The sequence below is a fragment of the Mesocricetus auratus genome, unplaced genomic scaffold, assembly GCF_017639785.1.
Source record: "Mesocricetus auratus isolate SY011 unplaced genomic scaffold, BCM_Maur_2.0 Super-Scaffold_100020, whole genome shotgun sequence".
NCBI classification, from domain to species: Eukaryota; Metazoa; Chordata; class Mammalia; order Rodentia; family Cricetidae; genus Mesocricetus; species Mesocricetus auratus.
The window spans coordinates 34,122,060-34,410,417 of record NW_024429201.1 but is presented as its reverse complement, the minus strand read 5'-3'; the positions used below and the strand labels follow the sequence as shown (position 1 = coordinate 34,410,417).

The 288,358-nt window shown below is 38.5% G+C and overlaps 1 protein-coding gene and 2 long non-coding RNA genes across 11 annotated transcripts; 1 reads left to right on the top strand and 2 right to left on the bottom strand.

Moving 5' to 3' along the window:
- Nucleotides 1-61,848: 61,848 nt before the first annotated feature.
- LOC121133193 lies at nt 61,849-120,582 on the bottom strand. The gene is made up of 4 exons (XR_005869972.1): nt 120,337-120,582; nt 119,927-119,987; nt 68,913-68,986; nt 61,849-61,976 (listed from the first exon to the last, which is right to left on the bottom strand). It is a non-coding gene; the product is annotated as an uncharacterized LOC121133193 (long non-coding RNA).
- Nucleotides 120,583-120,916: 334 nt separating this feature from the next.
- Mef2c (myocyte enhancer factor 2C) lies at nt 120,917-282,731 on the top strand. Of its 9 annotated transcripts, none has more exons than XM_013126243.3 (12): nt 120,917-121,224; nt 135,819-135,914; nt 191,286-191,478; nt 207,218-207,421; nt 242,713-242,856; nt 250,100-250,286; nt 252,444-252,491; nt 269,731-269,903; nt 271,432-271,455; nt 272,334-272,463; nt 273,031-273,166; nt 278,019-282,731. In XM_013126243.3, the coding sequence occupies exons 3-12, from the start codon at nt 191,425-191,427 to the stop codon at nt 278,338-278,340; spliced, it is 1,422 nt and encodes a 473-aa protein (XP_012981697.1). In that variant the 5' UTR covers nt 120,917-121,224; nt 135,819-135,914; nt 191,286-191,424; the 3' UTR covers nt 278,341-282,731. The 9 variants fall into 9 exon arrangements, with proteins under 9 accessions (XP_012981697.1, XP_012981693.1, XP_021079170.1 ...); XM_013126239.3 differs by having other exon boundaries at nt 191,283-191,478; XM_013126235.3 differs by lacking the exons at nt 120,917-121,224; nt 135,819-135,914 and adding an exon at nt 140,087-140,588.
- On the bottom strand, nt 121,982-134,373 carry LOC121133192. Its single transcript, XR_005869971.1, has 2 exons — nt 131,381-134,373; nt 121,982-126,087 (listed from the first exon to the last, which is right to left on the bottom strand). It is a non-coding gene; the product is annotated as an uncharacterized LOC121133192 (long non-coding RNA).
- Nucleotides 282,732-288,358: the final 5,627 nt, after the last annotated feature.

Sequence of the window (288,358 nt, the reverse complement as noted above, 5' to 3'; positions counted from 1 at the left end):
GGAATCTGTATCCTCCATTATTAGGAGACCTGATTAGAATCTCCTTTATATATTTTAGGAAATTTCTACTCTCCTAGGTTTCTACATCATTCCCTCAAATGACCTCAATTCCAGATGTTCCTCCCTGTATTCTCTCTCTCTGCCACATCTCCATTCTGCCTTCTCACCTTATCCTCCTATTCATATTCCTACCTACACTAGTTCACCCACAAATTCTATTCTATTTCCCCCTCCAAGAAGATCCATATGCCCCCCCCCCAAGAACCTTTCTCTATACTTAACCTCTCTGGGTCAATGGATTGTAGATTGAGTGTAATTTACCTAATTTCCACATATAAGCATCCATACCATATTTGTCTTTCTGGGTCTGGGTTACCTTGAGCAGGATGATTTTCCTAGTTCCATGCATTTGCCTGAAAACCACATGATGTCAATTTTTTTAAACAGCTGAATAATAATCTATAGTGTAAACATACCACATTTTCTTTATTTATTCTTCTGTTGAGAAACATCTAGGTCACTTCCAGTTACTGAATATTATGAATAAAGTATCAATTAACATGGCTGAGAAAGTATCCTTGTGATAGGATACAGCATCCTTTGGGGTATATGCCCAAGAGTGGTATAGCTGGATCCTGAGGTAGATCAATTCGCAACTTTCTGAAGAACTAACATCTTGATTTCTATACAGGCTGTAAAAGTTCACACTCACACCAGCAATGGATGAGTATTCCCCTTATTCCACATCCTTGCCAGAATGAATTATCCCTTGTGATTTTATCTTAACCATTCTGACAGATACAAGATTTTGCATTTTGATTCACATTTTCCTGATGGTTACAGATGTTGAACATTTCTTTAGGTGTTTCTTGACCATTGAATTTCCTCTATTAAAAATTCTCTATTTAAATCTGTACGCAATTTTCACTGTACTATTTGTTTTTTGAGATCTAGTTAGTTGATACTGAGTTCTTTATGTTTAGGATATTACTCCTCTATTGGACATGGTGTTGGTAAAATTTTTTCTCATTCTGTAGGCTGCTGTTTTTTTTCTATTGACAGTATCCTTTGTCTTACAGAAACTTTTCAGTTTCATAAGGTCCCATCTACTTATTGTTGATCTTAGTGCATGTGTTCTGTTCAATAAGTCATGTCCTGTGCCAATCCTCCCCACTTTCTCTTCTAACAGGGTTATTGTATCTGGTAGAGCCTTCAAATTTCTTGTCTTCTTGTCTTATGTTTAAGACACATATCCATCAATTATTATTCTTTACTATTAATTTGTACTTGTTTATTCTTTTCCTAATTTCTCTCAAAATGCAAGAATATATTTCTTTCTCATGTAAATGGGATAGTTGTTGCCAAATACAAGAGGAACCTTGATTTTCCCTATGAAGACAGTAATCTATTTTACTGCCCTTACTCATTCTGAACTCCTTTGTATGGAGAATTCGGTGTGATGCCATGTGATATGGAACAAGAATGGCTACACACATGGACTCATGGGCTTCTAGGATTGAGGGTGACATTGGGGATGTTCTATTTCAATTTTTCCCCCACTGCCAGAAGTCCTATCCTTCCTTCCTAATGAGTGCATGAACACAACGAGGGCCTCAGAAAGCATCTTCCTCACAGGGAGTTGTTTCCATTTCACAAGATGTCCAATTCTTAGAAGGTACTTCCATTTATTGAGCCAAAATCAGATTCCCTGAACTTCAAACATTGATCCTGGCTCCAGCCTCCAGTGTTTCAAAGATTTAGTCTAATCCCTCTAGGTATTTTCCTACGGCCTATAAACCTGATTAACTCTGTGTCATCCAACCCACATATGTCTATTAACCATAAGGACATCATGAGTGATCACTTCAAAGGCCTCACTCATGTATGAATGCCAACATTTCTTCAACTACCAATTTAATAAAAGAGAATTGGTCATGATAACTCCTAAGAAATTCCTGTTGGCTCTTAGCACTCACTGCCTATTTCTGTGTGCATGCAACAATCTGTTTAATAATTCAATAGGAACTGTGCCCATTTTGTTTCCAAAATCAATCTTTCTCTTTGTATCAGTCACAGCTAAACCAAAAAGGGAAAATATTCCACTTCAGTATTTAAAATTTGGGGGACATGTAACCCAAGGATCTTATTACACAGAAACAGAACGTACTGAACAGGATCCAGAGGCAACAGTAGCAACCCAGTAGCCCTGCCAAGGCTTGAGGGACTAGGAAGGTCAGAAGTCAGGGTCATGTAAAAGAGTCTGAAATTTTGACATGTATGTGGGACAAGAGCCTTAGCTAGAGGTACTACTGCTGGAGATATTGCAAAAAAGCACCTGTGCATTGAGAGATTAACAGGTAACAGAGCTTTTCTTTTCTTCTAATTCCTTATTCTCTTCTAGACATCTTGATTTCCCACTGGATGTCCCCACTAGAAGACTATATGGCCCAGAAGACTGGAAATGAAGCCCGTAGAGACAAGGCAGAGCCAGAGGGTGGGGGAAAGCTATGTGTGCATTTTCACAGTTGTCCATGAGTCATCAAGTCTACAAACACACTATGTACTTAAAATACCTCATTGTTTCTTTGTTTTGTTGCAGAAGTCAGTTTGTGTCTAAGTCTTCTCCAGATATGAATGAACATAGAACCACATTTTGTTGTTGCTGTTATTTACCTATATTTAACGTTCTTATTGTGAATTTACCTGTCACTCATAAGAGATACTGAAATACAATGATTATCTTCATTCTTTAAAAAAATGTAGTAATTCTTCCTTGTTCAGTGTCTAGTTTCTGCTCACTCATATTTCCATTATGATTTTCAGCTGACAATTGGTGCCAACAGTTAGCTGGAATTTAAAAGTCTAACTTTTCCTTTGTAAGGAGTTCATTTGAGTCACTGATTCGGTGCCTGTCTTTGAAACCCATGCACTCAACTTTAATTGAGAGGAATAAGAAATTAATTATAAAAATGTTCAAGTGGATGTTCAAAGGACACCTATCACATAGACTTCAATATTAAATTTGAATTTTTAGAAAGATTTCTTCTTCCTTTTGATATTTGACTAAACAAATGTTTACATAGTGTCTCTGGCACAAACAATTTTACATTTAGCAGCCGGTAACTTTGTTAAATCATGTCAGCTGGCTGATTTAACTAATCTCAACAAAATGGCAGGTTTTAACAGGAATTGCCAAAACCAAATGGCAATCGGGCCATTGTGTTGATTCAAGATGTATATCCTGCTTTCTCTGAGTGTCCAATGTTTAAGTATTGTGCCTGACATTGTACCAACCTTCAGATGGAGATGTATGGATCACTTCTGTCCCACACTAGCCGCAGAGAGTGACCAAACTCTTGAGGCTCAGTGCTTCAGCATGGACATGTGCTGTGAGCATGAATTATTAGACATGAACTCAAAGCACCTTGTTCATATTTTGATATTGTTTTCATATTAAAATGATAAATATTTCTATGTACACAATTAAATTAAATGGTAATTTCCTGCTTTCTGTAAGTTTAGCTCCCATAAAAAATTAATACATTTTATTGAAATAAAATTACCTCACTTTCCACCTTCCTTTCTTCAAACCAGTCCTTTACAGCTATCTTCCCACACCCTCCCTCTCTCATGTTTATAGCCTCTTTTTATTTTATTCATCTTATATATAAATGTGGGTGCACAAATATATATATATATGGATATAGCCTTTTGTACTTAACACTTGACTGGATATCTCTCTGCTGGACAGTGTGGGTCTGAGTAAATGACAAAGTAACTGTTTGCTGAGACAGACCATTGAAACTAAGGGAAAAGCCATCTCTCCCTTTAATTAGTTTTGTAATTGCAACAGATCCAGTGATGGACATTTAAAAGAGACAAGTCTATTGTCTTCACTCAAGCAAAATTCCCACTGTGCTTCCTAAGAGTTCTGCCTGAGTGAAGCAAATAAGATTAGGCCCATGGTGTTTCCTTCATACTAAAACATTTTCTCTCTTCCAACACTTTTTAGTGTATTGTTGGTTATCAGACTGCACAGGGATGGAAGAATAATAAAGGAATGATTTCAAAGTGTTGTTTTGAAACCTGTAACTAGTGCTGTCAGCTGCTGGCTCTTTCCTCTTTGTACATTTACATTTCCTGACTGTAGTTTAAGAACACTTCACTGCATGTAACTATCAATCATCCTTAACCCAGAAGTGCACTGTACATTAGTAACAGTTAATTGACATATTTAAAGCAAATAGCTACTTAGTTTTGTTGTGAAGACTTTGCATACAAATCTATAACGCCACATGCTTTGTTTGCTTCAATAACAAACATCCCTGTCTGCAGTATTGCCACCCCTGACAGTAGATTGATAGAGATGCAATCCCACTAGAACACCCAGAACACCACATGACAGCCTAAGTAGCTGGCTACATGAAAGAAAATACTCTGCCCACCAAAGGGTGCCCATGCATGGAGTAGAATACAATGATAAGAGATATACAGGCAAAGTGAAACTTTGGAAGAATGGTCAAGAAAGGAAGGGGCCAAGCAATGGAAATTAAAACTTCATCTAAAGCTTTTGTACATATTAATGAGCTAAAATGTGTATTTATTTCATCAGGTCTTCATTGGGCCACACTTATTTATTCAATTACAAGTTCATATTCAGTAAGCAACGGGTTTCTGTAGTTCAGGGAAGTACACCATTATTCTCTACCCTTCTCTGTGTCAGATAATAAATAGAGTGAGCCTTATTCACTGCACAACCAGGAATGGGTTAAGTACTTGATGAAAGAAGATTAAATGATAAGGTCTTCTTTCCAACATGGATTTCAAAAAAGATCTATGATAAATACCTTTAAAGTAAACAATTCCTACTATGTTTGGGCAAGACTCAGTGTCTCCTGAATCTACAAGTATGGATTATTAACTGATTAAAAGCATTTCTTTTGCCACCTATACCAAGAAGCCAAGAGATCATCTGGAACAGTTGTGTGTTTCATATGGGTTGTTTTTCTTGGTTTGTTTGTATGCTTTGTGTGTGAATGTGCATGTATTCATGCATAGGCACACACATGTAAAGCAACAATCCACACAACTATATTTAATGGACATCATCATAGTCCATAAAAATTCTATGTCCACAAAATGATTGATGTAGAATTAACCAACAGTGTAATTATAAACTACAATAATACAGCTAGCTGTAAGAATATTATTAAAACTCTACTAAAAGGTTAATGAGGAAAAGAAGACATTACAGAAATAATTTGGAGAGTTAACCATTACTTTCTAATGTTAGTAGCAGAAGGGGAATTTAAATTTTACAATAATTGTATTTAATATCACTTAGAGTATCCTGATTATCACAGGGAATTTACTGGTTTGATTTTCTGCAAACCCTAGCCAGGGCAGTTCCTCAAAGCTCTGAAAAGTGACCACATGACTGAACCACAAAGAACAGAGCACCCAGACTTTTGTTCTTAATCCATTCCCACATAGCATCAGCCTAGTAGAGAAAAAGAAAAAGTTGCAAGTAGTGTTGTCTCAAGCACTGAAAAATATGAAGAGGATAATTTCTGTTCTCGGTAAAAGTATAGAGAAGAACTTCCCATCTGTTCTAAATTTCTAATATTGAACTCTTCAGTTGAGGCCCACAGTCTTTCATGGTTCACTGTGAATTTGTAAATAGATGTTTTTCCATTGCTAACGCAAAGCTAAAAAGCCAGAATTCTTTTTCTGGCCCTGTGCTTTTGAAGCCTCCTTGCTGCAGAAGTTTCTGTGTCTGATCCCATCACCCAGGCCCGGGTGGTTGTGGGGCAATATGTGCCTTCTTCTCAAGCAGCCTATCCAACGAATGACTTCATCACTTTCCTTCATCATTGCAATGTTGCCAAGATGTATCCTTTCCTCTTTACAACCACAACGAAAGCTCCTGATTATGGTTAACTCAGAAGTAGAAGGTTCATTGTCTCTATTCTAGTTCACCTTTAATGAAATGATAACATTGTAGACTTTAGGTCTCAACTATTTCTCAGCAAAAGTGAACAAGGTTTTTTTTTTCCACACATCTGCTCTGGGTTGATATTTTGTAAACTAAACACAATGAAGTGCTGGGTAAAGGATCACTTGTCTGTCACAGCTATTGTGAACATTTCCAAATTCCTTGTTTGTATTGTCTCTTCCCCATTCTCTACCAGTTTTCTGAACACAGTCTCCAAACCACATTCTTAGGAGCACCAAGGAGTGCTGCCTATCTAATCAAGGTTATTTTCCAAGATTATTATTTACATCATCTGTATTGAGACACTCTCATATTTGTTAGGTTCTCAATGGCTGAGTTTTTAAGAAAGACTGCTTTTCTCTACTATTACTGTTTGCCTTAAAGCACTTCGAAATCCTATAGATATTGATAAAATTGATAGCAAAATATGGATATCTTGATCAAAGTATATGACTGCAAAATATTTGACAACATTGTAGCAAAATCCAATAGAAAAGGAGAAATCCCATATAGACACACACGCACACCACAAATGCATATATGTACACACCTATGCACACATATGTGCACATACACGTATACACACCTCATCCTAGAGGTTTCAGAGAATACTTAAGATGGTCTGCAAAAGGGCTATAGCTGTGCCCATGTTTTTAATCATAAATATCACCAATTAGTATCAAAAGGTAATGTAGGTATAATGTTGGAGAACTTTCCTTCTTTGCTGACACTTTCTCATACCATTGAAATACTTTGTGCTGTATCAACAAAATACCCAGATGCATTCCTAGCATTTTATCATATTTACTGATGTTAGTATGTTGCTGAGACACAAAGAGAAATCTCAGCAAGACGCTGCTACCTCGGTATGTCATTCGTTTCATAGATGAAAACATGGAGTGGCGTTGCCCTCATCCACAGGCTCAAAGGCTGATAATAAGCCTCTTCCTTCTGGGTCCCATTGCTTCAGCCAGATTACTTTTCATACTGTTTCTCCGTATACTTTGCAACACGATCGCATCACATTTTTCTTCAAAACTCTGGCAGATTGTTTGGGCTAGAGATAGATGGAGACAAGAGGCACCATCTGGTGCAAGATCTTTATTCCTTGTTAGCACTACAGGAGCTCTGGTATTTTGCATGGTTTGAGCAGTAGCAAAGATTTTTTTTCTATTGCATAGATGGAAAAGGTATAAGATGATCAAATGGCCCTTGGCACTGTCTGATCATATCTTGGGCATTGCTTGTTTAGAGTTGAGGTTGTTTTGAAGGGAGGAGGGGTCCTTTTTTTCCTTCTTCTTCAACTCAGACAACCAGTGGCATATGGTTTCATGATTCACAAAGATGATCCTGGACCATAGATTTGACGATCTCAACATAACTTCCAGGCTTGCCAGGGCTGTTACAGCAGAGCAAGCAAATAACTCATGGTATTTCTCCTGTGATGAGTAAGCTCCAAACTCTCAAACTTAAATCTGATCTGGAATTGAGAGAAAGGAGCCATGTCCCTTCGTGCCAATGTCGGTGCTTTCTCTTTTTCAATTAGAGTGTGGATTTCTGTCCTACTGGCCAATAACTTTCAGAGCCTTGAGCAATGCCCAGCTCCATTCTGTAACTCACACTTAATGGGAACTGTCACTGTTTGTCCTATCTTTCTACTCTCTGTACATTTACACTCTTTCTGATGCACAACTGTTATTGTAATAATTTGGTGTTTTTACATTAAAACATTAAATGTAATAGGAAAACATGACCACATTTCATAATTAAAGTCAGCCTTCTCTAATGGAGTTGACTAAGCATTGGGAACTAGATTTCCTGGTGATACTAAGAAGCTAATTCAGCTACTTTGTCATGAGAAGTGAACATATGAATTGGAATAGAGCTCTGGCATTCTCTTGCCCCCAACTGCCTCTATTCTTTCTACCCCTTCTCCTTCCTTCTTCCCTTCTCCTTTATTACTACATGTGTTCTAACATACCACATAGCCCTCGAAATGCATGCTCACACATGCAAACACACACCCACACACATATGTGCCCAATACAGGCAAACGTGCACACACACACACACACACACACACATATATATATACACACACCTGTGTGTGTGTGTGTGTGTGCGTGCGTGCACATGGAAACTTAAAAAATAACAAGTTGTCTTATGGTTTAAAAAAATTAATCTATAGGATTGCTATAGTCCCATTAGGACTGACAGCAAAAATAAAACATGCCCACTAATGTCCAGTGATAAAAAGTGTGACCTGTACACTTCCAGCTAAAATCCAAATGAAGCATTTCTTGAGTAATAGGGACAATGGAGCAGTCTATAAAGAATTAAAGACAACAAATCAGAAAGCAAATAATTAACTATAGCAAAATTTGTTCCATTTAGCCAAATTCTTGTTAATTCAGTCAGTCAGCCCATTGTAAAAACTCTTCCTCCTGAGTCAACTGAGTGATTAATCAGGCTGAGTGCAGTCTTGGGTATCAGAAACTTGATTCATGTTTCAGAATGATCCCACTCTGTTTTTCTTTCAAAAACAAACCCAAGGCGATCAAGAACATAACCTAATAAGACAAAAAATGTCAAAAATAAAACAAAATGCACGCAAAAAGAAAATGAAGTTCTCATTGTGTGGAAAACTGCTCCTGTACATGGAGCCTTCCCTGGAGTGTGGCTGGTGTAAGAAGGGACACCTATTTGAAAAAAAAACTAAATTCTCCCTTTCCCAGCAGGCACCTGTTGTAAATAGAATTCCAGGAGTTCATAGTTCCACACGCATTTCCTAAGAGTCAGGTAATACAGCCTGGTGACTGACCACCAGCTCTCCTCCCCTGAACTGTGCATTGCTACACCTGGAGGCTGGGTGGTCAGCCTAAGCCTTCGATTTCCTGTCCTTGCTTTTCCATGACACCATGTGGCTTGTCAAAGAGAACTGAGCTTAAGCCAGACAACAGCAAACCACCTTTTTACCAGCAGAGACCAGCAGGTCTTTGTGAGTTCAAGGCCAACCATGGCTACACAGTGAGATCCCATCTCAAATGTATGCATGCATACATACATACACACATACATACATACCTGCATGCATAAAAGCTTAAGTACTGTGGCCTATTTGGGGATGAAACGGTGAGCAAAGCTCACCTCCAAAAGCCCTCTGCTCCTGAGTTCTAGGCTTTTCTTCACATGCCTAAACCACTGCTGTGTATCCCTCACTGAAGCTGGAAGAGATTCCATGCAAAGAGACTATTTCTTTCCCAAATCTCACATTTGTTCATTTCCTTTTTTTCCCACTTAACTCTTAACAGGAAGCCTAGTTTAAAAAAAATGTAATTATCTGGTGAAAACTGGGGCCACTAACCATGAGAACTAATTCCAGGTTTGGTTTTAATAACATCAATGATGATAGCGATGATAGGAAAGGACGGCAATGTTTGTTTTTAGGGAAAAAAATATTTAATTTATTTTTTTAGAGAAATATCATGTTTTAATAGCTTCTCATTTTAGTCTTTCCAAAGTGAAGAATAAGTGAAGCAATACTGAGCTAAGCCGAATTTAGGAAATCTCTTTAAGGCCAGAAAAGACTAGTTCTTAAAAGCTCCTGCAGTTTATCCCCCCAAGGCGTTCATTGTCAAGGCCTCCAGGGCATTAGTGTAGCCTGGTTTGAAACTTACCTGCTTGAACCACAGGCCACCCAAGTCAGCCTCCTGTGGTGCTCATGCTATTGTGCAGTGTAACAAACAGCATTGTCTTCCTAAAGATTTGATTTTTAAATGAATGTGTGTGCACTCTTACCTGTCCTGCAGGATCCTAGAGGTGGCAAGATCACCCAGGGGCTGAACTGGAGAACAGTCTAGAGTCAAGATAAGAACTAGAAATAGGGATTCAAGTTAATGTGCCCAAATGATCTTGGAAATTAAGCACAATTTGCCTAATTGTTTCACAATTTCTTTAACTGTTTGCTAATATTAGCACTTACAATGGAAAATATGCAGTAACATAAAATAAAATCTCATTATTTTAAACACATACAACTTCTCTTTGCTTAGAACTGAATTCCTCCCCCAACTTGTGCTATTATTTGGGGTTCATGAATACAATGGAGTTTTTGGACATTCTTAATTGCACCGTAATGGGTGTTAGGCATGGGGAAGTGTGCAAACACACAATTTCCTAGTCTTTGACTGTTCCTTGCCTCTGGCCTCTGTCAAGGAGGCTTGCTAACTGCATCTCAGGGGAGCAATCACACAGCTTGACTCAGCCTGTGACTCTGACTACTGGGACTTCCTAAGTCACAACCACTTTGGCGTCCAGAACTGGGGCACAGCGAGTCTACTCTTCATAAAATGCAGAAGTTGTAAGGGGAGTGTGAAGTGTGGGGGCTGATTAGGGATGCACCTTAAATGGTATCAAGGGAGCCTGTTAGCAACGCAAAGTATGAGATAATATAAACATAACATTCACTGCCTGCCCATTGATCACTCACGTGTGCACCACAAAAGGCAAAATAGAGGATGAAAAAATAAAGGTGATCAGCAAACAAATACAAGACTTCTTCCAGTATAATTTTGCACAAAAGTTCAGTTTCACAGGCAAAATACATAATAAAATGACATAAAGGCCCATGCTGGCAGACGGTGATATATCCATTTGTCTTTCTCAAATTTGTATATTTTTCCTCATTATAATGGGCATATATACTTCTTTTATATACATACCTTTTCCTTATAGCAAGTTATTGTTAGAAGAATTTACAGGGTAAACATATATTTTGACTCTCTTGAACATTCTATGACTACAGTTAAGTGATTTGCTAGTTAAAAAGTAAAGGCAATTTTTAATTTTGGAGTTTGTAAATCATTGGTTTTTAAGGAATCAACATCACGGCTAGCAGAGGAACCCTTTTTTCCTTGATATTTTCAAACAGCTATTCTCCTGTCAACCTAGGCTTTCACAGAGAAGAGAAAAAAGTATTTCTCAAAGCCTTGGCCTAATTAACACGAATGAACTAGATTTTATGATGAACAATTTATAGGCAGTTAATAGAGCTCATATACGGTAGCCAGGAGCTAGATAATTTATCATAAAAGGAATCTCACTTACACTCTAATCCCTGTTCTCTTAATATTGCAGCCAACTGTATTCACAATTGCCAGCTTTCCAAGCTTTGATTTACTGACTAGTGATGCTTTATATTTTACAGTCAAAACAAAACTTCTAAGTACAATAAATACTAATATCTATGTCCATTTGCTTCAAAGTACTTGCCAAATAATTTGCTCTAAATTGTTGTCTCTAGACAAACATAATTTTCAAAGATTTCCTAGGACTCTTCATTCCTACTACAAATGAAAATAAAAACAATAGAAACATTGTTTATTAACCACCCTAAATATTTGTTGAGATGAGACTGACTTACCCCTAAAGAACCAGCAGCTGCATAATCAGCTCTGAATGGGCAGGGTAAATACATCTCTAAATTGTGAGATAAAGAAGCAAATGTCCCAAAGAAATCTTTTAAATGGAAAAATGTCAACTGTGTGTTAGCAGTTGGTGTCCTGGTGTTGTCTCTGTTTTAAAGCTGAGGGAAACTGGAACACACCTTGGACAGGGCAGCACTGAGGACTGGGCATCTGTGACCATCACTGCGTGATAGCTCATTCATCCATTGCTTTCCATAAAGAGTTTGGGAGGCCTTCAAATCCCAAGGTACCTGCTCCAAGAAGGTGTACTTGATTGTAAATGGAGATATGTCTCTGGCTGGCCAGTCCCAGAATGTACAGTCAGGGCCTTAATAATAGTTACAATTGTCTGGTCAATGGCTCAGGCATATTATTGACTAGCTCTCACAACTAATTTAACCAATTACTTTTTTTCATCTTTAGTATTCTTTTTTTAATAAGTACTATTTTTTATTTAGGTTAGAAACAATCTTGTTTCAGCATTAAGACTGGGCTGGTTTAACCCTCAGAAACAGCTGACCTGACAAGGGTTAGCTCTTGAATCCCAGACTGATGCCTGGGAATCCAGCATGGGACTGATCAAGAAACCCTGAATGGGGGTGTCAGTGAGGAGGTCTAGGTAATCTATTAAACCTTGGGTAGTAGATCAGTATTCATCCCGAGTATACAAATGGACTTTGGACTCCCATCCAACAATGAGAGATGTGCTCTCACCCTGAACTCTTGGGAGAGGGTCTATGCCCTGCCCTGGATGAAATGGCAGGCTATGGATACCCCCATGGAGGGCCTCACCCTCCCTGGGGAAATGAAAGGATATTGGGGGGGTTGGTGGGAGGGCATGGGAGGAGGGGAGGGAAACAGAGAGGGACCTGGAATTGACATGTGAAGCAACCTTGTCTCTAATTTAAATTTAAAAATAATATATATATATAAATTTAAATTTTAAAAAACTAAGAAAAAAAAGAAACAGTCTTGTTTCACGTGTCAATCCCAGCTCCCTCTTCCTCCCCTCCTCCTTCACCCTCTCCACCAGGTCCCCCAGTCCCCACCCAATCTCCACTCAGATCCCCAGGGAGGGTGAGGCACTCCATGGTGGATCTCCAGAGTTTGCCATTTCATCCAGGGCAGGGCTAGGCCCTCCCCCAAGAGTTCCACCTGAGAGAGCCTCCATATTGTGGCATGGGCACTCAAAGTCTATTCTATTAGTTTATATTTTACCGTGAGGCTCATGGCTTATTACCTCACATCTTGCTCCCCTGGCAGCTACATGTTGTCTCTCTGACCCCATCTTCTTTCTCTCCATATCTTTGTCTAGATTTTCTGCCTGGCTCTATTTTGCCTGGCCATGGGCCAAATGAGCTTTATTTAGCAACCAATAAAAGCAACACATACAGCATAAGAAGGACATCCCACATTACTTGACCTCTTCCGTCCTTCCTGCATGGCTTTAATGATGAGATTCATCTCCCTTCTTCGAATCTACATGCACCTAGGTTGTAACTGTATGATTGCCATTCATATCCAGATTGACTGTGAGTTCTGAGACAGAAAAGGCCTCTGTGTTACCAGCAGAGTCCAGCGTATGTTTGCAGCAATGGATGCTGTTCCACTTTCCAAAACGGCCAATGGAAGCATAACAGAAATCATCCTAGAGATAAGTGTGATCCAGGAATACATTTGCTTGTAGAAAATGATGGAAAAATCTCATTTTACTTTAAATCATAGAGAATAATTGCACAAGTCAAGAATTGTTCAGTTTCTTTCTCATGGCCAACTTCATACTTTTAAGCATTATGCTCATTTTAGGTTTTCAACATTTTAATATGACTATTATGGAGCAAAATATAGATAAATAAGTAAATAGAGTTAGAATAAAAACTCAGATGAAAAGTTCAGAGACATATGGTTGTTTAACCCAAAGCAGATACTTGAACTATGACATGAATCATGATCTGTGGGGACACCCCAAAGAGTTGCTCATTCCATGAAGAGAGATTCATTGTAAAGCCATTCAGCCCTGGAAATAACAGCTGCCTTAACTGACATTCATGAAATGTGAGACTGTGTGTCCTTGGGTTCACTAAGCAGAACATTTTTCAAGTGCTTAGGCATTTATTTCTGCCTTCCCCACAACCATCCTTTCTTCAGATGGTCAGATTATAGGCAAGTGGCCAAGCTGATTCTATCACCGACTGTTCTCAAATATCAACTGTATTTCTCTTTCACCCAAGATTCCTTATCTCTTACCTGAATGTTATGAAGATGAATTGCATTGTTTTCTATAGGCAGATGGTTTTCTGATTTTTAAAAAAGAAGGGCATGTTCCCTTTCCCATCAGATTGTCCCCATCATGACAGAGAAACTGAGTCTCTGACAGCTGTACCAGAAGTCAGTCCCACCACTGCAAAAGCATCCTTAACATGCCCAGAGTGGCCAAGAACATGGGAGAATGGAGCACTTCTCTGCACTTTTGTTTTGTTTGATGCCATAAAGTGCAGAGGTACAAGCAGAAGACGCTTCCAGCAAAGTCTACCAAAGTTGCCACCCCAGCATGGTTGTACCAGCCCCAGACCTCTACAAGGAGATGCTCTGAACCAACAAAAAAAAGCCTGACAAAGCTGTCCCTGTAACTCCTAATGTCAGCTAAAAATAACAGAGGTGGGTACTTGACACCTAAGCTTCACCTGGGAGGCTTTCCCTAATCATTCATATCTCCCAGACTGTCTTTTTCTCAAATGGGATTGGTCATTGACATGTGCATGTGCTCCTAATAGCAAAATAAAAATATTCCCTGCCTGGAGCATTATAACGACGTTGTCTTTCTCCATTTCTTTGTCTCAGAGCATTTAATCAATTGACATAAGGTCTGGGCTAGGTCAAAAGGAGCCACCTTACACTGCAACATATAACTGCAGTAGTCAATAACTTAATATTGGTATGTTAATATTACTTTAACTTATTTTGTACCGATTCTTCTACTTAAGTTAATTAATATATTTGTGCTGCATACTCAGTAGGGATTCAATGATAAAAATCTAGATACTTAAGGCTTGTGTTAATTAAAAAAAAGCCAACCCTACAGAAAATTCTAAAGTTGACAAATTGTCTGGGGGGGCGGGGAAGAACAAAAACAAAAACTAGACTTCCATTTCAGATTTTCTACTACCACCTACTTTCAGGTAACTAAGATCTTTCATGAAACTGTTATCTAAGTTGAAAATTGAATATGAAGTTGGAGTACATTTACTATAACACAGAAACAGACACATATTCAAAACTCAAAATATATTTGCTCTTTTAATTTTCTAACTCAGTAAATAATCTGTTATCAATTGTTTTCAAATCTATGAAAACATTAATAAAAATTTAACTATATGGAGTATTTTATCTCCTCCCATTATAAAGGATAGTTTTGCCTCCACATGAAACAAATTGTATGTGATGTTTGTGGATGTTATGTTCAGATGGCAAGTTGAAGGAGGAGAAGAAAACGTGCATATACAATTATTAAATTGACACAAATAGTTATTAGCTCCATCCACAAGTAAAACCAACCGTGGCTCTTCCCTCTGGGTCTAGGCAGGGTCTGGTTTCCCTGTCTTTATCTTCACAGTTAACAGCAGGAGGCTGATGGCCCTATCTCAATTTTGACAGCAGCCAGCCCCTTACTGACAGTGTAAGGGTTGTCTCAGACAGACAACGGGAAGGAGATAACTGTTTAAAGTGCTTAATTCCAAACATGGAAATGAATTAGCTAAACTGCTTTGACAATGATTTTCCCAGATAGCAAACAGCATGAGGAGAGGCATTCCATGTACAATGGTAGCAAATTCATTCATATAACCTATCTTTCAAACATTGTGACTAATGGTCTATTTTTTGAAAATATCGTCTTCATCTTATTGTGTATTGGTTGTATTTTGAATATGTGGGGACACACCAGACAGGCGTCCTCCACCCAAGCACCACAAAATATTATTATGAATAAGAGCCAACTTGGAGAATCTGCATCCACAATATTTTTCCCACATGTGAATTGTGTGCACATGCAAATTCTTTGTTGAACAAAAATATATTCACAAGGCCATTGCTTCTCTCTTATTTATGTAGGCAGAGAATCTATTTAAACAAGAACTAAATTACATGTACAGTTCAGGGCAACTTTGAATGGCACAAACTCTCTACAGAAAGTGGGCCACTCATCCAAGCATCCTAGTATTTTGACATAGGTCCTGTCAAATAGAAGGTTCCATGCTACCAGATACACTTCTTTTGAAAATGTCATCCAAGGTATAAATTGATTTTCTGTCACAAATGTAGCTGCTGCTCTGAACTACCTTCTATCCTATTAAAAGTGCCCCCATTCCTCTGTCATCTAGACATAGAGTATATGATGGAATTGATATCTGTAGAATGCTAAGCCCATAGTGATTCATTCATGTATTCAACTACTGTACTCAAATCACTACTCTAGATTGCAAGAATACAAGTGAACAGGATGGCAAAGAGGTTCCATTCTTACTGAATCAATTCCTAGTATGAAAAATATAATAAATAATAAGCAAGAAGATTTTAGAGAGTGTATTTTGAAAATACATGAAATAACATGAAGTGATAGAAACAGACTCTTTGGATTGGACAGCCAATAAGAGTCTTTCCCAGTGCTATATTATAGTATATCAAATATAATAAACTCAACAGAAAATATCCGCAATCAGAAAAAGGTCTCAGGTTCTTTGTTTTTTAAGTCTTTAAGCAAACATCTGAAAGCCTTCTGCTTTTTAATGTAGAGTTGGTAGCCTATTGGGACATTTTTCAGTATCATTTAAAAGGTTCATACTGGCTCAACTTGATAACCTTTTCCATTATGATATTTATATCATGACTAAACCCCATTACATCCACATTTCTAAATATGAAGACTCTAAATCAATGGCTCTCAACTCTCTGTGCATAGTAGAGTCACCAAAAATCCTTGAAGAAATTACCCCTATAGTTTCAATTCAGTCTGAGACTGAGGACAGAGAATAGGCATTGCTATTCCCTCGAGTTATTTGAATGTTAACCTCGAGGGCATTGCTCTTCAAGTGGAGGGAAGATTAATTATTAGGAAAGTCTTGCAGGTACAATTTGTGGGCAGTTAGGAAAGAGAGCAAGAGGACAGAATCTTTCAGGAGCTGTAAAGAGTGGTTGTCTCTAGATGGTCCCCTGTCTTTCATAAAGTGACCTGTATAAACAATAGGAAAGAGAAGAAACAAACTAACAATAGCCTCACATGTAATTTACCCTAGGTAATTAAGCAAACGATACCTGTATCAGGGGTTATAAATCCTACTTTACTATTGTCAAGCAGTTTCAGACTGCAAGTGATACATATATGCTTGTGTATGTGACCACTTTTTTCAAGTTACACAATAGAAATCACACCCTCTTGAGGTTAAATACTGCCCTATGAGCTTCAAAAGATTTTAAATCTCACACCTCCACTCACATATTAAACTATCCAAAGCTGATGGAGGAAGGTATCTGAGGTTAGCATCACTGTCTTGCACGAGATTTCCCTTGCACTGCCCACAAAGGATGTCTTTACCTTTGTGCTTGTGATTCACTTGATTGCAGACATTAATGTATGTTCAGGATGCTCTAAACTTGCTCCAAGCTACATGGGGACTGGTTATTTGGAAGGCCCAATACTAGATTAAGACATGAATCAGGCACATGTAGGTAAGCAAAACACCTGTAAATCTGTGTTTCATTCCTGGGAGCTATTTATTTATCCAAACTCAATTCTACCTTGTTTTCATGGTCTTATTCTTTCTCCTTTTTCTACTCTACTAACCTTTTAGAATATAAAATCTTGCTATCAATAACACATATTACCTCTATAATTGCTTTATATTTCATATGACTGAAGTTTTAGGCCCCTCAAGAAAAAGTATTTAAAAGCCTATCTTTTTGTTGTGATTCCCTAATAGCTTCTCAGTAATTAGCTGAGGGTTTGATGTAAGGACACACTTGGAAAATAAGCAATAAATGGAGCTGATTTCTAAGGTGTCTTCGTGTTGAGAGCTGTAGGATTCGAATTTTATTTAAATCGTGGGTTCATAAGTTCACATGTGAACACACACTATAGAAGTGTTCCTGGAGCACAGCAGAAGGAAACACCAGTGAGACACCAGAATCCATAACTGGATTTCTAAAACCAAGCATAGAACGATTAAGACTGTGTGCCCTTTCTTAGATGTTCCTGGCATTCCTGGTTTATGGAGGGCTCTTCTCTGTTTGACTATGGAACCCTGGCTCAGAATTTCTTTTGACATCCCACCCAAGGCAAACACTGGTGCCACTGCTCTAACAACCTCATCCTTATTTATTCCTTAGTTATTGGTGCCTACGATGTATACAGTCAGAGTTATAATTGTTAAGAAAAAATGTAGTGGAGATTGAGGGCCAGGGAGACACATCTTCATTTTTTTTAAATTTCCCAAAGGAATTTTAGTGACTAATAAAATTTTCTGAGTAAGGATCCATGAAACACAGAGCTAGTTTTGATGTCAAATCCCTCTCACCAAAAAGCAAGAACAGACCAATCCCAGCTCTGCCAGAGAAAATGGAAAACTGGCATAAAAAAGCCCTCTATCTGTCTTTTCCTAAAATTTATTGTCATCTATCTGAGAAAACTATTAGACAGATTAATAAGTATTATAGCCCTCTAATAAAAATCATGTTACAGAAAAAAATTATCGTTAATATACTTGTATCACTCGCCTTTCAAAAACTGATTCAGAACAATTCCCCCTTAGAAAGTTTAGCAATGAAATGTGAAAACATCTTATTTCTAACACCAATAAACTCAAGCAGTAATACAATGTTTTTTATTTTCCTTTTCCATTTTTCCATTTGGATTATATATTATGGAAGATTTTATGCAGCAGTTGGTGACAAAATATATTTCTTATTAATGTATAATATTTGCTACATTAATAATTTTATGTCATTAATTATTGATGCAAACTTAATTGTGCCCCATGTCCCTTTTTCTTGCAGCTCAATAAAAACTATATATTTCTTTAATTAGGCTTCACTTGAAGACTGGAAAACAATACAGGAGTGGCGTTTTGCTAATTCACCTATACACAGCCAGGAAAGAAATGAAATTAGTGTCTTGAATGTGATTTAGCAAGGAAGCATTGAGATGTTCAGAAACTGTGGCTTTTCCAAAACAATTAACCTCACCCAGAGGCCAGGCACATGAAGGCAGCTACATCCCAGCACTGTGGGAGAAGAAGGTTTTCTCCCTTCTGCTCTAGAGAGATATTCCATTGATTTCAGCCGAGGCAGAAGGAGGAAATTGGACTTAACTATATAACTATCACATCAGCTCTCTTTGTATTGCTGCTTGATTTCAATATGCTATTATGGTCCACTGAAAATCTCTGGGAATGCTCTAAACACATTTTTTTCCATTCTCAATGCTTTACTACAGAAAACGGTATCTTTGAAGGAAATTAGTGTTTGCTAACCATCTAGCCCAGGCTAAAAGAGGGATGTCTAAATATTTTTTCTCACTTAAGATGTCAAAAGGAAGAAGAAAACACACTGGGATTGAGAATCAAAGAACTCTTTGGGCTCAATCCTTTGTTTTCTACCATCGATGGAAAAAAAAGTAACAGAAAGAAGAGGTTGTCTTAGTGCAAACGTAGTAGGGCAGCATAAACAGCAATCAGCAGTGAGCATCAGGCCAGCTTAGGGAGCAAGGGGGCTGTGCTGAACTGGAAGGTGTACTGCAGATCCACGTGAGTCCTCCACCCCAGCCATCTAAGAACACTAGCTTTATAAGGCAGATCTCAAACCAATAAACAAGAGGGCAAAGTGGGGTTTGTGTGAAATTTTCTTTTTCTAAATGTTTGTTTCAATTTTTCCTAAGACAGTACAAAACATAGTTACGATTGTACATGGCCTGTGGACTATTGGTCTGATATCTGTGTAGCGGGTCTAAACACAACTAAAATGTATAGTTGTATTTTACTGCATTTCAACCATCCAACAACTTCTCTTAGGTCTAGTATAACATTACCCTGGATTTATTCTTAGAAAGCAAAAGTTCTTTGGGAACTTTGGGAAAAGTTTTGAGCAAAGTGTTTTGTTTTCTAAAAATTACTCTTAAAGCTATACAGACAGACAGACAGACACACACACACACATATATATACATATATATATGTATATATCTTAGAATACCAAAAAATGGAGAACAAATGAAAAGTAAAATAAATCACAATAACCCTGTCATGCAAATATTTCCTTCAAGGATTTTTTTGAATTTCATTTGTATCTTATGGCATTTAAATCATCCCATAGACACAATTCTCATAAGTCTTCTCCCTTAACTTAACTATACTAAGAATCACTACATAGGACTTACTGTTTAATATATTTAAATGGCTATATAACATTCACTGAAAAGTTTTATACCAGCATGTTAAATCAACCTGATTTAGGTTTTGTACTTTAAAGTAAATCTAAATGTTGCAAAAACACAGTTTTGCATAAAATACTTTACAAGTTAAATCTTGACTACTAACTTTAAAAATATAATGTGCTGCTATTTACACAGATATCCAAGGCATAGCTATCAAATACCAAGTCATTTTTTGTCAAGAAATTATTACAAATTGGCACTGTGGAATATCAATCCCCAGGTGTTAAAGTGTCCTTTCAACAAAGACAACTTTGAAAATAATAATAAAGTTTGTAGCTTTTACATCATCAGAATGAAAAGAGTCAAAGAATCTTTTCAATGCTAATTGTAAAAACTTGATAACACACAGTTGATCCTTTGGTTACTCATTAAATTTTAATGCATTATTAGTGGTTTTATGAACATGATTAATTTTATTATTAGGAAAAGGTCTATGAGTGATAAGGTATACATAACAGTTGGTCACATACAATCCAGTACAAGTTTTGATTCACAGAGATGTTCTGTACAAGTCTTTCTCTTCTGGAGATCACTGTAATTCACTAGAAAGAAAGGTACATGCTATCCACCCATCTCAGCCTATGATAAAGATAAGGATGTAAATGTAGGTAAAGAACTACAGATAAACTTTACAACATAGATTAACAAAATCATGGTACATATTGAGAAATGCTTATATTATTTCATATACATAAATATTGGATGAGAGGAAGGAAAGCTTGGAGGAAAGACAGAAACTGTTGCCTTCTGGATCACTAACAGATGAAGCACTATAGTCCAGTGTTACACATGGCTTGTATTTGTGAGTGTATGTGCACACATGTATGTGCATTTATGTGTACCAGAAAAAGAAAACTGTAGTCTAATATTTCCCCTGTAAGCTTCACATACAACCTATCAGCTGTTGATCTTTTTAAATATAATTTTATTTTAGAAGCACTCTAATTTACATATCAATCCCGCCATTCCCTCACCCTGCTACACTCCCCACCAACCCCCAACCTACCCCACCATGCACTCCCCATGGATAGTGAGGCCCTCCACGGGGAATCATCAAAGTCCATCATATCATTTAGTATCCCTCCATAGGGAATGGGCTCCCAAAATCCACTTGTGCACTAGGCATAAAAACTGACTCCACTGTTAGAGATCCTATAGACTGCCCAGACTACCCAGCTGGCACCCACATTCAGAGGTCTTGGTTTGATCCAATGGTGGTTCTCTAGCTTTATGACTGGGTTCTCTGTGCTCTCACTAGGTCAGGTCACCTGTTTATGTGGATTTCTCCAGCACAGTCTTGCCTCCTTTGCTCATCCATCCTCCTCCTCCTTCACAACTGGATTCCAGGATTATGGCTCAGTGTTTAGCTGTGGGAATCTGCTTCTGCTTCCATTAGCTACTGGATGAAGGCTCTGGGAGTGGCAACTAAGGTAGTCATCAATTTCCTTATAGGGGAAGGGCATCAAAGGCAGCATCTCTACCACTGCCTAGATTCTTAGTTGGGATCACCCCGGTGGGTCCCCTAAAATTTACCCTGTGCCAGATCACCATTTTACCTTTACTGATTTTATATGGTGTGCACATGACATGCAAAACCCTTGCCTGGAGTTCACCAAAGAAGCTGTTTGGCAGACAGCCACAAGGATACTCCATCTGCACTTCCCTGTGCTCAGATTAGAGGCATGCTCCACACCCACCTTTTTTTAGCACTAGTTGTAGAATACAAACTCACTTCATCAATTGAGATGCCCTAAACTATGGTGTTGTCTTTGACTTTACAGCAGCTCACCACATACAAACAATAATCTCTCATATGTTTGTATAGTAGTGCCGCAGAACTGCATGACAAGAGCTAAGTCACTGGCAACAAGAAAATTTACTGTCTAACCATTGCCGTGCTCTGGGGTTTGAACCCAAGTTAGTCTGTTCCAGGTGTAGGCAGACTATCCTGTCCCACCAGCCAGTTCCTAAACAACCACACAGAGACTTATTATTAATTAAAAATGCTCAGCCCATAGCTTAGGCTTGTTTCTAGCCAGCTCATACAGTTTACACTAACCCATTTCTATTCCTATACTTGCTGCATCTGGCTCCTAACTCCTCTGAATCCACCCTTCTTCCCAGTGTCCGCCAAATTTTTTCCTACCCAACTATAGCCCAGTCAGCTCTTTATTAACCAATGAGAGTAATACATATTTACAGTACACAAACATTGTTCCACAGCACTCAGGTCTTACCTAAAGTTCCAGCAAGGGATGCAAAGCCTTTTAACTCACTAGTTGATAATAGAATCTGAGTCATGTAGTGTTATAAGCAAACCCTTGGAAGCATGTTCAGCTTCCAAAGACTACCTTCAAGTCCTTGGCCTGTGGCCTTCACCACAGACACTCATCACACAGCAGTTTGTTTTTTCCAGGCAACAAGGCTATCAAGAGAATTTTCCTATTGTTTCAAATAAGTCTTCCTCTTTTGCTCCCCACTCCCCCCGACTCTGGTAGATTCATTCACATTTACTTCCCTCTTCATTACATCAGTGTGAGGCAATTAGAGACTTGCAAATTGCAATTCATTTTACCATAGTTTCACATTATCATACTTACTGTTCCTATCCGCAATTAAAGAGATGCAGTTATTAAGAATCTAGACAATAGTGGAGAGGCTACCTTAAATGCCCTTCCCTTATAGTGAGATTGATGATTGCCTTATATGCCATCTTAGAGCCTTCATACAGTGGCTGATGGAAGCAGAAGCAGACACCCACAGCTAAACACTGAGCTGAACTCCTGGAATCCAGTTGCAGAGAAGGAGGAGTGATGAGCAAAAAGGTCATGACCAGACTGGAGAAACCCACAGAAACAGCTGACCTGAACAAGGGGGAGCTCATGGACCCCAGACTGATACTGGGAAACCAGCATAGGACTATTCCAGACACCCTGAATGTGGGTGTCAGTGAGGAGGACTGATCAATCTATGGGGCCTCTGGTAGTGGATCAGCATTTATCCCTAGTACACAAATGGACATTTGTAGCCCACTCCACATAGAGGGATACTGTCTCAGCCTAGACACATGGGGGAGGATCTAGACCCTGCACCAAATGATGTGACAGGCTTTGAAGATACCCCATGGAAGGCCTCACCCTCCCTGGGGAACAAAAAAGGGATGGGATAGAGAGTCCTTGGGGGGCAGGGGAGGAGGGGACAGAGAGGGAACTGGAATTGGCATGTAAAACATGTTTGTTTCTAATTTAAATAAAAAAGAGAGGAGAAAAAAAGAGAGGCAGTTATACACAGCATAGGATCTCCCAGCACCCTGCCTACCATAGCGACTTTCCTCAGGTTTCCCATTAAAATATTGGATTCCTCTGAAAACAAGAAGCTGAATAGACTCACTCTCCTAACAGCTTTTCAATTTCTGCAAATGCCTTGACCTCTCAGGGCTATCTTATACATGATCTGATTGGCCCACCTCTAAGGACCAGCTTGCATATATTCTGATTGGTCCAACGCTTTCTACTTACAGTTCCTGCCAGTGTTTTTAAAGTGTCAGTGTTGGGACCTTTTCCTGTCACTTGATAAGTATAATAAATACTTGTTACAAACGAAACTTGCACAAAAGCTGACTGTGTGATGTCAATAATGGGTATAGTTTTTGTACCAGTAATGTAGGTTGATTTTTGAAATCTTAAATTTATTGTTAGTACATGCTATTCAGAGGGTCTTAAATCTTGATATATATAGAGAACTCAAACTTCAAAGTAGTTTAGAAAAATGACAGGCTTCTGAGAATCTTACTTTTTATTCCAATGAAAATACCGTTTACCAAGAAGTTAAAATTTCCCACAAAATGTAAAAGGGCTAAAGAAAATAAAGGCAATAAAAGTGCTATTATTCTCAGTGAGACATCCCATAATCCTATTGATGTAAAAAATTCTTTGAGCCTTTACCCTCATAGTTGCAAGGAAAGTTTGACTTTCACAATGCAAGGGAAATCTCTGAAGAGTTGTCTGGGGCTTCTTCTCAGTTTGTTTCCTTCTCTGCCTAGCAAGTTATTTCATATCATTCTTTCATACTGTTCTTAAGGATGTAAGAAATACTTAGATCTGGAGAAGAAATCAATCTATAGGATTTTAAATTTAATTTACCATCATGTAAACAACCCTATCAATAAAATCAGTTATTTCCCTGGGTCCTTTTAAAAAATAGGTAAAAGTTACCTTTTATGCCATCCAGTGACTGGTGGAAGCAGAGGCCGACACCCACATCTAAACACTGAACCTAACTCCTGGAATCCAGTTGCAGAGAGGGAAGAGTGATGAAGGGGTCAAGAACAGGCTGGTGAAACCCACAGCAACAGCTGAATTGAACAAGGGGAAGCTCATGTATCCCAGAATGATAGCTGGAAAACCAGCATAGGACTGATCCAGACCCCCTGAATGAGGATGTCAGTTTGGGGGTCTGGTTAATCTATGGGGCTTCTGATAGTGGATCAGTATTTATCCCTCGTGTATGAATGGACTTTGGGAGCCCATTCCACACAGAGGGATACTCTCTCAGCCCTGCAACAAATGATGTGACAGACTTTGAAGATCCCCCATGGAAGGTCTCACCCTCCCTGGGGAGCAGAATGGGGATAGGATAGGAGGTTGGTGGGGAGCAGGGGGAGGAAACTGGGATTGACATATAAAACAAGCTTGTTTCTAATTTAAATAAAAAAGGAAAAAATAGGTAAAAGCTAACTAGTTCTGCTGTCTCATTGGCTACTTGAATGTTGATGAGTGATCTGCTGGCAATCTAGGGAGCAGTTGTATTATTTTATGCCTTACAAGTTACAGTACAATATGTCATGGTTTAGAAAAGATCTACTGAGCTATGGTACTACTTTGCTCTTTTGAGTAGCAGTTGAAGCAATCAGCTCACTTCAAGCATCAGAAAATTGTCTCCAAGTTCTTCCTCTTCAGTAAGTCTTCAAGAGATAAATGATGAGTTCATTTTTAAAAGAATGTCCATACATCCACCACTATCACTAATGAATCTCTTGTTTATAATTTAGAAATTATTAGTGTAACTGGTCAGCTCAAATTAGACTACCTTATGCTTTTATGTCACATTGATTTAATAGATCAATTGCATCAAATAACAGTATTTTACCCTGCCCTATTTTCTGCACAGTGTGATACTTTAAAGCCATATTAGAGAAATGTTTTTGGAGATGTGACTTACAACCTCGGGAGACAATGAGGTTATACAGAAACATAACTTAACCTGAATACTTGATGAAGAAACAATCCCCTTCCTAAATGTTGGTTTGGCCACAGACATGCCCAACTATCTGAGTGTATTATGAATAGCATTTTTATCTTTTGATTAAAGTGAATAAGGAAACTTTTTCAGTGGTATCTTGGACCCACAGGAAACCTGACCTGTGATAGTAAGCAAAGTTGTCAGTTAGCAACTTCAACAACCGGCACCAAACATGAGATCAACTTCATTTGCTTTTTTCCCATTTCAATCACTTTTTCAATTGTCAGAGCATGATCATGAAGCTGGGGTAAGTTGCTTGTTGAAGAACATTACTTTAATTTCGCAAACTGATGTCTTTATTCAAGCTCATGTAGATGACACACTGCAGCTCTACAATTACAATATGAACATTCAAATGCCCCCCACAGTGGTTAATGCCAGATAATTTGTGAAATTTTAATTTTTCTAATTAATTTTTGCCTCTTGTCTCATCTGCTTCTCAGTAGTTTTACAACCAGCTGTTTCCCAAAGCTTTGTTTCTTGGTTCCTACGGAAAAGGGTTGATGTTCGTACAAAGCACCAAGAGCCCAAGATTTGAAACCCCCAGAATTTCTGTATTTTCTCCATCAGTTTTCAGAGGGTGGGATCATTCAGTTGCATTTAATCAGAGGGATGTAAAAGGAAGCTCAGCAAATAAGTGCTGATAGCCTTCTGTAAGGCGGCCCTGCCAGGTACTTCTCATAGTATCCCAGAATGCAAAGGGAAGGGCCGCCAAAAGAGCTTCCTGGAAAACCCAGGACTTCCAGATCATAGTTTAAATACATCAACTCCTTACTGGAGTGATTTATCAGATTTCCTTGGTATTCCAGGTACTCATTTTTCACAATTATGGATTTTAGGTCAGTCAACAACTTTTGAACAAGGCCTATTTTTATATTGCTTAATCAATGGTGAATCTCAGACAAGGCATCCTTGAGCAATGATAAAATATATAATGTGGTCCATTGACAAATATAAAACCATACAATAGAACAATAAAATAATTTTGAGGTTGATCCTTAGTGTTGATCCATACATCTTCAAGGTCTTCTTTACTGTAAAACCTTGATGAATGAAAATAAACAGGAAAAAATTGTACTGTGGTAGTGATCTTAGCTATTGTACACTAGATCCTATGACTGATATCATCAGAATGCTTCTCTAGGCTAAATTTGATATTTCTAAGGGAGAGATATTTTATGTTGTTTATAAGAACACGTGTGTATGCGTGTGCATATGTATATATAGTCTCCAGGTAGATCAAAGTGCTTTAGAGATCTTAAAACCTTATTCATAATATGACTGTCACCATTTTCATGAAATATGAGTTATTGTATGTGATTAAATGGTGATGGTAAAAGAAACCTTTTCTACCAAAAGGCTCTATGTAATCCACCTTGCCTGGTTATCAGGAAGCTTACAAACTGAACTTCTTTCCCAACATGAATCAATCAAATGGTTCTGACTAGGGCTGAAATTGAGTATTTGGGCACTAAAAGGAAACTTCAAGATTACCTAGAACATCTGTCTTATTGTATAGCCCAAAAGAATGAAACCCCTAAAAAAGGAGAGTCGTATGCCTTGCCCAAAGTTGCAGAGTTAATTGGTGACAGAATTCTAAGTCAGTCCAGTACTTCCCTTGTCCAGTGTAACATTCTTTTCAGAAGACAGGAAGGAGACTGGCCATTTTCTAAAACATGAATAAAATACTGCAGCTCTAAGAACCCTTACTTGATCCCGTACCATGAACATTTGAGAAATCGGGGCTCAATTATACTACACTTTTTCTGCTCGTTCTTGGCAATTCTCTTATCACTGAATATAGATAACATCTATATGATACACAGCAAACATGAGAATATGTGCATTAAATATTCAAATTCTAAACAACCAAGGAAAGTGTTTATACATTTGGTTTCATACTTCTTACAATGTGTTCTAGGCTGGCCTGGGACTCAAGACAATCCTTCTGCCATGGCATCTTGAACACTGTATTTACAAACATATACCACATACTCAGACTCTAAGAGAGTATTAATAAATTAGAAGTTATTCTCAGATTGATAGTCAGAAATATCCAAATTATTTCACTGGATTCCCCAATTTTGGAGAGGAGAAATAGTCTCTAAGAAAGCAAAATGGTCCATCCAATATTGGTTATCACCTCGTTAAGATAGGAGATGGGTATTCCCTATCTACTGCTATTTCATAGCAGTTAGAGCATCACCATGAATTATATATAGGCTATAGAAAAGTGCAAAGTTGCTTAAGATAGTGTGCCTACTACAAACTCTTAAGACAAGATAATGGCATAGGTGAGACTTTTCCTCGGAGACATCAATTTCTTTATCTTCACCCCTTCCAAAGGTTATTGCCCTCCACTTTGTCCCTATCAAAGTATGCAATTAAGAAAAATTGATTTTTGCAAGTAACTTCATTATCATCCTCTGGAGTAAACCAATTAGTTCCATCAGTTTAGATGCAAAACAGGGAAGCCTGTCTCTGGAATGAATCACATCATCATACCTGAATAGTTCAGAGCTGGTCAACAAAGACTCGAGTCCACAATGAGAAGCACTTTTCTTAAAACACTTGAAATTGAGCAAAGTGTGGGAGTATGTAGGAAATAAGATGTGTATCTTGTATCATGCATGTAATCTCGTACAGATTTAGTATATAACTTCTGGCCACATGTGGAAGGGCTTGGATTGAATACTGATTGCTGCAAAGTATATTAGACAGATGATAGATAAAGACAGATAGATAAATAGATGGTAGATAAAAATAGCATCTACATGAAAATAGATGCAATTAGAAGAGAATAAGAGGGGACAAAAGAAGAGAGAGGGAGAAAAAAGAGGCTGAAACCATGGAGTCAACCTAGCACAATGAAATTACAAGGAAGCCTTTGAATAGGCCCTACTGTAGAGGATTTGATGACTTAAAATAGACCATTTCCACATCCTATTTCTATTTCTTTACCGTGTTGTGTAAACTGCATGACCAATGAAACAGCTGGTAATGCATGCCTCTCAGACAGCTGTGGTCAGTTTCAGTAACTTACTGCTACTATTTTATAACCAAATTCAGCCCTTAGAAAACTTAAGCACTTATTGTTGGAAGAAATAGTGGTACTTTCAGACTTTTTTATTTTAGAAGCACTCTTATTTACATGTCCATCCCCCCACTCCCTTGCCTCCCATCCTCCCATACTTTCCCTCAACCTACCCCCCTACTCTCCACAACCCACCTACTCCCCAGGGATAGTGACGCCTTCCACAGGGAATCATCAAAGTCCATAACATCATTTGGGGTAGGGCCCAGGCACTCCTGCCCGTATCTGGGCTGCAATAATATCCCTTCATAGGGAATGGGCTCCCAAAGTCCATTTGTGATCTAGGGAAAACACTGACTCCACTATTAGAGTTCGCATACACTGCCTTGGCCTCCTTGCTGGCACCCACATTCAGAGAGCTTGGTTTCATCCAATGCTTGTTCCCCAATTTAACGACCAGGGTCTCCATGCTATCACTAAGTCAGGTCAGCTGTTTCTGTGTTTCTCCAGCACAGTCTTGCCTCCTCTGTTCATCCCTTCCTCCCTCTCGGCAACTGGATTCCAGGAGTATGTCTTTCAGCCATTTTATATCCCTCTATTGAGAATTCTCTATTTAGTTCTGCACCCCACTTTTTAATTGGATTGTTTAGTTTTTTATGGCTAGCTTCTTTAGTTCATCATATATTTTAGAAATCAGTCCTCTGTCAGATGTGGGGTTGGTGAAGATCTTTTCCCATTCTGTGGGCTGCCATTTGTCTTGCTGACTGTGTTTCTAAAGTGAGAACATATTACACATTGAGAGAAAATATATTTCATAAAGAAATCTTCAAAAGTTTATAATACATTTCACTCTTAATATCTTTGCTAATTTGCTTTTGTTGTTTTGTTTTGTTGTCTGAGACAGTGTCACTGTGCAACTCTTGCTAGCCTTCAAATAGCCTTGAACTCACTACTCACCTGCTTCTCCTTTCTAAATGATGGGATTAAAGGCATGCACAAGCATACCTAGATTTAGTGACTTATTTTAATAACAACTTCCTGCCTGCATCAAGTGGGCAATTTATCTAGTCCCAAAATATGGAATTATAATATTTCTTTTTGAGTAAAGCCAGGAAGATTCTGCTACAGTTCTAAGTGAGAATATTTGACTATAGCTTAATTTCCCTTTCATTTCATATCATAAAATTCATGATCCAAAAATGTCCTTATTTTCTTAACAGTTTCAAGCCTTTTATTTCACAAAAGAGAAAGATTAAGACGGGAACTGCTGCTCAGCATCCCCACACCAGTTTTCTTTGGGAGTGCACTATCCAGGTACTATCTGTTGTCATACTCATTTAAATATGCCAGCCGAGGTATAAGGAAACCTAAGTTCCATGTTAAAATCCACATCTGCTTATGCTAGAATGAAAACCCATCTGAGAATCAATGAAGCACATGGAGAGGGTCTAATTAAATCCCCATGCCATTTCCTTTAAAACTGTCAAATTGAAATTGTAATCGTGTATTCATTCACCCCCAATGGTGTAGTGGTAATTTTAGAAGTGGGGATATTTAAGCAATGAGACCCAACAGTGAGTATTTTCCTTGGCTATCAACAATGGTGGATATTTCTTGGGTATTCAGCCAGTAGTCTGAAAACAAAACCTCTCCTAAACAGTGAACCACAAAAGCTTTTCCAAGTATTCACCCACACTAATAAAAAACACAGACTCCTGTGTGGGGAAGAAGAATCCAAAATAAATGTATTTATTAAGAAATAACAAAATAAACCTAAACTAATAAAAATAATACAAGGGTTTGGCACATTAAGTCAAAGTGGTGATATATACAGCAAATCGAAAATCAAACTGAAGGTTTCTGGCATTGAAGTCACAATAACACTCCAAAATCTTATTCTGCTGCCATCCTTTGTCATCTAATTTTGTTCTTGCCTAAAATGGCTCTCAACTAAAATCTAATTGAGTAAGTATGGGAGGATACTTTGCTGGTTGATACTGTACTTTCTGCCTAATTTAGAGGGTGGCTAATGTTTGAAAATAAAGCTATTAGGAATATGAATTAAAATAGCAGTACCTTCCTTACATACACAAAAACCCATAAAAGCACACCTGTAATTGCCTTAAGGTCTGTTGAAAGCAAGTACTAGGCAGCAGCAATCAAATGATGCAGCTAATTCTCTGGCTAATCGTGGTCACACCTAGCTTTAGATACAAGCATTGTTTGAATGTTTAAGAAAAAATGTTTATCTTCTTGCTTCTGAGATACAGTAGAGTTTATATAAGCTAAAGGCAAAGACAAAAAGTAGTCCTGCTGAAATTGTTAAACCTCTCCCCCTGTTGTACATGCTGACTGAAGGATTGAATAGAACCAAGAATACAATGGGAGCATGGTGGCATTGTACGCACCTACATATGAAAATGCCATGCTTTTGCTCACCTCCCATTGTTTTAAACACTCCCACCCTGCCCCTTCTTATAGGAATAGGAATCTGTCTATATAGCTGTATCTCAGGTAGGAAAGGTCATTGCAATTGAGCATCAGCAGAAAACAGCACACACAGGGAGCAGGCTTTGAGCTGCTGCTCACCCATCTCTACACCAGTCCCCACTCCACACAAGTGCCTCTCAACAAGCTCTCCTCAGTCAAACTAGGCCATCCTTCAAGGTCACCATGTGAAAATGCAGCAACAACAAGGAAAACTCTGGGAGGTCCCATTGTCCTGTGTGTCTAAGGTGACCTTCAGGGAAGAAAAGTAAAGCTGACAATGAAAAAAGTAAAACTTAATATCACTTCTCTATAAAATTGTACAGAAAATGGAGTAGACTAAGGGTTCACACAAACCAAAGGAGTTAACTAGGTAACCTGAGGGCATGCTTCCCAGATACATCCAGTCTTTGCTTACCCCTTTCCTCTTTTGGTGGTAGGGGACAGGAGTTGGATTGTGGGTACTCGGGAGACTGGAAGCAGTCCACTACTTTCACTAAATTAATGTTTCTTCTCTCATCCCTGTCTTGTGAGAGAGGAGTCTCTCAGGAGAGGAGAGACACAATAGTCAGTCACATGTTACTAGCAACATCCCCATAAAGATTAGCAGAATTTAAAGACAACCAACATAATGAAATGTGAAACTCATGAATCATCTGTAAGAACTGAATTAGTAGGAGAACCCATAAACTGCATCTTTACACAATAAATAATAAGACTCCACCGAGAGGGAAACATATACAAAGTTATAATAAATTTCCAAAGTTAAACTCTGGATGGAGAAAGCCTAAATATTATGGGCTGTTTCAAGCTAAGGTCAACATTCAAATTACAAAGAATTGCTCTCTGGAGATCTATGTGTCCCTGGTTCTATTTTTTTCTATTCAACAAAGTGCATTGTTTTAATATGCACACACTATCATTTTCCCAGTTTATTGATAAATTTCTAAAGTCTTGCAGAAACTTATGCAACCACTATTGTCAGCATTGGAATAACTGCAAAATTACCCAGTGTTTATTAATGATATCAAATACATTACTCAAATTTGAAATAATGATTATCTTACAGCTTTATTTGAAAAAGTTAACTGAATTTCACAGATGTAATAGTATTATCTCTCAAACAAGCACTCAGCTTAGCTTGTGTTTTTGTTTTTATTTTATTTTTTTGTTGTACTATACATTGAGCCAAGGGCTCCATGGATGCTAGACATGTGCTCTTTACTGAACGCTTAGCCCTACCATGTCAAATTTTTAAAAACACACATATGTAGGTTCTAAGAGCATCTTTTGTTTTTATCATTGTAGAACATGCTTTTTCATTTTTACAAATAATATCATAACATCTATAGGAAAGAGGGGTATCTCCATTATAATAAATGTGTTAGTTACCAAAAAACTGAATTAAGAGGCAGTAATTTTATAACGTCCAGATGACTCATTCTTTCATTTGTATACAAAAACTGAACTGATAAAGTATAACTGCCAGCCTAAAATATGTGTTTCTGATGCTATATAAGCAGGTTAATAATGAAAAACAGCTGTCTACTTAATTGGTCTTTGCCTAGATAAAAGATATATAGAAGGTACACTGTTCTTGGCATTTCAGAAAACGCCTTACTTACCTTGTGAGAAGAAAAAAGAAAAGACTTGTTAAAATGGCCACTGTTTTAATTAGAGACGTGGTATCATGAAATACTAATTTCTTTTTTCCCCTCTCTATTTGTAGAAAAATCACTGCCCATTGCCCATCATCTAATCCTGTTTGTCATCAAATAGTGGAGTATAAACATGCCTGTCTCATCAGCACTTCAAAATTAAACTTTACAAGCAGAGCAATGACTTGAATAAGGACTAATAATACAAGTTACCCTAGTAAAAAACTCACTGTGAAAGTCAAAATGTATGTAAAGTTTTCTGCTTGCTGTGGGTTTTGTCAAACCTGTGGTATCCTTACCATAGGAATGCTGAGATCTCAAAGGCGAGCTAATATGAAAAGTAATGTCTGTTGGGGTAAGGTAAAATCAAGCTTAAGAAAATTACCCTAACTGCAGATCTAGCCTTCATGGAATTCAAACTTTATGTTTAAGAGGGAATTGCAATATCAGCTATAATCAGCACTGCAATTTATTTGCAGGAGACTGCATACCTGTTTGAGAGAACTCAGGCTTGGTACCTGGAAGGGCTGGTGGAGGAACAGCAGGGAAGTCATCCATGAGGTAGGTGAATCTCCAGGTCACCCGTGGTCTGGGTTTTGTGATGGAAAGAGCACACTGTGTGCGAGACAGCTACAGTTCAAATTATTCAGACCCAACTCTGTCCAAGTAAAGTAATAGCAACAGTTTCAGGGTGCAAAGGCTAGTGCTAAATCCCTGTGCTGGCGCAAATGTGCCTCACATTTCTCTCTCAGTGTTAGTGGCTTTATCCTGCACAGAGATGCGTTTACAAAGCACTGGTTTACAATAACTAGTGTAAGACAAGGCTAAAGAACCAGAAAACCTACCTTTCAGTATTATTTTTACCCTGCATGAGCATGCACAAGCACGCAGCTACAGTCATGTACTTTTAGGTAGTCTATGTTATGAATGGTTTTCTCCAATTGGGGTTTTTTATTCATCCAAATTTATTACTATCAAGAGTTAATATAAGACAAATTGGTGAGCAGGGTTATGCCTGTAATTATAGCAGCTGGGAGCTTGAGGCAGGAAAAAGTACCTGCAATTTTAAGTCTGCCTTGGTCGACACAGTTAGTTCCAAGTCACTGTGGGCTGCAAGTGGCACACTTTCCCCAAAACATGACAAATAATAGCTCACACTGAAAATATGAATGTCATTAAGTATGTTATCTTAAACGCTTACAGTGGATAATCTTCTGAGAAGATTTAAGAACTTTTATCATAGATTGCAAAAGTTAGTAGGAAAACAGAGTCATGGAGTAACCAGAGAGAATACATACATTTCCAAATCTAATTTTTCTAATCTTAAGCTCTTTAGCTCTTGATTTAGTAAACGTAAACTCTGAGTTTCTCCAGCAATAATGTTTCTTTAGCACACATATAGAAAGATTTGTGTATAATTCCCATTGTTTCATTTACTCAGGAAACAGATGGAAGAACAATGATGCTGGCTTTTAAAAGACTGAAGAAGATACAGTGTGCCTGACTTCTGTTTATCTTGGGAATTTGACACAAATTTACATTAATGGACCTGTGCTCTTCTTTACTTTAAATGTTTTACACTGAAAAACAAGACTATATTCCAGGCTTAGAGAAAGAGAAAAAAATAATAAATTCTAAGGTCCTCTCAAAAGGAACGATAATTTAGGGGTTAGCCTTTCAAACAGTAAAACACACAAATGATCATGTTTTTAACTGCCTAATTTTTCAAAGATTATATATAAGTATTCCATAAACCTTCCAAAAATATAAGTCTTCATCATCATTAAAGAGTTAATCCAAAGTCAAAAATAACATGTTTTTGAAAGTCAACAGCTAAAAGAAAAAAATCAGCATCCTTAAGAGTTCAAATCACTAAGGTATTAATCCTCTGGAAAATTATTTGACTTCCAGAATCACTGAGTGCTAAGTGTGTCTGATGAATGCCCTAAAATGTTGCTCACACTAATACAAAAAGCTCCACGTTAGAGCCAGAGTACCACTGTCCCATCCACGTTAGAGACTGAGTGCCACTGTCCCATCCACATTAGAGACTGAGTGCCACTGTGCCATCCATGTTAGAGCCAGAGTGACAGAGTGCCATCCACATTAGAGACAGAGTGACAGAGTGCCATCCACGTTAGAGACTGAGTGTCACTGTACCATCCACGTTAGAGACAGAGTGACAGAGTGCCATCCACATTAGAGACAGAGTGACAGAGTGCCATCCACGTTAGAGACTGTCACTGTACCATCCACGTTAGAGACAGAGTGACAGAGTGCCACTGTCCCATCCATGTTAGAGACTGAGTGCCAGTGTCCCATCCACGTTAGAGCCAGAGTGACACTGTCCCATCCATGTTAGAGACAGAGTGCCACTGTCCCATCCACATTAGAGACAGAGTGCCACTGTGTCATACTACCAGATGTCTAGCCTCCTCTGATTTTTGTGTAACTTCATTTAATTTGAAACACACAGATATTTCCATAATTCTCATTTAGTGTTCATATTAGTGCCTTTCTAACTAATGAAAGAAAATACCCCACAGGAAGTGAAGTAGGAGAGGAATGGTTTGCTTTGGCAGTCAGTTCCGGGATGCATCCTGTGAGGGTGAGAGAGTCTTGGTAGCAGGGCCTTCAGCCAGATAGCTGATATGCAGCCACAGCCAGGAAGGGAAGTGGTGAATTCTGATGCTTAGCTTACTTTCTCCTCGGGGTTCAGTCCAGAATATGAAGCCCCTGATGCCACCCATAGGGAAGATGGTTCTTACCACCTCAACTAAAATATTCTAGATACTCTATCCCAGGCACACCCAGAAGCTAACCCAATGTAGAGAGCCCCGCCCAGGCATTCATAAAGGTTTGTGTTCTAGGTTCTAGATCTGTCAAGTAAGCATGTATTCACTATTACCATATCGGTTTAAATGATAATCAAATTGCAATGTTTGCCCCTCCACCACTCCCCAAGTAAGAAACTGCAGTAAAAGAATGTAAGAGTTGCCGAAATAGTAAAATTTGGTACAAGAGTATGAGGAAAAAATTATTAATAACACATTACAATCATCACATCTCGTGGATGTATGTGCTGCGATCGCTTGCTTTCATTTTATCTTTTGCCTGAGATAACAATAGTCAGATGTCACTCCACACTCTGAGAGCTGAAATGTTCCAAAGCCAGACAACGGTAAGGAACATTTCCTGAAGGGTCTGAGCCAGACCCACCAGGAAACACATGCAGCACCCAGCAGTTAAGAAGGAGACAGTCTCAAGGAATTAAAGAGCAATTGCTGCCAGCGATTGCTTTTCCCTGCTGCCGTCTCTAGCATCTTAGATTCAGACCTGTAACTTGTGCATCCTATCCTGCTGAACGTCAATAAACCAAAACTACTCTAAAATCCCCTGTTGAGTGACTTAAACTAAGCGTATTTATTTGGTAAATAATTGGGGTGTTTTGAAAGAAAATGGCCCCCAAAGGGAGTGGCCTTGTTGAAGGATGTGCGTCACTGCAGTGGCAGGCTTTGAGTTCTCTTTTGCTTCCTTCACTTTGATGGTCAGTAGACTATCTACCAGACATAGGACACTCAGCTATTCCTCCAGCACGGCATCTTGCTTCTTGCCTTCATGCTCCCGCCATGTTAATGGACTGAACCTCTAAAACTGCAAGATGCCACCTCAAGTAAATGTTTACTTTAAGAGTTTCCAAGGTCATGCTGTGTCTTCACATTGATAAAACCCTATGACAGTTATATACACACTCATTTAATTATCACAACTTGCTTAGAGAATTATAATAGAATTTTTTCTATTACAGGACATTTTCCTACTAAAAATGGAGACTCTAGGCTGATCATGAATGACAGCACCAGAAGTCACTACTGCAGGTATTCCCTTATAACTATTACATTAAAATCATTTTCTGTATTAACATCTATATGAGCATAGACTTCAAGAGATTTTTTTAAATGTCAGCATTAGACTTCAGACCCACTCAACAAAAAGGAAGTCAAGCTTGTTACTAGAAACCTGAGGTGTTGGCAGTCAAATCCCCAGGACTAGTGAAGTCCTTCCAGCAGAACTCACAACCAGCTCTTTACTAAAACAATGTAACCCCCAACGAGACTCTACATGTGTGTCCTCAATCTCACAGAAAGTGTAAGCCTTGCCACTCACTAAAGAAACTTCTCTTTGCAACAGATCAAGACCACAGCAGAAAGCCACAAACAATCAAAATGCTAAGCTGTGGAGCCCAGTCCCAATGGATGCTTCTACAAAACAATTTCCATGCCGAAGACTTAGGGAATGTTGGGGGGGAAATTGTAAGAACCAGAGGATCCAGGAGGTTGTTGTGAGATTGTGTCCCCTAGTAACATCAGAAGCTGTATCCATACAGTCTCACCAACATGTTTGCCTAAAGATGAGCTGCATGAGAACAACAGACATTCAAACTGAAAGGGTGAAATCCCAGGAGGCCTCAACCCTACACACAGAACTATACAGGCCACTGGGAAATGCTGAGAGTGGGAGAAGTGGTCTTCCTCAGGGAACAGCACACCAAATAGTTACCCAATACCAAACCCATTAAGAAAAGTATCATTTAGGCTGTGCAAGTTGTATTTATGTATTTAAAATATGTATGTGTGCTTTGCATATGTGTGTGTGTGTTAAAAAGAAGTAATAAATTTGAAAGAGAGAAAGTAGAAAATAATGGGAGGGTTCAAAGAAAAGAAAAGGAAAGGGGACATAATACAATTATAATGTCAAAACATTAAAGAAATAACTTTTTAAACATATATTGTTTCATATATGGAATATACATGCACAAGCACACACATACACACCACAAACACACACAGACCAATATCCTAGACATTGTGATAACTCTTTAATAAAAAGTTTCTATGATAACAACAGCAGAAAGAAAAAAAACCTAATTAATGAACTTAATGATAGCCTGTCACAAAATCAAGAGATAAAAAGGTTAAAGCAAGTTGGGGGGGTGAATCACTTACCTTGCATACATAAAACCCTAGGTTCAATCTCAAGTACTATAAAGCAAAACAAAAAACTTTATCTTTACATTGTTTCAGTTGTTTACATTTATTAAAAACACTTTGTTTCAAATGTAGTCACTAAACATCCATATTCTATCAAAACAAGTAGCCATATTACAGCCAACTAAACTCCACGTGTACTAGTGTCATTCCAAATGCAAATTAAGTACCAGTTGAAGACATATCAGAAGAGTATAATTTATTAAGCTGTCCCTGCATTAATGCAACTTCCAAAGGTGACTCACAATCGGTGACTAGTTTAGTCCCTGGAAGACCCTGACTCATTATATCCAGTCAAGATTACTTCAAACCTTAAACACCAGAAGGAAATGCTGACCTCAGGGGAGATTGGGACCTCGTGAATTTAATTATATTTGAAATCTACAGAAGTCGGAGTAATTCATTTCCCACTGATGCTAATGCAGGTAATTGTATTAAAAACTACAAGGCATATCACTCCCTTGCTTCACAAACATGCATATGGCAGAATCATAGAGTACTTATTTTGCTTTCAGATTCTTACACCATTATGACACCATCTAAAATGTTATGGCAATTGTAATACATTGTAGAGTGGTGGGAAAATACATCTAAAAATAGCTGTACCGTTTCTGAGCCAAAGCAGAGGGAATTGATGTTTCCTAGAAAAATGATCCCACCTGGCTTTGTAGAAGATCGGTGTGAGCTCTTCAGTGCAAGTGGACCCCGAGCAGAGCTTTGTCCTCTGTATCACAGCAATTCTCTGAAGCCCCAAAGCAAGGTTCATAGCGTTTCTTTAGGATGCTCTACTTGAAACCCAGATTAAACTATTTAAGTGGCCTATGGAGTTCTCTATTAAAGGCTCCCTGCTGCTCAGGCATTTTCCCCCTATTATAATACATTTCTGTAGCTATAACATTGTAGATTCTCTACCATTTGTCTAACACAGCTCAAAAGGTTTCCATCACTGTGGATGCTTCTGAATTATGCCTCTACAAATAAGCTTACTACCAAAAGACTGCTTGTTTAGCAAAGATGTTATATGGCATATCAGCATTAAAGTCCTGGATCTGAGTTTCAAGTCCATCCATAATATAGGTACTAAACAGACTAGCATTAGATAAGTTACAAATATAAACAGTTTTGTCAGCAAGCTCGTTTGTAAATGCACATTTGTAAACTTTAAATGCACTGCTACGCTCTAACTTATACCCTTCCGAAGTTGGATGTTTAAATATTAGTGAAGGTAAGTGTGTCAAAGAGGAGGAGAATGGGGGAGGGGGAACAGGAAGGGTGCACGGCAGGGGGAGCAGGGGGGAAAGAGGCAATTGTTATTCAGCTTTTCCATTTCCCTTGCCAGAAATTGATAATCAACCACTAGGATGTTTGTCCCTGCTTTATGTGACTGGTAAAACAGGCAAATGAAGCAATTCAAGCAAGGCAGTTTCCAAAAGAGAATAAAACATAGATCCCATAGTTACTTTGTATGATTTTTTTTTCAACTCTCTCTGAAAATGTGGTTAAAGTGAATGCTGATGTTAAAGCTGACTTGAGAGTGAAATTTACTTCTCAGGAATTTTCCTCCCCTCATCATTGCAGCTGTGTGTCCTTACTTACTGCACTTTGTATAGTGTGTTAATTGCTTGGGTTTTAGAACCAGAGATGCCTGGATTCAGCATTGGCCTCGACATCATGTCTTATAAGCTCTTAGACAAGTTGTTTGACTAAAACTCCTCATATGTTTTCTCATGTCTATAACGTATTAATCTTTGTGGTTTAAGTTAATAGCTTTTTGAGCTAGAGGAAGCATATTTTTTAGCCACATTCTGCAAGGAAGGAAATGAGCACTCGATGAACTTGGGAGATTGGTACTATCTTAAACATAGAACTATATAACAGAACTGAGCATAGACTCCATGGCCTCTGGCTTCTAACTGACAGCTATTTCTGTTCCAATATTCAGGATTCTCGACATGCTTTGTTTTTGTTGAGTATTCTAACCTTACCAATGTAAAGAGTTATTTTCATTTTTAACCCAAACAAATCTTTATATAATCCAGGCATGTTAAAAAGTGAAGAGGAAAAATATGTCAAACAGCTCGTCAGGTCAAATATATCTTACATCTGTTATTTTGAAACTTTGTCCCTAGTTCTCCTAAACTGTTTCTACTTTTCTCTGAGTTTCCTTGTATTTCATTTCTGAGCTAAAGAAGTGTACCTCCTGCATGTGTCTAGGATTCCATGAGTACCATGGAGGAAGTACAGGATAAAGGATGCCCTCCATAAGTACAACTCTCTTGTGTACTGATGTTGTCTAAGAACTGTGCTGAATGGTATATACTTACCATATTTTCTCTATGTAATTTATTTTATGATCTAAAATATATATTATTTATAGTGAATGATATGTCTACAAATTTATCCTAGAGTTTTAAGTGTAGATTGTATTCATTCTACTCATAATATGTCATAGTATACAAGTTTTTTTATTTACTTGCACCTCTCACTACAAACAAAATACAGAAATCAGTTAAGTGTTGTTGTTCTAATTACTCATTAACACTTAGAAAAAGTGCCAAGAATATGGGTTTTTAATAGACATTTGCTATATGAATGAATGGATGTTTCCTTTGACCAAACTACATCTCTTCAACTTCTTGTATTCTTATAAACTGTCTTCCATCTACACAGTGACTATCAGCATAAATTCCCATCTAGTGCCAATGCAGCTACTTTTACACTGTATCAATCTTTCTCAGCTACATAATAAGAGCCAAACCTAATTAAGGTACAATATCTCCCTCTAATGCCTGTGCCATCTGTCATAATCTCAGATAATTTACATGACCATACAATAATGTGTTAATATCTATCAACATAAAAAACATGATCCTGTAGATTCCTCCAACTTCATCTCCATTTTTCTAATCTCTCCCTTTTTTACTGAAAAATAATTTTTTCATAAAATGTATTTTGGTTATTCCCCCTCCCCAATTGGCCCCATACCCTCCCCTTCTCTGTAGCAACCAAACTTTATGTACTTTACCGCTTGCCTTTCTCTACTAATCCAACTCTTTGTTGATTCTTTGCAGATTTCACACCACCCATTTGATCCCAGTCCTCTCCCTGTCCCTTCTCATCGGCCCTATGCCCTTGTAACCTCCCCACCAAGATAAAACAAAATAAAAGTTAAAATAAAAAGTTGAAAATTATCATCTTGGAAGCTGTAGTGTGTCACATAGTACACCCATTTGTCCATACATCTTTACTTGTAAATGTCCAGTGCAACCTGGCTCAAGGCCTCTGGTTTCTACTACACTTTTGATACTGGGTCCTCAGAGGGACTCTTCTTGGATATTACTCTGTTGTCCTGTGTTGTGGTGGAGTTCCTGCAACTTTGGGTCTACAGGACCAGCCTCTTCACATGCTCCAACAGTGCTGGGTTAGCCATCCTTCCAGCTCTCTCTCATCCTTAATACCAGTTGAACTCTCCAGCATAGCCCAGGCTAGCTCACCCTATAAGGCAGGGAGCAAAGGGCAGGCCAGTTCTCCTGCTCTAAGCACCTTCAGGCCTTCTCACGCACACCTCCAGTACCAGGGTCAGCTCTACTCTATTGCCATGAGGAGTGCAATGGCTACTCTGCCATTTCTCTCTCTTTTTAAAAAACAAACCAATCTTAAAAAAAAGAAAAAAGAAAGTGAAGAACATAAGAACACACACACACACGCGCACATATATATATATGTATACATATACCTCACAAAAACAGAAATAAAAATATATGAAAGACCAATATGACCAAAAAAAAAAGAATATAAGACCAAAAATTTGCAAAATAGCATTGAGTTTCTTTTGTGTTGGCTAAATAATCCTGGGCATAGAGTCTATGCTAAAATGTAGTTAAGCAAACTGTTATTATTATTATTTTTTTTCCTCTATTTTTTAATGGAATAAAAGTTTAATCCATCATAGCTGGGGACATGGAAGCAAGCCACTGGCCTAGTGACAAGAATAGAAAGCACACAGACCATGTTTTTTTAATTGCTTCTTTTATTTCTTGAGATTATAATATAATTAAAACATTTCACCTTCCCTTTCCTCTCTTCACAATAAATATGGGAATATAACCATCTTGCTCTCTTTCAAATCTATGGCCTCTTTTGTCATGAATTATATACATATTCCTAAATATAACATGATCAGTCTGTATAACGACATGTATGTATGTTTTCCGGGTTGACCATTTAGTATTAGAAAACCAATTAGTGTACTCTTCCCTGAGAAGGATCATTTCTCCCACCTTCAGCATTTGTTAGTTGCCTGTAGTTTTTGTACCAGGTTGAGGCCTCCTGGGATTTTCCCCATCTATTCTGCTGTGTTTATTACTGCTGTCCTTGTTCAGCATATATTTAGCTAGTTACGGTGGTGAGACTTCATGAGTGTGACTTCTGATGCCCCTAGGAGACACACTGTCAGAGCAAAAATCCTGATTTTGAAGGTTTAGCTGAGTCTAAGAAATCCCCCATTCCTTTCACGTTTTACAACTTAATAGAATGTAGGTTTTTAAAGTAGTCCCTTAAAAATTCTGAATTTCTTTAGTATCTGATATAGTGCTTCCCTGTTCCTTTCTGATTCCATTAAGTCTCCTCTCTTGGTTAGCTGTTGGGCCAAGGGCTTGCCAGTCTTGTTTACCTTCTAGGAGAACCAATTCTTAGACATTGATGATTCCTTGTATTGTTTCCTTTGTTCCTATTCCATGGATTTCCGCTGTGATTTTTGTTATGTTTTTCTGTCAACTCAGTTTAGATTTGGTTTCTTCTTATTTTTCAAGCTTTTGAGTTGCATCATTAAGTTATTTATTTGTGCTTTTTCTGATTTTTATTTTTCAGTTTCTTAGAGCTCTAAATTTCACCAATAGGACTACTTTCAACGTATCCCAGTGTTTTTCTGTGCTGTGTGTTTTTATTTTTAGCTATTTCCAGATATTTTTTATTTCTTCTTTGATTTCTTCTTTGACTTATTCATCATTCTGTAATTAATTGTCTAATCTCTATTAGTTTGTATATTTCCTAGAGATTTATTTGCTGTCAATCTTAAGTTTTATCAAATTGTGGTAAAATAGAATACATGTACTTATTTCTTTTTCTTTTTTTCCTTTTTTATTGCAAATAATATATCCTGATTACGGATCATCATCCTTCTTACTCCTCCCAGATCCTCCACCACAACTCCTCCCATACAGAATCACCCCCTTTCTGACTCCCATGAGAAAACAAATAGGCATCTATAGGATAGTAATAAAGGATAAGATAAAATTAAATATAATAAGATAAAACAAAAATAACACATTAAAATTGAATAAAACAAACAGAAGGAAAAAGAGCCTAAGGAAAACCACAAGAAACAGAAACCCACTTATTTGTACAGTAGGGAATCCGATAAAAACACTAAACTGAAGCCATAAAATATACATAAGCAAAAGATTTGTATGCCAAAAACAGAAGAGAGAAGAATATATATGTATGTACATATATACATACATATAATAAAAATTAAATAAAAATAAAAGTTTAAAAACAAGGAAGAAGAGCCCTGACAGGACATTATATAACAAGGAAGTTTCAATGAACCTGTAGAGTTCAGTTTTCTTGGCCACCTACATCTGGACATACAGCTTATCCTTAAGAGTAGTTTGTTTGGCCAATGAGACTCCTTTGAAGAAAACTTAAATATCATTTACAATTAGCTATACATTGAAGATAACTTCTGGGTTAGTGATGGGGGCATGGGTTCCCTTTTCCTTTCAGCTCTAGGACACCATCTGGTACAAACCAGTGCAGGGCCTTTGCATGCTACCTCAGTCTTCGTGAGTTCATATTTGCATAGACCATGTTGATTTAGGAGATCTTATTTTCTGGTGTCCTCCATCCCCTCTGGCTCTTACATTCTCTCTGCCTCCTCTTCCTGGGATTTTCTGAGGCCTGAGATGAGGGATTTGATGGAGACATCCATTTAGAGTTGAGTGTTCCAAGGTCTTTGACTCTGCAAAATGTCTGTGGTGTCTGTATTTACTCCTATGTGCAGAAGGAGGAGGGATCTCTTATGCTGTCTGAGTAAATCAGTGATCTATAAATAAAGTAGAATGTCATTAGGAATCATTTTACGGCCACACACCCCACAGTAGTATTTGGTTTAACCCTAGAACCTTAGGCTATCTAGTCTCAGGTTCTCGATCACTGAAGCAGTGTTGCCTATGTGTTCGATTCATGGAGTGGGCCTTCAGTCAAATCAGATATTGTTTGGCTACTCCCACAAACTTTGTGGCCCATTTTACTAGAGTGATTGTAATCCTTTTGAATGTGTAAAGTTTCTTTTTGTATTCCAGATGTGGTTTAATTTCGGGAATCTGTGTGCTTCTAAATAAAATGTACAATGTTACTAAATTTTGATGTCTCTCTTTCTTTTGTTTTGTTTTGCATTTGTTATTTTGTTCAGGTGACCTGTCTATTGGAGAAAATGGGGTATTAAATAACCTGTATCTTTAAATCTAGTCATAAATTTTTATGAAACATGAATTTGTTGTATGAATGTTTGGGACAGTAATACCTTCTTGTTTAACTATTGCTGTGGTTAATGTGAAATATCCTTCTTTATCTCTTCTGATTAGTTTCAGTTTGAAGACAATTTTGTCAAATGTTAAGGGAGTGACACCTACTTTCTTACTGACCCATTTGGTTGGAGTTGTTTGTCCTGTTACTTTGAGGTGGTATTAATCTTTGAAGCACTGTTCCTTTTTTTAGTTTAAATATATGTTAATTTATTTTCAAATAAAATTTCCTACTTGAATATTTAACATTTTTAAATATTGAATTATATTTGCCAAAGAGATTGCAAAACTATCCTATACTTCTTTTAGAGCTTGACTTCTTGTTCACAAGAAAATTTTGTTTCTTAATCCATGCAGGCAGCCCAAGTCTTTTGATTGGAGAATCAAGGCCACTGCAATTTAAAAGCATTATTGAAATGTGTGTGTTAATTGTGGTCAGCATGTCTCACCATGTTGTTGACTTTCGGTATTGTTGTGTTCTCAGTGGTACTTTTGTGTTTTAATAACTATGGCTCCATATTTTTTCCAAGTCTCTTTGCTATGTTCACTCTTCTCTTCAACCTAAAATACTGCTCGCTGTATTTTAGGTTGGGTTTGTTGAATATAAATCTTTTTTGGCTGTTCGTGTCATCAAAAGTTTTGCTTTTCCCTCCAGTTAAATCAGAAAGTTTTGCTGGGTGTATTAGTCTAGGCTGACCATCACAGTTTTTGAGACTTGCAATGCATTGCTTCAGGCACTTCAGGCTTTCAAAGTTTCCATGTTTTCCTTTATATGTGACTTAATTTTTTTCTCTTACACCTTTCAATATGCTTTCTGTGTACTTTAACTTTGATACAACATGGAGATTTTCTTATCTTGTCAATTTGGTGTTAAGTTTGTTTCTTGTATCTATCTAAGTGTGATCTCATTGAAGAAGTACTGATCTGTCCATTGATTTGGGGTTCTTTCCCTATCTAAGCCTATAATTTGAACATTTGATTTTCCCTTCATAGTTCTATATTTTCTGTATGTTCCTTTCCTGTCTTTTTTTAATGTTTCATACTTCTTATTTATTTTCTCTATAACAACTTTATCTTCATGTGCTGATATTCTATCTTTAAGTTTTCTAGTTGAGTTGCTGTATAGTTCAATTCCATCTTTATCTCAACTTGTGTCCTCTCCAAATATTTTTATCTTCTTATTGAACTTTGTTCTCGTGTCCTATATTCCCTTTGTAATCTACATAAACACTCTTTGTGTTTATTGGGCATCATTCAGACATTTATTCTCCTTCAGTTTTTCATCCCTAATTTTACTGAGGAATTCCTTTTTATCCTCTAAACCTTGATGAATTTTTTATGAAGTTTGTGATTATTCATTAAATACTGAATTATAGCATTCATCTAGGTCAGTGGTTCTCAGCCTTCTTACTCTTTAACACAGTTCCTCATGTTGTGGTGACCTCCAACCATAAAGTTACTTTTGTTGCTACTTCATAACTGTGATTCTGCCATTGTTGTGAATATGTTGTAAATATCAGATATGCAGGACATCTGATATGTGACTCCTATGAAAGAGTTGTTTGACTCTCCCAAGGGATCTCAACCCACAGGTTGAGAACAACTGATGTAGGTACTTCTTATTTACAAATGTTTCTACAAGTGTAGTAGGTTTGGGGGAGAAGATATTGGCTTAATCTGTCATATTTTTGTACTTTCTGTGATGAAGTCTTCGCATGTGAACTTCTTTTCTTAGGTCTAAGTCATATGGACAAAGAAGGTTAAGAAAAAAAATGTGCTGGCGGGTTGGTCCAGGCTAGACCCGGGAAAAGTATCTTGTCTAGGCTCTTATATGAATCATTTTTTAATTCTGTATTTCCTGAATATACTTCTTCCATTTTGATTTTTTCTTCTAACTAGAACACAATCTCTAAGAAAGTAGATATATTGTCTAATTTTTAAGGCTATATGCTAATTCTGGGACAGATCCCTGTCCATGGTTGATACTTACAAATCTTGAAACAGTTCAATGATTCCTCTTAATTATGAAAATATACAGGAAGAACACAATAGTATCAAAGGCACAGTTACACTACTTCTTGGTCTGCCTTCATCATCCTTGACTTTATAGCTATCCTTTTGGAATTCAAAGTTCTTTGGAGGGCTTCAATTTGAATCAAGAAACCAGAGTCATTCAATGAAAAGTCTACAAAGACCACCTGTACATTCCTCCAAGGTTTAAGGCTAGACAAACTGCTAAACTAGATCAATATTACTCGGTAGCTACCCTCCCGGTCCAAAAAAGTAGTAAAACCCAAAATAGGAAATCATTAATACAGCACCAGGAGTTTGAGTAGGAGATCCAGAATCAACACAAGCCCGTACGTGTAGGAGACATAATTGACTATGAAGCCAGACTCTTTGAAGTTGCTAAGCTTTGGGGAACTGTAGGTGAGTAATGACTATGAGGTGAGAATCTAGTACTAGCATACAACTAAGGAACAACAGGATCTATGGTAGGACTGCCAAAGAGAGCATTTGCATTAGCTTCTGATGAACTGACACCAGGCTCCCCTGGAGGGACGTTGTGTGGGGGAAGGTAGGGGGAGTCAGTCTCTTAGTGGATATACATCCCCACTATTGGAAAGGATATAAACTTCCTCTTTTTGACTGAGTGACTGTCCAAGTGAGTTGTTAACTCAAGAGAATGAGGATAAGATAGAGATTTGAGGAAATGGTAGCCAGCTATGTTCCCACTCACAACGGCAAAGGCAGTCTTTGGATTTCTAAAGACAGTATGATTTTATTTGCTTTCTTGGTGTAACAAATTTGACTGTCTACATGAACACTCACAAAATATATTCCATGACTAGGTAACTATAAATAGAAATCACCTAGAAAATAGTCTTCCTATGGTCAATTAAAGTGAGAAAATGAAAGCTTAAACCAATTTGAATAGACTAGAAGGGCAGGAAGACATCTCAAAAAGATAAGAAGATAAAGTATAGTAGGCCTCAGATATGTGGAATAACGAAAGTTTTATGATGTCATGAGTTTAACATTCTAGAGAACACAAATGAAGAAATGCTGTCAAGACTAAACTGCACAGACCAGAATGATTTCAAAGGGAAAATTTATTTTATGGTCTCATTTAACACTAGAAAGTGGGGCCAGATAAGTACAGCATTGGAATTCATACAAAGCAATTGATTTTCTGAAAATATTTAGTTTTAATATTATGGTTGTTAAAAAGTATATATGTATAAACTTGTGAAGATGATACAATTCAAAATTCAGTGATCTACTTCGTGTGGCGAGCAAAAGTTATACAGAGCTCCTCATGTCATTTTCATAGAGACCTTATAAAATATGCGGCATTATTCGAATTTTTCCAAATACATGCAGCAAAACTTTTGCCACTTAAGAAACCTAACAAAGAAATTAATGATATCATTCATTCCACTGTCAAAACAGCACACTTCCTTCTTTCTTTTTTTTTCTTTCTGTGTCATTCATGAAGACTTTCTAAATATACAAAGTCAACCAAAAATCAGCAGACTCTCTACCAAGAAACAGAAAATTAAAGGAGAAGTATTCTATTTTGGGGAATCATGGGGGGGGGACCTGCAGGTTTCATAGAAAGAAAGAAAAAAATCCAACAGAATTATAGCAATCCATTATTTTATATGGCCACCCTTGCATTTCTGATACTTTTCCATGCTCCTTTTGCTTCATTTGAGCATGTTTTTCCCTTTAAAAAGTTTCGTTTAAAGAGATTAACTTTATTATTACTTAAAGGGCTGTTCAAATGCCATTTTGAATCACACCTATTACCTCCCTTCCAAAAGATCCCACTTAGATGTGAGGTGACACAATTGTGGATGCTTTTTTTCTAGTGTGTTTTCCTTCCCCATCTTCCTGAAATCTACCCAGGTCATCTCTTCTATTTCCTTTTCCCAGGGAAATCCATGCATCTCCATTGGACCCTTCCTATTCCCTAGTCTCTCCGGGACTATGCATTATAGCCTGATTATCCTTTTACTTTACAACTATTATACACTTATGGATGAGTACATACCATGTTTGTCTTTCTGTGTCTGGGTTACCTCACTCAGGAGGGATTTTTCTAGTTCCATCCATTTGCCTTCAAATTTCTTGATGTCATTGATTCAATAGCTGAATAGTACTCCATTGTGTAAATCTACCACATTTTCTTTATCCATTCTTCTACAGAGTGTCATTTAGGTTGTTTCCAGGTCCTAGATATATATTTTTTTAATTTTTTAAATTGTTTTTATTTTAGAAGCACTCTTATTTGCATATCAATCCCTGCATTCCCTCACCCTCCCATCCTCCCATGCTTCCCACAGATCCCCCAACCCACAACTCACCCACTCCCCAAAGATAGTGCAGCCCTCCACAGGGGATCATCCAAGTCAGTCACATTATTTTGGGGAGTACCTAGGCACTCTTTCTTCTATCTGGACTGCAATAGTATCCCTTCATAGGGAATGGGTTCCCAAAGTCCATTTGTGCTCTAGGGACAAACACTGGCTCCACTGTTAGCGGTCCCATAGACTACCCAGGCCTCCTAGCTGGCACCCACACTCAGAGGGTTTGATTTGGTCCAATGCTCATTACCCAGCTTTAAGACTAGGGTCTCCATGCTCTCACTAGGTCAGGTCAACTGTTTCTGTGGGTTTCTCCAGCACAGTCTTGGCTCCTTTGCTAATCCCTCCTCCCTCTCCGCAAATGGATTCCAGGAGTATAGCTCAGTGTTTAGTTGTGGGTGCATGCTTCTGCTTGAATCAGATACTGGATGAAGGCCCCAGGAATGGTAACCAAGGTAGTCATCCATCTCATTATAGGAGAAGGGCTTCAAAGGCAGCCTCTCCACCACTGCCTAGATTCTTAGCTGGGGCCATCCCTGTGGATCCCCTAACATTCCCCCTGTGCCAGACCTCTCTCCAAACTGGCTCCCTATATCAAGGCATCTCCTTACTTGCCCTCCTCTATTCCTCCCTTGTGAAATAAGGAGGACCCCAAGAGAAGAAAGCATGGTTCCCCGAAAAAGAGCAGGGGAAGGGAACAAGAACCCCTGAGCAAATTGGGATCAGGAGGGGGGAGAACGGAGGTGGGAAGGGGAGAATGGGGGAAGGGGAGGGGGAGGAGAACAGGTCCTAGATATATTTTACCTACTGTTAGTTCTAGCAATGGATGCTCTATTTTGTGTTCCTTAAGTTTCACTTTAAAATTAATTTAAAGAATTATTGAAATTTGGGAATTGAGAAATTTTACTATGACACATAGATTGAAAATGCATTCAGGAGTAAAAGAGTTTGAATGATATCATGTTGTCTTTACCATAATTGTAACAAATATTTGCAGAATAACCAGAATTGTCTAGAAGGACTGCTAATGATGCACTAAATGTTTAAATGAAATATTTTCCCAAGAAGTTGTAGGATGGCTCAGTAGTTAGGAGTACTTGCTATTCTTTCAGGATATCTAGTTTGGTTTCCCTAACCCTGACCCTAACCCTGAAGATAAACACTAGAGTAACTTGTCTGTTTCATCATCTGCATACATATTGTGTGTATGAATATACATATCAAATAGCATAAAGCAACTTGAATAATAAATGTTTTTGCAAGTCAAAGATATTCCCTGAAATTCTTCACTGGGACTCACAGTTAAGTCACTTTAAAAACTAAAACACACAGAGACAAAAGCTTCCTTCACAAATAATGTGCATATGATATGTGTTCATGTGTGTTCACATATGCATGAACATGCATACACACAGTTCTCAGGAGCCATCCACACTGTTTTGTGAGACAGTATCTCATTAGTCTAGTGTTTATCAATAGACGAGGTAGCCTGGTAACTAAGTCTGAAAAACCTGTTATGTCTGCCTCCTAGCTATAGGATACAGACACACACCACTGCACCTGGCTTTGGCATTCTCATCATGCTGTTCATTTCTTAGATTATAATTTAATTAGAGTTTTCCCCTTCTCTTTCCTCCCTCCAAACCCTCCCATATGCCTATCTCCTTGCTCTTAATTGTTATTGCATGTGTGTTTGTATACACGTATATATTTCTAAATATAATCTTTTGAGTCCATATAATGTTACTTGTATATGCAATACACCTAGCTTTTTAAACGTTGATTAGGGGAAATGAACTCAGGTCCTCCTTGTTTGGAAAGCTAACTTGGACACTTTAAGAAAACATTTTTCTGCTACATAAATTTACCATGCGTGAGGTGGGATTCTAAGCATCATGGAAAGAAATATTTTAAAAGGTTGTGACCTCTTTGCTTTTAAGAAATTATTTAAAAGCATAGAGGAAAGACAAAACAAAGTAAAGCTGTGCACTGAACTGGTGGAAGCCCTTGTGAGAATATATAGGGACTAGCAAGTGTCACCCAATAGTATTAATGCCTTTGGATTTACACCCCTTTAATCCACCCTCCATACAAAAACTAAATATGACCATAAAATTTGTCATACTAAATGCTCTACTGAATTCTAGCAATGCTAATTGATTTCATCTAATTATGATCTTCTCTGGTCTTCAAAATGTCGTGTTCTTTTTAGCCTTGTATTCCGAGTCTCAACTGTAGTACATTGTGTCCCACTTATGCCCTAACCCACACTTTCTTTTCTTCCTGGAATCCAACCTTTATCTCATCTGTTTTCAAGATTCCAGCTTGTTCTTTGAACACTGACCTGTTTAAGATGCTCTGCTCTTCTGGAAGCTCTCTCTTGCCCTTTCCCTGGCTGTGTCCTAATTCATGTAACTTTGTTTTGAGCCCTGCTTACACAAGAGCACTTATAACATTGGTCTAAAAGTATTCTTTGAACTCTTATCTTCACCAGTCTCTAAGTGATTAGCTAGCTGAAATTGTGATGGAAACCTTTTAGACTGCATAAATTAAATACCTGAGCCAAGATGAGTCTGTTTGCACTGTATGGTGGTTTTTGCTGACCGTAATTGGGGTCCACACAATGATTTTAAGAGGTTTAACGAACCTGAATTTTTCAGGAATCAAATTGAAGGTTGTTAAATCCTTCTTTACCAACTGAATAAAACAGATGAGGCAATTTGAATGGAAGTTGCTGTAAATTAAGGTCGGTGTGTCTGTGGTAAAAACTGGGGAATCCTAAGAGACTCTTAGGTTCTTGGTCTACCAGGAACTGGGGATTGGAAAGGGATTAGATGACACAGCTGAAAATGAAACAAGAAGAACTCAAGGCTTGGCACAATGTTTATTTGAACTTTTTAAATTAATTTTTATTTAAATTAAGAACAATCTTATTTTACATACCAATCGCAGTTCCCTCTCCCTCCCATCCTCCCATGCCTCCCACCTTCTCCCCCCATCCCATCCTCATCCACTCCCCCGGGGAGGGTGAGGCCTCCATGGAGAATCATCAAAGTCTATCACATCATTTGGGTCAGGACCTAGTGCCCCCTCCCCCGCTCCTTGTGTCTAGGCTGAGAGAGTATTCCTCTATGGGGAATGGGCTCCCAAAGTCCAGTGCACTAGAGATAAATACTGGTTCCAAGTTCCAAGTTCCACTGCCAGAGGCCCCATAGACTGTCCAGGGCTCCCAATTGACACCCATGTTCAGGGGGCCTGGTTTGGTCCTATGCTGGTTCAATTTTGTACTAGTTCCCCAGCTGTCAGTGTGGGTTTCATGAGCTCCCACTTGCTCAGGTCAGCTGTTTCTGTGGGTTTCCACAGCAGGTCTTGTTCAATTATGTTTATAGCAGCATTGTTTGTAATAGCCAGAACCTGGAAGCAACCTAGATGCCCCTCAATCAAAGAATAGATAAAGAAAATGTGGTACATTTATTTACATAATGGAGTATTACTCAGCAGTAAGAAACAATGACATCTTGAGATTCTCAGGCAAATGGATGGAACTAGAAGAAACCATCCTGAGTGAAGTAACCTAGACACAAAGACACTCATGGTATTATTCACTCATAAGTGGACATTAGACCATTAGACATAGAGCAAAGGATAGTCAGCCTACAATCCACACCATCAGAGAAGATAGGAAACAAGGAGGACCCTAAGACAGACAAACATGGACCCCCTGAAAAGGGGAAAGGGACCAGATATCCTGAGCAAATTGGGAGAATAAGGGGAGGAGACTAAAGTTTAAAGGAGTTGGGAGAATCAGCTAATGGGATGCTGTGGTTAAAGGTGAGATAAGGAACCATGGAAATAAATCTGTTTGGGAAAGAAATTGATGGGGCCACTTTGAGCCAACCTGAAATTGCTCTGAAAAAAATGACTAACACCCATTTCTTACTTAAATGGTTGTAAATATTTTCCTCCTGTGCCTTGGAAGACCATATACATTTTCACTCTAAATTGCATATTCTCACTGTAGGGTCACAGAAATAATAACTTCAGGAACCTAAGCTATTACTAACTCCAGATTCTGTGTAGCTATTAGTTATAAACTTAGCTAATAGAGCTTGTACCATGGTTGGACTATCCACATAGCAAAATTTGCTCTTAAAATTTCAATTGCTTCTGATTTAGCCTAGAGTTCCAAAAAAAAGGAAATGTATTACTAAAATATACACATGCCTATATGCACATATATATGTATATATATACATATATATATATATATGATAGGGGAAGTCCTGTACATTTGTCAATAAAGCACTGTTGAGCCAATAGGAATCTAGATAGGTGGAACTAGGAGTCCAGGAGGATTCTGGGAAGGAGAAACACAAGAGAGTCAACATGTAACGCCATGGGGTAGGAGCCCGGAACTATTCTCCGGTAAGAGACATACTTAGATTAACAATTATGGGGTAATTACTTAAAACAGAGCTAGGCAGTAAGAAACAAGCAAAGCCAACAGCTTCATAATTAATATAGCCTCCTGTGTGTTTATTTGGGACTGATGCGGCTCTAGAACCAGGCTGGCGGGAAGGCATTCCCTCAAGGAAAAAGCTTCTCTTTACATATATATATATATATATATATATATATATATGCATGGTGTGTAAATAGAGTTACAGTAAAAGGGGAAAACAATACTCCAACTAGACACCACAAACTATCAAATAAAAAAACTAAGTGTTGTACATGGACTACTTCCTTCAGAGTTGTTGGCAAGTGGTGTTCCATAGTCCCTCAAACATTTTAAGCTCTTAACAATTCTATTGGTTACTATTCAAAACTTCATAGTAAGCACCTGTGCTGAAAATACACTTAAGTAATAGAATATGGAGAAATCAAGATGCTATTGACCCGCAAGCTTCATTCTTAATGGTGCTAGAAGATATTATGCAGGTACCAGAGAAAAAAAGGAATCTCCAACCTCACTGGTGCAATATTAATATAAATAGTATGGGAGTGATAATTTCCCTTTACTTCTCAAGACCAACTCCACAAGTTGCAACCCACAACTAGCACTTTCATTAGGGCTAAGACCTTGTGGCTATGCAGATCACAGGTCCTAGGAGAAAGCCTACTACTACTATTCTACTAAAGGGACATAGCACTAAGCCAGCTCCTAATGAGCTAGTCTTAGATTCATAGGCTAATGTGTCTATCAACCCTCATAAGGAAAATTTTCTTCTTACTGTAGGTGTCAACTAACACATGATCAAGACACATGATGCAAGATGCAGCCTGGACACATGGTGAAGAACCTAGGCCCTTCCAGGGATGGTGTGACAGACTCTGAAAAATCCCTCATGGAAGCCCTTGCACTCCCTAGGGAGCAGAAGGGGGATGGAGTAGGGGTGAGGGATTAGGAGGATTGGGGGTGGGGGATGAGGGCAGGGTGAGGGAACTGAGAGTGACATGTGTAAAAAGTTAAATAAAAAAATATGAAAAAAAGAAATTTCAGAATGCTCATCTATATGGGACATCTACATCAGACCTCACTACCTATGGCTCAGGGATCATGGTAAAAACAAGGGCATAAAGATTGTGATACCTGTAGGTGGTGGATGACTGCAAGGAAACGGTTTTCTGCACAACAGGGCAGTTGCACAGGAAGTTCATAGCGGTTGTGATAGCATGCACAAGACCAGCCAGACAAAATTCCAGACAGGGAGTGGGCATGAAAGTCCACCCTGGGCTAAGGAGACATGGCAGTGGATAACGACTGGAAAGGACAAAGACTGGATTTTAAAGTTATGGCCCATTGTGGGTAGACCACTCTCCAGTGAATGACATGCATCCCATAGAACAGGCAGCATGAACTGTACATGATGCACTTTTTAAAACATGGACACAGATTTAGGTGAGTAGGGAAGGGAATGAATCGGAGAAACAGTTCAAAATGCGTCATTCAATATTCTCAAACAACTAATAAAATAATTATTTTAGAAAGCAAAGAAATAAATGTGAGGAAAACAAATCTGTGTTATGTAAGTACCCTAATCGTCTGCTTACTGGGAAATTGGTGACAAAGAGACAAAGAAAGCCATTCTCATCCTTCCCAAGGGCTGTGTTCATTGACAAGAGTAACAGAGACTAATCTGCTATGATGAGTATGCTGAGAATTGTGGTTTCATGGTGTTATCATCCGGTCTGATAATCTCTAGAAAATTCACAGGCAGCTACACGGTTTTGGAAACAATGTCATAAGGTCCTTTGTCATTCTTCCTTACAGAAAAAAAACTTTTATATGTTAAGTACTTACCTCTTCGTAATTTGTCACAACATTACACTTCAGGTTTCTGCAAACAGAAAGAAAGATCAAGCTAGTAACAGAACTGTTTCAAACGACAAACTAATGGATATCTTTTGATCTTTATTCTCTGGCAATGTCAAAGAAATATTGCGCTTAAATCTTGTATCTGTATGTACATGTGTGTGAACATATGTATACAACTATGTAGAGGCTAAAGGTCAATGTCAAGTGTTCTCCCCATTTTTGTTAAACAGGGTCTGTCATTGAACCAGGCTCACTAATTCAGTTAGACCACCTAGGCAACAAACCCTTGGGATCCTCTGTCTCTTCCAGCAGCACTGTAACTATAGATGGCTTTTCTCTTTTGAGGGTACTGGATATCTATAAAAAATAACCTTGAGTTTGCATTTTAACAACTGAGCTTCTTCCCAGCTCCTTCTATCTCCATTTCAAAAATGAATGACGAGAAGCCCCAGCGTTACCTCAGTGGTTCAGGACAATGACTGCTCTTCCAGAGGACAGGGTTCGACTCCTAGCACCCACACAGTGTCTCACAGTTGACTACATTTCTTGTCACAGGGATCTTATGCCTTCTTGTATCATCTGCAGGCACTGCATGCATGCGGTACATAGACATACACTGAGGCAAACACTCACAGGCATGAAATAATGATAAATAAAATCTCAGAAATGCATAGCTAAAATATATAAATTGATATGAGTTCCAGACAATCCAAATAATGGGCTAGATAACCAAGCAAGCATACTGGGCTTTTATTCAATGATGAAAAGCCAAACTTCTTGAATATGCTTTCTTATGTAAATGGACATAAAATTGCAGTAATTTTAGTTTCCAAATCAATTTTGAAAACTTTGAAATGTTTAAAGTATGATTAATTCCAAAACTTATAATTTCAGAAAAAGGAAATATTTCATTAGGACTTGATTTAACTAGTAAATTTGAAGTGAAAAATTCTTGTAAGCCTAATCGTCTCAGAATATTAAAAACTAGCTAAGGACACCAAGCTTTTATTTTTAATGTTTTTTTTCATTTTTATTTACATTATACTAAAATTATAAATTATTTTTGTTGACTTCATCTGGTGTGCTAGAAAAGTGTTGAGTTAGTAAGTACTGCTTTAGGTTGAAAACCCCCAAGAGTAACTGTTCTTTATGTCCTCATAAGAATCTCCCTATATAGAAGGCCAAGATGGAACAACTTTTAAAAAGTCAGCATCTTTCCTACCTCTTGATAGAACTGACTGGAAATTGAATGGTTTCTTTAGAATTAAATAAACAAAACTGGTTTCTTAGTAACTTTGTGGTGCTTTATGTGGTTGTCCTACTGCTGGGAGTCTGGCCAGGGTCAACCACCCATCTAGTGCCCGATCTACCTGCATGGTCATGAGCATCTCTCTGCTCTGGTGTTGTTTAAATTGTATTTGATGTTTCACTGACAATTGTAAACAATTACTTAAAATTGAAAACTTCAGAGAATTTCCCAGAAACCTCATACCATTTCTGTATTTTGAAAAGAATGTGAGAAACAAAACACCCAAATAAGTAATAGTAAAGAAATAATAACTTATTCGATGAATCAAAAAAGGACAATGTTTTGAATGTCTGCTTCATATATAGCTACAGCAGCGACTAGCTATATTCTAAGTGGCGCCATATGCTTTCTTAGAACAATTAGGGTTCTGCCTCTTTAATGATAATGCATGAAATGTCAAAGTCAAGAAGACTCTCAGAACTACCATGGCCACATTTTACTCATAACTGCTTTTAGTTCATCATTGCTGAATATCATAAAGTACCATCTCTTTGAACAGACTGTTTTGCAGCCTAGAGGGGATTACAACTTACTAATATAGTCAGTCTGAAATGCAGATAAATTTACTACAGGTCATAACATAGCAGGTTTGAGAGTAGAACCCCCTCCTAATGGTTATTCTGGGTTTTAGTTAGCTACCTCATACTAGTTCAAATGAAGTCAGGTAGAAGTCAGGTAAAAGACTGTCATAGCATAGCACAGCTAGGCAACATGTCTCACTTTCCTTTATGCATCTGAGCTGGATTTGTTTGCTGGAAGACTTGTAGCAGAGATGATCCACGACCAACATGATTTACATTTACTGTTTCTGCCTTGACAGCAGAATCCCGTTTAGTGTAGAGCTACAATGTGATGGGCTTGGAACCTTGGTTCTCAGTCTCCTTGAAAGCTGATTTTCCAGTGACTGCAGTGTAACAATGAAATGTAAGCAGCAGCAGTATCATAGGGGCATCTCACCTAGCATGTATGTACATTGACCACTTTCCTTCTCAGAATTTACTCAGAATTCCACCTATTATTACTATGAGTAGAAATATAGATGGATCCTGAGGCACAGCGTGATATTTAGTAACTAACATTCCAGTCTAGAACTGCATGTTGTCCTTGCTTGGCGGATGTTAGCTGAAACCATTCCTGATATACTTGGATACAGAGGCATACAGCTAATGATTCATTAATTTCTCCCACAGTTCAAAAGTAGCACAATAGCAAATGTGGGAAGTAGAGATTCACCAGATGTAACATCATTTGATTCTTCTACTTGTGCTTTCAAAAAGACCTCAAATTCTAGAAGTGAAGGTAGAACCAAAGCTGCTTCTTGGTGTGTAAAATGTACATGCCTGGGAAATTCCTGTTTTAAAAAATATTTGCAATATCAATTTCAGCCAGTTTACACTAAGTGAAAGCGGTGTAGTACTCCAAGATTCTGAGTATAAATCATGTCTGAAAGGAAACAGCTTCTTTTTCTAAGGATAGCATCTATTTTTAATAGCAAACACTATAAAATTCGGTTCTTTCATGTTAATTAAATATATAAATCATATGTAATCAGAACACGAAGCCAATTTGATGATGTTCCAGCCCAGGATCTCCAGGCCAGGATTGTCAAAGAAAAGGAGGGTAGAGTTAAGATGTTTCAGGATTCATTTCTGTGCTAGACAGCTTCGCTAAGCAGTGCAAGAATAACAAACTTCGTGATGCTCAATTGAGTCTCCCTTTACACTGACCTCAAAGACTACCTGTCTGGTATACCTGCCTTCTCCCCAGTTAACCTTCAAAACATGGAAAGTATGATCCAAGGCTCAGTTGCAGGCGGTCCCTGCCTGCCCGTGCCCTCAGCATGCTCATCCCTGCCTGCCCTTGTACTCAGCATGTGTATCCTTGGCACGGTGAGGATCTGTTCTCCTTCCCTGGATACACACTGTAAGAACCAGCATCTCACATTCCATCCTGATGCCCTGAAAATGACTTCATTTTTAAACTAGATGTGGTGGCTGTTCTTGATTGTCAAATTGACTATATCTGGAATGAACTACAACCCAAAAGTGGAGGGCACACCTGTGAAAGGTTATCTGCTTGGTTTGAAGTTGGCTAATCCACTTCTAGTCTGGACCTTTTGGGGTAAGAAGACACATGCCTGTTACCTAGATCTTGAGGTGGGAAGACACACCTTTAATTTGAGCTACACCTTCTGCTGGGAGCCTATAAGGACATGGAAGATGAGAGGCTTGGCTTTTCGCCTGCTTGCCCCTCACCTTGCTAGTACATCCATTCCAGCATATGCTGAAGACCGGTTAATACACCCAGCCTTGTATGACTGGGCAACTGTTAGATTCTTGGACTTTCTGTTAGCTTCTAGCCATTACTGGATTAATTGGACTGAAGTCTGTATGTCATTCCAAAAAATTCCCAGAGAGAGAGAGAGAGACAGACAGACAGAGACAGAGACAGACAGAGAGAGACAGAGACAGAGAGAGACGGAGAGACAGAGAGAAATTCATTCCATAAGTTCTGTGACTCTAGAGATCTCTAATACACTGACAAGGGCAAGAACTACTGTGCAATGTGAGATCTGGCCAAATATACTTGTCTTAATACTTACTTTTTAGATGCTGTACACCAACGAACCTTAGTGTACCAGGGATAGAAATTGACTCTGGGATTTTAGTCAGTTCTCTACTTTATTTTGAACCCATCTCCTAATTTCCATTGCCAAACAGATTTTCATAATCTCAGAACAACTAAATGCAAAAGACCATGAAGAGATTTGTGAGCACTAGAAAGCAGTAAATAGCCCATTTTCAGGTACCATAGAACATTCAAAGGACATGATTTTGTCATTTAGGAAGGCAGAAAGTTTCAGGTCTAAGAAGCAGATAAGGGCAGCTAAGCACACAGAGAGCCCTGGGCCATATCATTTATACGAATCTCTGGTTGCTTAGGCTCGGTTTCCTAGCACCCTGTGATAGATATGGATTTTGAAATTAATAGGTTAATCTAAGCTTAAGAAAGAAAGATATAACATGGAAAAAACAGTGATACAAAGTACGTCAGGAAACCAACCATTGAAAGAAGCACATCGCCCAGGGCAGAGAGAAGGGAAATTCTAATGCCCCAATGGTACTCTTTAACGCACTGATGCTGATTGCCAGACCAACTACAATCTGGCAATTTTAGTTTGAGATAATTCTAAATGAGAGTTTTCTGGTATTTTCCCCTACTTGCTTTTCTAGATGATTTTTTCTCACTCATCATCTTTTAAAGGATTCTATAAATAGTTTTTATGTTAAAACTTAGTTTTCTTTATGGAATAGAATAAATGGGGGTCTTATATAAAAGATCCTACCGTGTGAAATATTAGAAAATAACTTATGCAAATAATTGATAAAGTCATTTTAATTTCCACCTTGTTATCTCTGACCTAGTTTTTTTTTTGGAGTTTTTTTATGGAGCCTGATTCTCTAATTTACAGGAGAATGTTAGATTTAGAATGGATGCAAGACTATGCTGATACCTCTTCTCTTTTGTTAAACACTGACTATATTTCTTTCAAAACAAATCAAGCTAGCCAAACTCATTGTGGATATGATTTTCCTAGCAGCAAGTTTATATTTAATTAGCTTTAATAAAGAATAAAAGCAATTTTTCTATAATTATGATTCCCTAAGAGCGTCTGTATCAAGGAAGACAGAAAAGAAAGCTGTCTTAAGTTCTGCTGTGCTGTTACTACACCCAATTCAAGCAAATGAAGCAGAGGTTAGTCTTTACAGACTAGTGCAGGAGGGAATTTGCACCCCACTTTTTGATTTCCTATAGCACACTTGCCTGCAAACGCTTCCCTAAAGACTGGTCACCGTGAGTCACCTCAACTCACATGACACAATATTCATCTATGATGAAAAGTGTCCCGATTGCACAGATGCCTTTTATAGAATATATAAAGATCTAAATGAAAGCAATTTAGGATTGTGAAGTGGTTGCCATTTACAGGTACTTAAGAGATTTTTCATGGACAATGATTAGAATAATAAACAAATGATGACAGCCAAACCTAAAGACTGGTTTCTATAAGACACCCACGTGCTGACACATCCTGGTACAATGCATATGCACCCATGACATAACTGCAGGATAAATGCTGGCAGTAGAGTATTTAGATCAGACCCCTCAGAAGACAGTAATAAGTTAGAGATGGAAGACCAGCTCTCCAGAGAGTGCACATATTCATTCTGATCTTCAATGATTTGTTCATTCTGAGGTGTTTGTGTATGCACACCCCAGTGACTTATACATAAAATTACAATAGAAAAGCTATTTTAGAAATTAAATATTTAGAAAAATTATTTAGAATTTAAACCAGACCATCAGAAACCTGAACCACATATGCTTACAAAGACCATCATATGAAACACTCTGTGTGACACTTGAGTACTATTCTTTGCGGGTAGATGTTAGATTACTAAATTGGTTGCCTTTATCTTTTTTGAGTATTGCTGCTAAAAAATTGTTCATCATTGTTACTAAGTTGATATCTAGCCTTATATTTCTACTTACCTTGGTCTTCGTTTTAGCTATCTGGTATCTTTATAAATATGCAAAAATAGCTCATTTTGTTGTACTTCTTTTGTGAAACATTTTACTATGATTGGGCAGTTTGGAGGAAGAGAAGGCAACAGAAAGATAAAAGAGCAGGTGAACCTTGGGTCCTGGACTTCCGAAGGTGTGTACTCACTAGTCTTTACTGTCAATTTATTATAATCAAGAATCACTGAGAAGGGGCAGCACTAATTGAGCGTTTATTCAGTTCCAAATAGCCTGAGGCCATGTCAGGGGAATTGTTTTGATTTGAAATTGACATAAGAGGATTCTTCCCACTGTGGTTGGTGTCACTTATGGGCAACTGAACCGGAATTGCATAAGAAGGATGGCTGAGCACAAAGTAGAAGGAGCAAGTTAGTAAGCAGCATTCCTCCATGGCTCCTATCCAAGCTTCTTTCTACAGTTCTTACTCTGACTTCCCTCAATAATGAATGGACCTGGGCACTCAAAGATGAAACAAACTCTTTCCTTCCCAAGTTGTTTGAATTGCTGTACTTATCACAGCACCAAAAGGCAACCGTGAACAGGGCACGGTGAGATCTACCCTAAAATTTTATTAGTTTCTAGCTTTTTAAAAACTCCTTTTGACAAGTCTATCCTGTGAATTACTTAACTTCTCTGAGCCTCAGTTTCATCTAAAGGGGAAAAATATAAGCAATACCTAGCAAAAGAAACAGTCTATCAAGTAATGTTAGCTTCTTATTAATATTTCTGTCAATGCATGGATTAAGTGCTTAATTAAGCTCTATGACAAATGTAAAAGCATGTGTATATACATATATATATGTGTGTATATATAATCCATACATAGGCACACAAGTGTTCTCCAACACATACACAGACACAAACACACACCTGTTTTCTTTTTTACTCTAATATCAAAACTCATCCAGAAAGTCTCCACTTATTAAATTTCAAAGAACTTCTATGTGAGCAGAGTTAGGAAACTCACCTGTCCTTCACAAAAAATGGTTTTTTAATTTTTTTGTCAAAATTGGTATGCAAAATATAATGGGAATACATCAAGAAACTGAATCATTTTATGAAGGCAGTTTGAATAATCTACGTATTTAATAGAAACATAAAAGGAATTTCTCCCTGTGAGCCCCCAACCACCCTGGTGATTTACTCAGCCTGTCTGTTACAATAATCGTCGCCAGGGTACATGGTACTCACCAATGACCTATTGCAGACAGTTAATCAAGAGCAGAGAGACCAGCTTTCACAGTACAAGTAGTTACTTGTTCTCGACTTTTTAAAGTTCATAATTCAGTCTTACTGTCATTTCTTTCCGCTTGCCGGTGCTTTTATGAAGGGTAAAGCTGAACAGAAAGAAAACCAGAGTCATTAACTGCTTGAAAGTTTAATGTGCTACCAAACCAGAATTAGATGTGATAATGAAATTTCCACTGCTGAAAGCAGTCTTCGCTAGCTGATGTATGTAGTGAGAAGGTGGTCTCATAACCAATGAAAATAAGAAAATACCTAATTTTTTTCTATTTCTCATTCAAGTTTTTGTCGACAAAGGCCAAACATCAAATTAAACTTCAGTAAGACTACTTTAAAAAGAATATGTAGTGAAATTCCTTGTTCTCTTTAGAAAATACATTGTAAACGTATAGACGTCAATCAAATCCCTTTCCATCAAGAGACATTCTGGAGCAGCAGATATGGTGTAACACTTTACATTTCTATGCTTTATTCATTTATGCTGAAGGAGCATTCCAAATCACCAGTGTCCCTTCCACAAGGCCTAACACAGGCCTAAATCCAGCATACAGGGTATATCTAAATAAAATTCCAAACTTTCTAACTACAGATGGCCCCAAATTTTGATGATTCAATTTCAATTTTCCAGTTTTACCGTGAAAGTTTCTTTTGAACTTTAACTTCGCCTTCAGGCTAGCCTTATGCAGTATGATATTCCTTAAAGATTTTGGGCAGCAACAGCAAAAAGCTCATCCTAGTTGGGGTAAAATAGCCTCTTCCCTACAAGGCACTGTTGCTAAGTGAGGTAGGATGTTCAGGGTGTTAATACATTAACTACACTTTCAACTTATTGTCAACCTACAGTTCATACCAACAGCTATATTGGGACATAATCCCACCTTAAAGCAAAGAATATCAGTACTTCAGCTTCAGTCTCTATGCTTAATATTTATTGTCAGATGGATCATGTACTATTCTCCAAATACAATACAGTCTTGCCTGCCTTTTTTGTCTTTGCATATGCCACTTTCTCACCCTAAAGTTCTGGAGCAGAATTGCTTCTACTTGCTTCCTGTCTCTAGGTACCAACTGTGTCTTTCTTCCCACTGCTTCCACTCAGGGACCGGTTATAGATCACCATCTGCTGAAATTATATTCATTTTAAATTCAGTTAACCTACCCCTTTCAAGCAAAGTTTCCTTCTTGCCCACCCCAAACTGGCCTGATCTCTTTCTCTCCTCCATCCACCAGTCACATTGATTTACATCTTCTATATCAATTTTCTTATCCTGTCGCACATAGTGACAGTTTATTCACTGTGTGATTAGTGACTGTCAGGGATTTTGGACTTTTATTTACTCCTAGTCTTCTCCTGTTCCTGTGTTTATAAGCTTCTTAGCTATCAAAGGGAGAGGGTGGAAGGTGAATGCTTATTAATCTTTATAACATTTCATTACCTAATAGGCTCATTGCACATAATGTAGGCTTGGTAAATATTTCCTGAATTGCATGACTAAACTGGGTCAGTCAGTCTCAGCTAGACGCACCTCAGTATTGCTTTTAGATTTATCAGGAGCAATGCTAATGACGCAAAAGGCAATTGTCTTTGCTGAATCATAACTGAATTTCTATCACACTAATCTTTGGAAGGTACCATTTTTTGAATTAAATACAAAACAATAACCTTTTTGTATGTTACAGTTTACATTCTCTTGGCTTCTTTCAGGCAAGAGGACATCTCTGTAAGGTGTTGACCTAAATTTCTGCTGACCTAATTTCCTTGTTGCAAACGGTTCTCAGTGCAGCCAGTCCCCACTGCGGAAAGGTTTTGTTCTACATCATTGTCAAATTTCAATGACAAATGGAATGAACTTTGTTAGTCCTTCTGAGATTTCAGAATAGCTCAGGACATTCCCTTTTATTATCTAAGAGGATTTCAGTGATTTGTCCTACTGGCTACAGAGTGTAAAGGGGCCTCCCTGTTTCCCATGCACTTATTCTAAGCTGTCAGGCATGTCCCAATGGAAGCAGTAGACACTCACTACCTGCAAATATTTTTACTGTGTAATAGCAGGAAAGGTTGCTGATGAAATGGAGATTAATACAAATGGGAAAATGGACTTACTGGGCTCTTGAGTCAGGTAAAGAAGTGTTTTCAGCACTAACAGACTGCTTTGATTCTGGTCCTGAGTATTTTCAATAAATAGAAAATAATCTCTTTTATGATTGAAATTAACATTCTCCCAATGGTACAAATATTAAAAATCCATTTCCACATTCTATTAACATTTTATTTGTGTGTATTTGTGCTTGAGAAGGATTGTGGTAAAGGAAAAGTGAGATTTAGCTCAAATACTTCAATAGCTGTAAAAAAATTATGTAACCATAAACAGGAATGGATCAAAAAATCTTTTCCTTTGGGTAGTTAAGAAAATGGAAAATCAAGTCTACTACTTTTTGAAAAGAGGGGTATACCAGATGTCTATACAAGCTTCTTTCTGTTCGAATCAAGTATTTACCTTTAGTCTTAATATGGGATATATTGATTTTGAGATTGAGAATTTCAAGAACTTACAGTGATATGGTAAAAGTCTCTCCAACTGTTTAAAATTACTAGAATTCTCTTATTTCTGATCACAGATTACAGCTCAACAATGCTATTCCAGTGTTTTCATTAAAAGCCCTTCAGGCACCACACCCTGGGCAGTCAAGAGGTGTGGTCAGAAAATGGAGAGGAAGTCAAAGAAAGCAGGTGTCTCAGGAGCTTAGATGAACTTAAGTGTAGTATGAAATACTACAAAAGGAAAGAAGAAAGCTGACAAGGAAAAGGCATACGGAAATCAACTGCAGGTCTAAAAGAGATATGGTGAGGAGTTTTTTTAATAACAACAAGATTAGACAGAATCAATGGAGAAAAGAATTGTCAAAAATCAAAACCTGTTGAATATCTTTTTGAAAAGTTCCCTGGATGTTAAAAAGAGTAAACAATAGACATTTTTTTTACTCTTTAGTAATCTGGTTATGTGAAAAGAAAGCCAAGTAAGTGTCCTTTGTCACCAAGAATCTATTGAAAACAAACAATGATCCAAGTGTCTGGAAAAGTAATGACTCAAACTGGCAAACCCATTACCAATGCATTGCTATACCATGACTAGGTTTAATAATGACCAGAGAAGCTGATAACTTAGAATTGAGAATATTACAGTAGCCCTGTGTGCCATATTAAATAAAAATGGAGTACTATTCAGCAGAAAAAAAAATGGAATCATGAGATTCGCAGGCAAATGGATGACACTAGAAGAAACCATCCTGAGTGAGGTAACCCAGTCACAAAAAGAGAAACATGGCATGTACTCTCTCATATATGGATTTTAGACATAGATCTGGGGAGTGCCAGCCTACAACCCTATGGCCAGAGAATCTGGGAAACAGAAACTTCATTTAGTGGCTGATCGAAGAAGAGGCAGACTCCCTTGGTTAAGTACTGAGCTGAACTCAAGAAAGCCAGTAACAGAGAGGGAGGACTGATGATCAAAGGGATTAAGACTGGGCTGGTTTAACCCCCAGAAACAGCTGACCAGACAAAGGTTAACTCTTGAATCCCAGGCATCAGCCTGGGAATCCAGCATGGGACTGATCAAGACCCCCTGAATCTGGGTGTCAGTGAGGAGGCCTAGGGAATCTATTGAGCCTTGGGCAGCAGATCAGTACCCATCCCAAGTATACACACGGACTTTGGACTCCCATAGAACAATGTGAGATGCACTCTCACCCTGAACTCTTGGGGAAGGGTTTAGGCTCTGCCCTATATGAAATGACAGACTATGGACACCCCCATGGAGGGCCTCCCTGGGGTAATGAGGGGATAACGGGGGGGGGGAATGGGGAGGGCATGGGAGGAGGGGAGGGAATGGGAGAGGGACCTGGAACTGACTTGTGAAGCAACCTCGTTTCTTATCTAAATTTAAACTGGAAAATTAAAAAAAAAGAAATTAGCCTGGCAAAAGTGCACATTGGAGGCAAAAATTAAATATGAAAAAAAAAGCAAAGAGGAAGACATAGAGTATAAGACCAAAAGAGGAAAAAGGGTGGAAGAAAACAGAGCAAAAAGAGGAGGGACTGCAGGTGAAGAAGAAATATGTGGGAGACAATTCTCTGTGACTGGTTCTTCAGCAGTGGGTGTTGGCATGGCTACCTACTACAGAATAGACAACTCCCTAGATAGTATTTTCTTAATAAAGAAATATCTTGGCATATTTCTGTGGGTTACAATAACAGCAGCAAGAGTATCCTCCTATGAAGCAAGAGTTGAGAAGCTACTGCCTCCGAAAGAAATTGTGTCAGTGCACAGTGACCTAGAATAGGTTACATGCATACTAGAAACTTTGTGCGAGTCTCTCAATTTTTTTGATAGCCCCTAATGAAAGAGCCCATGCAACCTCCATCTCGATGTGTATACAAGACAGTAAAACTTTCAAGATCCATGTCAGTTGATAACTGAAAACACATGTTCTCGTGTGTCCAAACTGTGGAGAAGTTGAAAGTCATTTCTTCCTATGAGACCGAGCTTTCCGTGATTGTCTACTACAGAAACTATTTGAAGAACAAATAGCCTTTGGCTGTTGGGGTTTATTGACTCAGCATTGTCACCTGGCAGCATCTCGCTCTGATCCCACTGCAACACACACCTGCTGCTCCAGGGTCTCTTAATCAAACACAGGGAAAGGAGAGCAACTTCTAAAACCCAATTTTTCTTTATCAGGAAAAAAAGATGGCAACTGAAGCAAAAGCCATGTCAAATTTAGCTTTTCATAAAGTTGGTTGAGCCTGTTTCAGCTCAGACAAACTGTTGTTGAACCTTTGCTTTCAGAAGCCGCAATGGCTTGAACAATCAGAGGGTTTGAAAAAACCCATCACTCCCACAAGGATTTGTGAAGTGTTGAACGTCTGGCATATGGGTGTTCTGAATAAAAGGATTTTGCCAGGAGTTTTGAGATCAGAGATCCACAATTAATTCTGACTGCTTGGATCAATAAAGATTGTTTTCCTTTGAAACAGAGCACCTATAAAGTTGTGTAATTTGAGGTATAGGAAAATCATTGCTGAACAAGCAAAGAGTGCTTAGCTGCCCACAGAATCCATTTGGTAATAATTTCAGCATGAAAAGTAAGACCATTATTTTGATGGGACAAATACATTTGAAAGCTATGAAAGATTACATCAGGGAAAAAATCTGCTTGAATAAAATATATTTTCAGCACAAACTTACTCAGGTGTAGTGCTATTCACAGCAGAAATGAATTTCAGTGGGAGCTCTTTCCTAACGGGAAAGTACGTGTGAGAATTCAGGTTATTTTGTCTAGCGCAGCTGCTACTTGTTCTGCAGAGGCAGGAATGCGGCTGGTGACAAGGTAGAATGGAACGTGACACCTCTGTTGGCAACCAGCCAAGAATACAGAATGTTTTAGCCAGTCTGTGGCATGTGATCCATTTCTTAATTGTTGATAACATATAATTAGGACGATCTTAGCCGAGTTTAATGAATGCAGTAAGTTAAACTGCAGTGCTTGAGTGTACTTGGATAGACTTTGTTAGTCTTGGAGCATGGAACTGCAGAGAAACATTTTATAAACAGTACAAAATGGAATCTTCCCTTTACAAACTATCAGCCTGGAATTATGGCCAACATCCTAACCCACAGTATAAATTCTGTGCACTGTATAAATGTCAACTGATACTCATGGCCAATGTGCCCAAAATAAATTTTCTCTTTGAAGATTTTTAAAGGTAAGATTTATGTGAAGAAATTGGGCACATATTTAAAAATGACAGACTACATGCTCTGCTAATCAGTTATCAACCTGATTTATTCAGACAGCTTTTTTCTCAGATAGCTAGAGCTCAGTCTGGGGATTACATGGCTATGTCTTATTTTTAATGCAATTATTTCCTTGGAAATAATTTATTATTATCTTTTCATTAAAATAGATTCCCTGAACTTATTTTTCACACCCCTATTACTTAGCGTGAAGGTGTCTTAATGTTGTCATTATAAAGGATGCTAACATCTTTATGAAGGCCATAGGTAAATTCACATTTCTTATGAAAAAGATTAATTTTTAAAATGGGAAATCCTATCAGTCTATGAAATAGCACAAGAAATTGAAAAACTGATAAATGTATTCTAGCTTTTATCTAAAACAAAACAATAAAACGAACACTTGCTTAAAGTAAGCCATGTTTGTCCATAGCACGCATAGTAGCATGCATGCTTTCCCTAATATTTTCTTTCTTTTTTGTCATTAAATTTGTTCTAATGTTATCAGAATCAATTTTCAGTTTCAGTCATCCCAAAGGAGCTGTCTTGAGTGGCGCTCTTATCGGGAAATTGTAATGAAGAATCAGCTCACAGAGCTGTTACTATGGTACTCACATATCTGAAGAAAATTTTAGTGGAAATAAAATTCCAAAGCACTAAATTTAGAGGTATTTCGTTTTCTAGTAAGAGGCATAAAAATAGCATTACTAGATACAATTTGAATTCCAAGAGGGAGATATTTATTCCTACATGATGTTCAAATGTGTACATTTTACAAAGCCAGATTCTTTCCATAGTCCCAAAGACTAATTAAAAATCATGTTACCTAAGTTTCAGTCTAGCCTTCGAAGGACAGTGCCTAAGGATGGAGACCTTTGTTTTCACTCTGGTAACGTTTTTACATGGGAATATTATCGAAGAAAGCAGGGCTATTTGGGGCTATACTTTTATGTACTAAGAAAAAAAGTAGCAACGGTATGCATTTGTGGTTACACATTAAGCTGTTTATTCTGTCTCAGAGACAGGGAGAGACATCATTGATATTAATGGTGACTAGAAATCTCAGGTAGAAAACTCTATTTTCCATTTAAAATAGTAGTATTTTGTTGTGCACAAAGCAATAAATTCTGTTTTCCAAAAGTAAGAATAGTTAAAAAGCTGAAGAAATTATGACAAAGTATATTTCTGAAATTAAATTTACTCCTTCGTATTTAATACAACTTAAATATACCTCTGCCCACTGTTTAAAATGATGTCCAATTCCTCAGGTCAGACTTCCTTCTAGAAGCACCATCCGAGAGTCTTCTGGAAGAACAAAGTTTAAAAAACTGTATTTCAATTTTTACTTCATTTAATGCTTTCTGTGATTAAGCCACCAAAAAAACAGAAAAAAACTACAATAGCTTTTCATATTTCATCACATCTGAATTTCTAGGTTTTTAAGCAAAAAGGAATTTTTAACTTTCACCAAACTTGACTCAAAACTGTTAGCAACCTTGAAATTTTCTATGAATGAGTGATGTAATGTAAATACTGAAGGTGGGACAAAGAAGGCTTTCCAGTTTTCCATATATTACCTACACATTTATAATTCATTTCTGTGTATGCCAAATTCAATAGTACAATAAAGAGAAAGGCTTGTGACTTGCTGTGTCTTGTGTACATAGGAGAGCAAGGGGTGGCTGGTTGCTTTATGTGCCCTACAAACTGTCCTTAGGAGGAGCAATTCGGAAAGCAACCTGTAACTTCAGCCTCCAAAGACCACATGTACACTTTGCACTAACACTGCAACATGCGCCCATGATCTCAGAGACTATTTTAGGAAATGTGGTTTTATATATATATATATATATATATATATATATATATATATATATATACACACACACACCTCTTTTTATCATAAATTCTGGATTTGGGAGAAATTCCAACTATAAATTGAAAGAGAACACCGAAACTTAGTGATACTACTATGATGTCAGAATAAGCAATCCCTCTTTAAACTGAGGTCTAACCTAGTACTTTTAATTATCCATTTGTACCATAAATACTATATTCTCTCACATGGTGAAAATACAGAGCTTTGTTAAAAATTTGCATCATTTTCTACACGTTTCCATTTTATAATAGTTTTTCGTTTCTATTTGAAAAGGCCTGTTATAGATTATGAAATCTAATTGGAAATGAAATATAAAGGAGGCAATTTCATTTTGCTAACATGTAAAACAGAAACACCATAGCATTCATAAAATAAAATTTGGTAATCCTTTTTTTTTTCTTTGACAAAACACTTAGGAAACAATTTCAAAGTAAAATGCCAGTTTACATTTGGGAGATTTTCAGAGATCTAAAAGAATGATACCAACTGGCTAAGTGACCAATAGTGGAGAGGATACTTTAAATGCCACCACCCATAATGAGATTGACCACTATCTTATATGCCATCCTAGAACCGCGATGCAGTGACTGATAGAAGCAGAGGTGAACACCCACAGTTAAACATTGAACTGAACTCCTGGAACCCAGTTGCGGAGAGGTAGGAGTGATGAGCTAAGGGGTCAAGACCTGGCTGGTGAAACTCACAGAGGCAGCTGACTTGAACAAGGGAGGGGCCTTTGGACCCCAGAATGGTGACTGAGAGGCCATCATGGGACTGATCCAGAACCCCTGAATATGGGTGTCAGTGAAGAGGCCTAGGCAATCTATGGGGCCTTGGGCAGTAGACCAGTATTTACCCCTGGCATACAAATGGACTTTGGGAGCCCATTCTACATAGAGAGATGCTCTCTCAGCCTGGACACATGGGGGAGGGCCTAGGCCCTGCCCTGGATGATATGACAGACTTTGAAGAATCCCCAAGGAGGGCCTCAGCCTCCCTGGGGAGTGGAGTGGGGAAGGGGTGGGGGGTTGGGGGGCTGGTGAGGAGCGGGGGGGGGGGGAGGATGAGAGGCTGGGATTGGCATGTAAAGCAAGCTTGTTTCTAATTTAAATAAAATTTAAAAAGAAAAGAAAAATGCCAGTTTAAACTATGAACACTGCTCTGTAAAAGTCACCTTAATTCACTATTTATTGACAAAAGAAGTATTTGCCTGATTTTTGTCTGTAATTATTTCTTCTTTTTTACAGGCTATATACTAACCATATACTACTGGTTTTTTAAATACCTCTTATTTAAATTAGAAACAATCTTATTTTACATATCAATCCCAGTTCCCTCTCCCTCCCATCCTCGTATTCCCCCCACTGACTCCCAGGCCCCCCTCTTTCCCACCCTCATCCACTCCCCAGGGAGAGTGAGGCCTTCTGACAGGGATCACATCAGAGATCCACAAGGATGACCCCCAACTGAGAAGCTAAGCAATAGTGAAGATAGTCGGCTAGTTTTCATCCACTTTCAGTTCACAGCAAACCCCACTTCCCACCCTTGCTGCTTGCTAGACAAAGTGTATTAGAACTGATTCCCATGGAGGGTCCACAAAGTCTGGCACATCACTTTGAGGCAGGACCAAGGCCCTCCTCCCTATATCTAGGCTGAGCAAGGCATCCCTCCAAAGAGAATGGGCTCCAAAAAGCCAGCTCAAGCACTAGGGATAAATCCTGGCCACACTTAACCTCTCTGAGGAGTGGATGGAGGGGTGGGAGAGGGTTGGGGAGAGTAGGAGGAGGGGACGGAACTGGTATTGATATGTACAATGACAGATTTTTTTAAAAATAAAAAAAAGATTAGGAGAGGGGGAAAAAGGGGAGTGGGGAGGAGAACAGCAAAGAACAGGGGAACTGAGACAGGGGAGGAATAAAGGAGGGCAAGAAAGAAGATGTCTTGATAGAGGGAGCCAGTATAGGTTTGGAGAGAGGTCTGGCAAAGGGGAATTGTTCAGGAATCCACAGGGATGACCCCAGCTAAGAATCTGGGCAGTGGTGGAGAGGCTGCCTTTGATGCCCTTCCTCTATAATGAGATTGATGACTACCTTGGTTACCTTCATCCCATAGCTGATGAAAGCAGAAGAAGGCACCCACAGCTAAACACTGAGCCATACTCCTGGAATTCAATTGCAGAGAGGGAAGAGGGATGAACAAAGGAGCCAAGACAGTGCTGGAGAAAATGGCAGAAACAGTTGACCTGACCTAGTGAGAGCAGGGAGTCCCTGGTGGTAAAGCTAGGGAACCAGCATTGGATCAAACCAAGCTCTCTGAATGTGGGTGCCAGCTAGGAGGGCAGGGCAATCTATGGGACCTCTGAGAGTGCAGCCAATGTTTATCCCTAGAGCACAAATGATCTTGGGGAACCCACTCCCTATGGAGGGATACTATTGCAGCCCAGATACAAGAAAGAGGGCCTAGGCCCTGCCCCAAATGATGTGACTGACTTTGATGTACTCCCATGGAGGGCCTCATTATTCTTGGGGAGTGGGTGGGGGTGGGATGAGGTGGGTTGGTGGGAAGCATGGGAGGGTGGGAGGGAGAAGGAATAGGGGATTGATATGTAAAAATATGTGTGTGTATATATTTTTTTAATTTTTTAAATACACACAAAATTGTCAATAAATATTGAAAAAGAGAAGTGATTCTCATATTAACTTCACCAGGCGATAGAGAACAAACTGCTCATTCAGCTGCACATTTACAGGATTTGAACTATACAGAAAGTGTATTTTATGAATATTAAACCAATGAATCTCAAAACATTCCCTAAAATCACATTTCTTTAAGGGAAACTCAGAAATCCTAGCCCTAGATCAGGAAAAGATAAGCACTTGGCTCAAACACAAGGCATTTGGGATAATAAACAGATTTGCTAAATGCTTTTAAAACCTACTTAATATTGTAGGCATTAACTCCAGAAAACTCAACCTTACATCTCTCATTTTGAAAGTAGAGTCATTTCTACCTATGAGCTCTCTGGGCTATGGGATTTTTCTAACATGGTGGGAGGGCTCAGTACAGAGAAAGAGAAGCATGTCTGTCTGGCACTATGGGACTGCATCTTGTTTTTCCATTGCATTTTCACTCTTCTTGGTGGTTGAATGCAGAAAGTCTCAAAAGAATTGCAAACGCAACTTCTACTTCTGAGTCCAGAAGGAAATCAACTAGAGCTGCCTATACAGCAAGCTCAAGAGTACTCATCTATCAGCAATGGCTTTCCTAGACTCCTCTTGGTTTCAGTGAGGCATAGATATAAACAAGGAGTTCCCATAACACCCTGCTCTCAAAACCCAAAGAGAACTGAGGAGGCAGCTGTGTTGAGACTTGGCAAACAAAGGACCCGCATAGCAGAGACCCAATTTGGATTCGCTACAGTGAAATAAAGCAGAGACTGAATTCTTGTAACCCCAAGCCTAGCTAGTTTGCTGGCTAGCAGGCCAAGCCAAGGTAACAGGTGTCCATATCATCTGCAGTACCTACCAGCCCAATAGACAAGGGACAGCATCACGAAACCCAGAGATCAGTACAACTCAGCACCCAGTAATGCCAACTCTTCTGTACCACTCTTATGACTGTAAAATCACCAGCCACTAACTTGAAGGAGAGCCCAGAAGTGGACAGAAGGCTGAAAAATCTGGGAGACTAAGCATGTTTTCCTAAACAGACAGCATTACCTAAAAGGATGGTTATAATTACTGGATTGGATTGAATTTTAAAACGCATAGGGCTCTAAATTTATAAGAAAACCAGAATCGTTATAGACAAAATAATCGAACTGTTTTCCAGGGACATCCAAGTTGCTGTGTTTATGAAGTCAATGTTCCATAACCAACATAATGAATAAAGTTTCTGCAGTGAAAATACCCACCTCCCAAATATATCTTGCTCACCTACAAGATCACTACATGGTATTTGGCTACAAAAGAGGAGCAGATTTTGTGAGTCAAATTCTCTACATGTGATGGCTTTGTTAATTAATAGGCCAAATGGCCAACTTGCTTTTCTTTTTGCTTTTCCATGCATGTATAAAGTAGAGGTATAACTGTATGTTATAATTAGCACATAATATAGTGGATTTCATAATTACATTTTGCACATGTATATTATTGTACTTTGCTCGTGTCTACCTCCATTATTGCCTTCTGTTATTCTTTCCTAGGGATGAGTGATGAGAGTGTGTGTGTGTGTGTGTGTGTGTGTGTATGTGTGTGTGTGTATGTGTGTGTGTGTGTTCAAACAACACTATCACCCCCTTAGGGTTATTTGAGAGAGGGAACAAGTAAGATTGTTTAGATAAACATAAGAGCAATTCATAAACTCACTCATGCCCAAACTTATGCTCTGGGTCTGGATCCTCCAAAGGCCACCAGCTGCCAGCTGATATCATTTGGAGAGGGTGGCAAATTTTTCAGGTGTTTGGTCCTAACAAGAGGAAACAAGTCATTGGTAGTGTCCTCTCCAAGTATATGCTGGGGCTCCTTTAGCTGCCATAGGTAAGTAGTTTTTCTGTAGTGAGGTCTACCCACCATGATATTATGCCTCACCCTGTCCTCAGAAACGAAACCAATAGACTGTGACCTGGAACTTCTGGAAGAGTGAATTAAAAAATAAAACTCTTGTGGCAGGAGATGGCCCAGCAGTTAAGAATGCTTGCTGAGCAAGCACAACATGCGTGTGTTCAGATCCCAAAACATGCATGATGAGCTGAGTGTTCTGTGCATGCCTTTAACTCCAACACCACACGGAGACAGGGGAATTGCTGGAGCTTGCTATTTGCCAGTGTAGCCATGAAAACAAAACGTGGAAACCAAATAAACAAGTGAGTTCCAGGTTCAGAGAGACACTCTGCCTTAAAAGGAGCAGGCAGGAAAAACAACAACAACAACAAAAGATACTACACACGGGTGAGCATGTACCACACATGTGGCAGGGGAAGGGGGTCTGCTTTTGAAAGAGTTCACTCTTCTGACTCCATATCCATCCTTGTCGTTTAGGTCAGTTCCGTAAGGAATGTGCAGCAGCCTAAAGTACTTGACTATGTATCATCGAAGACTTGAAATAAACTAGAATCAATAAGGATGAACCAAACAGATCAAAAGGTAAATGATAGAAGAACCTGTAATAAATCTATCTCTAGTTTAATTTTAACTTTAAGCTTTATGTTTTGCCAATGAAAAGAAAGGGTTTTATCTTTGGTAGCCATTAACTCAAAATTTTAAAGCCATTAACTTTGTATTAAAGGTTCTTGTTTTGATTCTCTGAAATTATGAGGAAAAAAGTGTTGTATCAAGACTGGAGCCATGGCAACCCCAGCGGATGTGCTAACATGGAGGGGGAAGTGCTTCTGCATGGCTCCAACTCTTTGCAGAGGACTGCAGGCAGCATAAGACTGCCTCAAGAAGAACAATTAGCCTCTCCTAAGGGTGAGTCCAGTTGTCCCAAGAGGGAGCTCAGTATCGTCTCTATACAAACACAAACAACAAAAACAGACCAAGCGGGCCTCATGGACATGTATTTGTGTATACACATACACACAGGTATATGTAATAATAAAAATCAAAGTGAAAGAGGGCGTTGATTTGAGAATGAAGGGGCATGGAAGAGCCTGGAAGGAAGAAAAGAAGAGGAAGAGTGATGTGATTTTATTTCAATTAAAATATACTTAAAAATAAGAATAAAGTGTCTTAAACCATAGGGGAAAAACTTCTTTAAGGAAGTGCTGAAATTTCTGCTTAAAATACATCTAGATTTTTTTAATATTTAGATTGTCTTTTGTATATAACCTATAATTAGCAGTATATACACATATAAAATATAAGCAAAGGTCACAACTATTTTAATTAATGCGTTCTGGCATATAAAGTGCTTGGGAAAGTACCAAGTATACAGTAAGCACTCAATAAATGATAGCTTCATGTTGTTATACATTCAGTCCTATATGTTTTCTAAATTTATTTTTTATTTTGTTGTATATGGGGGGCGTAGCTGGGGATGGAACCCAGGATTCTGTATATATGAAGCAAGTACTATACTATCAAGTCACATCCGAGTCCTAAGAATATCATAAAAAGTATTTTTAAATAAAGGAAGACCCTGACATAGGACAAAGTCCTCTACTGTAGATCTGAAAGTGAGTCCCATAATGAAGACCAAGCTCATCATATGTAAAATAATAATCTTGCTTGGTATTCTGAGATCTGAGAAGAAAACTAAGTTTCTGAGAGGTGAAATGAATAACCATGGATTACATATCTAACAAACAGCAATGCCAGAGACTGAATATAGTTTCTTCAACCTCTCATCATGGCTCTAATTAGCTTCAATTGATTGACTAACTGGGGATAATTAATTACAAGCAGCTGGAGCCTGTGTCGCCAAGGTATAGTCTTCACTGCAGTATCGTGAGACCCATCTTGATTTGTTATATTTTCCTTATTATCTATTATAAGCAAATAGACAGAGGAAATGATAAGTGAAGAAAGAGAAGTTACATATTACACATGAATTATGTGTACTTCTAGGTTGAAATATTTTCTAAGAGAAAAATTTGAGCATATTGCTCAGAACTTCAAGGGAGAAAGACCCTAAGTAGCTACCATGCATCTGCAGGACTTGAACAAGATCCATAGGAAACAGGTGTAGGCTGTTTACCATCATTTTGTGACTTTGATGAAAGCTCTGGAAAGTAGAGGGGAGAGAGGAAAAGAGTTTCCATTACTGAAGGGAGCTACCTGCACACTACACTACTTGTCACTCAAGAGGCGTCTTCACATCTGTTAAGCCAGTTTGAATTTTTTGTTATTTGCCACCAAAATACCTGAATTTTATATGGAGAAAACAAAAGGAAGAGGGAGAGTTTGTACTTACTTGTTTCAGTATTATATGCAAAGTCCTTAAAATGATGTCATTTAAACTGCTTAGGGTTAAAAGTACATGAGACCTTTTGGATCTCAGAAATACCAAATACAACCTGCAAGGAGTAGAGTCTGAGGGCTCAGCCGTGCACAATGGCAGATGTCTTTGCAATGGTTGGAGGAGGAGACACAATCACCCCTCCTCTTGTCCTATATATCGTAGCATGACAGTGGCTAACCCATCTGGTTTACAGGTGTCAGCACCAGAAATCTGAGGAAAGAAATCAGTCCAGAAGGGGATGCGTAAGTGGAACATGCTCCGAGAAGAAAGGGGGAATTTTCTACGCACACATTGGGCTTTCTGTTTCTGTTTTGTATCCTGTACCCCATCCTAGACCCACTTCTCCACTGAAAGGCAATGGGGAAAATCGACTTCGCCGAAGCACACGACAGAATGGCCCACAGTGCAGTTCTGGAAGACAGCCAGTTCCCCAGCATTGATGTGGTCTCACTTAACTCTTCTGGGGTGGACGCATGTCGAGGCTTAGTGACAGCAAGCTATTGCAGCAGCTGGCATACAGGGAACTGAAATGGAGTCACTGCGAGAGGGTAGGCAAAAGAAACACTCCAGAAAACGCTGAAGCATAATTTCAAGCAGTGCCGCACTGTTTGGGAATGTGGGAGACCACAGGGGTAAACAGGCCAAGCTGGCAGGCAGCAGGCAGCAGAAAGGCAGGACGTTTTTAATGTGACCCAACAGAAAAACCAGATCAAAGATCTGGAGCAGTTAGCATGAAACGCCCATTCTGCAATATTGATTTGTTCTGTGAACAACTCTTTGTTGCATACCTACTACGTGTCATATCCTATGACACTGAGATTTGAAGAGGAAGGCATAATTCTGTCCTTGATGTACAAAAAACTAATACCACCATACACAGATACCCAAAATACAGATAATTTTACTTTTTCCCCCATAAGTGTGTTTCTTTGAAGTCCCCAGGCACATAATGACAGAAATAAGGACTCCTTTTAACCTAATTCCCAGTAGATTCCCTATACCTTCCAGGGACTTAAAGTACCAGAGACCAGGAAGATGAGGGGAGAAGGCATTCTGGCCTCATCACCAATGTCCTACCAGCACCCCGGGGTGCTCACCTCCATGTGTCCTAACTGTGAAGGGAGATTCGGCATTTCAGATCTCTCCTCCACTGTCTCACCATTCCATGCAGCACTTGGGCTCCTGGCCAAGCAGTTGCCAGGATCTGTACTGTCTTCTTTTCTGGCCTTCTGCCATTTTCTGAGCTAAATGACATTTTACCAGGCCTAGACTGAGGAGTGTAAAGATGGACACACCACTTTATTCTTTCAAATCTGTTTTCAAAATTCAGGTTCTAAGTTATCAAAAAGTAGCCAGCTCCTTACTGTCATTGTGTCTATGTTGTTCCTGCCCTGGATTGGGCTTAACTTCCTGAACGCCAAGGAAGGACAGTGGTTATGGGAAACAGAGGCATGGAAGCATCAGTCCGTGTCTACAAAGAGCACTCCACTGTGTAAGCTGTGCTCATCTTTGGAGATGGAAGAAAACATCCTTAAACAGGTAACGTCTGAGCCCAGTCTTGAAAACAGGTAGACGTTCATCAAAAAGAAGAAAGTAAATAAGGGTCAAAGGTCTGAGGGAGGCTTTGCTAATAAACAAGATGAACCCAACAGCTTTTTGCACCATGAAATAGTACAAAACAATACAACAGTGAAGAATATCACAGAAGGTGGAGGTTTGAGGTCACTTACATGACGCTGTGCTCACAGGTGGGGAAAATGAACAGTGTTGCATTTCATATGGATGGAAGACGATTTATTGAAAATAAATCCTCCTTTCAAGCAATGAATCCTGACCAGTTTTCCCTCCCTCCACTCCTCCCAGCTCTCCCCCTGCTTTCCCACTCCCTCAGATCCACACCTCCTTTGTTTCCTCTTCAGAAAAGAACAGGCCTCCAAATATATGCAATCGGACGAGACAAAATCCCTCATGTGGAAGCTGAATGGGGAAACCCAATAGAAGAAGTGTCTCCAAGAGCAGGAGAAGAGAGTCAGAGACACACCCTCTCCTACTGTCAGGAGCCCCACAAAAACACCGAGCTAAGAGCCATAAGGAGCACGCAGAGGACCTGTTTCAATGTCATATCATTTGTCTCCTGCTACAGGTTAGAGAAACTGAAAGGTTAAGACAAGTAGCTTGGAGTAAGGCCCTACAACAAAAGTCAGGTACAAAATTGCAAATCCTGTTGTACTATAGCAAGTACCTATTTGACTATAGACTTCCATCACAATATTCGAGTGGCCATGGTGTCCCCAACAACACTTCTTGCAGCTCTGAATTCAACTTTCAGTGTTTCAAAAGTGATTTTCAAATCTTTTTGTCAAAGCATGTGGGGACACAACAGGCAGGCGCTGTTCACCATCCGCCAGTGTTGGATTCCCTAGCAGCGGTTTGTCTCGCCCGTGTGAACACTTCCTTATGCACCTTTCAACATCGTGTCGTCAGTGCGTGTGCAACGGAGAAGGAAATCCTGAAGGCGCACGTCTCTCCTTCCAGCCTGCATTCAGACTTCTGAAGCTGAGCATGCTCAGTGGATATGACAGGGATTGCTACTGAGGCCTCGACTCTAAATAAATAGTTTAAAATAAAAAGTTGTATAAATATCAGCCTGTGCCAATGATGTGGTTTGAGAGGGAGTGCTATAAACACAAAGTAAATTAAATGGGATCTGCTTTTGTGGGGTAGAGGGCTACTTAGACTGGTTATTATAGGGAAAATTTTGTTGTGTGGCGCGACAGCACGTACCCATGTGGCTAACCTACAACTGGTGGAAGAAACAAATCCCACCCATACCTCGGACCGGTGCCACAGCCAGACCACAATTCCTGTGGGGATGAACTTAATTTGCTGAAAATGAAGGCCGGGCTCTGTTGCAGCTCATTAGCTGGTTACAGACACACTGCTAGAGAAGAAAGTGGAATTTGGTCGATGTTCCAACTTCTACATGTGCTGTGAATAAAACAGACTATTGTTTTTTTGATAAAGAAGTATTGTTTTGAATGTGCAGATTGGCTAAGTGAAGCCAGCAGAATTTTTTGGCCAAATATAGTCTCTTGCTCACTCCGAAAAATCCTAGCTTTCAAATTAGGAGCTGAAGTCATTGAAAAAAAAAAGTTTACATTCCTGCAGCCTGCTGCAGCAAAGCCAAACAAATGTTTGGCTTAAAGTTCACTTACATCTCTTTCATGAGCCCTTTCTTTAACATGGAAGTCTGAAAAATACTATTTCTTTTTATCAAGTCATTTGATGTCCTGCACGTGTGTGTGTGCGCACGCATGCGCACACTTGTGCTCACCAACAGTATTTCAGGGTCAGTGTAGTAGTGTAAACCATGTGGGTCGTACTTGAATTTAAAGAAAACCATGGCTTTATAGCTTCTGGCATAATTTAGGTCACAGTCACAAACTGATTTTTTTTAAGCATCATTAACCACTGAATGGACAAGGAGTGTGTTATTTTCAAGAAGTTTCTTTGGTGCCAGTTCAGGCAATAAAAACCTAAAGATGGGGTCAAACTGAGAGGGTAGCTTAGTAGGCAGTTGCCTTTTCAAAACCATAAAAATGACATGCTCTCTGGCATTGAATTCAAGCACAACCTGGATGACATGGAATGACCGCATCAGTTTTCTCTAGGAAAACATCTTGATGACCAATTTCTTTACAGTCCACCAGATTAGTATTTTGGCACTGTGAAGTGCCCACAAAGATGAACAAATTGAAGACTTGAGTAGTTTTAGGATCGCTGGTACATTCTCCTCATGATACCCTTTGTAGGCTACCCAAATTATTCTACAACACAAGCCATTTCGCTATACTGATGCCACTCATATTAAACACATTCTCTGTCAGGAAGCAGAAACAAATTAGCCCAAATCAAGCCTTTTTATAACCCTTTGACTAGAGACAATCCAGACATGAGGAAGGGAAATGAAGGCAGCCTTGTGTGCATCCTTTTCATTCTATCTTTGCTCTCCACTGGCCCTGGAAACAGGTGGGATATTTTGTTTGCAGGAGTACTTTGCAGTTTTCCAAATGCAAAGGTTTGACAGGAAAAGATGTCACAGGATCCAATTGTAGTGCCATGAGCCACTGAAGCTCTCCTAGATCAATTCTAGTTCCTTTCTCACTTTACACAAACAGCATTAGAACTATAGAAGGCAGTTATCATCTGGAAATAATACAATGAACCATATATCACATAATACTATTTATATAGTAACTTCTGTCAATGAAACATCAAAATTCTGACTTTAGCTGTAGCTACAGAGTCTCTAAACTCCCTCTTCAGAAACTTTGCTTTCCTGTTCAATTATTTTAATAGGATTTTACCTATATTATGTCATAATTATAATTATCATAGTGGCCATAGTATCAATGGGTGTTTATTTTGTCTGTTTATTTTTATTTTTCTAGTTGTCCCATATATAAATTCTTATCCTGTTGCTGTTTTAATATATTGCAAACTACCAACAACCACATTTTATTTATATATTAAAACATCTTAGGATTAAGTCTAGAAAGACCATAGTTTAAAAACCTCATTAACCTTATGGAATAGAGCAATAAAGGCCATCTTTTCAATGAATGGCTAAACATATCCTTGAATTCTAAACACAGAAACATTACATTAGTGATCTATGCCCAGACATGAATTTTCACAATATATATTTGTTGGGTACATGAACTAACAAAAAGATTTAATTTAAGAATTTCTAAAAGTCTCTAAGATGTGTGTGTCCCAACCTCTACAAAGGTAAGTTTTAGAAGGTAAAATAACCTTTTCTGCCATGACATTACTGTGGATATCCACTGATCTACTGCCCTATCACATGTCTGTACCTCGCTTTCCTAATTTTTCTTTCTATGCTCGGTTCTCAGTTAAGATTTGCTATTGCTGTGCCTGTGTCTAGTGACATTTCACTTTCTTTCTCTCAATCTGCTCTGAGATAGAAAAGGAGATCTAAGTCTGTAAAGAGTTTATGTTAACAGTGATCAGTATGATTCTGGCTGGGAAGTCGCTATTTATGTCCACTATATTTTCTGCAAGAGAATTTCAATACAGAAGCTTTACTGCTCAGGCAAGTAAGGAATTAGTATAAAGTACAAGGCCTGACAATCTCTACACTATTCCAAAAAGTCAAAGAATACATATTGAAACAGAAATTCAAGTTGATCACCAAATGAACTTTCCTGTGAAAAGCATTTCAATTTTGACACTAGTTTTCATCTTCAACATCTAAAATGTAATCTCATATTAAACTATATTTTTCAAAGGCCAAATAACTTCTACACAGACTTGCTCTTTTCTGTGTTTACTTTTATAACCTGAATACATTTAGTTCTTTGGTAACAAGGAACACATGTTTATTCCAGCTAGTAGAGGTTACTATATACTATTATAGGGAAACCAACCAGAGATATCATCATCTTTACAGCAAACTCCCTAAAACATTCAATGTTACTCAAAGATTGGGAGATTGTTCAAACTACTAATTTACGGCAACCAGCTTTTCCTATTGCATCTCAGAATATTTCTGCTTTATCTGTGGCTTCAACATCAGCTTACTGAATTTTAAAATATAAAAATAATAAAAGAACTTTCAGTATTGGATCCATTGTCTCATACATTAACTAATCCAAAACAAGATGCTCATCTGTGGAAGCACACATGCACATGCATGCATGGTGACCCACAAATAAAAGTAACAGGAATCTGAATGTGAAACATTTGAAATAACCCATAGTATTGTTGTACTGATACTAGTACTCAAGTAAAGGTATGATCATGAGATGTTATGCATTCTAGCCAACCTAAAGTAAGCAACTGTAGTTTTTTACTTCAATTATTACCAAAAAAAAAAAAAGAAGAAAAGACTGAATTTAAAATCTTGTCCCAGCTGTGATTACAACCTGGGCATGCCCTTGCTTACACTAGTTAGTGTCACCCAGGGTAGACAGACTTTCAGAACAGAAACAGCCTAAAAGTTTCAAACAGAAACAGAATGGGAGGTGGCTAAGGAGGAAATGTTCAGGACATATAGATGCAATGGAAAAGCATTAGCCCTACGCAATCCTCAGATGAGGAAATATACAAGTATCACTTCACTGGCTGCCTGACCGTGTTTGCTCTTGTGAAACACTCCTCTTAGTATCCTGAGAAAAGGAGCAACTCAGAAGGAAGTGTGGTGGAAATTTCCAAAATACATAGAGCCTGTTTGGACAAAAACAGTGAAGACAGGCTTCTATATTTAATGACAGGGCCTGGGCTGCCGACCTTCTGTGATCACTGGCTCTGTGTGCTACACTTTGGTGAGTTTATGATGGTGTAACTCACCCAGTGAGGAAAGCACTCCCTTTCCCTAAGTGCTGTTTATTCTTAGCTTATGCACACAAAGAGTGAGGAAAGTTGTCAACAACACATCCAGTTTATACACTGAATGCTGCTAAGAACCAGTGGACTTAAGTGAACCAAGAAGCCCTTATAGCCTGAGAGTCTTTTCGCTCATTCATTCACACACACAAATATTGACTCTGGACCTACTGTGTGCCAGGCATAACAGCAGGAAAGGTTAGTTGGGGAAACAAGTAGAAGAGGACACAGAAAAAGCCAAGAAGACAGGAAAGATGGAAAAATGCTTTGTTTTGTATTAATTAAACAGGAGTCCTCACTCATATTACATATATTCCTTTCTAATTCAACCCATAACACTCTGAGGGACACCATTCAACCCAAAATTCTCATAGGAGTTTAAAAATACATACACATTCATTCTTTAAAAATAATTTTAAAAAAAGGAATACAATTCTAAGCATATCTAGGGCAGAAAACTATGGATAAGATAAGGAGTTGGGCAGTTTTGTGAAAATAAAGATAAATCACACATTTATAAAGCCATGTATGTGTTTATTTTATAATTAAAGTGAAGATTGTGACATCACTGAATTAGTAACAGCTTTAAGTTAACAATTTGGAGGAATTAGAGGGAATGGAAGAGAAGCGTTTTCGTCTGTGATTCAGAGGAGTTATAGATCACAGTATTTCTTGTAAAATGAATCCCTGTCCTTAGGAGATGGGATTTAGGAGCTCGGGCCCACAGCCTGGCATTTTAGCATCATTCTGTGAACTGGGACATCAGAAATAGCTCTTGTTCACAAAATGTTTTCAAGTCATGATTTCTAGAAGTCACCTCACTTATCACTATGTCAGAATATTTTTCTCCAGTCCATTAAAAAGCAGGCTCTGCCTTTATGCTGCTTTCAAAGATTCCGAAGGTTCACTCCCAATGTCAGACTACAATAAAACTCAGTGTAATGTGAATCAATCTGTGATATTGCCTTTCCTTATTGTCGTTCAGTTACACCATTCTAAATGTCCTAAAGGAGAAGTTGTTCTGAATGGGACAGAAAGAGAAATGAGTATCGTTCTCTGAGTTGAAAAGTCACAAACTGTAATAGGCTAACAGCTTAGAGAATTTCCTACACTGACTCATGGTTATGTGTGTTTGAACATCTGAGTAGCCTAAAAAGCATACAGGATTGCCTATTTCAAATCATGGTGGTTTGCATTCGGCATGCATTCCACAACGGGCAATAAAGCAGTGCCCTGGCCAGTTGCAAGTGCATCGGTGTGAAAGAGCAAACTGAAGCTGAAATGTGTTTGTGGGAAAGGAGAACATAACAGACCTGTAAAAACAAGACTCTTCTTTTGATATGGAGCCTGACTCTCAACAACAGATCAGAGCTATTCAGGGGGCTGTAAACCTAGGAATGTTCTGAGATGCCAGTTGGGGTCCAAATGATCTCAGGCAGTTTATGTACAATCTTGGCACGAAACAGCCTGTATCTCCATGTGTACACACTCAAAGCTAAGAGCCTTAACTGGAAGACAGGAGTAAATGATGCAACCCTTGACTTTGGGGTACCTTTCATGGACTCATGCAGGAGCTTGTGGATGGTAGCACTGGTTTTTTGGATAATAGTAGCAGCATTCTAAACCTAAAACATCTAAAATGCTCTGAGCATTTCTATGGTGACTTTACATATGGTCATCTGTTTATTTTAAGATGAAAAGAAGGACTGCCAGACAATCCCAGCCTATAAATACCACTGTCCCTAGTCATTATTTTAAGTGTTTCCTTCACCCTCAAAGAAAGGGAGAAAGAGAAGGGGAAAAAAAGCTCTAAGATTTCAAGTGTAATTATATTTTGAAGTAGCATCTAAAGAATATGAATGATTCCTGTCCAGGTCACATCTTGGGTCGTTTTCCTGCCAAATTCCCACTAATGATCCCTTTGCCTAGGACCTAAAATAAACCCCTCTATTCCTTTTCCCAAGGGGAGAGTAACAAAAGTCTCAGAGTTTGCAGGGAAATGATCCCCTGTGACATGAGTGAATCATGCAAGCCACTGCAGCAAAGGCTCCCTTTGAAAGTCATCTTCCAGGGACCCTTTGCACCGACATCTGATGAAGCACATACAATGGAACTCCACATCATGTACCAGACATGCAAAGAAGTTCTATAAAGTGAATGCTTAGAAAGGGGTCAAGACCGGGCTGGTGAAGCCCACAGATACAGCTGACCTGAACAAGATAGAGCGCATGGACCCCAGACTGATGCCTGAGAGGCCAGCATGGGACTGATCCAGGCCCCCTATGGGGCCTCTAGTAGTAGATCACTATTTGTCCCTGGCATAGGAATGAACTTGGGGATCCCATTCCACAATGAAGGATGCTCTCTCAGCCTTAACACATGGGGGAGGGCCTAGGCACTGCCCTGGATGATATGACAGACTATGGAGATCCCCCATGGAGGACCTCACCCTCCCTGGGGAACGGAATGGGGATTGTGTGGGGAGTTGGGGGTCTGGGGAGAAGGGAAGGGAGAGGGAGCTGGGATTGACATGTGATGCAAGCTTGTTTCTAATTAAATAAAAAAATAAAGTAAATGCTTGGACATAATTCATTTTCATGTAAAGTTAGACCTACAGATAGACCCATAGGGAGAAATAAAGTTATCCTACACATTTGTAATCTCAGTCATGAGTTCCAACAATCACCTCACTGAGCTTATATTTTTGGTTGTCTGTTGTTTTATTTCATTTGTAAAAAATAGAAAATCTGATTCCAATGACTTATTCAAAGTTAATATCCCAAAATAATCTGCATTCTGTATCTCTTCCAGTTGCCTTTAATATTAAGAAGTCACAGTCACTGCGTCAGCTCTTGAACTACTGGGAAAATACTCTTTGTTAGAGATTCATCATGAAAATAAAAATGTTATTGACTAGAACCTGTCTTATCAATAGTTTGATGCATAATAGATCCTCTTAACACCTATATTTTCTACATTCTATTGCAGTTATTAAATTGTTAAGAGCTATAAGGTCTAGGACTCTGACACATATAAACAAAGTGCTCAAGCCCAGTAATTAATTTCTTAAGCTGCATCTTCCCTACCATAAAAGGCATAACAAAAATCTACTTTTCAACATACACCTTATATCAGTGAAAATAACTATAATCACAAAAATTAATTTATTTGTTAGAGATTTTTAATTTTTCTTTATTGAAATTCTAATTTTCTTAATGTTTTTAATGTTTCATAGTTATTAGACATATAAAGTGACTCTTTCATGGAAGGAAAAAAGAACACAGAGATGCATATAATGCTATTTAAAATCAAGACTCTCTGGTCTACTTAGCTCTAGGAAGTGCAGTTTGGACATAAGATTTATGAAATATAATATAATCATCTCAATAACTTTAGAAAGACAACAGAGGCAAAGACAAGAAAAGTTATGTATGATGCCATATTCCAAGCCAAACGTAATTAAATCTCAAACTCTTACCAAAATGAGAAAACACTACATAGTTATCTTGGTGAGATCAGCGCCACTGATTGAGGTGACCACACCACCAGTCCCAAAGATAAGCTGTGACTTCAATACCACCATTCTAACAAGACACAGAAGTCAACATCCCAAGACAGTTTCTAAGAAAGGAACACAGATGGCAACTGAAGAGTTTAGGACTGAAAGCAACATGAGAGCACATCAGTGATGAAGTCTGCTACTTTTGAGGAACGAAGGAGTTTGAGAATGATGGTATCGAATTGAGTGTGTTTATTTATTTGGCGGGAGACTGTGACATGGCAAGCAAGTGGAAGCCAGAGGAGTACTTGAGGGAGCTGGCTCTCTCCTTTCATCCTGTGGGTCCAAGGAGAGAACTCAACTTGTTAGGCTTGGGAACTAGAACCTTTATCCATGGAATCATCTTGCCGGTACTAATATATCACTTAAAGTGTTTTAGTAACTATTTTAACCGATACACAGTAAAATAAACATATCATATTTATTGGTAGCTCTGTGCTGTTTGATACATGTATGCTTTATATAACGTTTAGGCCAAGTTAGGCACATTTTTATTTTGTTAAATATTGTTCATAATTCAAGCTGAAAACAGTCGGCATTCTTTCCCCAGCTCTTTGGAGTGTACAGTACATTTCTATCTATAGTCATCCTACCTTGTGGTAACATTAGAAATTCTTAATCCATCCAAGAATAATCTAGAACACTTGGATCAACCTCATTCTATCCTCAACTATCTCTCCCCTCTATCACACTCTCTGGTAACTACCTTTGTAACTTCCGCATGAACAAAATTTGAAATTCAATGTGTGAGTGAGATCATGCTGTATTTGTGTTCCTAAGCCCTGCTTAAAACTTACATAGTGGTCTATAATTCTACCTCTGTGGTTCCATACGTGACAGAACAGTATTCCACTGTGTACATGTATAATTTCTGATCTCATTCTTCTGCAAGTTGGTTTTCATTTTTCCCAGAAGCATTGAATAAAGGTACCCTTTCTCTACTGTGTTCTTATCAGCTTTGTGGAAGTCAGTAGTATATACAGGTTCGATTTTAGGCTTTCTCTGTTTCCCATTGCTATGAGTGTCTATTCTTATGACAGTTTTCACGTTTCTTGATTACAGTTTTGTAGTATTAACTGAAATCAAGTATAATGCCACCTGCATGTTCTTTGTTGTTACTCAGATTACTTTTATTACTAGGTTTTTTTCTTTCATCCATATAAATTTTAAGTTTCTTATGTCTCTGAATAATGCCACTGGCATTTTAACAGAGGCTGCACTGAATTTGTAGATTAATTTTGCTAGTTTAAACATTCCAATAATATTGATTCTTAAATCCAAGAACACAATTTACTTTCCAATTTTTATTTTAAAGACTTCTTAAATTATAAGTATGTGGGGGTGAACATGCATATAAATACAAGTACCCATGGAGGTCAAAAGAAGGTTTCCAACCCACTGGTTGTGAACCATCCAACACAGATCCTGGGAACCAAACTCAGGCCTCCCACAAGAGCAATAGGTCCTTTAACCCTCAGTCTAGGCTATAGCGTTGTTTTTTTCTTTTGTCTGTGTTTCATAGCTCTCATTAAAGACAACTTTACCTTGTGCTTCTCCAATGTTACATTTAGTTTGTTAACATTTTGCTGAAAGTTTTTGCTTCTCTGTTCATCAGTGGTATTGACAATGATTCCCCCTTTCTGCTATGTCTGTGTCTGCTTTGGTAGCAGGATCTTGTTAATTATCATAGGATGCATTAGGTACATTTTCCACTTTTTAATCTGGATTTATAGAGATTGAAATGCTAGTTAGAAGAAACTGTACATGATGGCACAAGCCTGAAATCCCAGTGTCCAGGCAGTAGTGGGAAGAGGGTGATAACTTCAAAGTTAGCCTTGGCTACATAGCAATTTCTGGATCAGAATGCTATAAGACTCTATCTCAAAAACTAACAAAAACAAAGCAAGAAAACAAACAAACAATAAAGCTAGGTATGATCAGAATATCATAGAATCTTCAGTGAATTATTTTCAACTGTACTACAGGTGAGTTAGAAAAAAATTCATCCTGATTGAAAAGTAAAGAGCTATCTCTAGGTCTGTAACAGGTACCATCTCTCCTTAATCCCTTCAAATTCTCCTTTCCCAATCTTGTACTTTGTACAAGCATGTGTGCAAGGCAGTGTTGCCAAATTCGCGAATGGACTGTCAATCTCATGGGTCATTTTCTGTGCATGTCTCTTGTCTTCTCAGGTGTTCTGTCCAGCAAAGTGTGGCCAGATGTGCTTCCATGCTTTTCACTCTATTTCCTCAGCTCAAGGACACTGCCTCCTTTCAGGGATTTATTGCTGACTGTGCTACTTTTGGGAACCCAGTGTGCTGTGTGACGACACGATTCACATTCTATCTTCTCCTTCCCTGAACAACTGTCATCCCTTGGTGGGTAATGTCCCAGGTCTTGAATGCACTGCTTTTGTGCATTTGACTTTCTATGTTAGTTTTCGTTTTGTTGCCACTGATGTTGTTTGAGAGGTGAAGTTTTCAAGTTTCTCAAATAGTTACATTGGTATCAGTTATACCTTCTACATCAAGTGCAATGCTCCAATGAATCCAAATGCTTTGGACTCTATCTTGATAGGAATGACATTTTTGTCTGGTTCTAAACCTGCTAGTTATTGTTCATCTTAAAATTAAAGTTGTCTCTATTTAAAATCAGTAAATGAATCATAAAAGTGGTTTTAAACATTTTTATAACTTTGATAATGAATTTCAGAGCATCAAGTGCTGGTTCTCAAAACCTCATTTTCTGTCTTTTGTCACCACCTTCCCATCCTGCTTTGCATTAGCTGTAGCAGTGTGGTGCTACCTCTGAAGCTGGTGTTTCAATTTGTTGTGTAGCTATTTCTTCCAAAGTGAGCAATTCCTTCGTGTAGGAAGGAAAGAGGCTCATAAGAATCAAAATTGAAACAAGGTTACAAGTCTCATGAAGCAAATTATAAGACGATAGACTCCCTCATCAAGGTAGAAAAAGCAATAAACAAAGGATACGGAAATAAACCTTTCTGGATGCCTTCAGCTTGTTCAGAGAGCCTCAGGGGATACCCCACTCACACTAAGTTCAACGTTACAGTGGCTCAACTGCCTTTGAGTAACCTCTGCTCCCATCAGTAACCCTAATAAACTCAGTGTATCCTTAGATTAGACTTACATGGAATAATTTCCTTAGTCATCAATATCCCTATCAGGAGGGAATAGACATTTGCCCCTGCTTCCCATGAAGTCACAAAGCACAATTGCCACTTGAACAAGCACAGACAAAGACAATTATAAGTTGAGGAGAAGAGGATACAAAACCCAGGCAATGGGAGCCAAGACAAAAAAAACTGAGACTGATCTGTGTGAACTGTGGATATTTGTATGGTGATCTTTGTCCATGTAGAATTACAGTGTGTATACTTGATACAGCTGGATGAATGCTCCTTATAATGGATACAAGGGCATCAAACCATTACCATGCCTTCTGAGAGTAGTTTGTCTTTAGTGGAATCCATGGTATCTACCTTCCTCTCCTCTGTATGGGGTGACATACCTCCTAGATAAGTAGGATCCATCCTAAAGTGCCTAAGTGTCTACAAAAGCATAGAATATCTAAGGGAATTATTCTAGTCTCTAAAAAAGCTCCTATGTGACGGGACTGTAAGCAAGGCATGGCATCAGCTGCATACCTTTGTCAATGACAATGAGCAATGCAACTGAGGCTTGACTATTCCCAGAAATAACTTGCCCATCTAGAGAGGAATGACAAAGACAGGAAAGAGAGCATGAAGGTGCTGTCTACTGTGTTACTATGTTAGCCTCTGACTTCACAAGAAAAGTCAGGAAAGAGAAGGATGAGATGGAGGTGTAGGCTTGTTTTTTAATAGCTGGCAAGATGGAAGGAAAAAGTGCAAATTAGAGCTGAGCTAATAAGCCCTGGAACCCATGGGAAAACAGAAAAAAGAAGATAGACATGATACACTGGTCCAGCCTCAGAACATGATAAAGGAAATTCTGTGATGAGTCATGAAGATGGGAGCCTTAGTATTGGCCCAGGATAAAAAAATTGATGAGAGGGTGTAGGGAGAGGTCTATGTTCCTGTAGCGCTGACCACACCCATTTGGGTGTGTACACAGGTAGGTAGAATGTACAGGGGATAAAAAAGCTATGGGGAGGAGACTCGCTCTTTGGGTTCCGGTTTCAACCTGGAGAGCAGCATGTGGATCTTCGGTTCTCAGCTTTCTTGGCTTCTCACATAAGTGATTTCTTCCTCAATAAAATATCATAGGACATCCCTATTTTGTGTATCTTAATATTTCCACATTAACAGTGAATAGATATTATGCATATAAAGTGCTTGACTTGAGGACATGTTTTAAACAGGTAATGAAAGAACATCTCCCAGACTGGCTTGTGACACTGTTTGCGACCTGGGAGTGGATGAGGTCAGTCTGAATTCTGTGAAAGAAGAAAGACTAATCATATAATTGCTCATCCCGTCTTGAGATAAAGTCTGTAATACAAGGGAAACCAAACCCTGACTTACTGGCTCATCTGAGTCACAAAGGATGCATAATCACCAGCTGAGTTCCCCATGCATATCAGGGACTAGAAGATACCAGAGAAAGGATAGGCAATACTGGGGAAATTGAGCGTGAGAGGTGGTATGTGATGCCCAGTTTGCTGGAGTAGATAAACCTATCTTCACAGGAGATTAAGAGCTTGATTCAACAGGACCCATGAGACTGGTGTCATGTTTTAGTGACTTTAATGAGCCCTCTGGTGATTGTGATATATATATAAGATAAGAGACGCTCTGTCAGACCTGAGTAACTTTGACTGGCAAAAACCATCAAAAGAGGGTGAGAAAGTGACAGAACAGATAAAGGGAGCCATCTGAGTCACTGCAGAACAATATGTCAAGATTTATGTTAAACCAGAGATCCTAGACAAAGCATGTGCTATGCTGGTGAGTTTCTAGAACACTCCAGAAGTACCTGAACAATGTTCATGGAAAACATAAATGACAAAACAGTGCAGGAGAATATTAAGTTTGATGTGAGAGTGTATAGGCATCCCCCAGAATGTGCACTGTACATTTCCCTCTTAAAAGAAATTATATTTGAGGTACGAGTTGTCTACTCAGACTAGAGCCCTTTAAGTAGCCAAAAATGACTTCCAGAGACAAGAGTCATGGTGTTAACCAGAGCCTGCCAGAACCCATCAATGGCTACAATATGACAGAACATGGTCTCATTGGCCCTGAGCCCAACCCAGGCCAACCAACACAGGCTCCATCAACCTGAGAGAGGCATCACCCCAGGCTAAGGCTGGATGATTCAAAAAAAGAAATGTGGATTAAGAAGGGCTACATAGTATAACATCTCCCATCCATGTTGATGTGCTTAGCAATACTCTTGATGAAACAGCTGTAACAAGGTATAGGACCTTTCCATGCTAAACTGAATCTTGTTGTTTCTTTTTGTAGCATTTCTTTAGTCATCTAAGACCCACAGACACTTGCTGGTATGGGACAGTAGTGGACCTTTACAGATCTTGTTAAAAGGTTTCCTTATACAGTGTTTAGAGCATATGGAAGTTTTTTTGAGTGTTTTAGAGCATATGGAAGAAGAATAAAGAGAGCAATTAAGGAGTTTAATGAAGGCACTCTGTGACTATGAAAGGGCACTCCTAGGAACCATAAGGTGGTTCGATGAAAATCGCAATAGCAGAGGTGAACTATTACAGTTCTGTTCTTTCTGTTAAACAGTGAGAACACTGAGGTCTCCCAACAATCAGGTTATTGTCAGCGCTGTTAACTGCATGCCTGAAGTAGATGGTAAAGTCCCTTTTGTAAAAGAAACAATGTTCTTTGGCTGCAGGATATGGAGAAATCAGACTGGCCTTGGGCTGGAAGTACCCTCTCCGCTGGCTGGCTTCTGTGATGCCAGACGTTACCATGAAGACTGCTAAAGGATATTTTCTCCAACTCATAAACGGAACCTTGCTTGTTATCTTACAAACGTGATGGGCAAAATATGTTCACTGACACAACTGTAGCATGGGAGTTATAGGTGCATCCAACTGCTTTTTAGCCAAGTTTAAAGCAAACCACACAGGAGTTAACCCATATCTAATACTATGAGCTGGAACAAGAGTCTGTAGATTGGAAGTCATATGCCTCAGAGGACAGGCCACCTATGTCATTTTGTCAAATGGGTTTGTATGGTGTGGCCATCACATTGTCTTCTAAACATTGTATATGCCCATTGTTCTGTTGTCAGTCTTGACCAGTCTTCAAAACATTCTTCTATTTTCAATGGGCAGTATAGCACAGAGATTCATAAGATTGCCAAGCTCCTTATAATAAGAGGCTGTGGTGGTAGCTTAGTGGCTCAATGCTTGGATATTCAGCCAAAGAAGGAAGAAAATAATCAAACATCTGAAACACCCTCTCCAGGGCTCCAGAAAATGTTCAGAAGATTGGAAGAATATAAGAGTAAGAGAAAAGTGTGGAATGTTGTGCAGCTATTCCCTCTAAATAAAAGCATTCCTTCCTGGAGGAAGACGCATAAGACTCAGGAAGTAAATGAAACTTACAAAGCTCAGGGAAGTCATCATGCTTCTAAGGTTCAGAAAATTACAAGAGTTTTTCTGTCCTTCTCCAAGTCTATAAATGGAGTGAGCGATAACTGAGAAGAAAGAGACTCAATGACTAGCTGAGCTTCCTACAACCTGTACAAAGGACCTCAGGACTGTGGTACCATGAGTCATCACCATGTCGGGCTAAATTTTGACCTGTAACCAGGGCCCAATCTGAAGTGGATATTTACATCTCCTTAAGAAAGTCATACAACACTGTTAAAGACTAAAAGCACCTGAAACCCTAAATAACAACTATAAGAATTTCAGAGTTGAAATGCTGAGAGTAATATTTAGCTTCCACATAGTTTCAAATGTGGCACTTTGTCCAGGATACTTGCAAGTGGAAATGGCTAGATGTTCAAGATGGTTCTTGGAACCAAAATTAACAATAGAGTTCCATTATGATGGATAGTTTTCAATTGCCTGCCTCATGGAGTTATTAAATGATAAATAATACACTGAGAGTCAGCATTACTTTTCAAAATCAACATTCATGATGCAACTTTCTGGGAATGGGGAAGAAATTGTTGGAAGTGTACCTTCTCCAATGAATATACACATCTTACTAATTAAGCAATGTGCTGTAATTTTATCTAAGCAAGAAGGAATGCCCCATAAAAGTGCTGAAACTGTACTATAAGAGCTTGATCTAAAGCAAAAATATGGAATAGAATAGTAAGCTATCACTAATGGGAGTAGTAATAATAGTAGTTAAAATTCATAGTCATCAAAACTATACAACACAAGCTGAAGCCTTGGGAATAATCTTCACCAGGGTGTCAGAGCCAATATGGAAGTGTGCATTTCACACTGAAGAATTTTGCTTTTGGAGCGTTATGACAATCTGTGAGACAAACCATGGAAGTTACAACACAGCATCTCTTAAAAGGAAAGTCATTCTTAGATAGGGAGATTTAGTCCATGTAGTTCATAAAGGACAAAATGGCTCTGGAAATTGTGTAACTTCTGTGACAGTTTCCCATCTTCTCCTGAAGTTAAATCTATTGATATCCTGGAAAGTCCATGGAAAGATTACTAGAATGTATTAGTCGTAGAAAGTTCCTGGTAGAAATGCCTATGCTCCCAAACGAGGCAGAAACAGCTCTCTGGCAAACCAGACATGCCAATCAACTAAGCTGAGTATAGTAAGGAGTCCAGTGAAAATATTTTGGAACTTCATGTGCACTAGCGTTCACAGCAGTGTTGGTTTGCTGTTTGGGCAGGTATAAATTATGGGGAAGGGCTGGTAGTGATGTACTCAGTTACTAAGTTATATACTGGTCCCGTGCTTAGGTCTTCATGTGTTTTTACTTTAGCAAGAGCTTGAGAGGTAGAATGGCATAGAATTGCTTTAAAACAACCATGATAAAATTTTGGAAGAACTAGTGTGGAGAGATGGATGGTTATCTGAAGGAGTGAGACAGAGGGAAGGAATGACTGCTAGGATTGGTACAACTAAGTTAGCTAGAACTATATTGAAATATACCACAAACATGTTAAGCCCTGCATAAATCATGTTTTTCTGAAATTCTAGAACCATTATTTTTTTGTTTTTTATTTAATTTTCTTCAAGTCCTGTGACTACAAATTTGAGCAATTTTTTAAATCTCCAGATAATATGTAAATAAACAAGCTTTTGTTGTAACTATATGTGAATCAAAAATGGAGTTGAGCCTATACCCAAGGAGATGGGTCCATTTACTATTCTTGATACTATGGATTTTCTCCTTCTACATTTCATGGTGGTTTTGGTTCTTTCTTGGTTCACACATATGGTCTGATTGTTTGAAAGAGTGGCTATTTGTTATGAGAGGATTCACTATTTTAGAATGTGTTGTTCATTTCTTCCTCCAACTTCAATTTAAAAAAAAGATGACATGTGGTATTTTTCTTCTTTGTGAGTTGTGATCCACTTGAATTAGAACTTCTTTATGAAGTATGGTGTAATAAGTAATGATGATGGCTCCCAAACTGAACTTCGTGTGAAAGCAAATACACTATGTAAAGTAAATGAACCTTATAAGGACTCTTGAATGTCAATGATATGCATGGAAAGTATTTCGATTATAGACATATTTCTTAGCGTATCTAACATGAGAGTCAGCTGAAAATTAGACTCTTGCTAACAAGCCAAACTAGGACAGAGTTATTGCAAATAGCCTCATCTCTTTCAACAAATATTTATGTAGTACCTCTCAGAAGCCAGACACATACAAAGTCCGAGAAATGCAAAATGTCTAATAGGGAATCTCTATACAATCTCTCGTTCTTGGTTGGGAACGAAACACATCCTCAAGTGCTATACAGTGCAATAGTATGTAAATAAATACACAGAATCAGAACAAAGTGAGGGACCTATAGACTTCATTAGACTTTGGGTGAATACCTCCGAAGATGCCAGTCAGATGCCTTCTTGTAAGGGTAAATACTTGTTACTGAGAGAGACAATCCTGAAGTGTTACTTGGCAACAAACAAAAACAAAACCAAAAAACATTCCAGCTATGAGCGAAGTGTGGCTAATATATGATAATTCATCGTCAGTGGATAATGAAAGTAGTTGTGTTTGAGAGCATGAAACACACAGTGTGTAAAACACAGCATGAAGCAAACAGATAGTGGATGAAGTCTGTGTCACACTAAAGAAACAGACTACATCTTTTAAGGATATCACGCTACTATGAGTTATTCTTGACAACCTATTCCTGGTGCATGAGCTGACTTTTGGAGTCCATTCTCTGTGGTGGGATGTCTTGAGGTAGCAGCGGGGAGGGGTTTGGTCCTGCCTCAACTGGATATGCCAGGCTTTGTTGACTCCCCATGGGAGGTCTTACCCTCATTGAGGAGTGAATGGGAGAGTGAGTTGGAAAGGTTGATGGGGGAGCAGGGGGAGGGGAGGGCAGGAGATTTGTGGTTGGTAGGTAAAATGAACTCAAAACTTAAAATACAATAAAATATACAAATTTTAGGGGGTTTAAGTTATTTACTGCCCTCACTTCTCTTCCAAGATTTAGATTCCCATCTCCAGAAACATGGTCAGTGTGGACTGAACCCAGACTGCAAGTGGGGGCTTGGGTACTATAGATAAATGTGCCCATGTATTCTTATGGGACCTTATTCAGTTTTATTCTCAAGCCTGGCTAGCATTTTGCATAACAAAAATGACATAGAAACCAGCTAACTAGTAAAATGGTTCTCAGTTCTCTAGAAATATTAACTAAAAAGAATTTCACCTTGCTCATCTCAGACAGAAATGCTTTCATGTAAGAATTTATATTGTAAGTGATAACACCACCTTTGTCTCAGGAAATTCTCAGTATGGTGAGAAAGTTCAGAAGCAAATGAGAACACTAAATCCTCTGGTAAATCGAGTCACTAACAAAGTAGAATATTAGGACTGTGAGGGAGATGACATAATGGAAAACACTATTTCTTGAACTATTTCCAAGATAATATTTCTGATACTCACAAAACTCCATGAAGGACACCTTAAGTATCCTCATTTCTAAGTAGTAACTGTGTTGGGGATTAAATTCAAAATGATGATTGAAGAATTTGGTCATTGTGAGCATACACTGAAACACAGGCATTTCGTTTAAAATTAAATATATGAAAAAGGATTTGTTTTCCTCACACTCTGTTTTTGTGTATCAATGACATACATTATCTACAAATAGACTAAAGAAAAGACTGGAAATACTGGCAGAGAGAAGGTCTGGGTTCCAGGCAGACTTTGTACTTTATAAATTGAAAACAAAACCAGTATCAAGAAAAAGACTAAAGCCAAACTTCATAAAATTTTTTAAATTATCAATAATCATCGTATTTCCAACACTTCTCCAGTACAAGGGACTTGTCAATATGACCCTAATGATACTTCACACAGTGAAAAACTGAAGACCTTATTGAAATGAAAATTAGTAGTAAAATAAATGAAGAGTTCAGCCATGTTTATCCTGCCTGCGTATTCTCCTTTATCGATGTACATTTTGCTTTTCAAGTTTACTTTGAATCTTTGGTTTTAGAAACTATTCTTTTAAAAAAATGGTCAATCAGAAGATCTGAAAACTGTATTTGAAATATCTCCTTTCTTCTCCTCTAGCTACAGAAAAATAAAGATGCTATCTGTTGCAAATATTCCACAAAGATTTTTGCTTCTTAAAAGGGATGGTAGACGGTGGGAAAAGACAGGTGTTAAAGGTTATCACAATTATATTGACTGTCATTTTATTTCCATTAGCTACTTTGTGTTAACTTACCAATTATGCATTGTTACCTTGACCCATTTTTTAGATGTCTCAATGGATCTGAAAGGCAGTAATTTGGGACCTAAAATTTGAGCTTTCAATTGCTATATTTTTAGTACAACCTTAAGGTACGCACAGGAAATTATGAATCTGGATTAGACAACACAGAGCTGTTCTGTGAGAACATACAATAATTCCATTCACAACTCCTCTCATTCTGATGTTTCCTAAAGCTAATGTCTTTAAATAATTGCTTGCTCACAGCCATTGGATTAATTTTTCATGAGTGGGTTTTCAAACTGTGTCCCTCTTCTCGATATAAGAATGAAAATATTTAAAATTAGGTATGCTGGCTTGACAGTATAAATGTGCAGTTTTTATTATAATTCACACTACAAAGGTTTCAGACATTGTACATGGTATTTTAATTCCTCTGAGAAATATTTGAAATTCAGGAATCATGAACTATGCCTGAGTTCTTGGAAACTATGTGTCTGCTTTGGAGGCTGTTGGCTCCTGTGAATGGAAAAAAGTGCCACCGAGAATTTCAACCAACACGAAGCAACTGTTCTGAGGAATGTGGCTTAAGATTTTCAAAGACAAGCCAGACAGTTAATGCATGCAGCTGTACTAGAAGGTGACCAGGAGTGAGAATAGATGAATCAAATAACAAATGCTTTACCACGAGGCAGCTTCAGCTTCTTGGGAGTAACTGGAGTTCTTTATTTTTATCTGAGCAGTGCTCATATTTCAAAAGAAACAAAGTGGAATACAGACACAGAATACATTTTCTAAATAAGCAATGGCAAATAAAATAGTAGACAAGCTACTGTCCAAAATCAAAGAAATTAAAAAATTATCAAAGTTACCTTGACAACAAGAAATACCTAAATCCTGCATGTTCTTTTGAGGATAACACATATGACAATTTTAAATCACACTAAAATTCAACTACAAAATTCTTCCAGAATAAATTAGCTTCCAAAAATCAAACATTTTCAGAGAGCCTATAAAAAAAAAGATAAGTGTGAAATGTAGGCCTTCTGTGGAATCACCAAGATCTCTCAGCTCTTTATTCTTCTTTCTAAAAAGTTTCTCTTGTGAAATATAATTTAGAGAATGCGCAGAAAATAAATTCATGATGGGCCAAAAAGTATGAGGCCCGGAGCTCCAATGACAACTTTGATAATATACAGTTATTCAGCTTCAACATATCTCCTCTTGGTGAAGAGATTTCATCATTTTTGTAAGGAAATGAGTTTTAACTAATAGCATTGTGAATTAATTACAAAAATTAAATATGCTACTTCTATAGGAAACTTTAGGTCAGCAGCAGATGTTGGTGAATTCCTGCAGAAATGCATGCCCGGGGAATGTGTTTTTTTTTTAAATGGCAGAAATCTGCTAGCTATTCCTGCCTTATCTACAACAGCTGAGCAATCTCTCAGTGCCGTGCGGAGACGGGAAACTTGGCTCAGACAGAGCGTGGACAAGCTTGCCTTAATCACATTGCTCTTTTACATGTACAGAAGGACATCAACATTGACAGTACAGAGTAAAGCAGCCATTTGCTGAAAACAACTGTCAACGTTGTCAAGATTTTGGAACCTCTTATAATGTGATTTGTATGACAAATCTTATGGCATTTTGTTTGTCAGCAACAGTAGTGAATTTCCATGTATCTGGGAAGGAAGGGAGACTGTTCAGAAGTAGAGTGGTTCCCTTACATGAGCTACACTGAAGGAAAACACTTATTAATTGCAAACTGACATGTTTCAACTAGGACTGGAGTTTTTTTCAAATAAAAATTCATTTCATACACCACACAAATGTGTGCCCCCACCTTTTGGCTCAAACCTTGAAAAGTTACACTCATCTTTCAATTTTCCTTTGTGGCTTTCTAAATTTCAAAACTCTTACTGTAGAAATATTAACATTTCCTGGGATGAATCTGTAGTAGTAATGAATGGTGTTCTCAGTGACAGCGGCAGGTTCAATCATTTCTCCAAGAATTAGGCTGTATTTCCATAAAGCTCATGAAAGCTGGCTTTGGTAAGTGATTCGTAACCTACCACATGAAAGTATCATTGAGCAATATTTCTTTCAAGTGAGAATCACATATATTCTTAGCTATGACTTTTTCATTGTACTCTTACTTCCTATACAAGGGGTTTATCTCATACAATTATTCCTTAATATGCTTTGTTCCTATGTCCTCCGCCAAGGTCCTCCCTTTCTGGATGGAGTCATCTTAGACATGTTTGTATCACAAACCACAAATACTCCCTCTGTGATGATAACAAAATGTCACTGAATGCTTGACAGCAGACAGGAACTCGGCCAAGAAAATCTCTGGTTCTCGTCCATGATAGCTTTGGTCCCTCAGCAGACTCACCAAAATCTAATGGCAAGACTGGCCCCATGCTTCTGTCCACGTGGATCTGGTGAGAGAGCTCTCTGCCCAGGGAACCTCAATCCTCAGCTCCATGTAACACGTAGAATCACCTTCATAAATACTAGCACTATTATTTTGTAGAGATTAAATGTTTTATTACTGGAATTGGACATGAGAGATATAACTGAGATGCACTCTCACCATGAAAGCTCAAATTCTTTGCTTCAGATTTTATACTACCCAGCTCTCCCTTTGATCTTCTTTTTTTAAAGAGTAATTTTTTTCTCTTTTTTTGTTTAAATTGAAGCAATCTTGTTTTACATGTCAATTCCAGTTTCTTCTCCCTCCCCTCGTCCCCTGCCCCACCCCCACTGAGCCCCTATCCCATCCCTTTCTGCTACCTTTCATGGGGGATCTTCAAAATCTGTCACATCATTTAGAGCAGGACCTAGGCCCTCCCCCATCTATCTAGACAGCGAGAGTATCTCTGTATGTGGAATGGGCTCCCAAAGTCCATTCATGTACTAGAGAAAAATGTTGATCCACTACCAGAGGCCCCATAGCCAGCCCAGGCCTCATTCAGGGAGTCTGGGTTGGTCCTATGCTGGTTTCTCAGATATCAGTCTGGGGTCTGCTGTTTCTGTGGGTTTCTCCAGCCTGGTCGTGACCCCTTTGCTCATCACTCCTCCCTTTCTGCAACTGGATTTCAGTAGTTCGGCTCATTGTTTAGCTCTGCTTCCATCAGCCACTGGATGAAGGCTCTAGGCTGGCATTTAAGGTAGTCATCAATCTCATTATAGGGGAAGAGCATTTAAGGTAGCCTCCCCATTATTGCTTAGATTCCCAGTTGGGGTCATCCTTGTGGATCTCTGGACATTTCCCTAGTGCCAAATTTCTCTTTAAACCTACAATGGTTCCCTCTATTATGGTGTCTCTTTTCTTACTCTCCTGTATTCTTCCCCTGACTCAACTTTCCTGCTCCTGCATGTCCTCCTCTCCCCTCCTCTTCTCCCTTTCTCTTTCTCCTAACTCCCTCTCCCCTTCCCCCATGTTCCCTATTTGTTAGGAGATCTTTTCCCTTCCCCCTTCTCTGGTGACCCTGTGTATCTCTCTTAGGATTCTTGCTGTTTCCTAGCTTCTCTGGTGGTGTGGATTGTAAGTTGGTAATCCTTTGCTCTACATATAATATCCATGTATGAATGAGTACACACCACGTTTGTCTTTTTGTGAGTGGGTTACCTCACTCAAAACGATTTCTTCTAGTTCCATCCATTTGCCTGCAAATTTCAATATCCCATTATTTTGGGGTTTTTGTTTTGTTTTTTTGTTTGTTTGCTTTTTGAGAAAGAATGACTGGCATGATCAGTGTAGCTACAGAAATAAAATGCAAACTCTAAGTGCAAAGCATGAAAGTCACTTTAATTTTCTGGTAAAAAGCAAATGGAAGCAGATGAAATTAATGTCAGCAAAATATTTTATTTAACTCAACATACCCATATGTAATTAGTGTTAAAATTTAGTAATGACATATTTTGCATTCTTTTTTATTTGCATTATATCTTTGAAATATGGTGTGGTTTTTACACTTAAAGCACATCTCAAGTAAGACTAGGAACATTTTTATCACTCAGTAGCCCTGTGAGGTCAGTTGCTGCAGAACTAAACATTAGATTCCTGGACATGATAACACCAAGATGCTTTGTCTACTTGTGAGGCTTCTTTTCCCTAATACACATTTAAGCAATTAGTGTCCTATTGGAACTGCAGCTTATATCACATAGAAAGACACATTTAGATGTTGTTTGAAACTTAGGATGATCTCTGAAGTTTAATTTTTGTTTCCACTTTCTCTTTTATTCTTCAAAATTCCTATACTTTCTATTTTTCTCAAAATATTAAAACCCTCAAAGTTTGTTTGAACCACGTGTATCAAAGCATGATGTATTTGATGGCTTAAAAAACTATTGTCAAGCCTGGTGGTGGTGACACAAACCTTTAATGCCAGAACTCTGGAAACAGGGGCAGGCAGATCTCTGAGTTCAAGACCAACCTGGTCTAAGGAGTGAATTCCAGCACAACCAGCCAGGGCTACACAGAGAAACCCTTTAAACAAAAACTGTCAAATGAATATGGTTTTTCTTCCTCTGCATGACAACTCACCTTCATGAGACCCCCTCTACAACAGCTTGCCTTTTCTTTGATAGTCTGTTTCGAAGGACACTCAGCTCCTGTAGCTGAATAGTTAAGAACAGTGTGCAGTTGTACTTAAAGGATGCATAGAAACAAAAAGCAAGATCTCTATACCTTGATTTAAATATCTGGCTATTTATAAAAATAGCTGAAGTTGGTGGCACATATATATGGTCTGACCTTCAGTAAATATATTTCCAGTACAATTTAAATGTGTTCATGTGGGGAGTGAATCTCAACTAGAAAACAGTTTTGTAAACACAACTGCCTAAGCCTCTGTTCATCCCTAATTTTTCTTAAAATTAATTTTTTGCTACCACTTTCAGCTAATTATTTGCTAATGGGTAGAGAATTCTATCTCTACAAGCATGTTTCTTCAAACTGGAAATCCTCTTTTCCTTACAACGATCTCCACTGCCTTTATTCTTTATTGTTTTTCTTACCTGCCTCCTTTTCTTTCCATATCTTCCTTGCTCTTGCCCCCCTCAACCTTTTAACCAAATAAGCTTTCAGAAGAAGCTGATCTGTGCCTACTCCTTGCCGTTCTCTGGCCTTTTCTTCCATATTCTCCTTGTAGTCAGTATATGGTTGTCAGTCATTGTGGCAAAACAGCTTTGAACTTTTTGTTAACCCACAACTCTTCTGTATACATGGCACTTACATAGCTCATACCTCACATATAATGGATACTTACATAAATGAAAAGAAAAGATAAAATGTATGCAAAGTTTATTGCCCTAAAGTATCTTGTGAATTAATCTAGTAGAATCTAGATATACCAGTGGCTACCCAACTCACTATCTCCACAAAACAGCAATCTATTTGAAAAGAGTTCTTAATGTCATGGGGTTTTCTAAATGCTTTTGAATACAGTCTTAATCACCATTTCCAGTGGTTTGCCTACATCCCAGCTGCAGCGCTGCTGATTAGAGCATCAATACCAATTGATTTTCCAGCATGCACTTGCAATGTCTATTGTATCTCATGGCTGACTGTACACTATTGGTATTTAGCCAAAGCTAAGGGGAAAAGAGACTTTGTGGACAGAATACACCAGTCCCTGAGAGTTTCCTAATTCCCAGGAGAACATAGGAATCAGGTACTCAATGTCAGACTAAATGGTTTCTTACAGCTAATGTGTTTGGTGGCCACAGCCTCAAATAATCTCATGCCCAGAGCCAGGGTTACTCAGCTGTATAATGACCTCTAAGGTCTCTCCTCCAAAAAGGATACAGGATTCATGGCTTTAATTTTGCTGCTGATAATGTGAAAGTATACTCTGTATGTGACTGAGCAAGCATTCACTCTCAGCTCCCACTCTAATGAAATTCTAATTGTTTCGAAAGTTTAGGAAGGATAAAATGGTTAATCTCCATGATGACAAAAGGAAGCCAGGAAAATAAAGTGACACACTTGAATGAACTGTGAGGAAATAAAGTGCACAACATGCGATAATGCCATGACTCCGTGTTATTGCGCATTTCTGGGCTGAAAAGATATGGCTTGATGGGTAATTTGTCATGCTGTGCAATAGAGAACAACAGTAAAGAGACTTCAGACAGAAGAAAATTACACAAATAGTAGGGTGGAAAGGTATAATTGAAGATGGCAAAAGATTGAAAGAAAGACATTTAAAATTACTGTACTGACCTACTAAATGCACTTGGGCGTGGAATCCTGGCCTCACAAGAAGAGGCATTAAATGACTGCGGGCTGTGACACTACTGCGGAGTAATGCCAATCTCCTGAGTTTACAGAGAGGAAAAACACTATGCACAGCCTGATGGAGCAGCCTCAACCTGCTTTCTTAAAGAGAGCTGCCTGGGATTCTGGTGAACTATGCTAGGAAAAGTTTCCTAAACAACCCTGCTTGTTTCTTTAAATTACAAATGCAGCTAGTATTTTGAGGGTTTAACTAACTCCTTAATTTTTCTTAAGTTAATATCAATAAATTTCTACCCTATAGAACTATAAGACTAGTGTAATATCTTTAACAATAATTCCATACAAAGAATATTGCTTCTCACATCAGGTTTAGTTTCATTAAAAGGACTGAAGGGTCCCAGAGAATAACATGACATTATGACTGTACTAGATAGTTTTATGTCAACTTGACACAACCTAGAGTTATTTGAAAATAAGAAACCCCAGTTGAGAAAATGCCTCCATAACATCTGGCTGTAGAGAATTTTCTTAATTAATGATTGATGGAGGAGGGTCCAACCCATTGTGAGTGGTGCCATTACTGGGCTGGTGGTCCTAGGTCCTATAAGAAAGCAGACTGAGCAAACCATGGGGATCAAGCCAGTAAGCAGCATCCTCCATGACCTCTGCGGCAGCTCCTGGTTCAAAATTCCCACCCTGTTTCAGTTACTGTTCTAGCTTCCTTCAATGGTGTAATACAATGCAGTATCATAAGCCAAAAAAAAAAAAACCTTTACTCTGCAACTTGCTTTTTGGTCATGGTATTTCATCGCAGCAATAGAACTTAATTAAGATAGCGCCAAAAATATTCAACTCTGAAGATACAGGCACAGGACCAAGTAGGAGCCCCACCTCTTCTGTGTCCATGAATCCTGATAGGTCCTGAACTGCACAAATCTCAAGACCTCTTTTTGTTAAGTAGGGACCAGATACTTTCTGAAGATTTGTTTCCAGTCCAAAGATGTGACTACATGGAGCAGGCTTTCCAAAGTACTTCTCCATAAGTGTTATTTCCTTTTCCTTCCAGCTTAAGAAGTCTCAAATGAGCATACATTGCAGTGCTTCAAATCACTAATCTACCTTGCTCGCTTAACTTAAATGTGTGTGTGTGTGTGCACGCACGCGTGCACACAGGTGGGCATGCATGTGTGCCTTATCACCACATTGTATATGGTTCCATTAGAAGCACAAAATTCATTGACATTCAAATTATTATGAAGTTCTTCCCACTCCTTACAAAACAAAACAAAACAAAAACCTGAATTATCACAACTTAAAAGTTAGCTGCAATAACAACCAAGAACTTGTTATACTAATAGGACATCTTAAAAATATTTGTTATTATTGTGTGTATGACATGTGTATGCATGTTTATGAGCATGTAGATACCATGGCACATGTCACAAATAACTTTTGGGCATCAGTTCTTTCCTTCAGTTGAAGTCCATGGTAGCAACACTTCACTTCTACCTGCTCACCTATCTCACCAGGCCAGAATACATCATCTTAGAAAAAGGGAACTGCTTCTCTTGGTGATGATAATGCATGGAAATTCAAGCGGCACTGTCTTTCTGCAATTCTTATTACTAGCACAGTGTCTCCACTGTCCCACAACTTCTCCCAAGAAATGTAAAAAAATAGGTTATCTCTGTGATGTTCCTTGCCACTCAAAATTATCTTTCAGTAGGAAGTGCTTCAATCTTATTACAGGTAGAGTTTTAAAACAGGCATAAGGAATAGTTATGAAAAAATCAGATGATTTTTCAGCCAGAAACTAATTTTTTTACAATTTCAGCAAAGTTGGATATGCTAAAAATCAAGTCTTCACAAAACTATTGTTTCTAAGTACTACTATAAAGAATACATTAAACTGAGAGATTTTGCCCTTGAAATGGTAAATAATCTTTTTAAGTTTTTAAAAAGCAACACAAGGCAGAATCTTGGAGAAACATCTGGAGAGTAGTTAGAGCATTTTCAAGGCACATTGGACAACTGTTTTGTACTATGAAGGATCTCAGAGTAACGGAGCTGGAGACTGAATTGCATGTTAAGACACCATTCTATTTTCTTACATTATTATATTCCTCCTCCAATTTAATATTCCAAATTTCCACTATTCTTCTAATGTTATATCTTCATGCTATAATACTGACAGTAATGAGCATCAGGTACTACGTACAATACAATGTTCTCCAAAAAGTGTATTTTAATTATTTTATTGCTTTCATTACTGATATCAGTAAAACCAATTACTGGTTATTCAATTAAAACTTTTCAAAGATCATTGAACATGAAGAAATATCAGAATGTAGCATGAGCTGAAGCTTTCTAAGTAAAGATTGATCCTCTAAAGAATATTGACAGCAAAGATTATGCCCCTCCGAAACATACACTCATAGTCACCCAACAAATAGAAGTATTGATGATATTCAACATCTCTTCACAATCTGGAGACTGTACAGTGCCTAAAAACACATAATTATTCTTGAAAAAATATATTCAAAATAGTTTGTCATGTCTGAGTCAAAAACTCTGATATGAGAGTCAAAGAGCCCTTAAGACTGTTTCACGACCTCTAATTGATGACTATAAGAAGTATAATGACTATTTATAAGAAGGTAAGCCATAGACTTACCTTCATTCTTTTACATCAGACCCAGAAACTGACAACTATTAAAATAATCACTCATGCATTCATAAATTTGATTAACTTATATTAACCATCTAATTATGTTCCAAAATAAAGGAAAAGTAAACAGACAGGGACCCTCACAGGTTGAGGTGGAATGGAATAAACAACAGTCAGGTGAGATAAGCGTGGACGTGTGATACGTGCAGAGAGTAGTGATACAGGGGAAAGGGTGTGTTACGTCTCTGAGGGGAGATGTGTGAAGCTGCAAATGAGTCCGGCAGGACTTTCATGGAAGCACACTCTTACTTCCATGTTTGTGAGCATGCACAGCTCCCACATTCATAAATGCATGCATGATCCATCTTCTATCTCCTGTAGTAACTTGGTCTCTTGGGCTACCAAAGCCCTCAAAGATTTTATGAAGCTTCTGGGAAAGTGTTCTGCCTCTTCAAGAAAACCTTGGGAAATGGCAGAGAGCCATGAATGAAGTGGAGCCACGAGAACAAACAACAGAGGGGAAACTAAGCCCAACTTTACCCTTGACTTCCTCCTTACATGTGCACTCAGCAGAGTGTGCTAATACACTTCCTTCTAGCAGAACCATCTGCACTTGTGTTTTCTGCTACTTGTAGACAAGAACGCAGTGACTACTAAAATATTATGGATAGAAACACTATGTCTACAACCCACAACTGATGGAAGGAGAGGCAGATACCCACAGCTAAACACTGAGCCGAAATCAAGGAACCCAGTGACAGAGGGAGGAGTGATGAACATAGGGGTCAAGACGGGGCTTGTTTAACCCATAGAAACAGGTGACCTGAACAAGAGGGAGTTCTTGAACCCCATACTGATGGCTGGGAATCCAGCATGGGACTGATCCAGACCCCCTGAATGAGGAAGCCTAGGCAATCTTTGGGGCCTTGGGTAGTAGATCAGTATTTATCCCTGGCATACAAAAGGACTTTGGGTGCCCATCCCACAATGAGAGCTGCTCTCTCAGCATGAACTCTTGGGGGGAGGGCCTAGACCCTGCCCTGGATGAAATGAAAGACTATGGACAACCCCCATGGAGGGCCTCACCCTCCCTGGGGAAGGGAGTGGGGATTGTGGAAAGGGAGGATAGGGGGGTTGGTGGGAGGGTGTGGGAGGAGGGCAGGGACAGGGAGAGAGCTGGGATTGACATGTGAAGCAACCTTGTTTCTAATTTAAATTTAAAAATAAAAAAGACAAAAAAATAAGAAACACTATGAGTTTTTTGTTTGTTACTACCAACAAACTATCTACTACACAGTAGTTGTCAAGAAATTTTTCATAAAAAAGTGAACATCACAATCCAAAGAAATTATTTCACAACAAAAGCATCAATTTTATGCCTGTGCAAAACTAAAATGAATATGAATTAAATTTTCAATCAAGAATTTTGAAAGATATTTAAAAACAGGTTTTAGAAAATGTAACTTTTTTTTTCTTTTTGCAAATTTTCCTGTATAAACTCTGGCTATAGAGCTGATCAGTAGGGTAGGATTTAAGATCATACATTCTGCATCTTACTTGTAACATTACCAGAGACATTTTGTTCTGCCTTCTCAACATTGAGCAACAATTGCAGATAAAGTAGATGACTATGGGGCCAACAGCCTGATTCCACTGTATAGCAAGGCAACTCCCGATACAAGTCATCCATGTCCAGACTAACAGTGTGAAAGAGAGCTGTTTTTATTTAATTTTCTTAGAAACAAATTCACTTAGTAATTTTGGTACCATTTCTCTAGAGGCACAATGGTACCTCTGAGGAGTTATGGCTACAGAATTTAACAATGGAGTAGAATTTAAGATCATGTTTTGTGCTGGGTGGTGGTGGCGCACACCTTTAATCCCAGCACTTGGGAGGCAGAAGCAGGCGGATCTCTGTGAGTTCGAGGCCGGGCTGGACCGACAGCCTCCAAAACAATAGAGAGAAACCCTGTCTCATAAAACCAAATTAAAAAAATCATGTTTTGCATCCTACTTATAACAAAGTAACTCCACAGTTCTAGTAGGTATCTGTATTGAAAATGCCTCTACTTCTAAAGTGCAGCAAGTGTTACAAATGATACTTGATTTATTACAAAGTTGAACAAAATTGGAGTCTTTCATCTTCTACCTTAAATACACATTAAAACTAAACCCTAAAAACAAAACAAAAGTGTGACAGTCTATGAATGCTCCCATCTCAATCAATTGCAAGTTGTTTTGGTTTTGCAAATCATGTTTTCTAGAGTCACCTTTATTGCCATACATAAGTGCATTCTGTTGCACACCTCAACAGAATTGCTTCTGTATCCTTAATGCCTTTCCAAACAGTTGTATAGAGTCAGCACCCTATACATTAGGGAAGAATGGATGTGTGTGCTGCAGGCTTCTTATAATAGCAATGAGCCTTCATAATCAGACCACTTCTTAATTTTGCTTACTTTCTATGCAGCTTCATTAATACTACATTGTCAGAAAAAGACAAGGGTGAACAAGAGACATAAGACCTGAGTAAAGAAAAGGCAGCAGATGAAAACAATGTAGTCATCCAAGGATCAAGTGCTGAGCTGGTGAAAAAAAAAAGAAAAACAGCTCCCATTTTATTAAATAACTGTGTTCCTGAAGGGATGTCTGAGTACTCTGCAAGGCTAATTAGGACAGATCAATGCACACTTACCTCTGCTGAAGGCTGAAAGGTGTGTAGTGACTATGTGCCATTAAAAATTTACTTGACCATGGGCATCAAATGTCCATGGGAGAGTGACCCTGGCAAGGCACTCTAAGTTTCCATTTTACTCATGTTATCTTCAATGAATCAAAATTGCCACAGACACCATTACTATCACACAGCAGCTGATGTGCTAGCTATATTTGAGAGGGTGGTATCAATTAACTATATTATCTATGAAACCATACTTGCAATTACTACCACTTCACAATTTATCATTAACACATTTGGCAGATCTTTTTTTGTAAAGTAACATTTATTTAAAGGTTAATCAAAATTCTTAGAACAGCATTTATTATAATGTGATTTTTGATAATTGACTAAATCAGTGGCTCTTAAAAACACCCTTGTCTCAGTCCTGCTCAGTCTACACCACATTGGCATTTGGGGAAAAGAAATACATATTAGGAATGTTCATTTCAGACCTCGTCATGGAAGATCATATATTAATGTAATCAGGTGATACATTTACATGCTCATTAGTAATCCATCATTAGTACAAATGCTCACTATTAGGAATAAATGTACAACGAGTTATTCAGAATACCCAGAAATAGTATTTCTTATTTAAACATTCAGAATAAGCTGACTGAAATAAGTGCACACCTTGAATTTGAACTTTCAAGGCACATCACTAAAGTCAATCAGTTATGTCAGCACATTCTACAGTAATAATCTCAATTATAAAACTCCTGCCCCCTGCAACACAGGAGATGGGGTAGTTTCAATATTTAAATCTTTCTAAATCACTGTAGCTGCAAAAATTCCTAATGAATTGTGTATTTAAATTGTATGCTTTTATACAGAGCAAGCTACTAAGGCGCATTAGTTATGCTTTATGCTATTTAATGTTATGTCAAAATCTGTTCTAGCATGCTAAGGTAATTTAACTACAATTAATCAATCAAGGAAATAAATAAATGTTATAAATGCCAAATAACAACCTCTAAAAAGCAACAGCCTACTACTATCTACACATTTACTTTAAATATACCTATTGGTCATCATCATGAAAGGAAAGCAAGTTAAGAATTAGATGTTGCTGGGTGGAGGTGGCGCGGTGGCGCAGTGGCGCACGCCTTTAATCCCAGCACTCGGGAGGTAGAGGCAGGCGGATCTCTGTGAGTTCGAGGCCGGGCTGGACCGACAGCCTCCAAAACAATACAGAGAAGCCCTGCTCGCAAAACCAAAAAAACAAAACAAAATAAAAAAAGAATTAGATGTTACTAAGTCTTTTGTCATTAGATAAGAGTATGAATGTTTTGTAGAATGTGCTTGGATGGGCCTTTCTAACCAAAACGTAAACAACTTGGGAGTCACACTTCTTTTTATAACCCATATCCAATACCATCCATGACTTAATTCTCAGAATGCTCAGTGTGTTGAATGGGAAAAAAATCAAATAATTCAAATATGCATGTGCACCTGGGTTCTTTGTGATGATATAGTAACTATGACACCAGCCACTCTTTTCTGGCAAAACAAACATGCTTTCTCATTATTAAACAAAAGTGGAGGCACTCATCAATTCTAGAGCCACTTGAGACTAAGCAAGCATACTGATAGATATGTTTTCTTATATTCCTCCAGAAAAACCACTGTTTTTCATGTTTGTAATTTAACAGTTTGTTAGCTAAAGACTGGGACTGAAATCAGAGACTGGTAATTAAGCCTCAGATCTCTTCAACAAGAGCTTGTTAAGCATCTACTGAGTAGCACACACTATGTTGGCAATTTTTTTAAAATGACAAAGAAAACCATGTTCTTGATTTCCAAACTAAACTCAGAACCATCTTGCTTTAAAGAACATCACTGACTACACTCTAATCCATTCTCATTGAAGGGCAAGGAGGAGGACAACCAAGGACCTAAGAATGACAAGTACTTGTATGTCCAGAAACCAGTCATGACTATCACTCAACTCACATCCCACTTCCAATTGGAACCTCAAGGGGAAAAGTTGGCAAGGTTATGAAGAATACAGGTGTCATTGAAACACCTCAATAACCTCACAGATACCATATATCAGTGCATTTTCCAGGGGTGAGTGTTCAAATGTTTCCAGAATACACTGCTTGCTTTCTGGAAAAATGACGTAATCCCTTTGTTTCATCAAATTACCTTTGGTAATATAAAAAAAAAGATGAATTAATGGCCATCAGTATACAGAATAAGGAAATTGTTGCATTCATAGCTCCTGATGGAAATGATAAAGATTGTCATGACTAAAAGTATCCTGACGATATTGCAACAGACAGACTCTGAACCATCTACCACACTGTCCAAGACGATCCTACCCTGCAAGACTCTAGACCACCTGTGGCTGTTGAAGACTAAATATCACTAGTCAAAGTCAGGTTCTGCTGTAAAGGTAAAATACAATAAATGGCTTCAGTCACTGGAATGATTGTAAAAAATTTAGCTAATTTATTTTACCTATTAATCTAATAACATTTTGATATATTGAATGGAAAACATTAAATTACTTTACCACTGTCTTTTTTACTTCACTGTGGATACTAGAATTTTTATTATAGTTGTAGCTCACATTATATTTCTATTGGACAATGATAACCTGAAGGCACCGCTAAGGAAAGTGGGTTTTTTTGTGTATACTTTTACAAAGTAATGATAATATTCAGAAAGTGCGATGTTGTTTTAATATGATTATCTGTTAAACAATTTTATACCCTAAGCCACTTGGTGTATGATACCCCAAAGTCAGAAAAAGCAAAAGTATAGCTCTCAGTCAACTGGGACCTATTAGCACACACTGGTAAGCCTACAAGAGGCATCATTGTGCAAGCCACCCCTTCCTCTGATGGGCATAAAGTGTGGTCCTAAAGTTCAGGCAATTCAGCTCAACTCAACGGCTGAGTTTTGGGGAGGGTCTTGGTTTCCTGATTCACTTTTACCTTATTTTTATCACTTGACTTAGCTCTCTGTTTTAATGGTTCTATTGCTTACAATGCAGAATTAAAGGGATTTGGTGAGCTATCAGCTAGTGAGTGAAAGGGTGAATGAGCTGAGACAGCACTCTTCTGAGTTGAGGAAAACTCGTTTAGTCTGAGGCTCTTCTCCCTGTTATGGATAAGAAGAAAGATGGATAACAGGCAATTCCAGCATGTACATGTGGTATCACAAACACAGAGCTGACATTACCCGTAGATGTCATCCAAAGCTGGAATTGGCAGGCACAGTAATGTGCAAAGGATAATAAGGATCTGGTTCCATATAAGCAAGTCTAAGACACAAAGTATCAAATCCAACAAAGGTAGAGGCAACTATCACTACCCAGGGAGCAGGTAAGCAGTGGTACTTATTAGATATAATCTTATGATCTGATACACCACAAAGTAGAAGTAAGGCATAGAGAGACTCCAAGATTCCAGCTGTGAGTGAACAGTAACATGAGAATAAAAACACCGTGCCTGGGTCACCATCTTCACACACGAAAAGGAAATCAAAATCTTTAAATAGAGTGCTTATTTACAGAGTTCAATAGATTTTGCTGTAAGTGGGATCAGAAAGTTGAGCTTAAACTTTGGAACGGGAGGACGGGGCAGAGGATATACGTCTCTTCCTTCATAAGGATGTATATACAACCTAACACTGACTCACTTTTAAGATTGAGGGAAAGTATTCACTATTTGGGATGGTATAGAATATTAAGAATACCTGTAGTAGCTACATACTGGAGTCATAAGAATAAGAAATAGCTACATTATCAGATACAGGGACAGTGGTAAGAGAATATAGGAAGAAAAGCTATGGATGTATAAAATGCTGGAAGACACAGTCTCCACAAGCAGTCTATAGTACAAGGAATAAATACTCAAAGCCAGCCCTACTGCTAACATTCTCTGGAATGTTTTCATAGAATTGTGTTTTAATGGACGTAGAATGCAAGTAACCAGTTTTTAACTTCATAAAGTAAAACTTAATAAAAATTTAAAAGGTAAACTTGTGTGCAATTGGTCATCATGTTAAAAATAAAGGGAACTCTCAAGTTCCTACTAAATGTTACACATTATAACAACCTTTTAAAACTTCTTTCAGATCTTTCCAACTCATCAAAGAAGTCTCCATCTGAACAGTGAACTAAGTGGTGACTTTCCAAATGCAAATTTAAGTATTGAATTGCTTACAAAGCTGATGAGAGTGAAGCTCCCAGAATGAAACACATAATCTCATATCAAGGAGACTAGGGTCAGGCTTAAAAAACCTCCAAAACTATCTCACTAATTAACTGACCAACCACACAAAAGCACAGGTACACATACCCTTCTCAACCCCCATAGGGTCTGTAATTTGGAGAAGAAAGGGTGAGCTTCAAAAGGAAAAAAGAGTCAACAAATTGCTAGCCTGAATATTGCATGCCCATGCTTTCATAGATTTGTTAATCTTAGAAGCAACCTAATAAATATTCAAAGACAACTAACTGAGTTGTTTAGTTTGATAGGAGCACAAAATCATATTGAGTGTCTTTCCCATTGCTTGCTAATAATATCCACAAAATCAAAATAAAGATTTCCTTCAACATTCAGAAATAATATATTTTCTATTGAATTCCTGGAATGAAAACAAAAACTCATAACTAAAGAAAACTCAAAATATGTGACATCCTGTCAGTCAGTTACAATTAGCTACAGTACAAATGGCAACATATGTACAAATCCCATTGCATGTATATGTTTATCTCCACATACAAAGATCATTGCTAAGCAGGATAGAGAAAAGCTTTGGCAAAATGAGCAAAATTTTGACCAAAATAAGCATGATTCTGTGTGCAGTCCCTGACTCACTGATACCTTAAGCTGGAGTGAATTCTTGTACTTGCATTTGACCATGCTGTGAGAACATAAGCCTCAGGGTTACTTTCTAGACACTTTCTTATGATTCCATGTGCCTTGTGAGGTTGAAGTATTCTGTGGCAATTAGAATTAGGGCTCATCATTTGTGCCCTGAAAGTAGTGTCAGCTTAGTCGCTTTGCTGGTCTGGCACTGAGATTCTTAGCTCCCTTAGACAGAAGCACAACCTGATGGGAAACTTTAAGGTGATAAAAGTGTTTATATACTTGGGCTTGGTGTGTGGAGAGGGGTTGTGTATTATATCAGTTAATGAAAAAAGAGGCCATGAATTAGAAAAAGAACACGAAGGGGTCAATGGAAGAGTTTAGAAGGAGGAACGGGAAGGACAAAATGATGCAATTATAATCTCAAAAAAGTAATAGAAATTATTTTTTAATTAAAAGGAGAAGAGATAACATCTTTTGACTTGGAAATAGGGCAAGTTACTTGGGTATGTGTGTGTTGTTTCTTTGAGGTTCCTGTGCTGCAAGCTGTATCTCCAGTGTGATAATATTGCAATTATAGGAACTTTAAAAATATACATCTGGTACAATGCACAGTGTGGCCACAAGGACTACAGCATTCTGTATGCATCAATATGGCTTCATAGGGAACAGCCAAGGTGAGGAGTTAGCTGATGCCCAAGAATGGGATGTCATCAAGGAGCGAGCAAATTTCTGGCTGCGCTCTGGCTTCCTCCCTCACATACACGCCCTTCTTTGTGCAGTGCTTTTGTTTCTGTTTCTTCGTCCCGTTGCCAAGATGCCAGAGGCTTGCTGTCATAATCCTTCATCCACCAAAATCATAAGCCATATAGGCATCATTATAGTGTGTGTAGCAGTAGGAATTTTGCTATAGCCACACTACACAGAGACAGTAGTCTTCATATGTATTCTACCCACTGCTTCTTAACTGTTAGTGGGATGCTTTGCAATTGCCAGTGCAATTCTGTCAAAAATTGTAATTCTTTGACATGATGGGAAAAAACTTAGATTACAAAACACATGTGTATCCTAGTCTCTGTTTCCAAAGTTAGTATCTTGCAAATATTCAAACCAAAATTTGAAACTGGTTTAATCCAATGAGCCTTCTCCAGTTATACATGCTCCTATTTGTACTGGCGAATGTATGTGGAGCTCTGTGTAATTTGATCACATGCCTAGCTCTGAGTAACAGCTGGCCTAAGCCAAACACTTAAGTGAATCATTACTTTTAATTTCCTAACTCTATATACGTCTAATTCTATCTCATTAGCTCTCTTCTTCCTTGCCCTGAGTGACCACTAGCATGTTCTCTATCTCTGTAAGTATGTTATTCCACAAACATTGTACTAAATTAAAACATATTGGCTTGAATACATATTAAGTTGAAGAAATACTGTAAATTTCTGATGTGTTTATTTTAAAGAATAATAAGAAGGGTTATAGGTGTGGTTTAGGGGTACTATGCTTGCTTGACATTTGTGAGGAACCAGGTTCCATCCCAACATTGCAAAGATAAAATAAAACTTTAAAAGCACATGAATTCCAGGTATTTCCTTTGGATAGTCCCAGATTAAGTGTCACGCCAACTGTAAAAGCTTCCCCCTCGCTTCAAGAATATCATATTCAGGGGCCATTTCCTAGACAAATAATTACAACTTCTTGGATTGTTGACTGATCTCAAGTTAGGTAAAGGAAATGTTTAACATAACTGTGTCAAATTTTATCATTTTGGGCATCATAAGAGCTTTCAGAATCTTGTTTCCTTCAAAGGCAAACACTAAAAAATCTCAGACAAAGGTGTGAAAGCCAGAACACCCGATACCAGTGAACTGAATGTTAGTGACATTGTAGGACAGTGATCACCATCAGAAGACATTGAGAGCAGTTCATTACATGTACAACTGAAAAGGGGGAATAAACAATTATATTGATTATCTTCTAGAAATTAAACCTCCAAGAAAAAAAACCTTTCTATCTTCCTGGAAGAATTCCTCCCAATTAAGCAGAAACAAAAAGAATTATATCAGTATTTTGCAAGCCATATGAATACATGTATGGAAGAAACAGTGAGCATTAACATCTGACATCACAAAGTCAGAAGAAAAACATGTTATATGCATGCATGAAAATGTCATAACAAAAACCAATTTTTATAATCATGTACTAATAGAAATTACAAAAAAGGAATCAGTATCTGCTCCACAAATGAATATGAATATGATCACCTTAATAATTTAGCAGAGGACAAAGGAGTTTCTTAAACATCTTCACAGAAATGCATCAGCAAATTTAGAGTATGAAATACTCAGAGCACCAAACAATGCTGTTTTGCTGTTTTATCAGCAAATAAGGAAAAACAAGTATATATTTGTAGACTAAAGGAAAAGAAGCAAACCAACCAATCACAAGATAGGGACCTTATTTGAGGTCTGTTTTAAGTACTGGAAAAGATAAAAATTCATGACAAAAGCAAATGTGAAAATTATTTTTGAAAATAATAGAAGAATAATGACTTTGCAGGTGTAAACAACTTTTTAGACATGGTTAACTTTTATAGTTAAAAGTTATTAATCATTAAAAGACTGCCCACCAAATTATAATCAGATGAAAATATATTATATTTGTGATCAGCTTCAAAGCAAACTATGGTGAATGTAGACTGAAATAGAGAATAATGAAACAAATTTTGAGCTGATAGTTGATGAAGACAGATGATGCGGTTTACTCAAGTTCATTACACCAATACCACTCTAATTATTAGTGTTATTGAGAATTTCGTAGCAAAAGGATAGTTATTCCTTGTAAATCAATACATGATAAATTGAGGAGGCTTTTAGCAATCAGAAGTCAAAAGTAACATTTTTCTGAATGAAAACAATTCTTTCAGACATTCAGGTATTAAATACGAAATTTTCTAGAATATTGAAGATGGATTCCCTTAAAAAAAGGTCACACTTTCTCCACACAGAACAATGACTGCTGAGTGAGATTAGGACTTCTTGTGAGAAAACAGATTAATCAATAAAGCAGGTGGTTACATTACTGGGGCACTAAAAGGCATGTAGAGAATCAATTTTAGAACTGTGTCTACGAACACAGTTGTTAGTTGTCTTTTTTAATAAGGCCTTATTTATGAGAAATATAATAGATAATATGTATACTACTCAACAGTATCCTTGAAATATTATTTGTATAATTAGTTTTCCATTCTTGATGTTTTTTTGGTCTTGCCTTCACTTTCAACTCACACATTTTAGTTTGAGTGTTGAAATTAGGGAGAAGGATCTTTGCAAATGTTTACAAATGTTGTTGGGGTGGGGGGGGGGTGACTTAAAATGCTTACCCAGCAGGAATGAGGTCCAAACTTTTGTCAAACAAAAAGTTTCTCTTCTGATCCTGTCCACCCAAAAGAGTATGACCAAGTCCAAAAAGTTTCTAAAGAGTTGACTTAGGTCTCCATTTTAAAACATCTTTCATGATTCTACAAATAAGAAACACCCAAGCAGGAAACTGACAGATTGTTTTAAATCTATACAAGGTTCAGATAATAAATGCAAGTTTTCGACCACTCTGCTATAATATGAACATATTAGCATGATAATTAAATATTATATAGGGTAGTACTCACTTTCACCAAATGCCTAAAATTCCATGGACATTTAAACCTTGACACATGCTTTGAGAGCAGAATCAGCTATGGAGGCACTAGGCAGTAAGCATTTTTGTAGACTGGTTACATATTTGAAATTCTTTGCAAGGATGCATTGCAGAAATTGTAACTGAACTTCTCCAAATATTTATCACCATAGTTAGAACTTTCATTAGAATATTTTTCTGATATAATAGTGTTCATAATGGTCATTTAGAAATCTGCTACCCCAGGCTGAGAAAGCAATATTACAATGTCTTTCCATCAACAATATTAAAAACATTCATCTCTGGTAAATATTATAAAGAAATAGTGCTATAATGCTGATCTAAATATTTAAGGAAATGAAAAAATGTTATATGACAGACTACCAAAAGATTTAAAACTCTTTACAAAAGGGTATTTTAACTTCTGATAAAAAAGAATCTTTGCAATTTAACCACCTGATAATATTTCTTAAAATTCAATTAAATAAATATCAGAGTACCCTTATCCCTTAGTCATTATTGGTTTTAGTCATTGTTCCTGGTAGTTGGCAAGAATTTTATATGATATGAGCTAGAACTGTACTGTGCAGTATTGTAGCTACTGGTCATGAGGACTCTGTAACTGCAAATAAATAAATAATTCAAAATTTGCTTTCTCTGTTCTGTAGCAAAATGTTGCTGAGCTCACCATATTAAAAGGTAAAGATACAAAGGGTTGACAGCATCACTGAAATTTCTATTGCAGTATGTTGGTTCACAACAGTGAGACCATTGTTGTAGCACAGGAAATGTCAAATATGTGCTAGCTTCCTCCATGTCTCCTTGACAGTTGGTATAGAAGTTTGGGAATCTGTAAGTTAAATTGCATCCATAGCATCTTAGTGTTGGGGTCTTTTCTCTTCTCTGTCTGTGACTGAATATCAAAACATTCCTTCCTCTCTAGAAAATGAATCATGTCAGTCAGTCTCAATGTTCTGCTCATTACTAAGATCTAAACTAACCTTTCTCTGCCTCACACTTTACAAAACACTAGCCCATGCTGATTTTGCAGCTACAATTTCTGTTTCAGATATCAACACCTCTGACCTCAGACTTTGTACTTGTAAATTTTGTCACTAGCACAAAAAAGCTAAAATCAGAGCTGTTTCATAGGTTGAAAGTTCTTTAGGTGTCTTCAAAATTCCAGCAACTTGCTTATGATACCATGGCTGTTTCTTAATTCAGAAAGTTGCATTTTGTTACATTTAAAAAGATGAAACTATAAACATGCACAAAGATTATAACTTGATATAATTATATGATAAACTAAACATCACTATCAAAAATAAATAAAAATAGCATGGAAAACTCAACCATAAGTCTAAACCAGGTACAATTAAATGGAACTCCTGAAAGCCTTGATTTAAAAGTAGTATATCTGTATTTAAAGAATGACATAAGTCATATAGTTGATCTGAAAGAAAACAGACATTCTATAATTACTAATCATTTTAAATTTTAAGTATTTTCATGAAAATCACATGAACATAATATATAGTTATGTCATATTAAAAGCAATTGGATTTTAAAAACAGATAGTGATTGTTTTTTGGTGATTATTTTAAATATAGTCACATATTTTAACAAAGTAAATCCCATATAAAGAAATGTTTAGTAGAACTTCCATTTTCTTTTCAGGTACTTTAGGAAAGGCTCTTTCTCCAGGCTAAAAATGTGCTCATTGTTTGGGAATTAAATTTCCGCATTAGATTTCACAGTTCCTAAGAAATGAATTAGTGTACTACATTACCTACAGAAATGTTTGCAAAGAGAGAGGAAAGTGGGGAGACTGGAGAAAAGGAAAGAGAGAGGGAGAGAGGAGGAAGGGGAGGATAGAGATACATTAACTTCCTAGCATTTCCCTAAAATAGATAGTTGGATGTTGGTAATTGCACTCACTTTCAAGAATCTTTGCTGGAGTTAGATACATGAGCTCACTTTGTTCACTTCATCATCCTTCAACAAAGAGTGAAACCAAATACATAACTGTTAACCAGTGAAATATCACTCTAAACTTTTTTATCGTTTTTAAAATTTAGGAACGTTCCATTCTGCCTCCGTAACAGCTCCTGACACAAGGCCTTTGAAACGTGGCTTACCAAATACTGGTGGGTCATGGAGAAGTTTGAAACACAGCTCGTTAAGATTCTGAGGAGCTGTGTTGTACAGAAGAATGAGAACTGGTGGAGAGGTTGGGACTAAACACATAATTTTATGAAATATGAGGAAACATAAGGGGTTTGTTATGACGCACATAACAATCAAGGACCTGTTTCTTTTTAGCAAGCTCCTAAAAAGTCCCACCCGTATAATTATTAAATAAAAACACTCACTTATTCAGTACTCAGCTAGCTTTTAAACGCTGAATAAGAGAAGTACACAGTGAGAGAGGTACTTACATGGTTTCCTTGGATACTGGATGATGCCATTCAGGTCTATGTTTTATCTGAAAGTGGTGCCCTGCAGAGAAATGAGGCTTGTTGAGTGGCTGTTTATACATAGTAAGTAAATAGGAACCTTGTTTATTTTACAAAGCATTTTTTATTTTGACCCAGATTTCTTTTTCTCATCACACCCAAGCCTTGTAAACAGCAATAGTATAGTAGAGCAGGTACTTTGCCCAACTCGCGTTAACTCTGCTAAGAAATCATGGCTGTTGGAGTGGAAGCTCAGAAGGGTTCGTCCAAGCATGCTGCCTTAGCTCTCTGCAGTTGGGCTGTTGTATTTGTGCCAGATAAATCAGTGAACACTGCTTGCCTGTCTTTTCCTTTCAATGGGATTTATGAAAAAGAAATCTAAATGTCCTTACCTTAACCAACCAGGAAAGAACCCCAGCCATAGGGAGCTTCACATATCAAGGGTTTCTACAGACATGAGTTTCCATTTTTAAGTGGTGCAGTAGCATCCTGTATTCCCAATAGCTTAAGTGCCATGACCATCCAGTTTTGACAACAGAGTCTCTTGGAGCTTCAGGCTTTCTAACTTGGGAGGGTGATTAATCCCTCCTATGTGATAAGTTTTAACCTTCTAATATTTCTTTGGATTGAAGAGAGCAAATGAGCTGTGGCAAAGAATGGCAACTAGTTCAGTGCTTAACACAGTTTAATAACCTGAAATGAAATAAGTGTGTGCTATGTTTCCATTAAAAAGTTTCCAGCCACAATTAATTGAACAAAAACTTGTCCTGTTCCAAGATTATTCTTGGAAATGTAATTTTAAGGCCTGTGTGAAATGAGGAAACTTAACTTTTTTTATACCATATGAAAGCAATTTCATTTTTTAGGAATGATTTTGGACAGACTTCCGATTGGATATTTTCCATTGGAACTAACAGTGTAGAGGGTTGGGGTGGGCGAGAGCAGTTCTGTGTTCTTCTGCCAGCACTGACAAAGGTCTGGTTGTCAATGATACCTTTACAGCTAAATTTACCCCGAGTGACATGAACAGGTGCTCTTCGGCCTGCCAGACACTTGTGCAGAGGCGTCACGCAGCTCACCGCTTGACGACCAAGGGGGCAAAGCCTCCGTCTTCATAGAAAAGGAGAGGAGGCAAACACAGCCCAAACTGGGGGGTTTCTCTTCAAAGCCAGCTGGTCTGGCTTTATTCTACGGGAATTATTTACCTGTCAGAGTTGGGACAACAAAGCCCTCAGCAGGTGCTGACGGGTACAACTTCCTGGAGAAGCAGAACGGCACTGGTGAGTTTCAATTGCCAAAATGTATTTTTTTAATCTCTAAAAGTTGGTTTTGTTATCTTAGAGGAGACATTGCTGGGGTACCTACATCCACAAAATTGATGAGAGCATTGGAATCAGACCCAACATACCTAACAGTGGGTTTGCTTGTGCACACAATAGAGCCCATAACATTTGACAATTTTTGAAATTATAAAATGATGATTTTGTAAAATAATAATTTATAGTTTTAGTATTGCTCTATGATTGCTACTTTACTATGTGAGGATAACGAAAGCATCAATCACACATGTTACATTAGGCACCTCAGTTTCATTTTAATGTTGTTCTCATAATCTTTGAATAAAATGTCATTTTCCAAAAACTTTGCAAAATCAAATTGTGAAATGGTATGTATTCTTCTCAAAAGTCCCATGTGCTGTTATGTAAGTGTGTGTACATTATAGAAATATGTTTGGAATACAGAGTTGATTTTATTTAATATGATTAAAACATCTCAGTGAACAGAAAAATTAATAATTAACAGGAACAAAATTTTCTCATTATTTTACAGGGATTTTTTTAAAACAATGAGATCTTTAGAATAGATGATCAAGGGAATAATAAAGCATGTTTTTACATCACTTATTTCCAAAATTAGAACATTTATATATTTTGGTATTTTTTTATTTTGTGAATTCAAAAGTTGGGTAAAAATATTTTTCAGAACAGGATTTTAATTAATGCAAAAGAAGGAAAAATGAGACCACATGTTAGGACATATTTTTAAAAAGTGATTCTATTTCAAGGACTCATTCTTTTAACTATGCTTCACAGCATTTCTCTACAAATTGTTGTATTATAGCAAATTGAAAACATTTATTTAAGCAAGGAAGCAGCTCAGAGCTAAGGACTATACATAGCAAACATATGAAACCATTTTCATAAGCAAATTCCATATTCACAAACAACATGGGTTAATGAATGTAAAAGACACAACAGCATACATTGATCAAGAATGCTATAAATTATTATGCATTAAAATCAATTTTCTGGGCTGTGGGGGGTAGCATTGGTACTTAAGAAGAGAAAAGCTTCTACAAATATGAATTACTAAGACTATGAAGCAAATGCTTTATTCTGATGGTGCCATAAATAATTTCCAATCTACATGTTTAATTCGTATTTGTAAAGTGGGAAAAATATAAAATCTGGCTTTTGTTAATGACTATCTTATCAAACACATTTTAAAATCCAGTGTGGTTTAGAAATGTATAAACTTATGAATATTTTTGACAGGCTTAATTTACCTTTAATAATATGAAAAATACTTTTAAATTGTCAAAAGTGGTCAATCCAGCCAAAAACATAATAGTTAAAATAATAGTGTCATCTATGGACATTTCTTGAATACACATTTTTTAAAATTAAAGGTCAGTTTTACCTTGTATTTTAAAGTATTATGGACAGATTGTTTTTCAGATTATCAAAAATGTATTTTTATTTGATTCGTACCCCCCTTTTTAAGGTATATAGTGGTTTGTACTGCTTTTTTTCTCACAAATGCTTTGTCACTCTTCATTGCTGACTCTGACACAGGAATCACCAGATCTGTTGAACTTTTAAAAATCCTCATCAGCCTCTCAAAGAATCAGACATGTATAAAAAGATAATTTTCCTAGTTTGTTAAATGCTGTGTTCTTAAAGTACCAGAGCCCTTGCTTTTGAAGGTGAAAACTGTTAGGCCTGCTTCAGAATTACACTTATTAAGTTCTCGAGTGCATTAGTACTGGATACATTTATCACACCTGTCACTAGCAGACACTGAAGCAGCAATAAAGAAACATAAAAACTTCTGCCAAACGTTTTTTATGACTGTCAACTTTCTAGGGGTAGCAGAGCCTATTAAAAATATTAGGTAGAGTCTAACTATGCAAAATATCTAAAACTTATCATTTTCATTTTGCCAGGATTTCGGGCTTAGAAAATTCCATGTTTTCTTTGAGTTATCAGAAGTCATAAATCCCTGCTACCATGCAGTGATATGTTTGTCCTCCCTAAGAAATCTTCAACACTACGTCACAAAATGCCCATGCCAACACTTTCATGTAAATGAATTGGTTCCTTTAACAAGTCTTAGTGACAGAGTTCAGATTAAAGTGACAGTGACTCACACTTGCCCCATGCATTTTATAAAGGATTACCTGAAATGTATCTTCATAATGTAAAGATAATTATTTCAATGTTGGAAAATTAATCATTTTCCTGCTTCAGAAAGCCACTCAAAAGGCTTTTCTTCTCATTTTCTACATTCATAAGAAGGCTGCTAGCTCTTCCAGTAATTAACAATAACAATAATTAATAATCTGCATGGTAACTAACCATCTATTTAATTTAAGTACATGCAGCATTTCCATGTAAAAGAGTTTACTTGTAAGTATTTAAAGAAACAAAAAATACTTTGGCAGCTTTATATGTATCTCCTCCTTGACCAGACACCTGACTGACAGCTATCATCTGTCCACAAGCCAGAAGTAACTCAGTAAAGATAAAAATGGCATATTACTCATCCCTGTTTATAATACCTGGTGCCAGTAAGATTACAAATCAGAATACCTGAACTACAGACAAGACAAATAAAAGGGTACCATCCCTCCCTCATGGACTTATTCTCAATTCCTTCTTATTTGTCTAATTTCTCTTCTGTCTATACATGCTTCACGTCTAGAAGGAGTTAATTTCCCTGAAGGAACGTTCAAGGTTTGTACACGCCGATCAAAACACTAAGCACTCAGGTAACATTGTCTGACTATCAAAGATAGCTATCGATCCTTGATCATATTAATTTTGAGCTCGTGAAATACTTAAAAGTCAAGTGAGGCCGGACATTGGTAGAGCACACCTTTAATCCCAGCACTCAGGAGGCAGTGGCAGGCAGATCTCTGTGAGTTCGAGGACAGCCTGGTCTACAGAACGAGTTCCAGGACAGCCTCCAAAACAGTACAGAGAAACCCTGTCTCAAAAAAAACAAACCAAAAAAGAAAAAATAAGTCAGGTGAGAAATGCTTTGAAACTCCAATTTCTCATTTTAAAGACATTCCATAAAAGAATAAATCTGAAACTAACTCAGTCTCTGCCTGAGGAGATGAACACAAATGTGGGCTTGTTTTTCAATTCCATGTTCAGGTTTCTGTGACTTCAAAAAATGTGGACAATCAAACTATCAAACTAAAAGAATCACATGGGAAAAGTTACGTGAGTAAAGTTGCTTTCAGTCAGTAAAAAATACTGATACAGAAATATATATAATATATATGTGTGTGTGTATGAATATACATATATACATATATGTGTAGTTTACCAGAGCATGTTAAAATATAGTGCAAAAACAATAAGAACATGAACACCTTAAAACATGTCCATTTTGAGCTCTTCTGGTGATATCTTCATCATTCTAATATATTTAGAAATTGGAAATACAAGTTTATTTGAAATAACAGAAGTTTTAAATAATCATATGTTTTAGAAAATTAATATAGAAATAAAAAGTTTTAGTTTGGTCTTTCTGAAAAATTGGAGATGAATTAAAAATACCAAACATACCAAAATATAAACATATGTATAGTACACAATGCAGTATACTTAAAAGTTGATTCAACAATTAGCTAACTTGGGTGTGTGTGTGTCTGTGTCTGTGTGTTTGTGCATGTGTCTGTGTGTGTGTGTCTGTGTGTGTGTGTCTATGTGTGTTTGTCTGTGAGTGTGTCTGTGTGTGAGTGTGTGTCTGTGTGTGTATGTGCTAGGTAAAAATCTACAATGTTGCCCAATGGCTTCATCCTTGCAGTCTCAGAGGTCATACTATTCAATAATACTGTACTAATGTAAGTACTGCACATCAAGTCAGATACTATTAACTATATCAACTATTATTGATATGTTTGTTGATGATCCCTTATAATAAACTGATTCAATCAAGATTAAAATACATAAATATTCATTTTCTGCCCTCTAGAAAGGAAAATGTTTAGGTTAAGCTACACTTTCTAATTTTCAAGGAATGTATCTTACACTTGAACTTTAAACCGGTATTTGAAGATAAGAAGTGGAGTTTTTAATACATAGACACACAAATTACTAAAACAAAAGTGGGGAAAACTTAAAATATGGGTATAAGACATGAATAAAAATGGTGGCTACTGTTTCTCTCCCAAAGATTGGTTTTAAGTAATCAATAGTTATATGACTAGTACTGCCATTTAGCAAATGAATTATGTGTGTGTGTGTATTGTCTATTTTATTACATTGTAGTCCAAAGAAACATCAGACAGTAATCAACAGATCATTTGACATATGCAATAACAGCATGTAAATGAATTGCAAGCAAATTATTCAGGAAATAGCATCCATTTACAACTATTGTAGAAACCAGAGGTGTCAAAAGAAAATATGCAAAATTGCAAGGGATCCGAGTCAACTTAGTCTTGCATCTCAAAGGAGTTTTTTGTGAATGCAAATTGTCCCTTGTCTGCTTCTAAAGGATCACAAGTATTTCTGTCCAGAGCTGAGGAACATGGTTCAAAGGACACCGGGGCAGAAGTGGAAGATCAGAGTCCTCCTCTCTGTCTCACTGCTGTGTACTTTTGTGACTGAAAAGCAGTCACTTAATCTCTGTGACACAAGTAAATGGATTAGAGCTTCAGGGTTAGTAACATACAAATCACAAGGAAAGAAGTTACAGCTGACCAAGAGAGAATTCTCTTTGCTTCATGGGAGGTGTCCCCAAAGGTCTCTGGGCCATTGTTGAAATCCTAGCTGCAATGCCATGTCCTGTTTTCTCCAAGTTGCTGTAAGCACTTCAAATACAGGAAATCTCAGAGCGGCGTAGATCTGGGAAGTTAAAGGGCAAAGTGAAATTATTCCGCAGAATGTTACTGAGTAAGCATCTATGAGGCTGCCCTGTTACACTACATGAAAGGTCACACCCTCAACCTTACATTGCTACACATAGTTCTGAAATTTAGCATGCACACTCACAGCTGAATTGGATGAAAATCCAATGAATATTTACTATTTTCAGTTTCATGAAATGGCAGGAACAATTTAAATTAAAAAGTAGTTATGACACATAACTGTTATAAGCGAATTAATGCTTGTTTTGTCAGACAAAAAGAGAGAAAAAGACATTGCGGCAAGAAACAGGGCCATCAAAGGAGTCCCATTCTGAAGGGCTAAAGATGCTGGAACTCAAGAGATGATGACGGCAGCATTAGAAATGGAGGGAGGAGTGATCGCAGCAATAGACATGAAGAGAGGTTGAAAGGCTGATCAACCTGTAGCAGGTGCTGGTGATTTTTGTGGCGGTCTTTTACGGTTTCTGGACAGGCAGAGTTAATTATCAACATCATAAGAACACCTGAAAACTTCCTTACTGAGCAGTCCTATTACTCAAGTCACTGGAGACAAGTGCTAGTCTTATTTTCAGGAAGTTTAGGCTCACAAGAAACTGGCAGTAACCAAAGTATGCATGTCTGGGAATTGTTCTACCCTAATGTTAAATATCTCTTCATTAGATACCCACTTTATAGGGTTTTTTTGAGGGCCCAGTTCTCCATCCAAGAAAAGATTAGTGTTTTCACTCAGATAAGTTAAAAAGAAGAGTGAACCATAAATTAAGTAAATTGGGTCTCCATTTGGTACCAAGAAGTCAGCCCTGAAAACATACCTATGAGTAACATTATACAGACTGGGACAGGTTATATTTAGGAAGGTGGTTGGTGTGTGCGTGTGTGTGTGTGTGTGTGTGTGTGTGTGTGTGTGCGTGTGTGTGTGTACATATATGCATGCAACAATAACTAAAGAAAAAGAGACCATGAATTTGATAAAGAGCAAGGGGATCCATGGGAAGGTTGGAAGAAGGAAGAGAGGAAATAAATAAAGTGCTTATGTTTCAGAAAATAAAAACAAGATTCATAGATACACACATTAATAGAAGCATAGATAGAAAGTAAATTATGTCCCCATGTTGCTTAATCAGCTTCTTAATAAGCAATTTCTAATTAGTATGTTATGTGTAGTGTGCCTTTTTACTTGTTTACAGCTTAAACTAAACTGGGTATTGGAAAGATTCATTTAATCTTGAACTCTCATCCTTACTGTTTCAAAAGGAGAACATACACTTTGGGACTGTTTGAGAGAAAAGAATAAGAAGCAGAAAGAAGGAAGGGTTATGCCATTAGGAAGACTTTACTCATCCTTACCACAGGCAAGGACATATAACAAAACGTAAGTGGGTAGCAACAAGACTTTTCTCTCCTTCACTTCCTTTTTTCCTTTTTCCCCTTCTTTTTGAGACATTATATCTTGCTATGAAGTCCTGTTTGGCCTAAAACTCCATGTAATACTCCTGCCTTGGCCTTCCAAATGCTTGGATCATAGGGAAATGCCATACCTGATTACTGAGGAGCCTTTTAAAATGAAGATTCCTAAACCAGGCATAGCAATTCCCAGCTATAATCTCAGCACACTGGAGTCTGTTACCAAGCTCTGTCAGCATATGAGGGCAATCTGTTCTGCACAGCAAATTTCACCCCAGCCAGGCCTATACAGTGAGGCTCCATCTTACCTTTTGTGGTTGTTTTTTTTTAAAGAAATTAAGTACATTTTAAAATGAAGTTTCCTGAGATTGTGAATTCATGGACAAGAATTGATTCAGACCATCAGGTTTTAATCCTTGATGATTCTAAGGCACTTGAATAAACTGTCATTTGGGCTGGTCATTATCCTTTTAACCCTTCTCTAGTGCAATATCACCTCTCATATTCCAAAGCAGTAAGAAAATCCATGCATGCTGACCCCATGTACTGAGAGGCCATCAGCAACTTATCACTATAGCTATAAATGTTGCTTTTATTTTTACTCATTGTCTAATATGTTAAGCACTATAGTGCTTCAGTAATTTACTCACTTTTTTATTTGAACTGGCAAATGTTAACTGTTCCTCAAATTAACAAAGCCCTAGTCTTACTCAAATCTTATACTAGTTTAAGACTCTAAGTAACATAGTCTTAAGTATGACCAAATGGCTTCCGCTGATTCTTCGGGAAAGCTATTTTGGGAAAATCCATAGACAATGATTACTCTAAGTAAGCATGTGTGCATTCACTAACCGTAAGAATATACAATTAATCTTTGCTGATCTAGAGAAACTAAAGGCTTAATTCTCTTCTGGGTGAGTTGTTTTATAGCCATAGGCTACACAAACTAGACTCCCACAGTTGTGTGAGGTTGAGTTAAGAATATATGGATGGTACATATAAATCTTTCACAGACAATACCTGACACAAGCACTGTTTTTGTTCATTGTGAATAATCATTAGAGTTATGGATAACAAAAGATGAGCATATAAATTATATGGCCATATCATCAGAGCAAGCTCCTTATAGTGGCAATTTATTCTGTGGTGATTTTTAAAAAATGAAAAAAATTACTAGTAGTATTCCACAATTCTAAAATAGAAACTTTAATTTTGCACAGAAAAAAATGGTTAGTGCTAACACGAGAGCAGCTTTATTGTATTGGCAACTGAGGAGAAATTCACAACTGGAAATGAGCACTGCAGTCAAAAGGATCAAAGGCATGAAGTGGGGAAGGGTAAGAAAAGAGAAAGGAGAGAAGATGATGGAAATTATCAGTTGACCATCTAAAGAGGGCAAAGGGAATCAAAAAGTTGCAAACGATTTCTCATGTAGTGCTAAGAATCTCTTCCTTAAAACACCGCTCACATTTCTGAAATTCTTCAGAAAGATGATTATTGCTATAAATCCATCCATCTGATATAGATCTTTGTAGTTACATATATGTGGCCACACAAAGTCACAAAGTATGTAGCCACACCAACCTGCAAACATTTTCATACTTTGCAGGCATTGAACAGAACAGCAAACCTTTGCCCTTAAAGGCTGTGCTTATTATTCAAATAGCAAATATTTGAGGCTTAATAATCAAACTTTAATGTTCACCTTATTTACTAAATGTGGTTTCGATTTAATTTTTAATTTATTTATTTCTTTATTTACTTTTATATCTAGACCACAGTTTTCTCCCCTCCTTCCCAGTCTGCCCCACATCCCTTCTTTCCCTCCCCCATCTAATAGGCCTTTTATGGATATCAACCAGCCATGGCATATCAAGCTGCAGCAAGACTAGTCACCCCCTCTCCTACTGGATGAGGCAATCAGGTAGGAAGAACGGGTTCCAAAAACAGGCAACAGAGTCAGAGACAGACCCTGCTCTCACTGTTAAGAGTCCCACTAGAAGGCGAAGCTACACATAACACAACTGTAATACATGTGCAGAGGGCCTAGGCCAGTCCCAAGCAGGCTCCCTGGTTGTCGGTTCAGTCTCTATGAGGCCCTACGAGCCCAGGTCAGTTGATTCTGTGAGAGTTCTTTGGATTTACTATTAACAAAATAAAAAAAATGTTCAGACTTAACAGTTAAGCTTCCCCAGCACTAACATGCTTGCTTGTTAGGATTATGGAACAAATTTCCAAGGAGACACGTAACTGCTTCAAGCAAAAGCATCTGTGAGTGGTTCGTGCCTGGCATAGCCTCTGTGAAGTAAGCAACCTGCAAGTAGGCATAAGTTTCTGAAGTTTATTCCAGTTGTATGACTATAGCTGAGTCAGACCTTACAGAGGTAGGAGAGCTAAGAACAAAGTTTTAAGTCTGTTTGCCTGTCCTTTGACATTTATGGGTTATCTGGGCAGACAAAGTCATCTATCTAAGCTTTTATTCTTAAAATTTATGAAACAAAGACAATAATACAAGCCCTTTAAGAGGTTGTTGCTTGGATAAAAGGAATAATTATAATACAATCTCAAAAATAGCAAGTGGCCATGAAATGCCAAGTATTTTGAACATACTTATTTTTATATAAATTCTAAGAATTTTGAATTTTTGCATATGTACCCCAAGTATTACCCTTAGATTATGAATACAATTGATTTGAAATAAATTTAGCAAAGTAATAAGCAATCAAGCCCGATGGTTTGGGTCTTTATCTCAATGAGTAAGTCAACAAGCAGACAGCTTTTAATCACTGAAATAAGTTTTGTTTTCTTTCTTTTGTTTGCATTTTAGGTTTCATTCTCACCCTACTCCAAAATAATTTAGGAAACTTTCATCCCAAACAATGAAAATTAATTTTCTTTCTTTTCAGAAAGTTAAAATATTAGCATTATTATGATGTATTTATTTTAAATCTACCCAGAATTATCACCTATTGGAACAATAAGTTTTTGCATATTTCTTTCCATCTCAACAAATAATTTTAATTATTCTGCTTAGCTTAAATTTTTAGGCTATAACTAAAATATTTAAAAATAATCTAAGCTCTCCTTTCAATAGAATAACAATCATTGGAAATTGAACAGAAAGGTAGACAGAGCACATATATTTTACCATCACTAATCCCTACTTTCTAGGCACCTTTTTCTTACTTGAGTGATCTCAATAAGTAATGTTACCATGTACACCACACACAAAGTCTTTAATGTCCTGAGTCTGTTTGTTTTTCTGTAATATACTTATACCAATCAAGGAGATATATATATTCCATCCCAGACTTTATTAAAATCCGAAGTGACTATGACGTCTGTTTTTTATATTCCATAACCCAGAATAATGCAGCAGTGATATCTACCACACACACAGCAGAACATGGCCTCTAGGTTCCTCTTGAACAGAAGGCTCCATTAGGCATTCCATGAGCTCCCCCTTCCCAGGAGGCCTGTGCCCAGCCCAGTTGCCATAGATGGCCATCAGACATTTGGAATGACATCAGGAGACAGTCTGAGCAGGCACTGCCCTAAAGAATTCTGCTAGCAGGAGACTGGGGCTATCAATGTCTTCTTGGCTGACAACTGCATTCCCAAGGTCAACTGGGGTGAAAAGAGGATGGACTTGGAGTGTCCAGTGCCTTTTCAGCAACCAGGCAGTTACCAAGCAGAAAGCAGCTGACTTGGGGGCTAAAAGTAGCCTAGAGACTACACACCTGCAAAAAAGTCAACCTGACCCAGCAAAACAGAATTTTATGTCAAAAGAGATTTTCACTTCTTCAGAGGTACAGTCCAAGGCCCATTCGCATCCTGAATCAGTCCTCACGCCTCTGATGACCTACCTCTTTCTCTGTGACAGCCACAGTGGGAGTGGACAGGGAACTTCCTCCTGTGGAAGTAGAAATTGTTCACACGAGTTACACGGTTTGCTTTCTCATCCCTATTGCATGTTGACTAGCTCCTTCATTCCTAACAGCAATCAAGGAGGATATCACATAATATTCAACATTTTATAGGTGAGGAAGCCGAATCATGGAGAAGCTCAGCATGTGAGTGATTGATTCCCCTGTGGGACTGTCAGGTGGCTTTGGCAGTACTCTCTTCGGGTCCCATCAGCCTTTGCATCTGTTAGCTACAGGGAGGCTGAGGCCTTCTCGCTTATCCGCAAAGATCTGAGATGTTTCTTATAGGGTCATGGACTAAGGTAGTGTGAGAAGAATCCTTCAAGCATGAGCAAATGATAAATAGACAAGAGAAACATGATGACTCAAGTATGGATCAATCCAACATTCAAAAGAATTATTATTTTTAAATTATTTCCCATTTGTGAATATGCTGATGTAAACAGATACCATTTTCATTAAGGGTCAACTACCACAAATAGGCAGAATTACCATCAACATTAATCTCAACTAACAACAAAAAATGTAGAGAACAATTACTGCAAAATAAATCACTTCACTACTTACTGAAGAACACAGTTTATGCTGCATCTAAAATTTCACAGAAAACGCTGCTTAGTTACACATCTTATGTAGTAATACTTACAATTTTATTTTGTTTATGTTCTTAGCATTTCTGATCAAATCCTCCTCCTGTGAAATCAGTGAATTTGATATCTTATCAAATTTGAGAAAGATTATTATACTTTGTTAGCAAGTCTCACCTCAGATCACATCTTCATCTTTGACTTTAATATTGCTTCTTACCTCTTGTTCTAAAAGTATAATGTTAGTTCTGCATGAGTTTTAAGTTCAAGTAAAACTACAGCCCATTTGTTCTCTTTGAAAACACATTTTGGCTGTTTGGTCATACAGTTTAAGTTTTTGAGACCTTGTGATTCCTCATGGAGCTTACTCTTTATTAAATGGAATTTTCTCTGGGGAGAATGCTTAGAAGCATCCCTCTCTTGTAAAAGGACGATTCTGCCTAAAATCTGTCGACACCTTCCACTCTAGTCAGTTTTCACAGCCAAGCCAGCCATGGTGTCCCAACCAGCAGACAGGATCCCGGGCCCTATCAGAGGACTTAAGCGTTTTTTCCAAATTTACAGCTGTGGGTCGCTTAGTTAGCATCTCTGTTCTTGAGTTGTTGTCCTTGACTTGCTGTTCTTATTTAAAAACAACAAAAAGATGCACATACTAGGAGTTTGCCAGAACCTTTGTCAGCATAAAAGCCACTGAAATTCAGACTTTAAGACGTTTTGTGCTGCTGCCATGTAATAGAAATGGAGACTGTCCTGAAATCAGGCTGGTATCAAACATAACGCATATTGTTTTGCTTGTTTGCTATGGGGGTAGTGTTTCTCTGTGTAGCTCTGGCTGTCCTGAACTCCCTCCCGGTTGGTCTTGAGCTAAGAGATCCACCTGTCTCTGCTGGTATTAAATGCATGCACCACCACCACTGAACACATAAAGGATTTTAAAAGTATGACTCCATGTCGAGGTGGACATATTCCATATCTCCCTACTCCAAAGTTTCCACTGCCCACATGAGTCTATTGAGCAGTTAAAATACGGACAGGGTTTAGTTTTAATTAACTTGAGAAGCCACATGTGTCTAGCAGTCCTAGACAGGCGAATAACATCCCTAGTGTCTCCTTTTCCCCATGGTTATTTTTGCAGAATATTCCAACACTGTTTCCAGGTGGTAACAAACAACGAAAGCTGTGCCGGAGAAAAGGAACTTTTCTCATTTGTGTTTGCTGTTCATTCCCCTTAGCATCGCAGTTCTTTTTACTTTGTGACCTTTGCTGTGCCAAGACTTGCACATAGGCACAAAGGCAGCTTAGCTGCAGGAGTTAGAGGTTGGCTGTTAGTTTTTAAAATACTTCTGCAGATCCTGAGTGCTTAAGGTTTAAATCCAGTTCTGAGCCCTGATCCTTTCCTATTATTGGTCTATTCGATTTGTTAAAAATCTGGGACTCTATAGGACAGGGCGACTGGACATGCCCAAAGTCCCTATTTCTCTCCTGGATTGCAAAATGCTTGGAGCGCATCAAGTAACCAGAAACGCCCATCTTCTGCGAGCATTTTGTGCGCCGTTTGTGGGTGATGGGCTGCTTTTACTGACCCCACCCCACCCCCCACCGGTGATTATGGAACCTCACAGAGCTCATCTCCAGCTCCTCAGAAGAAATATTCTCGGGATCCTAACAACCCGAGCAGCAGAGAAACTCCACCAGCGCCGCCACCGCACCCCCACTGCCTTTGCGCCCTCCTCCATTCCCCGGAGCCCATCACGCTCCATCTTTATCAGCAAGCCCCCGTCTCTTTCCCCCAAGCCGAGACATCTCCTCTCCAGCCAAATGCAGGCCGGCACACCCCTTCCTGTCCCGGACTCAGCACGCCCAACCCCCTCCGCGCCCAGGCCCTGCAGGTCCGTCGGAGGGCCTGGCCTCCTACGCCCAGCCCGGGGAGCACTCACGTGGCACACTCGCCCCCCACACACACACTAGCAGCCTGGCAGCTCCAGAAACTCGCGGGGCAGTGAGTCCCCACCCCCTCAGCTCCAGCGGCCACGAGAAAAGTGGGTGGGAGGAAGTAACGACCCGCGGAGAAAGAGCAGATAGGAGGGCAAAGCCATGTCGGAGGGGAGGACCAGCAGTAATTGGGTGGCGTTGCGGCTGTTGCGCCTCTCCAGTCCGCCTAGCCAACGGGTCCGCTTTCAACACAAACCAGCCGGAGGGATTGCTGCTCCCTACAATCAATAACTCAGCTGCTGAAACCAAAGGCGTCCCTAGTCTGCTCTTTAAGGGGCCCTGCGGACTGAATCCCAGCCCTCTGCCTCCCAAACAAAGAAGTGGGTACCAAAATGCCGGGAGAAATTTTTAACCCCAAACTTGCTCCGCATCCCGTGGTAACGACCTTGTAAAATGAAAGAGCACAGCCCTCGAAAAGACTCTAGAAGAAACGGTTAAAAGGGGAAGTGTGACTATCTTACTCCTTAAATTTCAGGTCTCTTGTGATATGTCAAGAAATGGAGTAGAACCAGTGTTTCAATAAGCAGTTAACAATGGCGAGAGTAAATGTAAAGTCCCATTAAATTTAGCTGTCTCCGTGGATGCTTTCGATCAGCCACACACAAGCAAATTACCAATCAAGCCTTATTTGGACTTACTGATAGAAGAAGTGTATTAAAGTTTGTAGAGGAGAGTTTTGGGGTTTTATTAAGTGTATTTTATTTCATGAAGAGTAGGGTAAAGAGGTCCTGCGAGATATGTGTATCACGATCCCCACTTAATAAATATTAAAGCCAGGCCGAAGTGGAAGAAAAGGATTGGCCAGAGAACTTGGTTCTGAGAACCAGGATGAGTTGAGACTTAGGCCTGGTGGGCCTGGGCTTGAAAGATGCAAATTCAATGAGCACAACGCTAAAACAAATCCTGCCCAAGTTTTCACTTCTCTGACTCAGACACAATATAATAAAAATAAATCATGTGAATGGCAGCCCATATGAAGAGGTTTTCTAGATGACTCCTCACTATGGAAAGTCCTGCTACGACAACCTGGAAAAAGGATATTGGCCCTTGTGATCTATTGTGTCGTGGTTGGTCCTTTAGTGGGACTGGTCCTATTCTGAAGCCAAGGAAAGATTCACTGGTTTACCAAAGTCAAGGAAAGCTAGTCTGAGTCAGAGATCAGAGCACAGAAGTGCTTGTCTTTGCTCCATACAGCTAAACACAGCTAGGAAGAATAAGGTATTGTGACTAATAGAATCCATACACAGTACTGAACCCACATCATTAGTCCCGAAGTGTTTCAAGTGAGCTTTAAGCAATACCTAAAATGTGCCTTTTCATCAACTTAGATATTATTACAAATATCTCCCAATTTGACAAATTTTGTTAGTATGAGTAATGATGTTTTTTACTTTACTTTTTATGGTGATTTTTATCAGATGTAAAATCAAAGGTACAAGAGTGAGGAGAAGAATATGCTCACTGTTCACGAGATGAAGCATACAATCAAACCTTTGCCTGATAAATCAAATCCTTTGTACATTACAGTTCCTTTAGCACACTCAGTCCACAAACTGTATGGTCCGCTTGGGAAAAAGCTGCATCTAGTGAGTTTGTGGAATTTTAGAAATATGCCATCATTTATGTTTAAATGCTATGGACACTATCCCAGTTGATCATTTAAATTCTTATCTAGCCAATTTGGCTTTAAAGTAATAAACACTGTTAATTCGGAAGCTTTTAAACCATACCTACCCTAATCTACTGTAATGTCAGCTTTAGAGAAAGTAACTATTTTTTTATGCTTACACGTTTTTAAGGTGCCAAAAACAGAGTTGAAAACTGTGAAGTAACCTCTGAAGAAATGAAGTGAAGCATGGGAGGCAAATGGCAGTGATCGTGAAGGAGTGTAGGTGGTGAGTGTTCACATTTCTCATTTACTACAAACGCACCATACAAGTGAAAGCACCAGTTCCTTTAAAGTATTTAAAATGTTGTCAGGAGTGACAGTGATACGGTTAACATTCTCCTCTGCGTAATAAAAGCAGCCCTTTGGCACACCGCTGAAGTCCATGTCACCTTTCGAGGCCCACCTTTGCAAGTGTCTACTACAACTAATCTGTTTCCTAGGCAGTTATGTACATCATCATAGGACAACTACGAAGAGGTTAAAATATGGTTTGTGTTGTATAATTTAAATCTTACCATGTTTCTCCGATTTTTCTAAAACTTTCATGTTCAATTATATTTGTGTTGAAAGTATTCTGGCTGAAGAACAAATACTATACACTTGAATAATCTTAAGGGGTAGATTAATCTATATCCTTTCTTCATCTCAGGGTAGGTTGCTGTGGCAACCGCCCCAGCTCACTTTAAAATAATTTTTTAAAGCTCACTTCAAGAGCTACACCCAGCGTGGGCCAGGCTTAAAAGCAGGCAGACCCAGTGCACAGGGCTCTGGTAGAGTGCTGCTTTAATGCAGGAGGCAGAAGAAAGGATGTGGAGTAAGATGGCACGAACCAGAGACTGCAGTGGCAGCTTTTTGTGGAGCTGAAACAATCGCCATGCTCTCTGTAACTTCAGTTGTTTAAATGGATTATTAAATAAATCCTTGGAAGGGTCGCTAATGGGTATTTATATTTAATATAAAGCACTAGTAGTAATTAATGAAAGGAATATTGGTGATTACACACACACAAACACACACACAGGGAGAGAGAGAAAGAGAGAGAGAGAGAGAGAGAGTTAATAGCACACCAATTCCAGACATCACTTCATCCTTTTTTCTTAAAGGAAAGTTGCCTTTTATTAACTGGACAAATCCCTATATTCTCACTGAAATAAAGGATATAAAGATTATAAAGGATATAAATATTACTTTTATTTTTCAAGCACAGAACTAAATTGGAGAGCTCTTGAAACCTAGTAAACCTAGGTCTAGGAAGGGTTAGTCAGTTAGTAAGATGTTTTCGTGTTTATCTCAGACCATAAGCAAAGGTCTGGAGCATGTCAGGGATGTTCGTGTCCTAACACTGAGTCACATCCCTGACCACAGATCTTGAAATTGGAGAATTCCAAGTCTCTCAATACCTAGACTGAGCAACTTCCTCCAGAAGAAAATAGTCTGATCCTCACCAAGTAGGAAGCAGGTATCACCAGTTTGAGTAAATTTAAGTAAATAAATAATGCCAATCTGGGGTTATTTAAAGGCAAATATACTCTGGGTCAACCACCTCATGGATTACTACTAAATAATTGTAAAGCTCAGGTAACTGTCTATTGTTCATATTCATGTAAGTACTTCCCTTCAACTTCAGCTATACAGGCTTATGTGAAGGAAACTAATCCTAATATTAACTTAGGTCACACATAATTAAGAAGCTAAATCTACTGAGGGTGTAAATCTTATATTTTAATCAGGCCAACTCTAATATATCCCAGACTCAAGGTTTCAAACCATCCTCACTTTGGCTTAGGATACTTTTGATGTTTACACTATTGTTGATAAATATGAATTTGTTACAATGTTTATTACTAAATAACTCTTTGACATGTGAAAGTGTAGAATAAGTTTCCTTTTGAAGGAAAATAATTCTAAAACTGAAGTATATTATGGTAAATAGAAATACCCTCTATAATTACAACAGCATGATTAAAGTTCATCTATTGGCTGTATCTACTTTGTCATATAACATAAGCCATTCCAGTTAATTTATTTGAAGCGCTTTCAGTACATTCCCCTGGTTCTTCATATGGTTTGCTCAGTGAGGATTTTTTTAAACCTTGAAAATAGCCTACATTTTCATTTACATCACCATATCTAGATGTGCCCTAGTGATCAGCATCTCTAAACATCAAAGGGTGTACCTGTAAAAAGGCTTTTGCCATACGGTTTACGTAAACTCATGGTAGTCACACACTTGCTATATGAAAGGCAAACACAGTGTAGTATAGACACTAATTAGCAAAAACAGAAAAAACAAACAAAAACCCACAGTTTGTCATGCTTTCCTGTAATAAAAGTAGCTCTACTAATTAATCCTCACAATGGTAAGGGGCCAGACACGTGAGGACTGTTCAGATGTAGTTTAACTTGCCTACAAAGTCAGCTTCTGCTTTCAAGTGAAGCCTCTGGTGGGTTCCTAAATGTTGAGGCCCACTCTTCCAGAAAAGCTACTAGCTTCAAACAGCCTGCACGAAGAGACAGGAGGCTTTTTGAACCACACTGTCCCCTGCATTAAAACAGTCCTCTGGAGGTCTACTGAACTTAACCAGGAAATGCAACCAGTCATTGGGTTAAACACATGGTTCTGAAAGGAGGGTTTTTGGTTTTCGGGGGGCCTTGAGGGGTATAGTTTGGGGGGATACCTTTAGTTAGCTAGATATTTCACTGTGCTACTGTGGTCTACTCTTGTACCTTCGGTGTTATGGTCATTTGGGAGCTTTCTCTTCTGCCAGTCATACTATTAAAACAATTAAAATTAACTGGTTTTGAATGTTTTAAAAATCTGCAGTACCCCTGGCCTGCAATCTTGTCTTGTGTGTGTGTGTGTGTGTGTGTGTGAGAGAGAGAGAGAGAGAGAGAGAGAGAGAGAGAGAGAGAGAGAGAGAGAGAGAGAGAGAGAGAGAGAGAGAGAGAGAGAGAGAGAGAGAGAGAGAGAGAGATTTGTGTACCAGTTGATTTATTTTATCTTGAGCTTTTGGGGTGGGGTGTAATTAACTGGGTAAGGAAGGACCCAATACCTGCAACCTTCTTCCCTAAGTACCAGTGTTTGTCAGCCTGTTTTTGCTGTGGAAAACTATTCAGCAGACTTAAACCTTAGCATAAGTATCCTTATCGGTCTCCGTTGCTGCTTCCTGTGCGGCTGAAACTCTTCAGATTAGTGAAGTCATCCGCTATCAGCCAGGGTAGCCTAATGCATTTGGGAAGTTGGTTTGGTTTACATGCTAATGACCTGGATAAGATCCAGTAAGGTGTGGTGGAGATGCTGGAGGGAGGGAGAGGGGATTCTTCGAGAATGCTGTCCCCTCGGTAAATATTTCCATATTGATTCGAAAGTTCATGGCCCCGCGATCAAGTCGAGATTGCAAATACTTGTAATTGTTTTATTACTAACATCGGAGAATCCTTTCGGCTCACTTTCTAGCCTTGTTCTCCGAGTCTCAAGGCCAAAAGCTTTGTACTTTCTGGGCGGGCAGGAAGCGCACGCTGGGATCGAGGCTTGCAGACATCCTGGATCGTGGCTTTTACGCGTGAGTAGCGGAGGCGCGCGCGGACCGGAGCAAGAATGAAGTGGCTACCGCCAATCCAAAGGGGGGGAAAAGAGCTAGAGCAGCTCTTAGGGTCGCGCTCCTATTGGTCAGAGGGAAGATCCCGACTTCAGAAGGACTTTCCTGCTGGCTGGCTCGCAGCCTCCCGGGGGAGCAAGCGCGCGGCAGCCGAGCGTCCCCTCTGAGCGCCCTCCGCAGCGGCGGGGAGAGAGGCAGGGAACCGCCGCTCCCCGTGTTGTCTTTCCTTTCATGCAATAAAGAATTGTCATTAGGTTTGCGTATGGCATGTGCCATTACCCCACCGTAAAACTAAAATTAGCAAAATGTCAGGAATGGAAAGATTGATTCACCAAGATGCAATTATCATTTAAAAGTGCTTGATTGAGGTACTGATGTTCAGTGATTTATTCTGCATACCATATACATAATTAAAGTAGTGTAGTGGAGTAATTTATCAATCTAGTTGAGACTGGAGGGGTGAGGAGGGAGCTGCAGTATGTTTGTTTTATTAAAATGCTGCGAGGTCTAGTCCCGCCCCCCTTTTGCAAGAGTGAAACTGATGATTTCCCCAGCTCGCGAGGAGAGGCAACGGTTTGGGCTCCTAGGGATAGAGAAACGGAAAGGAAAAGGCAGCGCAGGCAAAGGCAAGAATAAAATGAAATGGGCAGGGGGGTGCGCACTGGAGCGTACGTGCTGCTTAGAACCCCAGCCCCGTGGGCTCGGTGTTGCCTGCCACCCCCGCGTCCCCTCCCAGTATCCTTACATCCCCCCAACCCCCGCTCTTTTACGCGACGTTTCTAAGGCTGTGTGCTGCTCTCCTTTTCCCATTCGTCTTCTGTCACTTCCTTCCTGCCCGCAGTTTTCTGGACGAGTCTGGCTACTTTTAATCCCACCGGCCACAGAGAGCCACTTTCTCCTCCTCCTCCTCCTTCGCTTCCTCCACCTTCCTCCTCCTCTTTCTCCTCCTCCTCTTCCAGCGGCTTCGGTGCGCGCGCGAATGCGCGATCCCGTGCGCGCCTCCCCCTCGTCGCCCCCCCCCTCGCGCGCACACACACGCACTCTTCGTCTCCAGCTCTCTGCTCGCTCGGCTCGCAGTCACAGACACTTGAGCACACGCGTACACCCAGACATCTTCGGGCTGCTATTGGATTGACTTTGAAGGTTCTGTGTGGGTCGCCGTGCCTGCAGCTTTGAATCAGGTGGAGAAGCGCTTCAAGGCTGGATGAAGCAAAGATTACTGTTATTTTTCTCTCTCTTTCTCTTCCTCTTTTAAGAAAGGAAAATATTCCAAGGACTAATCTGGTCGAGTCTTCCTTCATGTAAGTACCTCTGACATTTCTCAAAAAGAATAGAAATAGCCTGGGTATTGTCTCTGAAATCTGTTCCAGTCTCTTCCAGGCAGTGGGTCTATCCCAAATGCTTTTTGAAAGGCTTAAGTTGAGGCTTGTTGTGCGTTCTTTTCTTTAGATCCCATGATTTCCTTGTGTGTGGCTGAAAGTAACTTTTTAGACAGTAGAATCTACTTGCCATCCGTTACTGAAATCACATCTGACTCGTTCCTGTCACATCAGTTTGTTTAAAGTTTCATGAAGTTAGTTCACGTCATTAGCATGTTCGATAGAGTGGAGAACGTGGAGCCTGGTGGATTTGAGAATTTCCCAGACTGTTCTGTGACCTTGAAGTAGATGTCTTAAAATTTAGCAGTTAGTTCACTAAGGAAAGATGTTCCTGTGAGTCGCCCCAAGATTGGCTTCCCCTGCCTTTGGATTCTGAGCCACTAGCTCCTGGGATGACTAGGTCACAGCAGGGCTTCTGCCTTGGGCCACCTTTGGACATCCTCTTCCCTCACCAAAGTGCTGGCTTGAGAGAGCTTAATCAGTGGAGACCAGAAGCAGTGCCCTGGCCATGGAAGTCTATGCATGGATTTCAGTATACGCACTGTTGTTTAGATCAAGGGAAATAGTAAGCTATTTAAAAACAAACAAGACTAGGTCCCTTAGTCCGCCTTCTGTTTGGACTTCGGATGAAAGTTACCAAACTAAGTGACAAAGTTAGCCGTGAAAGAAGTCTACAGAGACAGGGTACATTGTTTACTGTATTATTATGTATTATGCAAGTGTTTGAGTCCAATGCTAATGTTATTTCCTTCCCAGAGCAAGGCCACTAATTCTAAGGGAAATTTTATATCTGAACCATTTTGTGCTATTCTAGATGCTATAGTTATTCTTTGTGAAAAGGCTTTTCCTCGCATTTCTGAAATGGATGTCTTTTATAGAAAAGACTTTCTGTGTAAATGCTGATGCTGGAAGTAGAATCAGGTTCTCTGCCGACTCGTTAACGGGTCCTCAGTGGTGAACTGCTTTGACACAAAGTGCATTTTACTATTGTTAATCTGATAGTAACTCTAACAGTAACTGTCTTATGAAATAGTGAGTGACTGCATTTGTTTTCTAAGTGCTGTAAAGAAAACTCCGGTAGTCTTCCCACACCTGTCCAGAAGAACGATGGGGCTCCTTGTCACTGGCACCTTGCAGTGGAATTGTGGTTGTACAGTAAAGATGTTTATGTGGGGCATAATAATCCCCTCCCTAGAGACTTGCTGGGACATGAAACGTGACCACCTGTGAGCCCAACTTAACCTTGCAGCCATACCAATTTTAGCCTTTAGTGGTTCAGCAATTTTCAATTTACAGCTAAAATATCTCATTGAATTTTTAAAATAATGTCAGTTTGGGCTTAAAAGTAGTTCAGTATGCATCAGTATGGTACAAGCAGAGCTTTGTGTAACTATTGATTCAATTATAAGAAATTAAGGCGATAAACCACATTATTATCATCTACTATAAGCATGAAAGACATTATTAAGTTTAAAAGTAGTCCTAAAGCAAGTGCATGATACATAAAATGAGATGTCCTTATGTCCTATCTAAAGAGGGAAAAATTCCTTCAGTCAATGAGTTTTTGCACTATTTGAAGGATAATATATTTAATCATCAGATACCAATCTTGATCTAAAAGTATTCATCAAAACATACTTTACACATAATTTTTGTTTAAAATTTGGTACCCCAGTCAAGTTAAAGGGCCAATAATTGGCAGTTATCTTTACATCAGGTTGTGCTAAACTTTATTTAAAAAAACAACTACTATCTCTATGACTATGGTTTACACAGCTTTGGAACGTGTTGTGTAGTTCTCATACTCCTTATTAAAAACAGTATTTCACTTCATTCATTAATTGTGCTATTTACATCTGGATTGTTATGCATGTGAATGTATCAGAGGATAACATTAAGGTGTGCCACTTATTTCCTATTAATGTTTTTTCCTTTGTTGAAGAAACAAATGGTCATGTCATAATAAGGAGCAACTTTCCTTCATTTCAAATCTTATCATATTTTGAAAGTGTGTAAGCATGGACATTAACTTTCCCGGGCAGAGATAAGGAAACTTCAGTCACAAAGACTTGCTGTAATATGCCTCATTTCTTTTTCTTTATAAACAGGTTTATTTAGGAAGATTTGGGGGAATTTATTCATTCCAATAAGAAAGTATCTAATGATTCCTGAAAATTGAATCCTGAAAAAAACAGTATACTCTATAGCTTTCAAATATCTTTTAATTTTCCCTTGGCCTTCACCTTACTCAGTGAATAAGCTGAACGGCATACAATTATGTCTTTCTAATAAATTATTCATTGTATTTAAATTTCTTTAGTAGAGAACTATACTAAATACCTCTTTGGTAAATGGTGGCCATTATTTTTTAAAACTTTCTTTTGTTTATTGTTGTATATTTTGTGGTTTTATTTCCCAAATCTTTGCAATATGTTTTAGCCTATGAAATCTCAGAAAGTGACAAAAATGGGGAGATATCTTTAAAGTAATAACTGTACTACAATAACAAAAAGTAGTTATTGAACAGAGAAGCAAGGTTTTCAGGGCATGGTTGAAAGCAACTTGGAGAAATTTAATGTGCAGTTAAGGCTTGCAAAGTGGACTGCAAAATGATTGCTAATTAATTTTTAACTTTTTAAAAGAGCATCTTCGAAGAAAATGCCTCCCAAACGAGTACGTGAGCTTAGAAAAGCATGTGTATTTCTTCTACACACATATAACGATGGTTTGGACCAAATGAAAGGCTTCTTTTGCCTCTACTGTTTAGGAAGTATGGCACATGGGAAGAAGCACTGACTATGTCCCCCTCGTCAGCACTACACCTTAATTCATCCCATGTACTCACGGGTGTTCCTATATTCAGGAAAGCTTGACTCTTCACTGAGATCAAATCAGATTACAGAGGCAAGTCACAAAACCGAAGCAACAACACTGCACACCTCACAAAAGGCGGATTGCACAGTTCATGTGTTAGTCTGATAGGGCAAAGATAAAAGCCGATTGCTGAGGAACAGCAAGGCACTCTGATTCCAAATGATTGCTAGATAAGTATGCCACAACCCTGTTGCTTCATCATTATAAAGAGAAATTCAAATATGGGAAAACTCAGCGTTCAAATATAGGCTTTAGCAGTGCAGCAAAAGAAAGTGTGTCCCTTTATGTGCTTTTCCGTTGCTTAAATGTTAAGTTTCATCAATTCTCTATGAACAGGCATCAAGTTGTCTTGTTTGTGTGAAGTGGTTACCATACAACTTAAATGCATTAGGCTATTTCAGAAGTGCTGTGTAGAATGCAAAGCAGAATTGGCTAGAAATAAAACATCCTCATGGTATTAAATAATTGATTAGAAGAAAATGTATTATAATTGTTAATATCCAATATGTTGTTCTGTTACCAAGTATATTCTTCACCAAAATGAGAAGTTACATAGCTATGAAACAATACATCTAAAATACATCTTGATAGGTGTTTATATGTCTATTTTATGAATGTTATATAAACATCATTCTTTATGACAAAATAGAATGATTTGAGATTTTGGTAACGCATAGTCTTGTTTTACCTGTAGCATCTTTAAAATTCAAACTTCACACACATCCAACTCTTCAGTAATTTCTTGTTTCTTCTAAAATTGAAGTCCTTTTTTACCCTACTGATGCCTCCTAGTGTCTCACACAATAAAACACTAATGAGTCATCCATAAGTGTAAACATTGCATTTCATTGCCTACATCTTCTGTGATACATAAAATTAATATTTATGTGTTTAATTTTCTGTGCATTACTATAATAAGATAGGATACTGTCATGAATGAGATGTTTCATTTGTGGATTTATGACACATGTAGGTTTACTTTGACTTTAACAACATTCTTCTAAGTGTAATAAGTTTATACCTTCAGTTACAATTCATGTAATCTTTCTTTATATTGTTGCACATGGAAAAAATAGTAGATCTTCCATTTTGGAGACCTGGAAATCATATAGCTGAGTTCATCATCGAATGGCTGATAAGAAGATGGTTAAAAAAATAGCTCAATTCATTTAAGCAAAAACTCCTTCGGGAGATACCTACTGTTGTTAACTCCATGTATTCACTGCATATATATTTCTATGTGAATGCTGCATTTGGAAAATTTTTAAAAATAAAGAGTAAAGATAAGTGCACAAGTTTCCACAAATATGGAGTGTTGTCTCTCATAAAATAACAAAAGAAAAGCTTGATTAGGGAGTACATACTCTGTGTAATGGAAGGGAGGCTTACTAGAACATAATTTCTTATGACTAACAGAGTACTTTCATGAGATAGACCTTAGTGGACATCAGCTTCAGTTCATGTTGTCTGTCCTTACAGTCACAGAAAAGACTGGTGGTGCTCTCACACATCTGTGACTCCTGGCAGTTCTGACTGCACTTAAGAAAACTGACAGTTTGTGAGTTTTTTCTTTAATACGGTTATGAAAGAGCACATTGCCCTAATAGTTCTAAATTCAAGTTCAAAAGCTTGTTGCCTCTATGGGCCTCCTCCTGAGTTGTCACAGTGCACGTGTGCACACCGCATTCATGACTTTCATCAATACAGTGTTCTGAGGACCCATGTGCAAATACTAGATCCGAGCTTAGTTAATTCTTGTTTCACACACACACACACACACACACACACATACACACACACACACAGAGAGAGACAGAGACAGAGACAGAGAGAGGAAGAGAGAGGGAGAGAGGAAGGGGGAGTCAGTTCCTCTTAAAAATTACAGAGAATATTAGCAACTTTTGCCTATTGATTATTTTGTTCTAAGTTAGTCAGTGATACAGTGTTATTACAATTCTGTGCTTGTTGGACAAATTTCAAAGAATGTAAGGGGGTGTGCTCCTTTCATTTAGGGAAGCAAACATCTAGGAAGGGGTGGGCCTTTCCCACAGGAGCCGCATTGCTTCCCTTGGAGTATATGTGGTATGTACGAGAATGGCGCATGAGAAATAGAATGATTTGTAGTGCTCTGTTTTAGTTAGAGAGCAAAGAGAACCATCAAGCTTTTTTCCTGAAAAACAGCTCTTGTTGGTGGTTTAGTGTTCAGTGTTAAAAAAGGATGTTGAAATAAAAGTTAGCATTTTCAGTGGTTATACCCACCACTCTAAAGTACACTCAAATAATTTTGATAACCATCACATGTGTGTAATACTAAGACATAAACATAAAGGGTCCTAGAGATATATATTCCCTAATCCCACTGTGAGAGTATGTAGACAGCACAAGTGTGCCTGTGTTCTTTTTGTCTGCTAAGAAAAATCGTGTTTATGACAAACAATACTATAGTAAAATATAAGAATATTTAAAAGACAATATAATACAATATTATTTTACACATCCTTGATCTCACTGCACAAAAAAGGCACATTCATATTAAGGAAGGAATTTATGTTACCTGTTATATAAATCCGTAGTTTAGCTTCCTTGGCAAAACAAGTGACATTTGCCATCACTATAATATATCTGCTACATATTGTTGTTCTCTTCTAGAAATCCAATCTCGGTATTTATTTTATTTTTAAAATACAACCACTGTAAACAACATTCAGAATACACATGAAGATAATTTTCTGAGGGCATAGTAAAGGAATATGATATGAAAAGAGATACATGCAGTAAACTTATCACAAAAATCTGTAGGAATCAGTGTTCTTTAATAATGTATGCATTTTAGAGACTTTATTAGTTCTTAATGTAGGAAATTTGAAATGAATGAAGCAGTGATGTTCACCCTGCTTATTGAATGACAGTGCAAGTCTTCAAGTGATGATTTAAATAAAGTCCCCTCAACTTGTTTTTAGTGACTGGACGAAGAGATCTTTGAAGCAGTCCCTAGTGGGAACCTGCTTTCCCCAAATTGCATCCTGAGCATCACTGATTGTCTTCCTGCACCTTGTGATAGATAACATACATATGAAGATGGTGTTGTACATTGTTTAAGGATGCTGTGGGCTGCTAGCATGCTGAATTTAAAGTGTTAGACATGGTCCTTTGTTAGAGGATATGAAGTGCTTAAAGGAAACCAGCCTAAAACTACATTTTAAAAAATATGTCTGTAGTATTTTCAACAAGTTAAAAATGATAACAAGAGAATGCATCTATTTCCCAAACTCCTAAATATTGTCACCTTTGGCTTAAATATGCTTAGTTTTTATGAAACCAGACAATAGATTTGTTAATATAACAAAGTAGGAAAAGATAAGGAAATTTGCCTAGTAGGGTATTACAGCTGACTTTCATTTCTTAGCTCTTAATTAATTGTTGACCTTGCATAAGGTATATAACAAACTATTCTCGAAAGCAGATGTTATTTTTTTAATGCAACATGAAGGATTAGAATTTCTTTATTGTAATATTGAAGGTGTGGTATTTAGCTGAAGTGTTCACTGGAACATTTTATTTTTAGAAATCATGGTCACACAAGGAAGGCTTTATAGGACCGACTACCTAATTGCAGTCAAAGATCTCTTTAAGGAATGAACACACACAGAAAAACACATATTTTAAGAATACAATGGCCTATATTTTTTTAAATTGCCACACTTTTTATATCAGAACAAAACATATGTGTCTCAGCAGATGTTTTAAGTTATACCCATCGTGTAGGTGAGTCTGTAAATGTACAATTTGACTTAAATGGCTTTGTGGGAAGGTCGTTTGGGGGCTTAAGAAGAAAAAAAGGGAAGCCTGCAGTTACTATAGTTTCAGCTCTTTCTTTTTTAAAAACAGTAGTTACACTCAGGGTAAAGAAAGAGAAATAAACTCTTTTAATTCTTTCTAACATCCACACAATTCCTTTGGTAGAGCTGGCATATTTTTATTCTTGCGTGTGCAGGGCAGGTACTGGCAGCCAGGCTACAAAATGAAAACTTGCTGGCTGCAGACCAGATACAGTGCACAGCGCCACATCATAAACTTCCCTCCTCTGTCTCAGAGTGATTTCAGCCCTAAGTAATGTCCTCTTCCTTGAGCGTAGGCTGGGCAGCAGAGGGCCTCCTTCCGGAGCAGAGGCTTTGGGAAAGGAAAGGCGCAGTGTTTCCCTTCTTCAACTTGAAAACTCTGCCTCTTCAGTCACTCAGATGTGAACTGGGAAGTGTATTCATTATGTTTCCTTTTTATTCCCATACAGAAGTTGAGAACGTGTAAAACAATAGGTGTGAGTTAGAACATGGGACTGCCCCCACTACCTCCCACTCACATAGTACATGAAGGCCTTATCAGATACCTATGGGCTTTTTTTGTTGTTGTACAAAGAGAAATGCAATGTTTCTTTTCAGTAAAGCCCATGCCTCTTATTGCTGATAGGCCAGATCATTTTGTGATGCAAATTAACATGAAAGACATTTTTTTGTGTTCCACCACAACGTGTGGTGCTGCTGTGATTTTTATTGATAAACATTCACATGTTTAATAATTATTAGATCAGAGTACAAAGGCAGAAACTATGTATGAGTAATTTGACTAGTATCATGTTATGTAAGTTAATGTCTAAATATCTGCATTCACAATCCTTGCACTTGAACCTGGCCTGAACCGTCTACGTCTCTTTGCACATAAAGTAACAAATGTTTAAAAGTAGCTTTTAATTGCCAGTTACACTTTAAACACTTACTAGTGGGCTTCCTTTCTTTAAATCCTATTAAAAATAATTTCTAGCTGCCCCGGTAGTGAATTTTCATTTGTGAGAGGTGGAGCCTGACTGTTGCCAGCACACCTTTCTAAAAGTAGCCTTCACATTTGGAAATACACTAAATGGGACCCTTCAGGAGAAAGTGTTACTACATAATAAATATTTGTTCCACTTTTATTTTTAAACTAAATTATTGCTCTCCCAATGTTCTAACAGGGTATAAATCTTAGTAACAAACTAAACCAATTATTAGTTATCTAAATAAAATTGACAGAACACTCCAACAAGTAAACATAACTTCATGTTATTTTAAAATAGATAAATTGGACTATTTAAGTGTCAAGAACAACTTTTTTCTGTCACCATCAATAAATATGTTTTTCTAACAAGGTTTTAAAATATTAATGTAACAGATCTTTACAAAAAACATAAAAGGAATCTTATGAGAATATCTGTGAGCCACGTCCTCCAGCAAGAGAGAAGAAATGTTGAACTTTGATGCATATATAGACAGGAGTAAAATAATACTTACAGTGTTATAAAGTAGACATCTAATTGAAAATTGTATAAACCTTTGATTTTGCTTTAATTTAAAATATACCATGAGATTTCTTTGTTTTCTTAGGATATTCTGGAATAGTGTGAAAGTTTAAATCACCACACTCATAAACATTGTTCTACCCACTGTCAAGTTTCAAGTATGGAGACTTTAAATAGAAAATATACTATCTTGCTATTTAAAAATTATACAACTCTTTTTTATTTTAATGCCTGACTCTCTTAGAATTGCTCCTTGTAGGTAATCTGGTCAAGCATTTTAGACACTTTAAACTATGCTATCCAATAACTTCTTCAAAGTGTGCCTGATTCCCATCCATATTTGAGGAGACTAAGTTACTGGCCTTTTAGTACAGGTTTCTATGATCAAGGATACAGAATCTATGTTGTAGATGCTCTTGTCCTTTGTTAACTGTCAGTAAGTCAAAATGTATACATCCAGACCTAATTCCATCTGGGTTATCTTCACTAAGCAAAAGCAGAAAACCTGACTGTCTGAAAAAGAAAATGTGCATAATTTGGCTTATTGGATTTATTGGGAGCCCATTTAAAGTTTGTGTAGGTTAATGCTTAAAGAAATAATGTTACCTACATTTTTCTCTCACACTTGGACTTTTCTACCTTTACATAAACTAAAAGCAATTTCCATAGTAATGTTAATAGATACAAGGGCCTGGGTGAGTTTCTCAGTTCCCAGTTCTGGTTTCTTGTGTCTTATTGGTTCAAACAGATCGACAGTGTCTCTTGATCTGACTAGAATGAGAATGGACCAGCTCCTTCTTTTCTTTCGTTTAATAACTCACAAGAAACAATCTTAAGGATTCCTCATTGGACCCTTTTTTCTTTTCCTTTTTCTTTTTTTTTTTTTTTTTTTACTATTATCATTTTTGGACCCTGTCTGATATTCTGAAAGCACATGCACTTTGAGCCTGCTTTGACTACCCATGTGTAGAATTGCTTCAGGTGTTAACTTATTTCCTTATACTTGAAAGACTGGTGTGGTTCAACAGGACAATATCATGTCAGAAAAGAGCTCTGTAACTGATCTTGAAAGAGTAAGGACTAGGGGACATTGTCTTAGTCAGAAACTACTGGGATGGCCCATCCACAACAACAATGACTAGCTTCTTGAGCCCTCAGGACAGGTTACATTGATGGAGTTAGCTGAACCTACTTCACTGCTTCTGTGTGACTCTGTGAAGTCTTTGGTCAGATTGTGTGTGTGTGTGTGTGTGTGTGTGATGTGTACACGTGTGTGTTTATGAGTGGGAAGTGGAGGTGTGAGAACAGAAGAAATGAGAGGTGCAGAGCACGAGAGGAATGATGATGAATCTGAAAGAGAAAATCATTGAAGCAAACACAAAGCATTTAAAGAACCCTTTGCCATGTCCATTCGCTGTCCCTTAATTACACACACATGCCATTACACACATTGTGCACCTGTAAACTGTGGAGCACGGTGATGTAGAACAGTCCCAACTGGGCTCAAAATTCCTCTGGCTCTTTACTGGCCTGTGGTTTAAGGCAGGTAGGTTGTCTAACCCCAGAAAACCTCACACCAGCATCTGGAAAATGTGAGTGCTAGCATCCAGTTCTTGAAGTGTGTGTGGAGGTTCACTCCATAGAGAAGCAATATGCAGTCGTATAATGGATGTCCAGTAATTATTAAATTGCTCTTATACCACTTTATTTTAACAATTTTATTTCTGACTAATGAAGATCACTTAGCAATGCTTGGATGAACAATTTTTAACTTTTTCCCTGCAATATCTCTATTACATTAAAATTGAGTTTCTGTCAGGTCAAATGTCTTGTCTGGACGCTATGTTGTTTCAACTCGAATCATTACTAAGTAAAACATACCTCTTTTTCAAGAAAAAAAACCCAGAAACTTGAGAGATCAGATATCATTCTCAAAATTTGAAATGGCACCACAGGAATAAAAATCATCTCAACCTTGACTTTCAAAACACATTTATTGCAAGTTTTGACTTTAGATAGACTATTGCTCAACAGCAACGATAGGATTTCAATCAGGAAATGACTGATTCACAAAGCTTCTCTAAGAATTTTGAAGTCTTCTGTTTGTTGTCAGTACTGGACTTTGAGGGCTTTACTGTCACTTGTTTATCATATTTTACACTTTGGTTGTTTGTGGTGATAGAATTCTTTATGAAGAATGAGTGGTCATTCTCATGTGCCTTCATAAGCATGCTTACATATAGTATGTATCCTACAGAACCTGCTGAATAAATGTTTGCTCATAAAGACAAGATGTGCTTCAATTTGAACAGTTAAAAATAAGTAATACATTTCTACTATTCTTATTTGCTTGAGTGATTATTAACTCTACCTAGACCTTACCTACTTTGAGGCAATGAACAAATGGTAGTCGCAGTCTGTCACAAATGGACTAAATCTGGGTATTTATCACTCATATGAGAAGAAATATAAGGCACAGAAAATGAAGAATTTTACCAAGGACTTTAGTATTAGACATATAAAATACACATTCAAGAAATTTTGATAAATCTTGGAGTATTTCTGGTGGAGGAAACTACTCGCCTTCTTTTTGTTGTTTTGTATTCATGTATTTTTCTCAAGAAAATCATATTTGGATAGTAGATAATGTTGACAAAGCCTTCCCAGTGTATACAGCCTGGGGGGGGGTTACCTCTGCTTGAAATAGTTCTCTCGCTTTTGAATAATGACCCTCTGGTGTGCACCTTGCATTTCAGCTCTCTTTTCTAGCCTTGCTTTAATGCCTGGATAAAAGAGTGTTCAGCGCAAGGAATACTTGCAGAGTGGACTTCCCTGTGGTAAAACAGCATGGACAGCTCCCAACACTGCAATCAAGGACGCTTCTAAAAGCTTTAATTTAAAAATAATAATAATAATAATAAGTCTGCATGAAGATGATGGAGCCCTCTAAGGCATATGGGCTTAGAGAATTATTCCCATCTGCAACCCCCTCCCCCTGCTTAGTAGCCCTTTCCAGGGTTATGATTACTGGAAAATGGCTGTTAATCACCAGGATTTTTTTTGACTGCAGCTGCTTCAGTCAGATTCCTAATCTATTAAACAACTTTGTCTCCAGTTTAAAATTTGCATTGTACACTGTATAGAATAAATTTTCATTGTAATCAAAGCATCCAACAGAACTTCCAGATATGATTTATATCCAGCGACACATTTGTTTGTATGTATGGGCTCTCTTCTGCTATTGAGCCAACTGTTTAAACAATACTGTGGTTGATCAGCATAAGATGGAATATTACAGCATTATAAAGTGCAGGCACCACTTACAATAATCACATTTACAGACTACTTGAATTGAGGCATCCTTGGCAGTATAATGCTCACACAATTTGAAAACTTGACTCAGATATTTAAATTTTCACTTGAACCTGAAAGGGTTTTTTTGAAGTTTTGTGTTCTTGTACCAAACTACTCTGGGTGCCATGTTCAACCCTTGTGCTTATTACATCTGACATAATTTTAATAAATAGTCCAATACCAGAGTCAATATTTAGTGCTATGGAAGGACAAAACAGCACTAATTTATCAAGGATATTTTTTAAAAACACATTTGTACATGTAAAATTGACAGGCTACAAGAAGTGGTTGGACGATGTTCATCGTGTTGGAAAGAACGTTTCAATTAAAGTTGAGCACTTTCTCTTCCAGGTCTTTTTTTTCTCCATTTTTTATTTGCTGTGCCAAGGTATCCATGTGCGTTTTTCCACTGTCATCTGGCTCGTTCCCAGCAGATGCACACAATCTGTTCCGCTGTCACTGACAGGGTTCGGTTTATGAAAAGAATGTGTCAGAACACGCCACTATAGTCACTTTTGCAGGTTTTTTTAAAGAGTAGCTGAGAATATATGCATTGCCCTAGTTTTATTGTACTCAGCCCTTAAGATTTCTAAGAAACTTTCATACTAGACCGAAAGCGTTCTTCCAGACATATTTACCAAATATTTACTTTCAATGAAAAATAAAATTTCACAAGTCCACAAGTGTCTTTAATGATTAAATGTAAGGGTAGATTTTTATAAGAATGTTTCAGATAAACCAAAGACAGTTTTGATAAAATTATTCAATTTCCAATTATGGTATTTCCTGCATAATTAAATACAAATATACCCTCATAAAGACTTGGACCTACTTTTCTAAGTAATAGCCTTGTTTAAATTATTCTTTGATAGAATAATAAAGAGATAGTCATAAATGCCAACATTTAATCTAATAAACAACATCTTTAAGTTAACCCCAAAGTAGTTAACTGTCAAATATATTCCCAATTTTAGAAAGACTCAACTTCCAAGGAATATTGTGATACCTTGTTTTATATGTGCTCACATTTTAAGTATACAATAAGCATTTTTGAGTAAAGCTCTTGCTCATTAAGGTTTCTTTATCTTCATTCATAATTTTAAAAAATAGGCTTTTATTGTCTTCGCTAAAAATAATTTCTTTTCTTTTATATAAATTCTTAAAACTTGAGTAATGAACATTGCATGAATTCCTAAATAAATAACTTAATTTATATAGCAGGATTTTAAGTTTTATGCATAAGTGCTACATATATATCCATATGCAAGTAGTTACTGGACATATTTACATTTTGTAGAGAGTTTATGATATTGAATATGTTTCAGAGTTAAAGACTCAAATGCTAATTTTAAGTTTTAAAATAATTTCTGATGTGGGTAACAACTCAAATCTCAGAGATATCAAACTTTCTTAATCAAAGTTAAAAATTCATGTGACCTAAAATATAGATTAAACACTGTATAAAGGAGTGATACTATAGATAAAGTATTGGTAAAATACATATTTAGAAAAGCTAGCTCTAGATCTCTTTCATGGGAAATTTTATGAATTACCCTTCAGATGTACTGTATAAGGAGTCTTTTATATTAAAAAATTAATACCATTACATAGATAGCTCATGCAGTATAAATTACAATGTTTTAAAACAGTTTTGCACATTTTAACAAGAAAATAACTTACAGTTGGAACTCATTGGCACTGCTGTTGCAGCATATAAATTAATTGTTAAATTATCTCTGTAGAATACAAGTACATAAATGTTATGTTTTCTTAATTCTTAAAGTAAAAGGAATACGAGTGTATCATGTTTAAAACGATGATGTATACATGCCTCTCATAAATTTATTTTACAATTTTTTTTGATGAGCAAGTATATAGATTTTAGCTGAGTCATAAAAGCTGGGCACAGTGTCTGCTATTCAAAGGTGAGGCAAAGCATCTCAAGTTCAAGGTCAGCCTGGGCTACATAGCAAGACCCTGTCACATCAGATGAGATGAGAATGAAGAACAGTTCTAAGTTTATTTTTTCCTTCTAACATCTTAACTTAGTCATGATGTTACATGCTATGTAATCGCTTTTTGATTGTGGGTACTTGCATTTTGGGGGTTTTGGTGGCCCTGATATTTGTGGTGGTACAGAGAGCTGAGAATCACAGGGAGCCAACAAGATTAATGTAGCTGAGTCCTACTGTCCTTTCTCTATAACTGTTGAAAGTGAGGTGGAGAACTGTTGTCAATTTCAGGACAGACTTAGCCTGACCACGGCTGGTGTTGAGGAAGGGTCATGTGGACAGCATAACTACAACCCTTAATCTTGTTGCAGTCTGAAAAACAAGATTATTTCAAGACAAAACTCCATGTGCAAATTTAGTCATCCTGAATTGTTAATCCTGAAATCTTCTATACATCACTCACATCATAGAAACGATCTTAAATGTCATTAAGGAAAAACAGTTTACTCCTTTAGCGGGATTCACAGAAGCTGAATATTCACAAATAGGTTTTGCCTTGTGAAATAGTGGATTTTCCAAAAGAGATAAGCCTTTCTTTTAAAAATTAATACCTTCCTTATAAAGAAGTAATCCGATTTCCAATCTTGCTTGATTTTTAAAAACTAAAGCAAGTATTCTTTCCCATGTAAATTTCTGGTTACTGGGGAGATGCGCTTTGGGAGCATTACATCTTCAAAACACTTGGTGTTTTGTGAGTTGCTTTAAGTTACAACAAGGATGGGTCTTCAACCTTCCAACAGGATGTGAAGATGGTCTTTCCAATAAGGACAAGGACACCTTTCTTTGTGGTTAGGATGTGATACTTTATTTGCATTTGCTTAGTCATGGGTCTTTTTAGACCAAAGATAGATCATTTTATGATACTGTTCCCAAAATATGCATTATTCATAAACAAGAAAGTCATCAAAGTCTCTCACTGCATAAACCCAGCAAAGACTTTGACTGCACAATAATGATGGGCTGGACACCAATGACCAGAAGGCCTTCCACTTAGCTTTCTTTCAAGAATTTCAAGACAGTTGTATTTTTTTTCCATCTGCAGTGACATATGTTGCCCAGTTGATTTTCAATACTTGTTTGCTTGGTCGTATGAAGTAGGACTGCCCAATAAATATAATTGATACATTTAACTCTGGGTTAGGAATTCCACCTCTAATTTTCTCCACTGACCCTACCTAACATATCTCTAAGAACTTCTATGGTATTTATGTTATGTGTCAAGAGTTTGCATTGTTAATTTACAAGAGCAATGTATTGCAGTTGTTTGTTGGTGGTAGTAAATATAGTAGCTAACAAATTTGGAGACCTTATTCTTACCTTGCTCATCCTAGATACAGTGGGGGATGGCCTTGGTCCTGCTCCAAATGATGTGACAGACTTTGATGAGTCCTCATGGGAGGTCTCTCCCTCTCTGAGAAGTGGATGGGGGTGGGGTGGGGAGCTGGTGGGGGTAATGGAGCATGGGAGGGAGAGGGAACTAGGATTGATATGTAAAATAAGATTAAGAAAAGAACTATATATAGCCAGGCGGTGGTGGTGCACGCCTTTAATCCGGGAGGCAGAGGCAGGCGGATCTCTGAGTTCGAGGCCAGGCTGGACCTACAGCCTCCAAAACAATACAGAGAAACCCTGTCTTCTAAAACCAAAAAAAAAAAAAAAAAAAAAAAGAGAGAGAGAGAGAAAGAACTATATAAAGATCTTAAAACTTTGTAAGTTCATTAACTTATTTATTCCTCAAAACTTAATGTATTATGCTATATTGTTACGTTTATCATATTACAGGTGAAGAAAATGATACAAACCTTTTTAAGTAATTTGCCTGAAATTACCCAATAAGAGAAGCACATGGACCTTCAACCCACATGGTTTCCAGAGCCCATTCTTACACAGTGAACTAAGACACTACACACATCATACCTGTTATGTAAGAAGGATGGACTCAACTATTCCATCTGGATTTTCCATTGCTGGTTAGGGGAAAGTATTCAGTAACTCCCAAATAACATAATGCAAATGTTTATGTTTTTTCTAAACAGAAGAGAGTCAAGTGGACATATAGTTCTATATTGTTAACCTAAAGGGAAATCTTTTACTATTTAATAGGCCTCTTTTTGCAAGTAGTATCTTATTACTGTTTATGAAGTGCACTTTCCAGTGACAGTGTGAGCCTGGCTGTAGGTGGACATTCAGCTTTTCGTCATTGTCTACTGATTTCTCTTTTGCTTTTCATCTCTTGAGCTTTTTCCTCGTTAACCTTCACTTGTAAGAAGCACTGAAATTTATATATTTTTTATTTAGGGGGTTGAGTTACTAGACAAAGTTTGTGCTGGATTTTAAATGGGTTTCATTAATTATGTAGTTATTAATTCATGTGCAGCGTATTCTGGAAATCTCAAGTTCAAGCACACCTTCTAAGTTTTCTTTGTAGTTCAGAATCCTGAAACCAGGGCTAGATTTGAGCCAAAGTGGTGGCTTAGGATGGGATTTGCTGTATTTAAAATCTAATGTATATTAAGTTTATTCATCACATATGGCTTTTAAGTTTTAAAGTATTTCTGCGTTTAGTAAAGGAGCTTTGAAAATGGAAAAGGAGTACTTTGAGGTTTTATTTTGTTTGTTTGTTTTTCTGTATGAACGTTCTTTCCTCTAAAGTTGTTTTTCCCACAAAGTATTGTCATAGTGTTGAATGGAGGTGAGGGCAGTGTCTAATAGAGGTCAAGTGGGACTCAGATATCGCAGAATTACCAAATGTATAAGCTTGGGAATAATACTCAATACATACCATGCTTCCAATGTCATGGCTTGTCTGCCCGGTTCCCACACTTCACATTAGTAAGAACACTTGGTTCTGCCTTGTTTCTATATTGAAGAGAAAGAAGTGCTTGTTTGCATTACCATGAAAACACCAATATAACCTATGTTCTTTCTACTTAAGGAAGCTTTCATTTGGAATGTCTTTTGAAGATTTGGTTACTGTGTGTTGTTAGGAATTAATTTGCTATAGAAATAAATAACCCCCTCCACCACTCTGGTGTTTGCTGGCAGGAGGTATTCGGTCTTCTTTGTGTTGCTAACTGTCTAGTCAGTACTCACTCTTTACAACAAAACCACTAAGACAAGCAGTTGCCTCTCTTTCCCAACACAATTTGGAGTAGATGACTTGACTTCCTGCTTTTACAACTTCCCAACTATAACAGACACTCTGAGATGCCATGGAGCATCAAATTTGCTATTAGAATTTATTTGAATTCGAAATATATAGGAAGCAGGTATTTATAATAAAAGGCCTTACATTTTTCAAAGCTTGAGAAGGCAGCCATCGCTCTTAGATAATTCTATAAAAGATAATGATGTTATTAGTAATATTTCCAGAAGTATTTCTCACAAACAAAATCATTCAAAATATGTGTGACAGAGTTGGTCTTGGATGTGTGTTAAGTAACAAGGGTAGGACACTGAGTTTTCTTTGTATAATTGGTTTAAGTGATAGGGTCTCAATCCTGAGTAGATGAGAAGCTTTTCAAAAATATGATACCCAGATCCCTCCTCCAGATTTGGATTAAGCTGAGCTGCCATCTGGGCATTGTGGTTTTGTAAAGCTGCTTGGGTGCTTTTCATGTAAAGACTGGCTTAAAAATTCCCAGTTAAATAATTTTTGAAACAGGCATGCAACTCTATTCTGAAATTTACAGAAACAAATAAGCATGATAGTTTGGGCTCTGCCCTTAAAATTGTGTCCTCCGTCACTTACTCATAAACACCAACTATGAAAGTCTGGGTCAGTCTGTGCAGTCAGAAGTTAGTTGAGAGTGTCTTATCAGTACTAGAGATAGAGGTTGATGGTGACAACTCTGTCCCAAGGAAATCAGACTCATAAGCAAATGAAAATGCCAGGTGAAATTGCAAATTTGATGTGCTCAACACTGCTACCAGTTACATTAAAAGTGAAGACATTGCTTATTTGATGAAGTGTTCGACTCCTTCTAAAGATAACTGCTCAGGTCAGTCTTCAGTAGAGAGGGACACCTAATGTGGGACTTAAAAGATGAAACCAAGCCCTGGTGATGCGTGGAAAAAGGAGTGTGGGCAGCTAGTGCCCCCGAGAAAGAGAAGGATTTCATATGGTTTTAATGGCGGGCCATATTCTCAATTATACTTTGCTGTTTTGAAAGGCTTCTCAGGCCTTGCCCAGGACTTTGGTTTCTTTTGAAATTTCAGGGAACTAATGAAGCTGTGAAGATGGACCAGAAGTAGGACAAGCGAGGCTAATCCCCTTTCCATTCTCTGGTATGCCACAAACCCTCCCTGTTGGGGATCTGGAGCTGACTTGGAGGACTGGCTCTTCTCCTCCCACTCATGCCCTATTTCCTAGACACAGCTGAAAGGAAGGATGCCGAGCCTGGTCCTCCTCTGCTTCGTCAAAGGATACAGAGCAGTTATGAATAAGAGAGAGGAGCACCAACAGAGAGATGCCCCAAGGGTTCTTTATAGAAAGGAACACAACTTTTATCTCATACAAAAGTAATTTTAAAAAAAATTTCAGCCAACATTTTCCTTTTTCCTTCTTGTTCTAAAAAAATAAATAAAGCACGTGAAGGATATCTTATCTTTGGGGAAAGGAATCTTGTGTATGCGAAAATAACTCTTAAAAATATGCTGATAGAAGGGAATATGCATTTTTAAAAGTTAATTCATTTCTTAATGCTAGATATTCCTTTTAATTTTTTGATATTATAATATAATTTTATACTTGCCCATTTCCTTTTCTCCCTCTGAGACCTCCTATATACATGCTCTTGCTGGCTTTCAAGTTCATGTTCTCTTCTTCTTTCATTATTCATATGCATTATATATTATATTATTAGTAGTATTACTATATATGTAACATATTCCTAAATATGAAAACACACTGTGCTCACTCTGTGCAGTGTTACTTATATGTATGTTCTCAGGTCTGTCCATGTAGCATTGGGTAATCAGTTGGTTTGTTCCTCCCTAAGGAACACCCTTTCTCTTGTTCTCAGCATTCCTTAGTTGCCTCTAGTCCTTTGCCTAGGATTGATGCCTTGTGAGCTTTCCCCCTTCTGTTAGCTCGTCTAAGATTTCATCCTTATTCAGATGATGTTTATGCAGGGATGATGGTGAGACTTCATGGATGGGAATAAATCTTTAACAGCAAACTGTGGCCTTAAGAGGTACACAGAATCTGAGGGACAGCACTTGCTTATTAGACATTACCAAATACAAATACAAAGTATATGAGCATACACATATAAACACAAACACAATAATACTGTGTAGGTAGAATGAAAATGTTTCACAACAAAATAAAAGTGTTGACATAAGTTTACATAGAAATGATTTATTGTGTTATAGAAGCATTACAACAAAACAGACACACTTAGAGTTAAGACTAGGTGGTTGACATATATAGGGGAGCAAATTTCAGCTTTTGGTTCCACCTAGCACGAAATATCTCCACCACAAACAAGACTTTTAGTGACATAAATCCATTTATGTACTGGGAGAGAATTGAGGAACTAGGTCGCATTCCCTGATGGTAGCATTTCTCCAAGACTGAGGGAGAGAATTAAACTAATTTTAAAAGACTAAGAACATTAATCTAACAGGCTGACTTTTTGGAGAGCATAAAATGTAGTGTATCTCATATAGATGATACATTAATATCATATATGCAATCAGGAAGCTATCACCTTGAACAAATTAAGTATACTGGCTGGAATCAAATTACTGTATTATTAGTGATTTACAAGTCGCTAAATATCCTAAGATGGGATTTATTTTTTTAATATTGTTAGATATTCCCCAAAGCTTCAATATGATCCAAGTGAAAACAATTCATTTTTAAGCAACTGACAGGTCCTGTTACTGATTCTGCAGAATGGGGCATATTCATTAGGACTATGGGGAGAAAGCCAGAGCTTTCTGTCATTGTCACTTACAAGTCCATTGAGAATTGGTAAGACTGTCCAGATGAACTTTTTCTCTCAGCTCATGTAAAAACTGAAAAACTCTTCCAGGTGAATCAGCTCAAATGAAAAGACTAATGGCTTTCTTGGTTCAGGTGAAACACAACAAAATCATACCAGTGATCAGCTGCTATCTTCTTAAGCGAGTTTAATACAAAAGATCTCAGATCCAGCTTCATATTTGGTGATATATCTGGGAAAGCTCTTAGTAATCATCAGTTCCAGGGCTGAAAAGAAGGTTCAGTGGTTAAGAGCATTGGCTATTCTTCCAGAGGACCCAGGTTCAATTCCCAGTGCCCACATGGCAGCTCACAACTATAACTGGTGTTCACTGGATCCAGCTCCCTCATACAGACATACCTGCAAGCTAAACACCAATACCAAAATAAAAGAAAGAAATTATCAACACCTACAATTCTGAACTCATTGATCTGAGATAAGTCTATGGATCAGTATTTTTAAAAAGTGGCCAATGTAATTAAAATACGAAGCCAGAGTTAAGAACTATTGTTAACAGATCTTTCAAGATCTCTAAAATGTTGAATCATCTTTGGATCATAAAGCAAAAGAAAAATTTGGACAGGAGTATTACTTCCTTCTAACCGCAGAATTTGAAAGAAACTAAAGTGACTTCTTAATTTATAACAAGAGAATTAGCCATTCCATAGAATTTTCCCTTCCCAAGTTTATGAGAACAGCTGCACCCTTCTAGATTCTAAATTATTGGCATTTCTGAAGATGAAGTAACAGAGGAAGTGATGAACTTTATAAATAGACTGCCTAAAATATTTGCCATGAGGGGTCAAGATGTAGGCGAAGCTGGAAAAAGACTTTAGCTTGGGGATTAGCCAGAGGCCAACAGTTGTTAAATTTCCTAAATTTCCTTAAGAAAGAAAGAGTAAGAATCCCTTTAAGAACATTTTTTTTCTCTTCATTGTGTAGTCAGTGAGACTACACTGGGCGTGAGGGTGAGAGTAGGGGCATAAAAACAAAACTATACCTTTTGAACCAAAATTAGATCATTCCAACCACAGCAAATTGGAAGCTCTACTTAGATTGTAGTCTTTCAGGGTTGCCCTGGATCATCTTGATGTCACATACATGGTGAGGAGACTGATGTCTCCAGATTGTGGCTATTGGCTCCGCTGAGCAGGCCCGTTTCTGCTGTCTGAATCTGACTGCCCAGCCTGGCTGCACAGACATGACCCCAGGCTGTGTCTGGAAGGTACGCTGTAGATGATGGCATTTGAAAAACACAAACAAAACCTCCTGTATTTTGGCAGTTTCTAAAAACAAAACAAGAAAGCCATTTCATTTCGCTTTATGATGCTGGAGTCACAAAATGTTAAAGGAACTCGGGCCCAGAAAGTGTAGCACAGCGGATAGCAGGCAACATTGCTTTACAGGGCCAGGACTGGTGAAAACCCATCGTGTCTCCAAAGGAAGAATAGAGACACCTATAAAGCCATGGTTCACTCGCACATTCGCATGCCATATGAAGTTACGGGAGGGTTCTTTCTCTAGCTGTAAGAAAAGGGAAGACAGTCAGGAGGGTCTCCATTCATCCTCCCTGCACTTCACATCATCAGAATGTTGAATCTGCTGTAAAATGCAAGTTTTTGTTTTCATTTATGTAAAAGAAACTGTTTCCCTTGTTTCCTACCTACAGAACACATTTCACTAGTGATTTGAGTCATCATTATAGTATTGCATTGGCTATAGTGGGAAACCTACTTCCATTGCACAAAGGAACTACATGTTTTTTCCTACTTGCAGAATGAATTCAACAAAAGGTTAAGAACTATATAGTTTAAGAAACTTTATCATAACCTTGACTTGCAGAACTTTATTGTTGGACTTATTCCTAAGGAAGCAAATACCTTTGCAGCTGAGGCCTTTTTTATAGATACCCATGAGCTAACATATCTGCAGCATCTCTACAAAGAGTTCCTCTCAGAGAACAACTCTCCAATGAATACGATGGATTATCAGAGTAGTTCCCATTACTGGCTTTTCATAGAATAAGGTGTCTGCGGTTGTGTAACATTGTACCTACTGTTGGCTGGGGCTGAAGAGAGTAAGTGGCAGCTTTGTGATGGAGAAAACTGCAGTCACAGTTACTTAGCACAGTTGTTAATGTGCAAACAGCGTTATCCTCTGCTTTTCTTATATGCCCGTTCTATATGCTTGACACTCAGGAACATAAAGGCCTGTGCTGTACCACATGAGGATTCTGGAAACAGTTTACCCAGGAGTACACATTCAAGCCAGGTCTTAGGATTCTTTGTGTGTGTCGTGTGCTACCATTTTCATGTCACTAGTGTGCAGTACGGATTTGACTGGACCACATGGTACCCAATAACACAATCACAGCCCACATGACAATTACATGTTGCCTGAAAGTGTTTTACAACTAATGTAGGATGCAAGAAATTTATTTTTCTAGGAGACAACTTTTAAATGTACGATATGACTTCACATGTGCCCAAGGAAACCTACTGTGCACCTCAGATAGAAGCTCAAAGCATAACAGTGGGCCACACTAGTTCAGGAATGTAAATAGCTGAAGGTACTGTTCAAGTTTGCTTTCATTGATGCTATTAGCCAGATATCTCTGACAAGACAAGTGAGTAGGTGGAAAAAGACAACAGATTCTAGATTTCCAACGTACACTCTGTGGCACCCAAACTCAGAAAGCACCTCCTCTGTCAGAGCAGTTTATTTTTTATTTAAATTAAAAACAAGTTTATTTTACATACCAATCCCAGTTCCCTTTCCCCTCCTCTTCCCCCTGCTCCCACCATCTCCCCATCCCACCCCCATACACTTCTCAGAGAGGATGAGGCCTCCCATGAGGGATCACCAAAGTCTGTCACATCATTTGGGACAGGACCAAGGCCCTCCCCTGTGTATCTAGACTGAGAGAGTATCCCTCTGTAGGGAATGGGCTGCCAAAGCCCATTCATGCGCTAGGGATAAATAAATACTGCTTCCACTGTCAGATGTTCCATACACTGCCCAAGCCTCCCAACTAACACCCACTTTCCGGGGACCTGAATCGGATTTATGCTGGTTTCCCAGCTATCAGTCTTGAGTCCATGAGCTCCCCCTTGTTCAAGTCAGCTGTTTCTGTGGGTTTCCCCAGCCTAGTCTTGACCCCTTTCCTCATCACGCCTCCCTCTCTCCAACTGGATTCCACGAGTTCAGCTCAATGCTTAGCTGGAACGCCGATGTCTTGGTCTCACAAGAGCACTCTACCTGATGTTCAGTTAGTGAAAGTGCCTACTGGAGTCTGAGAATGGCTACTAGTGCAATCAAGCTCCTTTGCTTTACAACGCCTTCACACTAGGCTAATTGTGTTTCTTAGAACAGACATATCATGGTCGTCACTCTAAATGTTTATTAGTTTTCTTTAGTTGACTTGTCAGATGCATGATGAAATGTCTTTCTTCAAGAGCTAACTGAACAAAAGCTCAAGAAGAGATGAAAAGGGACCAATAATGGATGAGCATGTGCCTAAGAAGGGTAGAACGTACCTGCCATTATGTAATTTCAGCTTTGTAACGTTCTCTGCTACATTCTGCTTCCTTGTCTGTGTGCCAAGGCCTACTCCTCCAAATTTCCTGGCCTGCTCCTCCAAAATGTCCCAGGAAGATTTCGAAATCCATTGCCAGTACTCCCCAAATTTAAACTCCACCATGAACAAAGTATTTAATAAATGAATACTTAACAAATGAATGAGCAAGTAAATTGCAATCGCCTCTTTCTAAGCTCTGTGGGGACATATGTTTATATTGGTCTCTGGAACTGCTTAGAAAGGCGACTTGGCTGCATAGGAATATGCCACCATGAATTAAATTGAATGAGAGTAAAACAGGTTAAGGGAAACTTTAGAAACTCTTGCAGGGGAATTTGTGTAAAGTGATTTGTATGTGGATGGAATGATTTGCCTAAGTAGGGCAGGATGGGAAACTAAGACAGATATGTACATGTTGAATTGACTTGAATTAGGAACTCACATGTTGGATTTCTATTATCAAGAAATATCCCTGTTTGCTAATATTAAACAAACAAGAAAAGAGTGTTTCGTTGACTCTATGAGTCTAAAAACAGCACCCATAAATTTAACCAAAATGTTCTTTTTGGTGTTTGATTAACTTATTTCTAAGGGAACTCTGAGACTTTTTTCTTTGCCCTGTATTGCTTGAACCATTTGAACATGCACTCAACCACTTCAGAGAAGATCTGAAAGAAAGGAATGAAAATTCATATGATAGGCAGCATATTATTTCTTGCTAGGTTTTAAGTTGCTTATCACCCCCAAGATATTTTATTCTTTTGTATTGAAAAATCATCCATGAACAACTAATGAAAAACACCTAAAATTATTTTTAGAATATATAATTTTATAAGTATGCATACCACTGTCTTAAGAATGATGATGTTTTCCTGAAAAGAACTAATTTATATTGGATTATATATTTATATTCAGATTATTTTAAAAAATTAAACTTAAAGACTACAAATATTTGAAATTCATCTAAAGTCTTGTATATTGTGTTTTTAAACATCAATTACAAAATGGATCATAAGTCTGAGGAAGAGTTCCAAGGGTTCATTTTAATTTGTGTGGTCTTAGGGGTTCCTCAACAAGGACATTGCTAGGCCACAGTTCTTCCCAAGGGCTTCCCACCCTGTTTAGTTCCTTCCTGCTCTTGGAGCCACTTGGGGGAGTGGTTCATAAGCTATTCTAGAATGCTCCAGTCCATTCACATGGATACTAAAATTAGAACGAATCTCAGTTCTCTATAGCACAAAGCAAAGCCCTGAAGACAGCTGTGATTCATTGTATTCCCTTTTCATATCACAGTAGAAATAACGTCAAGTTTTGTAACTTCAGTAACCATGATATTTAAGGGTTCAGGGAAATGGTGTATATACAGTAGCACTATAAAATAAAAATGAGCATTGTTCTTAACCCCTATTGTATTGCCGGCTCTTTCAGCTTGGGGATGACACCTTATTCATCTTTGTTTTCTTCTCTCATCTAAATGAGCCTGTTATACATAATAGTTGTTCCGTAATTGTTGAGTTAAATTGAAGTAAATGAACGGAGGATAATAACTGTCCTAATTCAAAAGAAAGAGGCCTGGAAGAGCAATTGAAATCCTTCTGCCATGAGCCTTTTCCATGTGGAGTTGGTTTTCCCACATCTAACATTGTCAGGATTACATGTATACCTATTATATGGTGTTTACTGATTTGTAACTAGTGTTAAAATTAGTATGGAAAAATGTCAGCTCTTTGGAGTACAGAGGTTGAATTATATTCATTTTTCTATTAAGTTTATACAAACTGGTGGATTAGTAATGTCTCAACTAATGAGTAACATTTTGTACCAGATCTAAGCACCTGGCAGGCTAAAGGATTTTTATCATAACTGCTGTGTGAACTTGTAGCAATAAAGCCCATATCATGTCCTTAAAAATCATTCATAGACTACAACAAAACGTGATTCTTTTCTGGCTACAAAAAGCTACTAATTCATTTATATTCACATAGTGGGTAGTAATGCGTCTACACGTTTCTTGAATTATGATTTTACATTTCTTTCTCAAAATTTCCTCTACTTAAAAACTGTAAATTACCATGACTCTTGCTTATGTCACTAGTAAAATTCAAGGGATTTCATATAGATGGATGGATGGATTAATTCATTTCAAAACATGGTCTATGCTATTGGCCCCCCTGAGAGTTTAAACTTAGTCAAATCTTTTCTTATAAATTGCTTTTTATGTTTTGTGCTGATCATCTAAATTACTCCTGTAGGAGTATAAGGAATTTTAGTACAAGGAAAGAGGGCTTGTATCTCTTGTCAACCCTTTGTAAATCATGCCTTTTCTGTATTCCACTGTTAGTATCACCAAATGGTGAGAAGAAAACTCCAAATGATAATTAAACCATGAAGTCTTACTCTTCACTAGAAGTCTTCATGGCACATTTGTTTTAGTGATGTTGTTCCCTAAAATTGTCATCACTTGTAATTTTCATAAACTTCATTTATTCGGGCAATCTCCAGTTACCTACTTTCTTTTATATACTGACTTACTACTGTTTTGAAAGCATTGCCTTGTGTGTAGGTATTATGCAACTAACAGACCATTTCTTTTTACTACTTCTAATGGGAAATAAGTTAGTTATCACAGGAATGAAAGTGATTGTTCAGTAATTGTCTCTTGTTCACCAGGAACAAGTCCAACCCAGAAATATTGTTGGTAGGTGCTACTGTTGGCTACTTGGGAAATTAAATGGTTAAAGTCTTTGTTTAAAATTTTTCTCGTTGTGTAGTACACTTATTTGTGTTAATGGTTAACAGAGCCAAAATCCAGTGCTCAGATAAACTGAACATTCTCTGGAAGTATTTTGTACAGAAATTAACTTTAAAGTATGACTCTACTTTCTTTAACCACTCCATTCTTGTTCTATATCTCAACTTCCATCTCTGCTACTGATAGTTTTAGACCTGTGTTTTTCTTGTATTTGTTATAGAAGTAGATTTAAATGTATCATTCTATATAGAAAAGATTTAAAGTTTAAGGAAAAAGGATATGAATTTTTAACAGTTTAACAGTGTTGAACATATACTTCAGTATACAGATCTAAAATTGCTTTAGTCATAATTTTATATCTAAGATGAGAGCAATGTAAACTATTTTTGTCTTTATAATGCTCAGAAATGTAGAACATTCCATATATATTAGTGCCCATACTTCACTTTCAGTGATTTAATTCCTACTTGTTATTATGAAATGTTACAACTTAAACTGTAAATGTATTTTGATAACTTGCTTTTATTAAAGATACTTAAAGCATTTATGGGCTGAATCTGATTGTATTGATTGCATTATAAAGCTTCAAGTAATAATCAACTCAGTACATTTTAGTGTAATTAATGTTCTAGTCTTTTTGAGAGGCTTAAAATAGATTTTATAATTTTAAGTACTTGTGGCAAATATTCTATTCTATCCACATAAATGTAAATGTTCTAAATTATTGTAAAGTATGAAATATGGATGTTTACATTGCTAAATGTTGAAGTTTTATAATTCAAACTTGCCAACTGGTCATTCAGAATGTGAACATTTTTTAAAATAATGGTTCATAGAAATGCTTCGTATTTTTAAATAATGATGATTGACAGGTAGAATTCACAATAGAAAAATTTAACCAATTGTAGAGATAGTTGCTTTCACCAAGAAAATGCATAAAACCTGTAAAATCCAGCATGGGTTGTTCATACAGAGTGGAGTTATAGAGTCTGTATTGAGTCCTGAATAAGACTTATTGGCATCAGTAGACGACAAACAAAACTGTGGCATATCATAGCAAAGAGAAAGAACAAACACATTCATTCTGGGCTCATCACTAAGCTTTCCACATTCCTTTTGGTTTGGGGATTTTACTTATTTTTATTGTGTGTAGGTGTTTTGGCTGCATTTATGTCTGGACTACAGGCATTTTGAGCACCCAAAGGCCAGAGGAGGGTATGAGATACTCTGAAACTGGAGTTGCAGTCAAGAGCTGCTAGGTGGGTACATGGAACTCAGCTAGGGCCTTCTAGGAGAGCCACCAGTGCTCTTAGCCACTCAGCTACATCTCCTGCCTCTTTGCCACATCCATATCTTTTGTTGCAGGTGCGTTCATAATTGATCAATAGTTTTCCATTAAGATGTTGGGTTGCTTTTATCATGACAAGAGCAGCAGACACTGGAATAAAGCATTAGTCTCCAACTCTAGAGAATCCTACTTCCCACGGTCAAGAGGAAAGAGAAATTCTCTTTGCTGAAGTTTCCTGATCTATAGAGTGACATGATGGTGCACGACAAGGTCTTACAGAGATTAAACGGGCCCATACACACAGAGCACCTCACCATACACAAGGAGGGCTAAGCTTGGTATCCATTAACAGTAAGAACCTTTTGATTTTGGATTTTGTGAAGAAGTTCTAGGGAACTTCTCAACATTACCAGAAAAATCCTATGCTGTTTTAAGAGCCAAAGGCATTAAAGGCAGCTTTATATTTTTGTATTTCCAAAGATTTAAAAAGTACTTATAGTGAATTTAAATGACTTCAATTAAAATCATTAAAGATGGTACTAGGAAATAGTAGATTTGTTTATTTCTGGAATTTTCTGAATTTTGAAATGTTGATTAATAATAAGCAATTACTTTAAGTTGTATATATTTTTATTTTATGTGTGTGGATGTTTTGGATGCATATATGTCTGTGTAGCACATGCATGCCTGTTATCTGTGAAGAGTAGAAGAGTGTATTGGATACTCTGAAACAGAAGTTATTAATGGTTGTGAACCACCATGTGGGTCCTGGGGATTGAACTTCTCTAAGTCTTCTTGAAGAACAGCAAGTGATCATAACCACTGAGCCATCTGCCCAACCTCAATAATAAGAAATTTCTTGAAGTAAATTATAAATCTGTCTCCCTGAAGTATTAGACAAAATTTGAATGGAAGGGGTCAGTCTCAGCTTACTGGCATAAAAATCAACATTTAGATACTTATTAAATAATATTAATGTATTTATTGGTATAGGCTTGGCCTTTGAAAGCATTTTGTATTAGCCTATCTAATAACCATCTTAGAATATTTACAATGGGCATATGATTCCATTATGTATGTATTTTTGCCAAATAATTCTTACATCTTTTCTGGTCACACAATGGGTATTTTCAATATTACATAAGAGAGTGGCAAAAAATGATGTGTGGTGCCCTTGTGAATGTGGATCTTAATGTTGAGATAGAGCATGTGGGTTTATGAATGCCTTTTATGTTCAAATTACTTGATCTTGAAATAAGGAGACTGAAAATCCTTTATGTTTATCATGATCACCTCAATAAAAAATATTTTATGACACTGGATAGTGCTTGTGTCAGTCAAGAAAGTATGACACTCCTTGATGGCTAACACAGAACTCTACGTAACCAGTTTACTGACAAGGAGACTCTTTTAGGAACATCTTTCACACAGATATTGACACAGTAAACAGGATTTTTGTCCAAAGTGGCATCAGTTTTAGGCGCAATCTCAACTTTGGGTTTTTCCTCAGTTTGTTCCCCTCATCAGTGTGTGAAGGATGGATTTCTAATGTCTAAAAGCATACATGCCCTTGAGCTAAATGGCCGTCTAATCGTAGCTGTTGCTCTTACTGTGACGAGAGATGGGGATGGCTTTTACCTTTAGAAAGTGCTTGCATTCTCTTAAGGTTACTCTGCACTCTACAGAGGAAGAACTGTTACATAAGTAGAAATCTGTACTCGTTCTGCTCACTTTGTAGAGACAGCTTTGTTTTGTCAGTAACATAGATTTGGTACTCTCTGGAGTGAGAGGTAGGGAGATTGTGAGGCTGTGGCCAGCCTAAGCCACATTTTTCTACCCTTCCTTTAAAAACAGAAGTTTGGCCTCCAAACAGAGATCATTGGTTTTAAATCAGAAAGATCATGTCACATTTCCTTGGAAAAAAATTTTTTTGGTTTTTACGAGACAGGGTTTCTCTGTATTGTTTTGGAGGCTGTCGGTCCAGCCCGGCCTCAAACTCACAGAGATCCGCCTGCCTCTGCCTCCCGAGTGCTGGGATTAAAGGTGTGCGCCACCACCGCCCAGCCTTGATTATTAATGGCAAATTATTCTATCTTTGTAAAAATTTTGATAATAAAGTAATAAAAATCTTATATAAATTATTCTATGTGGACCTTCATAAAATCACTCATAGTAGTTAATAATTAATAATTTTAGATTTAGAATATGGGGTTTGTTTGTAGGACAAGTTCTTAACCTTGGATTTTGTATATGGAATTTATTTGAATCTAAGTTTTATAATTTAGATAATATTTGGTTGCATTCAAACCAAATATGAAGAACTCTTTTGTAATGCATTTGTGATCTAACTCATTATCAAAAACACTGTAAATGCAGATGATAAACTGAGTAGAAACAGTGATCCTCGGTGAGTCACAGATGCCACTAATTAGATGTCTCCGAAGCCTGAAGAAGTTCTAACTAGAGGTCCTGAGATTATTCTTTAAGCACATTTGTTTGAGAAAAACGAGTTGCCAAATGAGAGAAAGAAAAGTGGTAACGGGAAGTTGGCATGGAGAATTGTTGCTGCACTCAGCTCTCTTGATCTTTTTCTAAATATAGTTTTAAAATGCTGTCTGGGTCAGCTGATGTCAGCGGGGCCTTTCACGACCACATCCCTTCTCAGGCATCTCAGACACGTCTTTAATGAATGTGTGCAGAGCAAAGCAGCTGTATTACAGTATCAAATCAGGACTTAAAGTTGTCAATCCTCCAAATATTTTTACGGTATTGCTAATCTCAAGCCAGGACTATGCTGTATTTCAGGGCTAAAACAGTAAATGTGTAATAGCAATGTCTCTTACTCTCATGTCCTAGTGTAACATACTAGAATATCACGTATTCTTTGATGGAGTGATTTATTCCACTTAAATATATGCCCTGAAAAGAAGATGTGTTCATCTATTTTTGCTCTCAGAACATAAATATGTCTGTTACACTCTAGTCAGTAAATGAATTCAGAAGCCAATATGCCTACATGCTCAAATTTCTTCTGTAAATGATGAATAATATTGATAAATGAAAATTACAAATCTGCAATGAAACCTAACTATTGACTACTAAATCATTCTGTTAGTAACTCCGTGTTCCCATGACATTTTCTAGATTTAAAATAAAAGTTCACATATTTTAAAATATTTTGTGTCTTTGCAGCAATGTAAGTAAATATGCATTTGAGGGAAAGTTCACAACGCAGCCACATATAATTCCCCTTAGGGATCCAAGTGCCCTTTTCAAAAATAGTTCAATCTTTAAAATGCAGTATTTAAAATCCTCTCTCCTGCCAAACTACATACAGTTCACATGGTTGTTACAATCAAAATAGAAGAGCAGTGGAAAGGAATTCTTCCACCCATATTTCTTAAAACACCTTCATGCACTTCGATTTGTCAGTGCGCATTATGAAGCTGGTCATTATGCAGGAAAGACAAGGAAGGCAGCTCTAACTCATGTGACTGACACACACCAAACATGGCCATTAATTCAAGTCGGCAGTGACCTTGGAGGCATCACAAGCTGTCTCCTTGCAGGAACAAACTGTATTTTAAATAATATTTCACCTTGTTGGGTTCTCCTTAGAACGTTAATGATTAATTTCTTTAGTTCTAGCACAAACATTTATAAAATTACCCCCATACTGATTTTCTTCTCTCTTGTCCTCCTCATCTAACAGTTTACTGGAGGGTGTTGCTGCTCTCAGTTTTCTATCTTGTGGAGAACTGCCATTTCTACTTGATAGCACTTTCAGAAAGAGTAGTTATAGGTCTACAGTCTAATATTGCTTGCTCGTCATAATCAAAGTCCCAAAGGTCAGAAAGCACATATGGGGAAGATATAGACTAATAACTTGACAAATAAAACAATTTCTATTAAAAGGTTATATTTTACTTTATAAAAATTCTCAACACCAAGGGCTGAGGAGATGGTTCAGTCAGTGACGTTCTTGCTTCCCAAGCCCAAGGACCTGAGTCTGAGCCACAGGACACATGGAAACTAACTCAGGCATGCAATTCCAGCCCTGGGTAAGCACTAACAAAGCAGACCCTAGAGCCCATAGAGCAGCTAGGCTAGTTTAATGGGTGGGCTACAAGCCAGTAGAGACCCCTCTCTCAAAAGTGTTGGGCAGTTTTCTAAGAGTAACATGTGCATGCACACTCACATGTACTCACACATCTGATAATTCATCACTACTGGATTTAAGTTATATATAATGTATTTTTCTCAAAACTTCTGAGATGCTTACAGTAAAATATCTAAATGCGTCATTGCTTATTTTCCATTCCAGATGAATTTGTCACATAGGCCTAGAACTGTGATGCATAAAAGATTCAAACAATGATGTCATCATTTTAAATCTACTATAGCAAACAATTTACTAACAGATAGGTGCTGAAAGACATCCTAAAGGGTGGTTTAAGTAAAAAGCCTTTGGCACATAAGGGTTAATCACAAAATCGAGAAAGTGTTCCTTCAGAACAACACACATCCTCTGACTTGGAGCAGTATAACAGAACTGTGAAATTGGAGTCCTCCCTCACCTCAAGAGCCAGTTTAGTATCTCTTTTGGTGAAAAGTTGGACAGGTAACATATTTTCTCTGTGCTTCTATTTCTTCAAAAGAAAAATGCTGAATAGTATGAGGTGATGGTATGAATTTACCCAGATATCATATCTAATTGCAATAATAAAAAGAGTATCCTAAGGACATGGTCGTTCAGTATGAACACTACAGCCAGGGTGGAATACAATTGTTACAGACAAATAAACTGTCAAGCACAAATTAGGGAAACTTGTCAAATTGTGCTCTTCTTTTTTCCCTGTGTTTTAATCTGAATTTGGATTTCTTAATATAATAGTCGAGCACAGAAAGTCATGGCTATTTGGTAACAGACCATAAATCATGGCATCCTTACTTAGAAACATGTATATTACTTAGTTAATATCTCATAACTTGTAATAAAGAAATTGGGTGTTAGAAAAAAAGTTAAATTCACAAACTGAATTTTGGAATAATGAAAGTCACAGCTTTAATGTAATTGTGTAACAAATTTCTGCCTGATAATTTATTTTCTTGGAGCGTGTCAATAGAATTCAAGAAATAGACATTGCTTTCTTTTTAGCTTAATTCTAAAGTACAGTGCTTCATTAGGTGGAGAAGGTTGTTATAAAAGTCAAATGGTGAATTTGTTAGTGTTTGGAAGTGTGAACATGGAATCAACTTACAGGCATAGGAAATGGCAAAGGGTTAATGGAATGAGAGATTCAAATGGGAATTCTTTTCTTGTTTTAAGTTCTCTCACACATACACACAAACAGAGAGAGGGGAAGAGGGAGGGAGGGAAGGAGAGAGGGAGGGAGGGAAGGAGAGAGGGAGGAAGGGAAGGAGAGAGGGAGGGAAGGAGGGAGGGAGGGAAGGAGAGAGGGAGGGAGGGAAGGAGAGAGGGAGGGAAGGAGAGAGGGAGGGAGGGAAGGAGAGAGGGAGGGAGGGAGGAAGGGAGTGAGGAGAAGCAAGCCGGAGAGATTTTGCAAAATATTGCATCCAAATTTAAATAAGCTGAGATCAGACAGTATCTCAACTCTCAACACCACACACATTGGAAGGTTGTGAAATACTGGTATATGCTCTGTTTCCATCCTGCCTTTCTCCTAGACAGGACAGGTGTTCTATGGATATTGGCCATGGTGAGTGTCATCATGTATGCAGGCCAGTCCAGATAAGTCACTGTCAGAACTGTACACACTAATAATTTCAAGATTTCTGGAAAAAGAAAAGAATCTCTAACAATGCAGGAGATTTTTTTCACCTAATTCCATACCATCCTCTTTAAAAATCCAAGAACTTTTGTTACTTAATTCCATACAGTTCACACAATTATGTTGTCCCATGGATGTAACCGTAAGTATAAGGTCATTTCTCTGCCTTAAATGGTGAAAAACAAGTCAAGTAAGCTTTGCTTATTGGATTCAGTTGAGATTGTAATGTAGAATATCATCTTTTTCTAAAATGACTACTATTACTTAGACTCTCATACATGCTATGAAAGTTTTACCTAGACATTTGACACTATGACAAACACCTAGCTACACAGATATTTTCTGTTTTATCTCACTGTTTCATCCTCCTGAAAGTTTTTTCCAACACATTTAATGAAAACTAAAATTGTGACAAAGAAATTATCCCTGTATTTCCCACTTGTTTATTTACTGTAATTTCACGATTTATTCTGTATTCATAAATTCTCAAAAAAAGATTTTTTCTCATTGTGTATCTTTTACTTTACATTATGTGATTGATGTCAGAGATTGTACTCCATTGCAATCCACTATCTTTTATTATATGATAGTCATTGATCACTCGCTCTCACCTGAATATAATAGAAATTTCTAAATATTACTGTCACAGATCACTCAGTTACACAACATCAGGAAACATGAAATCACATTGCCTTTATTCATGAATTCACTTTTTTCACTCAGAAGTGTGACAAAGGAAGGAGTGCTTGGGTTTCTGGAGATGGCTCTGAATGGAGAAGTGCACGTAAAATAGAATTGAGAGAAAGGCAAGAATTAAAATAGGGGGAAATGAGCATTCTGAGACATGGTGAAGGCTTGAATTCAGATATAGAATGGAAAATTTTATAAAAGTACTTAGTTTCACCCAAAATGCCAACACCATAAGTGTTTCCCCTTTGACCTGGAAGGGAAATAAGCATAGACCAGTAGTACAGGACTGTGAATTCCATGAGCGCAGAAACCATTGCCAGTTCACTCATCCTTGTATCACACAGAACTATCCCTGGAACAGCAATTCGTTTTAAAAATGTCTCTGAACTAGGGATGGACAAAGTGTCGCTTTGATTTGTTTCTTAACCTTCATTGATCAGTGACATGAACTTGTGTTTTTGGCCACATGCAATGTAACAGAAGTGTGAGCAGTATTCAGAAGCGAGTGACACTAAGAAGTGAAGATCTCATGGCATCCCTCCTGGGCAGGTTTGGTTAAGGTCTTCTCCTTTGCTGGAACTTTTGCTATTACTGTCATTCCTAACTCACAAGCTACTGGCATAATGAAGTTTTGAATAAAACCTAGTGGATAACTACCATAGCGTATCATATCTTTTGTTTGTTTGTTTGTTTGTTTTCAAGAAAATAAAAGATGACCCAGTCAGTAGCTCTCTTCTTTCCAAAATCTAAAATCCAGTCTGTGTGGTTTCCATTCTAAGACACGGAGCACAAACAGAAAAGGATACAGCATCATTTGATAATAGTGATTACTCGACAGGAAGACTTTCTTCTTTATTAATAATGAGGCACAGAGAAAAAGTAATAGACAGAACCTCGGTTTTCCAAGATTCCTGATTTTCTTCTGGATGACAACCTCATCCATCAGGGGAAAATACCTCCCAACCACACAAATGTTAGCGGGAGCTACAGAAGTAGTGAAATCAATACTGTAGGGGATAACTTTAAAGGGCTAAAGAATCCTGTGCAATTAGAGTGTCTTGAAAGATGGGATGGAGGAGTTGGCTGAAAACAGTCTGGCAAGGGAAATGATGCAAAATTAAAATAGGTGAGGCAGTCAGTAGTGCGTTAAATGAGTCGGGGGAGCGTTGAGTCAGTCTTGCTGTGGAGCTTCAGCTGGCCTCCAACTTCATGCCTCCACCCTCTGAAATGCTGGAATTACAGGCATGCACCACCACACCCAGCTTGAAAGTCTTTTTTCTTTTATGACTATGTATGTTTTTGGATTCTCCAACTAAAGGCAAGTACATAATTTGAAAGGAAGAACTTTGACAATTAGGGGAAAGAAATTGAAATAAAGGTTAAGAGAATAGGAGCAATTCAATCCAATCTTCAAGTGTAGGGAAGGACATATCTGCCAAAGGTTGCTCTACGTGCTGGGGGCCAACAAGAGGAGTGATGGCAAAGTATTCTTTGAGGGATTAACAGAGGGGAAGAATTTCCTGGGTCAGAGCTGTGAAACATCAAAATAGTTTGCTGAGGAAGGTTGTGTAGCTCCTTTTCCGGAAGGTCTTAAAAATAGGAGAGGTGGAATCTTTGTGAAAATTTCTGTATGGCTTTATCTGAAGGCGGGAAAGAGGATTTGACTGAGTCCACAGCTGCCAATTTTAATACCCAGAGTGTCTACACTCACCTGGACTGAATGGAAATACATATACATATACATATACAAATACATATACACACAAACACATACATACATACATACATACATATATTTCCACTGTGAAATTCGCTTGGCAAATTTTTCTTTCTTATAAAACTCCATTTTAAGAAAAGAGAAATTCCTATTTTCAAATTCTACCTGGTAATTTAGAAATATTGATGTCAGCTAATTTTTAAAAAGGACTTGATAAGTATTGCCGTGTTTGTTGTTTCTCTAGTTTATAGCATAGAAAATATAAACCTTTTATACAATCTGGAAATTTTAGAATCCTCAAGGATGCAATTAGCTATTGTATCAACTAGTTACTTAACGACAGTGTCCATTTTCCTAGTGTAATTAAACGCTTGCCAATGTTTTTCCTTCTGAAACACTTTTGTTACTAGATGCATCTATAGGTCAGGGACACTATTATAAAAATTATTACAGGGCTTCTTTCACTTTGAAAGGCAGTATTTACCAGCTGGACTAATCTTTTCATTTTTTAAAATGTAAATTAGAAACAATCTTGTTTCACATATCAATCCCAGCTCCCTCTCCCTCCCCTCCTCCCCTGCTGCCCTCCAATCCCCCCAACCCCCCACCCAATCCCCACTTCACTCCCCAGGGAGGGTGAGGCCCTTCATGGGGGAATCTCCAAAGTCTGTCATATCCTGAAGGACCATTCTTTTTGACCTAGAAATGTAAAGATTTCTTGATGACTAAAAGTACTCTTAGAGTACATGGAGTAAAGAGGCAGCCATTTTGAACTTTCAGTTGACATCTTCCATTAAGTTCAGCCTTGGCTAGAATATACTAGTATCACCTATAGAATTTTTCAATAGCCCTGACCCACTGTTGCCTTTAACTAGTACAATAGCATATATAAATACACGAATATGTATGTGCTTGTTCTATCTACACCATGTTGCAGTCTGTCTGTGAACATAGGGAAAAGGCTGACACATACTGAAAATTTACAGATTTTGCTTCTTCCTTCTCTATAGACCTTGTAAACACAAGACCATATAATATACTGTATGAAACAAGCGTGTATAATGCAACAAAGCATGATTTTTCAATAACTCAAAATCATATTGCCAAATATACCAACTTTTGTCAGTTAATTTTTATTAGATATGTGTATTATAAAGCTGATCGCTATAAAATTACTCCTAAAATAATGTTATTGTAGAACTAGGTACTAGAAATATCTAACTAGACTTAGAGCTCTCGAACACATAGAATTCTGAAGAAATGGATAACTGTGAATTCTGGGGTAGCAACTGCACTGCAAATAGAGGAGTATTATAGCAGACAGTTATTGGAAGAGATGAAGGCAGAGGAAACACACAGACAGCCGAAGAAAGATCAAGATAAGCATCAAGGAGCCAGGCATCAGGCAGAATACTGTGAGCACCGATTAGGTCTGACTTAGAAACCTACTCAAAGTGCTAGTCTATAGGAGAGCCAGATGCCTGCTCAAGCCTTGGAGACACGATAACTGTCATAAATCAGTGGATTTATGGAAGCCAAAAAACCCTTCCATTCCATTATCAAGATGGCTCCCATTTTTCTAGATTTTCTTCTGTGTAAACACATGCATATCTGTGTATCTTTATCTGTCTCTCATGGTGATTAGACTCCTTCATATGCGCAAGGTGGGAATAGCCAATAGATATAGGTTAAGAGCACTGGCTGCTCTTCCAGAGGACCCAGGTTCAATTCCTAACACTCATATGGCAGCTCACACCTGTCTGTAACTCTATGACTTTAACACCCTCACACAGACACACATGCAGGCAAAACACCAATGTACATAAAACAAAAATAAAAATTATTTTAAAAGAAGAGAATATGGATATAATCCCTCCAAACATCACATTTTCTGTGCTGACTTTAACTTTATAAATGTTCTTAGAAGCCGGGCACGGTGGCACGTGTCTTTAATCCCAGTCTTTGGGAGGCAGATGCAGGTGAATCTCTATGAGATGGGTTCCAGCCTGGTCCATATAGTGAGTTTCAGTTCATCCAGGACCTACATAGTGAGACCTTGTCCTCAGAAGCAAGAAGAATGTGGAAACTGACCTTACAGCAAGGTAAAAGGGAGTGTAATTCAAGCACTGAGTCCAAGACTAGATTTTATGTTTGAGCGGAAATTAAAACCTCAAATACTGTGGGGGCTCTACAAAAGCTTAGCCTCTCTGTCCTCCTACCTTTTCTCTGTAAAATGCAAATGGCGCCATCTCTATAGGGCTGTTGTGAGCCATCTGAGTGGATGCAAGCATTAGTGCCTTCACATTTTGAAGTTCCTTAGTTGTTGCCTATTTATTAACTTCAAAACGTGATTAACTGCCTCAAGTACAGAATGGGGCCTTCATCTTAACTGCCTATATTGCTTGAGAAGGAAGTGAACAAATATTTTAATAGAAGAAAAAGATGAGAAAACAGAGATTTGTCCAGAAATTAAACCTTATTATCGCTCTACTGTTTTCTACTCTTTTATAGGGTTTTTAATTTGTAGTGTTTAGGCACTTGAATGGTGTCCTAGAAACAGAGCTCAGCTGGCTTTGTGTGCCTGTAGAAAATGATAGTTGAAGTTGCTGCCTGGCTAACAGGCAGGCAGCTAGTGAGTAGCAGAAGCCAAGTGAGCTCTAGATAGCAGTTTCTTCATGCAAACTCTACTGCTTTGCCTTCAGTTCTTTGTGTTTTGGAAAAAAATTACATTCTTTTAATTACCCAATATTCATTTACCCTTTTGGTTTAAATAAGCAGCTATTTCCTATATATATCTCAAAAGTGTGCTTTTTTGTGATATGAGAATAATTATTTTCCATTCTTTCTGCATTTCTTCGTCATGATAAAGATTACTATACTGTCCTGCATCTGAGTATCATTTTTCAGTGGGAGCTGCTCACCTGTCAGAGGGAGGAAGCTTACCACTTTATGTAAAGATAGTGTTGTCAGAGGATCACCCAAATAAATTGAGAAACGCTCCATATTCTGGGGTTCTGGACAGAGAAATTAGACAGGGCCTGCAGCTACTGGACACTGTCTTTGGAGTCTATTTGGGAAGTGTATGTAAATTTGGTGATATGACTTGACTATACCTATGAGTATTTTCTTTTAAATTACAGATTAGAGAGAACTGGACTGAGATAACCACTCAATTTAGTCGTTTCTGATCTCTACCAGCAGACTATTTTTTCTACAGGGGAAGTACTGTAATACTTTCCATTTAGTATTATCTACCAAGGATGACTTGAGCTATCCTTGAAAACAGCCTGGGACAGAATGTGTAGACATGCGGAGATAAGGAGCCTCCTGCCAGCCTTGGGCTCCAGGAGCTGTCTCCGCTCAACTCTGGCCCAGGCGCCGCCTCTCCTCTGCAGTGTGTTTGCTCAATCCCTGCCTGGATATTATAGAGGAAGCATTTTGCTTGTCTGAGGACACCTCTATTCCTAGCTCTTTGACAGTTTCACTTGCCATATCCCCTCAGTTCTAAACATGTGGAAAAGGAGATAAAGAAAGGTGATGAAATGAAAAAAAACTGGAGTGGGAAAGCTACAAGTAAGAGATGCAACTCCTTTTGCAAGCCTATTTTGTATGCAGTTGTGACGGGCTTTTGAGGGCATTGTAAATGTACCTGAAAGGTCACTTTACTAGATAGGGAAGAAAGGAGAAAATGCAATGTGAAATATTGGTTAGCACTGAGCATAAAGTTAAATGTTGTATGCTTTTCAAAAATATTTTTACTTCATGACGGGAGGATTTATAGTTTTGTCACTTAAGAACTGCTCTAAGTTTGCAATTCTTCTTTAGAACCCTTGACCTTACAATAAGTGTTAATTTAGGCTATATGGCAAGTTGTGTAACGTGGTTTGAAACTCACTAAGTTCATGAGATAAGAAAGCATCAAGCTTGTACAACAACCTCCAAAAACTGAGAGGAGGGGGACAGTAAAAATGGATACCTTACAGTTTTTAAAGTTGCAATGCAAAGGAAAAAATTCATCCATCCCTTAATATAATGTAGTTCTTTTAGAAGTTTCTGTGTCACCGTTTTTAAAATTAAAGTGAATCAATTTCCTTTACTCTGACTTCATACTTATCAACTTAGTCATAATCCTTCAATTTTGTTTTTTCTTTCCTATTAAAATGCTTTGATTTAAAAAGTAGTGGAAAATTCAATTTGTCTTTTCATTTCTAGTTGGAAATTAACCTGCTTGGCTTTAGGCTATGTAACATCTCTCATTAGATGGGCTACCCAAAGATACATGAGTATTTCCAATACAGGAAACACTGGAATTTTCAGATATTACTGAGATCTTAATCAAAACTCTGCTGACTGCAACAGTGGTTCTCTTCTGAAAGAGAAAACAAATCACCTCAACAAGTAACCAAGTTTCACTAATAATGTTGTAAGCCTGCTTACTCACAAAGAGAAAAAATTATACAATACTGTGATTTGCATTGACCGAAATGTTAAGTATATTGTCATACTGTTCATAGTGTTCCATACTCATAATTGAAAAATGAACTGATGCTACTAAGAAATGTCTCAGACAGCTAGGGGTGTTTTCATAAAAGATCTGCATGTTGAGGAAAGAAGTGTCATTGAATTCAATTGATTTAAAGTTAGAGGCCATTGACTTCAGTCTTCTTGGTGCTTTAAAGGACTATATTTCTTTAAATTATATAGCACAGTGATTAAAGACAAGTGTACACAATTAATTTATTAAACTCAAAGGAATTTTACAGGTGAGTGTGACTCTATTTCATGTAATAGAATGAGTAAATTATTATTTCCACCATTTAGATGAGGACACCAAAGTTCAGGAGACTATAATTTGACAGTTTGCAACACCTGTGACAGGAGATGACGGGTGTGTTCATAGTCACATACACCTCATTCCAAGTGGTTCAGATCTTCCCTGTGTCTTCCGAAGTAACACTGTCCTAATAGGCTACTGAATAAACTCCCACCTCCCTTCTGTACTAACTCACCCTTAGCCTGCTGCACTGTATTATTTCCTCCCTAGGAGTTGTCTATCTAAGTCATCATAATGTTAGAGCTTGTGTATTGACATGTGTCCCAGTAGATGGAAGTATAAGTTTCGTGGAGCTGTACCCTCTTTGCTGCATTCCCAGTGATGGCCCTGGCATTGAGCTATCCTGATTCATGCCTGTTGGTCTCTGTGGCTAACAGTCAGTCATTTTCATGCATTTTTCAGCACCATAATTTTGGCTCATGGTGTCCCGTGCATAATGACAATTAAACTAGAATTTTATTTTTTTATGTAGTCCAAGTTAAAGTCTAGTTTAAAATGTGCTATCAGAATGCTCCAAATGTGTTACAGTAATCAGCCTTCTCCAGATCTATGGCTGAGGGCTGGAGCTGCATCCTCCTGAAATTCTGAAGTCTGTTGGCGCCCTAGCTGACCACCACTCCTGACAAAAACTCTGAAGTGTTAAATCTGTGTGTTACACAGCCCTGGTGTGTTTGGCAGTGCTGAGAGTCTGGTTGTCCTGGAGTTTTGCACAGATAAAGGAAGGATACAGTTCTGAGAGGAATGCAGTAACTACAAAGAGCATCCTGAAGGCCATTTAGCTCACAATGAAGGTCTGTGTTTTAAAATAGCTCTATAACAAAGTAACTACAGAGTTTTGGCAAGAGCTCCAACTATTTATAGAAATGAGTAAGGCGTGGTAAATACTGCCACGGTATCCAGCTCTCCCTTGCCATAACCCCAAACTTATAAGAAGTACTGTAATTATATTTTTCTACTTTGAAAAAAAATCATAGTAGCCATTATCAGTTTAACCATACAGAAGCTTGGGCTGAGATTCCTTTTTTAAATGCATAGTTTTGATTTTCAACAGCTGCACTGGGTCTTTAATCATATATTATCTTTATGAAGCCTTTTTCTAACATATGTTAATTGGCTGTTTTCTGTGACAAATTATGAGCTCTTACTTTGATGAGGTTCAATTGCAATCATGTTGGAGTCGAGTACGTCAAGTTTCCACCCCTGCCGGCTCCTCAAACCACTACAAACACCCGCGCGTCACTGCGATGCTGAGTAATGGCAGGATTGAGGCTGGCTGATTTTGCTACAGATTTTTTTTCCACAGGATATTTTCAGCTTCTTTGTACTAAATCTGTTACAGGGTTTGCCCTTTTTAGCAGACACATGCTCTAAAATTAACATCAAATCTTATTGGAGATTACTATAATACAGTGAAGAATATTTCATAATACAACAGCCCAGTGTCTGTTTTGCTTTACCGACATTTCAGAGCGTTTATTACACATTTTAAGTCAGTCAGTTGTGAATTTGACTAGTTTTCTACGTCATCAGCATTTTGTAACAGACATTTTGAATGTTCCTCTTTTGAGGGAAGTAAGTTATACAGGGACGATGAAGTAGATAATCAGCTGTTATAAAGAAATTGTACTTAAGTGGTTTTCTAGGTGTTGACAACTATATTGGAATGTTGCAAATTCTGTTGTTCATTATATCCTTTTTTCTTCAACATTATATCTACCAGTCAAGTCATAAAAACAATGACATGTTCATCAATGTTAATGTCCTATAAGATGTATAACAGCCCTTCCAATTCTCTGTCCTAGTGTCAACTTTTAATGTACGATTCAGATGAGCAGAAATGTTCTAATCCATCTGCTCTGAGAACTGTGACAGATAGCTTGTATCAAATACCAACAGATGATCAGTGATAGCTATAATTAGAACAGATACAAAAATGCACTGCATTGTCTATAATCATGGGGAATTAGTCAAGGTAATTGATTAAGGTCTTCAGTGCCTGCACCAAACATTAGTGGTGTTGGGATTAATTTAACTGTTTCTGCCTCAGCATCTCACATAAAGAGCTCTAGATAAACTGTAGTTCTCCAAGCCAAAGCCAGAGGTTGATTTCCATATAGGCATCAGGAGTTTAGATAAGATGAGCCAGATGTTAACAGAGCCAGATGTGAATAGGCTCCCTGCTCCTCGGGAGGCTGGTTTTAATCAGCTATTTCCCTGGGGGTAATGCACAGCCAATAAGCTCTAAATCCTGAGGCTACCTGTGTTCACAGAAAGGCCTGGGAACATCATTACAGGGCTTACAACTGAGCATATGTGAAAAAATTAGAGCAGAAATTAAGGTTAAAAAACGTTAGCCTCGTGTTACTTGGGTATTGCTTAAAATAATAAAAAAGACAGAAATAAAAAAATAAATTTAAACGCTTAAAAACAAAGAGAGTCAACCTCAACTTCCAAATACAGATACAAATGAAAAGCTAATGTTGGCTGATATTAACCAGACCTGTATAAAGGTGTTTGTTATTTTGAGAACGTGCATGGGGAGCCGTCTTCAGCACAAGTAAATAATTTCAGACTGTCTTTGTCATTCATGCTATCACATCTACACGTTGGCTTTGTAAGCCCTGTGTGGTCCTGCAGTAGGACTGTTAAGTCAGTCTATGCAGTCTGTCTTGAGCCAGCTTATACAAGGACATTTAGTTCCACTTGATAAGACACATACTTAATTGGCTTTAAGAAAATAAACCAAGGTAAAGAACAATGTGTAAATGAAACAGAGAGCTTGGCACTTGGCTGTAAGGAAGCCCGCAAGCCATGTGGCTTAATTGGGGCCAGTTGGGATCATTTAGTGATTGCTGTCAGAAGATCAGAGTTAATAGAAGACCACAGTGGGGTAGAGTTAAACAAATTGTCATCAGGCGTTTCAGATGAACAAAGCCTTAATTAGGTTGATTAGGATGCTATAAAGGAGATGAAGAGACAGAGAAAAATTGATGAATCACTGAATTCCATATTGAGCCATATATAATATTGTCACAAGTATCATCAGCATCTTAAGAGAACTTTATGGCAGTCTGAAAAGCACACATATTCACCTGTAAACTTTAATAACTACCTAAAGTTGATTTGCAAATTAAAATAGGTGACATCCAGCTTAAATACCAGATGATTTATCAAGTATTTTTTATTAAAAGAAGAATTCTGGCTGGAGAACAGTGTGTCTTCCCATTGTAAAGGCATATTTGAGCATTGAGTTATTTGAGAAAACAATAACAGGAGCACATTATTTTGATCATTTAATGTAAGGAGTGGAATACAATCTTCAGTTACATTTTCTTGTTAACCATTCATGTCAGTTACTGATTTTTGTACTGGCTAGATTACTCAGGTATCTCAAAACTCACTGTTTTATCTCTGTCTTTTAAAAGACCAACTTGTGCTCTCCCACATGCTATGCACACACACACACACACACACACACACACACACACACACACCCAAATCTGAAAGAAGTGCCCAACACATACAAGCCTCCAAGAAGAAAACAGTTACAGAATATTTCCTTTTCAATCATTAAATGTAATACACTAAAGACTGAGAAAAATAACATTTGTCTCCCTAAGAGAACATAAGATGCTTCAGAATTTGATTTTTACCCTAATAAGATGAAAATGTACGTTAGCAATATGTACCACTTCTGGCTGAGCTGGCTTTGGAGACTGACTACGTAGTTTCACTGCTGGAGATGCACACTGCTTTACTTGCTTTGTTCAGGAACAGCAGCACGAAATCCAGCTGCATGTGCTTATGAGGGGTCACAGCTGGAGTGCAGAGCCTAATGTGTGATGCTACATAGTAGCCCTAGCTTCCTGCTGAAGGCACCAGCTTTACCTTCCTGGGAAAACTTGCCACAGCCCTAACTGGCCCCTGGAAATGTGTGCCAGCAGCACTGCTCTAAAACTTTAGGAAAACAAAGACATTGTGGAAGCCTGCATTCATTACATAATCTGATACGGAAATACTAAAAACTGTCCTGTCGTTGAGGAGTATGAGTCTTTTTGACATATGTAGACTATTTGGAGTTTATTTTGGCTTGGAGAATGCAGGATGCCAGCTTAACTGCAGTGAGGGGAAATGTCCAAGGCAGAGTGTGGCATGGATAATTGTGACAGGGAAGCTGTGTTTCCTTATATTTGTTAAACTGTTTGTAGTGCTGTGCAGTTGTCTGGAGATATGTTGCTCCTAAATTCTGGAGCTGTGTAAATATGACGACCTATGGAAGGGATAACGGCAGGTTAGGCCCTCTTGTTAAATTAATTGCAGGGGTTTTCAAAATGAGCTCCGTTCTAGCCTTATTATATTTCTGACATACATTTCATCTCCTTTTGTCCTTGGGGAAAGATCCTAAAGTAGGACTAGAAGCACTCACATAGAGTTTCCAGCAGCTGTGGTCACTGGGAAATTGATGTATTTCCCTAGTTATTTCTACTCTTGCAGCCTGAAGCTCTTCCATGTCTGATGCTTAAGAGAAAGTCTTTAATCTGTATGACAGTGTACATTTTCCTTCATTTAACGTTTGCTGTTGGGTGTAAATGAAGTACTATGGGAAGCGGAGGATGACATTGTTCTCTTGCTACTAACCTTACTCCATAGCTTATACATGAAAACTAACTTTCCAGTGTAGGTCATCCATGTTCCTGGCACTATTATACACCCTGCACTCCCTGTAGTGTCATATTTAATGAGACTGAAACCGTTTTGCAAATGAAAATTATTTTCCCAGTTTGAGGTGGGACATGGAAACTGTAAGGGCAAGATTTGATCATCAGGCTGCAGTCACCTGGTGTCTAAGACTCCCAGCCTCCTAATTCACAGACTCATTTACCTTTCACTTCTGTGTAAATTATTCTTATTCTACCTATGAGATACTGTACAACAAGATAAAGGATTAACCAGGGTTGCCAGTTTGTTTGTGTATAAGCAAAATGAGAAAAACTCCTCAGTACTGGTTATTAAAAACAGCTAGTGAATACCTCAGATGAGGGATACAGACCTTGATAAATAGAGTTCAGTTAACCGATGGGTAGTGATTAGTTCCTACTGCTTACTCGATGCTAGGCCGGATCCTGGGACTACAGACTTAATTTGTGATAACCCTCCCCTCCCCTGTACTGTAAAGGAGAGGGACTTGGTGCTCTGAGAGCTTATCCAAGGGAAGCACTTCCTTAGGAAACTGGCACTGAGACACGAGAAAGAGGTGAGTACACACAGAAGGGGGGGGGTCATTCCAGACAGAAGGAATTACAGATGTCCTGTAGCAGGAAGGACAGAGAAGTAAGAACTTCTCTTTTAAGCCAGTTGTAGTTGTATGTGTAATTCTGTGATATTGACACTTGAAGATGATTTAGAATTCACCATAGGGTTGCTAAATTTGATCAGTTGGGAAACGAAGGTTTGGTGTAGTGGTGTTTATCTAGAGAAAAAGAACAACCCTTTATACTCCCAGGCAGACGCGCTTTGGCTATGTGGCTTTAAAATTAACTGCATTCCATTCTGTAAAATATATGATAAACTTAGAGAAAAAAAAGGAGTGATTTTCAGGACCAGAGAAATACTTCTAATCACACAGTCAAGCATTACTAAGAATAATAATTGGGTTATTTCATTTGAAGCTCTTAAGGGAAAATAGGTACGTTCTGCTAGTTCTTTTTAACCAAAGTATAATTGCACGCCTCATATGTCTTTGAAACAAACCATAAAGTAGAAAGTTTAATGTATCTAAATGCAAGTAATGAGCAAAGCTTTCCACTTGAAATGGTAGTGAATCACTGAATAACTTGAGTCAGTAACAAACACAGGTTTGCAGAGTCAGGGCAGGCATCCTGATGCCCCTTGCTGTACATGGGGCTCTCACTGATTTAACAATCCTATTTCTTGTGTAACACGGTGTGCCTAATTTACGGCCTTGCATTTTACAAAAACATGTTTTTCTGAGGATGCTAAGCAAATGTGAGTGAGTGGAACTGTTACTTGCCCACCTGAATAAAAGAAATCCACAATTCCTTCCTTGCAAATTGACAATGCATCGTCTAATGTTTTAGCCTTGTCCATAGCCTGTTTTTGTTTAAGTGACTGCACTGTACTTACTGGAACAAAATACATGCCTTGCAAAAGTAATTTTAGCAGCAGAGAATTAATTTCTTCCCACATCTTTTAATGTGGCATGGGAGTCTCACTCTGCGATCAAAACACGTAACTGAAGGTTATGTTTAATTTCTAAATCAAAGTGTTGTGGGAAGGCGATTGAAATTTGATGATGACTCAGATCCAGTTGCTATGTGGTTTTCTTCCTACAGAAACTTTAGGGTAGACTGCCATTTCCATGTTAGAAAGAGCCAAGCAGTGATAAGATTAAAATAGTTTCTCCATAGACTGAAAGTTTGTGTTAGTCACTTAGATTACTAATTGAATTTTTTAAGGTACCTGGAGAGCCTCAGTAACAAGAATTATTTTCTCACTACTTGATCTTTCTTTTTCAGTGCGGAACTAAATAAATAATCAATGCACATTACCAACAAACATTTGTTTACTGCCATCGTGATTCAGTTCTTTCCCGAAAGTTATAAATCATGTGTTTTGTTTCTTTGCTCATAGAGATCCCTTCATTGGCTTCAAAGGGTAAATTCAAAGTGCGTGGCAACATTTACTAGATAATGTAATTTGGATAAGGCATGGTAGATGGTAAGGGAGATGCGCCTGCTGCTTCACCCGTGCCAACTTGGGTCTGTTTGGTTTCTTATATATATTGTTTAAGGCAATCGCAACCAAACCTTAACCTAGAACGGGGACGGCTTCTTCTCGGTGTTTGAAAGACAGAAATTAGACACTTTGTGCCTCTGCTCTGCCTTCCCCTCCGTGTCCTTTATCTGAACCGCTCCGAGGCCCGCGTGTGGGGTGTGCTGCACACCAGCCTGCTCTGCTCAGAGAAGGAAGTGGAGAGTTTTGGTTCCCATTTTGCACTTGTGGAGCAGTTTAGGGAAGGAAGCACCTTTACACCTTTTATTGTTCGCGGTTGCTGACATCACATCCTTCCCTGCCCAGTCTGTGCGTGTTTCCTGCCATTCTGTAAGATCCTTCTCTGTTACTGGGAGGGATTTGCTGAAGGGAAGGAGGGAGGAAGGGAAGAGGGCAGAAGAGGAGTGGGAGAAGGAAGTGGGGGAGGTGCGTGTCAATCAAGCTGGCTTGTTTGCAAATGAGGGAGTCTGTGGCGGAATGATCTTTAGCTGTCCAGAAGGAACTGTGTGGCCCTCAAACCACTTTGCCTTCGTCTGTCTGCTTACGGCTAACTCCAAGTGAACAGAAGTCTGCCGTACTGAAGTTCCCCTTTTTAGTAAGCGGGCAGATTTTACCTTTTTATTTAAGTTGGCAAAAGAAGAAAAAGGGCAGACTGTAACTGCATAGTCTTCCTTTCCTTTCCTTCTTCAAAGTTTTGATTGTTTACATGTAACTGTCATTTTCCAAGGATGGTTTCTTCAAGTGAACACTGTGGTGTCCAGAATAAGCCTCTATGATTGATTATGTATAATAGAAATTCTCACTGTGACTGAAGCATTGCTATATGTAGTTTAATTATTAATATTCTTTTTTTCACATACCTGTGAGACAGCCAAACAGGTTACTATGGTAATAATAATCTTTTTCTCTAGCCCTCATGAAAATTAATACTTGAAACAACCATGTAGTACAGTTTTTTGTGCAAAAATCAGGTTAATAAGTAGTTAAACTAAAAAAAAAATAAAAGTTAAAAAAAAGCTGTGCACTGGTGCTGGCCTTCGCAGTTCTTTGAATTTTTACAGATAGCCTTGAAATGTGGGGACATCTCACACACATTGTCACATCATTGCTGCTTGCTATTCTGCGTGTGAGCTTCATACAATTGCGCGTTTTATGAATGTTTAGAAAGCAACACTTCAGTTACTAAATTGAATATTGTCCTTATACAGAAAACAAAATTAAAGTTGAATTGGGTTTAATTTTCCATCTCTCTCTGCTACCTGGCATGTTTTAGAATGGAGACTATTTTCAATGGCATTTTCACCAGTCATTTTATGTGCATGTGTATGCATGCACAGAGAAGCATGCTAATACATTTACATGTGCATTTCTAGAAAAAAAGATTCCCCATTATGTTTTAAGAATTAAAAAAAGAATGTCACTGGCCCTTTCTAAACAGTATCTTCCTTCCAAGTTGTGGTGATGCAGAAGACTTTTCTTTGAGTCTGGTGGTCAGGAGCACACTCTGTATGGAGAGTCTTCTTTGCCAGTGTCTCCCCACTTGCGTGGGCGTATGTATTTTGAATCAAGGTCTGTAGCGGGTGACCTCCTGTCTGCCTTGCCCCTGCACTCTAATCTGTTTGCCCTGACCTTCCACCTAAAGTGAGTAAGGCTTAGGCAGGCATAGTCCTGTAAGCCGATAGCGACTCTGGCCTCTGCTAAGACAAGGGAAGAGGCATTCGCCCAGAGGCTTTTCCTGGGGTTCCTGGATTGTTTTTTCTGTGGTGGAGAAAGCCTGCTTGTCTGCTTGGGGTCTTGCACGTGCATGGGAAATTCCATTCTGGATTGCTGCTTGCTTCTTCGGTAAGATTGTAGGAAATGCAGAAAAGGTTCCCAGTTGTGTGAATTTTAAGACCATTTGTAAGGTTAAATGGGTGGACTGCTTGATGTATTGTGCTTTGTAATTCTTCATGTATGTGATCTTGGTGTTTTGTAGCAGTATCTTAAGGTTGTGAGTGTTTGACTCAGTCAATGGGTGTTGTTTATATAACTTTAAAAAACTTTAGAACTGCTACTAGCGTTGAAAACTGTGACTGGAGTCATCAATTTGATAAGCACACTGTAATCATGATGTAACTCACATATGTATGCCAAGAGGCTGAACTAAGCTGCAGTTTAGTAGCAGAAAGACACTAGGTACAGGAGAGTGGATAGTCTTAGTGATTAAGTAGTGCTTAATCCACTAGAACTAATTATATCATAATAGCCTCCGCAATTAGATAAGTACCTAAATGTGTATTTTTAAAATTTACCAAGGTGACGAAGAATAAAGAAATTTAAAGGCGGCTGAGGATCAGACCAAGTATCTAACAGCCTTTTCTGTCCCAAGAACCTTGAACTAGAGCCAAATAATCTATTAAGTAGCCAGGACAGTGGCATAGTGTTACATAATACATGTGGGAATTTTTCAGGTCCACTGTCACAGACTAACAAGAATCAACAGAGAAATACTGAGCAGTGTGCAAAGCAGTCGTATCCACTGACGTAAGAGGAGACAAAATAATTGAAGCCGCTGCTTCCAAATGAAGCAAGTCTTGTAGGATGCTTCCTAGTTAGTTACCATTTCATAGCAGTTCACTTTCATTATGTGCAAATATTTTTAGACATAATTTTAAACAGAGTAAAATATAGACTTTTAATGTTCTGTGCTCTTTGGGTTTGCCATGTAATTGATAATCATTATTTTAATTTTAATTCATGACCTAGAGCTCTCTGATATATAATATCAAGCTTCTGTAATTGTGTGTCTGACTCCCTAAGGAGATATGATATGTCTCTTTTAAACATTTAAATTTAGAGGGCTGGTGGTCTACTATTAAAAAGTGCATAGTTACAAATGAGATAATAATTTTAATTTTTTGCACCACTTATTTTTTACCAGTGACCATCATTTTTGAGTACTGTTTTAATGGGCAGTTTAAAGGCTTCCAAGAGGAAATGCTCTCACTGCTAACCAACGCTTGAACATCAGATGAAACATCCATATGCTTTTCCTGTGTTCTCTGTAGTGATCTTCTTAAAACAAGATTAAAGGATTTAGCTTTAAATTAGTTGGCATTTACATATATCAAAGAGCATTTTCATAATTGTCCATCCTATTTGCATAACTAGGGACGTTATCACCTCTGCTGTCAAAACACGAGATTGTTTTCCATTCAGAAATGAATTAGATGCCCTACTTAGCATACACAGGTATATAAAGGTTCATTAACTCTCTGATTTAGGTAATTTTTCATAACAGAAGGGTGAAATTGTCACCTAATTTCATTAAAAATATTAAGAAGCTCTTTACAAAAAATACAGTTCATTTCAAGTGTTGGGGTTTAAAACACAGTTTTCATCACTTAAATGATTCTTAAATTACTTATGAGCTTATTTTTTATTATAAAAGCATCCACCCCTGTGAATATGCTCCTGTGTGTGATGTGCCATGGGCTTTTAACAAACAGCTATTTTCATTTGTTTTCTTGTTTGCTTCCCAGCAGCTTATTTCCTTGATGGAGTTGGAAGACCATGCTAGTTCTTAGGAAGTTGGCTTGCTGTGGAGCTGTTGTTTAAGTTGTCATTTCTGTTCAGCAGGAACGAATGCAAGGATTTGGGAACTGAGCTGTGTACGTGCTAAAGAAGGAGACTTGTTTGAAGGAAACAGGAAAGAGGAAGAAAAGGAAGGAAAAAATACATAATTTCAGGGACGAGAGAGAGAAGAAACACGGGGACTATGGGGAGAAAAAAGATTCAGATCACAAGGATCATGGATGAGCGGAACAGGCAGGTGAGTAAGGCAACCCTTTGCATCAGTACTAACGCATCTTGTCCACCTCCATCAGCAGAGCTCTGTGAGCTCAGTGTATCCAGTTTAATAGTTGAAGATGTCATCTCTTGCAAACAAAGCAGGGAAGAGAAAAATCACCTTAACTGTTTGAAGATGTTTTAAAGATGTGTGATTGTTCACTTTTCACTGCCTCAAGACTTAAATGGGACTTGTATTTGTACGACAAGAATAGTTTAGTAATTAAGAATTAACCAGCATAGAATTGCTACAATGCACGCATCATCAAACAAAGATATTTTTATATTCACAGGAACCAGGCCTTCTGTGGTTATACATTTTAAAGTTTGTAGTATTGCCTAAATATCCTCTCTGCAAAATCACTTGCTTTCTTTTCATCACAAAGGACTAAAGTAAATCCAAACATGTCCAGATGCTACTGACGACAACAGCAACAAAGAAAACACCCACAGGAGGTATTAGCTGCATAGAACATCTAGACAGGGACATCCCGATAACTCACATTTTCTCTAAATTCTGTATTTTATAAACATGGTACTATCACTTTTTCTGCAACTCCAGTGATAATGTCTATAAGACACAGTCAGTTTTGAAGACTTCATATATCAAATGTTCAATATTGCGTTAAGCACCGTGCACCATGAGTGCCTGCCTGCAGTCTGACTCCCTTATACTGGAAAAAGGAGCTGGGCTTCGTGAGGGTAGCTAGGTGGTTTGGATACATCCTATTGTTGACTATCAGGTGACAATCCTCCAGAATAATCATAGTGCGCCTGGGTACCCACAGTGGCCTTCACACAATGGAACCTGTTCTTGGCCGTAAGAGAGGGGAGAATCAGTCCCCCCAACTCCACCCCATGCATGCTGACCATTTATGGTCCAGAATAGGCTCAACACACTCCCAAATAATGACTCACCTTCCATTAGGTCCCCGTTTACCCTCCTGTAACATAAGAATGTTACTTACACTTATAACTTATAACGAATAGGAATCATTATTTATTACATTGTCCCTATAGATGGTTCTTTATAAAAAGCCAGTGAGCTTCCAAGATGTAGGAAGGTTTTTCAAGTTTTTTTTTTAATTAACCTTTTTTCTAAGCTAGAATGTCTTCTAAGGTTCCCAGGACTTGAATTGCTTTGAGCTTAACATTGAATTAAATGACGAAAAATACAAAATTCATGAGGGACCTCTCAGTGTTTTCATACAGATTGTCTATTGCTGTAGGCCAAGACAAAAAGCAATATCCATGTTAGAATTAAACCCCAATTTTATATTCATTTATAGCTCAAAACTGAAATTAAAGCTGCAGTATTGAACATCACATACCATTGACTGTGGGGACCTTGTTATTTGGAACACAATCTGTTTGGCTAAAGAAAAATATGTGAATTAACCTTTGTAGTTTATTAATACTATGCCCTTTTTTAGCTTTGAGAGATTCATTATATCTTCTTGTTACTTATAAAGATAGAAGAAAAGTGGTGGGGGTCGAATCGTGTGGCTTTTACCATGCACCCTGCATTCTAAGGAAAGAAAACATTCCCACAGAGATACAAGAATTGTCACATTATGCTCTTTAGATAGCAAGTTTCAGTGTCTACATGCAGCTATGGCAATCTACGCTTGTGGATACTCTTACCTATATTAAAAGCCATAGTAACTTTAGGAAGGGGAAAAATATTTGAGTTTTTTAGAAAGTATTGAAGATTGATTCCTTTATTTTTATTCTGTAGGATTTAGAGTCAATGCATTATGTTCCTCAATCTGTGGGTACAATGAGTCTTTTAATTCAACACTGTTGAAGTAAATCAATAAAAGTGGCATTGCTGTATTTTAAGCTATACTTCAGTGGTTGTATAAGGTAACTATTGGCAGCTTTAAAGAGCTGTCATTCATGGTAAGGTTGGTCTTGCTCACCTCTCCTTTTCTGTGAGAGTGGTCCAAAGAGCGACCCGGAAAAGGGCATAAGGTATGTAGGTCACTTCTGATAATGGAAACCAACAAATGTGCGGAGGAACCCTAACCTGTGCTCCCTTTAAATCACGTATTCACACGCTGAAAAGGAAAATGTCAGTAGCTTTGCTCTTTCTGAAGTTGCTCCACTGGGGTGGCCCAGTAGGGCCTCACATGGAGGCTCACTGCCGTTTCTTCTTGAAAGCTGTTCTTTCTGCGTTTGCATTTGTGTATTTGAGCACATACAGAATAGTGTGGACTCTTCTGCAGGAAAAGAAATGCTAACCCAGAGTGGGCCCTGAAATACTACAGCACTTATTTGCACATTGTGTTTCAGAAAGATAAAACTGGCGTACTACAGAAACCAGTTTGAGTTCTGCCTTTATTATCTCTTTTACAACAAGTAGACAACAGCTAAAACTCCAAATCCAATTTAGAAACATAAAATTGTGGAATGATAAAATTCAAATCTTTTTTACTTCACTTTTTTTTCAGTTTATTCTTAACCTTCACTAAGTTTCTCAAGTTAATATGTACAGCAAACACATGAATTGCCAATTTATCTTACAGACACATTCAGACAGCTCAGTGAAAGTCATTACCAATTAGTTTCCAAGGATGACATGTAAATTATTCCCTTTAATCCTTAGTAATCCTATTTTATAGCCGGATGCTATTTATTAAGTCAACAGTTTTATTTAACTGCATCATTCCCAAAAGAAAATATTCACTGGTGAATAACAGTCTCATCCAGGGATGAGCAAAGTGTTCTGTAAACAACCAGGTAGCAAACACTGTGTTATGAGCTATGCTGTTTCTGACTCAGCCATGGAGCTCAGTAGCAGCCATAGACAATATCTAAATGGATATGTGTCTGTACTCAGTAAGAAAGCTTTACTGACAAAGCAAAGGCGGGCTAGGTTAGTCAAGTGGGCCATAGTTTTTAGACCGCTGGCAGACTGAAATAGGCATGGAAATATGAACATGAACTATGAAAATATAGAACAAAGATTTCATTTGTGGGCTGAGAATGAAAATATCAAAGAACTAGGAAAGAACAGCAAGGGGGTGCTTTATTTACGACTCAAGCTTGGAGAATGGCCTTTCTGGGCAGGTGCGCAATACGGGAACTACAGCCACTGTTTCTTACACTCATTGTGATTCCCATCAAAACAGCTCCTGTGCTGGGTGGCATATGAAAGAAAAGTTGCTGGGTCTTCACTCCAAGGGCGCTCTACCGTAAAAGAATGTCAGGAGGGAAGTGGAACAGTAGAGCAAGAACACAAAGAGGCTCCCTTGGCCACAGGCTGCTAGAGAACCATCCAGAGCAGTGTTGCTGCAGACAGTAGCCTCTGTGGGCCCGAAGGAAGCGTGCGCGCACACACAAGGCATGTGCAAAGCAGGTCTTATGGCTATGGTGGGTGGATGGCGTCTCTGAAGGCCTGTGTGTGTGGTAGCACAATTCTCAAATGTGCATTATTGACCAAATGTTTTTAAAATCCTTTTCACCATTTTTACTACTTCTGCCTTCAAGCATATGGTAACCATGATTTCAATCTCTCGTCTTCATTTACCCTGTCTTTCTTACCTTTGATCTTTACTGATTAGGCAGCCATATCGTCTTGGCCTTTTTCATATGTTACACATTTTGAATTTGGTGCTTGAAACAATTGGACTTTTAATTAGTTTTCGTATGACTCATTTTTACAAACAAAATATAATTGGAAATCTGTCCCATGAGGAAGAACCACGTATATAAACTCAGAATGCTAAGTAAGCCACAAACTATTTGCTCATGCCTCTAATGAATTCTTCAGTGTTCCTACTTTGAAAGGGCCAACATGAGTAAATTCCAATATATTTATGCAACTTGTTACAAAAAGACATCTAAATATGTGAATAACTATAAGAAGGAAGTATTTACAGGTAGCATTTCTAGGGCCTAAGATAGTAAGCTTGCATGTATATTTAAATTCCTTGCATTTTCGTTGCTTCCTTCACGTATGACGCTTTGTTTCTTGCCAGCAAAGAAAATCCCACATAATTGCCAGTGCAATAACGAGCTCATGTTAAAGACAATCAGCATTACCCCCCCCTCAATAAGTCAAGAGAATCCTCTTACAAATTAAAATGACTCAGGCTTCATAGCTTTTAAGTTTTCTAAAATTCCTTCTTCCTGGGCTTCTAGCTCTTTCTTTCTGCAACCCATGCTACATACAGCAAGTGGGTGGATTGTGATTGTATTAAGAATGGTATTGTTCAGAGCTGATTTTAGGCTGTACTCATACATACTGGATAGTGCCCTATGCATCCTTATTCTTTAACAAATTAATTTTAAAATAATGAAGGGAACAAATTTTTTATTATATTGTCCCAACTAATGGCCAACACATTCTTTTTTGTTTGTTTGCAGAAAATCTGAGAGGCTAAAATTCTTGAATGGAAAGTGTTCTTCATGTAAAAACTAAGTACATGCTAGAATTGTTTTATTGTCTCATTCCGTATTTGTGTTATCTGACATAATTTCTATTCAGAGATAAACAACTTAAAAGTTTTAAGAATACTTTAGTGCACCTCAAACATTTCCAGGTTTTCTTGTGTAGAAAAACCTAAGTGGCCTATTTGTCTGTGAACACAGGCTCACACCATCCCTTTCTAAGTGGCCTGCTTGTCTGTGAACACAGGCTCCCACCACTCCCTTTCTCAAGCCTCTTCTTGCTTTGCACACAGCAAATGTAACTTTTTCTTTTTACTGGCAAATCAACACTAAGAATATGAACATTACAAATAGAACACATAAACTAAGAAAGTTCTCCCAAACTGTGAATTCAAAGAAAAAAGCCATGTCCTTCACAGGCAAACTTCCTTTTAGCACCATAATTTATTCATTTAAAGTGGAATGTTTTCAAGTTTATGGTGAAAGCATCATTCTAAACTTTAGAACCCATTGTACTTTTGAAAAAATATTTGGAAGCTTTTGTTATTTTTTTCCCAAAAGTAACAGCTACAACAAAAATAAAATAAATAACATAATTAAACTGAAAATTAAAAATTCCCCTATTCGCAGTGTGTATTTGTGTTTCTCTTGAAATATGTTAGACCACTAATGGGAATAAGAGAAACCAATTACGTGTTTGGAAAATTCGACTTTTAATTTTAAATTGGAACAGTTTAGCATAAGAAATCACTAACATTTAAATAACATTTCAACAAATGTAACTGTTTGGAAACTACAGCTGAGGCAGCCTCCTGCCTTCTGTCTTGTGGGGATTGATTTGGAAGGCCCTCAGGGAGAAAATATTGGAGTTGGGAGGTAAAACTGAAGCCATTGTGGGAAGGAAGAAGTTACTCTCTTCCTGTTATGACAGGAAGGCATAGACAAATGTGCTTCCTGAGTTAGCTCAGCAGGGAATGAAGGAGTCTTTGACCTTTAACTTTTACATTTTGGCTGTAAACATGCTTTTGTCCCCCTCCCCCATATTAATCTGGATTATTTAATTCTCCACTTCAAAGTGTGTATCTTAAGTATATGAAGTGCGGTGCAGCAGCCTTTACCTGCTGCTGGGGGTGGCACTTTCGTGAAAGTCAACTCTTTCAGAACCCGGTTGGACGCAGGTTGTCCAAAATACTGCATGATAGGATTCTCTTTTGAAGTGTACTTTCCTATACTTTGCAATTGACCACTCTTTTAAACTCTGGCAGACTGAATAGCTGACACCAGCCTCTCCTCTCCTTACATTAACGAATGTATCACAAGTCCTCACAAACCAGTTTTAAAGCCTACAGTCTTCAATAGGCACTCACTTAATTATGAGCTGATCTCCTATTTATCATCAACCCTTGAAATACCAGTGCACAAGACTTAAATTTTTATTTGGACACCGTGGGTGTTGACTTAGGGGAAGGAGCTGATAGAGTTCTATATTCTGTACTATGAGCCCCTTATTTTAGTTGGTTTATTGTGCTGAGAAAGTTAGGGACCAGTTCTAAACGTTCTGTGGAAAGGCTGCTGTCTTTCACTGAAACAAGGCTCAGTTTGCTGGAGGCTAAGGAGGACAATGGTGTCCTTTGCAGCTGGGCACACTGCTGTCTCATCATCGCAAGTTGTGCTGGAGGGTTGCGAGCACATGGTAGCAGTCTGCTTAAAAGAAGCCCTCACTGCTCCTTAAAGGGCCTTTCATTTAGGATGGCAGGCCCCATCATTGTATAAAGGAGCGCTTGTCTAGAGCACAAGTCTGCAATGGCTTCGCTTCCTCCCACTGAGAGTAGTCATCAGGCCTAGAGCGCGGAGCCTTCCTAATGACAGACTGAATTAAAATAAAACTAAAGAGGAATACTCGGAACAGTTGTGCCATTACTTACGGACAGGAGCAAGCAAGGGCAAAATGGAGCGTTTAGAGGGCCATTTCCCTTTTCTCAATTAGAGATTGCCGTTACAGACTCTTGACTCCATCCCTAACCCGTTAAACACATGGGAAGACCCAGTGGCTGGTGGATTATTACAGAGCACATTGTCTCATGAACCACTTCTCTTGTCACTCATTGCTTGTTCATTTCCCTCAACTTAGGAAAGTGGAGATTATCCTGGTGGCAGAGGGGGAATGATATTGGGCGATGTCTAAAGTATTTCCGTATAAAGAAGTTATATTGATAATGTGGGGTGTGGCAAAATGTAAAATCATTGAAAATAGAGTTAGTTGGGTATATTCCAATATATTCTAAAATAAATGACAATTACTTTATCACTTTAGGAGTTAAAAATGTGGCTCCAGAGTAGATTTACTCAGTGTTAAAATGCTTACCCATCTACAGAAAGCTCTAGTTTTGATGTGGCACTGGAAAAAATAAGGAAAGAAGGGAGAGAAAAGTAGGTGAGAGAGGGGGAGAGGGGATGGTGGGTGAGAAGGAGGGTAGATGAGTTAAGACCAACTTTGTTCATTGAATACAAAAGGTTTCATAGGGTTAGGTCTCAAGTACTGTAGTTTCAGACTCCACACGAAGTTAATGTTGCATTCCTCCGAGATAGTATTAAATCTTAAGGTTGGGCCTCCAATGTTGTTAGGGTTGTGGTAGCTATTGTTTGAGAAGTTTAGTCTCTTGTATTCCTTCAGAACTCTTCCCAGTAAGGTACAAGCATTCCCTTTGTGAATGCAGAGCTAAGTCTTTCAGAGATGACTGGGAATGCGAAGCGTTGTGGGGGCAGATGTATGGAAGGACAGAGATCACAAAATTACCCTTCCCATGACTCAGTATGCCAAGCCAGTTTCCCTGCCATGGGAGAAACTACACAGGACCAGACCTCTGGTTTTAAAACGTGGTATTTAAACTGCCTGTGTAGCAATGTCTATGTGGAAATTGCAGTTCCATTATTTTTATTCTAGCTGTGAGCAGACATATATTTGCTGCCAGCAAAAGTACTTCCCATTTTGGGAAACTGAAGCATCTATAAATATAGAAATAGTATGTGCCTACTCATGCTTGTGTGTGGTTCTCACCAGCTTTCGTGGGAATAGATGAGTGTCTAAGGGCAGCCATAGCTACAGAACCACACAGAAACATATCTGGTCTATTGGTGGAAGTGGAAACCACTGGTTCTCAATTTAGCATTAGTAACATTATTTTATTTATTTCAACTTAGGAAGCTGCCTTTGTATGAATTAATGGTCTTCATTAGAAATCTGTTCTCAGGAGCGTGTCAGATGATTATTTAAGCAAATAAAAAAATAGTGCATTTACTTGCTCAGCTAAGCAAAACTAGGCTGGGTCTAAGCCATGAGGAGCGTCTGCCTAGAAGAGGGAAGGCATGATGACTGGAGAAACTTGCATTATGTATGGAAAAGGTATTATTTCCAGTTCATCCAGGGACTGGTTGCATAACTTTACATAAGGCCACTCACCTCTGTATGCATAGTATCCACCCGAGAAAGGGAGATGACAAACTGCCAAATGCAACCAACAGGCAATACTACTAAATGTGGTGAAATTGCTGAGCAGAAAGTCTCTGACCATCTTTAAAAATGCACCAAAACAATATTCTTGTCTAAAACAATTGCATGATAGAATATGCTCCTGTTTCATCAACAAACTCAAACAGAATATGACACCATTCAGTTTTTTCTCTTCGGCTCAATTACAGGGAATGTATATTTTCATTATAAGTTAAAATGACAAAAACCTAAAAGAAATATGTGAACACATCTCCTGTTGGTGGTAAGCTTCCCTTTAATTTACTCTGAGCTCATATGAGAATTTATTTTGAAACCATCATTTTGTAAAGAAAACATGTACAGTTCCTCCAATCATCCATCCATCCATCCATTAAATATTAGTCAATTATTATTTTGTACTTTCAGTTACAATGGTGGACAGAAAATGGCTCCAGCTTTCAAGGAAAGCATGAAGCAGTTGAGACGCTCTAAAGTAAACATAAGTGAATAGAGGTAGCACAAGTGGAAGGACCTTAGCCACCAAATCACAGTGATATTTTAATTCTTGGCAAATGGGATTTACAAGTGATGCTTATCATGAACTGATAAACTTAAGTTACTAAAGCATAAGTACTATGTAGAGTGACACTACAGTAGAGGGTACTTGTTTGAAGTTCATAATCATTCATATTCTTTTCTGCACAAAAGTGGATACCTTCTAGGCATAAAGTATGAAGACATAAAAACTGAAGGAACAGCTGTAGGCCAAGTTCTTGGTCAGTTTAGAAACACACTGCTTAAACCTCAACATCAAGCTATCCTAGAACAAGATCAACAATGAGGGCAGTAAGTTGAGCCCCACTCTTCTCTCTCATCACTACACATTGCCTTTCTCTTGAGTGGACATGATACTCAGCAGTACTTTTCTTTCTGTAACAAGAGCAGGTACACATGCCCTATCATACAGGCCAGAAACTTCAGACCTTAGAAAATGTTCAGCATTTGACTTTTAGCATTCTGTGTGTAGAAGGATTAAAAGCAGCAAATATTTCAATGGCTTTTCCTCCAGAATTAGTTGCAGACCCTCCCTCAGCCTCTTTGTCATTCTGTCAATGGTCTGATTTTGTCAACATCTTCTTAAAGTATAGATTACTCTAAAAGATCAGTAAAGATAATTTATCTCACTGTGTGATGTTATAAACTCAGACCTTTTCCTAAAAACCATCTACCATGTTTTTCAAAAAAGCAATTGTGTAAAAAAAAAAGCTATGAATGGTAATTTTAAAATCACCTGTTTGATTCAGGTCATTTGTGACTCACCTTTTTTGTTTGTTTGTCTTTGGTTTTTCGAGACAGGGTTTCTCAAGACAGGGTTTCTCTGTATTGTTTTGGAGGCTTCCTATAACTCGCTCTGTAGACCAGGCTGGCCTCGGACTCACAGAGATCCGCCTGCCTCTGCCTCCTGAATGCTGGGACTAAAGGTATACTCCACCAACTCCACAGGTGTAACTCAACTTGTTAAAGTCTGTAGAAGCTGCAGACTCCACCATCTACAGTGTTAGCTCTGCTTTCTGCATTTATGTTACATGTAGATCTAATAGGCATGCCTTCAGTTTTCATCTAAAACATTGCTAAACATGTTTCCTGAGACAAGAAAGTAACTGAATTTCACAGTGTTTTTCTAGAGACCCCTTCATACTTCCTGCTGGTTAATTAATTCATCTTTTCAGTATAATTCTTCAATTAGTAAGCCATTCTCAAATGCACAAATATGTATCTGTTAAAAGATCCAACTCATCAGAAGGTACAAAGAATGTTTGTTTGACAAGGGTAGTCACCCCAGACCCTTGAGCCTCTTCTGCATATGAGGATAGGGGGAAATGTATGTTTGTATGTATATGTGTATGCATGCATGTGGGTACACGTGCTCCTGCATGGGAAGGCTCTAAGTCTGTTCTCTATGCCTTTTCCAGTCCCCCTCCCACTCATTTTATAATATCAGGACTCTCACTAAACTTGTAGATCACTGATTGGCCAGTAAGCTCCAGGGATCCATCTGACCCCACCCCCAGGTCCCTATCCCTCATCACAAATGAGTGCCACATCTGCTTTTATGTGGGTGCTAGGGACCCACACTTAGGCTCCTTATGTTTGCACAGTAGGCAATGTATGGACTGAGTCATCCCTCCCTATCCTTCGATCCTACATTTTTCCTGTCTGTGCATACATCCATAAAAATACATATCTATCTTCACACTTTTTACCCTTCATAATGCATCATTCAAGCACAGACTCAAACACTTTACATTTTACTTTTCTTGAAGTCTGGAGAATCTATACATATGTATTTATTCTGTTATGGACTTTCTCTGCTTACCATAGTATAAATTTAAAAATGGCATAATTGCTTTCTTTCAAGATTCACGATAGTAATTTGTTAGAATATTTACATGTATACAAGTCTAGAATCTCTTATCGTTAAGAGGTTAAATTGCCAAAAGGTAAGTAAAGCTGGCATCTACTTTTAAAAGAAAACTATCCTGAGGCAGTCAACAGTATGTAAAATAGAATATTCTGTTCTGTAACCTACTATTTAGCAAACAGGCATTCTGTAGCCACAAGTTAGTGTGTGAAGGCTACTCTGGAGTCTTAGGGAACTAAAGTGTCAGCAAGAATGACAAACTCATAAAAGAATACTTTTGAAAACAAAGGCTTGTGCAAGTTCCTGGAGGAACCAAACATGACGGTACACACCAGTGATTCCAACAGTGAGGAGGCTGAAATAAGAGGGGCCAACGCCAACATCGAGAGAACATGTTAATACTGGACAGCTAAAATGAGGAAGATGACAGTGAGAGAATCTTAGTGAAGGGATGTTACGATCTCAGCTAAGCTTAGCAGTGTGGCGGATGCTCTGCCAGCAGCCCGAAGGAAAGGGAGAGGTCATTGAACCACAAGCAGTTTTGGCCAACTACAACATAAGAAATAATTCCAGCAGAGTAAACTTTATTTTGTAATCATCTCATTTGGTTTCATATCTGTCAGTTTTCTTTTTCAGTCTAGAGAAACTTGGTCTGAAAACAGAAGCTAAATTAAAACGATGAGATAATGCCACTTTAAATCATTAAGCATGATAAGAAATAGAAACCTATTGGTCAAATAATGTATTTTGTTCTCTTTTATTTTTTTAATTTAATTTAAATTAGAAACAAGTTTGCTTCACATGTCAATCCTAGCTCCCTCTGCCTCCCCTCCTCTCCTGCCCCCCCTTTAACCCTCCAGCAACCCTTCCCCAATCCCCACACCACTCTCCAAGGAGGGTGAGGCCCTTCTTGGGGGATCTCAAAAGTCTGTCATATGATCTATGGCAGGGCCTAGGCCCTCTTCCATGTGTCCAGACGGAGACAGCATCCCTCCATGTGGAATGGGCTCCCAAGGTCTATCTGGATGACAGAGCTAAATACTGATTTATTGCCTGAGGCCCCAAAGGATGCTGAGGCCGCCTTACTGACACCCACATTCAGGGGGTCTGGATCAGCCCCAGGCTGGCTTCTCAACTATCAGTCTGGGGTCTATGAGCTCCCCCTTGTTCAGGCCGGCTGTTTCTGTGGATTTCACCCGCCAAGTCTTAACCCCTCTGCTCATCACTCCTCCCTCTCTGCAACTGGGTTCCAGGAGTTCAGTTCAGTGTTTAGCTGTTGTGTCTACCTCTGCTTCCTTCAGCCACTGGATGAAGGCTCTAGGATGGCACACAAGGAAGTCGTCAATCACGTTACAGGGAAGAACATTTAAGGTAGCCTCTCCACTATTGGTTAGATTGCCAGTTGGTGTCATCCTTGTAGGCCTCTGGACATTTCACTATTTTGTTCTTAAGAGAAAAAATTCCTTCAGTCATTGAAGCACTTGGTGATTTTTCTCTTCTAGTTACAGAAATGACATCAACTTAAGAAATACTATTTTATGTAGTAGAAATTATAGCATCCAGCACAAATGTGTAACATGGAGAAGACTAAATAATACCCAATAGTTATTTCACCTCCTATCATTGGACATGTAGAAAAATCTTCAGTAAAAATGGTCTCTAACAAGATTTCCATAATTTCTTTACTATTGGATTATATAAAGCTGCATTCAGCAAATATGACTCTCTTCGATTTTGGATTCCAATTTCAATTTCTCATTTCTCCATAATAGGGTTGTCATAAAATATGTGAAATCTGTACATATGGTAGGACTTAAAACAGGGTTACCATAAAAATCTAATATTGAAATATCTTCATACATCATGATCATTGAATGTGGGGCTACGGAAAGAAAGATTCAATAGGAAAATAAAGCTGCCAGTGCTTACAGAGTAGTTCTTGTTATGCAAATGTATTATCAAATCTCCTTAATTCTGAAAACTAGATGTTGAATTACAGTGCCCACTTAAATAATATTGGCTTTATTCTTCTCTTGATGCGTCCCGATTGATGTAAACACTTGGAAAGAGCATCTTTACTTAACTGCTGTAAAAGCAGCTTTCTGTATCACCTAAGGTCAAAATATGCTATTGAAATAGAAATATGGACTTGTCCCCATTACAAACTATTGTCAGGTTATGAAAAATGTAATCATTACAATACATTATTATATTTAAGTATAAAAGCTCTGAATTGTAATCTTTGTCATTGAGTGGCATATTTTAAATGAAGAGTAATATCCCAGATCTCTTTGGAAAGCTTAAAGCTTAAAAACAATTTTATCTAACTATGAACAATGGGGAAAAGCATTATAAAATACATTTTGAGTATGCATAAAGAATATGAACATAATACAGAATTAAATTTAGAGCAACTAAGAGTAGATTTTGAAGATATTTTCTTAACTGCTTTAATACAGTCATCATTTCAGATTGCAGTTTTAATGAAAAGCTATATGCACTGACTTTTTTGACAGTTATTATTAAATAAGTATGAATCATCAAGCAACTTATTTGGTTACACAAAAGTTGAGAAGCGTCTAAGAGTAAACACAAATAGTAGTTTTGTGATATTTCTGTCCTAAATATACTTTGGTGATGATTGTTATAATGTCCCAAATTCTAAGATTTGAGTACTACAGGAACCATACCATGACGAGATGGTCATGAAGTCTGATTAAAAGTGGTTCCGTATGTGAAGCTATTTTACATCAGCGCTTCTATATTTAATACATTTTAGTCTGTTTCACTGAATAAAACACAAAAATGCAGTTAGATTCATGTCTAAAATTTCATCTCAAAGAAAAATTAAAATATATTGTGATTAGATCACTACAATTAATAATTATACTTACTTATATTGATAAGAATATAGGTTTCTTTCCAATAGGAAAGTTTCCTGCCCATCCTTGGTGTCAGTCATAACTCATCCAAATGAACCAGAATAAAATTTTCTAGAGAAATATGATAATCAGATATGAAAATAGAAGGCTAGGTTATTCTATCAGAAGCACTTTAGAAAAACAGCAAACAAAGAAGTAGATGGAAAGGCACTGATAGTTACTGTGGAGCAAAATTGCCCAAGTTAAAATGTAAATAACATCTGAATAGGGATTGGCTGGTTTGTGTGGGCTGTGATAAAAGGGCTTTGTATTGCAAAGGACAGTCGGCAAGGGCAGAAAGCTCAGCATGATGCTCTCATCTAGAAGAGCAATACCCTTAAGCACCTCCAGTGGAGACTCTTCCTGTCACCAGGACTCAGATTTTCTTAGCATTCATTTCTAGGGACCCCGCACTTGTAATGCAAATTCTAATTGGTCTTACTAATAAAACTCTGAGTCAGCTATCAGGGGGTGAAAACGGAAGGATCAGAGAAGCAGGAGAGCAAGCCGCTTGAGTTCTTACCTCTACCAATGCTCAGACCAAAGGGCGAGTCTGTTTGAAGACTGCCTCCTCAGACTGACTGCCTTGCCTGATAGCCCTCTTTATGCCCAGCCGTATCTCTTCCTGTCTCCACCTCCAAAGTACTGAGATTAAAGATGTGAGCTACCACCATTTGGCTGTGTAGCCCATTGTGACCCTGACCTAGCAGAGATCTATCTGTCTCTGTCTCCCAAGTGCTGGGATTAAAGGTGTGTGCCAATACTGCCTGGCCTCTATGGCTAAGTAGTGTGGCTAGCTCTGCGCCCTGATCTTCAGACAAGCTTCGTTTGTTAGATCATAAAATAGCACCACATGCTCTTATGATGAGGTAGGCAATGTGGAAGAAAGAGGTGCTAGAGTGAATGCTGAAACTGAGCTTTGGAGGTTTGGATAGCCCGGGAATGCTTTGGCAGTTTCACCCTGGAGGACATTCATTGGCTGTCTTTGGTTATGTGAAGACAAAGAAAAAAGAAAGTAAATTGGAGTTGCAAATAAACGGCAGTCAAAAGTATCCTGACTTGTGCAAGACCCATTGCATTTAAAGAGGAAAAAAAAAAGCTAAATAAAAGCCTGGAGTTGGTGGCGAACGCCTTTAATCCCAGCACTTGTGAGGCAGAGGCAGGCGGATCTCTGTGAGTTTGAGACCAGCCTTGTCTACAGAGCAAGTTCCAGGACAGGCTCCAAAATAATACAGAGAAACCCTGTCTCAAAAAAACAAAAAAAAAAGTGTCAGAGACACCCAAAGTATGACACTCAAAAACGTGTTCCAAAGAATTCTATGTGCTTCTCAAATAAGTAAGCAAAGGCACATATAGCACCACCAACCATAGGATTGGGAAACACGTTGTAGTTTAAAGGTTTCTCAGCCATAGTACATTTCCTGGAAATCTTTTCTGGGAAGATATGCTACATGCTTGCTTGGAAACACTGGACCATATATATGGGTTTATAATTAATGATGTTTGTGCCTTTGGGTGGGTAGACCAGCAGGCCAAGCTGAAGTTTAAAGAGCCCTGGGATTGTAGGACTGTAGTATATGAATTTATGTCTGGTGGGTCTGGCCAGTGAAAAGCATGGGAAACCAGAGGAGGTGCTGTTGGGGACAGTTCAGGAGGGAAAGGAGTGGGGTGAGGCTTTGCAGCATGAGATGAATTAGGAGACAATGATTCCAGGCAGGGAGGTCATTAGGCCAGGAAGCCGAGAGGCTGACCATGGTGACATGAAAAGGATATGAATGGTGGGACTGCCTGGGACAGAGGCAAGTGTGAACTTGAGAAATGTTTGTAGGGAAAGAATTATGGGACTTGGTCATAGATTGCACTAGAAGAAGAAAAGGTCAAAGATAAAGTTACCAGCCTGAAAGAAAAAAGTAGGAAACAGAAGAACGAATGACACCAAAATCCTAACGATACTTCCCAGGGCACAGCTAAGTTTCTGGAGAGTTCGGTGCAATGCCTGAGTGTAGCACAAGCCTCCAAGTGTTTTCAATTAAGTGACACAAGACTAAACAATGTGTGTGTGTGTGTGTGTGTGTGTGTGTGTGTGTTGTTTTAGCGCAGGTCTAAAATACCAGGTTTATAATGCTATGCCCAGTCTTTGAAGACTAAAACACAAATCTAGATTTGTAATTGGGAAAATTGTTAGACATGTTGAAGTTACCATTTTAAGATATTCAAAGAAACATGATTGTTTCTTCCATCATATTATTTAAATGCCTTAAATTAAATCTTGTATCTACAGTTTCCCATTCTACCACGAGCTAGAAATCACATATTTTCAAATTCTAGGCAGAAATCACTTCTAGATCGCCTGCTTTGTCTTTGAATGTGTTAGTGCCCAAGGTTCTGGCAACTCTACTCCATTGTTTTGCAAAGGAAAGAAAAAGCAGTGTGAAAACATGCAACATACATTCTTCAGGTTTTTGCCTTTTAAAAAATGCTTTCTTTTTTCCAGGTGACATTTACTAAGAGGAAATTTGGATTGATGAAGAAGGCTTACGAGCTGAGCGTGCTGTGTGACTGTGAGATCGCACTCATCATCTTCAACAGCACGAACAAGCTGTTCCAGTACGCCAGCACCGACATGGACAAGGTGCTGCTCAAATACACGGAGTACAACGAGCCGCACGAGAGCCGGACGAACTCTGACATCGTGGAGGTGAGCACAGGAGCCGTGAGCCTGGGCTTCTGCAGAGCCTCGTGGTGTGGGCCTTGACCAAATCTTTCCCGGTGTTCCTACTCCTGTACATATTTTAAGGCTTTTTACCCCAGCTATGACTGTGCCACCCTGGTTATTTCTCTCAAAATGAAAGTTGAAGTGGCAAAAATAGTGAGCTATGTAGGATCTAGGAATCAAGTTCCAGGGACAAGTCAGTGGCTGCTTCTTGAGTGAGTGAGCAGTATCCTCCACTGTGTATCTGGCTGGACACCAGAGTTGGGAACTGCAGTCAGGTGAAATGTCATCCAAAGGGTAAACTCTCATATGCTTACAATTTATTTTAAGTATATAATAGTTTCCCTACAGAATCAAATCTTTTTTTCAAGTGAATTCATTCTAGCGGTAAATTCTTTCACATACATCACTCCTTTCTAACTCATTGTTTTTAGGGCTATCTCACTAGGAAAACAAGAACAGCTATTATAAAAATGTTTTTCACCAGGTGTGGTGACACACACCTTTAATCCCAGCACTGGGGAGACAGAAGCAGGTAGATCTCTGTGAGTTCCAGGCCAGCCTGGTCTGCAAATCAATTTTCAGGACTATCAGGGCTTTTACCAGAGAAACTCTGTCTCATATAAAACAAAACACAAAAGTCCAGCACTAGTTCTGATCAAATGAACAAGCCTTTTGCATCCCCTTTTTTTATTGCACCCACCTCTAATAATGAATTGTTTAAGACTAATTCTGATTTCTTTGCTTTCATTGAAAGTTTTCAGAAGCATTGGAATTCATTGGTTTTATATTTTCATATTGTCAATTTGCCTAATAAGACCAAACACAACTTCAGTGGAAAAAAAATCAGTGAACCATGGTGGAGATACTCTATGTCGTTTTTGCTCTTCATTGACCAGTGATTGGTGGAGATACTCTATGTCATTTTTGCTCTTCATTGACCAGTGATTGGTGGAGATACTCTATGTCGTTTTTGGTCTTCATTGACCAGTGATTGAGCCATGCACTTGCCTAGATCCCCACATTTAATTAGTAATAAAATTTGCCTGCCTTGAGGAGAGCTGTTTTCACACCTACATACAAACTCACAAATGGAAGCCAAGCGTGAAAGAACTTGTTAGTTGTGAAGCTTCAAGGGTTGGGCAAAACCCTACCACACACTACAACTGTAACAAGATGTAATATCCTAAGATAACAGACCAACCTACAATCTGACATTAGGCTTGACGTCCTTGAGCTAGACTGCCCTTCATATGATGTGAAGCAATAGAACTTTACTGGATGGAGTAGACAAATACGTTGACATTTAAATTCTTCTTTCATGAGATTTTAATCTAGAAAATCCATAGGCTGAGTCTTGCAGAGGAGTGTGCTATGTGGCTTGAAGGTGACTTGCCATCTGGCACCCCATCTGATATTTTCATAGGCCTGTATGGATGGGTATCTGAGAACTAGATCTCTTTAAAGGCTGTGATGTGAACACTGGGTCAAGAGTCCGAGCTTTGCAGGATCATGCTATGTGGCAAGTTGGCTCTGTCTCCAGCTGAAGGGTTCTCATGTAAAAAATGAAGGGGGTTTGAAGATCACAATTCCATGGTAGTGTGTCTCCTGAGTGTGGGAGATTCTGGGTCTCAGTTCCAATACTATGCACATAATTTAAAAATCCTTTGTGACTGTATAATTTTTAGAAGAAGCCATTCAAGATCGCAGTAAAGCTCTAATTTCATTATTTTGTATATGATAGAAACATGCTAAAGCTCTGATCTCTCTAGGTTTCTAACTTTCTAGCGAAATCAAGAGTCAGTGGCTCAGTATTTTGGGTGAATACAGCATGTAAATGTGTCTTGATGGATTATCTAAGTAACATTTATTCTTCCTGCATTTTAGAAGTAACAGCTGGTGGAGAGGATTTTAAGGCAGAATGTCTAGCTGATACCATTTATATTTCTGTCATATGTACTACCTTTAACAATATGGGGCATTGAAATCAGGATACTTGAGATAAGAGACCTAAGTGGAAAGTGAGTATATAACATGTTTCCTCAAATAATTAGCCATACCAGGTTCCAAACCTTTGTACTAGTGCACCAATTACAGTAGAGACTACAGATCTGTAGTTGGAAAAACTCACTTTTAGAATAGGTCTAGCATAAAGTTTAAAGCGAAGATAGATAACTACTCCTGGGTAAAATTTTGAATCCTATTTATTTTAATTTAATGGAATGCATTTAACTGGGTAAGTTTAATGGGGAGCGTAATATGTTCCATGAAGGGTCATTAGTTTTACATTTTTCATTTGGACCATTGCCTCTCTCCCTCAACCCTGTACAGTTTACTCACAAGAGGAAAGGCTGGGGAGAGGGAGTGGGGAGGGGAGGGGTGACAAGAGAGGAGAGAAGAGGAGAGGAGAGGAGAGTGGAGGGGAGGAGAGGAGAGGAGAGGGAGGGGAGGGGAGGGGAGGAGAGGAGAGGAGAGGAGAGGAGAGGAGAGGAGAGGAGAGGAGAGGAGAGGAGAGGAGAGGAGAGGGAGAGGGAGAGGGAGAGGAGAGGGTCTAACATGGAGACGGAAGTGCAGATTCCTGGGCCATGCCAGAGAAGTGTTAGAGGGTCACAGGAAAGTGTGCAATGTGTGGGTGTTGAAAAGAGATTCCTCCTTTTAGCAAAAAGCTCTGTGTAATTACCATGTCTTTGCTGGGTAATTAGCACCACTGTTACAATGGCACAGAGACACACAAAGGCTTAACAGATAGACTGAAATAGTTTTTCCCCCCATTGTATCATAATGCAGCTTGAATATCTGTTTAGATACACTATATAAATATGCCAGATTTAGTAAATGTGTTAAAAATTGTATTCCATTGTTTAAAAAGGAAACAAAAACAGCTATTGTATTTAAAATACATCCTTTGAAGAAAGTCCATTTTATTTGGCTCTGCAACACAAAACTAGATATCTGCCCAAGTGCTGGCTTACAAGGCTCTGAAATTCAGGTAGTGTGAACAACTGGCCTGGCATCATTGGTCTCCTAATAGGAGAAACTCTGGAAGTTTCTCTTGGGCTGTATTCCCCCAAGAAGTGTTTGGTAAATACCTATGAATGACCTGGAGAATGCAGATCCTACAGGACTATGCCCAGGGAGGTGATGTCTGCATTCTGCACTATTGTTAATGGTATAAAATCCATATACAGAAACCGGCTTGGGAACAATTGGAAGCAAAGGAGCCATGCTCCATAAACACCACATAAGCTGCTGGAAGGAAAGTGGGCACTAGCAGTTCAACAGCACTACATGCCAGCACATGTGTGCTGCAGGAACATAGCAAGTGATCTCTGGAATAAAAGAGTCTGGCATTAATGGTAACTGCCATATCCATTCCATGTCTTCCAAACATGAAGCCCAAATGTGAGTGTACTTAGCACCTGGCCAGCAAGGAGCCTCTCAGCACTCAATTACTCTGCAGAAGACTCATCCAGTCTAGGCTAGAAGTCCAGCTACTGTGTGTAAACAGGAGCAAAATAAAAGGTCTTTCACAGCTCCCTGGGAAATCGAGATGAGATTAGCACCTATTAGAAAAGAAACCCTAGCTGTCTCAGTAGGAGATATTGGCTTTTATTTTTAGATGCATGACTGATCAATGAGTCTCCCCTGATCCATATGTGTGTGTGACAGAGAGAGACAAACAGACTGACAGAAGGGGAGATGGATGGATGGACATACAGAGGAAAATTTACCTTAATTTTTATTTTCTGTCACCTGAGTCCTGTTTGGATTTAAAGAAACCTAGAAGCCATTGTTACATTAAAATGTTTCTTTGCCTAGTAAGTGCAGTAATGGCTAAGGCCTGAACTAGGATGTACAAGGCCTTAAAATAGCTTTTAACCTTTGTTGCCTCACAGTACTGTTGGAAGGTTATACACAGACTAACTGCTCTTGCAGAGTTGGGTAAAGATTGGTGAGTACAATTTCTGTTACAAATAAATAAATAAAGAATAAAGAGCTGCAACAAAAAGTGGAACTGGACCTCATTACAGATCAGTATTACAAAATTTGACATGGTATAAACTATAAAACTACCTGTTTTCTTGACCCTGTAATATAGCTAAGTCAATATAATTCATAATTACAAAATATAGATTCATAAACTTCGTGTGTACCATAGGCTTATATTATGCAGAAGTACTTAGCATAAAAACACATTTGCTGACTCGCTTGGTAGTTTCTGGATTTCCATTCCTTCAATCATTCACCAAAGATTTATTGAATTCCTGCCGTGTGCTACATGCCATGGAATGCCTGAAGTGCAAATATAACCAAAGCAACTTGAGAACTCTGAGTTCTTGAAGTGGCTCCCAAGCCATGTGACCCTGCCATTTCCCTCCTGCCTTTGCTTGTCACCCATTCGACCTTGTCCTGACACTTCCCATCCTGTGCTTCAGCACACAACACATATTCTCCCATGCACCACCTCTCTGCATTCTACTTGCCTTGTCTTCATGGTTTTGTCCTAGGCCTTTGACTTTTGCTTATCCTTATTTCAAGTAAAGTCCCAAACTGTGAGCCATAAAGAAGTTACCCTTGTATTAAGTGCATTCCCTGCATCCCAGTCATCTTGTGCTCTGAGTTATTGACATGATTACCTACTTCAGAGTCAAACACTACATTTGAAACTAGTTACTCAACGTCAACACCAGCATTTATCATAAGGTCTGAAGAGTAATAGGTCCTCAGAATGCATTAAATGGAACAAGCAGACAGGAAGCAAACACACATCATCAGGTCATTGCCAAAGAATATCACTCCTGTGTAGTATCCCAGTGGTATGTTTTATGACACAGATCACTATAGAAATTTACAATTAGTCATAATGCAGGTAACAACTGACCATAGGGTACCAAGCCCCAACTTGTAACACCTACAACACAGCCCCTGCCCCTAAAGCTCAGGGAATGTAACAGAAGAGGAAGCTAGTTAGAGCCAGAGGACCAAGACAACAGCTACAAGCTTGTATCCTCACTAAGTGACAAGAAGTTGAACCCATGAAATCTCAATACTGCAGTTGCTTAAATAAGACCTGAAGATATGTCAATGTGGATAGGGGAAAACTCACAATGCCCCACCCATAGATGAAGAGCTATAGGCAAGTAATGACTTTTGAGAAAGGGAGAATCAGTCTTTCCCATGAATGAGCCCTCAAGTGTGTTATCCAATTTGAAATGGTCAGCTCTAAAAATGTATACATAGAAGCAACACTTGATGAGTTCAGTAGGCTGTATTTATGTATTTATTCATAAATGCGTGTGCATGTAGGTATATGTAACAATAATAATTGAAGGGAAAGATGTCATGCATTTTTTTAAGGTGGAATGACATAGGATGAGTTGAAGGGGGGAAAGAAGGAGAGGAATAATATAAATACAGTATTCATATGTTTAAAAAAACACTATCTAGACCTGTCACCTCTGCTTTATGTCAACCACTAACCACATGAGGCTCTTCACACTTTGGTGAAATAAAACTCAGTGAAACTTATGATTCATTTCCTCAATAGCAGTAGCCACATCTCAAGTGTTCTGTGGCCATGTGTGGGTTAGTGGCTGTGTTGAATAGGGAAGATCCTGACCCATGGTCAGTGAGACCACACTGGTCTGAAAAGTGAAGAGTGAATGTTTTAATTAACTGTACTCTCAGACTAACACCAAGATGGATTCTTCAATTCGTCCTCATTTTAGTCTTCAACATGAAGCATGAGGGGTCCATTTCAAAAGTGCCAAGTGGTATAAAGTCCCAACACTGTAATTTTAGAATGCAGAGTGCAAACATTCTTCTACAAAAGACACCAGTTTAGAACTCGATACTTGGTAAAACTAGACACACATCTTACCTCAGGCCACAGTCAATCAGTAACCTCACTGATTAGTCTGGTCAGAAAACACCTGCAAGAGCTCTAGACCATAGGGGAGCACTAACCATGTGGATGGGGTTGTGGTGCAGGGTTGCTCTTTGTGAATAACTTGAAGTTGAAGCTTGTTAATGGAGAGGTGGTAGATCTTTCATTTTAAATTTGCTTGATGTAGCATTGCACAACTGCTTAACTTTATAATTAATAATTTACATTGAAAAAGTCCTCTTTATGAAGAAATATAAAGAAATATCCTTTATTTACATTACAAATATTTCATAGATTTACCATACAACATAGCTGAAATAGTTCACGTGGCTAATGACTCAGGAAGCCTCCACTGCTGTGTGTTAAATCAAGTATAGACTTGTTTTCAATAGATTATTTGAATTATTGACAAAATATTAGCACATCTCATAAATATTTAAACCTTCTATGTTGAGATTTCCAAGGACAGAGAAATAAACTGAATTTTGTAAGAGTTTTTTTTTTTTAGAATTTAATTTTTGTGTGTGTATCTTTAAAAACTTTACTAAGAACTGGAAATTATATTTGTATTTGTCCTAATAAAAGAAACTACAATTTCAGTTATATTCATACTTCTTATAACCATACTATAAATGTTTTTTGGGTTTTTTGTTGGATTGTTTGGCTGGCTGGCTGGTTGGCTGGTTTGTTGGTTGGTTTTTCGAGACAGGGTTTCTCTGTATAGCCTTGGCTGTCCTGGAACATACTCTGTAGACCAGACTGGCCTCAAATTGACAGAGATCTTCCTGCCTCTGCCTCCCAAGTGCTGGGATTAAAGTTGTGCACCACCATCACCCAGCTGGCTATAATGGTTTTTATATGCCAGATTTGAAAAGTCAGTCTTCTCTAAAATAGTGCTTTTGTTTCATTTACATATGTTTTATAAACATAAAAAAATCTGCTTTGCATTTCATTTATTGAGAGAATAATTGTTGAACAAAAATGTGCATGTTAGATTGCTTAGCTCATATTTTAATGCTCTTACCTCACAGCTCTGGTGGCTTTACAGCATCAGAACCAACAGAGCCATCAGAGAATCATGAATGGTCAGAGCAGAGAGGACTGTGCATCTGTAAGCACAACTTTTGTCAAGACTAGCTTCATCAGTACTAGTCAACACCATTTTGTCATTGTTGACTTCCTTGGACTGTGGCAGTCCCCTCTTAATACCCTGAAGCAAAAGGGGCTGGGAAAACACAGCCTAAATCAGAATCCTCCATTTTTGGTGATAGTCAAACATTTTGTATCACATAGGACCTGATGATTCTGACCTATTTGAACCAAGAAGAGTATGATAGCTATGGATAACAGGCAAATAAGGTTGCATTATTTGAATTGTAAAAGTGTTAAATAAAATATCAAAGGGGAGAATTTTTCCCAGGTTTGCTACCCAATCAAAAGAGAAATTTTTGGAATAATTCTCAATCTGCCTAAAATCAGAATAAAAGGCAATGGCTTTTCTCCTAACAGAAATGTTTCTTGTTTTAATACATGGATTGTGTTACTGGAGAGATTTGGGTTTTTGTTTCATTTTTTAAGTTACAGCTGGCTTTCCATTGACTGAGAAACATGGTGATAACACACAGTAGGCATTCAGTACATATCAACTTACTGATGGTCACTGTGGTATAGATGAAGTTTATGAGGACTTTTTTGTTTAACTTTGATCTGCTCTAATAATAAAAGTGACTTCTTCAAGTCAACTAGAGATGAGTAAATGTTGTTGTTCCATCAGAAAACAAAGTTTGGGCTGGGAAGATGGCCCAGTCAAATGTTTGCTGTGCAAGAAGGACTACCTGAGTTCAATTCCTAGCACCTAGGTGAATCCCCACACTGGAGAGGTCAAACCAGCCGAGGATCCTTGGTGCTTTCTGTCCAACAAAGGTGGTTTAATCAGTGAGACCCAAATCCCAGTGTAAAACCCTGTCCCTCAAACTTGAGAAACAACAGCCAAACCTATTTGTATCCTTCACATGTACAATGTGCATGTGTGTCCTTCCACACAGGCATACACTCATGGACAAAACATATACCTACATAGATACATACTAAAACCTAAAAGATACAGGAGACCTAGGAGAAATACTATTTCTAGCTCTGGCAAGAAAACTAAATGGCTTCTAGGTCAAGATCTATTGATTGCTGTGGAAGAATAAATTTCAGGGCCTTCGCCTGGACTTAGCAAGAAGGATCAATGTATCAAATTGCCTCTGGCACAGTCTGGTATTACTGGTGGTGTCTTCCTGAAATTCTGATTCCAATGTGTACGTGTGACATTGAACTGTGTGTGTTTGACATGTTTCCAGTTGATTCTGATCTTTGTGAACACTTAACTGTCTTCTGAATGGTGTTTGAAAGTTTAACTGTGGAACATTTCTTCTTTGTAGTTTTACTGGTTAGAGTTGTATTACAAAATAGAGTCTTAGCATCGTGTCAGTGATGCTTCTTTAAACTGATAGTCAATGAAACAAATTCTTCAAGCAAGAGAGTTCACTTTTTTCAGGTAGTGCTGTTGTAAATGCCCATTATGACTCAGCAGGCAAGCCATGGTTAGGGCCAGTGGGGCATTTAGGCACTATATTCCCTTACTCTGTGAGCAGACATTTAGTAGTGGCTTCCTAGAGCAGGTGAGGAAGTTTCTAGTTCCAAGTCCAAACTAGCTGGGGAAGTGTAATGTGATTGCTTGGGGTGATTTAGAAAGCTGCTAACCCCTCTCCCACTGCTTTTATGCCCCCATGGTCATAAGACTCCTTAGGACAGTCTGAAAATGACAATGAAACCCAATCATTGAAATAACTAATTTTCCCAAAGAAGTTAAAAAAGAAGTGTAATTGCAGTAGTGGTCCATGTACACAAACAAGAGTAGATGGGTTGTCAGAAACACACCGTATTTTACCAGTGGCTGCCTGCTTGCCCCATTATCCAGTTACATCTCTCTGGCGCCCAGCATGTTCTGTGTTACCTGAAATTCAGCCACTTCCGAGGGACTGAATAAGGAAAAGAAACTTTCTGTCAATTATCTCTAAAGGTCATAGAGTTAATGACTAACTGGGAGGTTAATTAGATTCTGAAAGCCTCTTCATATCAATTAAATCTCTTATCTTTATGTTTTAGTAAATAGACCCAGTAACTACTTAGGGCTACTGCTCTAAGGAAGGCAGCATTCTAAACACTAACTATAAATGAGTGTTTATTCTCACAAAAAAATTACTACCAAAGATTAGATATATGAGCTAATATTGGTAACTCCTCAATTTCTGAATTATATGCTATATTTTCCAAAATAACATGCAAATCTCCCCTTATTTAGAAACAAATGCTATGCTTACGGAAGCAAGAAGGCCATTTCATAGAGAGGAAAACTGAGGTTACCCTAGGAATAGCTGTTAACTGAAAATCAATCCATGATACTCTTTCAAGTTCTCAAACATGATGTTTTCAAAGTTGCTATATGTGGTTTGGGTTTTTTGTTTTTGTTTGTTTGTTTTGTGGTGGTGGTAGTGGTGGTGGTGGTGGTGGTGGTGGTGGTGTGTGTGTGTGTGTGTGTGTGTGTGTGTGTGTGTGTGTGCGCATGCGCGTGCGCACGCATGTGATGATAGGAGTCCAACCCTGAGATCTTGATTTTTCAAGAAAAGTACTCTTCTACTGAGCTATGTCCTCTGTCCTAATGTATACATTTTAAAATAGATTCTACATCTAACATCTATATGATGATAAATGGAGTAATTTCTGTCATGTGAATTGTCCTGTATAATAGAACCAGATATTGAATAAGCTGAGATAGGTCAACAATGATCAGTAAGTGAAGCCACTAAACTTATATACTTATATATATTGACATTAAATGAAAGCTCCGATCTTTTATCTATCTTATGGTCTGGATATACTTCTAAGTACTCAAGCACCAAATGCAGTTTGTGACCCCACACATAGTGGTACATCATCAAGACTTTCTGTGGACAGGAGGAAGAGTACTGGTGAGTTAGCACTCTTGTAGATTGAGACAGCTAGGATGACGTTATCGCACAGATACAACCTAATAAAGACATGCAACCAGACTCCAGTGACTGCTTCTCCTTAACTGCGGCTGTTCTGAGCTGATGTCATATAAAGAAAGAAACAGAAGCTGGATGGCTACTTCTGTATTAGGGAGCAATTTTATAAAACTTCATCTGTTAGTTTTAATTTTCAGAAGCAGAAATTCTAAAGCCCCACCAACAGGGATTAAAGATAAGAATTTAAAACTAATTGTTAGAACTATATGCCTACCATGGACAAGATGATGAGGTAGTGGGATTAATCCCCAGCACCCCCAAAACACTGTTACAGTAACATAACATACCCACTGTCTGACCAGAGACAAATAATATAACTTCTAAGATACAGGCCTCTCCCTTGAGCTTGTATTTTTTCCACTGCGTTCTCCCCTGAACCTGTAATTTGGATTATGAATTGTAAAAGATGTCGGAGTCTATTATAAAGGGTTGGGTTATAAAAGCTGGTTGTACTTTCAAAGCTAAGGAGGAAGTTCGAGAGAAGAAAAAAGATAGCAAAAACAAGTTCTTGACTTGAGGACATGTAATAGTTTATGCTAATAATACAGCATTTAGATAAAGAACTAACATTTTACAAAACTTAGAAATTTAAACCAAAGTCAATGTATTATTTCTTTTTTCCCCAAGTATTTAGAAGGCAAATGCAAGACCTAGTGCTAAGCGCCCTGGGAAATAAAATGGTAGTAACATGTTCACTGCCCCCACCTCAGCACTGGCAGTCTAGTGTGGATGAAACACAGTGTTCACCGTTTCATTCAGCAGATAAGGGGTAAGCTGAAGTCTGAGCACCACACATTTTGCTGCTGCTAGAGATACCATTGTGATTGCAGTGAAGCCCAGTGATCCGAACTCCAGGAAAGTGTTACTACAAATAGGGCGGGCTATTAACCGAGGGCAAAGAAATGACAACTGTGAGCACTCGAAGGTGTGTCAGGGAGAACATTAAAGGTTTTTGTTTTTCCGTCATGTGTTTATGGAGTGCTGATGTGGGCATGTGATGAATCCCCTGGAACTGGGGTTACGGGAAGTTCTGAGCCACCAATTGTGACTCCTGGAAACTAAACGTGCACCCCTACAAAAACAGCAGATGCTCTCAGATGCTGGTTGAGCCACCTTTCCAGCCCCTCGCGGTAGATTTTTAGAAGAAAGTGTGACCTTGAGTGATAAGTAGAGTTGTAACTTGATTTGCTAAACAGGTCTGTAAGTCATTTATTCCCACTTAAAGGAAAAGTGAGATTAATGATTTACAGGCATTAGATATATAAGTTATAAATGAATACATAAATGCAATGACATAGAGACATGAAATGTATTTATAGACCATTTATCTATGGTATGGATATGTCGGGGTCTGATTTCCCATTGGGTTAGATTTTTAAATATAGAGTTTCTCTGTAAACAGGTAGTTATAATTTCAAAAAATATCATAGACTACATTAGCAAACTAGAGTGTATATCTATCTGCCTGAAGTTTGATTAAAAAGTTCAATTTTACAGTTGTGTCCCACACCCTTGTTTTAACTTGATGGGGAGTCCCCACCCCCAATTCTAAAATAGGATACTTTGGCTGAGGGGCTGGAAAATGTTTCATACTTGTGTAACATTCCTATAACCTAATCGCTCTTCAACTTTTTCTCTTAGTTTAACCATTGGGGAATGTTCTTTGTTTCTATAGTCACTGCTTCACATAGTAACAGCTTGTTGTATTATGGTCTGTTAGCCAGAGGGTAGGTTTATTTTTAAAACCCTGAACTCTGAATTTTTCTTTATTTTTCCAAGATTGAAAGCAGCTGAAATGCCTGGAGTTGCAGGTTGAAGGCTGCTTTGCAATATGTGGGGAGAGGCTCTGTTCCCTTCTCCGTGTGTGTGTGTGTGTGTGTGTGTGTGTGTGTGTGTGTGTTTAAAATTTTTTTCCTAACAAATGTCTTCTAACTGGCAGTTCTCTAAAAATAGAAAACTGCTTAACTAAAAATAGCCTGGCTCTCCGTCGTGCCAAAGAAAATGGAGAGGAATAGGCGTGGAATAGAAGGCTGAGTAATCCAGTTCTATTCATTGAGAGAAACCTTTGGGAACACAGGCCATGATAAAGTGCCCTCCAGAAACCACAGGCCGGACTCTCTCTTCAGACTTCGAGGTGCCAGTAAACACTTTAGCCCCGGGATACTTTTTTTCCCCTTCATAGATTGTAAACATTTTCTGAAAGACAAGGCTTTGTTTCACAGAACCTGACAAACTGCCATAAGTAACTTTTTTAAAGGTCTTAAAAATTCATAATTGTAAGGGGTTTTTTGTTGTTGTTGTTTAAGAAAAAAAGGGTTTTAAAGGAAAATGTTGTAAAATAATGTACATCATGTAATAATTAACAGGAAACTGTTATAATAAAAATCCCACTTACTGCTTGCAATTAAACTCAAAACTTTAAAAGTTTCACAGGAAGAAATTACTTCGGTGACTCACTGTAGCTGGAGAGCAGCTGACTCACATTGCTGTAGTCCCTCAGTGTAGGACGCTCTTGGTGGAGTACATCCCCTGACAGAATCTATTTAATCACTTTCTTAGAGTCATCTTCACCCAAGCAGATTGCTCTCTTTTCATTTTTTAAAGCAGAATAAAAGTCATCTGAAAAAGTGACATCTTAGGAAGAAGATGGCTTTCTGTCTTAAGAAATGGCATTCTGAGTAAGCTGTTTTTTAAACGAATACACAGACTGTTTTTGCTATGGTAAACACACACACACACACACACCATTTTCTATTGCCTAAGTAATCTGAATAACCAGGTCAAACATAGCAACAGGGTGTGGAAATGTCAGCACAGCTCAGGGGTGGTGTGAGTCTGAGCATTGTTATTTTCAGCTCCTGTAATGCTGCTGAGGCTCCTGAGACAAGGGACGCTAATTGATGGAAGAGGCTTAAATCATGGCTAGAAGAATCAAGGTCCTTGTATCTGTGTACATCGACTCTTCTGGTCTCCTTCCGTCTTGTAAAGCATTTTGTCGTTTGCATGTTGGCCCCCTACCGCTCTTTGTAATGGATGCAGACCACAAGTGGTTCCTTTATGCAGCATACAGGGTGTAATTGTGTCTGTGTGGTGTATTAGTAATTACCAAGCTGAATTCCCATATTGTATCTTTACTGCAGGCATGGAAAAATAGGACATACAATCCTGCATAACCATTTTCAACCTAGATAGTGAGCCACTCAGAGCTGTATCCTAGGGACAAAGCCTTTTACATATATACTTTAAAACAAAATTGTCATTGTTCAGTCATTTGTGCTATGCAGGGCAAATTCAACTTTGGCAATGACATTATAGCATTCATTTATTTTTTACTATTCAACAAAGCCTTTGCAATGTGGAAAATATTGTCTTTTTAATTATTGACATAAAAAATTTAATATTGCTAGATACTTTAATGATATTAGCTACATTCACTATGCTAAAGTGCAGAAAGTGCCTGAGTTTCTGTGTGCAACAGCTTATGTGACATTCATAAACATCACAACACATAATTTTGTTAGCAGCATTTTGCCCTTAAACAGTCATATTTTCATATATAATTTATCAATCTTGACTCAAGAATTGTTAAACCAGAAAGAGCTGACAACAAATTTTTGTTACAGTAAACAGATACGAATTAATTATTAATTTCTTTGCTATAAAATTTGCATCCATCCTTTATGTATTATGTAGTTGTTATCGATTTGACTACCTCTTAATCTGTAGGGACTTGAAACAGCTTCAGGACTATTTATCTATAACAGAAGTCAAAAGAAAACAAGCAGCTTGCTTTAAATAAGAGAAATTCCACTTTTTGTGTGCAGATGTTGACAATGACAATGAAGTACTGTTAACTACAGGAGTAAAGAAAGCAATATGTCCATTGTGATTAGGGATAATCAATTAAATTGGATTTGTTTTGTGGATTATTAATGCACTCAGGGTTTTAATTACATTTTGCTATCAAAAGTAAAAGTGACCTTTTGTTGTGTATGTTTAGATTTTTATTTTGTAGTTTTTTTTTTAATTCAAGCAATAATGACTAGATTCTGGGTAAGCGCAGAAATCAGCAATGCTAGGAGAGAGAGGAGTTTGTACAGCATAGCCTGTGACGCCACAAAACCATCTAGCTGATATAGAAAATACACACAGGACTCGACTGAACAAAACCATATAGAAAAACTGGGCTATGTTATGGGTGCAGCACAGCATGTGTCAGAGAGCATCGATTCTGGAACTCTCCTAAATTTTTCTCTGCTATCTGGCTAACTGAATGTCCCTGGGAAGATTATTTATGTTCTGTGTCTCAAAGTCATTGTTTGCAAATGGGATTAATAATAATAACTAGTGCACGATGACTGTGACAATTAGAGGTGTGAACATTTTTGAATACTTGGAACAGGTGTCTGGCTCATAGTAAAATTTATAATGAGATGACAGTAATGACAATGATATATGTGATAAACCAATACCTAGTAGGAAGCATAATATTCCAACCTAAAAATGTCATGGATTGTAATTGTAGGCTCAAAAAAGCAAAGTCTAGAAAGGAGCTATGAATTGATGAAGAGGTTGTAAGAAAGCCTCCTCAAGGATGAGTGATCCAATGTATCGTGAGAAGAGAAGGCATGAAAAAGATAGCGTGTTATGAATACAGTGCTCACATACAGGAAGAAACCAGGAAATGGATGTAAAATAGTCACGGGGAGGAGTCAGATGCAAAGTGTTTAATGGGGAATTATATGCGATGAAAATAGATCTGAAAAAGACCCTGTGGACACAAGCAAGAGAATAGCATAGAGAAAACTAAGGGAAGGTGTGACTAATATTAACTATCTCAAAACAAAAGCAGTGGAATTATTTAAAAAGTGCTAAACTATTTTAATTTGTATAAATAATATGTGTGTATGTGTTTTAGAAAGTCTAAAACCTTTTTCTGTATGTGTATATTGCAAGCTGTTTCAGTCACCCTGTAAATATCTGTGATTGTACATAAGACATTTTTATCTTTGTTGTTTTGAGACAAGGTTTGTCTGTGAACCTTTGGCTGTCCTGAAACTTACTCTGTAGACCAGGCTGGCTTTGAATTCACAGAGATCAACCTGCCTCTGCTTCCTGAGTGCTGGGATTAAAAGAGTGCGCCACCACCACCCGGCTTATAAGACTTTTTTTAATGAATGTAATTTTAGTTCATACTGATAATATGCACGTGCATTTCTCTGATGACTATTTGTCTGATGCGAACAGAAAATTACAGAGACCATAGGTCACATATTTTAAGCTACTTAAGCATGTGTACATTAAGTGGAAGAAATAGGAATTTCCTAGGAATAGGAAAAGACGTGCAATTTTAATGATTCCGCAAGCAGACCAGGATTCCATCCACATGGTTGAAAATGAGAGCCCTTAAGCTCTGTGCTGTGGGACGACTGAAGCCTGAAAACCCAGCTTCTCACTGCTATGGTGGGTGGTATGACAGAAGAGGTGGGTACAAACTGAAGAGTCAGTCACACGAACCATGTTTCCTGCATAAACTGTGACCTTGGGCATGCTTCAAAATCCACTGAAACTCTTCTTTCTAAATTGTAACCTCATGTTTGCTCTTTCTGTGGACAGTAACAATTAATGAACATGGCCATTAGCACATGTAGGGGGCATGACCTTGGGACAGGACATACTATTTCTTTTCTTGCTACTCCTCCTTAGTCATGTGACTTAGGCAATGTTTAAAACTTCCCTCTTTCTGTCTGTCTCTCTGTCTTACACACACACACACACACACACACACACACACATACACACACAGCTTCTAAGCACTGAAATCTGCAATATATATTTTGCTTTGTTTTTGTATCTTAAAAGTGTCATTTTGTGGGCTAATTCAGTGGTAGCCTACCTACCCTACTGTGTACAAAGACCTGAGTTGAATCCTCAGCACAGGAAATGAATTCATTTTGAGAACTGCTATAAATAATAGATGGGTAAATGTTATTTAATGAAGTTCCCCATACAGACAGGACAGTACATAGGAAAGAAAAACTAATTCTGTTAAGGGTCATAAAAATAATGTTGAAAAAAAATAAGTAGAACGCCAGCAAATGGAATCCCTAGACCAATTTCTGCAAGCAAACTTTGGTAGAGTTACAAATCAACTCGATTTGCCTTTTTAACAGTGAGTATCCAAAGAAGAGGACAGTCAGATTGGAGTGTTGTGAGAGACAGGTGAAGAAGGCAAAAAGACTGACTGAACTTTAAAGACAACATAATTGGCAAAACTGAGACAAAGAATATCCCTCAGAAGCAGAAGATCCCTTTCTGATTTAAAAAGAATTTCATTAACATGCTAACCAGTCAGTGGTGTTTAGGGTGGTGGTCCTGTTAATGATGAAAATTCATGTGCGTCCTAAATTGCTTCTAGTGAAACTTTTAAGTATCTCCGTGGCAGCTCCCTCAGTATTTCGGTGGCAGTATGATACATGCTTCTGGAACTGAACCAAGCATGTGCTAATGTATTATACATCTGGCTCAATTCCAGGACAGCAGGTGTTTTAGATATTCTAGTCACACACCCACAGTGTATATTGCCACTGGGGGAAAAATAGCATTTCTAAATCACTGATGTTAGTTCTGAACCACACCTATTTTACACCAGAAGGGCAGTATAGATGAACTGTAATGGGAAAAGGGCCTTTCCCTGCTTAGAGGCACAGCGAAGAAGTAGTTCGGAAGTTTACACTTGACCACTGGCTCCCAGATCGAGGCACTGGGTGTGCAGTAATCAGAAAACAATTGATCAAAAGCCAGGGAAATGGTTCAGCACTTTCCATAATCGAGTTCGGGCAAATAGGAGAAATTCTACTTATAGTGGAGAAAATAGGAGTAAATTGTATGATAATAAATTGGTAGGTTCTGATTAGGGAAAGAAATCTGTGTGTCATTAGAATCCACCACTCAGTTTGCAAACAACCTAACAGGAAACAACCTGACTTTCCTGGGGTTCTAATTACTAAATTGAACCATTTCCTTTTAGAGGAAAAAAGGCAATGGTAGCTATATGGAAATATGCTGGGTGGTGGTGGCACATGCTTTTAATCCCAACACTCTGGAAGCAGAGGAAATGCATCTACACAGAAATAATTTAGATAAAAGTTTTAACTTCCTATTGCATCCACACATGTGTACACACACACACACACACACACACACAGCTGCTGCTGCTTTCATAAATGAATGAAACCTGCAACTCCAAGCAGATGAACTCAGATACAGAGCTTCTATTTCACTAAGCAAAAAGTTCCTGTGTCAGATCAACAAACTTTCCTTGATCTTTATCTAACCCTTTGGCTTCAGCAATAAAGTGATGCAAGAGGGCTGGAAAGAGGTTTCTGACTTCCCCCAGCCACCTGCGTTAACCTCATGCTCCATTTCAGTATAGACAGGATCTCTTTGATGATTAGTCAATAATGCACATTACCTCATGGAAACGGGCTTTGAACTCCGTTGTACTTCCTCTTTTAATGGTGCTGTTTCCCCTCATCTTTCAACAATGATCTTTAAAAAGAAGCGAGATACTATTCAAAGCAACGGTGACGGCAGGTTGAGGCATTTTGAAACTTTTAAGTGGTAAATATTATTTATCCAACAGAAAACTGGTATTAAAGCCATGCAGATCTCTATGAGACCCTTTAAATATCACACAGAATGGTTTCATTTCAGATTTCACAAAATCCGGTGTCCCATCTGAGAGATTGAGTGTTACTGTGCTGTGGGAAGCCTCCAGAGAAAGCAGGGGAGTTCACAACTGTGGAGACAGTCGGTGACTGTGGGTGGCATTTCTCTGCTGAGTCAGGTCCCCAGGCTTTACCAACAGTGCAGATTTTCTGACAAGATGCGAAAGCCCAAGTTTGTGGCTTTTGAAGCTCTTCTGTAATTTTCCCCTTTTCCTTGCAGCTTTGGGAAATTTTCACTTAAGATCGTATTTTTTTCTGTCTTCCTCTTAACTGTTACAGAAAATTGAGAAGTTTTGCACTCAATTCCTTTACTTTTCCTATCATCCCCATGTGTGTGAAAATGAGGGAAAGGAACAGCTTATGTCATCGTGACTAGGAAAGGAACTGTTAGAACGAGTGCAAGATTTCTCCAAGCCCCACAGCATTGCACAGAGATCATCAATTGTTTCTTCATAAGAGCAGACATCTTCCTCTTTTCCCACCAGTCCTCTCAAGCCCAGGAAAGAGACAAATTTAAAATCACCTGCTTTGCCATCCCTCACGTGTCCAGGCAAACTGAAGCAGAGAACTGAGCAGTTAGTTTACTCAGAAAAATATACATTCTCCCTAAGCAAATCGTTAAAAGCTGTTTTTCTTAGTAACTGAGACTTGGGGTTCTTCCTAGGAGTGTCATAATCACCACTGCAGTCCTGTACTTGGATGTACCCGGAAGTTCAGCCTGTGTGTCTTAGAACAGATGCCCTCTCAGCCTTAGGAGCCAAGAGAAATGCAAGTCTTTATTTCCCTTCATTTACACTTCATCTTAATGAGACGGATGTTACAGAGATACATGCAGTAGAAGGAGCTGTCCTGTATCCTGTGGTCATGGTAGCATCGACAGGAAATATCCTAAACAAGATTGCTTGTCAGAAAATACATTTTATTGCAGACATTTCCCTTTGTGAGAAAAAATTATCAGGCAAGTTGGTCAAAAGCTATATAGATAAAATATTCACATTTTTGTGTGTTTGGTGGAAGGATCCAACCCAGGACCTTGCACATCTTAGATATATACTCTACACTTGAGCTATATTCCCAGGCCCTGGGCAGTCTTTGTTATCAGGTAAGCTTGCAGAAACAACAGAGTTCTAAAAAATAAATAAATAACTACTGAATCCTGGGAAGTAAACACGGCAGCTTACATATAGTTCACACACTTGTTTCCATGCTAACTCAGAATTTGGCGGAGTTCTTAAACCACATTGTACCTATGTATTGGCATCCATGGCATGGCAATCACAGTAGATGTGTGGTTGTGTAGATTAAAAAAAAATCCATGCAAGGTTCAGGCTCACCTCTTGACACGGATGAGTGCTCCATAAATGGTAGGTTTTATTGATGATATTAAACAAAAATATTAAGAAAATTAGTATTTTGATAATGAAGGAAGCCTGGTTTAATTTCCTCTTTATTGCATAGAAGGAGAAACATTTTTATATTTCTGTGCAAATGAAAAATTTCTAGATTCATCAACAGACTAAAACAATCACTAAAATTTCTTAAGTTATGAAAACTGAAATATGAAGCTTGAAAGCCAGGTTGTAGAGCATTTCCATGGACAATGCCTAAGATTGCTGAAGCCACCATGAGTGAAACAGACATCACAAGCCTGAAGGAATGAGAAACCGAATTCCCAGGAACTGCTCAGAGAAGACCATTAGGGCCAGAGGACGGATGCTCTGTGGGCCTCACAGCTCCACTTGCTTGCTCTGAGTTAGACAACCATGCTAGTGAAGGTCAGGATGAACAGCACTGAGGGTGGCTTGTGATAGAACTCTGTGTTAGATCGTGAAGTGCGAAACTAATACCACAGGAAGCCAGCTAACAGACTAAGCGGCTCTTGGTGGACTTGCTTGTTATCCTCCCTGGCTTTAAAAACACTCCTGAGCAAGGTCATTCATTCTTTCCTTTTCTCCACCCCAGACACCATCTATATGCTACCTGTGTATTGACCATCATCTTCTCTTTCTAACTCTCGTAGCATCCTTTTAAGAGGAAGGTAACTGAAAGGAAACTCAGTCTTACTGTCTATGTAAAATATGAATTCATGGAAATGTAGTTTTATGAACTGTGGCTTGTCTAAAGTTTTGTAACCTTCTGGGTGATATATATATACACAAACAACAATCTTTGGCTGTAGAAAATAATTGAAATTAATTTTGTTTTAATTATTAATCAATTTAATTTGAAAATAGAAAATAGAAAAAATTTAAACTTATTCACTAGTTAATAGCAATCATTAGTCTATATAGGTATTGCTCAGGATATATTAGTAATAACACCAGGCTTCATAAAACACCTCTTTATAAAAATGTGTTCCATTTATAAGTATTTAATCTACAAGAGAAGATCCCAATTCCTGCAATAAATGCATTAGATGTTTTCAGACTCTTTTCTTCTATTATTACATCCTATTTATTTTAATCCTTATACTCAATTTGTAATTGTCTGTGCTAATAAAACCTGGCTCTCTACATTAATACTGTAAAAATAACAGGAACTAGAGTATGAATCTAAGAGACGGGAGCCTCCAAATAACAAATGATCCAGCCAACCTCGGGGCAAGTCCCTGTGGAAAGTGGAGCTGAGAGTCCTAATTCAGAAATGCTACTGGAACTTTTGATGTTGGTCCTAGAAGCACTGTTCAGTTATTTAGCTAGTGCCAGATGGAAATAATTATATTGTTAAGAAAGCAAATAGTGACCCTTTGATTAATGAACTCAAAGTCTGCATTAATTCATAAAATTCTAAGGGACCATTTCTTTCCCAGGTACTAGGGATACTCAGTTAAAAGGTGCAGCTCTGGAAGCTGAGTTTTGGAATGTAAACTGAGGCAGGAGCTTGGTGGCAATCCACTTGGAATAGCCATGATAGGGCTGCAGGGAGAGCATGAAGAAAGTGACTGAGATAGTGCTGACACCCTTTGCAAGTACAGCCCAAGCTCTAAGAGGGAGGCTGAGACTCAGCATCTGTCTCTGGGATTTGTAGCATCTTTATTTCTAAGTACCTTTTATTTACTTGATGCCCTTGATCATTAAGCTGTAGAACCCTGTAAGACTTCCTTCTACTACACACCTACTCGAGACCACTGAACATAAAATCCAGCGCTTACTCTTGATCCACATAATAGATTTGTGGTAATGAGATAAAGCTGTAGGGTACAGGTTTGACCCTGAGTTTCCTGCAAGTTCAGATACTGTGGTTTACAATGTGATTGGAAAGATAAGAGGAGAAGCCAGTATAAATTTATGGCAGGAAAGAAAAGCAAGGGAATTTTCTCTTTCCTGCTCACTTTTCAGAGGCCTGGTCTAAAGGAATTCCCTGCTGCCTAATGTGAGTGTGGATAAATGGAGTCCTGTTCATTCACCCACTGACAACAACCCTATAACTCTAAGTCTCTGTTTCCAAGTCAAGACTCTGAATGTGAACCTGTGCCCATCCTTTTCCTCAGATCTGAGTTCTAACTAGCCTCCCCAGTTTTTGATCACTAAGAAATACTGCTATAGTTTCTTGTTCATAGACAGGTCGGCTGGAGATCAACATGCTCTGTCTGTCTACCTAGCTAACCGGCCTGGCTAACCAGCAATCAGTGGCTCACTGCAAGTTGGATGGACACTGTTAAACAAGAAGTTAGACAGTGCATCAGACAATAAGATGAAAGGTAGTATTATATTAACAAAGTCCTAGGAGATATTTTTCCATTGAAAATGATGATGATAACGATAATGAAGATGATGATGAAGAAGATGATGATGATGATGATGACAACGATGAAGCTAGAGATCAAGTCTGCTGACCTTTGTCACGTAGCATGACTTTCTCTGAAAGGAAAGTTCCTTCCTCAGTGTGCAGAGAAAGAAAGCTGGGTTTCTAGCCACCAGCTTCTTCTCAGTTTGTCTGAGGCTCCTTGCTGTATGTCATCAGGCTGTCATTAGCACTTTTCTTCTCTAGAACACCTGTCCAGAAGAGTTAACTGATCTGCTGCAACATTCTACTGTCAGATACTCAGCTAATTGCCAAGAACACACAGACCTCTAGAGAATTCCTGTCTGCATTAATCTTACAATCTAAAAAATATTAGATAAGAACAATAATAGAGATAGAATACAGATATGAAATAAATGTTAATTGCACAGTTCTAGAGAAACATAAAAATATTAACTATTTTTCCACCTAGTCAAATATTCCACCATTGAGCTACATCTCCTGCCCTCCATCAACTCCGTCCTACTCTGTATGTCCTTTTTATATTTTAATTTTGTATGAGAATAGATAGGGGTCCTGGAATTCTGCGGTGGCCATTGCTATAAGTCACAGCTGTGAATATCCTACATTCAAATCTAATGATTCTCTGTGTGTTTTCAGGTCCCATTGTAATACCACTTTAAATATGCACCACTATTACTGAAGCCTTAGATCCCGTTATTCTCTTATTAACAATGCTATTGGATGACATCCATGTGCTGGACATAATCAGGTTGCAGAGGTAAAGAATTCCCTCTGTCACAGAGACTTGTTCTCACACATGCTGACTTCCTTCCTTGGGGTATCCATAGAGGATGACTGACAGGTTACCCTCACACCATCGTGGTGATACTACATATTCCTCAGACCTGGGTTCCTTTCTAACATGTCAGGAAAGAGGTGGGGGTGTCATTGTCAATCTGTGCTTACAGTTGTTAATACTGGTCTCTGGGATGCTATATTTCGGGCTCCGAATTAGGACCTGGAGAGTCTTCAGGCTAGATTCACTTGGGAGGTGGTGTATAAGAGGCCCTTTCCACCTTTGCTGTCAGTCATTGCAGAATAACCAGAAGGAAACCAAAATTTCAGTGGAGAAATGGATTGTGACATGTGCATGGCAATAGGCTGGGTTATGAAGTGATAAATAAATGTTCAAGTGGTAGGAGGAGGAAGTTGAAGATGCCATAAGTGAAGCCTATATTAACAATCTAGAAGCGGCCTTGGACTCCTCAATGCCTGCCAGTTAAGAACTCACAGAATGGAAAAGAATTTGTGGAATAATTCATTTCTGTCTCAGACTGAGGTCTGTTATTGGCTCATGTTGGGCCTGTAACTGGAGACATGAAAACTATATTTTGGATGAAGGGCAAAGAGAGGGATTTCCCATTGGGCCAAAGGAAATGTGCCAGGGTCAAGACCATTAGCGTTCCTAATTCTCTTCACACTTCAGAGAGACAGCTGGATGAAGCATTTTTGACAAGGAAACAATATAGCCCCTATATCTTGGGAGTCCCTGAATGCCTTAGAAATAAAGTTTTGTGTGTCTCCTTCTGATGCAGTAACAAACTTTCTAAGATTCAAGTGAATCCATAGCTAGCCTCAAATATTTATTTTGTTCCTTCATAGAATACCCTGTGTATCCTCTGCCTTTCTGATAAGCTATTGACAGACAGAGGTACAACCAACAGAGTGTTTCCAATGTACATTAACGGCAATGCTTTGTTCCTAGGGAAACCTAAAATAAAAGTACAAAGATGTCTATTGCAGTACTTTGGTTCTTCAGAAATATTTTGTTCTGCTTGTGGTAACTTCCCCCAAACATCAGGAGCAAAAAGATATCATCACTAGGAGTAGCACTTCTAAGATGACTATGGCAGTCTCCAAAGCAGAGAGGAAAGTAAGTAGGGACATCCCAGACAGGAATGAACAGCACAGAACAACAGTGTTAGGAAGATTCATACTGTCTTGGGAAATTATAGGAAGAGTTCCCCTTGGTCCAAACACAGTATTCTGGAAGACAAACTGAGGCTAGAGAAGCAGATGGAGAGTCTACTGGACAAGCTTGTGTGCGATGTGTCAGCTAGTAGCCAACATGGTTTGTAAAGACAACAATGATGAAATTAGATTTTCATTTCAATTCGACCCCGCCAGGATCATGAAGGAGGCTTGTGTGGAAGAAAAGTGGGGTCAAAAACCAAAGAGGCTGAGGACATGAGGCAGAAGAGCAAGGTGAGGGACAGTTGAGAAGAGGTGAAGGAAGCTAAGGATATTTTGGGTTTCTGGCACTAAGCTGTAACATTTTCTGAAAGGAGACTAGCATAAGGGGTGAGCTAGAATCAATGAACAAAATGGGAAGAGAAATAAACATAGTTCCTACCAACCCCTATAGAAAGTGGGGTACACTGTGACTGGCAACAGCTTGCACTGACAGGTAAGAGAGTGTAGGCTATAGACCACTCTCATTTCGAATGGTGTCATGCATTGATTCTACTTATGAATGAAAGACTACAGAAACTACAAGGAAACAAAATGTCACAGTTTGACCGTAGTGCAATTACTGAAGATAGCATATGTACCTCCTTTTGTTAGTAGATTTGTAAAAGATGATGCTCTGAAGAATTATTTTTAAAGCTCCAGCGCCTCTTCCCCTTAACAGATTTGCAGCGGAAGTGCCACAGTCTAAAAAGATTCATATATGGAGTTGCATTCACGTTTCATGCTCTCACAAAACCTGCTTCCTGATCTTTGTTAATTTATTCCTTTCCTCTCTTATTTTGGTGTTGTTGAATTCATTCTGGCTTGCTTTTTCTTCTCCTTCCCTTTTTGAGAAATCATCAACATCAGCTATTCTGCAGACCCATCTTGAATTTGATTGACTTTATGAACATCGTGCCTCCTGTTTAATATTTAGCTTTAGGTTGACCCTTGGTTCAGGATGTCAGGGAGTGTTTCATGGTTGAAGTGTGTCAGACTTCCCTGCTCAGTGTTCTACACTAACTACATGTCTGGATTCCAGAAGAGATGAGGTGGAAGGATCCTTGAGTGCTCTAAGCTGCTTCCCTATTTATTAGTTCTGGAATTGATCACATTTGCAAATTCTCCCCAGGTTAAGGTGCTTCCAATAAGACTAATCCCAGAGCCTAGACAAACAGGGGACTACAGACCAGTTTCCAGCACTTCAAGGGAAACAAACCTGAGCTGTGTCCAAGAGTGCCTTAAACATGGTTGTTGGGCATGCGTGTATGTTCACAAACATCCCCCATGCTCTTTCCTATGATGCTTTTTGTATAATTTGCATTCTGCTTAAAATACCTCTCTATTTTCCCTTTTTCTACAATGAATTTCATTCTTTATTTCCTCTGTCTTACAGAGATTACCCACTCACAACTTTCTGCCATAACCATTGTAACATCATCACTAATCCTGGGGTTTAAATTTATATCAACCCACTAATTTTTAAGCAATGGAATAAGGATATAACTAATTTACAAGAAACTTCAAATTATTAATTATCAACAGTTCTGCATTGTTTTCTGCCTCAAAAACTATACATTTCAAAAACAGTAAATTTTTAACAGTTACTTTAAAAAAGTAAGATGCCAAGTTTTAAAAATAATATGAAGTATTTATTAAAATAGTAAAATGAGGGGAAAATCCCATAAAGAAGCCATTGCACTGAGGCTTCTCTTCCTCCTCCTGACACTTGGGTATTCTTTTCTGCTTTGTTTATATATCCATTTAAGTCTGTCATTTATGTTCCAAACTTCTATTAAGCTCTTGCCGTGTCCCAGGTCCCATGCTCCATCCAGGCAATACAAGATGACGAGTAAAGAGACCTGTGCTATAAGAAGCTCCCAAGAGTAGCAAGAAAACATGCAACAGTTTGAACCATATAGTCAGAAAACCAGATCACATCTGGAAGACCAGAGGCAACACCCAAGGCAGAGTAGCAGTTGGCAAGTATAGATTAAATGGTCTGGATCCTGCTGCTGTCTCCACCTCACAGACAGACAGCTTAGGTCCAGCTGGGAAACCTCAGCAAATGTTAACACTGAAGAGGAAATGTGTGTCCCTTTCTTCTGTACAGCATTTGCTGAGTTGAGCACCTAAAGTATGTCAGACTGTTGTGTGTAGCATTCCAAAGAAAATACAGGAAAAGGTTTTGTTAAGGACCTCTTAATGCACCCCAGGAGGCCGACACATAAATGATAAATAATGACTAACCAAGGCTACAACTGAAAATGTGTAAAGTCTGTGCTTGGATGGTAGAGAAATTACTTTAACTGTGTGATGCAAGAAGATCAAAGTTGGCATGATGGCCTGTCAGTTGCGTTTTGGAGAAGGAACAGCAATGTCTTGACTTACTCCTGAAACCCAACTGGAGGAGTGTCTCTGTCACTGCTAATGCACCATGATTCTCCCTCCACCTTCTGGGAGATGGGGAGAGCCAGATGACCCTTAGTCTGTGACCATTAAAAAACATGTGATGATTTTGACACATTAAAAGTCATTCAAATGTTGAAAAGCAATTTACTGGAATAAAACCCTCTCAACTCCATTATTTTTTAAGCTTTATTGTATTAATTTTTCAATGACTTGTATTTGGAGACAGAAGATATATGTATTTGAGTGTGGATTCCAGCAGAGGCTGGCAGCATCAGATCCTGCAGTTGTGGAGTTACAGGTGGTTAGGAGCCACTCAACACTGCTGCTGAAAAACAAACCCACGCTCTGTGGATGAATTGTACACACTCTAGCCTGCTGAGCCATCTCTCTAGTCCCTCTAATACTATCTTTTAAGGAAAGTTTGGACCTTTAATCTAAGTTCCACTCCCAGAGAGCCAACACCCTCTTCTGGCTCTGTGGGTAATGTATCCCCATGTTCAAACCCATACTCAGAAATATATCTACAGACATAATCAAAAATAAAATCCACAATTTGCTATAAAATTAAGCTGCTTTTGATTATTTTTCTTTATTTTTGAGGGTAGAATTCATCATTTCCCTCTTTCTTTTCCTCCTTCCAAACCCCTCCTTGCTCTCTTTAAAAGTTGTGGCCTCTTACATATTTATATATGTATATAAATATACAGGTATATTACTAAATATAACTTGCTCAGTCTGTATGTTATTTGTATATATTTCAAGGCTGATCGTGTGGTATTGGATAACCAGTTGGTGTGCTCTTTCCTGTGGAAGACTTTCTCTACTCGTAGCACTCCAGTTGCCTCTACTTCTTAGTGTAAGGTTGAGGCCTCATGGGCATTTCCCCATCCACTCTGCCATGTCTATTGTTGGTGCCCTTGTTCAACTCTTGTTTAGGTAGTCACGTTGGTGAGACTTTGTAAGTGTAGCTTCTGACATTTCTAGGAGTCACTATTGCATAGCAAACTTGGTCCTCTGGCTCCTATCATTCTGCCCCCTCTTCTCAAATGTTCCCTGAGGCTTATATGAAGGAGTTGTTTTGTAAATTATCCAGTGGGACTGAGCCCCAGAACTTTTTTTTATTAAGAAAGGCGTCTCTGATGAGGGGTGGTAGTTACACTTACATGAAGGTATAAGGATAAGATTTAGAGTGTGGTGAGGAATTATGCTGGTCTAGCAAAGTGCTGTTAGTAGACTCTTTACTGAGGTCCATGATTGCACTAGTTCACTCGCCCCTGGACTTTTGCTAGGTTTCTATTACCAGGTACGACTTCCCTCCTGTAGAGTGGGCCTTAAGAGATGGTTGTTGACTACCAGAAGCATGTAAGTGCCACTTACTGCACCTTCATGTTTATCTTGTCATGATGGTCACTGTCATGGTGCATGAGTGTTGTAGCTGTATAGGACTGTAATGCCTCCTCCCTTAGCAGCTTGCACACTATTTTCTGAAACCACATAAATTAAATCACAAGAAAGAGGCTTTAAGGTTAGATCTACCTTAAATTATCCAAGATCTTCATCTTAAGTATTATCTTCAGTTATAGGGTCTTACCTTCAACCTATGGGAAGCAACCAATAGTCTATAATGAATTACCTTAATGAACCAGGCGAAAGGAAGTTTTCTCATGCGTGGTACTGAGGACTTTATTATTCTATAGTTTTTATGAGGACCCAAGTGGCATAACTTTGTTTTTGGGAGGGGTACATGGGAAAGGTTGAAAGGAGAATGCCTGAGAAGTGCAGGAGGGAGTGAAAAGGGGGAAAATGTAATTCTGTAATTCTGTTTTAACTAAAACTTACTTAAAATTAAAATGACAGAAAAAGATAAAATCTTAAAACAAACAAAAAAACACTGAAATGTGTAGTTCCTTCTATACATACACATAAATACACACAGAGAGACACACACATCTTTCACCAGTAGAAGAAAATATATGTTTAGTATTACTATTAATCTAGAGGTAAACACTGTGATAGTTTTATATTTTCAACTTTTCACTACAAATACATAATTTGTTACGAGTTAAATTCTCATATATATGACTCACTCCTCTAATTAAGACCAAAGTGCTAATTGTACTAAATCCACAATATATTGAGTGTCTTTTTTATTTCTGGAGTAAGAACAAAGAGAATTGTGGTACACATAAATGTGGTACAGACAATGTTTACAGTTTTGGTTATTAAAACTTACAGAGAAATTTCTTGGCACTTAGTCTTCCCTTGCCCAAAAGCTCTGTTAGAAACGATAAAATAAAACACACAGTATACCTCCACAGAGAACTTTTTACTTTCAATGTATAGCCTAATTGCAGGTTTCAAGGAGCGTCTTAGGGTGGCCACTCCCAGATGGTGAAGTGTCCTGAGCCAATGTTGGGAGCCCTTGCACACAGTGCTACACCTCCAGGACTTCCTGTGCTGAAGCCCACGGAGCTTGTCCTCATCAGCTGCTAAAGTTAGGCTCAGAAAGCTTAAAATCAGAAGAAAGAACACTGCCTTTCCTGTTTTCCTCCTTGGTTTTTGTGTGAATGCAGCATCCATGCAACTAGCAGTAATAATTCCTGCATATGTTCTTGACACATGAACATCCCAAAGTCAGGAATCACCATTATGCAAGAAAACGTGATTATTTGGATTTTAACAAAGGTTAATGAGAGTAATTTGTGGGTTTTCACAAAAGGGTTTTAAATCTCTGCTGTATAGTTAGGCGCAGATAAAAATTAGAAGACAATGAAAACATGTTATTCAGGACTGAAACTACAGACAGAGAGAGAAATAGGAAGGTTTGAGTTTCTAATATGAGATAGTAGCTCTTTGAAAAAAATGTTGAATTTTACTTAAGTAGCCTTAAAATGAGATATATAAGTTTCATAGAATTGAAAAAGGCCAATAATTTGGATGCCTTTTCTGTGCTAAGAAGAGATGGTTCTTTTAAAGAAAATTAAGAATTAAAACAATGCATAGCTAAAAAAGAAAAGTCAGTTTAAATCCTTGCATAAGGACGAGATTGTCTAGTTGATAACATAATGCATAAGACAAGAAAGAAGGCTCCATGTGGCATCCTTTTTCATTTATATTCTTTTCAGTGATGAAATAGAATCTGCTACCCTACATCTATTTCATTAGAATTTTTGAAGCACCTGTCATCTATCATCATTGGTTTATACATATTTCAGGTTTTCCCCATGAACAAATGTAATAATGCGGGTCCATATGTCCACATGTCTGGGAGTAGAGATGCCGCATGACTGTTGGATTACCTGCCTGGACGTCTCCCATTTATTGTTTGGGGTATGTCACCTTCTGTCAGTCTAATTACTTCTCTAAGAGCGGCTGCTCTCTGCTCACTGTGTGACAATCACACTTTGTGAATATACCCCAGAAGCCTCTGCAGTCAATTGATCTAGCCCAAAAGTGTCACTCTTCTGTGGCAAGCTGGCTTCAGTATACAGGCTTACTGAAGATTTGCAGAATTCTCTGGGGGTAGTCTATTTAGATAGAGTGGTTTCGGTAGACACCTTGCCTTCTCTTGGCACACAGAAAAAGATTGCTTTAAAATATCATCTGAGGGAGGCTGCACATACATCCCATCTACAGGACTTCTATCTCTATCCAAAAATGGCTGTCCAAGTGCCTATGTTACCTGACCAGGACACTTATAAAAAGATCAGAGACGCTTTCAAGGCCAACAGCAGAGAGTTTGATTTTGCTAGAAAAGTCCTAAAGGGATATGCTTCAGATCCATTTAGTAAGCCCTTTAGCTCGTATTGACTATTCATTACTGTGAATAGACAGACTTGGCTGCCGCTAACAGTAGTTCCTTTGTCATCATTAAACAGCTGTAGATTTTAATATAATAAGGACAAAACTGTTCCTCTAGTTCTGCATTCACACTATGGTATTCAAGTTTGTGCCACCACTTCCATTTTCCAAGCTTTATAATTCCACCATAATCATTTGTTCTTGGCAGAAATATGTTATGCAAGCACTTAGCTGAGGCTAATATTTTTGAACAATTTTTCCAGTGTTCTGGTTATGTGATTATAGGCATTTAGAGCTTGATATTAATTTACTCTCAGATTTTGTGTTTCTAGGTCTCAAAAAGCTCTTTTTTTAAAATAACACAATTTAGCTTAAATCATTATTTCCGTACCAGTCATATTTATTACAAGATAGTGTCATCAGACACCAGAGAAATTTGTTGGGAGAAAACCATTACATTTCCATGCCACCGCTTCGTTTTCTTTCAATGATTCACGCCATTCTTCAGGTACAAAGTGGCTGGCTAGTGATGTTTTTGGTATATTAATCCGTAAATAAGTGTTTTGTTGACCAGCAGACCCTCTCCCTCATGACTAAACCTTGATATCAAATGACTAGCGTATAGCTTAGTCGGTAGAGTGCTTGCCTCCCAAGGACAAAGCCACGGGTGGTTTGATCCACAGCACAGTACAAACCAAGAGTGACAGTGCATACCCGTAATCCTGGTATTTGGAAGGTAATGGCAGAAAAATCAGAAATTCTAGGTTATTTCAGCCATATAGCAAGTTCAGTGTCAGCCTGAACTCCATGAAGCCCTGCCTCAAAAAGAAACTGATGTCTAGGAAGTGTTGATACTTGTTCATATTTCCATCCTCAACATTTTCCAAAAACCTAATTCATTAAGTTGTCAACTTAATTTATGCTAATGTGGAGTGGACTTGCTGCAGTTGAACTTGAGACAAAGAGATAAAGTCTGTGTTCCTTATTTCTTAAAAGCAAAAAGTTTCAGCAACAGAAGTCAGCCACTCCTGCTTGTCCCCAAGCAGTGACCAAAGCTCCAGTAGCCATGGCTGGCAGTACTGGTTTGAGGTCTGTCATAAGGTTTCCTAAACTCATCATGAAACACTTATGAGACAGAATGAGTTAACATTTGTGGAGGTATTTCGATGAAATATAAGCAGGGTTTGAATCTTTATAAGTCACAGTGTCTACCCACCCAAAAGCTTCGGGAGAGTGTTTAACACACATGTATGTGCCAGATGGATAGTAATGACAGTTGACAGGCCTCTTTTAACCCTTGCGTTCTGTTGTCAGAAATCTGCATATCAAAACAACGATACTTTTTACAATAAGATTTGCTGGCTAAAACACACATTGAAAAAAATCTACTGTGTATTAAGACGCTAAATTAACATAATTGACGCTTAGAGGTTTTCATAAGAATATCTTTTTTCTTCTTTTTTAATTTAAATTAGAAACAAGCTTGTTTTACATGTCAATCCCAGTTCCCTCTCCCTCTGCTTCTCCCTTGCCCCACATCAACCCCCTATCCCATCACCTTTCTGCTCCCCAGGGAGGGTGAGGCCTTCCATGGGGGCTCTTCCAAGCCTGTCATATCATTTGGAGCAGGGCCTAGACCCTCTCCCATGTGTCTAGGCTGAGAGAGTATCCCTCTATGTAGAGTGGGCTCCCAAAGTCCATTGGTGTACTAGGGATAAACACTGATCCACTACCAGAGGCCCCATAGATTAAATAGATTAACCAGACATTTAAGGTAGCTTCTTGACTATTGCTTAGCTGGTTAGTTGGGGTCAACGTTGTATATCTCTGGGCATTTCCCTAGTGCCAGATTTCTCTTTAAACCTATAATGGCTCCCTCCATTATGGTATCTCTTTTCTTGCTCCCCTCTATTCTTCCCCTGACTCCATCTTCCTGCTCTCTCGTGTCCTCCTCTCCACTCCTCTTCTCCCTTTCTCTTTCTTCTAACTCCTTCTCCCCTCCCCTCATGTTCCCAATTAGCTCAGGAGATCGTGTCTCTTTCCCCTTCTCTGGGGACCATGTATGTCTCTCTTGGAGTCCTCCTTGTTTCCTAGCTTCTCTGGAGGTATGGATTGCAGGCTGGTAATCCTTTGCTCTATGTCTAAATCCATGTGAGTCCATTCCATGTTTGTCTTTTTGTGGTTATCTTCCTCAGGATAGTTTCTTCTAGTGGCGTCCATTCACCTGCAAATTATAATATTCCATTGTTTTTTCTGCTGAGTAGTACTCCATTGTGTAAACGTACCACATTTTCTCTTCCCACTCTTCAGTTGAGGAGCATCTAGGTTGCTTCCAGGTTCTGGCTATTACAAATAATGCTGCTATGAACATAGTGGAACAGATGTCCTTGTTATATGAACGTGCATCTTTTGGGTATATGCTTAAGAGTGGAATTGCTGGATCTTGTGGTAGACTAATTGCCATTTTCCTAAGGAAAATGATTTCTAGAGTGGCTTTACGAGTTGGCACTCCCACCAGCAGTGGAGGAGTGTTCTCATAAACTGTCATTGGGTTTTTTATTTTAGCCATTCTGACAGAGCAAGATGGTGTCTCAGAGTTGTTTTGAGTTGCATTTCCCTGATAACTAAGGATGTTGAGCTCTCTATTGAGAAGTCTCTATTTAGTTCAATATCTCACTTTTTAATTGGTGTGTTAGTGACTTCTTGGGTTCTTTGTATATTTTGGAAATCAGCCATCTGTCAGATGTGGGGTTAGTGAATATCTTTTCCCATTCTGTGGGCTGACGTTTTGTCTTGTTGACGTGTCCTTTGCCTTACAGAAGCTTCTCAGTTTCAGGAGGTCCGATTTATTGTCGATCTCAGTGTCTGTGCTACTGGTGTTATGTTCAGGAAGCAGTCTCCTGTACCAATTCATTCGCGGATACCACCTACTTTCTTTCTCTTCTAAGAGGTTCAGTGTGGCTTCCATAAGAATATCTTAATGTGCCTGATAGAAATATAAATAAGGAACTTTTGGAAATTACTAGATATTTTCTTTATAGTACCTACTTTTCTCTTTTATAAGAGTATTCATTTCAATCATGTATGCGAGTGGTTATGTATGTTCTATTTGTGCCTGTAATGTTTGTTAGTGTGTTGTTAGTGTGGGTATGTGAGGGTGTGCATGTGAGTGTGGGTGCATGTGTGTGTTTAAGCATGTAAAGGCCACAGATTGATATCAGATATCCTGCCCTACCTTTAATTTTTGAGGTGGTGACTCTTACTGAAGCTGTAGCTCACTTATTCAGATAGACTAGCTGGATCTGCCTTCTCCACTCTGTCCTAGGATGATGAGTTGCAGACCCACACCATTAAGTCCAGCTTTTTATATTAGTCTGGGTTAGAAGAACTATGTCCTCATGCTTGAATGGCAATGAGACATTTCTCCAGACCTGTAAGTGAACTCTTAACAGATGATGGATGGATGGATGGATGGATGGATGGATGGACACACATACACGCATGCACACATGTACTCGAGCATACTCTCAAGCACACACACACACACATGGACTGTAATGCAAAAGACTCTGTTTCCTTAGAAGCTCAAGAATCTGTAGAGGCCAAAGCAAAAACACATTGAAAATACCACAAGTAGAATGTTTGTGTGATTGAGATAATACTAACAAAAGAGGTTAAGATGTAAAAAAATTAGTAAATGGAATTATCATCCTAGTGTTTCGTGATGTCCTTTCTAGTGGTATTGTGGGACTTCTCAATGAGTACTTGTTCTAGGTCAAAATCTATGGTTGTAGACTCATAAGAGGGGGACAGGTGGTCCCACCAATTAAAAATTCCCCAAGATTACTAATGTATATTTTACCATCTTGTGTCAAAATATTCATTTTAATATTCAAACATCTTACCAAATAAACTGTAACCATATGTTTGTTATATTATATCGCTATAACATTAATAAATATTTACAGAGCTGCATTATATCCTAGATGTATGAGAAATGGTAGCTCTCAGTTGATTTTAAGAACAAACCTTCAATGCCTCAGAAAGTAATTTTATGGGGCTGGAGAGATGGCTCAGCGGTTAAGAGCACTGACTGCTCTTCCAAAGGTCCTGAGTTCAATTCCCGGCAACCACATGGTGGCTCACAACCACCTTGAATGAGATCTGATGCCCTCTGCTGGCCCGCAGGCAGAAGATTTGTATACATAATAAATAAATATTTAAAAAAACGTGTTACATTTGTTGAAAAAAATTAAAGATACTACAAATTAATAAAAATTAAAAAAAGTGTTTATTCATCTTTAAAAAAAGAAAGTAATTTTATGTAACCCATTAATTTGTTGCACACTGTTAAGAATCAATGGACTTGAAATTTTAGGCTGGACATTCCATTGGAACATGGCACTTTTATTTTCCCTTGGCTGGGCACTTCAGCTTTTGCTTTGTTTGTGTCTAAGTTCATCATTTAACACGGATCAGCACTGCAGAACTTCCCATTAGTGACAAACAGATAGCTGTGCATCTCTTTGTGTCCAACCCTGCTAATACCAAGAAAAATAAGAAATAGAGTGTGAGACTCTTAGTTGTTAACATGTCAAGTTGTGTGATTAATCAAAAGTTTTATGATCTTCAAAACCACCACATTGTTTCTGTCCACTGGATTGTATGTAGTTTCGTGGAAAACCATGCTTTTTAAAAAGAATAAAATTCAAGACTTCTGACTCATACTTTTCTTCTGTTTTCTTAGTATTTATTCCTTAGTGACAGCTAACACTAGAGCAGACTACACCAGGAGACAGGAGGCTGGCGCTAAGCCACTGACTTCACTCTCATGTGTCAGAAGAGTCCCAGGCTCATCTCTGTTCAACTGAGACCAGGCATTTTTGCTGTTTGATAACTACTGACTTGGTTGCCTATATACACTGTTGTCTTCCTTACTCAGCTTGGGATAATGAATCCATAAGCTCAGACATCCCAGTGTTGCTTCTAGCTCCTGTTTGGGAAGATAATTTCTCAATATTGGAAATCTCAATACAGAATCTCACACTTACACAGAACTCTAACAAGCAAAAACAATTCTTCCAAATGAGCTTCTTCCTTATGCTTCATGATTATTTGGCTTCTCTTATGCCCTTTTGCTGTCAAGTGCCAGGGGTGGAATGGAACAATAATGCCAACCACTATACTAAATCCAGAGATAATGTTTGCAACATTTATGCTTTTTTCATCTCAAGTTCTGAATTCATTGTGCAACATCCTGACTCCTTATATTTCTGTGGGAAAAGAGTATTGTATTGTATTGTACTTTGCACACTGTATTGGGTTGTAATTGTGTTTCATTATATATTTCTGTCTGAATTCCATATCAAGAGATTCCACGTTCTTTGTTCATTGAATCTAGCTACAAACACGACAGTTCCTTGTTGTTAAACTATTGATGAACACTGTTGAAATTGCTCGGTCTCTCCTTGTGATTTCTTTTCAAAAATGTGGTAGAACATATGTAATAATCTGAAATGCTGATTTTCTCTAACATCCCTAAATGTCTCTTACAGCCTTTGTCTAGGTTTGAACTTTCCATATTATGTATTTCAGACATTGAGAAAGAAGGGCCTTAATGGCTGTGACAGCCCAGATCCCGATGCGGACGATTCAGTAGGTCACAGCCCTGAGTCTGAGGACAAGTACAGGAAAATTAACGAAGATATTGATCTAATGATCAGCAGGCAAAGATTGTGTGTAAGTACTCAAAACACCTTTCATTTGTTTTACTCTTGATATTTCTCTGAACCTGGCAGGCATTGAACAAGAAAGAAAACAAAGGCTGTGAAAGCCCTGATCCTGACTCCTCTTACGCACTCACCCCACGCACTGAAGAAAAATACAAAAAAATTAATGAAGAATTTGATAATATGATCAAGAGTCATAAAATTCCTGTAAGTACCAAAGGTAGATGGCTGATCTGCTGGTAACCGCTCCAGTAACATGCCCTTAACCCTCTCGGTGATAGCTTGCTCTAAGAAGCATTGCAAAGTCAGACGGATAAAATAGCCATCTCATCCCACGGGCAGTGCGTTTAGAAAGCAACCCCTGTGGGACACTGAAATTACATAATCTCAAAGAGTTGCCATGGAGAAGTTCATTCTGAGGTAGACGAGTTCACAGGAGAAAGAGAAAACTCTATGTGACATGCCCTGAAATTACACAACCTTTGAAACATGAAGTTCTCACACAGATCAAACAACACAAGAATTGCTTTCCACACAAGTTTGGTATGCAGAGACCAGATACATGAGTGGGACAGTCTATCCGTCATGTACACTGACAGCCATGACCTAAGTAAAGGCTGGTTTCTCAATGGCATCAACCCCTCCCCGTACACATGAAATTCAACAGCACTGAAGGGCTAAAGCTAATGTGCCGCAGGAAGCAAGCTGCATGAAACCTAACGGTAAGACTTCAATGTCTGTGTGATTTTAAAGCTTTCATCAGAATATTATCTGCTTTGCCTACACCAACATCTTCCATGCTTTAACTTTTGGCTAAATTATGTCTTAACCGATTCAGAAATGTTCTAACAATCAATGCCTTGCCAGATAGTTAAGAAAAATAACTGTGCATGTATTATTTTGTTTGTTCAAATGTATAGAAGAAAATGGTTATCTTCTGTTGGATTCAGTCATCAATCAAACAATGTTAATTCTGTAGCATAAAAGGATTATACTCAAGGCTCACATGCTGTGAATAATGTTAGCACCTGAATCCTAATGTGTATACAAGCTTCTCAGTACATAATTAATTTTTTTTAGAAAATTGCCTTTCTGGTAAGTTAGAAAAGCAGCTTAAACTTGAGTATTAAAAACAGATCTGCAGTGAAAATGGGCTTTGTTGATTATCATGTAGACATTTGAGGTGAAAAGCTGGAAACCATACAGCACTCACGAAGCAAATTGATGCCTTTCCACAGTCAGCACACATTAAACCTCTACTGGCTGAAATGAACCCTTTAAAACTTATTTGCAAAATCGTGTTTATTAGAAACTCTGTCTTCATGGTTGCTTACTTTTTCTTTTGCTAAATGAAATGTCAGCAGTACAGCTTTTTTATGTTTCATGTTTTGAATCCTTTTTTGAGATTATAACATAGTTACATCATTTCTCCCTTCTCTTTCCTTCCTCAAAACTGTCTCCTATACCCTTCTAGTCTTAAAGGTCTTGTTCCCTTCCAGCACTCCACACATGTTCACAGTGTTTTACCCATCAAAGAAACCCATATATGCTTGCTAAGCATGCAAAATTCTTAAATGATAAAACGTCTGTCTACATTTATTTTACCCAGAAAAGTGAAATAAACAGTGCCTTTAGGTAAATGGCTAGTTCTTACAGCCTGAGTTTTTCTTGCTGTACACAGAATGAGCTGTTTGAAAGCTGTGTGCACAGAGGTTTAAACGCAGGACTGTAAGGCAATGCCTTCAGTACCTCGGATCAAATGAATCCCCTGCACAGATCGGGAAAAGGCGAATACCCACCATATTGCTGATGATTTTCAGCAAGGGTGAAGTATGGAGCTTAAATATGGAGGAAAATTAAACCCCCAAAATTTCAGAGGGTATTCATGGATCAGTTTCCCCGTATTTTAAAGGGAAAGAAGATGTGATACTCACCTAGATTCTCTGAGATATTTCACCCTGTCAGGTAAAAAGTCCAAAATCAAGATACTTGGTTTGTTAAGAGGTACAAGGACATGTTGCAGGAGGTGACATCCACACTAGAGTCTATGGGCAGAGCACCAAAGAGGAGCCACATGGCCTCTAGCTGGGCCATGGAGTCTTCATGCCTTACTGAATGTCTCAGCATCCATAGTAAAAAGCCCCATTTTTGCACATTGCTCTTGGTTGCTGGAAGTCCTTTTTGGTGAACATTTCCACAGCTGCTAAAACATTTACAACAAGACAAGGACACTCTGCCCTTCGTGTGTAGAGAGTGTCTTGAACTCTTTAAAAACATTACAAGACTGTTTTTCTATTTCGCAGAATCAGTGTGAAGCATTTCCCTTTTAAAATAGAAAATTTAATACTGAAGTCACCTGTTGGAATAGTGTAATTTATGACCATACTCCTCAATTATGTGAAATAATTCATGGGTGATTTGGAATGTTGTCGACCAGCATTCCTCCTGCTGGGTTTGCTACAGTTCATGCTGGGAATCATGGCAAGCAAGAAGAGCTCCATTAGAGGAACTGGGATTAGCAAAAGGCTTGAATGACTTAGAGGTAGAAGCAAAATTGCTTTAGGGGAAATGAGAAGAGAGAAAATGGGAAAAATCCATATTTTCCTCAGAATGATGGGCTATGAAGGGAAAGACATGATGCTGTACCTAGAATCAGCAATAGAATTAATGTGAAAACCAGTGGAAATGATTTATATGAAAAGTAAGATGCTTGAAAAAAAAGGAAAAGATTGAAACCATAGGCCTGGTGGGGACAAAATGGTAAAGCTCAAAAAAGAGGAGGAGGAGGATGGAACCTAGCAGACAAGATGAATTCATAGCAAGGTGGAGAAGCACCCTGGGTATCTACAGTATAAAGTTAGCTCAGGTGACTAATTAATCACCTGTACTTAATTGTGTAGATACTAAATACAGGAAAAGTGAGGGCAGGTGCTCATACAGTGATGAAGGTCGATCCACTGAGGCTATATAGGGAATGAACAGGTGTATGCTATAACTACTAGGAAGCCAAGAAGAAACTGGGATAGTAGCCATTGGTCATTAGACTTTTACAATGTTTTTTCTGTACTAGGAGCTTGGTAATGATAGTCCAATTAGTGGCAAAACAACAAAACAGAGTACACAGTTCAGTTGTTCACATGAACAAAAGAAGGCCCATTAACTAAAATTAAAATTTCATCAAAATGTGATATTTGATTTTTTATTGAACATTTCTGGATGGAGTGTTTGAGGAGATTAAGAATTAAGATGCTCTTCTGACTAGGAAATCATACCTCAAGGACCATGGCCACTGTTCAGAGCACCTGCATGCTGTCACAGAGATGGGCTTGGTGTATGCCCTGCTGTCACTCTCCAATTCTTCACGTTCTTAAAGCAACAGTTCAGCTCCCCTTTCTTTGAGTCATGAATAAGATATACAGGTCTACTCACAACACTCTGATTGCTCCAAATTCTACTTTCCAGAACTGAATCTTCTAAACATTTAGAGACTGCCATGATATAATCATAACTCCCCAAGTATTCAGTGTCTTTAGCCATGCAACCATCTTTTCTCATGGATAAGCAAATCAGGGTCAAGGGTATTAAATGGCTTTCTGGTTATGTGATAACTTATTATACAACTGGAGCTGCAGTTGATATTTCTTGAGGAAGGCCTAATCTTGATTTGCTAAAACATCAATGTGGTCATTTTAAGCTTGTAATCTACTTTCAAATTACTGTAGATAGTTCCTGACATGGCTAGAAGCAGTGAAACAAATGATAGAGCAATGATTTAGTTTATAATGTGACTTCAAAACTGTTTAAGTATGCTCTGATAATGGAATATATCTGCCTACCAGTTAGCCAATTACAAATGAGTTTTATAGTGTTCCTGCTCAAGTTGTTATTGTCCAATATGCTACAAGCTCAGTAATTCTTCAGGATAATGCTTAGCAGGAAAAGGAATTTAGTGATTTTTTCACTGAACTCATTGGTAGGGTACCTCAGAATTCATTGCATGATTATTAATTGCCTCCTGTATTGTGAATGTGTCTATAATCTCTTAGGGGAAGAGAGATGGACTTGGTTCTCTAGGAAGGGAAAGTCAATATTCTATTCAGTATGAGGAGAGTAGTTATATTTATAAACAGGAACAATGAGTACAAATTAAAACATTTAGAATCAAAAACAGTTTTAAACTATACACTCTTCAGTAAATATAGAAGGAGGGAGTCTTTACAATTTGTTTGTCCGGAGGCCTCAGTTGGATTAGTTTGGTAATCATATCACCCATGGATGGTAGTTTGTTAATACCCAATATGTTTAAATAGTAGAATCTCTGGCTACAAGATTTTATTGGCTCCAAAATACTAATCTGTACTGCATAGTGATCTAGGATCAAAACCAGATTCAGTAACTGATTCGATGATATTGGGCCATTTTCTCAACTTTACCATTTTGAAGAAGAAAAAAATTATGCACAACAAAGGGATACTGATGGGGTTAAATTACACAAAGTACTTAAATTACACACCCTAGTGCCTATTAGTAGAAAACATGTAGGAACTGGTAATCTTACACTTTTAGATTAATCCAATATATCCCAAAGAAGTCTCCTTTACAGAGAAATATTCAAATGTGTAATGCAAAGAATACATTTTGAATTGTTTATAGTGACAGACCTTGAGTACTTTGATGAACTGTACCATTTCTAACCAACATCAAAACTGTATTTAATTGTAAAAGACGAGAAAGAGATCCACAGATGGGCATAAGGAGCAAGCAAGCTGCCAGATGAAATAGAATAGTCAAGGTGGACGTCCTGGAGATGGCATGGTTTGGAGGACAGATTTGGATGTGATACTGAGGTTAATCATGGTACTTGGTCAGGAATGAAAAGCATGGGCAAGGATGGCCTGGCAGGCATGAGACAGTGGAGATTGATAAATGCCAAAATTTGGAGGATCTCTAGGCCATTTGAGGAAGTGAAACTTCAGTAAAATGGGCACAGTGCTGGGAACCAGCAGAGGGATGCTGTGTGCTCCAAAGGGTCAGACCGCTGACTGCTGTGTGGTGAAAGTTAAAAGCAGGAAGATGAGGTCCAGAGTGAGTCGATCCATCAAGAAACAACTGCAGGAATCACCAGGAGGGTGCTGGGAACAAGGGTGTTCTCACATCCACCCAGAATTCCAAACTGTCCTTCCCCCAAATCTGTAGAGCTAATATCATAGTCTGTAGCCATAGCCAGAAACAAGTGCGAAACTCAAGAGTATAGCTGAAGAGAGACTGATGAAAGGACTGCACACTTAGAGTTAAGGGGAACAGGAGAGAACAGTGAGATACGCTAGGACTTGGAGCCTAGAAACTGCTGTTACCTACCAGCCTAATGACCCAGCAAAGCAAGAAATGACTAGAGCAGGAAAAAATAAGAGAGCCACTGGAAGATGTGTCATTCTGTGGATGGAAGCAGCCCCTAAAATACAGCTGTGGTCTGGCAAGGAGGATGCTACTGCTGCAAAACAGGCCCTGGTCTCTCACTTCCGTTCTGTGCTGCTGCTGCTGCTGGTGTTGGTGCTGCTGCTGCCTGCACCAGGGGTCAGAAAGCCTGACTGATATTCTGAAGTCCAGGGCAGAGAGAAGAGATTGGAAGGTCGAGGCTGCTTAGCACTGTTACTATGCTGCTTTTGCAGGCGACTTCTATTCTTTTTTGGCATGTCAGGAAAGGGATATTTTTACCACTGCACAGTCACCTTACAGCATACATTAATATTTTTATTGTTTAAAGGAGCTTTGGACAGCTGGGTAAACATCCATGTTCTGATATATTACCAAGCATTTATATTCCACTGTCATCGAGTTTATCCAAGATTCATTTTCTGTTAGCTTGTGTACAAGCCATAGATGACCTAAAGGACAGATGTACTACCATGTCACAAGCATTTTTATTTCCCTGAAAAAAACAGTGAAAAAAAATCAGTGATTTGAAAGTAAGTTGTAAATATTTGCTTTAATCAGGGTTAGTATTTGTGTAGCATGGAAGAAAATAAAGGCATAAAATGAAGACTATGAAAGAACACATTATAGGTATCAGCAACATAGCCATAGCATTACTGCAGACACAATGTGTGATGCGGACCAGCCAATCAATGAGTCACAGATAGTTGATGTTAGCTCTAAAGAAAAAAGTAGTAAAAGCTCAAAGCAGTAACAGCAAACTAACTGAGCCAGAATAAACATGTCCAAGTAAACTTGGAGAACTTCTTATTGAAAACCTCAGAGGGCTTACATGTATCTTCTGTGTGTGTACACACATGTGCAATGTTTCATTATTAATGCTGTATGCCTTGATACCATGAGCCCTCTGGCATGTATTCCAATAGTATTTTCATTTGTAATGCTGACAAAAGGAGAAAGACAAGAGTGTTTACAACTATGATGAGTTCCTGCAAGCAGAAACAGAAACAGAAACATAATTTGCTTAAATTGCCAAAATAATAGCAAAAAATCAATAATTGGAACCTGGATCACTCTAATTAGACATCCGCACAGCTTCAGCTCACCAAATATTTGCCAACATCCTCATTTGAGTTATAGATCTTGCCATGTGGCAGGGGTAGTACCTATACAGCAAAATGTGAGGCTTTGTGTATTTTCTCAGCTATCACTTTAAAATGTGAGCAAGTGAATGATACATACTCTGCTGAAACCTGTACCGTAAAATGCCTATTATCTTGTGAGTTGCTATTAAGAGACAGACTTTTAAAAATAATAATTAAACTATATGTGCTATTCACAGACCTGAAGACGATTTTATATCATTAAACTTCTGCATAAATATGCTTCAATAAGCAATTAAACCAAAGGATCTGGTTTGCATTTTAATCCCCCCTTTTCTCTGTGAAGTCATCACAGTCATGTACCTTTGATCTTATAGTCATTTCTGGCACCAGATTCAGATATCACAAATGAATAATTATTGCTTCATAGAATGGAATTCAAAGACAATGGAGTCTAATGAAACGGGCCTTTGTTTCACACAGAAGTGAAACCTTTTCTAACAGTTACAAAGAAAGAGTTTTAAGCACAACGAAGAAATCAATTTATGATTGCACATCTTGAGACCCCATTCTTGACGGCAATCTACACACTGCATGGTTTGGAGTTTGGATTTCGAATTTTTTTCCTTAGAGAACGTAACGCTGTCTGCACTCGAATGATCTGCTAGCATCCTTCTGTCTGTCTTACATGGCTTTCCCCTTGTTTCTGCCCTACAGGCTGTTCCACCTCCCAACTTTGAGATGCCAGTCTCCATCCCAGTGTCGAGCCACAACAGTTTGGTATACAGCAACCCTGTCAGCTCACTGGGAAACCCCAACCTTCTGCCACTGGCCCACCCTTCTCTGCAGAGGAATAGTATGTCTCCTGGTGTAACACATAGACCTCCAAGTGCGGGTAACACAGGTATGTCCTTCAAAGGCCATAATGTTAACAAGTCGTTGGGAGGAACCTCTTGTAGCAGAAGCTTCCTTACCTAAGAGGTGCACTTTGGTTTCCCATGTATGCCTTTCATCGCTTAACATCCACACCTTACCAGATACTCCCTGTGAAGTTCTCCAGAGTCTCTTTCAAAATATTTCCTAGCCCATACTTTGTCTTTTCTGGCTGTCAACTACCTCCTCAAGTGGCTATATTTTAATCACATAATTCTCAAACAGTGTGTCAAGTATCTAGTCTACACACTTTTGTTCCTTGTCTCATCTATATAAAGTATCGCCCTCTCTCTTCTTCCTACAGAAATGTAGCCTCCTATGTAAAACTACTCTCTGTGGTCTCCCATAGCATCTGTCCCTATATGTAATTACTTGGATCTTTTTTTTTCTGAGACAACTTATCCCTGAATGAATATAAGGTAGAAAAGAACTGTGTGGTACAGTAGCATGACTTATCAGGAGTATGAAATAAGAACACAGCTGAGTTAGAAATGCGGTTAAGAGCATGTCACATACTCAGGTAGTCTCTAGAGATTTGCCTCTGCATTATAAAAGATCATTACTGCTGTTCAATTCACAGTGACCCAGAGACATGAAATTATTGCTCAGAAAAAAACACAGCCATCCTTAGTATGAGAATCCAGCTAAATATGTTGTGATGTGCTGTATTGAATATGTGTCTTTTTCTCCACTGGACTTGAAGGATCTTGAATGGAATAATGCCCATTTGATTTACCAAACTCACAGTGGGAGCTGATTCAGTGCGCACTGAATATAACTAAGCCATGCCTTCATATTTCCAGAAGCAGCCTCAAAAATAATTGTATTTCTAAATCTCATGCAGCAGTCCATTGTGTATTTACATTCTGGCTTTAAGGAAGAATCCACAGGGCACTTTCAATAGCTAAGACGCATTTAACTGTAGGAAGAGCAGCTTATTTACAGAACTTTTTCCTCTAGAAGATTTATAAATCTTGAACCAGAGAAGTGTGTGCAAAAGGCTTCACTGTGCCATTCTGTCTTTGAAAATACAATTGGAATTTTCTATAAATTTGAATAGCCATACAAATTCCTTTCCAATCATATTTAGATATTTTTGAATGTCTTATTTGATAATTTATGCTCATTTATTATTTTTAATTTGATACTTTGTCTTCAAAACTGTATTTGGTGGGAAATAGCAACAACTTTTTAAAAAAATATATTAATCATCTTTTCTGATTCCAAAACCTGGAGCCGAGTAATAACAATAACCAATCACCTAGAAACAACTAATAAAATCTCAATTAGATGATATTGCCACTAGTTTTCTAGATCTTGTTCTTCAAATTTTTAAAATACCAATTATATTCGGTCTTCTTGAAAGTTCGCAACTCTCATTAAGAAGCATAGACATTATTACACTTACCTGCTTATTTGTTTGCTGATTTTAATGGGGGTACGCAAGTGCCACTGCCCATGTGTGGCAATAGGAGGACAATGTCCAGGGATTAGTGCTCCTCCATATGTGGGCCCAGGAGATAGAACTCATGCCTGGTGGTGAGTGTCATAACCTGCTGAACCATCTCGCCAGCCCGAGATTTTATATTGTTTTTCAAATTAGCAAGGAAACAGCATATTTTTAAACCTGTGGCAGTGAAAGCTTTCTTATCATGTCACTAAGTAAAATTCAACTAGAGATATTAGCCAACTCATGAGAAAAATAAAATTTCTAATCAATTAATAATGCACAAAACTGATGCTTTAAAATATGTTTAGAAAGCAGCTAGACACCAGATGTGTGCCTATCAAGGCATATAGTTGACATGAAGTGGGGTTTCCTGTTATTTGCTGTGAAGCCCCTCTTTAGAAGAAAACTAGACTTGAAAATAATAATGCATAGACAATTCATAGACTGTAGTTTTCTAATATAATCGTTCCTAGAAAAAAAAACCTCTGCAAAAATGTCAGTGAGTGAATGCATTTTTAACATTTGTGTCACAGTAAAACAAATGTCAGCCCTCCGACTTAGGTAGAACCTTTTAAGACTGTCTCTCAGGAGAGGACAGATGCTGAGTGCTGAGGGCACTGTGCTCTGCTCCTTTGGCCCTTAGCCTTTCTCCTTTTGATCTTCCTCTTTGCTCCATAGGTGGTCTGATGGGTGGAGACCTCACATCCGGTGCAGGCACCAGCGCAGGTAAGCCCAGACCTCAGTGCTGCAGTGTGTGGCACTGGCCACAGTCTGTGGGTGATTTCCAAGACACTCTGAAGCTCCTTCTGAAGGAGGAGGGGTTGAACAGTGACTTACAAAGGAGCTGTGTATAACTGGAGTCTTCCTTGATGCAGCTTTAGCCAAGGCCAAGCAGATATCAACCTAACTGTCATGTCCAGTTTGTTAATGAAGACAATGGACTTGTGTCACTTCTACAGTAAGAGATACTTCCGAATAAAATAAAATAACTTCAGCTGTTCTGCAGAGAATTGTAGATTTTTCTCAGGTCACCTCAGTCCCTAATACCACTCTTTAGGCAAGACTATTATTTTAGGGAAGCCATACTTCTCACGTTGTCTGTGAAACAGTTCCTAACTGAATCAATGGAGTCCACCCTAAGTACTGATATCCAGTACAATTCTAAAGAAGAGTACATAAGAAATAATGGGAATGAGATTGCAATCATTCGACAATACTGCTAACAAAACCGTATTTGGCATTAACATGAAGACTCAGAGAAAGAACCTTAATAGACTGTGCCGCCACAAAAACCTTTAAATACATTTCAGCTCTTAAAATTATCTTCAACAGTGACTAGTTGTCTCATAGTCACATTTCTTCAGGTTCCCAAATTAATTTATAATATTGGAATTACTGAGATGTTGGTTTCCTTTTCAGTGCAGATACATAATATAACACAGTGCTTTTAAGTGCCAACTCTAGTTTACTATTATCGTAAGAAGTAACCATGGTAATTTCTACAGCTGGAACATGCTATAAATTTAAAATAGGAGGCAGGCATGAATGACACAAGGTTATGTTTGAAGTGTCAAAAAAATCAACTTTATTGAAATATGCATGGACAGCCTAATTAAAACATTTTGCTTGGGTCAAATATAATAGCCTGCTAATTATAAGAAAGAAGATAAGGGATATTGGCATATAAAAACATTTCATACATACATCTATTGGAGGTAGTGTCTCTTCTGGGTATTGGTTTTTTATTACTTCAGTAAGGGTACAGAAATAGTAGAACTATACAGAGAGTAGGAATAACTGTAGCTCCCTGTTTTAAAATCTTTTAAAGATTAGGTAGACCCAAATTAGTAAGTAGATTCAATAGTATTTTTCTAGACATTGAGTTTGTCATATTTGATTTTTTTCACTGCATAAAGTACTTTGCAATTAGTAACCTCAAATTTCAAGAACCAGAAAAAGTCCAGACCGGGGTTTCCTAGATTGAAGTCCTGTCCATACACTGGTTAGGAGAGGGGGCGGGGCTAGTTGAATAGTCACAAGGACCAAGTCATAACCCAAGAAAAGTAGTCTAGATGTTATGACTTTAACATTTCCCTAAGCCAGCTTGATTACTATTAAAGGAATAGCCAATAGTGGAAGTAAACACTAAGCAAATGTTTTTTTGTTTTTGTTTTGTAAATGCGGGGAAAAAACTTTGGGTTACTAAACTTTAATGCAAATGGCCTTTTGTTACTGTTTAATAGCAGTAATGCTTTAGAATTGATGTTGAAAATAAGTGTTCCATTGTTCAGTTCCTCTGTTATTGTTAATTGCCTGACAGTCTGCTAAATTTAATCATTCTCCAAGAATAAGGAAGATACTCAATCTTCTAAATATAAGTTTGCCATATACAGAGTGTAGACCCATTTTAAAAAATCTCAGGAGCTAAAACAAATCATTCTACTACCTCAGAAGGTGTGCCATAGACGCATGACACCATATACCTAGAAATAGAAGGGATCAGGCTGGTGATATGACTCGATGGACAAGTTTTTGCCAGAGGATAAGTGCTTGCCACTGATGCCTGGCTGTCTGAGCATTGAGGCAGTTGTAATCAACACTGTGTTCCTGTGGAGGATGGGAGACAGACACTGAACAGTACCCTAAAGCTCCTGGGCGAGCTAGTCCTACATATCCAGCAGCTAACAGCAGGAAAGCCTCGTTCAACAGTGCGGAAGGCAAGGGCCAGTTCTCAAGCTTCCCCACATTGCCTGTGGCACTGACCCCATGCCAAGCTTACACCAAAACATGCACACACACATTACATACATTCAGAGGTGGAAATAGAAGGAACCTAGGAAAAACTGTGACTGCTCCTTAGTACTAAATGTAATTTTCTGGTATAATTTTCATAGTTTCTACATCAATGTATACAAGTTACGTTACCATTTGTTTAATGGAGGAAGCAGCCCTTTCTGACCCTGGTTCCAAGGAACACCTGTTGCAGGTGCCATTTAGTCTTGAGCACAGCCGTGTCCTGCTTGCAAGCGCTCTCCTCTTCGCCTCCTCTTTCACACCAGCGAGTGTCATATGTCAAGGCTGAATACATCTGTGCTGATGTCAGAGAATCACATAGCACCAAGGGGAAGCAAGGCCAGCCAGAAAGTCTCTGCATTCGCAATGAAGAAAATGAAAGCACAATTGCCAAAGGATATCTTCCAAATTTTTAACATTGTCATTTAAACTCAAGGTCTTCGAGTTAGAACCTTTAAGGCCAAATGACAAGACTGCAACCAGATTAAGCCTTTGTTGTTGTGGTTGTTTTCCAAAATCAGATCGTCTCAACTAGTTACACACACGCACACGCACGCACACGAAAACAAAAAAAAAAACAGCAAAGGTATAGTTTCACTAGGGGAGGCAGTGACTTTCTGGAACTTATTGTGTGCCTTAAAAATACAATTAAATAGGTAAGAATTCTCTTTCTCAGCTCAGCTTGGTCACATGTAGTAACTTTCCCAACTATGACTGAGCTGTCCCAAGTACTTCCTAGGTTAACCCCTCTCCCTCCATAACTGACTCTATTTCCTAGGCTAAACCCTCCCCCTCCATAGCTAGCCTAGTGTCCTGATTTAGACTCACAGTAGTTCCCCTAGCCTCTTTCTGGAGTTTGCTTACACATCTTTCTGTCCCGTGTCGCATTCCCCGATAGTCTCCCTGAGGCTGACCAGTCTTTCTCAAAGCCTCACCCTAATGACATATCATCATTGACATGCATAAAGCTCAGCAATGTGTCCCTTTTCTTTCACAGTTAGCCATCTGTGGCCCATCCTACTTTCCAGGCTTGCATTGTTTTCTGTCATTGTCCTCAAAAGTACCTTGTACTCCAATTTTACTAGTAACAAACACTCGAAAGGTTTGTAATACGCATTTTCACAAAAACAAAAATGTAACTCAACCAACCTCATAGCTGTATTTTAAAGTAGATGCTCCCATTATACCATCTCTACATATGGGTAAACCAAGGCATGGTGAAGCTACTTAATGGCCTAAAGTAGAACCCAGGCAGTCCATCCACAGAGTCCGTGCTTCTGACCACCTCACCATGCTGCCCCTTCCAGGAAAGTGCCATGCCCTCCTCTCATGCCACCTGCACGTTGCTGACTCTTCTTTCCCGCCCCTGATCTGTGCTCCTGAGCACTGTCTGTCATCATTCAGAATGGAGTTCAACCATTCAGAGTCCTGCACCTCCGCTCTGTGTGCCCAGGGCAGCCTGCACTGACATTAAATGTTTCTTCCTTAGTCTCTGGGCATATCTCTCCTGGACACTGCCATTTGGGACAGAGCAGCCTTAGTTTGTGTCTCACCTCAATACATAAAAGTAGCACTCAGCAGATGTTCAGTAAAGGTTTATTCACTGAATAAAAAAATAATCTCTGAGATATAAAGCTTTTAATAGTAATAATTAAGCTTCAATAATAATAACCTTTATTATTTAATAAATAACTGTAATACTAAAGCTTTAGAAAAGTAAAAAGTGAGAATATTCTTTAAAATCTGTAATTTTAAATACAAAAACCCTTATCTATACTTCACAAAGGTAATATATTCATTTCAGACTGTTTAAAGTGAATGTTTAGTTGATAAAATGGCTAAGCACTGTTGGTTGATAAAGCAAGATTTTTATTACATTCTTTAATACAGTTTAAAACAAACTAAACAGCTGGGCAGTGGTGGCACATGTCTTTAATCCCAGAGGTTGGGAGACAGAGGCAGGTGGATTTCTGTGAGTTTGAGTTCAGCCTGGTCTACAAAGCTACACAGAGAAATCCTGTCTAGAAAAAAAGCAAAGCAAAACAAAGCAAAACACTAAATAGCTGATATATAACAGAAAGTAAAAATGAGGACTGGTGTCTCATCACAAATCACTGCTTAAAGCAATGAACCCTTATCATCACTTACATTAAGTAATTACCAAGAGGAAGGCCAGTTGTATGGAAGAAGAAAGGAAATAGGCGTGTGCTCTTGGTATAAGGGCTATATACAGCAAGCCATTATAATACATTAGTAACGGTGACATGTCTAGCTTTCAATCGACAGTTACTCATCCACGACTTACTGCTTTCCTAATAACAACCAGAATGAGACGTCACTGCGTTTAAAATCACATTTTCTCACGTCTCTGTACATTAACGCTTTTAACATGTTAATCTAAGTGGTTGTTGATGATTGTGAGATCATGTTCAATTGAATTCTTGTTGTAATCATTGCATTCAATGGAAATAACCACTTGCACAGTCATACCTTAAGCTGGATCAGGCACCATCAAAAAGCTAACTTCTGTGATTTTTGGTTAATATTCTTACGTTTCACAGAGCAGAAGGCACACCTATTTACTGATTCACAGTAAAGGTTTAATCACAGTAAGGGGAAGAACTTTAGAAACCATTTTGAAAAATTAAGAAAATATGGCAATCTACATAGCTATTTGACAATAAGACAAAGAAAATGTATGCATATTGGTTAATAATTTTAATTGGCATTCATTATAAATTACATATCATTTCATATAAAAAGAAACTAACAGCTGTTTCCTTCTTTTGATTGTCAATTGTTTACTGTTTTATGCATTGGGTTGTCAAGCTTTGCCACTTCTGGAATGCTTAATTTACATCCGCTAAATAGGTGGAGACGTGTGGCCTGCAATGGATTGCCATGGATACACACTGACAGGCAGATACCAGGGTCTACTTTCTAGGCTGAGCTAGACCTTCACTGCTGACTCAGCACCTTTAAGCCAAGCACTCACGCTGAAGCTAAGACAAGATTATCCTCATACTCCATTTTGCCAGCAATATCTTATGATCATTGTCATCACATAATCACAAAACTACATTTTTTCCTCTTTATTTTCCTTTGGTTTTTCGAGACAGGGTTTCTCTGTGTAGCTGTCCTGGCACTTGCTCTGTAGATCAGGCTGGCCTCGAACTTACAGACATCCTCCTGCTTCTGCCTACTGAGTGCTGGTATTAAAGGCGTGCGCCACTACCGCTCGGAAAAACTACACTTTTTAAAATTCAGGTGGCAGTGAAAAGAAAAAGAATAGCCCACTACAGTATGAAACCGAGTCGGAAGAATCAATGGGCACACGGTGCTTACACACCCACCTGTACATTTCTTATTCAATGACTTTTAAAAATTGTTGAAGTGACTAAAGCTTCCATTTACAAAGATGACTTAGTAAGTTTGCATTTTTGAAAAATTCAAGTTGCAACATTCCAGAAGGAAAATACATCAATTGGTGGCTTTCAAATAAGAAAACTAATTTTAGTATACAAATAAAATTTGCATGTCACTTCATTTTGAGGGTTGGGGGCATGTGTTACATTCCCCAGCCAGATTTTTATATCTTAAAAATATTATTAAGTAAAATATGAGGAAAACTAGGCTAATTGTTGGGTTCTGCTATAAAAGTATAATTTTGTTCGTCTGTGTTGTTCAGAAGAAAGAGAGAAAAAAGGAAGGGGGGAGGCAGGCAGGAAGGATGGAATGAATGAAAGAACAAATGAACGAACTCTGAATTCATTTTCAGTTTTACCTTGGAAGTTCCCAAAACATAAATAAAGATCCTGCTGGGCGGTGGTGGCGCACGCCTTTAATCCCAGCACTTGGGAGGCAGAGACAGGTGGATCTCTGTGAGTTCGAGGCTAGGCTGGACCGACAGCCTCCGAAACAATACAGAGATACCCTATCTCGTAAAACCAATAAATAAATAAATAAAGATCCTACATCCTTGCTTTATTATTACCTAAAAAAACAAAATAACAATGATATTTTTAACTTAAACCAAGGTCACCAAGATTTATTAAAGGGGGACAAGGAAACTTAGTCTTTTAATTCGACAATCTAGAGCAGGTGATGCACAGTCCCTGCCAGGAAAATCAGTTCCACTTTCCATGCACAAGGCGACAGATAAAGCAGGGCCCTGCCACACCTCTCTAGGGTCTGATGCTGGTCTGAGCAGGGCAGGTCTAAACTAAGACTTAGGGGAACATGCCACAAGTTAGTGCAGCATGGAAGTTCCACCTTCAGCTCCTGGGCTCTGCCTTAACCCCTAAGGAGTTTGATTTCCAAATAGAAAAAAGGAAAATCTCAGGTCATAGCTCCCTGGAGCGGTGTTTGTCAACCTTCCTAATGCTTCTTCAACCCTTCAATTTAGTCCCTGAAGTTGTGGTGGCCCCCAATCATGAAATTATTTTTGTTGCTGCTTCATAACTGTAATTTTGCTACTGTTATGGATCATAACCTAAATATCTGATAGGTAGATGGTCTTAGGCAAGCCCTATGACAGGGTTGCTCCATCTCCAAAGGGGTCGCAGTTCTCAGGTTGAGAACTGGTGTCCTAGAGTCTTCAAGCAGCTGTTGGAGCCTTTCTTTAATTAGTTCTGATTTCCCAAGCTATGTTTGTTTATTTGTTTGTGGCAGTATTGCCCTGGCTGGTCTAGAACTCATCCACTTAAGTGATTCCCAGCTGTGGTCTTTTTAAATAACTGGGGCTACAGATGTGGATGTACCACTATGCTCAGATTTCACGATGTCTTTAACACCTGCGTATCAATTATGTCCAGTAAAGTGATGTGAAAATTTGTGTCTCCATTCATATCCTATAAATTTGCTATAAGAATGGGACTGCTAATAAAACCTTCGTATTTTTAAGTTTAAACAGTTAATGTGTTCCTCCAAGCACACACAATATCAGTTTTACTAACTCGGAGACTCCTTTTCCCACACCACCCCCTTTCCTGGTTCTCCCTGATGTCTAATTTTGACACCACCATAGGATTTTTTAAAATCTTTTCTCTCCATAGCTTATATTTAGTTTTGGGGGTTTTTTTTTGGTAAATTTTGTTACAGTGACTTATTTATTGTGTGCACTAGGGCATGTCATGGCACGTGTCTGCTTGTCAAAGGACAACTTGAAAGATTTGTGTCTCTTATTCCATAGTGTGGGTCCCAGGGACTGAACTTAGGTTGGCACACTTGTCAAGGGGCACCCTTACCCACCCAATCATCTCACCAACCCATCACCTGAGATGACCATGAGGAGCACGGAGTTACACTTAAGTGGACAGCAGCTGCTGAAGGAGGGATGTGGTCCAAGGGGCCCTCTCTTCATCAACTGTTCACTTCTTGTGGACTTTCTCAGTTGAGGCTATGAGGCTGCTAGCCATGAGCATAGTTTTCTATTTCTAGATAATCTTTGCCAAGAACTTAAATTTTGTAGTTTAGACTTACATAATGTATTTTCCTTGAATTCCAATTCAATGAGTATGCGATCATGGCATCTCCTGTTTGGAAGACAGTGGTTATTTTAAAGAATTGGAGCTGGGGATACTAAAATCTTGAGCAGCAGTTTCAGCTTTTACGCTGAATTGTCCGTGGGCACTAAGGATTCACAAGGTTTGTTTATTATGGCACCATTTCAATTGTTTGAACTCAGTACTGAAGTGTTCAACTGTCTCCCTCAACACGTGTCCTTCCTTTACAGTTTCTCACCCACATTATGCCAAAGAAGGGATTCTGCTTTTTTTCTCTACTAGGAGAAGGAGAACCTGTTGGACTAACACAGCTATTACAGCAGTGGGAACCAATCTGTCTATATCTAATTTACATATTCAGACATGCTAGTACTAATTTACATACCAAGCATGAAAAAAAAACAGTTTTAGTTAGAGTAGTATTAAGTCCGATGAAAACAGTAAAGTCATGGAGCAAAATTTGTGCATTTGGAATTACTTTTGGGAAATATGCCATCCACATACATTGGAAATAATAAAATAACCCAAAAGAATAGAGAATCGCATGAGAGAATCAACACAGAGCACCTAGAGAAAGTGCGTGTTGATAAATGTTGGCTTCTGTCAGCATTACAATTATCATATCCTTGGTTTTCTAACCAAGAAGAGAGTGTGGTTTGATTGTGTTCCAGCACTGTTCAGTGAATGTACACCGCCCCGTACTGGTGCAGTAGTAGTCTCCGCAGAGACGGCAGGTCTAGGCTGTGTCCTTGAGGGTGAGTGAAGCAAGTGTAGTCATAAATCTGAGGCATCATGGGAATGCAGCAAATGCCTTGCCACACATTTCACTTTGAACATTATGAACTTCGTATGTGTTCAAAGCGGTTGTGTAAATGTTAAAACCACAAGCCATTATTCCTTCTCTTCTGTCACGTTCTCCCTAATTTATACTGTCTCAATATTTTTGTTTAGAAAAATGACTGAAAGAAAGAGCAATTGTGTCAATAATGAAGACACCCCCTCATTTTTAGCAAAGAGACAGCCCCCAAAATCTCAAGAAGTGAATAATTAAATGAGTCATAAATCTATCATTCATGGTTAAGTGGAGTTTTTTTTTTCTTAAGATAGTAAGGTTTGATGCCATTTTTATGGCGCCATTAAAAACTATCCGTTAAGTCAGTACCCCAAGCATGCGGATATTCTCAGAGCCTATGCACATGGAAAAATCAGATTGTCTTCCTCTGCCTTCCTTGTGAATGGGGGCTTTTCCAGGGATGGGGGAAATACGCAAGGCACGCTAAATCTCAAACATCTGGTCTTTGTAGTGACGCAGCGGAGGCCTGCGTTTGGATATGTATCAAAGCTCTCACATTTGCTCCCCGGGTGACTGCAGAAGCCTCCTAAGCTTCAGTTTCCTCCTTCGCTAAATGTTGGGTGACAAAGCGAGGTCCACATGATGATTTGGACAAAGGAGTGCACAAGGCTGCTTTGGCATGGACCCTCTTTCCTTGGGGAATCTACCTTGTAGAAGTAGAAGCCTGCTGCTTTATCAGTCACGTGGATATTGGCTTTCACAGAGCATACGTTTCGCAGAAGGTGTGTAGCACACCACCCCAAGGCTCAGTACATAACGTTTGTCACCATTCGTGAGAAACTGAGACAATCCCCAGAACCTATGTCAAGGCCAGGCTTGGCAGTGCATGCCTGAACCCCAGTGTTTGGGAGACAGAGACAGGAGGTTCCCTGGGCGTTCCCACCTCCGGGTTCAAACAGAGACAAGGAGAGAAACCGAAAGTCAACCTCTGCTCCCTCCGCACAAACAGTTCTCCGAACATCAAAGTCAAGCATGCTAGATACGAAGCCCTTGAGACTGTCTATTTGCTGACGCAATACAGCAGAGACAAGTCTCTTAGAAATATCCGCTGCCCCTGGAGCATTTTTCTAAAATGGAGTTCCTTCACGGTGCAGTTATACGTTGTTATACCTCCATTGAGAAGCCCCAGAAAGAAGAGAAACAGGATTCTAGGGACAGGAATCTGTAATCAGGAGTCGTCAGTAGATCTGATTTAATCCATCTACAGCAGGCGTGCTGAAAATGTTATTTCCAGACTTCTGACCTAAATGTCACGTGGTTGCCTCTTAGAGCCACCCATAAAAATGAACTTTTTTTTAACAAAACGAAAACCCTTGTTTTGATTTATAACAGCTGAAAAACACATTTTTTTCAAATTCTTAACTGGGTTTCAGGCATTCAATATAGAGTGAGATGAGACTGCAATCTAGAAAAATCAAAAGATATCTAGGAAGATATGTGCAGGTTTGAGACTTGGAATAACACCTTGGTTGAAAAGCTAGCTTAAAGCTTTTAAAAGTCAAATGTAAAATTAGTTGATGGTGGTGACAGTGTTTACATAAATATGGCAGCTCCTACTTAACAAGGCAATGTATGGAAAGTATTTTCAAAATGGTTCTAATAAAAGAAAAAATTAAGGAGCTATGGGCATAGCTCAGTGGGAGAGCATGTGCTTAGCATATGTAAGGTCTTGAGTTCAATCACCAGCATAAAAAAAAATTAAAATTACAAGCAGTCTAAGTGGGGAAAACACTTAGCTGGAGTAAAAGCAACAAATCAATACATGAAACGTTCAGCTGTATCTTCATCTTAATGTTTTCCTGTGGCGATGTGCCCCTAACTCTCCCAGATCGGATGACATGAACGAATCCCCACACAAAGCAATTCTGGCACACCTCTAAGTCAGATATAAACAACTAATAATAGGTCCCGTAAAATCCTAGACATTCTGCTGTTGTATTAAGAGGCTCTAATAGAAGCTTGTCTTTTTAATTGACAGTAAACAGGTAAACATCTTTATTCTTGATTTAAATTTTACAAAATCTCATTTTAAAGTATGTCTAATCAGAGTACACTACAATAGCTGTTCAGGCTCTTCACACATCTAAGCCCATCGTGTCCTGCTCGTTGTCTGCCTAGGAGACCAGCAATTTTTCCAGACACATCACCATTCTGTACATTTTCATATAAAATTTTCTTTCAAACCAGTCTTAATATGTCCTGTTTTGTTTTGCTTTATTTTGACTTGCTTAATTTTAGTTTGAGGTGCTAATGCCTGAACCCAGGGTTTGTCAGATCCCAGGCACGAACTCTTTGACTAGGCTACACTGCTCAGCATCATTTTTATCATTTGCAGCGCCCAGTGATGTGAGCTTCAAATTTCCACATCTCCTTGAGCTTAGGAGAAGCTCTGAGTGTCCTGTCTTCGCAGTTTTCTTCCTTTATAATCCTTTGATTTTTTAAAATGAAGCAATGCGTGAAAGCCTTTAGACTCTAGAACCTGATTTTCAGAAAGCAACTCAGCATACACTTAGGGCATGGACACACTGCTTGAGGTCACATTATGTCTCTACAAGTGGATGGCTTTTTGACATTGAGCAACTTGCTAGACCTCTCTGGTCTTTTTTTTTTTTTTTCAATGCAACATAATGATATACTTTTAATCACCTCAGGGTTTTAATAACCACAGGGTTATTCTTGTGAGGTTTAAAGATCTTTTCTGTCCATGTTTGTTATCAGCTACCTGGAACTGCTGAGGGGGTGGAGATAATGTTGATATCACATGACTGGCAGATAAGGCTTCAAGGTTTTTGCTATTGCTGCTGTTGGCATATGGTCAGTTGACAATGTCTCCCTCCAATTCACATTACTCTTAGACCTCTCTTACCTAGCAAAACGGTGTTTTACAATGAGAAGGCAAATCTGCCTCAGCCTCCTTTGTGCCCAGCTCCTGACTGCCGGTAAACTAGTCTTTGATACTGTGCCATCTAGACCTGATTTACAACATTCTGTCTGGTATGTGCCTCTTAACTGGCTTCCTTGGCAGCAGGCTAACCCCTGTTCTGTATGTGTTTCCTAACACACCAGATTAACAGTGCTAGCCCTTCAACGGCTCTCCTTTGCTGCTCGTTTCCTACTGGACAGGCTGCTGAGAGTTTAGGATAAAGTTAACATTATCCGAGACACTTGTGTTAGCTAATCCTACTTTTCCAAATACTGAAAACGCATATTCTAAAAGAGCCAGCATTTTACCTTCACAGAGCACTTTCCTCCTCAATAGTCGCCATTCATGAAACCCTATTGTTTTGTGCCCCGTCTCTGAAAAGTCTATCTTAACCTTCTAACAAAATCCTGTTTGCGCTTAGTTGGCACTGTCTACCATTTTTTAAAATGAAGTTTCACTTAAATAAATTTTTGAGAATTGCATCAAGAGAGCCTCTGGCAGTAAACATTTGTCAGTTAGGAAGTTCTGTGTCTCTCTTCAGTTTTCGTTTCACTGTGGGGTAGGTCCACCTTCTCTGATCCTGCTACAAGTAGCACATCACTGTGTGCTATAAAATGGTAAACAGGAAAGACAAGCTAAAAGGAGGGTTCAATTAACTCTCATAAGCAAGTTTAGTAAATGGACAGTTACGTGGTTTGGGGGCTTTCATAGCAGATGGCTGATAAACTGTTTTATTGGTATGCTTGGCCTCCAAAATATAATGTTGATCCAAATATAAGAGTTTTGCAAGTAGCACAGAGAGATTCTTGATGTTTAAATTTAAAGTTATTCATTTCAGTTGTCACCTCCTGTTCCACAGTAACTCATCTCCTAGTGCTATTTATGAGTAATTTCTAACCCTCTAGCTCACTCTGTAATGTTTCTCCAATATATGAAGCACTGTACAAATGAACAGTCACATGGTGTCACTGCCCCTAATTGCAGTGACAGTTTAGAGAAGAGTCATTTCAGTATGGGCAGAAGTCATTTGAAAGGCATCATGAAAGAGTCACCACTGTAGCTCATCCTTAAAAGACAAATTTGAATTAAAGAGAAGAGTGAACACTGGCAGTTGTTGAACTAACAGAGGGAAGACTCATTCAGAGCATGAGAGCCTGGCTGTGGCCATTGTGAATTAGGTTAGAAACAGTAGGCTAACTGTAGAAAGTCCTGAGAGACAGGTAGGGCACTGACCCAACTGTGTTAAACCGTATATGGGAAAAAATAGGACAGAAAGGACAGCTAAGAATGATGCCCCCAGGAGTGCCAGCCAACATCACACATTTACACAGAAGTTTGCATACAGCCCAAACGCTCCTGTAGCTCAATTTAGGGCATGGAGAGAACCCTTCAGCTAGAGAATAGAAGAATAGGTGGAGGGCTTTCAAAGACTCTGTCACATGGGGATTTAAGTCTCTATGAGAATGATGGTAATAAAAAACATGCACACAGGCTTTTATGGAGAAAACTGAAAAAGATTTGGAATATAAAGATGGAGGGAGGGGAGCAAAAGGTCAAAGTTGACAATTTGGAAGGTAAGACTGCCTTGCAAAAATTAGCTAGCCCCAGGCCCTGTGATTAATTTCAGTTTTGTGCTTATTAACTTTATGTGCTTTTATTGATAATTGAAAAATGAAAAGAAAACTCAAAAAGCAAATGAGAAGACTCACAATATCCAAATGTTCAGATACAAGAACTGTGGGCTTACAGGAGTGTGTGCTCAGCTGAGCTCTGTGTGACAAGGCCAAGTGCCTGCCTCATATCTTCAGCCAGGAGTATGTTCTCTGAATTTACAACTTCCTAAAATAGGAGTGAGTAAAAACAAATGAAGTAGAAAACACAGAAAAATGTTTTTAAGTTAACCATGAAGAAAATTAACACTATATTACAAATCTTGAATATTTACACTAGTTTTGATATATTTATACACTTGTAGCAACAAGTAGAGTCTGCTATCCTTTATGTAAGTTACATCATGAAAGCTTAAATTGTTTTATAAGAAACAATATTTTAATCAAATGAAACCATAAAAGTTTCATTGGACTCTAAAGTTGGTCTGTACCTCATTTTCCTATAATCTATAATCAGGAAATCCATTTGCCATACTTTATAATTTGTGTCCTTTTAAGTGGTCAGAAGAATGTGACATCTGCATACAGTCACGTCTAAATTGATAATTGTCCAAGTGAAGTATAATTTTAAAACATAGCATCAAGAAAGTTGAATCTGTATATTAGAAGGTTGTTGAGGGCTGGTGTTTCCCACCTCCTGGGCCCCTGAATTTAAATGTGGCCATGCTCTCTGGTGAATTTATCTTAAGGTGGGACAGCAGCTTCCACACAGGCTAAAGCATTCCGAGTGAGGAGGAGGCTGTGGTTTCCCAGCCAACTTAAATGCAGGCTCTTCTTAGCAATAAACCACACACATGTATTCATCATTGATTTCCAAATGATAGGTTTCAATATCACTGGTCTAGGGTCCACAGTCTCACATTCCTGAATCTATATTATGCCAAAAGAATAACAATTTGGTGGCTGGAAACAGAAATGGTTATTATACGGCTCCAAAATGCTAGCTGGCACAATATGCTAAAAATAGAGAAATTCACTCATAAAAAATAGAATTTATTTGTTCATAAAAATAACTTTATGCTCTAAAAATATAAATGTAAAAAATGTCATCACAGCTGAAAATATTTTACATTCAATGTGTAAAACACCTTAAAAAATATGTAACTAATCTTCTAAAGTGGTGTAATTTCCAAATAACAGGAAATATTTCAAGAGAGAGAGACATAGAGCAGTTTTCAACTCAGTTTTTACTTCTGAGGTGTTTACTGAGTGAAAAAACATGCATGTATGTTTTCTTCTTTCCCTCCTACTGCTGCCTCAAATGGCTGTTTTAAAATGTGGGCAGAAAACGGAGGGTTTTTGGAATATCTCAGAGCTTAGCATAGAGAATGTTTTTAAAGAGACTCTTCACAGCCGCTATGAAGCCTTTCCATTTTCTCACACTGGCCCCGTGTTTGTCATATCTCAGGACAACACATTTCACGAAGTGGTTTTACTTCCTTTTAGCAGAATTACTCCTCCATGCAAACCAGCATCAACTTCTACCCAGGCAGGGTTCTAGTTTCTTCTCATCTGTTCAGGCTTCATTGCACTGCTTAACTGACATTTCTTCTTCTTCTTTTGAAATTACTAGGCTAGTTTTCCATTTGATTGTTTGGTTAAAGCAGATCTCACCCAGGGTTAACATGTACATGACACATGTAACTCAGTGTGTCTGTCTGAACTTCAGCGGACGGGAATGCATACTGCAAATGTCTTGGTTTACATGTAACTCAGTGTGTCTGTCTGAACTTCAGCGGACGGGAATGCATACTGCAAATGTCTTGGTTTACATGTAACTCAGTGTGTCTGTCTGAACTTCAGCGGATGGGAGTGCATACTGCAAATGTCTTGGTTTACTCATTTCATTTTTGTCCAGGAGACTCTACAATTCAATCTAAGGCCCCAACACAGAATAATGGTCCAGGGAGACACATTAAATACAAAACTCCTCTGCATAACCTCCCTCATCCATCTTTTTTCTTAGGAATATAATTTGCTTCTATTTCTCCTAGTGAGAACAGGTGAATATTGTTTCATATAAGAACTGTTACTACCAAATGCGCTCCAAATTAAGTATAACAGATAATTGGGTTTTGACATATTTAGCTAGCTGTAATTTAGCAACTTTTCTTGATGTTTTATTATAAAAGACTAATTTATATTCAAATTCAGTGCAAATTTCTTAAGCAACTATTTGGTAGTTGACAAATGTATTGAGGGTGTTTCATTTGTTTTGTTTTAGTTTTTGCCTCAAGAAACTTGTTAATTTTTATCCATGATTCAATTGTAAGATTGAATCTTGCAGTTTTTATTCTTTCAGCCTATGTATTTATTCATGAAACAAAACAGGTAAATTAAATGGATATGAAGAGAACAAATGTGTTTTGTTTTGGATCACATGCTCCAGCTAGATTTTAATCCAAAAATTGTTGTGGGGGGGAGGGGACGACAATTTGTGAAGACAGGAGCCAAAGTGGGGTGGAAAGGACAAAAGAGGGTGAATATATCAAAGTGTATCGCATACATGTTTGAGCACATCATAATGAAGTCATTACTTTGTACAATTAATGTCCACTTAGTTGAAGGTTCTCATAAGAATCTTCTGGAAATTGCCCTGTGATTTCCTCTCCCAACCCCTTGTCTTAACCTGAAGCCATTGCAACAGTCTCAAGAATGGTCCACACCACTGGTCTTTCCCAAGTCTGGGCATGACCACACAGGAACCTGTTCTGGAATTCTGGGTGGTCTCCGTTTCTATCACATTACCATGGAATTCGAGACCTCTGAACAGTCGGGCTTCTATACTGCTCCATGGAGCACTCCCTTTTCATTGGCTCCTTTGCAAGCAGATTCCTTCCAGTTTTCCTAAGGATGATGGGTAAAATCCTTCCTTAGCCCTCCCTCTGCCCAGTCACCCAAGTCAGAGGCTTAATTACCTCTTCTCTTGGTAAAAAGGAAATTAGTTCCTTAACCTGGGTTAGGCAACCTGTTCTCCCATAGAAGCTGAATCATGTATAATCTATATTATTCTACAGGCATCTTGTCCTAGGTAGTCTTGTTTGTACACAAGTGTGGATTCCTTTACTACAAAGGAATTTCAGAGCCTTCCAAGGCTGTAGCACTGTCTTTGCCTCCTCACAGAGTAGCATTTGATCTCATCCTTCTAAGAGTAATAGATACTTGTCTTTTGTGATGATGACAATAACAATGACATTTAACCGCCTCCTTTTCAGTGGCCCTTGGAAAACAACTGGCTGTTTATCTAGGGAGCATTGTTAAATCCAGCAATGGATTTCTCCTATTCTCCCCGGAGAAACCAGCAGATAGCTTTCTGAGTCAGCTGTTAACTCCAGTTCAGTTTGCCTTTCCGCCCAACTCCTTCACTGTTTCTATCAGGGGTAGTTTGTTTTAAACGTGGGAAATGGAAGCTTCCAAATGCCCACTTTGTTAGGAGGAAGCTGAATATCAGATCCTAAAGGAACCCTAAGCCTTCACAATTAGTGGCTTTCCCTGTGTCTGAATGACTCAGCCCTTCCCTGGAGGCATCATAGCATCAGTGCCTGAGGACTGTCACTTTGGAAGGTTTTCATGAGTAGGAAATCGTGCAAGGCTTCGGGGCTGTGTGCTGAACTCGGTGAGAATGGTAAACCAGATGCAAGAAAGGCCTTGGAGAGCATTCACTTATTGCTGGGGAGACTGAACAGCAAATGTGTATGCAGCTTACCCTCCTCCTGCCTGCCCTAGAAATTACAGCCTTGCTGCCTGGCCCCTTCTTCATCGAAGGATGCACAGACACACAAAGTAAAACCCAAACCAACGAACTGAAAGAGTGAGTCACTGCAGCCTGGCCTCCGCCAAACTAGTCAATTAAAGTGCAGGACCAATTCTGTGCTCTTCTTAGATCCTGAACTGGCTGTCTGACTTTCTTCCGGGGGAGGGGAGGGGTGAACTTAATAGGGGGAAAAAAGCATATGATATGTAGATTTCTGATCAAGTTAACAAAGATTCTCTCTCTTCGCACAAAAAAAAAGTTTTTAACATTCTTTCAGAGGTGTATGAAACAATTAACTGGGTTGCCCCTTTCACGCAGAGGTTAAAACAGTCAGCCTATGAGCTTTTGTGTGCTCCTATGGATGTCTCACAGTTAAGCTTTCCCTTTTATTCTCCTACAGAATGTTCTTTAAAAACATGCCTGAATCTGGATTTCTCCCTGAGCTTTGTCACTGTTTTGTATTAACAGGGAATGGATATGGCAACCCCCGAAACTCACCAGGTCTGCTGGTCTCACCTGGTAACTTGAACAAGAATATACAAGCCAAATCTCCTCCCCCTATGAATCTAGGGATGAATAATCGTAAACCAGATCTCCGAGTTCTTATTCCACCGGGCAGCAAGAACACGATGCCATCAGTGGTAATGCACAGCTCTGTCCTTAATACATGTTGATGACAGCTTAGATGGATGTGTTTTGCTATTCTAATGTTTGTCTAGATACAAATTTCTTATGCCAAACCAGACAGTTAACACTATTGACTAATGGTGTTTCTAATCCTATTGATGGGGCTGTAGTAACTGATTTTGCATTTTCTATATTAAAAGAAATCCAATAGACTCTCTTCAGGATTGTTTTTCTGGAATAAGAAAAAAAATTCTTCCAAAGCTCTCCGTTTATAGTACTCCATTTATACCACTGATCAAATCATATCCCATAGGAAGAGTAATTATGAAGTGCTTCGTGAAAGTATTTTTACATTGTTGAGCTATGTTCTCACGATGCTGACAGTGAAAAATACTTTCCCTGATTCCTAAATGAAATTTCTTATATTAATTGGAAATTCCTTTCTTAGGTATCACTTCTTTAATATCTAACATACCTTATGCCTTTGCATTGTCTCGGCTCATCTTTGCCTACAAGTACTTTATGAAAATTACTAACCCTCAAAAGCTAGTTTTGTTAAAGCCCAAGAAAATTTGAGAATCAATGTTATGTTTTTATCAAAAAATATAGTGACATACTTTTAAGGGAAGATATAGAAATATAAAATACAGACTTCAGCATATATAAAATTCTAAGGTTATATCATTTTTCTAGCTTATGAGACTCATGCCTAAGGTGGAAAGAATATTGTGGTATCAAACTCAAAAACAAAGAAAGATAGGTAGATGATAGATAGATAAATAGATAGATGATAGATAGATAGATAGATAGATAGATAGATAGATAGATAGATAGACAAATAGTGTTCTCTAACTCAGCAGTATTTACCAGTGAGAACATTTATAACCAAGATTCAATAGGCAGATTTAAATTATTCTACAAATATTTCTTTGTTTTTTTTTAGAATTCTCTGTTCTGTGACATGCTTAAGAGTAAAATAGTCCTGTGAACGGACTGATTTATTATTATATTTATTTTCTTAGTATCTAGCCAAAATCAAATAATATGTGACATTCCCTTTAGAAAAGACTGGGTCTAATAAACAAAACCTCCCACAGTCGCAGTCGCTGTGGGCCAGGCATGGCAAGCAGTGTCGCTCAGTAAATTCTTCCCCTCATTTTTTAAACTGATGCATTCCCATGGATTCTGCAAGTGGCAGGTCGTGTCTCTCTTCTGGTTGTCAGGTGTGAGCCCTTCCGTCTAGCAAGTAGCGTTTAAAGTACAGTCCTTTTATTTCTTTATCAAAATATGGCGGTGAAATAATGAACACGGAGACGGCTGACCTGAGCTGAAGCCCAGGTAGATGGTCTTCCCACTGGAGACCAGCGCCTCACTGAGGGGGACAAAGGATGCCTTTGTTAAGGAGATGTTTCTGCAGCCTGGTGTATAAAGCTGCTTAAACTGTTGGGTCTGCCAGGGGGTGCTTCTCCTTTTGTTGAAAAGATTTCACAGTTATAAATATTTACCGACACTAATTAATAAACTCCTTCCCCATGCTCTCAGTCTGAGGACGTGGACCTGCTGTTGGTAAGTGGGAAGAGGGTTTGGCTTGCAGGGCATGCTCAGGAAGATGACAACACTGCTTTAGTGTAAGGTCCTAGCTGTGATCAAATGGAAGGATGTCAAATTTACCTTGTGGAATGAGGGTATTGATTATGCTTAAGCATCGCTAATTTCTAGGGTCTCTGACAGGTGAAAAAGAAATCTGGTTTTTGTGGGCCTTTTTCCCCTGTCCCCACCTTTTAACTAAAGGCCATGTTTTAAATATCTTCAGACTGAATTTACTCTAAAATCTTAACACAAAAGTGTTTCTTTAGTCATTAAACAGCAAAATGTCTATTTTTCAAGATTTAAAATACCATTATTCTAAGCAAATGCATCTTTTACCTCCTTGTTATAACGAGTTAATTACTGACATTAGCTTCTTTGCAAGGAAGTTTAGAAGCTGAAGAAAGTGGTCAGAGCACCACCTGCTGGTCAGAATATAGCATGACTCCATAACCGTCAGCTCGGTTGTACATAGAACTAACTGATCATAAAACCCACTGTGGTTGATTTTAATTTTTTAATTTGCATTTGAATAAAAACTGAAACAATAGCAGTACAGTATACATATTTCATCAGTTCTCAGCATAGTCTGTTTTTACCCATAATAAAGCTATGGTACTTGTTACTAGTTCAGTTGCCTAGGAGACACTGATGTAATGGGTTACTATGGCAACAGCTGGTCTCTTGAAGGATTGTAAATGATAGGGTTGGCAGAGTTCATAGAGACACATGTTAAATGATTAATTTCATGAGCTTTGTACCAACTTATTTCTTTATGTGAAAAACTAATAGTGAGACCTAGTATTTTGAACTTTTTAAATCTTCCATCTATAATGTTCTTTTATTTACTTTAAAAGAATCAAAGGATAAATAACTCCCAGTCGGCTCAGTCATTGGCTACTCCAGTGGTTTCCGTAGCAACTCCTACTTTACCAGGACAAGGAATGGGAGGGTATCCGTCAGCCATTTCAACAACATATGGTACTGGTGAGTAGCTTTGCTATGTGAAAATATTACAGTAAACACTTCTTTAAAAAGCATATTTTAGAAGTTACTTTCTGTACCCTGTCGGGAGCTTGTGTGGTGCCTGTGTCCAGAGTGCACAGAACCGTGCATGCTTATGAAGGCTGCAAAGTGATTGTCTACAGTGCTTTTTTTTAAGTACCTGAAAGTTCTATTTACCTAAAGTGAATTCAAAATGTCAAGAAAATGAGCTGCTATTTCTTTACTATAATGCAGAGCTCACTTCTTGAGATTTTTAAATGAAAAAACTTTCTGGACCATAAAACATGTGCATATTTTACACGTTTAAACAAAGTTGGTGTAATAGGCTGTGATTGCAGGAGCTGTTACTTTAAATCTTTTGCGAAATCCTTACCTGGGTAAATAATATTAAGATTAAAATTATCCCTGGTGTTTTATTCTCTTCTTTTCTCAAATCAAAACCTTTGACTCGAGTATGTTTTAGAAATTGAAAATGTTTAATTTCGTTTACCATTTGACAGTTTTCAAACTAAGTGTCCCCCTTGCTGCCATCCTCATTCCTTCGTCTAGAGTACTCCCTGAGCAGTGCAGACCTGTCATCCCTGTCCGGCTTCAATACTGCCAGCGCACTTCACCTTGGCTCTGTAACTGGCTGGCAACAGCAGCACCTACACAACATGCCGCCATCTGCCCTCAGTCAGTTGGGGTAAGCAATACTTATGTCTTTCTAGCGTAACCAGAGACCGTGTTTCTAAATGATAAAGGCCTGTCTTCAACAATGTGTTTTCATATCTATTAAAGGGTGTAAAACATAGTTTCTTTGACAGACACTGTCAGATCACGTTTCAAGTCGCTTAGATATGGCTTCACGAGTTTGCTTTTCTTTCTTTCTTTTTTTTTTTTACGTGAACAGGAAGCACTAATAGTTAAGCACAGTCTTTCCTTAATGTGTGAGACTCTGTTTGGTTCTACCTCTGTTGGTGATGGAGCTTTGGATTAGATTTCTGCAGGGTTACTTTTTTGGGAAATTTTGAAGGTATTTATAGTTATAATTCTTTACATTTTTGAGCTGAGGTTCTCACTTAGAGAAAATTAATATGAACCTAAGTACATAGAATCAGCTGTTGAGTTCCTGTACAGGCTTTAAAATATGTATAATGTGTTCATAAGATAGTTGTCTAGTTATACCCATTGTATTAAAATATATGTGCAAATGCTAATTAACACATGCAATACTAATTACTGAATTTGGGTATAAAAATAACTTGCTTTCTGGTCAAAGTATGTATCTTTCTGCCCCCTTGTGGTAGCTTTGAGATGCATCTTTGTCATAGGAATGACTTCTGTCATTTATCTATGAAAAAACTCAAACTCTAAAATGCCCTGAATCCACAATTTGCACTCCATCTTATAAGAGTTAAACAAGACACCTCATTTTAATTTGAAATAATAATTACAGAATTCAATCTTTAAAACAAACAGGACAAAGCTACTTACAGATGAATTCTCCTATTTAGAAACTTCCTACATACCCACCCCACATTCAGTTTTCTATTGAGCCATTTTAGTTACGAGTTAGTAATATTAACTAACTAGTTTTGTATCTCAATGCTGAGGAATGTCTCTTTATTCAAATAAAGGTCACTAATTGCTACTTTACCTCCATTGTTCTTGCCTTCTCCTCTCTCCCAGTGAACTTCATTTAGTATCGATGTAACACAGATCTAAAATACCATTCAATAGTCATTTGCAATGGGCATCCCACTGACCTGTGGGTCCAAACTCCTTTGGGAGGGTCATGTGCCATATATCCTGCATGTCAGAATTTAGATTATGATTCACGACAGTAGCAAAGTGACAGTTATGAAGTTAGCAATGAGACAATTTTATGGTTGGGATCACCACAGCATGAGGAACTGTATTAAAAGGTGGCAGCATTAGGAAGGTTGAGAACCACCACTGTTGTAGAGGATAAATCAGTTAAAAGGATTGATGTTTTCCAAGTCAAAGGGTGTCACAGATATGTGTTTAGTAGGTAGGTACTATATTTTAAGCAAAGCATGGGATAGATTTTTAGTTCCACCAAAGTCAATACCTCCAGAATCCTAAAATGACTACCGTAATTCTCTCTCAAAATTGCAAACTATAGTAAAACTCTTCATTTTTGTCCATGAAAACAAAAATGTCCACTTTGTCCTTTACAACATTGTCTGCAAGACTAAGGTTGAGAAGCTATGTAGTATCTATTTTGTATGATGAGGTTACACAAGATGCACACACTAATTTTATGTAGGAAAGCCATTTTCAGTAAGGGAGTTACAGTTTTACAGACACAACGCTTGACTTTTAGGTACTCCTTTGACCACTGTCTAGAAGATAACAGCCTGTTTTCTGGAAGTCTGTCCATTTGCTTTCTTCATTTATGAGAGTATTCAATACATACTGAGAGAGAGATTGAATAGAGATTACTTTTAAAAGTCAGGCTTCATGACTGTATGTGGTTCCGGTCTTAGTCTGGCCTATACGGTAAATTCCAGGTTAATCAGGGTTATGTGCTAAAACCCAGTCTCTAGGGAAAAAAAAAGTGAGGCCCAGGGACTGGATAGATGACGGCTCAGCAGCTTAAAGTGTTTATTGGTCTTACCTACGACCTAAGGTGACGACATGTGACCCATGTCAGTTGGGTCACAACTGCAAGTCTAGCTCTAGAGTAGCTGGTGTCCTCTTCTGGTCTGCCTAGGCACCTACACACATACGCACCAGCTCACTCAGAGACATACACATATATTCATAAATAAAAATAAAATGATTTTTAAAAAAACATTAGGATAATCCCAACACCTAAGAGACCAAGACAGTAGGATTAAAGTTTGAGGCCAGGCTGGCATACATAGTGAGACTGTCTCACAGAGAAAAACGAAGATAAATGTAGTAGGAAAACATAATTTTCTTGGGGTGGTAGAGTGAGAGGAGCTTACATAAAGCTATTCCTATTTGTTTCTGAATGATTTTGAGGAAGGCTCCTTTTCCCAGTTTAAAATCCAGTGTAGTGCATCAGAACCAGCACAGAGGCCCTGACAGGGTACCCCATCCACCTGAGCCCTTCCAGCCTCTCCTCCTGCCTCTTTCTCACCCACATACACCGGTAGCATCCCATCTCACAGCTGTCTATGGCTATGTTTGGTTCTCAAGAACAAACTAGCATGCATACAGTTAAGTGGTGTGAATGCTGCTTTTCCTGTCAAGAAAGTACTCCTTTGACAGCAGAGATTAGCCACTCTGGGTTGCATTCTGCGCTACAGAGAAATGGAGTTGAGACGAAGACACCATTTACATCTCTTTGCTGTGGATTTAGTCCCCACAATGACACAGTTCAGAATAAGGCTTTCCTGGCAAAATGAAACCCCACCACCAGATACACTGTTCCAGTTAGAGGAAAGAATCACCAGAAGTTCTTTGATCTTTTGGGAGAACAAGATGCCACTAAACTTCTACATGGCCATTGATTTTGGGAACTGAAGCAAATAAAAGGATTTTTCAGCCTTCGGATGGCATTAAAGAAACATCATTTTACTCACACTACTTCTAATTTAATTGACATAGATAAGTTACCTATGTGACCCAACTCACTAAGTTTGTAGAAATTTCCCTTTCTACTGTGTTTAGAGAAATGCAAATTAAAATGTCAAAGAGTGAAGAAAAGTATTTATTGATGTGCTGTGTCATTTCCAGCCTCCTAATTGACATTCGTTATTAAGCGCTCGTATGATCCACAGCAGAAGCGTTTAATTAAATGTTAGTGAAATGGTTTTTCTTACCCAGAGCCAGGAAAACTCTTTCTTCCAGAAATCAAAAGAGGATTTCCTCAAACATCAAAATGAATCATTAAGTAACTTTGAACCAGTATAAAATAGTCCACCATTATGGAGCCTTTGAAATACAGGTGTCTTCCTGCCCCCATCTCAACATATTCTTGATTTAAAGACCATTTAATTAAAAGTCTCAGAAAATTAAGAACTAATGTAAACTAAAAAAACAAGCTTCAGATAAATAGGTGCATGAATAAGCAAAGATGGAAAGCCATGTGCACTGGGATGGAGATCTCGGTCTAAGTGCTCAGACTGCCAAAGACAGAAGGCCTCATTAAAGCAGCAAGGAATTCTCTTTCTGTTGTCCTCCATGTTAGCCCATCTACTAATAAGAGGGAAGTAACTCCTTGCCAGTAGGTGGTGCTTTTGTATAAAGCATTACTCAAAGATAAACTCGCTTATGACTAATTTTATATCTGTGCATCCTAATCCTTACTGAATCTCCCAAAAGGCCAGCCCCAAATTATTCCACTTTTCCCTGAAATATACTCATGCTGTTTCCCTGCTCCAAAAGACACATCTAGTTCTCCCCATTAGAAAGCAGCGTGATTACACACATGAATAGGTAGGCTTAGTTTCTTTTGTTTCAAATTCATGTGGCTGTACAGATAATGATTTTCTGTGAGTATCCCTCAGTTAAAGCAGCTACTGTACTTTCTTGACAGTGCAGTTAGGTCAGCTTGACTCTGGCAATCAGAGTGCAGCAACAACAACAAAAACATCTTAAAGTTGATGCAAGGTGACCACAGTTTGCCCTGATCAAAGTCACCGATTGCCGAGCAACACTTAAAGGCTTCTTTCTCCAGCGTGTCTTCTCTAAAGTCTCCCAGAAAACTCCCAGCATACTCCATCTTCTTTGTCACACCCTTTCCTTAAGAAACAACACGTCCAGCAAATCATACACAAGAGGAGTGCAGCCCTAAGTACCCCACCGTTACTACTGCCTAGCCAGAGTAAGGTTAGAGGAAACGGAGACTACAAACAAGATTTCCGTCCCATGCAACTGCAAAAGATAAAGAAAGTCCAGCTATGTATCAGTTTTAGTGAGATGTTTTAAACTGGTATTTAAATTCCCTGCAGATAATATTCAGTCCTTTTTCCCCTCCTTTGCCCTCCCAAGCTTTACATCGTTATCTATACTATGTACTATGTAACATTTGATATGTTCTGTTTATCTGAAATTCAAACTGTTCAGTTTCCCTTAGCACTATATAACTCCACCTGTATGGTTATATTAATTGAAAGGAGAGGAAACTTGTATCAATATACGTTTTTTAAAAATAATTCTCAAATGCAGGCATTAGTAGCCCAGGAGAGGCTGGTTCAAAGCCAAGCACTATCCCCCAAGGTTTAGAAAATGAAAGATCGTAAATCGTACAGGGAAAGTTCTGTGAACACAGAATGACTTTTGTCTCAAACCTTTACAAAAAGGAAAACGATATGGTTTCAGAGTCTTTTGGTGCCGCAGATCATTGATGAGTCGTGGGCAGGTCAAGTAGCATGTGTGCCACCAGGCACAGGCATTCTCCACCGCTCTAGGCAGTGACACCACTCGGTGCCTAGCCGCGCTTCTCACTCTGGGCGTGCACTAGAGTCTATGCAAGTCGTTAAGCTGATATGTTTGTAATGTGAGTTCCTGGGGCCTGCAGGCCTCCTCCATCTGTAACTGGGTTTCCTTTCCTCCTACAGAGCTTGCACTAGCACTCATTTATCTCAGAGTTCAAATCTCTCCCTGCCTTCTACTCAAAGCCTCAACATCAAGTCAGAACCTGTTTCTCCTCCTAGAGATCGTACCACCACTCCTTCGAGATACCCACAACACACGCGCCACGAGGCGGGGAGGTCTCCTGTTGATAGCTTGAGCAGCTGTAGCAGTTCCTACGATGGGAGCGACCGAGAGGATCACCGGAACGAATTCCACTCCCCCATTGGACTCACCAGACCTTCGCCGGACGAAAGGGAAAGTCCCTCAGTCAAGCGCATGCGACTCTCTGAAGGATGGGCAACATGATCACATTATTACTTAATAGTTTTTTTTTTCTTGCAGTGTGTGTGTGTGCTATACCTTAATGGGGAAGGGGGGTCGATATGCATTATATGTGCCGTGTGTGGAAAAAAAAAAACGTCAGGTACTCTGTTTTGTAAAAGTACTTTTAAATTGCCTCAGTGATACAGTATAAAGGTAAACAGAAAATGCTGAGATAAGCTTAGCACTTGAGTTGTACAACAGAACACTTGTACAAAATAGATTTTAAGGCTAACTTCTCTTCACTGTTGTGCTCCTTTGCAAAATGTATGTTACAATAGATAGTGTCATGTTGCAGGTTCAACGTTATTTACATGTAAATAGACAAAAGGAAACATTTGCCAAAAGCGGCAGATCTTTACTGAAAGAGAGCAGCTGTTATGCAACATATAGAAAAATGTATAGAAGTTTGGACAGACCCGGCAAGGGGTGGCCATTGGTAAATGTTAGGAACATGGTCCGGTCACCTAACATCCCGAGGAAGCTCACAAACCTGCAGGTCTATCATTGGTGTATGGCACTCATTCAAAAGAATCAGAAACCATTCAAAGAGGACCATACCTACTTTAAAAAGATAAAAGAAAAGAAAAAACAGAAAAAACAAAACAACAAAAAAAGCGGAAAAAAAGTGTGGCGTTTGAGAGCTAACGTATTTAATTAAATAAATAAATCTGGGTCTGCATCTCTTATTAAATAAAAAATATAAAAATATGTACATTACATTTTGCTTATTTTCATATAAAAGGTAAGAAAGAGTTTGCAAAGCATTTGTGGCTTTTTGTAGTTTACTTAAGCCAAAATGTGTTTTTTCCCTCAACAGCTTCGCTAATATTTTAAACAGTCCTGTAAAACCCACAGAGGACTTTTTGTATAGAAAGCACTACCCTAAGCCATGAGGAACTCCATGCTTTGCTAACCAACATAACTGTTTTCTCTTTGTAGAAGTTTTGTTTTTGAAATGTGTATTTCTAATTATATAAAATATTAAGAATCTTTTAAAAATCTGTGAAATTAACATGCTTGTGTATAGCTTTCTAATATATATAATATTATGGTAATGGCAGAAGTTTTGTTTTCTTAATAGTGGGAGGGGGGTATATTTGTGCAGTTGCACACTTGAGTAACTATTTTCTTTCTGATTTCTTTTACTCTGCACACATTTTATAAGTTCAAGGTCAGCTGTCAAAAGGATAACCTGTGGGGTTAGAGCATATTACAATGCAACATCCTAAATTGTTTTTAGAACATCAACAAATTATTGGGTCAACTGACATCCATTGTATATACTAATTGGTTTCTTTCAAACCATTTTTGTTTTTGTTTTTGTTTTTGCATTTTATCAAAAGCAGGGCCCCTTTCAGATCTCTCCATTTCACCATGCATCTTGGAATTCAGTAAGTTCATATCCTAACTTGCCCATATTCTAAATTTACATGGTTCATGTTCAGCCTTGAATTTGATGTTTCTTAGAAATATGCCCAGAGTAAGTTGGGTCACATGTCCTGCAAGTTGGGCCCTAGGAACAAGAGATGTGAGTTTACTTGGTGGATAAGTTAAAGATTTCTGTAGAAGACAAATGTGAAAGACTGGGTGCTACAAAGGAGGAAAACAGTTAAGGGATGGTTACTTGTCATCCACCTTCATGATTCTAACTGACCCGTTGAACAGCCTGGTGTGTCAGGACCCCCAATGTCACTTCTGCATAAAGCATGTATGGCATCTATTTTTTCTTCAATAAAGAGGTTTAATAGCCATTTCAAGAACTCCCATTCAAAAACTTTCTCTATGTCCCTTTTTTTATTTTCAAGATAATTTAACACTTGTGTAATATTTGTGTGTAAGGGATTAATTTTCAGACCCTTTAAGAGTGAGTGCCATAAAGAATCAATATATAGTGTTTAATAAAGTGATATTTCAGGCTAGGAAGTGATTTCCTTCTCTTGGAATGTGAAGATCTGTCGATTCATCTCCAGTCATCCATAGTGACATGCAGAGCAAAGACTACGGTAAAATCAGTCCTGCTAGATCATAAGTAGGACATGTTCATCCAGTTTTTATTTCATTTTACCTGCACAGTTGCTACATGTTTCTCACTGTAAAAGGCTGCCGCTGGGTGGCAGAAGCCAAAAGACCTTATTAACGAGGCTATATTTTTCTTAACTTGATCTGCAATCCATAATTAGACCATGATGCACCTTTGGTTGTATCCGTATAGGATGCTAGCCTGCCTTGTAGTAATGTTTTATATATTAAAAATAAAATAAAGACATCAATCATTTCATATATATCCCACTACTGAACGTATCCATGGAACATGAAGATTAGTATTTATGCAGAAGAAAAAACAGGAGAACATCCCTGCAAATATGGTTATCTACACACCTGTTTGCATGTCCGTGTGTGCACACGAACATGCACATGAAGTGAAAGTGAAAATCAGTCATCATTTCACTCTGGACTTGATTCCATTCTGACGATTCACGCTTATAACTTAACATGTATTAAATATGCAAGCATATCACAAATGTTCTTTGTCATTTCAAAATACATTTGTTTATCAGTATCATTAGAATCCTGCCAGTGGGTGGGAAAGGGTCATATAAAAATATGAAGAAATAGCCATATTAAATTTTTACCTGCCATTTGCCTCGGCAACAAAGCAAACATGAGTTTCTAATGCTAAAGATAGAGTAAGCGAATGTGCCAGCAAAGGCCTCTGCTATTTATAGCACTTCTGACAATAGTTTTTTACAAACTCGAGAAGAACAGACTCACTTGAAAATGGACACCAGTCACCTCCTTCCCACTACTGAATTCAAAGCAGTAGCAGATAGTAAAGGGATACTCTAAGAATTTTTAAAGATGATTTAATGAGAAGCACAATTTTTATTGTGACCAGTCACACTCTATGAACAGTCAGTGTCTGTCTGTCTTTACCCTTCTGCCTTTTCTGTAACTCACCACTTACTGTATTTGCAAATCTAGTATGGTTTTTAATCACAGAGAGTCCTTCACATCCAGGAGTCTGGGCAGAGCTCTGAGGGATTATTTTACGTTACCTGGCCTAGTAGCATTTTAGACAACATTCATCATTGCAAGTAGGAGAACAGTAAGTGGCATTTTACATGGCTGCAAGTATTGTTATACCTAGTCCTATTTTAAAAGAATTTTGGTAACAGTAAGCTGAGAACCACTGGTAACGGTGTCGCAGCACAGGCAAGCTGCAACTCCTATATACTGTGCGCATCGATGTGAGGAGGCTGTTTATTTCAACCTTTTTTAAAATTGTGTTTTTTAGTCAAATGGCTTATTTTTCCCAAAGGTGGAATTTAACGTTTTGTAATGATGAATATGAAAATGCCTGTCATCTTTAGATCATCTAAAGGCTAACTAAAGTGAGAATTTGCAAAACAAATCCCAGCACACGTTTTGAGACCATGTCTGCCCTCTCACACCTCTGTGTGTGTTTCTGACATCCCTACCCTCTACCTTACAGATAGATACCATTTTACTCCTTGATTCCTCTCATGTACGACCCCCCCCGTAAATGCTTTGTACTTCTTTCTTTAATTTTTTTAAGAAGCCACTTGAACCTTCAATAAAGGCTGTTGCCTGAGCATGGCACACTTCATCTGCTCTCCTGTGTGCCATCTGCTACGGTGTCGTCACTTGTGTGGCGTTAATTTCCTGCCACTACAGATCTTTTGAAGACTGCTTGAATACTGGTGTCTGGTAGAATCCTTCAGACTACATACAGATGTAATTAAAGGCTTTTCTTACTATGTTTTAACCAAAGATGTGGAGCAATCCAAGCCACATATCTTCTGCATTAAATTTGTCCTTTCTGGTTATTTTCCTGATCGGGTATTGCATTTTGCCTTCCCAGTTCATACCTCAAATTGATTCATACCTCAGTTTAATTCAAGGAGGTTTGATAAGTGATGGATCCTGTTGTGATCTGAATGCAGCAGTGCACTCTTGGAGCACACAGACCCGGGTCACTGTAGGCATAGGACTTGGATTGCTTCAGATGGTTTGCTGTATCGTTTTTCTTCTTCTTCTTCTTCTTCTTTTTCCTTTTCTGATGACTTGTTTCCATTCGATGAGAGTAATTAAGTAGCTTGTAAATGAGGGCATACAAGCGTTTGCAACAAGTATTCAAACAGAGGCTCACAGCGGCATAAGCTGGACTTTGTCGCCACTAGATGACAAGATGTTATACCTAAGTTAAACCACATCTGTGTATCTCAAGGGACTTAAATTCAGCTGTCTGTAGTGAATTAAAGTGGGAAATTTTCAAAAGTTTCTCCTGCTGGAAATAAGGTATAATTTGTATTTTGCAGACAATTCAGTAAAGTTACTGGCTTTCTTAGTGATGTGGTGTCCGTGGTGCATTCTTTTAATTAATGTTTTCTGTCCAAATGATTCCACTTTATCATGTTTTTTAAAAACAACTTATCCCCAAGCACAAATGAGCTTTCTCAGTTTTCAGCTCAAAATATATGAAAAGATGGATATGTGTGGGAAGGTGTGAATTGGGTACCAGTTCTTAAGCTAACTGAGTACTCAGCCAGGGTGGGAAGTCGAGCTTTTTACAGACTGAGGCGGCCTCTTTCTCCAAGCAGCTACATGAAGATCTTTGCTTGTCTGTTGACAGAATTTCCCCTAGTCTTTATGAAAGGCATAACCATGAAATAACGTTTTGACTATAATGTATAGATTTGTTTTCCAGAAGCCTTCCTTTTTTAATCAAAATAGCTTTTATAAAAAGTTGGAAACATAGGCTTGTATCTAGATATTTCAGTAAACCAGTGGATTCATAGACTCGTAAAACTACAAATTATATCCATTACCATAATACAGTTATAATTTCTAAAATGGATGTTCTTAGAAGATCAATCTGAGTCAATGTGGCCGCTGGGAAGGAGGAAAGGGAGGCACTGCCAGGCAATTAGACAATATGGACTTTCGTGTTTACAGTGATTCTTGGCCTGGAAAATGAAAGAGAGGCGCCTGCTGGAAATTTTGCACATGACTTCAAAATTAGCACTGTTCTCCTTAATTGATTTTCAGCAAATGCTTATCAAGAAATAATTGTGACTCTTGTGGTAGCTTCCAGGAGTCCCTGCTTTCGGGAGACTTGGGGACTAATGGGAGGCAGAAAGGGTTTTCAGAGGAGCCCAGAGAGGAATGCTTTGACCATCTTCAGAGGAAGGCAAAGACAGGCCAAGCATGCGGAAGCTTTAAAATCTGGTTAGCTAGCAAAGCCTTGACTTGCCTTTTGAAAAGTGGGCAGGGTTAAGACAGGCTCAGAAACATCAAACCGCCTTATTTATGACCCCTGGCCCTGCCCTGTGTTGACACTAGTGCTCTGTTCTCACCATTGTGGGACAAAACAATATGTTCTGTGAGCTTGTGTTCTGCAGGCGAAGTGCCTTGGGACAGTAGAAGGTGTGTGAAAACGGAAGACACACACAGGAGAAAGAGAAAGGCTTTGCATGAATAGCTTTAGCAGAAGATAACTTTTCCTACCTTTCTGACAAGGAACCCCACTCTTTCCCTATCTGCTGGGCTCTGCAGTCAGGTCGGCCCCAGGTAAAGGGGCATACAAAGACACTCAGCTGAGACAACAGGACACAGACACACGGGAACCGGAGCCCATTCTATTTCAAATAAAGGAAGCCATGAGTAAAAACAGAGCTGAGAGTGGGGGAATTGGCTCAGGGCTTGATGAGATCATACCTGTGGGTTTAACGACTCAATTAACACTGGTGGTGGTGGCACATGCCTTTGATCCCAGCACTTGGGACTCAGAAGCAGGCAGATCTACATAGTGAGTTCAGGACAGCCAGGGCTACACAGGGAAACCCTGCCTCAAAAAGAAAAATCAGTTAACTATGGTTGTAGAGGCCTGTGTCTCCAAATTCCAACATTTCCAGAGGCAGAGGCAGGTGGATCACTATGGGTTTGAGGCCAGCTTGTTCCATTTGGTTATTTCCAAGTCAGCCAGGGCTGCATAGTAAGACCCTGGCAAAAAAGAAAAGAAAATCAGTTGATTAATTTATGAAAAAGAGTTGTCAGAATTCACAAAATATATTAATGGTTGGCCTAATATTACATTAAGAATCATAAAAGTTTATGTATTCGACTTAAGTTATTAAGACCCCAATGATCACAAATAGAGAGGTTATCACCTCATGAGACAGTAGTTACTTCAGTGCTCACTGAAGGAGAAAGGAGAGGGATAGGGTCCTAGGAGAGGAAGTAGCAGAGAGAAGATCTGCAGAGGTGAAAATTAACAGTGAAGAAGTCAAGAATGAGCCGTCAGACAAAAGAGAAACCAAAGCTGCACAGTCAGAGAGGATAGGAAAGAATACACACACAGCAGTGTCAGGGACTGTACTAACACACACACACAGCAGTGTCAGGGACTGTACTAACAAACACACACAGCTGTGTCAGGGACTGTACTAACACACACACAGCTGTGTCAGGGACTGTACTAACACACACACACACAGCAGTGTCAGGGACTGTACTAACACACACACACAGCTGTGTCAGGGACTGTACTAACACACACACACAGCAGTGTCAGGGACTGTACTAACACACACACACAGCTGTGTCAGGGACTGTACTAACACACACACACACAGCAGTGTCAGGGACTGTACTAACACACACACACAACTGTGTCAGGGACTGTACTAACACACACACACACAGCTGTGTCAGGGACTGTACTAACACACACACAGCAGTGTCAGGGACTGTACTAACAAACACACACAGCTGTGTCAGGGACTGTACTAACACACACACACACACACAGCTGTGTCAGGGACTGTACTAACACACACACACAACTGTGTCAGGGACTGTACTAACACACACACACACAGCTGTGTCAGGGACTGTACTAACACACACACACAGCAGTGTCAGGGACTGTACTAACAAACACACACAGCTGTGTCAGGGACTGTACTAACACACACACACACAGCTGTGTCAGGGACTGTACTAACACACACACACAGCAGTGTCAGGGACTGTACTAACACACACACACACACAGCTGTGTCAGGGACTATACTAACACACACACAGCTGTGTCAGGGACTGTACTAACACACACACACAGCTGTGTCAGGGACTGTACTAACACACACACACACACAGCTGTGTCAGGGACTGTACTAACACACACACACACAGCTGTGTCAAGGACTGTACTAACACACACACACACACAGCTGTGTCAGGGACTGTACTAACACACACACACACACAGCTGTGTCAGGGACTGTACTAACACACACACACAGCAGTGTCAGGGACTGTACTAACACACACACACAGCTGTGTCAGGGACTGTACTAACACACACACACAGCTGTGTCAGGGACTGTACTAACACACACACACACACAGCAGTGTCAGGGACTGTACTAACACACACACACACAGCTGTGTCAGGGACTGTACTAACACACACACACACAGCTGTGTCAGGGACTGTACTAACACACACACACACAGCAGTGTCAGGGACTGTACTAACACACACACAGCTGTGTCAGGGACTGTACTAACACACACACACAGCTGTGTCAGGGACTATACTAACACACACACACAACTGTGTCAGGGACTGTACTAACACACACACACACAGCTGTGTCAGGGACTGTACTAACACACACACACACACAGCTGTGTCAGGGACTGTACTAACACACACACACACAGCAGTGTCAGGGACTGTACTAACACACACACACAGCTGTGTCAGGGACTGTACTAACACACATACACAGCTGTGTCAGGGACTGTACTAACACACACACACACACACAGCTGTGTCAGGGACTGTACTAACACACACACACACAGCAGTGTCAGGGACTGTACTAACACACACACACAGCTGTGTCAGGGACTGTACTAACACACACACACACAGCTGTGTCAGGGACTGTACTAACACACACACACAGCTGTGTCAGGGACTGTACTAACACACACACACAGCTGTGTCAGGGACTGTACTAACACACACACACAGCTGTGTCAGGGACTGTACTAACACACACACAACTGTGTCATGGACTGTACTAACACACACACACAGCTGTGTCAGGGACTGTACTAACACACACACACACAGCTGTGTCAGGGACTGTACTAACACACACACACACAGCAGTGTCAGGGACTGTACTAGGGCCACAGAGGAACAGGACAGTGGGGAGCACTTTGCTTGCTGTGAGGAATAACCAATACAACATTTTCAACAAGCTGTAGTGGGAAATAGGAGAGGCCAAAAGAAATTGTCTGCCAGGTATTCTCAAACTTAGGCAGCAAGTATGAACCAAACTCAAAAGTTTGGGTAACTAAGACGAAAGCCCGCATGCATACCAGACAAGATTGTGCACACCTTTAATCCTAGCACTCACAAGACAGAAGCAGGTGAATCTATGTGAGTTCCATACCAGCCTGGTCTACATAGCAAATTCCAGGCCAGTGCTGCATACTGAAACCCTGTCTCAAAAACAGCAAAAGGAAAAGATATCTCGAGTGGGTGACAAAGTCAGGGACCAACGGAAGGCCTTTTAACACATCAGATGGTGTCTAAGCAACATACAGGACAGGAAAGAGAAGCATAAAGTTCATAGTTTGGGGCCCAACACATAGTTTCTGGGTTTGATGTAGCCTCGGCTGCCAGGGCATCCTTAGTTCCAGCACAGCCCCAGACTTGACTCAGACTACGGAAGAACCCCCAGCACCTAACTTCTGTTCTTGGCCAAATGGAAATGATGATAGCCTTTGGTGCAAACACCAGGCTGAATGGGGCTATACTAAGAAGCAGTGAGACATTCCCAAGCTAGATGGAGAGAATTAGGAGAGCCCTTGTTCAGACACTGCAAAGCCAGTGAGTGACATAGGACCCTCATCAGAACCCATGCCTGGCCCTCCCTCCCACAAAAAGAAAACAAGTTGCAGTGGCAGGGGAAACCTGGGAAAGCAGAGAAGCTGAAGGGTAGCTGATGCTAACATGTACCAGCTGCTTTCCCTACAACAGACCTGACCTGAATTTCCCTATTTAAGATGTGAGGTTACACTGTGCAGTATTCCTAACTCCTGGTTGAAAATCAGATCAACTTCGCTCCTGACAAGTAAAGTAGTACTTTAAGTTATTTGTTCTCTTTAAACATCGGTTTTCTGTGACTCGCAGGGTCTGTGTCTGGCTCACGTGAGATCATCATGGGAGCTAATCACAAAAAAGGTCAGCATCTCTACACTTCTCACACACTGCTGGATCACACCCCGTAGAACACTGGTAAAAGTAGCCGGCATTTTCCTACGATGACTACAGTGTGCTCTTTTTATTTTCTTGGGGATACTTGCTATATTGATGTGCAAAACCTAATTCTTCTGCTCATGGAGAAAGTCATGCTGTACAGGTACCAAGGCTTCCTGCTGGTGGTGCCGAATGCATTACCCACGAAATCATACCCAGAAGTATTCTATGAGTTTTGCTGTTTACAAATAAGACTTCTGCTTACATATACAAAGCACGTTGTATCCTAACATTTGAATGTGTACTAATTCTGATTGGTACATATGGAAGGGGCCTGTCTGCAAAGGAGTGCTGAGGTAAATTGTGATATACCTATACAATGGAATGCTCTGCAGTGAGCGGAGGGCCACAAAACCTCTATGGGTTGACATGCAAAATTACCAAAACACATTGCTAGGTTTTTTTCCTTTTGTCTTTATTTCTGTCCTGGAGCTTATTTTATAGACCAGGTTGGCCTCAAACTCAGAGATCCTCCTGCCTCTGCTTCCCAAGTGGTTGAATTAAAGGTGTCTGCCAGCATGTCCAGCAGATTTTTTTCAGCAATGAAACCGTACATAGACTATGCTGCATTTTAGACAAGAAAGGGAAGAGAAAGCTACTAAATGAAGAAGGAAGACACACAAACAGACCATACAG

Excerpts from the sequence above, each read along its gene's own strand:
- Mef2c (XM_013126243.3), top strand. The coding sequence starts at position 191,425 with ATGGGGAGAAAAAAGATTCAGATCACAAGGATCATGGATGAGCGGAAC. Across the intron at positions 252,492-269,730 it reads CGGTGCAGGCACCAGCGCAG|GGAATGGATATGGCAACCCC; the intron begins GTAAGCCCAGAC and ends TTGTATTAACAG. Across the intron at positions 273,167-278,018 it reads TCTGCCCTCAGTCAGTTGGG|AGCTTGCACTAGCACTCATT; the intron begins GTAAGCAATACT and ends TTCCTCCTACAG.